The sequence below is a fragment of the Bubalus bubalis genome, chromosome 2 (genome assembly GCF_019923935.1).
Source record: "Bubalus bubalis isolate 160015118507 breed Murrah chromosome 2, NDDB_SH_1, whole genome shotgun sequence".
Lineage (NCBI taxonomy): Eukaryota > Metazoa > Chordata > Mammalia > Artiodactyla > Bovidae > Bubalus > Bubalus bubalis.
In genome coordinates this window covers 77,364,918-77,618,925 of record NC_059158.1, presented here as the reverse complement: position 1 = coordinate 77,618,925, position 254,008 = coordinate 77,364,918, and the positions used below count along the sequence as shown (strand labels likewise).

The following is a 254,008-nucleotide window of genomic DNA, read 5'->3' as shown; positions in this document are numbered from 1 at the left end:
TGTTTGGAGAAATGTCCAGATCTTCCACCCATTTTTTGAGTAGGTTGTTTTTGTTTTATAGTGAGATGCATTGAGCTGTTTGTATATTTTGGAAATTAATCTTTTATCCTTTTTTTATTTGCAAATATTTTCTCCCATTCTCAGGGTTGGCTTTTCATGTTGTTCATGGTATCTTGTGCTCTGCAAAAGCTTTTAAATTTAATAAGATCCCATTTGTTTATTTTTTATTTTCATTACTCTAGTTGGTGAGTGAAAAAAAAATTATTGCTGCAGTTTATGTCAAAGAATATTCTGCCTATGTTTTCCTCTAAGAGTTTTCCAGTGTCTGGTCTTACACTTAGATCTTTAATCCATTTTGAGTTTATTCTTGTGTATGATGTTAGGTTTTGTTCTAATTTCATTTTTTTACATGTAGCTGTCCAGTTTTCCTAGCTGCTGCTGCTGCTAAGTCGCTTCAATCATGTCTGACTCTGTGCAACCCAATAGATGGCAGCCCGCCAGGCTCCCCGATCCCTGGGATTCTCCAGGCAAGAACACTGGAGTGGGTTGCCATTTCCTTCTCCAATGCATGAAAGTGAAAAGCTCAGTCAGTCCAAGTTTTCCCAGCACCGCTTATTAAATAAACCATCGTTTCTCCATTGTATATTTTTGCCTTCTTTGTCAAAGATAAGGTGACTGTAGGCGTGTGGGTTTATCTCTGGGATTTATATTCTGTACCAATAATGTTTTTGTGCCAATACCATACTGTCTTGATCACTTTAGCTTTGTTGTATAGTTTGAAGCCAGAGAGCCTAATTCTTCCAGCTTCATCTTTCTTCCTCAAGGTTGCTTTTGCTATTCGGGGTTTTTGTGTTTCTATACACATTGTAAATAAATTTTGTTCTAATTTTGTGAAGACTGCATTGATAATTTGATAGGAATTACATTGAATATGTAGATTGCTTTAGATAGTATAGTCATTTTCCCAGTGTTGATTCTTTCAGTCTAAGAACATGATGTCTCTTCTGTTTGCATCATCATTGATTTCTTTCATCAGTGTTTTATAATTTTCTGAGTACAGGTCCTTTCCCTTCTTAGATGGGTTTATTCTTCAGTTATTTTATCATTTTTCTTTTTTGGCTATGGCATATGGGATTGTTTCGTTAATTTCTCTTTCTGATCTTTTATTTTTAGTGTATAGGAATGCAAGATATTTCTGTACATTAATTCTGTACCCTTCAACTTTACCAAATGCGTTGATTATCTCTGGTAGTTTTATGATGACATCTTTAAAATTTTCTATGTATAGTATCATGTCTTCTGCAAACAGTGACAGTTTCACTTCTCTATTTCCAATTTGGATTCCTTCTATTTCTTTTTCTTTGATTGCTATCACTAGGACTTCCAAGATGATGTTGAATAAAAGTGGCAAGATTGAACATTTGCCTTGTTCCTGATCCTAGACCCCACAGAGACTGAGCCAGACCTGCCTTTGAGTGTTAGCGTATCTCCTGTGGAGGTACAGGTCAGCAGTGGCCTGCCCCTGGGTCTCTGGGTGCAGCAGACCTGGGTGTGGCATAAGCCCTCTTGGAGGAGGTCACCATTAACCCCACCATAGAGCCACCAGAACTTACACAGGATTTGGGAAACAGACTCTTAGAGGGCACAAACAGAACCTTGTGCACACCAGGACCCAGGAGAAAGGAGCAGTGACACTACAAGAGCCTGACCCAGACTTGCCCATGAGTGTCCAGGAGTCTCCAGCGGGGGCATGGGTTGGCGGTGGCCTGCTGCAGGGTCTGGGGCACTGAGAGCAACAGTGCATGCATGGGACCTTTTGAAAGGAGGTCACCCTTGTCTTCATTACTTACACCATATTTTGGCCTCAGGTCAAACAACAGGAAGGGAGCACAGCCCCGCCCATCAACAGAAAATTGGATTAAAGATTTACTGAGCACAGCCCGCCCATCAGAACAAGACCCAGCTTCCCCCTCAGTCAGTCTCTCCCATCAGGAATCTTCCATAAACCTTTTATCCTTATCCATCAGAGGGCAGACAGAATGAAAACCACAGTCACAGAAAACTAATCAAACTGATCACATGGATCACAGCCTTGTCTAACTCAATGAAACTATGAGCCCTCCCATGTAGAGCCACCCAAGATGGATGGGTTATGGTGGAGAGTTCTGACAAAACGTGGCCCACTGGAGAAAGGAATGGCAAACCACTTCAGTATTCTTGCCTTGAGAGCCCCATGAACAGTATGAAAAGGCAAAAAGATAGGACACTAAAAGATGAACTCCCCAGGTTGGTAGGTGCGCAATATGCTGATATGTTCTCCAATATGGAGAACAGTGGAGAAATAACTCCAGAAATAATAGAGACAGAGCCAAAGCAAAAACAACACCCAGTTGTGGATGTGATGGGTGATGGAAGTAAAGTCCGATGCTGTAAAGAACAATATTGCATAGGAATGTTAGGTCCATGAATCAAGGTAAATTACAAGTGGTCAAACAGATGGCAAGGGTGAACATCGACATTTTAGGAATCATCGAATTAAAGTGGACTGGAATGGATGAATTTAACTCAGATGACCATTGTATCTACTACTGTGGGCAAGAATCCCTTAGAAGAAATGGAGTAACCCTCATAGTCAACAAGGGAGTCTGAAATGCAGTACTTGATTGCAATCTCAAAAATGACAGAATGATCTCTGTTTGTTTCCAAGGCAAACCATTCAGTATCACAGTAATCCAAGTCCGTGCCCCAACCAGTAATGCTGAAGAAGCTGAAGTTGAACGGTTCTATGAAGACTTACAAGAGCTTCTAGAGCTAACACCCAAAATAGATGTCCTTTTCATTATAGGGGACTGGAATGCAAAAGTAGGAAGTCAAGAGATACCTGGAGTAACAGGCAAGTTTGGCCTTGGAGTACAAAATGAAGCAGGGCAAAGGCTAACAGAGTTTTGCCAGGAGAACGCACTGGTCACAGCAAACACCCTCTTCCAACAACACAAGAAAAGACTCTACACATGGACATCACCAGATGGGTCAATACTGAAATCAGACTGATTGTATTCTTTGCAGCCAAAGATGGAGAAGCTCGATACAGTCAGCAAAAATAAGACTGGGAGCTGACTGTGGCTCAGATCATGAACTCCTTATTGCAAATTCAGACTTAAATTGAAGAAAGTAGGGGAAACCACTAGACCACGCAGGTATGACCTAAATCAAATCCCTTAGGATTGTACAGTGGAAGTGACAAATAGATTCAAGGGATTAGATCTGATAGAGTGCCTGAAGAACTATGGACGGAGGTTTGTGACATTGTACAGGAGGCAGTGATCAAGACCATCCCCAAGGAAAAGAAATGCAGAAAGGCAAAATGGTTGTCTGAGGAAGCCTTACAAATAGCTGAAAAAGAAGAGAAGCTAAAGGCAAAGGAGAAAAGGAAAGATATACCCATTTGAATGCTGTGTTCCAAAGAATAGCAAGGAGAGATTAAAAAGCCTTCCTCAGTGATCAGTGCAAAGAAATAGAGGAATACAATAGAATGGGAAAGACTAGAGATGTCTTCAAGAAAATTAGAGATACCAAGGGAACATTTCATGCAAAGATGGGCACAAAAAAGGACAGAAATGGTATGGACCTAACAGAAGCAGAAGCTATTAAGAAGAGGTGGTAAGAATACACAAGAAGAACTATACAAAAAAGATCTTCATGACCCAGACAACCACGATGGTGTGATCACTTACCTAGATTGAAAGGAGAAGGCGATGACAGAGGATGAGATAGTTGAATGTCATCACTGACTCGATGGACATGAGTTTAAGTAAGCTCCAGGAGTTGTGATGGACAGGGAAGCCTGGCGTGCTGCAGTCCATGAGGTCACAAAGAGTTGAACATGACTGAGCAACTGAACTGATCCTAGAAGAAATACTTTCACTTTTCATTTTTGAGTATGATATTATCTCTGGGTTTGTCATATGTGGCCTTTGTTATGTTTAGGAAGATTCTTTCTTTGCCCAGTTTCTGGAGCTTTTTTTTTTTTTTTTTTTTTCAGTCACCCAGTCGTGCCTGACTCTTTGTGACCCTATGGACTGCAGCACTCCAGGCCTCTCTGTCCCTTATCATCTCCCAGAGTTTGCCCAAGTTCATGTCCATTGCATAGATCATGCCATCCAGCCATCTCAACCTCTGATGCCCTCTTCTCCTCTGCCCTCAAACTTTCCCAGCATCAGGTACTTTTCCAATGAGTCACTGTTTGCATCAGGTGACCAAAATACTGGAACTTCAGCTTCAGCATCAGTCCTTCCAATGAGTATTCATGGTTGATTTCCTTTAACACTGACTGGTTTAATCTCCTTGCTGTCCTAGGGACTCTCAGGAGTCTTCTCCAGCGCCACAGTTCAAAGGCATCAAAACTGTGGTGCTCTGCTTTCTTTATGGTCCAGGTCTCACAACCACACATGGCCACTGGAAGGACCATAACCTTGACTCTGTGGACCTTTGTCGGCAGAGTGATGTCTCTCCATTTCAACACACACTCTAGGTTTGTCATAGCTTTCCTGCCAAGAAGCGATCATCTTCTGATTTCAAGGCTGCAGTCATCAACTTCAGTGATATTAGAGCCCATGAAGAGGAAATCTTTCACTGCTTCCACATTTTCCCCTTCTACTTGCCATGAAGTAATGGGACTGGATGCCATGATCCTTTTTTTTTTTTTTTTTTTTTTTTAATTTTTAGTTTTAAGCTGGCTTTTTCACTCTCCTTCTTCACCCTCATCAAGAGGTTCTTTAGTTCCTCTTCGCTTTCTGCCATTAGAGTGGTGTCATCCACATATCTAAGGTTGTTGATGTTTCTCCCTCCTGTTTTGATTCCAGCTTGTAACTCATCTAGCCCTGCATTTCTCATGATGTGCTTAGCATATTGGTTAAATAAACAGAGTGACAACAGACAGCCCTGTCGTTCTCCTTTCTCAATCCTGTACCAATGGAGTTGCTCCATGCAAGGTTCTAACTGTTGCTTCTTGACCTGAATACAGCTTTCTCAGGAGACAGGTAAGATTGTCTGGTATTCCCATCTCTTTTAAGAGCTTTCCACAGTTTGTTATGATCCATAAAGTCAAAGGCTTTAGTGTAGTTGATGAAACAGAAGTAGATGTTTTTCTGGATTTCCCATGCTTTCTCTATGATCCAGCGAATGCTGGCAATTTGATCTCTGGCTCCTCTTCCTTTTCTAAACCCAACTTGGATGTCTGGAAGTTCTTGGTTCGCATAATGCTGAAGCCTAGCATGCATGATTTTAAGCATGACCTGACTAGCATAGGAGATGCCTGCAATTGTCTGATGGTTTGAACATTCTTTAGTACTGTCCTCCTTGGGAATTGGGATAAGGATTGACCTTTTCCAGTCCTGTGGCTACTGCTGAGTCTTCCATATTTGCTGACATGTTGAAAGCAACACTCTGATAACATCATCTTCTAGGGTTTTGAATAGCTGTACTGGAATTCCATTGCATCCACCAGCTTTGTCCACAGCAGTGCTTCCTATGGCCCACTTCACATTCCAGAATGTCTGGCTGTGGGTGACTGACCACACCATCATACTTACCTGGTTAATTAAGATCTTTTTTGTACAGTTTTGTGTATTCTTTCCATCTCTTCTGAATCTCTTCTGCTTCCACTAGGTCTCTACCATACTTTCTGTCTTTTATTGTGCTCATCTTTGGGTGAAATGTTCCCTTGATATTTCCAGTTTTCCTGAAGAGATCTTTAGTCTTTCCCCTTCTGTTGTATTCCTCTATTTTATGCATTGTTCATTGAAGAAAGCCTTCCTGTCTCTCCTTGTTATTCTTTGGAACTCTGCATTTAGTTGAGTATGCCTTTCCCTTTCTCCCTTCCTTTTCGCTTCTCTTCTTTCTTCAGCTATTCGTAAAGCCTCCCCTCAGATAACCACTTTACCTTCTTGCTTTTCTTTTTCTTTGGGATGGTTTTGTTTGCTGCCTTCTGTACCATATTATGGACCTCTGTCCATAGTTCTTAAGGCACACTGTTTACTAGACCTAATCCCTTGAACCTATTCATCACCTTCACTGTATATTCATCCAGTTCAGTTGCTCAGTCGTGTCCAACTCTGTGACCCCATGGGCTGTAACCCGCCAGGCCTCCCTGTCCATCACCAACTCCTGGAGTTGAGTCAACTCATGTCCATTGAGTCAATGATGCCATCCAACCATCTCATCCTCTGTCATCCCCTTCTCCTGCCCTCAATCTTTCCCAGCGATCAGGGTCTTTTCAAATGAGTCAGCTCTTTGCGTCAGGTGGCCAAAGTACTGGAGTTTCAGCTTCAATGTCTGTCCTTCCAAAGAATATTCAGGAATGATTTCCTTTAGGATTGACTGGTTGGATCTTCTTGCAGTCCAAGGGACTCTCAAGAGTCTTCTCCAACACCACAATTCAAAAGCATCAATTCTTCGGTGCTCAGCTTTCTTTATAGTCCAACTCTCACATCCATACATGACTAATGGAAAAACCATAGCTTTGACTAGATGGACCTTTGTTGGCAAAGTAATGTCTCTGCTTTTTAATATGCTGTCTAGGTTGGTCATAGCTTTTCTTCCAAGGAGTAAGTGTCTTTTAATTTCATGGCTATTGTCATATCTGCAGTGATTTTGGAGCCCAAAAAAAATAAAATCTGTCACTATTTCCATTGTATCTCCATCTATTTGCCATGAGTGATAGGACTAGATGCCATGATCTTAGTTTTCTGAATGTTGAGTTTTAAGCCAACTTTTTCACTCTCCTCTTTTACTTTCCTCAAGAGGCTCTTTAGTTCTTCACTTTCTGCCATAAATGTAATGTCATCTGCATATCTGAGGTTATTGATATTTCTCCTGACAATCTTGATTCCAGCTTGTGCTTCATCCAGCCTGGCATTTCACATGATGTACTCTGCATATAAGGTAAATAAGCAGGGTGACAATATACAGCCTTGACGTACTCCTTTCCCAATTTGGAACCAGTCTGTTTTTCCATGTCCAGTTCTAACTGTTACTTCTTGACCTGCACACAGATTTCTCAGGAGGCAGGTAAGATGATCTGATATTCCCATCTCTTTAAGAATTTTCCAGTTTGTTGTGATTCACATAGTCAAAGGCTTTGGCATAGTCAATAAAGCAGAAGTAGATATTTTTCTGGAACTGTCTTGCTTTTTCTATGATCCAGTGGATATTGGCAATTTGATCTCTGGTTCCTCTGCCTTTTCTAAATCCAACTTGAACATCTGGAAGTTCACGGTTCACATACTGTTGAAGCCTGGCTGGGGGAATTTTATGTTAATTTGCTAGCATGTGAGATGAGTGCAATTGTGCAGTAGTTTGATCATTCCTTGGCATTGCCTTTCTTTGGGATTGGAATGCAAACTGGCCTTTTTCAGTCCTGTGGCCACTGCTGAGTTTTCCAAATTTGCTGGCATATTGAATGCAGCACTTAACAGCATCATCTTATAGGATTTGAAATAGCTCAACTGGAATTCCATCACCTCCACTAACTTTGTTCATAGTGATGCTTCCTAAGGCCCAGTTGATTTTGGATCCCAGGATGTCTGGTTCTCGGTGAGTGATCACACCTTTATGATTATCTGGGTTGTGAAGATCTTTTCTGTGTAGTTCTTCTGTATATTTTTGCCACCTCTTCTTAATCTCTTCTGCTTCTGTTACCATTTCTTTCCTTTTTTGGGTCCATCTTTGCATGAAATAGGGGATTTAAGTTCTACCTGGCTGGGTGAATGATTTTCCCTGTTTTCTTTAGTTTAAGCCTGAATTTTGCTATGAGAAGCTGATGATCTGAGCCACAGTCAGCTCCAGTCTTGTTTTTGCTCACTGTATACAGCTTCTTTAATTTGATTTCTGTATTGATCATTTGGGGATGTCCATGTGTGAAGTCATCTCTTGTGTTGTTGAAAAAGGGTGTTTGCTATGACCGGAGCATTCTCTTGGCAAAATTCAGTTAGCCTTTGCCTTGCTTCATTTTGTACTCCAAGGCCAAACCTGCCTGTTACTCCAGAAATCGCTTTACTTCCTACCTTTATATTCCAATCCCCAATGATGAATAGAACATAATTTTTTTTTTTTGGTGTGTGTTCTAGGAGGTCTTCTAGGTCTTCTGATCAATGTCAGCCTCTTCAGCATTGGTGGTAGGGGCATAGACCTGAATTACTGTGATGTTGAATGACTTGCATTGAGTCATTCTCAAACGAACTGAGATCATTCTGTCATTTTTGAGGTTTCACCCAAGTACTGCATTCCAGACTCTTTTGTTGATTATCAGGGCTACTCCATTTATTCTATGGGATTCTTTGCCCACAGTAGTAGATATAATGGTCATTTGAATTAATTTGCCCATTCCCATCCATTTAGTTCACGGATTCCTGAGATGTCGAAGTTTATTCTTACCATCTTCTGCTTGACCACATCTAATTTACCTTGATTCATGGACCTCACGTTCCAGGTTCCTGTGCAGTACTGTTCTTTGCAGCATTGGAAATCATGTTCATCACCAGACACATCTGCAACTGAGAGCTGTTTTCACTTTGGCCCAGCCACTTCATTCTTTCTGGGGCTATTAGTAGTTGCCCTCCACTCTTCCCGAGTGGAATACTGGATACCTTCTGACCTGGGGGACTCGTCTTTTGCTGTCACCTTTTTTGCCTTTTTATACAGCCCATGAGCTCCTCAGCAAGCATGCTGGGGTGGTTTGCCATTCCCTCCTCCAATGGACTGCGTTTTGTCAGGACTCTCCGGTGTGACCTGTCCATTCTGGGTGGCCTTGCATGGTGTGGCTTATAGCTTCACTGAGTTGTGCACATCACTTTGCCACGACAAGGCAGTAATCCATGAAGGGTTTTTTTTTTGTTGTTTTTTTTTTTTAATCATAAATGGGTGTTAAATCTTGCCTAAAGCTTTTTCTATATCTATTGAGATGATCATGTGGTTTTTATTCTTCAGTTGAATAATAAAACACATTTTTATTTTGTTTTTTTTTTTTTTTTTTTTTTTTGGCTGTGCAACCATACAACTTGCAGGATTTCAGTTCCCCAGCCAGGGACTGAATCCAGGCCATGGCAGTGAAAGCTCAGAATCCTGACCGCGACGACACCGGGGAACTCTCCTCTTGACTTTGTTCATGTGGTGTATCACACTGACTGATTTGCAGATACTGAAAAATCCTTGCATCTCTTACTAATAATGTTGTATGATCCTTTTAATGTACTGTGTATTCAGTTAGCTAGTGTTTTGTTGAGGATTTTGTGTCAGTGTTCATCAGTGACATTGGCCTGTAATTTTTTTGTGTGGTATCTTTGGTTTTTATGTCAGAGTGATGGTGGCCTCATAGAATGAGTTTGGGAGTGCTCCTTCTGAAATCTCTTGGAAGTTTCAGAAGGATAGGTGTTAACTCTTCATTAAATGTTTGACAGAATTCATGTGTGAAGCCATCTGATCCTGGATTTTTGTTTGTGAAAGTTTTTTTTTCTTCATTACTGCTGCTAAGTCGCTTCAGTCGTGTCCAACTCTGTGTGACCCCATAGACGGCAGCCCACCAGGCTCCCCCATCCCTGGGATTCTCCAGGCAAGAACACTGGAGTGGGTTGCCATTTCCTTCTCCAATGCATGAAAGTGAAAACATAAAGTGAAGTCACTCGGTCGTATCCGACTCCCAGCAACCCCATGGACTGCAGCCCACCAGGCTCCTCCATCCATGGGGTTTTCCAGGCAAGAGTACTGGAGTGGGGTGCAGTTTATTGATCAATGGTTTGACATAAAGTTATTTTATATCTTCAGAGTTTTGCCCAAATGGAGTCACAAGCATAACAAAGTTTTTCTCTTAAAGAAAGCATAGTGGGCAAGTTGGGAGGGACCAACCTAGCAGTAGTGGCATTTGAGAATAAGTTAACAAAAAAGTTTAGTATTACCATTTATTGATGACAAACACCAAGTTTTACTTACATTCCATGGGGAGAAAAAAATTCCCACAATGAATTTCCCACAATGAATCAAACTGGCAAGGCTACTGCGCTTACCATCTGGACCGTATCAGGACCTCGCCGCACACATTTCTGGGCACAGCAACACAACATCAAAAGCAACACGGCGCAGAGATAAACACAGGTCACTTTTTTAAGCCCTACGTAGAGATAATCCACAGTATAAAGCACTCAAGGAAAGTCAGTCTGCAGTTATACCTGTGCTACATGGAGACCGTATCCTGCAGTGTAGTGCGAGCTATGTCTAGAGTCATATGTATATACATACAATTTGTTTAACAATCTTTAAAGATCAAAGTTCATTTAATTCCTCTTGCATTAACAAAAATAAAAATGGAAAAGGAACCAAATGATCATTTTAAGTTTAAAATTCCAAAACTACCCAATTTGTAAAACTGTGAGAGACATCAAAGTTGGACTGTTTCAGCTAAACCAGAAGGCATGCAGTGCGCATCACTGAAGTGGTCCTGGGTTAGTCCAGGGAAATAAAAATGTGTAACCACATACACAGGGATATGATCTGTGCTAATTAGATTACTGATTAAGTCGGTCTCAGACAAATTTCTAAACTGTGCTGTGTAACTAGATACAATTGAGAAACTCAAATGAAAATTTATATAGTGCCATTTCAATCAAAAGAAAATAATGAAGCTAAGAATACAAATCTCTTTTGGAAGAGAGCAGCGGTGACTGTGAGTACCATGGGAGGTGTGCACCAGAGCACGCCAAGAAGGTCCTCCGGCCGAGGAGGAAGCATTTGATTTTCTCTGGTGCTTTCAGCTCTGGGGCCAGACTAAGGCCTTTCTCCAACCTGAGTTTCCAGGATTTGTCCTGAAGTGTTTGTGTGAGCCAGTTTGAGAAGGGGGCCTTCTTTCTGTTTCTTCTTTCACACAGCAAGGAAAAAAATAGTAAAAACACCCAAAACAAACAAACAAAAACCCCACCAAAACCAAGCACCGGGTGACCGGGGGCATGGACCTGCTGGTTTCCCAGTGGATCCAGGGGTGCTTGGCAAACCCACCTGGCCCCCAGCAGCTGCTGCAGCATGGACAGCAACCACAGCACGTATGAGCGGCTATGCCGACCCCTCAGGGTCCTGCCTTCTTCACCGCTACTTTCTCTAGTCCTTTGGAGGTATCAGAAATTCCAAATTTTCAAAGCAATTTCAGCATTTTCAGCATATATTTGGAGAGTTTTCAATGGTCCATGGCCAAATAAGGTTCAGCACCTCCCACACACAGACACTGGCCCATTTCCTGTTCTTGGCACCTCTGTATTTTGTTGGTCCACCTCCGACAGCAACTTTAAAATGTTCAGCGCAGCCATATCATGGCAGAACTCCACATTCTTTCCAATACCATGGCTGATCAGAGGTGGCTGAGAGGAACAATTGATAAGAGATACAAGTTCGTTCTTATTTGGGGGGAAGTCTTTATATTCGACCTGGAATCCCTGAGCCCTTGAAGGATAGTCCAGGTGCTCAGAGGGTATCATGAGAGGTACATGGCATACATAGCCTGAAGAGATGTTATTCTTTAAAATGGTCTCGGCTGTCAGCTAGGTGCTCCCATACAACAATTCACGGACTATCGTGAGAGCTACCATGGGCCTCGGCAGGACTCAGAGCTACCCTGGTGAAACCTTTGGTGTGATGTCCTTGACTGACTCCTACAGCCTGGGCAACCTGGAGCACCATGGGAAGAATTCCACAGGCAGCTGCTGATGACTGAGATAAGGCACCCTAAACTCCTCTTTATTGCTAGTCCCATTTTCATCCCCTGAGGCAGGTTCAAAAAAGGTCACAGTTCTTCCATCCCCTGGTTTCTTTGTTGGTGTCCTCCTCTAATTTGAGGGCTGGTTTGGTGGGCTGAGCCTGCGGGACTCTGAAACCTGGGATCTCCAGCATGTTCTTGTCTGCACTGCGTTTGGCCACCTTCCTATTGGTTCCTGATCCTTCTGTGGCGCGTTTTCCCACCTTCACCTGCATCTCAGACTCCCTGCAGCATGGGAGGCCTCCTCAACGAGGAGCAGGTACTCTGGCTCCTCCTCATTTTTTGCCTGCTGGGTCTGGGCCAGTCTGCTAATTGGATTCATCCCCTGGCCGTACTCTGGATGCTTTGTAGCCTGACTATGGGTTTTGTTTTCTTTATGATTCCGGGCTTCACTTGCTCAACTGTAGGCAGTGGCAGTCATTTCTTCAGCTCCTCAAGAACAGCTCTAGTAGTGTTTTTCTTTGAAATCCTCTTGCTTTTCCCTTCGCTTTCCCCCACCAACACCCCAACTGACACCCTGGTCACAGAGCTCCTCATGTGGGGTGGGCCACTCTCCCGGGCAACCTGCTCTAGAGGGAAAGATTGAAGATTCACAGGCAAGTTCTGTTTAAGTGCAATCTCAAACATTTATTTCAGGTTTATTGAGATTTTCTTCCTCTGCTTCTCTTCCATTCACCTCCAGCTTCTTGGGGTGTGGGGGTGGGGTTCATTTTGCAGGATCCTCAAAACTTTTGCAACAGTATCATGTTTTGTAGCCTGTCTCGTCTTTCCCATTAAATTGTTGTCCTCCCACAGAAGGTTCGATAAAGTCAAGATAGTACTGGAAATGGGTAAAAGTACCTGAGGGGATAAGCACTTCCTCTCATGTTGTAACTGTAGGTGGACTGCATCCAAGAGTAAGGGTTGACAGGCTTATCCACTGGCTTTCCCCCGAGTTTCATGCACAGTGCACTCAGCTCTACAGTAGGGGTTACGCTTTCTTACAGTGAACTGGACCTTGCTCACACTAAATCTTATACTCAGGCTGAATCTGGTTGAAACGGGCTAACTCATTCACAAGACACATTGGTGCTTTCTCTTTGGGGTGTGCCAGGTTAGAAGGAACTGTCTGTTGTCCCAAGCTTGTCCCCTGGCTGGTGGTCCCGGGTGTCAGAGTGATGGTGAGGGGAAAGAGGGAGAGGGAAGGGATGGTGGGTGGGAAGCAGAGTGTCCTCAGAGGAGACCGGCGCCACCAGGCCTGGGATCAGAGGAAGGTGCAGTCAAGCCAGACGTGGCCACTGCCAACACAACACTGAAGCTATGAAAGTCTTAAAATCAGTTTCAATTTCTGTATTTGGGATTGGTCTGTTCATATTTTCTATCTCTTCCTGGTTCAGTCTTAGAAGATCATATCGTTCTAAGAATTTGTCCGTTCCTTCTAGGTTGTCCATTTTATTGGCATATAGTTGCTTGTAGTCTCTTATGATCCTTTGTATTTCTGTGTGTCAGTTGTAACTTCCCCTTTTTCATTCCTAATACTACTGATTTGAGCCCTCTCCCTTTTTTTTTTCCCCCCCTTGAATCTGGCTAAAGGTTTATCAATTTTATCTTTTCTAGGAGCCTGCGTTTAGTTTCATTGACCCTTTCTATTGTTTTCTTCATCTCAGTTTGATTTATTTCTGCTCTGATCATCATGATGTCTTTCCTTCTACTGACTTCAGATTTTGTTTGTTGTTCTTTCTCTAGGTTGCTTTAGGTGTAAGGTTAGGTTGGTTGGTTGAGGTTTTTCTTGTTTCCTGAAGTGAGGCTGCGGGCAGCGGCCTGGCCGTGCTGCCTCCTCCAAGGCCACTCTGCCTCTCCCCTCCAGCCACCCCTTCCTCCTCTGTCCTGCCCTCCTCATTGCTTCAATCACCCATGGCCACTGGCTGGGAGATGAGCTCGGGGCAGCAGCCATTTCCTTCTAACATGGCACACCCCAAAGAGAAAGCCTCAATGTCTTGTGAATGAGTTATCCCATTTCAGCAGAATTCAACCTGAGCATGAGCTTATAGCAACAGAAGTTTATGGCAGTCTATAAACTTCCATCTTAGAACTGCTTTTGCTGTATCCCATAGATTTTAGATTGTGATATTTTCATTTGTCTCAAGGCATTTTTTAATTCCCTCTTTGATTTCTTCAGTGATCTATTGATTGTTCAATACCATATTGTTGGCCTTCACATGTTTTTCTTTCTTTTTTTTTTCTTTTACAGTTTTTTTTTTTTTTTTTTTCCCTTCCCTTGTAGTTGATGTCTAATGTCTTGGCATTGTGGTTGGAGAAGCTGGTTATTATGATGTCAGTTTCCTTAAATTTACCCAGGTTTACTTTGTGGCCCAGCCCTGGAGAATGTTCCATGTGCACTTGAGAAGAATGTCTATTCTGCCACTTTCAGACGGAATGTTTTGTAAATATCAATTAAGTACATGATGTTTTTTGTGTCATTTAAGTCCTGTATTTCCTTACTGGTTTTTTGTCTGGATGATCTGTCCATTGATGTTAGTGGGGTGGTATCAGTTCAGTTCAGTCACTCAGTCGTGTCCAACTCTTTGTGACCCCATGAATTGCAGCACGCCAGGCCTCCCTGTCCATCACCAATCAATAAACTGTGTAAAATTCTGAAAAAGAGGTGGGGTGGTATAGTCTGCCATTATTATTATGTTACTCTTGATTTCTCCTTCTATGGCTGTCAACATTTGCCTTATATATTGAAATGCTCCTATGTCGGGTGCAAATTCAATAACAATTGTTGTATCTTCTTAGATTGATCCCTTGATCATTATGTATTGTCCTTTATCTCTTTTAACAGTCTTATTTTAAACTCTATTTTGTCTGATATGAGTATTCCTACTCCAGCTTTTTTCCATCCCTTCACTTTCAGTCTATACGTGTCCCTAGATCTGAAGTGAGTCTCTTATACACAACATATATATGGGTCTTGTTTTTGTATCCATTCAGTCAGTCTGGGTCTTTTGGTTGGAACATTTAATCCATTTACATTTAAGGTAATTATCAACATGTATGTCCTTCAGTTCAATTTAGTTCAGTTCAGTCACTCAGTCATGTCGGACTCTTTGTGACCCCATGAATCGCAGCATGCCAGGCCTCCCTGCCCATCACCAACTCCCGGAGTTCACTCAAAGTCACGTCCATCGAGTCGGTGATGCCATCCAGCCATCTCATCCTCTGTCGTCCCCTTCTCCTCCTGCCCCCAATCCCTCTCAGCATCAGAGTCTTTTCCAATGAGTCAGCTCTTTGCATGAGGTGGCCAAAGTACTGGAGTTTCAGCTTTAGCATCATTCCTTCCAAAAAACACCCAGGGCTGATCTCCTTTAGAATGGACTGGTTGGATCTCCTTGCAGTCCAAGGGACTCGCAAGAGTCTTCTCCAACACTACAGTTCCAAAGCATCAATTCTTTGGCGCTCAGCTTTCTACACAGCCCAACTCTCACATCCATACATGACCACTGGAAAAACCATAGCCTTGACTAGACGGACCTTTGTTGGCAAAGTAATGTCTCTGCTTTTTAATATGCTATCTAGGTTGGTCATAATTTTTCTTCCAAGGAGTAAGCATCTTTTAATTTCATGGCTGCAGTCACCATCTGCAGTGATTTTGGAGCCCAGAAAAATAAAGTCTGACACTGTTTCCACTGTTTCCCCATCTATTTCCCATGAAGTGATGGGACCAGATGCCCTGATCTTCGTTTTCTGAATGTTGAGCTTTAACACAGCTTTGTCACTCTCCTCTTTCACTTTCATCAAGAGGTTTTTTAGTTCCTCTTCACTTTCTACCATAAGGGTGGTGCGTCCTTATTGTTTTCTTAATTGTTTGGATTTGTTTTTATAGATCTTTCCCCTTCACTTCCTCTTTTGTTTTCTTCTCTTGTGATATCATGACTATCTTTAGTGTTGTGTTTGGATTGCTTTTTCTTTTTTGTGTGTGTATCTATTACAGATTTTTGGTTTACATGACATTTTAATATAGCAGTCTATGTATATACAAGTTTGTTGTAAGTTGCTGGTCTCTTATTTCAAATGCATATGCAATATCCAGCATTTGTATTCTCCTCCCCTCACAGTTGCTGGTTTTGATATTGTATTTGTGTATGCGGATGATTTCTTAGCTTTACTGTATGTTTTATCTTTACTGGTGCACTTTCCCATTAGTAATTTTCTTTGTCTCTAGTTGTGTTCTTTTCCATCAGAGAAGTTCCTTTAGCATTTGTTGTAAAGCTGGTTTAGTAGTGCTAAATTCTCTTTAACTTTTACTTTTTTGTATAACTTTTCATCTCTATGCTGAATCTGAGTTGAAACCTTACTGGGTAGTGTATTCTTGGTTGGTTTCTTTCTTTCATCACTTTAAATATATTATGCCACTCTCTTCTGGCCTGCAGCATTTCTGCTGAAAAAATGAGCTGATAAAGTTACGGGAATTCCTTTGTGTGTTGTTTGTTTCTTTTCCTTTGTTGCCTTTAATATTTTATCTTTGTCTTTAATTTTTGTTAATTTGATTGTCTCAGTGTGTTCCTCCTTGGGCTTATCCTGCATGGGACTCTGCACTTCCTGGACTTGAGTGTCCCCTTTCTCATGTTAGGGATGTTTTAGGCTATTACCTCTTCAAATAATTTCTCAGGCCCTTTCTTTCTCTCTCCTCCTTCTGGGACCCCTATAATGTGAATGTCGGTACATTTAATGTTCCAGAGGTCTCTCAGGCTGTCCTCATTTCTTTTCATTCTTTTTTCTTTATTCTGTTCCCCAGCAGTGATTTCCATCAGTCTGTCTTTCAGCTCACTTATTCATTCATCTGTCTCAATTATTCTGCTATCAATTCATTCTAGTGTATTTTTCAGGTCAGTTATTGTACGGTTTAGCTCTGTTTGTTTTTTAAGGTTCTAGCTCTTCATTAAACATTTCTTGTATCCTCTCAGTCTGTGCCACCATTCTTTTTCCAAAATCTTAGATTACCTTTACTGTCATTACTCTGAATTCTTTTTCAGATAGATTGCCTGTCTCCACTTCATTTAGTTATTGTTCTGGGATTTTATCTTGTTCCTTCATCTGACACGTATTTCTCTGCTGTCTGATTTTGTCTAATTATCTGTATTTGTGGTCTTCATTCCTTAGGCTGCAGGATTGTAATTCTTCGGGTTCTGGTGTCACCTCCATAGTGTGTGAGATTGGTCTTGTGCAGACTTTCTGGTGGGAGAGACTGGTGCCTGCCCACTGGTGGGTGAAGCTGGATCTTAACCCTCTGGTAGGCAGGGCCATGTCAAAGGGTGTCTTTATAGGTAGTTTTTGGCTAAGGAAAACTTCAGGCTGTGAAGAGATACACCATGTCCAAGGTAAGAGAAACCAAAGTGAGACAATAAGTGTTGCAGGAGAGCATCAGAGGGCAGACACACTGAAAGCATAATCACAGAAAACTAGCCAATCTGATCACACGGACCACAGCCTTGTCTGACTCAATGAAACTAAGCCATGCTGTGTGGGGCCACCCAAGATAGATGGGTCATGGTGGAGAGGTCTGACAGAATGTGGTCCACTGGAGAAGAGAATGGCAAACCACTTCAGTATTCTTGCTTTGAGCACCCCATGAACAGTATGAAAAGGCAAAATGATAGGATACTGAAAGAGGAACTCCCCAGGTTGGTAGGTGCCCAATATGCTACACGAGATCAGTGGAGAAATAACTCCAGAAAGAATGAAGGGATGGAGCCAAAGCAAAAACAATACCCAGTTGTGGTAGTGACTGGTGATAGAAGCAAGGTCCAATGCTATAAAGAGCAATATTGCATAGGAACCTGGAATGTTAGCTCCATGAATCAAGGCAAATTGCAAGTGGTCAAACAGGAATTGGCAAGAATGAACATCAACATTCTAGGAATCAGCGAACTAAAATGGCCTGGAATGGGTGAATTTAACTCAGATGACCATTGTATCTACTACTGTGGGCAGGAATCCCTTAAAAGAAATGGAGTGGCCATCATGGTCAACAAAGGAGTCCAAAATGCAGTACTTGGATGCAATCTCAAAAACGACAGAATGATCTCTGTTCATTTCCAAGGCAAACCATTCAATATCATGGTGATCCAAGCCTATGCCCCAACCAGTAACGCTGAAGAAGCTGAAGTTGAACGGTTTATGAAGACCTACAAGACCTTTTATAACACCGAAAAAAGATATCCTTTTCATTATAGGGGGCTGGAATGCAAAAGTAGGAAGTCAAGAAACACCTGGAGTAACAGGCAAATTTGGCCTTGGAATATGGAATGAAGCAGGGCAAAGGCTAATAAGAGTTTTGCTAAGAGAACACACTGGTCACAGCAAACACCATCTTCCAACAACACAAGAGAAGACTCTACACATGGGCATCACCAGATGGTCAACACCGAAATCAGACTGATTATATTCTTTGCAGCCAAAGATGGAGAAGCTCTATACAGTCAGCAAAAAAAAGACCGGGAGCTGACTGTGGCTCAGATCATGAACTCCTTATTGCCAAATTCAGACTTAAATTGAAGAAAGTAGGGAAAACTACTAGACCATTCAGGTATGACCTAAATCAAATCCCTTATGATTATATAGTGGAAGTGAGAAATAGATTTAAGGGACTAAATCTGATAGACAGTGCCTGATGAACTACGGACGGAGGTTCATGACATTGTACAGGAGACAGGGATCAAGACCATCCCCATGGAAAAGAGTGCAAAAAAGCAAAATGGCTGTCTGAGGAGGCGTTACAATAGCTGTGAAAAGAATAGAAGTGAAAAGCAAAGGAGAAAAGGAAAGATATACCCATTTGAATGCTGAGTTCCAAAGAATAGCAAGGAGAGATAAGAAAGCCTTCCTCAGTGATCAGTGCAAATAGAGGAAAACAACAGAATGGGAAAGACTAGAGATCTTTTCAAGAAAGTTAAAGATACCAAGGAAACATTTCATGCAAAGATGGGCTCAATAAAGGACAGAAATGGTATGGACCTAACAGAAGCAGAAGAGATTAAGAAGAGGTGGCAAGAATACACAGAACTGTACAAAAAAGATCTTCATGACCCAGATAATCACGATGTTGTGATCACTCACCTAGAGCCAGACATCCTGGAATATGAAGTCAAGTGGGCCTTAGTAAGCATCACTACGAACAAAGCTAGTGGATGTAATGGAATTCCAGTTAAGGTATTTCAAATCCTGAAAGATGATGCTGTGAAAGTGCTGCACTCAATATGTCAGGAAATTTGGAAAACTCAGCAGTGGCCACAGGACTGGAAAAGGTTGGTTTTCATTTCAGTGCCAAAGAATGCTCAAACTACCACACAATTGCACTTGTCTCACACGCTAGTAAAGTAATGCTCAAAATTCTCCAAGCCAGGCTTCAGCAAATGTGAACCGTGAACTTCCAGATGTTCAAGCTGGTTTTAGAAAAGACAGAGGAACCAGAGATCAATTTGCCAACATCCGCTGGATCATAGAAAAAGCAAGACAGTTCCAGAAAAAACATCTATTTCTGCTTTATTGACTACGCCAAAGCCTGTGTGTGGATCACAATAAACTGGAAAATTCTGAAAGAGATGGGAATACCAGACCACCTGACCTGCCTCTTGAGAAACCTATATGCAGGTCAGGAAGCAACAGAACTGGACATGGAAAAACAGACTGGTTCCAAATAGGAAAAGGAGTACATCAAGGCTGTATATTGTCACCCTGCTTACTTAACTTATATGCAGCGTACATCATGAGAAACGCTGAGCTGGAAGAAGCACAAGCTGGAATCAAGATTGCTGGGAGAAATATCAATAACCTCAGATAAACAGATGACACCACCCTTATGGCAGAAAGTGAAGAGGAACTCAAAAGCCTCTTGATGAGAGTGAAAGAGGAGAGTGAAAAAGTTGGCTTAAAGCTCAACATTCAGAAAACTAAGATCATGGCACCCGGTCCCATCACTTCATGGGATATAGATGGGCAAACAGTGTAAACAGTGGCTGACTTTATTTTTCTGGGCTCCAAAATCACTGCAGATGGTGACTGCAGCCATGAAATTAAAAGACGCTTACTCTTTGGAAGGAAAGTTATGACCAACCTAGACAGCATATTAAAAAGCAGAGATATTACTTTGCCAACAAAGGTCTGTCTAGTCAAGGCTATGGTTTTTCCAGTGGTCATGTATGGATGTGAGAGTTGGACTGTGAAGAAAGCTGAGCACCAAAGAATTGATGCTTTTGAACTGTGGTGCTGGAGAAGACTCTTGCGAGTCCCTTGGACTGCAAGGAGATCCAACCAGTCCATCCTAAAGGAGACCAGTCCTGGGTATTCATTGGAAGGACTGATGCTGAGGCTGAAACTCCAGTACTTTGGCCACCTCATGAGAAGAGTTGACTCGTTGGAAAAGACTCTGATGCTGAGAGGGATTGGGGGCAGGAGGAGAAGGGGACGACAGAGGATGAGATGGCTGGATAGCATCACTGACTCGATGGACATGAGTTTGGGTGAACTCGGAGAGCTGGTGATGAAAAGGGAGGCCTGGTGTGCTGCGATTCATGGGGTCACAGAGTTGGACACTGAGGGACTGAACTGGACTGAACTTCAGGCAGCCTGTCTGCTGGTGGGTGGGGCTGTGTTCCTTTTCTGTTGGTTGTTTGGCCTGAGGTGTGTCCCAGCACTGGTGCCTGCAGGCTGTTGGGTGGGGCTAGGTCTTGGTTCAGAGAGAGCTTATGCCAATGGATATTCCAAGGCAACCACCAGTGTCTTTGCCTCCATGGTGATCCACAGCTAACCCTCACCTCCCAGAAGACCCTCCAAGACCCGTAGGTATGTCTGGCTCCATCTCCTATCAAATGACTACTTTGCCCTGAGACCTAGTGCACATGAAAATTTGTGTGCACCTCCAAGAGTGGAGTCTCTGTTGCCTGTAGTCTTGTGGAGCTCCTCTGGAGCTCCTTTGAAGGCCAGCTCAAGCCAACTGGCCTTCAAAGCCAAATGCTTTGGGGGCTTCTCCTCCTCCTGATGTTAGACCGCCAGGCTGGGGAGCCTGATACGGGAGTCAGAACTCTCATTCTTGTGGGAGATCCTCAGCAGTATAATTATTTTCCAGTTTGTGGGTTGCCCACCTGGCAGATACATTATTTGGTTATATCAGAACAGTGCCCTCCTACCATCTTGCTGTGGCTTCTTCTTTGTTTTGTGTTGTAGAATAACTTTTTTTTTTTTTTTTTTTGCAGATTCAAGTCTATTTTTGTTGATGATTGTTCAGCAGTTAGTTGATTCTGGTGTTTTGTAAAAGGAGGTGAGCTCAAATCCTTCTACTCCACCATTTTGTCTCCAGCTCCTGAATCACTGCACATTCTGGAAATCAACAATGCTAATCTCTTAAGCCCATCTAGAAGTACCTTCAATCATAATATTTTTATTCATTTGGTTAATACTGTGTATTATATTGCATGCAGATGATTTATTCCTTGCATTCCTGAAGTAAATCCCACTTAGTCAAGGTGTATGGTTATTTAATGAGTTGTTGAATTAGGTTGGCTAATATTTTGTTGAAGATTTTCATATTTTATGTACATTAGGGATGGTTGCTTGTAATTATTTCTTGTGTCATCATCTGGTTTTGTCACGGGGGTAAGGTTAGCCTTGTAAAATGAATTTGAAAATATTCTCTCCTGTTCTTTTTGAAAGTTTGAGAAAGATTGGTATCATTTAAATATTCAGTAGAATTCACCAGTGAAGTCATCTGTTCCCTTTCATTAGGTTTTTGATACTGATTCAGTCGTCTTACTAGTAATTGGTATGTTCAGATTTTCTATTCATTCGATTCAATCTTGGCCAGTTTTATGTTACTAGGAATTTATCCTTCTCTCTAGGTGGTCTAATTTTTTGGTGTATAATTGTTCATAGCAGTCCCTTATGATCCTTTGTGTTTCTGTGGCATCAGTTTTAACACCAGTTTTTCACTTCTGATTTAGGGTCCTCTTTTTTGTTGGTTAGTCTAGCTAAAAGTTTGTCAATTTTATTGTTTTAAAGAACCGGCTCTTAGTTTCATGTTTTCTTAAGTCTGTTTTATTTCTGATGATTTCATAATTTCCTGTCTTCTCCTAACTTTGTTTTGTTCTTTTTCTTGATGATGTAAAGTTGTGTTTGAAATTTTGAGGTCCTTGTGGTGTGAAGTTATGATTTGAAATTTTTCTTTATTGAGGTGTAGGCATTTATCACGAGCCCCTCTTAGAACAGCTTTTGATGCATCTCTTTAAGTTTTGCTGTGTTGCATTTTTGTTTTTATTTGCTCAAGATATTTTTAAAACTTACTTTGACTCATTTTTGTTTTTCAGTAGTATCTTATTTAATCTTCACATATTTGTGGATTTTTTTGGTTTTCTTCTTATAATTGATTTCTAGTTTAAAGCCATTGTGGTTGGAAAAGATACCTGTTACAATTTCAGTCTTATATTTATTAAGACTTGTTTTGTGACCTAATATGATCTGTCCTGGAGAATGCTGGATGTACAACTTGAGGAATGTGTATTTTGTTGCTTTTGGATGGGATGTCCTGTATACAGTTGATCCTTGAACAACATGGGTTTGACTTGTGTGGGGGCACTTATACGTAATTTTTTTTTTTTTCAATTATATCTGTAGAACATTGTGCGCAAGATGTACTGAAGTGGATAGCCTGTCTTTACATAGACATAAGGTGAGGGATATTTATTATGAAACCGTGTTAGTTTTCTCACTGCTTTATAACTTTGCATTCAAAGAATTATATTACTATACAGTCTACCTCTCTTGCAGAGTAGGAAATAGCAACCCACTCCAGTATTCTTGCCTAGAGACTCCCGTGGACAGAGGAGCCTGGTGGGAGTCGCACAGAGTTGGACAAAGCTGAAGTGCCTTAGCATGCATGCATGCACTGGAGAAGGAATTGCCAACCCAGTCCAGTCTTCTTGCTTGGAGAATCCCAGGGACAGAGGAGCCTGGTGGGCTGCCATCTGTGGGGTTGTACAGAGTTGGACACAACTGAAGCGACTTAGCAGCAGCAGTGGCTACCTCTCTTGTAATTGGAGAAACTGCATAACAGCCTATCATCATAGGCAAATTTTTTTAAAATGTGTAACACTGTTTCCAGTACTATGTTATGAATATGACTACTAGTTTGTGCCAAAAAATTTTCACAATGATTCATTCATAGTGTATAGGCTGGTTAAGTCTTTCTATGGATTACAGGAGACTACCAGAAAGCAATATTACTGCTTCATTACTGATACATGAATTATTATACCTGTAAATAAATGTTTTCTTCATTTTTGATGTCTACTGTTGATAATACATGTAATATCTACAGTGTTATACAAAAGACAATATTGATCTAGGTACTGACAGATGATTTGTCTTGTAAACTTGTGTTGACAAATACAGTAGTAAATGTATATATTTTCTCTTACTTTCTTAACATTTCTATAGCTTTATTTTAGGAATGCAGTATATAATTAACATACAAAATGTTTTGATCGATTGTTTATTATCAGCAAGGTTTTTTTTGTCAATACAAGGCTATTAGTAGTTTTGGAGGAGTCACAAGTTTTGGTGAATTTGACTGCATGGGGGAGATGCTGCCCTGGCCAGTGTTTTTCAGGTCTGTTAAGTTCATCTGGCCTAATGTGTTATTTAAGGCTGATGTTTTTCCTTATTTTCTGTCTAGATGATTTACCTATTCATGAAGGTGGATATTAAAATTCCCTACTGTTATTGTATTACTGTTTCTCACTTTAGGTCTGCTAATACTTGCGTTATATACTTAGGTGCTTCTATGTTGGGTATATAAATATTTACAAACATTGTATCTTATTGGGTTGATCCTTTTATTATTACATAGTAACAACCTTGTCTCTTACCACGGCCTTTGTCTTAAAACTCTATTTTGTCTGATACTACTCCAGCTTCTTTTTTGTTTCCACTTGCATGAGTATCTATTTTCAGCCCTTCACTTTGAGATGTGTGTCCTTACCTCTGAAGTCTCTTGTAGGCAGCATATATTTAGCCACTCTGCATCGTTTGATTGGTAAGCTTAGTCCATTTTCATTAAAAGTAATTGATAGGTATGTAATTATTGCTAATTTTTTTCTACTTGGTAGTTCTTCTCTTCGTGATTTTTATATAGTGGTATGCTTAGATTCCTTTATCTTTTGTATATCTACTGTAGATTTTTGCCATTAGGAATAAAGGTTTTTGTTTTTTTTTTTAACTAATAACTGCATATGAATATATTATGTATCTCTGGGAAAAGAAGCCCACAGGGATGAAATTCTAAAATATTCCTACTGAAGTTTAAATTGTCAAAAAGTAACAGTAAAAAAATTTTTTTACATCAGTCCAGCAACCACCAATGACTTTATTTAATATTCAGGGTGGCCTGAACAGAAACAGTCTTGAGATCCAAACAGCATTTCTAAAGTGAAGAAAACAAGAGTTCTGAGAACAAATCAATTAGGCCTCCAACCCACAATAGTCATGCACCTAGGATGTGCAAACTTCCAAAACAGCTGCATGTGTGAAATGAAGGGAATCGTTTATGGACCTATCTTGTCACTGCTGACAGGGCTCATACTAAGCAGTTATGCACAGATTTATGGGTTAAAATACAGAAGCAGCTCCATATTGATACATGGCTGCTGCTTACTGAACTCCTCACCCCAGGTGCTCTTCTCCCTTCCTCAGGGTGTCCTGCGGTTACTCTTGAGCCTCTCAGTTCCGCACTACAGCCAGCATTTGATCTGCTTGGTCAAAGCTCATGCCATGTTAGTTGGAGCAACTTCCTGCAAGGTGGTACACTTCGTATACACACTTCACAGATGTGGAAGGTAAGCCAAGAGAGGCTGTCAGTGACTCCTCTAAGAGCACTCAATTATTAAGGAACAAAGACAAATGCAAAGTCAGGTCAGGCTTCAAAACCCATGCTTTCCCTGCTTTTCACTCTTCTGAATACCTCCATAAAAGGAGGTTATGAATTTTGTTCTAAGCAGACCAAAGGTATAAAGAGATGAAATAGGATCAATATGAATGATACATATGAGCCATACTCATTCTTTAGATCAGGTAGTTTTAGAATCTTAAGTTTGTCATAGTTTTAGAATCTAAGTTGTCATATCCTAGAAATAATTATCTCTCATATAAAAAGTATTTAAACCAAATATACCATATATTAAGAACAGGACAGTGCTGGTCATGCACATCTACTCTTTAGGTATCTGGCTATGCGAACAGCCTAAGTTTTCAGATGAAAATGGATCACATAAAGAAAAATTTACATTACAAGCAGGCTTTTAAAAAAATCAAGTGTCACTTGAAGTCAGGATTACTCACTTGTGATCATGGCACTGGAGCAGCATTCATGGATAATTTCATTAGATTTGTAAGACTTTCTCAAGTTTTTTACTTAATAATCAGTTTTTCCAGATTTCTTCTGAGACCAGCTGGTACCACTGCAGGGAGAGGAAGGAGAATATACCTTCTACCTTCATGAAAGTCGGCTGAGAATGAGAAAGGTGAACTGATCTCTGTAAGTTAACCTGATCAGTTATTAATAAATTTAAAATGCAATGAAAAACAAGTGTGAGAATAGGAAAAGGCTTGTAACCCCACTCTCTGCCTTGCCTAGAATGAGTCTGGACAAAAAGCCCTCTCTCAAGTGATTCTCAGCCATCCCGGCACAGCTCAGACAGCAGTCCTGATCTAACAACTGAAGAATTCTTTATATTGCTCTTTCATGGTGACAGTTATATTTGTATCTGTTCATTTTTGTTATTTTGAACAATCATGATTTAACACACTAATGTGTCCTAATAAAGCAGCAAGATGTTAGCACAGTTAAGTACTTTGCTTTAGAACTCCAGGAGCTGTGCTTTAGTTCTGATGTCATTTACTAGTTAATGTGGTCTTACCAAGTCATTTCTTTTCTCCAAATGTTTCTCCTCTGTAAAACTGGTATAATAGTACCTATTCTACCTCAGATGACTTGTACTATCAAGGAAAACCCCCTGGGATATATGGTAGAATTTCCTCTGATGAAATAGCCTGAATGGTTAGAGTGTGATCCTTTTGGTAACTACAGTTGAGACACGTTACTTTTTGTTGCTACACTCCACCACCTTCCCTTTTCAGGTAGTCTAATTGCTTAAAACAAGTAAAAAAATACTACAGAACTTGTTTTTTAAGGGGGAAATAGTATTTCACAGGAAGCAAAGTGGACTACATATGTAGGATAAAAACAACAGAGTAACCTTTGAGTCTTAAAGGAGAATAATAGCTTTATACACATGGTATTACAATGAGCTGGGTGTGGTTCCAAGTGCTTTATGCGCATGAACTCATTTATTCCTTACAACCACTTTGTGTGGTAGGTACTGTTATCCCCATTTTCAGAGGATGAACTTGAAACACAGTGGCAGTAAATGGCAGTCAACATTTAAACCCAAAGAACCTGGTTCTAAACTGGGTTCTTAACCAGCATTCTTGCTATTGCCTTTTAAAAACTGTCATATGTATGTAGGTAATATACATTTCTAGTATGTTAAGTGAGTGAGAATTCCCAGGTGAAAATCCTGCATCTTGATCCTAATGAAAGATAACTCCTCTGAATTCTCCTCTGGCTCTATGCAGTTGTTTTGAAGTTAGTCTATACACATTTACTCAAATCTTTCCCATTCAAAAACCCAAGAATTCTCAACAAGAAGAATCTTCAAAAAAAGAAGAGGGAAATGAAAGCAGGGGAAGGTAAATGTAGATATGTATGTTATAATTTAAATCAACAGAAAGTTGTAGAAATTCTAAGACTTTTACAGAATTCCTGAAACCCAAGAACTAGAATTCTAATAATTTTAAAGCTAGCTGCTAAAGTAATTTTTAAATTAAGCCTTAAGAACATTAAAGTTTAGTATATTTGGGAGGAAAATGATCAGATAACATGTCAGAATTTAAAGTGGGATTATTTTAAGACGTGCCAGTGTGATGTTAAGGTGTGTGTGAGTCTGCCTTCTCCACACACAAACAGTAATGTGAATTAAACTCACAGTCCAGTAGGGCTGGACAGTCCGCACTACTGCTGCAGAACACGGCTGCTAGCATCTGGTGGTCATCCGCGTTGTTGTATTTAATCAGTAACAAGCGCAAAACACACAATATGCTCCTTCAATTTGTTTCACTGAAATTCTACCATTCTGGTTTCATGTAATGAGGTATTTGTAGAAGTATTTGTTCACATTTTATGTACCATTTAAATTGAAAATTATTTTTTTAGGACAAGGGGATGGCAGCCAGTAAATAAAAAACAGACTTAAAACTTCATTTTTGAAAAGCAACCAAGTATCTACCCAACTCCAGACTTAATAAATTAGTGTGGTTTCTACACTTATTTCCTCTCAGCATGCATGCACTAAAGCTAATTCATATCAGAGAAATATTTTAAATTATATGCAAAAACTATACATTTACCTTGCAGTGCTTCTTAAAGCGAGGAGACCTTGGCTACTGTCTAAGGGTAAAGGAAATGCTTTAATTTTGAGGATAGGATTTAGGAGACCAAAAAACAATTTAAGTCTCAAAAGCTAATTGGAGTAAAAGATTACCAGCGTGACTGAAATTAGTGATAAATAAAAGTGTCCCAGGTAAAGGTAACAGTTCTCACTTTGGCTCAGTTAGCTATCTTGTACTTGCTGGGGTAGGGGCATACTATCCCAAAGCTGTGTCATTTCTTTGGAAAAACTTTAAGAGGAATAGAGGGTCTCAAAGCTGGCTTACACTTACACACCTCGAATTCTAAACAGATGATTACCTAAGCCCAGGGAAGCAATTTTATTTTATGGCTTATTCTCCTCCTCTTCTGCATTCTGACAGTAGCAGTCACTTCCATTTATTTGAAAATAATATGATAAAGGCCAGTGATCTAAGTCTGTACCTCTTCTTCAATCTCATGTTAGACATACACATCCACTTACATACCTCACTAAAATTTTAAAACTGGGTATTTTAATTGGGGACTTTAAATAACAGTTACTATAATGAACATAGTATTTCAGGATTCAGAAGGATGAAAACTCAAACAACAAAACTGAAAATTTTGCAGACAGCACCTAAAGCACTCAATTAATGCTAACATTCCATTACTATGTCAGTATTTTTTAAAATAGGATTTCTATCTTGATCTACAGAGGAACAGGTACAGCCCTTAAGCCATTCCCAATAGGGCTAAGTGTTACTTACCTAGGATTAGCCTTGATAATGGTTATTAGGTATACTTTAACAGCTTGAAACCCCTTCATACTTATCTTGAAGTATACTTCAAGAATTTATTCAGCTGATTCTTAAGTAAAGGAGCCCAGTCAATGTCCTAAGTCTTGAAAGCTCCCTTCAAATGTAATTTCATAGTCTTTAAATTTTAACTGTCATTGTTTATTACTGTTTTGGCTACATTCTCTACAATTTCAGCAGCATCTTAAAGAGACAATGTGTCTATGTACAATGAAAGAACAAAATGGCTTGCAATATCAGAAATTAGAGCCACCATTTAACTGTACAATATTAAGGAGAATCTGTGTTAAACATAGCCTCCTTTTTCAGCAACATGGACAATTTACATGTAAGAATCAGCATTATGAATATGATGATGAAGAAATTTCTTAAAGGAGTGAAATACAGCATCCTGAAAAATAACGGTTTCTACCATACAAGGCAGTTAGAAAATGTTCACATTTTAACAAATCTGTACAAACCGCAAGAAATTTGTTTAAGGGACTGTCATCCCACCTTGCTGATTAGAACCTGCTAGAAATGTAGAATTACCATGATCAATTTATAAATCTACTACATATGTGCTCCCACAGCCCTAGAAATCAAGAAACTGATTTCAAGAACTCTTTATGTCCAACATGGATCATTTTTACATGCCTTGGTTGTTAACAAATGCCTGCTTTTAATAATCTTTCTATGATGTACAGTCAACTTGCACCTTTTAAGGAGGTCATTTGATTTTTTTTTTTTTTAAAAGCAAAGAAGCAACACCATTTAGCAGCAATTAAAGCGCCTTCAAGAAGACTTAAAAAAAATACAATATCCAATTAGAAAAGCCATATTTTTAAACATTTGTACAAGAATAAGCTGCTGAAACTTGCTAGTTGAAATATGACATCTGTACAACAATTTACAATAGAGCTAGAAGGGAATTTATCATTATCCTGCATAGAACTGGCCTGCATTTGGTTATATATTGTCACTTGTTTGAATGAACAAGGCCTGGTAACAAAATAAAAATACCTGTTAACAGTTCTAACATGTTGAGAACACTGGAGATACCATAATTTAGTGACTTCAATTGGTTCCAAAATAAGCAGCGCACTTTGTTAGAGGTCTAAAGTATCAAGGAACAGTTCTCCCTTTAACATAACCAGTGAAAAGAGCAGACATGTGATTTGGAGGTACAACCTGGTACAAGCCAGAATAGGCAAATGACGAAGTCTAACTTTGCCCAAAGATTCTCTCACATCCTGTTACTGTAAAACACAACGGCCACTGTCATTCCATTCTTACTTTGGTTGCAGCAGATAAACTGCTGAATGCTGAATAATGTATCCAGGCACTGTATAGTTCTTGTGTTAGAAATATGTCTCATTTTCCATGTGTTTTTAAATAATGAAAAACTACCCTTCGTATTAGAACTCTCGAGTAACAACCAAATGTACTGAAGTATTATAAACGTTATTTACAGTGTTCCCCTCCCAAAAAAAACCCACTTTTCTTCAACATGGTATTCCTGTTTCTGTGCAACAGGCAGTCACCCTTCACTGCTTAGGTTACAGTCAGAAGTGTACATTTATTCAGGGTCCATGATCCACTCTCATACAAATGACTCTATGAAGAACTTCAGTTCACAAACAGTTCTCAACCATATCCTGTGTAAAAAAAACAACAAAAACACTCAGAAGCTCTCAAACTCAAGTGTGCATCTGGAAGCAATTCAAAGACATCATGCCGATTTTGGAGGAAAGTCAGTAAGTAAGTATGCTCGAAGAAGGGGGTGTAGGGGATGCTGTCAGCCCAGCCATGTGTAAGTTGCCTGAAGAATTGGATCTTCTCATGTGTGGGAGAAGGTAGGGGTCATTTGCCAGTTGGTGCACATCAAACCTATCTTCTTTTCGGTATGCCAAACAGCGTCTTATAAAGGCCTTAAAAAAAAAAAAAAATTAAAATCTTTTCTAAGTATTAATAAACTGAATAGTACAGATGATGGACACATTTCAAAAAATAGATCTCATTTCACTAGGGAATCAGATTAAAAGAAACCAGCAATAAAATTATTGCAAATCCAACTCTCAATTCTCAGCCTCTAATAGTTCACAGTACTAAATATTATTGCTACCACTTATTGCTGGAAAGCTGTATTTCTTTTGTTTAAAACAATTTTTTATGGAGAGTAAAATAAACATAACATAAAAATGAGCATTTTTAACTCAAGTATACAACTCAGTGACATTAAGCACACTCACACTGCAGTACACTATCACCACCATCCATCTGCAGAACTTTTTCATCATCTAAAACTGAAATCTGTACCCATTAGGCAATATCTCCTATTCCTCCTTCCCCCAGCCCTTGGTAACCGGTATGTTCTTTTATGATTTAGCTGTTCTAAGCACCTTATGTGAGTGGAATCACACAACAGTCGTCCTTCTGTGTCTTTCACTTAGCGTGATGCTTGAGTCATCCATGTTGTAGCATGCATCGGAATTTCGTTCCTTTTTAAGGCTAATATTCCATTGCGTGTATATGCTACATTTTGTTTACCCATTTGTTGGTTGACTTTTGGATTGTTTCTTTTAATTATTGTGAATGTTGGTATACAATATCTGAGTCCTTGCTGCCGCTTTTTTTGGTCTACATCTTTAATATCATTTTATATATAAAAACCCTTGTCTACCATTAGTGACAGTTTTACTTCTTTCTTTCTGATTTATATGCCTCTTATTTCTTTTTCTTGCCTAACTGTTCTGGCTAGGACTTCTAGTACAGGCCTACCTTGTTCTATTCCACTTTGCAAATATTGTGTGTTTTGTTTTTTTCAAATTGAAGGTTTGTGGCAACCCTGTGTCAAACAAACCTATTGGCACCATTTTTCGAACAGCATGTGCTCGCTCTGTCACATTTGGTAATCCTAGCAGGTTTTGACTTTGCATCATGATTTATTTGTGGTGGTCATCAGTGACTTGTTACTTCTGTAATTGTTTGGGGGATGCCATGAACTGCGCCCATATAAGACCGCAAGTTTAATTGCTGAAATGACAATAAAGGATTTAGAATATTAAATAAACTTAGTTTCATAAGGCAGTGGCAGGGTTTGAGAGGACTGACTCAATTTTGAAATCATTTTACTCACAGTAGAACTTCTCTCAAAAGCACTGTACGCTACAGAAAACCTGTTCACGAAAGGAAGAGTCCCATCAACGTGAAGCTGCCTGAGCATCACCACCGGACCAGTCAGCAGCCATCAACAGCAAGGCAAGACCATCCACCAGCAAAAAGGCTGGCTGAAGGTTCAGATGATGTCTATTTAGCAGTTTTTAGCAGGCAAGCATTTTAAATTAAGGTATGTACATTATTTTTTTTAGGTATAATGCTACTGCACTAATTAACAGACAGCATTACCATGTAAACATAATTTTATGTGCACCAGAAAACCAAAAATTGTGTGTGACTTCCTTTATTGCAATATTCACCTTATTGCAGTGGTATAGAATCAGACCCACGCTATCTCTGGGGTATGCCTGTAAACTGTGTTGAATATGGAATACTGCATTGCTCCCTACAAAACTCCAGAGTCCTCTTTTTCTGAAATTTGTCTTCCGTAAAACAGTCATTCCACTTTCCTGTTAATTTAGTTTAGCCAAGAGAATGATGCCATTTTTTTGCTGTAATATTTTCTCCCTAATGGAGCATACAGCACAAAATGAATGTAGCTATATAACTGGCAAATGAATCAAGAAAAAGAACTCTATCAGAACCACCTAAGACTCTTCATGCCCACCTTCGGTCACGGGCACTGCCTCTGCCCCAGTCTACTGGAGTAATAAGCTATCTGACTTCTAAACACCATAGTTGAGTTTTGTGTCTTTTGAACTTTATGTAAATATAGTAATAGATTATGGTCTCTTTAGCCTGCCTTCTTAAAAGAAATCATGGACTATATTTGGGTCCTTAAAAACTATCACAACCAAAGCAGCTCTTCTCCAGAGCAAATCACCAGCCCCTATTGGACAGACTTGCCTGTGGCTGCAGTCCCTTTTGCTTTACTTATTAATGTTTACTTTGTTTTAACCACAACTTATGAAATAAAAAAATCACTTCACAAAATTTATTTACATAAATTTGGTACCTTTGCTTCACTGCTTACGACAGGTTTTACAGGGAATTGGACATCAGTGGCTTTTAATATCGTATTTTCTTGAAGAATGTCTTGCTGAGATTGATTGTGACCAAATGGCTTTAAAAGAAATGAATAAAATGTTGAGAAATTTATATCACAAAATATTTAAACAGATGTTATCACTGAATCCCTGCAGTACAAATGATTTGTGTTTTAAAAAATCTTATTCTTAGTTACTTCCAGGTTGGGATGTATTCTCATAGGCTATAATTGATATAGCAGGCCAAGAAAGACCATCTGATCAATCCTCCACATAGCCAAAACACTATAAATAAGCAATTAAGATGAAAACATTAAATATTTTATTCTGTTTAAAATGTTTAAGAACTACTTATTAGTAGAAGAAACTATAAGGTTACAGCTGGCACCTGCTAGCAGATATGGTTTTGAAAACAGCTAGCAGAGAAGGCGATGGCACCCCACTCCAGTACTCCTGCCTGGAAAATCCCATGGACGGAGGAGCCTGGTGGGCTGCAGTCCATGGGGTCGCTGAGGGTCAGACATGACTGAGCGACTTCACTTTCACGTTTCACTTTCATGCATTGGAGAAGGAAATGGCAGCCCACTCCAGGGTTCTTGCCTGGAGAATCCCAGGGATGGGGGAGCCCGGTGGGCTGCGGTCTGTGGGGTCGCACAGAGTCGGACACGACTGAAGCGACTTGGCAGCAGCAGCAGTGGTGTCCTTTAGTTTGATACAGTTCAAACTAGTTTGAAAAGTAGTGGAAACATCTGTGAAAAGTCCAGAGTAAAACACCTTGAGCATGACAAATTAAGTTAAATGAAACAGCTCTGGCTTTGGTCCTAACATGCAGTGAATTCCCAGACAAGTCCCTGGATCACTTTTCACACTGATGAAGGGATTGAATGGGATATGGATTAAATATCCATGGTAGTTTGTAGTTCTGACTTCAATATAAAAAGAAGTTTGAGAAACATTAGGACTAGGTTTGACAGAATTTCCCTGAGGAAGCACAGGCGAAACACGCTCAGGCCAATGTGTGTGTGTTTTGGGGGGTTGGGGGAGAATGGGGGTAGAGGATGTGAGAAAGTGAAGAAAATACTTTTGACTCCATTATTTCTAATGCTACAGAAACATTAGCAGTATTAAAAAGTTGTTGTGACATTAAAGTAATTCTGATCCATGAAAATTTTAGTAAGTGATGATATATTTAAGATCACCTAAAAAAATTAAAACGGGTAACTATGGTTCAGGCATCCAAAATGGAGCTGGGTAGCCATTATGGATGTGGTTTCAGACACATTCCTGCATCACAGAAAACTTGAACTTTCCAAACTGTATCAAACCAAAGGACACTACTAGTTGTTTTCCAAAAACCAATCAGCAAATGCTAGCTGCAACCTTGCAGTTTAGAAGTCACCCCCACTTTGCAACTATGTGAACAGCACCCTTACTTCTGGCCGGCTCCAATCCTAATTCTTAACAATTTATGTAACCTTGCAATTTTTTTGCCTATAAGCACCCCTCCCTCCTTTGTGTAGAGCTGCAACACAGTTCAAGTGCTTTCTTGGATTATTGCTTTCCAGGCTGTTCCTAACCCCAATGGTTATTTGGGGTTTGTTGTTGCTGTTGTTCCTGCCTCAACCAGGTCTCCATTCTTGACTAAACTGACTTCAAATTAATGAAACTTCAAGAAGAGAAAATTCAACTTCTCTCCATATGGCTGAATCTGCTATACTTTAACTTACCTTTCTACCATAAAGACACTGAAAGAAGATGACTCCAACTGACCACACATCAACCTTGTTGGAAATCTTTGGTGGTTCCTTTCCAACTACAAAACATTCGGGAGGTAAATACCTAGTTTGGGAGGGGGGGAGGGGGGGAGACAGAAAAAAGGAAAGGATAATAACAATTTATAACTTGTAAATGTAAAATCTTAGAACTTTCATTTTATCCATACATTGAATGATGTCCTAAACTTTTAAAGCATTTGTATCATCTGACTCTAGCACCAAAACAAATAACTTTGTGATAAAGTGTGTAAGATACAGTTAACCCTTTAACAACACAGGTTAGAACTGCATGGGTCCACTTGCATGAGGATTTTTTTTTTTAATAGTAAATACTACATACAGCACTACACAATCCCTGGTTGGGTGAATTTCGGGCCTTTGGAGGAACCATGTATATGAAGGGCAACTCTTTAAGCTACTCTCAGATTTTTGACTGTGTAGAGGGCTGCTGCCTCTCATCCCTGCATTGTTTAAGGGTCAATTATAAATGTGTATTATCTACAGAAATGACAAATTATTGTTAGAAACTACAGTGTTCTGAGTAAGTATCCACTAGGACGAAAAAACTCTTCCTATCCCCCTCTTCACCAATGTTCAAACTCTTCCTAAAACATACATCTGATCAGCCAGTTCTTTTGTTTAAAGAACCTCAACATCACTGGCTAGCAAGGTAAGACCTTGTATCTCTTGCTTGTAACAAACAACCTGTCTTAGTCTAGCAGCAACTTAAATTTCCAAAATCTCTTCCCCTGACCCCTGCAAACTGGCTGCTGCTAAGTCGCTTCAGTCGTGTCCGACTCTGTGCGACCCCATAGATGACAGCCCACCAGGCTCCGCCGTCCCTGGGATTCTCCAGGCAAGAACATTGGAGTGGGTTGCCATTTCCTTCTCCAATGCATGAAAGTGAAAGTGAAGTCACTCAGTCATGTATGACTCTTAGCGACCCCATGGACTGCAGCCTACCAGGCTCCTTTGTCCATGGGATTTTCCAGGCAAGTACTGGAGTGGGGTGCCATTGCTCAAACTGGCTAGGCAAAGCCAATTCATTTGGTCCCCACACTGTGCTTCCGAATATGCTTTTTAATGCTTTTATGAATACCTTTTATGCTTGCTTTTACCCCAGTTTGGGCTTCCCCAGGGGCTCAGAGGTTAAAGAATCCGCCTGCAATGCAGGAGATGGGGGGTTCAAACCCTGGATTGGGAAAATTCTCTGCAGAAGGGCATGGCAACCCACTCCAGTATTCTTGCCTGGAGAATCCCATGGACAAAGGAGCCTGGCAGGCTACAGTCTATAGGGTCACAAGGAGTTAGGACTGAAGCGACTTATCATACTCATTTGACATGGTAACCACCCTTTCTTCAAAATCTGCCTAACTATCACCAGCCTTCTCTGCTTCCCTCCAGGGACCTCCGTTACATTAATTCATTAATCTTTGTGCAGTTTTGAATGGCTGCAGCAACAGAAATATACGGAGCATTCAAAAATACTATCTTTTTAATTTATAAAGTCATAATTTTAGACAAAAGGTAAAAATAGATTGTAATATTTACTTTTATCTTTTAAATAAATTTAAACAGCTCCATCAGGATGCAAGCATCTCCCCCCATCTAAAATTTGGATAAACTACAAAGTCCTGAAAAGCAATAATACAGCTAAATAGGAATCTATGGTTTTTTTGTTTTATACTCACTACACTAATAATCACTTAAATTTCAGCAGAATGTTCACAGATGACCAATAGCTTGTATGTGATGTAATCCTTTCCTACTTTCCAAATCAAGTAAAAAGCCAAGTTTGTTCTATGAAAAGTATGTATTTTCTATAGGTTTATGTGTGTGTTTAACTGAAACAAGAATGCCTCTTGAATACTATGCTATACTGTCCCTCAAGGTAAAAGGGTGTAAGCAAGGAGAGAAAGAATAGGAATAGATACCAAAGCTTTTCAGGAAAAATGACCAGCAGGATTTAGTGAATGCTTGCATTTGAGATCTGAGAGGCAAGAAGAAATAAAACTCACTTTCTTCTAAGTGATACTGACAGGGGATGAAAGGCAATTTGTAAAGGCACTGTGACACGTATTTTAAAAGTTTGTATAGGACATTGTTTACCAAATACATATCTTAAAAAACTAATGATTAGAAACTAACCATTTTGGGAAACACTGTCTATGAGAAGTGTAATTCCAGGTTCCTAACATGGAAATGCCATGACTTTACTGCAGAGTACCCTAAACATAAGCGTCCCTGATGCCCATCTGCCAGGGAAATCCATTGCCTTGCCCTATACTAGGGAAACCAGAGTGAGAGGGAAACGGCATGTGGGAATCTCTGCAAAGGATTATCTATTACTTAGAACATGGTTTCAAGCTGTTTTCCACAGAATGTAGGGTTCTACCAAGCAACTAGGATTCTAAGATTTTGTGCTGAAAAAAGGAGTCTTGTTGCTAAAAGAAGAAAGACTCATGATTACTTACTGATTGAGGGTTCCGACCTTCAAGGATTTACCAGTTTGAATGATAATTTTCTTTAAGCATGTATTTTAAAAATCTATGACATACTGTATTATATTCCTAAAAAAATGCCACAGGCATAATTTTAAAGCTCTAAAATGGCTTTACATGAATATACATGGATATGACTAATCCCTATTCTGAAAAGTAAAAATGCATACAAACTTGTAGCATTTTCTATTGCCCAGGCTAACTATGTTCTAGAAACCCTAAAGCCACATGTATGTTTGTAATCACCGTCCTGCTCAGTGAGGCTGAGTACAGCTATCTCCCTTCCAATTAAGATTTCACTCCTTTTGCTAAATTCATTCATTCTGAAAACTAAATTTTTTTTGAAAATTCACAATGAAGTAATTTTTGTCAACACCTAGGTAACTGTGAAGGAATGCCATTCATTTAGACTCAAGTCCAAAAGATCAAGATTGTACCAAATTTCTCTTCTCATTCATGATCAACAAAACATCCATCTCAAACAAAAACTGTAACCACAAAACCTGTACAGAGAGGGCTTAATACTTACTGCTTTTAATAGCTAAGATGTTATCTTAAGTATTATTATTCATAGTAAAGTAATGCTCAAAATTCTCCAAGCCAGCAGGCTTCAGTAATATGTGAACCGTGAACTTCCAGATGTTCAAGCTGGTTTTAGAAAAGGCAGAGGAACCAGAGATCAAATTGCCAACATCCGCAGGATCATGGAAAAAGCAAGAGAGTTCCAGAAAAACATCTATTTCTGCTTTATCGACTATGCCAAAGCCTTTGACTGAGTGGATCATAATAAACTGTGGAAAATTCTGAAAGAGATGGGAATACCAGACCACCTGACCTGCCTCTTCAGAAACCTATATGCAGGTCAGGTAGCAAGAGTTAGAACTGGACATGGAACAACAGACTGGTTCCAAATAGGAAAAGGAGTACGTCAAGGCTGTATATTGTCACCCTGCTTATTTAACTTCTATGCAGAGTACATCATGAGAAACGCTGGGCTGGAGGAAGCACAAGCTAGAATCAAGATTGCTGGGAGAAATCTCAATAACCTCAGATATGCAGATGACACCACCCTTATGGCAGAAAGTGAAGAGGAACTAAAGAGCCTCTTGATGAAAGTGAAAGAAGAGAGTGAAAAAGTTGGCTTAAAGCTCAACATTCAGAAAACTAAGATCATGGCATCTGGTCCCATCACTTCATGGCAAATAGATGGGGAAACAGTGTCAGACTTTATTTTTTGGGCTCCAAAATCACTGCAGATGGTGACTGCAGCATGAAATTAAAAGACGCTTACTCCTTGGAAGGAAAGTTACGACCAATCTAGACAGCATGTTAGAAAGCAGAGGTGTTACTTTGCCAACAAAGGCCCATCTAGTCAAGGCAATGGTTTTTCCAGTGGTCATGTATGGATGTGAGAGTTGGACTATAAAGAAAGCTGAGCGCCGAAGAATTGATGCTTTTGAACTGTGGTGCTGGAGAAGACTCTCGCGAGTCCCTTGGACTGCAAGGAGATCCAACCAGTCCATCCTAAAGGAGATCAGTCCTGAGTGTTCATTGGAAGGACTGATGTTGAAGCTAAAACTCCAATATTTTGGCCACCTGATGGGAAGAGCTGACTCAATGGAAAAGACCCTGATGCTGGGAAAGATTGAGGGCAGGAGGAGAAGGGGACGACAGAGGATGAGATGGTTGGATGGCATCACCGACTCAATGGACATGAGTTTGAGTAAATTCCAGGAGTTGGTGATGGACAGGGAGGCTTGGCGTGCTGCAGTCCATGGGGTCACGAAGAGTCAGACACAACTAAGCAACTGAACTGATTCAAAATAAACATCACTCACTCTAACATTACAGAACAAGATTCACAAATTCTTCACATTAGGAATTTCTGGCTGGTAGTCAGTGATGCCAAATTTCTCTTCCTCCAGTTTCCTGATATTTACAGTTATGGCAGGATGAGAAAAGAGGGCTGATGCCAGTAGTCTCAACTCAGAGACTTCGTATCACCACCCTTATCACACCATAGTACTCTCAAAGGCACATGAAAATAAACTCTCTTTGAAAAGACTGGGCACTGACCTAGATAATTTTGGTGTTTTTAATAATATACTTACCAGTATGTGCCTGCCCCTTGGGATGTTAGATCCATCCCATCTACACCATAGCTGTCATCATCCATGATCTTGGACAGACCAAAATCCGTGATTTTTATTTCTCCACATGCTGTTCCATCTACCAGGAGGATGTTTCCTAAAACAAAGTTTATTTAATGATACAAAGATGAAAAACATTATGTTTACTATGAAAGCTGATTTGTGGGAAATAAATAATACATTTAGTATACCCATGTAAAAATTTTTATTAAAATACACATTTAAAATATAATTGAAAAATATAGCAATATTATTTTAAAAACACTTCAGATTCTATTAGTATGCCACTGTCTCTTAAAAACTAAATCACAAAGCCTATTTTCAGATAATTATATTCTTTAAAGCTTAAAAACTTAAGACAAATTTTATTAATTACCTGGCTTAAGATCATAATGTATAATAGGGGGTTTTATTTCATTGAGATATCTTAGTGCATTTACAATTTGCATTACAATAGACCTAGCTTCTTTCTCTGACATTAACTTATGTTGCTTCAGATAGAAATCCAAGTCATTGCCTTCACAGTATTCTAACACTGTACAAAACCTACAATGGAGAAAAGAAAAAAATCAGACACAAAATATTAGCCAATACTTCAGAGTCACAATGGACAAATGAGTATTTGTATCATCACTACAGAATAGGGGAAGCAAATGCCAACATGTCTTTTCTTAAAAACTAAGTCTGTTTACATTCACTTACGTATCTGTATCCAAGGAGAAATAGTCATAGAGTTTAACTATTCTGGGGTGATCCAGTTCTTTGTGTATTCTATACTCTCTGCAGGCATGTCTACGAGAAGGAGAGTGTATTAATTCTCCATGACCATTAAATGTATTTTCAAAATTGATAAAAATCAAAGAATTAATATTTACTTGTGGTAGTTTTCCTTCTTCTCATCCCTCCAGCTTTTATTAAGCTGGTGGATCTTCACAGCAGCATATCTTTGTTCATAAAGGTCAAAAGCCTAGGATTAAATGAACAGAGAAGACTTTGAACCAAAGACCAACTGAAGAGCTCACTTTTTTTGGGGGGTAATAATTTTGCAGTAATATGGAACTAGAATATACACTTTTATACTATAAAATATACTACTTTTGGTAGTCATCTCTGCTAAGATTATAGTTCAGTGGCACATTTATTATCAGAAACAAGATACAAATTTCATGATGTTAAATCAGAGTAAACCTTAATGTGAATTTTCATGTTCAAGTTTTATAAATGCCAATATACTGAATTAAGATAAAACAATAAAGGTTTAAAAAAAAAAAAAAAAAGAGTTTCTCCTCTATACCAGCAGCAGCAGTAAGCAGCCAGGAAAACAGGTGACTTTAATACTTTTTTGGTGGATTGGATCAAGTAAACTTTTTCCTCTATCTTTTCCTACAGACTCCATGTTTTTTCCCCACTTGTTTGAAAATTAGTTTATTAAAGTTCTAAACTTTTATTACAAAATTAAACATAACCATATATAATTATCATACCATATCAGCAATTATTCCTTAATCTCATCTCAAGATAGGTTTTTATACTGGTTTGTTCAAATTATCAGCCTATTTCTGAAGAAAGAATGATCAACATTTTTTAAGGCTTCAGGTGACTTTTTCTTTTTTTCTAAAAAACACTGCATATCATGAAAGAAATTTAATAGTTTAGGTTCTACTGTAACTTATATACAAAAAGTGCTCCTTTAAGAAAACACTTAAATAGCTTACATATTTATTAAGAAGAAGGTTCATAGCTTCCACTCCCTCTATCAATTTAACCTTAAAATAAGCAGGGGGGTAAAACTGCTTGTCACAAAATTATAAAAGCATGAGATCTGCAATCACAAAGGATGCAGTAATTAAGAATATTCACTTTGGAGTCAGATAAACTTATTATTAGATGTGTTACTTTGTGCTAACAAAGTCTCAAAGTTTGGATTGTTGAAGAGAATTAAATGGGGTGAAACATATAGTGTTTAGAATAATACATGATTCACAATAAATACCCAATAGACATTAGCTAAGTTTTAAACAACAGAAAAGAAAAAAAGTTCAGGTAGGAGAAAGCAAAAAGAACATAATAAGTTTATTAAAGAACTTATAAGCAATCACAGCAAGAAGAAAAAAAAAGTAAAAAATGAAATTCTAAAGTTATCATTAGTGTATACTGATTATAATGTAAGACACATCTTTCAAAGTATACCTTCCCATAAAGCTAAGATGGTAATCACTAAGCAACTGATTCAATATTTTCCACAAAGTCTATTTTTTCATTTACAATCTACTGCTTTGTTTCCCAAGGGACATGGCAAGAAAGAAAGGACTTTGACGGGGTCAGAGGGAGCTGTCACTGGTATTTAAATCAACAATAGGGATTTAAGACATTAGGGCCCCAACAATCTGCATTTTCTAATTTCTATGTAAGATTTTCTTCAAGAGAAAAGTCTCTTTTAGCCCCTATCTGTGAGACTAAAAACAGTGGAAATACTACTGGGCAGTGGCGGAAGACCGCCATGAAAGCTATTAGAAGCAACAGAGACTGGGCTACTTTCAGGATAAGCCAGTGCTAGCTATGGTGATTTGAGATCCACCATGAGCTATTATGATGTTCTTTTTTCTACCTTGTGGCCTGGGTAAGACTACTCAACACTTAAGTGCCCAGATAAACTACCATTCGAATCAAAGAAACAAGAACTGGAAGAGGGCTCACAAATCACTCTTGATGGGTGATACTAATGCTTATCCAAGTTAACAAAACAAAAACTAGTTCATGGTTGAACCAAGATCAGAAATTAGTTCTCTGAATCCAAATCCCATCATTTCTCCAGAGTCAGAACTAGATACAGGCTGTCTCTTGAACAGAGAGGATTTCTAATAACAATTTGATAAGCGTACATTTACTCAACACCAAAATTCTAAGCGTACATTTACTCAACACCAAAATTCTATGTGATTTACCTGATGGTTCATTTAATCATTACAATGATCCCATGATGTACATAACTGTTAAACAGTCCCAGATGAAGACAGGATGATAAAGCAATAAGCCGAAGTTTAGACAGTTGGTAAACAGCAATCAGAATTAGGATTCAAACTCAGCCTGTTTGGCTTCAGAACCCGAGGTCTTAATCACTGATTATACCAATACATAATGAAGCTCAAAGTGTTGCAAAGAGCTTATAAAAGGCAGATTAATAGGGAAGCCTTCAATAGGAACTCAAGTTTAAGGTGAGACTAGTACCTTCATTATGACTTCATCCTAACTAAGAGCACAAGCCACTGGGGCTTATAAGGCAGGGGAGTGAGATGATCAGACTGCATTTTCTAACAAGGCCATTCTAGCTGCAGCATACACACAAAGGGACTGGAGAAACTCAATGTCCAGGAAAAGGTGATTGGCTAGGAGATTAGAGCAGCAAAGCAAACAAGAGACAATGAGGCTTTGAGCTGAGAGAGAGAAGGGTCCTTGCTGGATTTAAGAGAGCTTAATGACACTAGTAATGACATACACCAGAGACTGGTTATGCTGGAGGAAGGGGGTTAGGGGAAAGATGTAGTGAAAAATGGCTTTCATTCTTCATTCACTGCAGGTTTTTCAGGGAAGGAACTGGGTAGATAAAAGGCAGTGCTGTGTATTAAAGTGGGGAGCGGTGTTTTTTTTTTTTTTTTTTAAGGGAGGGGAAGGGGTGGGAGGAGAGGAAGATAAGCTTCTATTTCACATGTGAGTTTGCAGTACTTAGGAAGCATCCACATGAGGTCATGTAAATCCGCAGGTATGGGGCTCAGAAAGAAGTGTGGCTAGATAGCTACATATATACATATGTATACATATGTATCTATATCTGAAACCAAATAGGTTACCACTCAGTGAGGAGGAGGGGGATATATTTGAAAAGGAGATTAAGAATGATAAAGAAATTTGGGAACACAGTATTTAAAGGTTGGTCAGAAAGACAATACAGAGCAAAAAAAAAAAGGTATAAAGTATTAAATGTGATGAATAAAAATTTCTGCATTCATATATATTTGAGAAACACTGGCCTTGAAATAGGTAGAAATTAGGGTAAATCCAGGACATATAAGGACTTGTAACACATGTTTAAGGGGGATATAACCTTGTCATATATGTACTATATTAAATGACTACCTGCCCATCTTGATTCTAATGGCTGTTATTATTTGTATCAGGTTGGTCAGTGGTAATCAGCTACCAAATATCAGAGGGTCTGCAAAGGCACAAGGATAGTTTATAGACTCTAGAGATAACATAAGCCATCACAGACTCTTTTTGCAATGAGAGGACATAATTTCCCAGTCAAAAAATCATAAAAACAATAAACATGTACTTCTTAACCACATAGTCCTATATCTTTGCTATATTAGTGTGAAGAACAGAAAAAAATATGTACATTACCTTATATACTTCACTAAAGCCACCTCTACCAAGCAGATGGAGCAATAAATATCTTTCATTTAACGTTGGGTGATCTTTGAACCTTAAGGGTGGGGAAAAAAACACTCATGCACATGAAAACACACACGAAAAGGTTCTGTCCACAGCACAGCTGTGCTCTTACCCTACTCCTGTCTCTCTTCCCTGCTATTTTGAATTCTATTCCATACTTCTTTCTCTACCTGCATGACTATCACCCATCTCAACGCTTTGGTGTTCACGAAGCCTAACATTCAGCTCTTAAGCTGAATATTCAAGTTCAATGACCAATTACAGCACTGTGATAAAGACCTACCAACTACTGTATTACTAAGAGCTTTATAAAATCCTGTATCTATTCATCAGGAAATACTTCCCTTATGAAAACATACTTTTATCTGGGAGTTTTAGTTAAGTTTTATAGTACTGACAGAGGATTAAAAATAATTATAAGCTGACTTTCATTCATGGTTAAATTTTATAGTCTTTGCCTTTTACAAATAAAATTTTAATTCCCAATCAAAAAAGTAATGCTTAAAAAAAAAAAAAACCCACCACAAATAAAATTATTTAAGGTTTATCACACCTGCTACACACTAAGCACTCACATGTATTATCTCATTTGGTTCTTAACTAACCCTCTGAAGTAGGCCCTGCCACTACCTCTCTTTTACAGATGAGGGCACTACTGCACAGAAAGGTTAAGTTACTGTCCAGGGTCAACAGCTAATACATGGCAGGGTTTCACAGAAAAACATGGTCCCAAAATGTACACTCTTGATTCTTATGGGGGGGGGGGGGGGTCAATGACAGTTTTATAGTCTCAGATACAAAATATACATGGTATTTTATTCAATGTCAACACAACTTTGACAATTTAAGCTTTTCTTGAGAATTAATAGAGATTTCTGTTTAGTTTTAAAGCAAAATGTAGGCAATTTCCTGGTGGTCCAGTGGCTAGGACTCAGTGTTTTCACTGCCGTGGCCCATGTTCAATCTCTAGTTGGGGAACTAGAATCCCACAAGCCATGTAGCCAAAAAAAAATAAAGAAAGGGATATATAACAATTCATTTAATTTTCATCAAGTGGATTAAGTTATACCCACAAACAAACTTGGGCATAATTTTCAGAACAGTCAACTATAAATTAGCTTTGACTTATCTGCTTTATTAGAATTTATCTGGTATAATTAAGTATATTCCATAACTATGTTATTTCATTTACCTTATATATTGGAATGATTATGTTCATAAACAGGCCTTCTTTTAAGCAAGATATTTCATGGCAGAAATAGGCCACTTCCAATTCTGACACTCATTTAGGTCATGAAGATTTAAATTATATAAATCTGAAAGTGTAAATAAGACATCCTTCCTGTCCTCTACACAGACTACATCCAATTAATGCCTTTCTTTATTTCTGTCTTCCTCATAAAGCTCCCACCTGTCCATAGGCATTTTCTCTTTGAATTCCTTTAGCGTTTAAATAAATTTGATAATTAGGGATTAAGGACAGAGACTATAATTTAAACTGCTCTTCTATTTCTTCTTTACACAATGCTGGATACATGGTTTAATGAAATCCCTTTAGCTGAAACGATTTCTTCTTCACTACTGTAACACTAACTTTGGTATTTAGTCAACAAATATTTATTCTGTGCCTACCATATGCCAGAAACAGGTTTAGGTTTGGGGGATAGAGCAAGAACAAAACTAAATCCCTGCTCTCATGTAGCTTACATTCCAGTGAAGGAAACAGATAAAAGAACTGGAAAAAAAAAAATGTAATTCCAAATACTGATAAATGCCAAGAATAAAAAGCAAGGTAAGGATACTGAGAGAGGTGATGGAGTAACGCCAGGACTGATATTTTAGACAGGGTGGCCTTTCTAGTGACCACCTGGAGTGAAATAAGTAAGCCACTCATATGTCTAGAGGAGAATATTTCAGGCAGAGAAAATGGAGAACAGAAGAGCCTTGAGATAGGAATGACATGTGATCGAGGGAGCCAGTGTATATACGACATATAAGTGAGAGGAAGATGAGAGAGGTGGGGTGGTGAGGTGCCTGAGACCAGATCATACAAGGCCTTCTGAGTCATGGGAAGGACTTTATTTCTATGATGAAGTCCCTCAACAAGGAAATACTGTGTTTATGATCTCCAAGGGGAGATAATCTTTTATCATGTAATACTGTAAAATACAAATAATGACTTACTGTGAATTATCTTCATTATTTATTCTTTTGAGCTCTCGAATATGAAGATTTCTGACTCTTTCCAAACGTTCAAGTTCTGCCTGGATTTCTGCCTCTTCCTGAAAATGAAGAGAGGGGACTATAACAAGCTCAATCTATTGGTGATATAAAAAAGATGTTTTTACTCATGCACCAATTTTTTTTTTAACAGTGATGGAAAGAATAGTGTATTATAAAGTACCACTGAGTTAAAAGATCGAAGTGCTCTTTTCAATGCCTGAAATATAAGAAAGAGATAAGGCAAAAGCCTATTTCAAGAAACCAACCTCCACATGAAAATCTCTGTACTACAAGAAATCTATTTTTATAATGTCTAAACTAAAAATGACTGCAAAGTAGTCCGAAACTGACTTATAACACAAAATGAGTTTCAGTTTTATTTCTGATACGTTCAAATTTTAATTTATGAGGGAATAATTTACTAATACAAAATAAATGAAGATATTTCACAATAGATAAAAGAGGAAGAAAGGTAAAACACAAAACTACTGATTATTCAGAGACCTTACAACATTTGGAATACAGAAACACACACGTACAATCAGACCAATCACTTTGGATAAATTCCACTACAATTTTAAAGAGACTCTTTAAAAAACAAACATTTTTAACATTAACATTAAACATTAAAGAGACTCTTAAAAAAACAAAAATTATGTGACTAGCTGTGATTTAGATCCTTAGTCATCAGAGCACACCTAGGCAAATCCTAAAGGAATTTACTTTAACATTCATTAATCTAAAAATTCTGATATTTTCATGTCTCAAAATATACAATTTTTAGAACATTTAAAAGACACCAAAACAAACAAAACCACCCATTACACACACACCTCTTTGTCAATATAAATACTATTAAAAGACAAGAACATAACCAAATTTCAGTAAAAAGTTCTAGAAATGCCGATTTTATAATATTTTTGAAAAACTATTAAGTAAACACAGACTGCCTTGGCCTAAATGTGTAACCATTATAAATCTATATACAACATGGAATAGGAATAATTTCTGAATATTATACTTAAATATTTCTGCTTTTCATTAGCACTGTTTCATGATGATTTATCTTCTAAAATTAAAAAAAGTCCTTTGTCTCAAAAAATCAACAATTCTGAAATTTACTCTGAAAGTATACTTCATTGTAAGGCAAGATAACAGAGGTATAAAGTCTATTACACCATTATCTAAGGCTTAAACTGAAAGGAATATTCTCAGTGTCATAAAGAAAAACAAATGTTCACAAATTAAAAAACTAAGTATGTTTATATTCTACTTGACCTTAAGATTACATTAATTATTTAAAAATGAAACACAACCCCTACTTGTTGCAGATATTTAATGTAAATTAGGCATTAGATAATGCATGCTGCTGCTGCTAAGTCGCTTCAGTCGTGTCCGACTCTGTGTGACCCCATAGACGGCAGTCCAACCAGGCTTCTCTGTCCCTCGGATGCTCCAGGCAATACTGGAGTGGGTTGCCATTTCCTTCTCCAATGCATGCATGCATGCTAAGTCGCTTCAGTTGTGTCCGACTCTGTGCAACCCTATGGACAGCAGCCCACTAGGCTCCTCTGTCCAAGGGATTCTCTAGGCAAGAATACTGGAGTGGGTTGCTATTTCCTTCTCCATAGATAATACATAGAAACCACTGAAGATGAACTTTTCTAAGATTTGGGGGAGAGTTCCCTAAAATACACTAAATTCTCTGAAATTTCCTCATTTAGTGTAGCTTCAGTCACAAATATTTCTAATTTTAATGAAAATAAGAAAAAAAGGTAAGATAATGTTCCAGGGGATTAAATAGTTTCATTATAAGGACAGGAAATAGATTCAAAAGCTTCGCAACAATAAAGTCAAACCATAGTTCAGTTGTCTCAATTCAGTTACATAAAGCAGAATAAGAAACTGGTTATATAGGTGTGTCCATAAATATGAAAAAATTCAAATTCAATTATATCACAGAACACAGAGAGAGGTAACTTTTTTCAGATTACTAACATTTGCTGCCTTAACATTTGCTGTTAATTTCTTACACGTGTATGAAGCTAATAAACACTTAGTAAACTGGTATAATTTTAAATAATCTGATAAAACGGTGAAATGCTTATTAGAATTGCCAGCAAAAATACTTGTTTCAACTTTTACTTGAAATTGTGGTATGGGGATACTTATTATTTGAAAAGTGAATTTATAGAAATTCTATTATAAATATATAATTTTGAGACAACTAGATTGTTCACACATAATTACATTTGTTTTATAATTTTTGGTAATCTTCAGATGTTTATACAATGGCAATAATCAATATTACGAAACAGTTACTAAAGAAAATAAAATACATGTATGTGCCAGTTAAGCAAGCTTTTATTCCTCTATAAAACATGCCAAGTATGGGCTTCCCTAGAGGCTTATATGGTAAAGACTCTGCCTGCAATGCAGGAGACCAGTCTGATCCTTGGATCAGGAAGATCCCCTGGAGAAAGGAATGGCTACCCACACCAGTGTTCTTGCCTGGAGAATCCCATGGACAGAGAAGGCTGGCGGGTTCCATGGGGTTACGGAGTCAGATAAGACTGAGCGACTAAACACACACACACACACACAGGCCCCATAAGATCTTGTAATACAAAAGGACAGGCAAGCTTCATTCAGTCTGAACTGTAAAATTTACAGGAAAAAACCCCCAAATGTCAGGAGGACTAGTTAAAACAAACAGCTGGATCCTAGCTGTTTAAGAGGAAAGGTCAAGGGAAGGAACTATAACTGATTATATGCAGATACACGTAAATCTTCCATAGTCATCAGTAAATATATTTACATATTCCATATTGTAATTCAGTATTTATTCCAGTATCTTGGATCTCAAAACAAAGTGACATATTTCTAGGGGAAAGATAATTCAGCAACTCTAAGTAACTTCTCTCAAATCCCACTGAGAAAAAGTATATATTCTATTATGGATTGAAGGCTTTGTGTTCCTCCCAAATTGTGTATGTCTAAGCCCTAACCCCCCAGTGTGATGGTATTTGGAGAAGGGGACTCTGTAAGTTAAGAGTTAGCTTAGGTAATGAGACTGGAGCCCTCTTGATGAAATCTAGTGGCTTTTTGAGTAGGAAGAAAGAGATCTCTCCTCCCAACCCCACTACTTCTTTGTGGCAGCACAGAGAAAAGTCACATGAGGATGTGAGAAGATGACCATCTACAAACTAGGAAGAAAGCTACAGAAACTAAACCCGAGGCTCCCCTGGTAAAGAATCTGACTGCCAATGCAGGAGACACAGGTTCGATCCCTGATCCAGGAAGATCGCACATGCGGCAGAGCAATTAACCCTATGCGCAGCAATTATTCAGCCTGTGTTCTAAAGCCCAGGAGCCGCAACTACTGGAAGCCTGCATGCCCTAGAGCCCACGAGCCACAACAAGAGAAGCCACCGCAAGGAGAAGCCCACAAAGCAACAAAGACCCAGCACAGCCAAAAATAAATGAATGATTAAAGAAAAAAAAGAAACTAAACCCCAAGGGACCTTGATCTTGGATTTCCAGCCTGTAGAACTACGAGAAATATGTTTCTGTTGTTTAAGCTGCCCAGTCTATGGTATTCTGTTACAACAGCCTGAGCCTGTTACTTATTCTCTCCTTATAGAAGGGAATTCCATTATGGAATGGAATCCTCAAACACATGGGAAAGGTAGGTCAAATTACTAAAATAAAAGAGAGGTAGTCCAGAATGGAGATCATGCTTAGTAAGAACACTAAAGTTCAATACTCTAGTCAGCCACTAGCTAAGCAATTTACAGCAGAAAAGGTCTAAGAAGAAACAGCATCTCTGGAAAAGAATTGGTCTCTGTAGGCAATTATGGTGTTGAAGGGACACGAATAAGAAAAGATCCTACTAGAGAGAGGGAGGTAGGTTTGGTAATCACATACAATAAAAGGACATCATTCTTTCCCGGTTTAGACAAAAAGATATGGCAATAAACCTTAACAGTACATACTACAGCTATTTTAACGGTATTTTAAAATTAGATCTAATATCTGAATTACTTGAATATATATTTTTAAAAACCCAGGTTAGACAAGTATACAATGATCTCAATATTGCCTCATTTAAGTAACCTGCAAAACATAGCACCTTCCAAAATTTTTAACTTTAAAAATTTATATGCAAAGTAAAACCAATTTGTCCCTCAATAGATATTTAGCATACAAATACTTTCTATTTGTACTCAGAGTCCGTTCAGGCAACTTAATATCCCCTTGGCTCAACATTCTAAGCTAAAAGTATGCTACAGCAATGTAGAATCTTTGTAAAATGCCAAGTTAAATAAAATGCAGGTTAAAACTGCTAGGCAGACCTGGGGTGTTTTTTGAGCATTTCTCTTAATGGCAGTTTTTAAAAGGGCAATTATTTTCTTTTAAAGTAGGGGTGTGTAGGCATTAAACTATAAAACTTACAAGTTATATAGTAATGCATTTTACATGTAAAGCTAATGCATTTCCTGTAAAAGTTGAACATACTATTGAATACTTTAAACTTCTTTAGCAAATCTTTAATATATTACATGTTAGCCCCACAAAAACCCCTCAATTTTGAAAAGCTGCCTTTCTATAAAGTCAAGATAAGACAGAATTTGAGAATCTGAGAATTTCTGATATACCATTCTCAGCTTGCCTATAATCCATGTAAGTTGGGAGAAGAAAAGAGTTTGTGTGGTATACTATGAAGACAGTGGAAACAGGGAAAGCTTATCACTTACAATAGTATATTTGGGAGCACCATAACAACATTAGTCCATTTGAGAAACTATTAATAGTTCAGAATGAGGTTTCAACATATTTAATACCAAATTAATTTTAGTAATGTAATAATACAATCAAGTTAGTATCTCCAAGTCCTCAAATAAGTTTTAATTTCATAAAATATTTATAATGTCATTCCGAAAGTCTATCACTAGGAAAGTGAAAGGTGAAATTAACAAAAGGCGCTATTAAAAGCTAACAGAAAGGGCAGTGCAGAAAAGAATTAAGAAAATTATTACCAATTTACTTCAAATTTATAATTTTTCTCTATTATTTTCTTTTATATATCCTAAATATGGATATAAGAGACACGAACCATTGGAAATATGAACCAATAAAAAAACTACATTGAACGTATAGAGATCAGTTTTGAAACTACTGCCCGTAATACTCTTTTTGCTCAAGTATGACCATACAGATCGAGGGAGTAGGGTAGGAAGAGGAAAAAGGACAAATACTGTGAAATTCCTGGTGGGGGACTCTTTCCTAACTATGTATATGATGTCTCCGTCAATCCTGAGTCGCTGAGCTGGATATTACCGAGGGGAACATACTGGGTCTCCCTCAAGTGTGTTTAACTGGCTTAGATAATTACTTTAGAACTTTAATGTTTTCCTCTCTCTATTTCATTTCCTTCTTTGGTGGGCTGGGGGTCATTCGCCTCTCTTCGATGAATACACACACACATCAAAACCCCTAAATGGGAATAAGTGTTAAAATGGACAATGGGATTGTCAGTTCCCCCATTCTATTTAAACAAACCAAACCCTATATTCTCAGCAGCTAATAAATATAACAGTTCAACTGACTGGCAAATTTTAAATATCCAGTACACTTCCTGAAAAAGAAATCACAGCTTCTGTATCAACGGGATGAAATTTCTTGATGTTGAAACTAGCTAAGGTGCTGACACCAAACCCTAGCACCTACAGGTACGATGCCTTACTACGTTTTCTTCCAGCTTTCTGCCTCCTTTTAACCTTTTTCAGGGTTCTGGTGGATTCCATATTTTTTAAAAGTATGGAAAGGTTTAACATTCTATACAATAATGAGAAGAGCCTAATCTTCTAGACTCTATGTATATGCATATAAACAGCATGGAGTTACAGTTTTTGGCCACTGGCCAAGCAACTGCCCTCTCTTTTTTGTGAAATTATGACCTCTAAACTGAATTTACAAACCTGAATAAACTCTGCCCAATTGTTAACATGACTTCTAAGATTCTTTCCAAAATTCAAAGAATGCCATTGCCTACACAACTGGATTAATATAAAAATCTACAAAAGTGAAATACATTTTATCACTAAATTTTCACTCTGGTAAGTGAACACCATCTAGTACCGGGTAAAGATGTATAATTACAGATGGGGTGAGCCAGAACTATGCTTGCAGGTTCACAAGGAGAGCAGGAAGCAGAGTACACACACCAGTAGCTTTCCTATCTACAGCTAGTGCCGTGCTCTCTCAGGCATCGCTTTCACAGAATAGCACTCATTTTTAAACAGAAGCAGAACTATGCACAAGATGTCAAGTTTAGAATTCCAATACTCTTGGCACTTTTCTTGCCCACACATACCAAGAAGTTGGGAACCTCGTATATTCTTTGTGGGCTTAATGGTGACTTTTTCTAGCATAACGAATGAATTTTCACTAGACGTCACTGAAAACTACTTCCTACACAAGTAGCGTCTTGTGTTATGTTCTAGAGAAATGTAACATACAATGTGGTTGGCTTTGAGAGAAAATTTTCTTGAATATAGAGGTGCACATGCAGTTTTAGAGATTAAGCCCTCTAGCATTAACTATTTTCACATTTTTATTCATACCTAAAGTGACAAGAGGTGTCACATACACAAACGTATTCTTTGTGGTCATACTAAGGATTTGATAAATCAGATGACAATGGTATTCTAGAAAGAAAGACCAAAGGAGATATCAAACTTCAAGAATATTTGGGGATTAATTCACCTAAAACCAATGCCCTGTATTCTCCACTGTTCAAAAGGCTTGCAGACAATCCATTGTCTTCCATTTCAACTAGTTGCATGGTCCACTGTGAAGGAGTGAGAAAAGAGCTGTGTGCTTGTTCTTGACCTGTAAAGATTTCATCATGGAAGATTAATACTGATGCTGCTGCTGCCTGTTACTGGTTGTTTCTCTTTGCAGGTGCCAATATCGGTCAGAGAACAGGATTTCAGTGGCAGAGTTGTTGCTATACTGTTATCTCTTCAGAACGGAGGCACAAGGAGAGATGAATGCCACATCGCAAGGAGCAAAGGAGAAAGAGAGAAAGAAATGGTGTCAGGTGGCATGTTGGATGCGATTTTTGTTTTAGTAGAGATTGAGATGACCGTAATTGTTTAGCTGATTCCTTCGGTCTGCAAAGATACACTTGTGTTGGTGCTGATGGTTCTTGACTAATCCTGTTTCAATTACAAGTTGGTTATGTTTTTCCTAAAAACTTCTGGTATTTAAATTCAGGGTTTATAACTCTCTCTCTCACACGCACACCCCAAAACACATACATTAAAGTCAATCCCTACTACACTATCTAATATTCCATACTGAGATGTCAAATCTTCTTTATGCATTCTCTCCAACTAATCAAATATTTAAAATCCAGAAGACAAAAATATTTGAAGACTAGAATAAACACCTCCACATGCTGTTCACATCACAAACTTGAGTCAAACAACAGTGGTATGATGTAGTTATTGGTCCTGGTAACTTTCAAAATTCTTACTTTCTCTTTATTTTGGGGTATTATGATTGGTAATTTATATTTTTAAAATAATATTATGACTAAAGAGACTCTATTACAAGAAAGATGGTTTATCAGGGATTTTTTTAAAAAGTTGTTTATGTTAGTTTAGTAATAATCCTTGAAAAGCACATCCACATAGCTTTCTTCAATTCTAGAATTAAGATTGGAGTTATACAAACAACCACCTAGTAGAACTCCTCAAATTACAAAGATAAACGACTTTCTCATAACTAGAATTTATCAAGACCGGTATCAAAACAGGATCAACTATAAAAGCTAACTGGCACACGGCTTATTAGTTTTTCTTAAAGCCAGAGATGCCACATGTGGCACAGGTACATTATCGGATTTAGTTGCTCTACCTTAAAGAAACAAAATATTAAACATAGGAAATTATTCTCATTACAACTATAAGCTTATAAGCGATAATCAAGGACGTTTATGCATAATGACTAGTAGCAAAAAGTTATTTTGTGTAAGTTTCAGGAGTAATTTGTATAATATACATATATTTGACTATATATTTCCTTTACGTTCTAGTAAATCTTTAGCTGTATAAAGGTAAAATTACACTAGAGAGTATTTACACATTTTACCTCCCAAAACATGCTTTTCCTCTTGACCTTTAAAGATAAATTTATAATGAAAAACAGTGAACCAATTAATAATAAAGAAATATTCTAGTTGATAGAATAGTCACTAACAGGCTACCCAAGGAAAGTAATATATGAGAGAAAGAGAGAAAGAAGTATGTGTGTGAAAAATTTAATTGCTCTACTTTATCTGCGATGAAAATAAACAGTCTATTTCTGGGGGGGGGGGGGGGGGGGGGAAAGCAAACATTCCTACTACTCTAAGAAAAATGCAAAGAAAGCTACAAGGGAATCAATTCTGAATACAGAAGGATCAACTTGCTATCCATCTACAACTAGAGAATTGTAGGAATAAAGTGTAAGGATACTTCCACTGAAGTAGCAGTGAGAAAAGGTTCAAGTCTTGGCTTTGCTAGTTACTAGCTATATTAATTTAGACAAAGCAAACAGAGAAGAGCTTGGCATTCAAATTTAACATTAATGTTCACTCTATAATGGTTAAAAATTCAAAGTGTATAAAATGTAATATTATGTAATTCTCCTGAAATGTGGAAATAAATCACTTAGTGAATGAGTGAGCAATAATTTCATAAACTGATAACTAAAACAATATTAAACAATTCTTAATATATTAAAAAAGATGATGCTGAACAATAATTTTCCTAATTTCAGAAGACAATAAGCCCTTAAGTAAGTTTACATTTACTATTTGGTGGTAACAGGAATGAAAATTTATTTTAGCCATGGACTTACTGCTGAACTCTCATTTGTTACTCTATCACACTAACAGATTCACTGGATTTGGATCATTATGTTTCTAGCCCTATAGAATATGAACTGAACTTTATGATTTACTCAGTGGTAAATACTTTTCCATATTTCGGTTTACCTATTCAATTATTATGATTAACTTTATAAAATACAATGTATATCATAAATTATCTCAAGAAAAAATTCTAGTCTTCTATGTCCAAATGGTATGGGCTTCAGCAATGATGGAAGTTTTTTCCTTTGGTGCCAACAAATTTAATAACTCCATCTAACTTCAAGAGTTTTTATTGAAGGGAGAGTGAAAGTCACCTTTGGTAATGCAGGAGGTATACTGGGCTCCACATCTAAACCCTAATCTGATGTAGGTCACATGATTAATTCCTGCACAGGTTACATGGACATCAAATATTCACAGATCAGATCCAGCCTATGGTAGAAACTATATAGTTACATGTCAGGGTATGGCTCATGTTGGCTTAAGATAGAGGTGATAAAGTGTCCAATCTACTTGTGTTTTATAAACCAGAACGACCTATTTTTAATGACCTACTTTCCAACTATGCTTTAGAATGCCAAATAACTTATTTTTAACACCTGTAACTGAATGCCTATTATTCTTAAACTGTACAACTCAAAAAAATAATACCCAGTGGAAATCAGACTACTACTATCTATTTGTCCTCTAAGGTGACACTACTTACTCAACTTTGTTCTCTGGATGTACTGCTAGCAACCTTCTTCATAAGGCATTCATTCTTCTCAACCAAAAAAGTCAGAAGTAAATGTGAGAATTCAAAACATGAGAGGATATTTCAGCATTAATTCATCAATTCTTCCAAAATATTCCATGATAGAGATCAAAGAAAAGTAATGTTGTAAATTGGTTAAGAAGAAGATAGTAAATTGGTTAAGAAGAAGATAAAGTTAGAAATCTAAAACTGCTCAGTAAATTTGATAAAAGCTGAAACAATAAAACAGGAAAAGGATTATGGATGGGACAGTTATTAGAATGAGTAAATGCAAAAATGGAGAAGTCAAACACTGGGAAAAAAGATAATATGGAAGTTCGAAGAGAAGGTGTACTAAACTACAAAAGCTTACAACTGTTTGTATAATATCTAGACATTTAAGTATATGTACCTTACTTTATAAAATAGAAATGTTTCAGAGAAATAAAATATTTTCAATGTACCAGGAAAGCTTTAAAATCAACCAACCACCCACCAATCAAAAAATAAAAACAAACCGCCCTCTGAATCCTTTTAAGTATTTTTGTGATACAAAAGCCGATTCCTAATTTAACTGCTTTATCATTTCAGATTTTATAACAGGTTTCCATAAGACATGTAAAACTCATCATTAGAAAGAGTAATCTGAAATTTACTATTATGTGTGAAAATTATAATCCTCCAGTTGACTATACACTTTAGCATCCCATTATCATGAAAGGCTGGTCAGAAAATAATTGATAAATCTTTCTTTATATGGAATATCAAACACAGGTCTCTATCACAATAGCTTAGGTGGGCAGACAAATACTTGTACTAATTCTGAACTTCAAAATCCCCACTTCCCTTCTATAGTCCCGTTACAACTCCATCAGTTACAAAACAGGTTGAAGTTGTCTACTTACATCAAAGGACAAGAGAAATATCAATAATTACAACAGCACAGAAAACAGAACAAAACAGATCAGAATAAATTCATTTTAGAATTTACTGTTCAAGTAGTTAGGCTGAAACTTTTCTGAGCAGGGGCACAGTAAAGAACACTAATACAAATTACACGTATATATATGTGTCTATATATACACACATATACACAAAAGTGAGGTGAAAGTCGCTCAGTTGTGTCTGACTCTTTGCGACCCATGGCTCCTCTGTCCATGGAATTCTACAGGCAAGAATACTGGAGTGGGTTGCCATTCCCTTCTCCAATATACAAATATGTATGTATATAAAATATAATTTTTTTCTGTTCCCTGTACCTAAATGGCAGGACTCTGAAGCATGTTGATAGCATTCCAAAAATAAGCACATCTATAATGAGATGGTGGCTGCTACAAGAATGGGTTTCTCTGACCTACCTCACCCTACCCCAGGGAGATGACTTGATAGACACTATCTTCAATTAGTTCACTAACTTAGTTTTAGCTATTACTCAGCCTATTTAAACAATGCAAGTAATGTGATAAGCAGACCAGACAATTTAAAAACTGGATCAAAGAAAAAGAATTTTATAGCTGTCAGTAGTTTCATTTTGAGGGGGAAAATCTATTATTTCTCTGAAATGGTTTGAATTAAAAATATGAACTAAAAAACAATGAACTGAATATAATTTCAGAGTTTACAAACAAGTACACAGTTTACATTATAAAACTTACTAACATACAACAATGTTTTTCTGAATTATATCACTTCATATTATTACCGATGATCAGGCTCTTCTAAATTTGCCAATGTATATATTTTAACTGAAACATTTAATCAGGTATTTGGTAACTTTAAAGTTAAGTCAAAAAAACCTGTTATTAATTTACAATTGTTTCAATTTGCTATGAAATGGACACAACAACATAGAATCTTACATTTTATCTTAAAAATAAAGCTTTTTTAAAAAAAAAAAACAGATAGTATTTAACAGTACTCTTAAAAACCTGGAGTTCTGTCCAGGATCGTTCCTCCACTACAGGGACATGGGTTTTTGTTTTTTAACTTTTTGACCACACGTCATGTGGGATCTTACTCCCCAGACCAGGGATTGAATCAGCATCCCCCTGCATTGAGAAGTCCCAGGGACACAGTATTATCAGCATCTGAAATGTTTGTAAATTACCACAAAGTAAAGGAATGTTATTTTAATATATTCAACATAAAAATGCAACTTTTATGCCCCTCTTTTATTTTTTGGTCTGAAGTTTTAAATTTGGGTCCTTTTTCTCTGTAAGTTTTGCCTTCTTTAATAAGAAACGGAAAACACAACTTTCCACAACCTCTGGTAAAATGAAATGGCCAGCATATGCTTCACGTACCTTTTTGAGATGTCCTAGTCTAAGTTTGAAAATTTCTTCCTGTTCATGATATTCTGCCAAAGTCAACCTGTCAAAATGAAATTGTAATTCTAGATATTAAGATAAATACTTATTATTTCTTATTAACAACCAGCAAAATAAAATTAATCAAATAAAAATACTAAAATGTTGACAAATTTCAGCCCCGAACACATAAGCCTAAAGTGCCTGAAGGTATTCTTCAGAGTATATCTAATACAGATGGAAAAACTGACTGACTTATAAATTCAACAACTATTTAATCAGTACCACAAATTTAGATCCTAAGGATGCAATGAAAAGGACAGTTTCTCAATATACTCTGGTTTGAACTTACACTTCATAGTGGGAGTATAGGGGGTAAGGAAGCAGAAGAGAAACAATTTAGTCCAGAAATGAAACAATCCCGAATAACAGTTAAGTGTTATAAAGAGAATCAGAAAGGCTGGTGTGATAATAACTGTCTGTACTACACTAATTTGCACCGAGTTTTAGGGAGATAGTCTTGATCTGAATGTCAAAAGGACAGCCACAAGAGGACCTAGGGGAGTATGTTCTAGATACAGGTTAAAGCAGGTACAAAGACACCAAGATGGAAATAGACTGATACTGAGAAGAGGGAAAAAAAACACAAGTATCAGAATATAGTCAAAGAGGCTGTCAGCAAAAGAGATAAAGCAGGGGCACAGCATCTAAAAGCAGGATGGATTTTAGACCAAGGAATGAATTTCATTTTACTTTAAGAGTACTGGGAAATCACTGCAAAGGTAATCGGTCCAATTTGGGCACTGGTTTAAGAAAGAAAGCAATGAAGACATTTTTCTCTTCTCTGCTTCCATGTGCTAGTGAATAAGTGAGACAGGGCTGCCAAAACCCACCAAATTATTAATAAATACAAACATACACACATGAGAGCACTTTATGGTTGTGGTATTATTAATTTCAAATATTCTTCTGTAAATTAGAAAAAAATCACTGCAGCTGACCCTTGAATAACAAGGGTTTGAACTGCACAGGTCCACACACATGAAGATTTTTAAAATAAACACATATTACAGTACACTACATAGTCTGGAGTTGGTTGACTCTGTGGAGGTGGAACTGCAGATACAGAGGCCAGCTGTGAAGTTATATGCAAATTTTCAACTGTAGGGAGGGTTAGAGCCCCAAACCCTCATGTTGTTTAGGGTTCAACTGCAGTTTAATGTATGTAGAACTTTAGTAGGATATGTACCTATTATAATATTTCATAAGAAAGCATGATTCTGTATCAATAAAGTGAAAGAGGAAAACACACACACACAGACACCCCCCACAACAAAACAACTTCCATTCATACCCATTACTGAAAGAACTGCTTTTATCTATCATATTTAGGCCCTTGTTTACTTATGTATTCTGGGTTTATTTGGTTAAGCTCCAAACCCCAAGGACAACTTATTTATGCTTGGTTTATATCCCTCAGCAACATTCAGTATAAATGCTATTTCCCTTAAGCTAGATGGTAATTAAAATATTAATATCATAGAAAGGGCATTCAAATGAAATAATCAAAAACCTCCAAGAAATTCAGTTAGTATTCCACTAGAAATATCTTAAGAGTAAAAAACAAACATTTAAAATTAACTCTCTCTACCCAGTCTTAGGTTAACATAACCACTGCATTTTATTATAACTGAATATAGCAATACAGTTCCAGCAGTTGCCTAACATAAATTTAGAGAACTGAACACTGCACTGTGAATGTGAAACATGCATGCAGATGCAATGAAACAAGAAGAGGGAAACGTGGTATTTTTTTTAAAAAGAGGTTTGGAAACTAAAACTGATAATATCTCAACTGGTTCAGTAAAATAAAGCCATAGGAATTTTGGCAAATAGTTTCTGGATATGCATATATGCCATCAATGGAAATTACCTGTATAACAATATAGTAATTTACTACTCTTAAAATAAGGTTTTAGGCCCACCAGTAGACCATAGGATGGGCTGAGAACTAATTTTTTTAAATATGTAAATATTTTGTTTGTTTCTGTACAGGAATAAAATAAGAGTTCTATACTTTGGTTTTTATTGAGTTAAAATACAGCTAAATTTAGTATTTATAAGGTAAAATTAGTATGGCTAAAATTTAGTTTCCTAAAATTTTTGACTGTCTTAAGTTGGCAGTAGTTTTCAATAGCTATTGTTCTTCTGAGTTAATAATAAATCAGTGTCAATTAGTTCCATGGTGTCTTAGTCTGTTGAATACTGCATGGTTAATAGTATACATTTTATAATGTAATACATATTGGCTATTAACTAGCATTCAGTTCCAGTTGTTAATATGTTTGTGCTGTGGCTCAAATATACATCATCTACATACCTTTAATAAAAGCAAATACACACAAATAGTCCCTTCCCTAAATTTACTTAGTATAATGATACCTCATTGATTTCAAAAGCTTTGACCCCAGAGCATTCTTTTATAGGTCTAATCCTAATATGAAACACATGCAATTCTCAGTTAAGATTAATGGTAACTTTCGGCAGCAACAGAACTTTGCTATTTCTTTACTGCATTTGATTACTACCACTATAAAGCTTCAAATAAACAGCAAAATATATACATACTAATTTCTCTCTGCTGGGTTTGAAGCATCAATAAGCAAATGTACAGATAGTACTAAATACTAGGCTACTGACTTTCTTGGACAGTGAAAGAAAGTCGCTCAGTCATGTCCAACTCTTTGCGGCCCCATGGACTGTAGCCTACCAGGCTCTTCCGTCCATGGGATTTTCCAGGCAAGAATACTGGAGTGGGTTGCCATTTCCTTTTCCAGGAGATCTTCCCAACCCAGGGATTGAACCTAGGTCTCCCGCATTATAGGCAGATGCTTTACCATCTGAGCCACCAGGAAGTTCTTGGACAGTAATTATTACCATTTTATGATCATGGTATCCAATTTCACATATACGTAACTTTGCAGTTCAAACAGCAGTTTAAGAATTCCTATTCCTGTCTCACAAAATAGAATGCAAACCACCAAACAGCAAAAGACATTTCTTACATTTCTTTGCACTTCCTTATCAGAAAGCACCTGACATATATTAACACTTTAGAAACTGAAAAGTGAAGTTGCTCAGTTGTGTCCGACTCTTTGCGACCCCATGGGCCATTTAGCACTTTAGATATCTGCTATTTATTTCCATTGAAAAATACTTATAGATAAAATTCAAATTTATTTAGATAAAATTAATTGGATCTTACTTAAAGAAATTGGATTTTATTTTATATATGGAAAGAGGTAAGCTAGGAAAATACTAATTTTGATGTTTTAATTGCCACATCAATTAATTTTATGATGTGCTTTTTAAGATGCTTAAAAAACATCCACCCTCTTAAGCAAGTCAATTGCTTAAATTACTTAGCAAATCTCTTGGTCACAGAGTGCAAAGTCCAATTTCTCCCTTTATGAATCATATCTCATATTATAGATTGAATATTAACTTTATTACACATTTATGTATATGTATTTAGGAGATGCTAAAAATCATAAAACTGTTCAGGAGGTTAACACAAAATTATTCAAAAAGCCAAGAAATTTAAAACTCAAACATAAAACTTAACCACTGATAACCTTTCACAGTGAGTATGAATGAATAAAGAAAGCTGAGGCTGAACAATTGATGCTTCTGAATTGTGGAGTTTGAGAAGATTCTTGAGAGTCCCTTGCACTGCAAGGAGATCCAACCAGTCCATCCTAAAGGAGATCAGCCCTGAGTGTTCACTGGAAGGACTGATGTTGAAGCTGAAACTCCAATACTTCAGCCACCTCATGCGAAGAGCTGACTCATTTGAAAAGATCCTGATGCTAGGAAGAAAGATTGAGGGTAGGAGGAGAAGGGGATAACAGAGATGAGATGGCTGGATGGCATCACCAACTCAATGGACATGAGTTTGGGTGAACTCCGGGAGTTGGTGATGGATAGGGAGGCCTGGCGTGCTGCGGTTCATGGGGTTGCAAAGAGTTGGACACGACTGAGTGACTAAATTGAACTGAATGAATGAATGAGAATTTTATTTTTAATTCAAAAATTGTTTTCCAAGAGTTTAATAGAAATGTAGGATATATGCAGAAAACAGAGAATACTCATTTCAAAGAAACTGATATCCAATTCTTTAAGGGTATTCTGTTTAAGCAGGAAACTAATCTGAAGTCTCAGAGTTAAGGAATACAAGATCTGGTAAACAGAATGTTAAAGGCACTTGAGAAAAAAAATATCAAGCTGGTTTTTGGGCACAATTTAGCAAACTTTTACAGAATATTGAACTAAGTCACACATTGAGGAGTAGACTTTTTTAAATGAGGGAGGAAGTAGATGAGACTACTCTGCCTTTGACGAGCCCTAAAAAGACACTAGAAATAGAAAAAAAAAATGTCCTTAACATGGTAAAGGGCATTTATTTAAAAAACCATAACTAACATCATACTCAATGGTGAAAGAGTAAAAACTTTCCCCTTAAGGCCAGGGACAATTTTCACCCCTGCTGTTCAATATTGTACTGGAAGTCCTCTCAGAGGACTTAAAGAAAAAAAATACACTGAAATTGGAAAGGAAGAAGTAAAACTATTTCTAGTCACAGATGACTTAACTCTACATGTAGAAAATCTCTAAAAATGAACAAGAGCTAAAAAGTTCAGCAAAGTTGCAGGGCATGAGATCAACACACAAAAATCAAATGTGTTTGTATACATCAGCAATGAACAATGTAAAAACAATACTAAGAATACAATTCAATTAATAATAGAACCGAAAACAATAATATACATAGGATCAAGTCACTCAGGAAGTGACCTGGATGCTAAAAACTACAAAATATAGCTGAAGAAATGAAAGCATACTAATTAAATGAAAGAACATCAGTGCTCATGTCCTTAAGATTAGCAGACTCACTATTGTTAGGAGGGTAATTCTTCCCCAAAGTGACCCACAGACCCAACATAATCCTGATCAAAATACTTCTCAACGATTTTGCTGAAACAGGAAAGCTGATTCTTTGGTAAAATGCAATGTGCAAGGGTCCTCAAACAAACAAAACAATATTGAAAAAGAAGGACTCATACTTGCTATTTAAAAAATTAATACAGTTATGGTTATCAAAAGAGTGTGGTACTGCCTTAAGGACAGACACCTACTGTACGATTCTCTGTAATGCACTCTCCAGAAGAGGCAAATACATGGAGAAAGGAGATTATTTGTTACCAGGAGGATGCAGGGAGGCAGGACTGGGGAGTGATTAATTAATGGGCATTAGGTGTTCTGGATGAATAAAATGTTCCAAAAATAAAGGGAGGTCTTGGTTGCACAACACTGCACAGCACTGTGAATGCACTGAGCGCCACAAATGGCTAACTGTATGTTATGCAAATTTAACCTAATTTTTTTTCTTTTTAAGTACCACTGGGAAAAAGAAATGGGGGAATATGGGAAGGATGAAACTAGTTTCCTCTGAAGAGCCCAGGATTCAATATACCAAAAAAAAAAAAAAAAAAGAGGACTAATGACTTATGCCAAGTGCTGGTATGATGTGTAGAATAACAGCCTCATAAAGATGTCTACATCCTAATTCCTGGAGATATGAGTATGCTAAGCTACACAGCAAAGGAGAATTAAAGTAGCAGTCGGAATTAAAGCTGTTAATTAGCTTACTTTAAAATAGGGATTTAGTCTGGATTACCCTTTGTGGACACAATGTAATCACAAGAAGCCTTAAAATGCGAGGAGATGGGCAAAGGTGTTGGAATCACAGTGACATGACACGACAAGGGCTTGACTTGCTACTGCTGGCTTGCAGCTGGAAGGGGATCATGAACCAAGGAATGTGGACAGGCTCCAGCAGCTGGAAAAAGCAAGGGCTGCTTTCCAGAGCCACCATGAGTAATGCACCCCTGACAATACCCTGCTTTTAGCCCAATGAGATCCATTTTGGATTTGTGATCTCCAAAAATATAAGATAATACATTTGTGTTGTTTTAACTCACTGAATTTGTGGCAATTTGTTACAGCAGCAGTATGAAATTACTATAGATCCTGGTACCTAGAAAGGGGATATTTCCATAACAAATACCTAAAAATATACAAGTGACTTTGGAAGTGGGCAGTGAGCTTGCAAGTGGGCAGTGAGCAAGAGGCTAGGAGAATTCAGAGGAGCATGATTTCAAAATAACCTTAGGCTGCCTTGAATAGACTATTAGCAGAAATATGAATATTAACAACTCTGCCAAGTGAGGATTCGAGGAACTCCACAAGGAACACAGTGTGGAAAACCTATTGCCTTAAGAGAACACCTAAATTGTCATGAATGGATCATCTGGTAGATAGGAGAGGTGCTACTGGTGAAAACTCAGAAGGAAATGAAAAATATGTTATAGAAAACTGGAGGAATCCTTGTTATAATGAAAGAAAGCTTAGCAAAACTGTATCCTGTAGTTATACAGAAAGCCAAGCATGTAAGAAATGAATTCTGCAGATTTCCAAACAGTGTTCAAAGTCTGGACTGGTTTCTTCTCACTGTTTACACTAAAATGTGAGGAAAGATAAATCAAAGGTAAGAAATAAGAAATGTTCAACCAAAAATTTAATAGGTTTAATCCAACCAAGATTTAATGGTTTAAGAAATTTTGATTTTATTCAGAGTGCAAAATACACCAAAATTGAGATTCATAGTCAAAGCTCCTCTTAAAACGGAGGGTGTAGTTGAACAACCTTTTGCTAATATTCCAGAGAAGCCAGAGTATTCCTCACATAAACAGTCTTTAAAAAGATGAAGTGTGTGACTCACAGATCCCTTCAGCCTTCTTAGCAGAAGTCAAAAATAGTGATAAAATTATCTAGGAAAAAAAAAAAAAAAACCTGGAGGAGCCCCTTGTCTAATGGAATGAATGCTTGAGTCACACATGAGAGACCCACAAGATTCTTGAGAACTTTATACCAACAAAAACACTGCCAGCTTGGATTTTAAGGGACAGAGACAGCACAAAGTGAAAGGCTGTCAAATAGTCAAAACTCGACAAACAAGAAACTGGTTGTAAAGCTACTCAGCAGCAAATACATGCTAACCTTCACGAAAAAGAAATCTTCATAAGAAACAGGACAGAAGCTTGAAAAGTCACAAGCTACAGAAAAATTATTACCAGATCTTGAAACCTGAGTTTGCCTGGATGGATTTTGAAACTGCCACGATCAGTGACACCATTAACCTTTTTCTGTTTGAAAGGAAATGTCTATAACTCTTATCCTATGGCTGTCCCCATCACTGTATTTTGGAAAGCGGTAGTAACTTGTCTCTTGATGTTCACAGGTTCATAGGTTAAGAGGAATTATTTTCAGGGCAAGATTATACAAAAGTCTCACTCATAATTTATTTAGGTAACAAAATTTAGAATCTCTAAGTTGATGAGATTTAGGTAAGGTTTTTTTAACATGGAGTTAAGGCTGTAATGAGGTTGACAAGACTTTCCAGATAGGATAAATGAATTTTGCATGTGGGAAAGAAGTGAATCGTAGGTCAGAGGGGAGGCTGTGTAGGTAGAATAATGACTTTCCAAAAATGCCACATTTTAATCCTCAGGACTTATGAATGTGCTTAACGGAAAGGATAAAATGGGATTAATACCACTAATTAGCTGACCTTAAAATACAATGATTATCTTGGATGATACAACTATGAGTACACAGTGTAAAGAAAAACAACTTTTATCGGAAGGAAACTGGGAAAAGGCACATAAGTGGTAATATGTGAACCCAGTTTGAAAGAAGCAACAGAAAGCAGCCAGGAGTAAGAAACAGGGCATACAAGGACATGGTGACCCATAAACACAGCACGTAGACATGCAAGCCAAAAGAAAACTGGATGTATACTGTAGATTAAGGAAATTATCTTTTATCGGTTTCTTGCTAAGAGTTTAAAGACAGATCAATGCTGAATTTTACATATTATTTTTTATTTTGGCATCTATTAAGATAACCATATAATCTTTCTCTTCATGTAAAAATTACATTGATTTTTCTTATATTAAACCAACCTATCATACCTAAAATAAATCCAAACTGGTCTTGATAAATTCTCATTTTTATGTATTATATGTGGGGTTGCTAATATTTTAATATTTTTGCATTTACTTTTATAAATGATATTATACTATCATTTCTCAATAGGGCTTCCCTGGCAGCTCAGTGATAACAGATCCGCCTGCCAAAGCAAGAGATGTGGGTTCGATTCCTGGGTCAGGAAGATACTCTGGAGAAGGAAATGGCAATCCACTCCAGTATTTTTGCCTGGGAAATCCCATGGACAGAGAAGCTTGGCAGGCTACAGTCCATGGGGTTGCAGAAGAGTTGGACACAACTTAGGCTTCAGCAATATGTGAACCGTGAACTTTGAGATGTTCAAGCTGGTTTTAGGAAAGGCAGAGGAACCAGACATCAAATTGCCAACATCTGCTGGATCATCGAAAAAGCAAGACGGTTCCAGAAAAACATCTATTTCTGCTTTATTGACTACGCCAAAGCCTTTGACTGTGTGGATCCCAATAAACTGTGGAAAATTCTGAAAGAGATGGGAATACAAGACCTGACTTGCCACTTGAGAAACCTATATGCAAGTCAGGAAGCAACAGTTAGAACTGGACATGGAACAACAGACTGGTTGCAAATAGGAAAAGGAGTACGTCAAGGCTGTATATTGTCACCCTGCTTATTTAATTTATATGCAGAGTACATCATGAGAAACGCTGGGCTGGAGGAAGCACATGCTGGAATCAAGATTGCTGGGAGAAATATGAATAACCTTAAGATACGCAGATGACACCACCCTTATGGCAGAAAGTGAAGAAGAATTAAAGAGCCTCTTGATGAAAGTCAAAGTGGAGAGTGAAAAAGTTGCCTTAAAGCTCAACATACAGAAAACGAAGATCATGGCATCTGGTCCCATCACTTCATGGGAAATAGATAGGGAAACAGTGGAAAACAGTGGCTGATTTTATTTTTTGGGGCTCCAAAATCACTGCAGATGGTGACTGCAGCCATGAAATTAAAAGACGCTTGCTCCTTGGAAGGAAAGTTATGACCAACCTAGATAGCATATTAAAAAGCATAGACATTACTTTGTCAACAAAGATCCATCTAGTCAAGGCTATGGTTTTTCCAGTAGTCATGTACGGATGTGAGAGTTGGACTATAAAGAAAGCTGAGGGCCAAAGAATTGATGCTTTTGAACTGTGGTTTTAGAGAAGACTCTTTGAGAGTCCCTTGAACTGCAAGGAGATCCAACCAGTCCATCCTAAAGGAGATCAGTCCTGGGTGTTCACTGGAAGGACTGATGCTAAAGCTGAAACTCCCAATACTTTGGCCAACTGATGCGAAGAGCTGACTCACTGGAAAAGACCATGATGCTGGGAAAGATTGAGGACAGGGGAAGAAGGGGGTGACAGAGGATGAGATGGTTGGATGGCATCACCAACTCAGTGGACATGGGTTTGAGTAGACTCTGGGAGTTGGTGATGGACAGGGAGGCCTGGCATGCTGCGATTCATGGGGTCGCAAAGAGTCGGACACTGATGAGCAACTGAACTGAACTGAACTAGCCACTAAACACCACCACGACAAATTAGGCTATAACTTTCCTTTCCAGTATGGTCTTTCTTGAATTTCAACACCACGACTGTGCTGGCCTAAAATTAAGTTGAAAGTATTTCTCCCTTAGCTGTTCTTCAAAAGGTTTTGAAAGACTGGCACGACTTCTTCCTTAAATGGCTAGTGGAACTGATAGATGAAATCATCTGTACCTGAGTTTTCTATGATCAAAGATTTTAATTATAGATTCAATTTTTTTAACAGTTACAGAACTATCTGATTTTGTTTGTTCTAGTGTCAATTTTGTTTACTTGTATTTTTCTAGAAATTTATCCATTTCACAAAAATTTTAAATTCAAGTCATTTATAATATTTTTTTCTTTAAGTATGTGTACATTCTATAATAACATTGTTTCTTTCATTCCTGATAATGATTCTTTTCTCTCTTTCTTGTTTTCAATTTTATTAGTCCTTCCTCACCCACATAAAACCCACAGACATCCCTTTTGGACTGGCTGATGCTCTGTATTTTATGATTATTTCCTGTATCACAATTTCTGCTCTTATTTTTATCTTCCTCCTTTTCTTGGTTAATTCTGCTCATCCTCTGATAAAAGTTTTACCTCAAAAATTTTTGCCAGGTAGCACTTTCACCATCATTCATCTAAAAATATCTTCTCATTTCCAATGAGACTTTTGCACTATCTTTGTTTCTGATTTCTAGTTTAATTCCACTGTGATGAGAGAACATATTTTATATGATTTCAGTCCATTAAGTTTCACCCATGAGTCCTACCTAACATTTAAAGGAAGAAACAATGTCAGTCTTACTTAAAACTCTTTCAATCCTTTGAACTTGGCTTAGATCTATTCTACGACTTGACATGGTCAATTTTTATAAAAGTCCATTTTTAAAAAGAACATATATTCTATAAATGTTAGGGGGTAACATGCTCATTAAGTCAAGCCTGTCAATCCCACTGAAATTTTCTATACTCATGCTGTGTTTCTATTTTATATTGTTTTATTTTTATCTATATGTTCTATTACTAAGAAATGTATGTGTTGAATTCTCCCATTATAATTTGTGTATATGTCCATACATCCTTAAAATACTGTCAATTTTTTATTTATCTTGAGGGCATGTTGTTATGCATACAAATTTAGAATTATTATACGTTTTGGTGATTTTAAACTTTTATAGTTATGAAATAATCACTATTTCTTATAATTTTTTGGTTTAAATTTTACTGTATCTGCTATAAATATGGTTTTCTTTCAATTGTCATCTGTCTAGAATGTTTTTTCCCTTAATTTTTACATTTAATATTTTTTTTCTTTTGGTGGCCCTTTTTATTTTTGGCTGTGCCTCATGGCCTGTCAGATCTTAGTTCCCTAATCACCTAACCAGGGATCAAACCTACATTCCCTGCAGTGGAAGCAGAGTCTAAACCACTGGAAGTCCCTGTTTGGCCACTTTTGAGAATTTTTTCTCTTTTCCTTGATTTTCTGAAATTTCATTATGATGTGTTTGAATACTTCTTTTTATTCATCCTACTTGGAATTCTCTGGCCTTCATGAATCTATAGACTGATCTTGCTCATTTATTTAAAATATTCTCAGTTACCTAATCTCCAAATATTGCTTCTGCTCCATTTAAGATCATTTTCTACAGTCATCTGACTCATCAATAGTAGTAATTTAAGTTAGAAGACAGTAAGATTCTATCTTCAAATAACCACCAACCTAAAAGCAGTAAAAATATTTCAAGAATGAAGGCAAAAGAGTTATTTTCAGACCAACCAAAACTGAGAGACATCACTACCAATAGACCCACACTAAAAGGAAATTACTAAAGGGTATTCTTAGGCAAAAAAATCTCAATGGAGGTAAAAATCAGAGATCCAGGATCAATGAAGAGCAACACAGTGATAGATACATAGGTAAAGTTTAGATGAACAGTGACTATACAAGACAGTGTCTTTAGGTAACATGTGTATGTGTGTGTGTACCTATGTATGTATATGAACACAATGTACTTCTAATAGAGAAAAAGAGTCAAATAAACAAAACTAAGTGGTCTAAGATAAGATAAAAGGAAAAAAGGAGAGATTAGGCAGGATAAACAGAAAGCATGAAGAAAGATGAGACTTAAGCCCTAATAAATAAGTAAATACATGAAATTAAAATGGATTAGATGTACCAATGCCAGGTTTTTCTCAGCAAGGATTTTAAAAAATTACTTATTTGTAAAAACCCACAGGATATATAACACCAAAAGTGAACCTCGATGCATGCTACACTCTGGGCTGTCACACAGGGTCACCAATGGTCACGGACGTGTACTGCGGTGCCGGACACTGGCAGTGGGAGAGACTGTGAGGACAGCAGGTATATGGGAACCCCCCCACACTCTTGGCTCAATACTGTGGTCAGCTAACTGCTCTAAAAATACATTTTATTACTTAAAAAGTCATTCAGTTTAATGACCAGAGATAAGTAATCCACAAAGTAATAATTTTATGCTACATAAAATATAATCTTCAGTTAAAACTTAAGCTTTAAATGAAAAAAGAGTGACCTCTAAAACTTCATTCATATGAAATACAAGGTAATATTATTGTTCACTTTGCAGTCATCCTTTGTAAAACAAAAAACATATAGATAAAATCAAAACAATTTAAAATATATTTAACATGAAGTCAAAATCCTTATTTCCGAGTATGACTGTTTAGGTGTTATCCATGGGTGACTCGAGCTGTGCAGACTAGCGCTGCCATCAGCAGGCTCACAGAGTCAGGCACAACTCGCGACTGAACTGACGCCAGCTATTTACTTTGAACAGTAAGTCTTTGTGACTAAAATGAGAAATTACTACCTAAAAACCTTGTTGACTGAACACAATACTGTAAAGCAATTATCCTTCAATTAAAAATAAATAAATAAATAAAAAAAACCCTGACTGAATCTTGCTGGTAGTTAAAAATTAGTTAAGAACCAGGAACCATGCAAGTACTATATAAGCTTCATCTCATTTCATCTTTTCAACATTATGACATAGGTACTTTCACAAGGAAGTGGAGGCTCTAAGACGTAAAAGTTTACCAAAAAATAAAAAATAAAACTGGAAAAGTCAAGGTTGGATTCCACATCTGACTAAAGAGCTTACAATCCTAAGCACTACGCAGCAGTAACCTTCTTTAATAGGACTTATTCTCTGGCTGCACTGGGGCTTTGTTGCTGTGCAGGCTTTCTCTAGCTGCAGTGAGCAGGGGTACTCTCTAGTTGTGGTGTGCAGGCTTCTCGTTGCGGTGGCTTCTCTGTTGCAGAGCACGGGCTCTAGAGTGCACAGGCTCAGGAGCTGTGACACACGGGCTCAGCTGCCCTGTGGCTAACTGCCCTGAGTCGAATCTTCCTCGACTAGAGGCTGAACATTGGCAGGCGGATTCTTAGCCACTGGACTACCAGGGAAGTCCTATTTTCTACTTTAATTTCTTGATAAAGAAATAATGAAAGATTCATGATCTCTATTCTAATTACTTTACTAGATGTTCTGCACAAACGGATATAAAAGAAGTTTTAGAAGACTACTGCAATGCATGGCTGATAAAATCAAATTAATATATATGAATCAGTGTTTCTGTCACATTTTTCCTTATTTAAATCTGTACTTACGTAAGGATGCAATACAACTGCTATGTTGTATTACTTCATCTGCTACTCTAAGAACACAGCAGTATAACTTCAGAGTTAGTTCTAAGTCAACATATGCAATTAACTGAATGGAAGTGAGATAATGTATGACTAATAAACTACTGTTAGAGCTAGAAGCCTCCTAGAAGACAAGTCAGAAGCAAAACACCTGTGGCAAACTAGAAAAATGGTCTTTTGAGAAGGAGAAAATGAAATTCAATCATATGCTTATGTACTATAATTTAGTATTTACTGACCATTTTCTATATGCCAGGCACTGTACTAGATACTGGGAGCATGGAGAGAAGATGGAGAGACAAGAGCTCCAATACTGACAGGTGCAGGTACAAAAGGTACCTAACTCGAGGGGAAATGGGGAAGAAACTAGGAAGAAAAAAGGTCAAAAAGGATTTACTACTGGAACTGACATACAAGGCAAGTCATAAAGGATAAATAGAAAATGGAACAGGTAAAGAAAGGCAAATAACAAGATATACAAATGTGCAGAAACAAGTAAAGCAGAGTCCATTTAAAGAACTGAAAGAATTTAATGCCTAAGGAAGACACTGGAGAAGGAGAGAAATCAGAAGGCCTATAAAGGGTCTTCATGAGAGTGAATTTTATCTTAAAGGCTAGTGAAGGAGATTAGACATGAAAAAGACATCAGGTGAAAGGTAAGAAACAGTAACTGATGTTAAAAAAGAGAGAGAGAAGCAGTCGTATAGTAAGATAGTGGTAGTGAAGATGGACAAGATACAAAAACGTTATGTAAATAGACACAGAGAACAAGGAAAAGGCAAACATCTAGGATGTTTCCAGTGTCATTAACTGAGTGGATGATGATGCTGTGACTGAATACAGAGGTATGAGTATCAGGTTATCACTGAATACCTCAAGTGATAACTGAGTCCTATCCTTCAAGGGTCAAGGAGAAGCTTTCAAGAGGAATCAATATTTACTATGGGATTTAAAAGATGAACAGAAATTATGACAATGGGCTGGAGTTTAAAAGTTGGTTGTGAATGGGAGGCACTGGTCAATGATAAAAGATGAGGCAAGAGAGGTCAGAAGCTGCCAGGTCAAAAGTACTTTCTGGACTATATTATCCAAGCAATGAAGAATTATGTTAGGTTTACAGGGAAGAAAAAGAAAGGACTGTATTTTTATTTTGGAAAAAAAAGGACTCTGACTATAAGATGACCTAGACCAAAGTTGAAAGATGTCAGAGTGGGTGAGGGTGGGAAGAAAGAACCCAAGTAAGAAATGGCAGTGGACACATTTGAGTGAAGACTAGATGTCTATGGGGTGGAATTAAGCTTACACACCATCTCCTGTATAATTGCTCACCTATCCATCCACTCTTTTAAAAGCAACAAATTTACCCATCTTTGAAAATGAAGTCATGTTATTTTTTTAAAATATCAATAGCCAAAGGATTTAACTGCAAGTCACAACAACCCCCTCCCCCTCCTTGCCCAAATCAGGAAGGACTTAAAAGATGGAAGCACATTTTGGACTTTAAAATATAAGATTATCACCACTTATTTATTAACTAAAAGATAATAAAAATGGATTAAGAAAAATAAATGGAATCCTGATTTAAAACCTGTAACAACCAAAATTCTGGTATGTGGAATTGAGAGGATGGTGGTACCATTTACTAACTAAGAAAACAGGAGGAGGCAAGGAGTGTGTGTATGTGTGTGCATAGAGACAAAAGAGAGAAAAAGAGAGGGGGGAAAAGGGGGTGGGGGAGGACTGAAATGGGAAAGATAATAATAAATACCATTTTTGTTTTGTGTGTTTAGTAAATACAGTTTTGAATAGGCTGCCATTAGAGGCACTTGTGAGGCATTTAAGTACCAGTATCAATTAAGCAAGGATATGACATTCAAGACTGAGATATAAACATTTGACACTCAAGAGAGAAAAGTGGGCTGGAGACAGAAGTTTGGGTGTCGGCAGCATAAACAGGGCAACTGAAACCCTAGGAGTAGCTAATACTCATGGAGAATACACAGAGCAAGTGGTAAGATGGCCTAGGACAGAGCCTTAAAAATCCTATGCTTTACAAATTGATAATGTAAATGATGTCCACAGAAGAGACTTAAAAGATGTAGCCAGATTAAGTTAAAATGAAAATCAGAAAAAAAAGTTATCAAAAACTATAGCAAGAAAGTGTCTTTTCAGAAAAAATAAGTAGTCAACAATATCCAATGTTGCCAAGTTAAAGACTCAAATGTCTGTGGCATTTAGCATCAAGGACATAATCTTTAAAAGAACAATTTCAGTCAAGAAAAGAGAGAATGGAAATTGAGGTAGCAGAGACTATAAGCAAAGGAAAGTCTTTCAGGAAACCTAGTTATAAAGATGACAATATGGAGACCAGAGAGATTTCTACTTGATAGAGAGTTTTTTGTTTTGTTTCCTAAAAGGAAGGAACCAGTGGACAGCAAAAGGGTGAAGATATACGATAAAGGAGGTATGAACAGAAGAGGTCCCTGATGTGGCAGGGGATGTGCTTCAAAGCACAGATGAAACAGTATCTTTCAACAAAGGAGAAGCCTATTAAAACATAAAGGAGAGGGTATGTGTATGTATTTTCCACTCACATAAATTTATATAAGGTCTTATAAAACAGAAAAACTATATAAATTAGGTTGCATCTATATACAGAAAGTATAACAATGGTGTTTTTTCCAGTGGTCATGTATGGATGTGAGAGTTGGACTATAAAGAAAGCTGAGTGCCAAAGAATTGATGCTTTTGAACTGTGGTGTTGGAGAAGATTCTTGAGAGTCCCATGGACTGCAAGGAGATCCAACCAGTCTATCCTAAAGGAGATCAGTTCTGGGTGTTCATTGAAAGGACTGATGTTGAAGCTGAAACTCCAATACTTTGGCCACCTGATGCGAAGAGCTGACTCATTGGAAAAGACCCTGATGCTGGGAAAGATTGAGGGCAGGAGGAGAAGGGGACGATAGAGGATGAGATGGTTGGATGGCATCACCAACTCGATGGACATGGGTTTGGGTTGACTCTGGGAGTTGGTGATGGACAGGGAGGCCTGGCGTGCTGCAGTTCATGGGGTCACAAGGCGTTGGACACGACTGAGTGACTGAACTGAATTGTTCTCTGTGAGACAGGATCATGGTCTTTACTGTTTTATTGTTTTTTTATATTTTTCAAATTTCCTATGATAAGCATATAATTATTTTTTAAATGTCTCCAACTTCTGAATTATAAAAAGTAGTTCACCATTAAAGCAGGAAACCTAGAAACCAAAGCAGAAAGGGGAAAAACAATACCTATAACCTCTGAATGTGCTGCTTTCATAGGTTGACAAAAATATGTCAGCTTACTTCAGCCAACAGTTTCTCAGAAAAAGGAACATTAAGAGGAATACTGAACTAGAATAATCAAAATTGACAAGTGACTCTACTTCATTCACAGACACAGAAGAAAAAGTGAACTCTAGCTTCCTCTTAGCTACCCAAGTCTCCATTTTAAAACAGGATTACTAAATCTCCACTTAGGTAGAATTCAGATTTGGAGGCTTATTATTCATTTAGAAGTAAATTTTTGCAATACTGTTTTCCTTCCTGGCCATGATGATTTTTACTATTTAATTATTAAATAACACCCACTACTAACATTCATGCTCACTGGCAACACTTTAAAAAAAAGAAATTAAAAATGCAAACTTACAGTTGTGGTAAATTTGGTCTAACGAAGGGATCATTTTCTGCTCCATTGACTGCTTTGTTTTTCCTTTGTTTTGATTCAGAATTGGTAGAGGGTGCCTGAGAATTATTAGCTGTGGGAGGTTTGCGTTTGGCTAGAAGTTTCCTTTGCCTTTCAATATCTTCCCTTTGCTGATTCACCCATTCTTGTTGCCTACATAAAAATAAATGTGCAAAAAAATTAACCTTCCTTTACTTTTCACATTTAAAACATGAAAATACATTAGTAAACATGAAAAATCACATAATATAAACATGTAACGTTATGGTCCCACTCTTGTTAACCAACACCTTCTCACTGTCCTTTTCTCATTGGAAACATATTTTTAAATGAGGTCTTCCCTAAACCCCCCTGGATGAGAAAGATGTGTTGCCACATATAACTTCACAGTACCTTGTAGCTCCCCATCTTCTCTTTTCTAACATATATATCTATGGACACTTGATCTCAATATGTGTGGTTAGACTAAATCACTCTATGAAAAGACAGACAATTATTTTATACCCTATTGTACCCTAAGTGCCCAGCATAGTGACTGGCACATGCTAGGCATTCAATAAATATTTCTTGAATAAAATAAATCAGCTATTGAAAAAAAGAAATAACAGAATTAAGGAGGTTTTATACATTCATCTCACCACTGTTTAAAGAAAAACTTATAAAAGACAAATGTGAATTTATTAATAAAGTGTTATTTTCTAAATGTATCTGTTAAATTTCAGGGAAGGCTAAGTGGTATACTGAAATGAAACAAAAACTGACCTTAGAAATTTAGGAAGAAAGAAGGAATTTTGACACTTTAAAGAGAGAAAACACCAAGAAAAATTTAGATGGCATTGAAAAATGGGCAACTAATTTAACTAAAAATATTACTGTTTCCAATTGAAGCTTTTAAAAACCATCCTCTCATACAACATCTTAAGCCTGTTCTAATATAATTATCTTCCCTTTTAGGTCACCTCACCACACTAGGAAAAAATTTTTAAAAAACTAAATGGTGATTGTGACAGGATGTGGAATTTTGTCTAATTCTTTTATTGCATCAATTGAAATGATTTTGTTTTCCTTCATTGTATTAGGTGACATATCACACTGATTTTTTCTGCTGACCCATTCTCAAACCAGGAATAAATCCCACTTTGTCACAGTGTATAATTCTTTTAATGTAAAAAAAAAACACCCCAAAAAACACATAACCTCCATGGTGATGGTAATCAGATTTAGAACAAGTCAAAAACTTCAATTCCTCACTCCTTCACCCCTATTCAGACCAGGACTAGAGAACTTCCACTCTACTGACAAAGATTTGTTTTACACGTTTCAGAGTCCCATGATCCCAGTAAGGCAGTGCAGAATAGGAAAGAAGGGAAGGAATGAAGGAGCACCCAAGTAAAAGAGCAAAATGTTGGGAAAAAGTCTCAAGAAGAGCAAGGTTAGAATGTGACTTTAATCCAGTTTTCTACTGGAAGTAGGAATAATTTCAGTTTATTTAAAAAATTAATTTTAAAGCTAGTTTAGGGTACAATCAAGATTAATAAAAATAAGCAGCAATAATCCTACTGAAATAATGAAAGAATTACTCTAATGGATATATACATACACACACACACATATATATAGTGACTTATTATTCAGTAATGACCATACAGTTCAGAGATTATTAATTTAATATTACTAATTTTTATTTCTCTTCTTATCCTCCAACTATTTTGGGTTATATCACAGCTTAAAAAATATACACTGATTAACAGTTTGATATTAAATATATATGTAACAACATACAGTAGGCCCTCAGTAAATGCTTATTAGTAAGAAAAAAATACAAGTAATTTCTTAAAACTGGGTTATTGCTTTATTATAAAAGGATATAGCTCAGAAACAGCTCCAGTACTCTTGCCAGAAAATTCCATGGACGGAGGAGCCTGGTAGGCTACAGTCCATGGGGTCGCTAGAGTTGGACACAACTGAGCGACTTCACTTTCACGCATTGGAGAGGGAAATGGCAACCCACTCCAGGATTCTTGCCTGGAGAGTTCCAGGGACGGAGGAGCCTGGTGGGCTGCCGTCCATGGGGTTGCACAGAGTCGGCCACGACTGAAGCGACTTAGCAGCAGCAGCAGCAGCCGCCAGATGGAAGAGCTGCACAGGGAGAGGTATGGGGGAAGAGACACGGAGCTTCCATACCCTCTCTGAGCCTGATAACCTTCCCAGATCTCCACACATTCACCAATCCATAAGCTCCAATTTTACTCTTTGACAGCTTAATGGAGAAATTTTAACAACTGGCAGCATTTGTATTTTAGCTTATATTTAACCTTATACTATGTAACCTTCTTTTATTCATTACCAGCACAACTGTAGATCTGGGTTTAGCAACTCAGAAAAACACTAAAAATTTTTAAGTTGTATCTCAACTCTCTTACTTTCTACTTCTACTGTTAATATTTTAGCTCAAGCCTAATCACCTTTCATTTGGCTGCTTCTCCATCTAAATTGTCAACAATTTATGTTCTTTTAAGTATCATTCCCACATTACTATCAGTTATCTTTCAAAAACTCAAATTTGACCCCACACACTATATAAAACTTTAACAGCTCCCTTTTATCAACAGAATTAAAATCCAAACTTCCTACCATCACAAAGACACTGTCCTTCAATACCTAACACCCAGAAACAGTTCTGTTGAACAGAAGCTGGGTAAATCAACGGAGATAGATACAAGACCATTCTATAGTTAAGTCCTAGGAACCAATGTTTGAAACAGCAATGTTTATGTGATACTATGTGAAATAAAGCTTTGCCTACATTCTCCATTTAACTGGACTGACTCTGGGAAAGCTGATTTAGATGCTGGCACTACTCTTGCTTTGCAGGTTTTTATGTTTTCCAGCAAAAAAAGAGGGGTAGGGGCAGCAATAGATCCTGGCTCCTTAACACAGAAATAGTCAATCTACCCTTTCCTACCACCAACTTGAGAAAATGGATTTCTCCATTTTAAAGTTTACCTCAGAAGTGCTAAAGTCACATGTTCAGTTCAACTGACTTTTGAGTTATTATGTCTGACCCTGTAGAGAAAACATGTCTGTCTTTCCCACAAGAATAATGAGCAGACAAATGCCAAAGGAAGGACTGAAGAATGGGAGAGGGGAGGGAAAAAAAACCCAAACAACTAAGCAGAAAACCCCCAAGATACATAGATACAAATCTTGCAATTAAAGTTAAAAGTTTTAACAATTTCCCTCTCAACTGACCTACAAAAGCTAGGTCAGTTTGTGTTTTGCAAAGTCATATTTAAAATAATACATCATACTATACAGATGAATACTAACTAATCAAGAAGCGTGCTAAAGCTAAAACTGTAATGCCTCTTTTATGTTCCTTTCAAATGTATTAAGTTCTATGATTTCAAAGAGTAGTGAGGAGTAGATATAGAACATAATTTCAAATCTATAATCTTTGAAAATAACAAACACCCAAAGGAATACTAAATCTTTCAAAATGTAAGAGTGACTAACTTTACAAGATTCTGAAATGCAAAACCATCTGTCCATTGTTCAGTAAATGAAGCACCATGTCTAACTGTTGTGAAATGCCCAAGGCGTAATCTGTCTTGCATGCTCTTCTCTCGGCTTGACAGTTTTTCTTGTGTACTCTGAAAAAAAAGGGGGGGGGAATCATCATTCAACTTTATTCATTTAAATTTTAAAAACATAGGACTAGTGAAAGGAGAGGGAAAATTTATTGAACTTTTGTTTTTTTGATGTGGACTTTTTTTAAGCCTTTACTGAATTTGTTACAAAACCGTTTCTGTTTTACCTTTTGGTTTTTTGACCACGAGGCATGTGGGGTATGTGAGGATCTTAGCTTCCCAACCAGGATCGAACCCACACTCTTGCACTGGAGGGAGAAGTCTCAATCACTGGACTGCCAGGGAACTCACCTTTTCAATAAGCAGTTTCTTGCTCATTGATATGCACTTATTTAATCGCTCTTTGTATTTTTCAAGTAGCTTTTGCTGCTCATCTATCTGCCGTCTGAGATCACAATTAGCCTACAATATAAGTAGATAATGAAAAAGGTCTAGAATTTGTGTATATGAGACATTTAAGAATATTTATACATTTTGAAAAATTTCATAAAGAGAAGGATTAATAAGATTAAGTATTTGAATGTGATACTAAAAAAAAAAATTTTTAAACACTTACTTACCATGAGAATAACAACACTGTTACATGCTGCTTAGTTGTATAGTGAAAAGTACATGGAATATGTATTCATACTCCAAAGGTTCAAATCTACACTCTAGGTTATATAATCTGGGCTAAGTTTAATAAATTATCTGAACCTTATTTCTAAAGTTGTCTTAAAGGTCTGCTCTATTATCTTATTTCTAAAACAGAGCAACATCATTCTATCTCATTTGAAATAACTGAAATACAAAGTGTCTAACACTTAGAAATGAATGTGAGTTCTCCATCTTTTGTAATAAAACATCTCCATTCAACACGTGGGTAACAGTGCAGATGCCTATCCAATAGCTAACTGTTCTCACCATCTTTCTCGGCCACATGAATACAAATTTTGTTAACTCTGTAGGCAGTCATATGCCCAGTCTCTCTTTGTAAGCTCAGAAGATGAGTCTGATTAGTCTAGTACAGTCACCAGCAAGTAACCTGGAGAGCTTGTTGGAACACAGATTATGGGAATCCATTCCCAGTTTCTGAATAAGTAGCTCTGGAGTAGAGTCTGAAACTTTATTTCTAATAAGTCTGCTAGTAAGGTTGATGCTTACTGGTCTGGGGATCATTCTTTGAAAACCGTAGGTCTATGCCAATCACAGTAGGAGCCAAAAGAGAGCAGTATAATAAATAAAAAATGCTGGGAGAAAAATACAGCTACCAATCTAAAAGTATGTATCTAACAAAAAGCTGTTTTCCAAGGAAAAGGGTAAAATAAAATAGTTTCAGAGGAACATATATGAAATTTAGCATCAGACCCTTATCATTATGTGCAAGTCGAACAGAAACCCAACAAATTGTGTATGTGTGAGTTGAAAATCTAACACTAGCTAGTGTATTTCCCATCTCCTTGCAGCTAATGATGGTCAGTGAAATGTAAGCAGAAGTTGTTCGATGGAATACTCAAGAACACTACGCAGAAAACTTATTTTTAATTTCCTTCCTCTTCTGCTTAAGAACACAGATACCGTAACTGTGACTCTGATAAATATTTTGTACCTTGATATAATCTTCAAGATGAAGGCCATGTACTAAGGGGAGGGAGCAGAAAAACTGAGGGAGACAAGATTCCATATGACACCTGGGCTACCTCCTTCTGTTCTCTTAAAAAATAATATTGTATTTCATTTAAAGTACTGTTGTTTATGGAAACCTGTCCAGATGCCTATGGCCTGCATAGCTCAGTCGTCTCTACTTGCTAGCAAAGCTCTGCCTGGCTGGAAATAAAGCAGGACCGATAAAATTGCATTTTCACAAAACTTACCATCTTCCATTCAAAGGCCTATGGCCTCTTAGGCTTTGTCCAGGGTGGCAACAGCCCAATTGCACACATGTAGACATTGCTGTCTAGATAGATGAACAGTCTCCAGGGCCTCCTCAGTCACATCTGGGATGAATGGTCAGTGTGGCACCAGGGGCCACAACTGCAGGGTCCTGCCTAGCCTCCATCACTAGCTTGGGGGTCAGGGAAACACTTGGTCCCTCGTCCCCTCAGAGGTAAGCAGTTTGCAGAGAAAAGAAAAACCTATCTCAGATATGTTAGTGAGAGGCACTGTGTTCTATGGGTTATCTCAGCACCATTTCCTTCTGGGCCTGCTATGGAAGGACCGGCCTCCACCCCCAACTGGATTTAGTGTGGGGCAAGTAACTCAGTGGGCAGGAAGACACTGTACCCTCAAGCTCTGACTTGGAACACACCCCGCCTTTCTGTTCTTCTCTCAAAAAGTAATCCTGTATATTATTTAAAGGACTGTTGTTTATGTCCTCTGTTACTAACAACCAAAGACAACAGCTAAATGATAAAAAGATGCTGTAGCACCAGTATAGGAATACATAAAGAGAACACGGTACTTATGAAATGAGATTATGAAAATGAGATTGTATGATGGAGCTGGCAGTAAAGAGCAGACTTAATTACATGGTCTAGATAACTGGTTCTCTATATAGAAAAGAAATTAAAATGAAACCTTATTTCACATCATACCCCAAAATGAATTCCAGTGAGATTTATAACTTGTATTGAAAAAGCAGACTATAAAATTTTTTTAAAGAAGATACAGATGAACATTTTTATGGTCTTAGGGACAAAAACAATGAATTATTTTGGTATACCTTTGATAATAATTTGGTACAAACTATAAATAAAGAGATCACTCAGTCATGTTCGCCTCTTTGCAACTCCGTAGACAGTAGCCTGTCAGGCTCCTCTGTCCATGGGATTCTCTAGGCAAGAATACTGGAGTGGACTGTCACGTCCTTCTCCAGAGAATCTTCCTGACCCAGGGATCAAACCCAGGTCTCCTGCACTGTGGGCAGATTCTTTACAATCTGAGACACCAGGGAAACCCATAAAAAAAAGACATGTAATCATATAAATTTTAAATGATCTAATCAAAAGATAGTGCAAAGAAATAAAACAGACAATTTACACACTGGGAGAAAAATCAATATATATGGTCAACAAAAAAACTGATACAATTTTTAAAAAGACAGCAACTCATTAAGAAAAATTAGCAAAAAAAAAAAAGATCATTTACTTCATAGAGATAGTTAATAAATATTTTACAAGATATTCAAAAAATAAAGTGAATGTATAATAACTAATACCTTGTTATATCCATTAAACTGAACCCCCAAATTAAATATGATTCTAATAAGCTTTGTCAAGGATAATGAGCAATAAGATTATTCTCTGCTTATAGTTAGTGGAATGTAAACTGATCCAACCACCTTGGGGAAAATTTGCTTTTATAGAGTAGAGTTTAAGCTATGTATGCCCTATACTCTAGCCATGTCTCTCTAAGCATATACCACAGAGAAATTCTCCATGTGTGCTGCAGAAGACATGTACAAGAGTGTGTCTTAGCAGAACTGTTCATACTAGCAAAAAGTAGAAATAAAATGTCCAGCAAGACCAGGAAAGATGAATTACAGTCTATTCATTTACGCCTTACTATACAGCAGTGAAATGGAAATGACATCCCACATATAATGTTCAGTGAAAACAAGCAGGGCATACAGTGTAATTTTGTAATTTAAAGTTCAAAATCAGTGAAATAATATGTTGTTACGAATGTATAAGATATATATAAGATAACTATAAGAAACACAAAGGCATAAGAAACAGATACAAAATTTACAACAGTGGTCAATGGTAAAGGGATGTAAGAGAGTGAATAGGATGGGAACGGGAGAGGCACACTAGATGTTTTAGAGGTATCGGTAATTATGGGATGATCACAGATGATGGTTTCACTGAGTTTCTATACCAACAGCTCTGTTAGCTAAATTATAATCATTTGGAGAAGGTTTTTATTTTTCCCCCTTAATTTATTTATTTGGTTGAGCTGGATCCTATGTGCAACATGTGCAATCTAGGTCCCTGATCAGGGATCAAACCTGGGCCCCCTTCATTGGGAGCATGGAGTCTTAGCCTCTGGACCATGTAGGAGCTTTTAAAACTACCAACGCCCAAGCCCTACGTCACACCAGTAGAATCAGAATTCCTCAGGGTAAAGTATAATCATTGTTACTTTTATAAAGTACCTCCCATATTTTCCATCCAGTGATTCAATGAGCAGCAAGGGGTGAGAACAACTACTTCATCTCTTACTAACATATAAGGCATGCTTTTTGATGTGTCTCTTTAAGAAGTTTCCATTAAAAGGTTTATAACAAAATCAAGTAACTTTAAAACCACCATGAAATGGATATCTGTCTTAGGATAGCTGATCAAGTAAAAATAAAATTTTATAAACTTCTATTTCTCCAACTGCTTTTCAGTTCAAATTTAAAGAGCTAATAAAAGCTTTTTCTTTAAATGGTTGATATTTTCAATTATGTCCTTAACACTAAAAGATTTAATTTCTCCCAATAACAGAAAATTTTTAAAATGTTAAGTATTTTCTTAACTGTTTTACTATTGCCAAATACTTGGCAATGACGACTTCTTACTTACCCTGAGCAAGTCATCTATACGACCTTCCTTCTTTTCCAGGTCCTGGTTTTTATTACTTTCTAATGCTGCTAATTTCAGCATTGTAAGATCAGTCTAAATAAAAGAAAGCTATTTTATTATTCCATTCTATATATCACTGCATGTAAACATAAAATTAGATTTAATTCTGATTCTAAAAATCATAGCATTGGAGTTTGTGTATGTAAAGGGTATCCCAAAAGGTCTTAGTGTAGTTTTAAGTTTTATTATCTCCAGAAATGTAAGTGCTACACAGACTTAAAAAAATTATTTTCAAAGGTTAATCATTTAAATTTTTAGAATATTGATATGTTTGTTCTTCATTAAAATTCAGTATAATCACTGTTATATGATATCAACTCTAGCTGATTTTTGAACAGGGCAAAAACATTCACAAGCTGTTCACTGACTCAAAGCAATGTACTTGTAAATCCTGGTCTAAAGATTATCCAAAGAAAGAAGTTTTGATGCATTCACAAGAGTCTGGCCATGACCTGACAGGAAGAGTGTAATGGCAATAAACTGCACAATTAAGGTGGCAAGCAAGAAGATCTACTTTTTCAATCCTTGGTTTCAGACACTCCTTCAAAAACTGTCACATGTATATAAAGTTAAAACGAAAACTCCAATACTCAAAATTCATAAAACTAATTGCAAAAGATGTCTGATTTTCAAATAATTTTCAATTGTGTGGCATATATGATACACAAAAATACAGACATGTAAAACAAACTGCTTTAATATCCACTTATAACAAATATAACACCTTCAAGAAGGTATCAATTATATGTACTTAGATGTTAAGTTAAAAAAGAATCAGTAAACAGAACTGACATGTTATGGCTGTTTTGGTTATTTAATTTGCTTAAAATATATATTTAACCAGTGTAACAAAGGACAGACTGACAATAAACTGCGTTTCAATTTCTCTCTCTACAAATTGTTTTTTTGTTGTTATTCAGTAATTAGCTTTCTTGATATTGAATTTTACTTTATGATTATGTTTAAAAGAGAAGATATCTTAATTGTGTGCACAAACTGGTCACTGGTTTTTTATCCCTAAGTCATACAAAGAAATCTCAATTACTATTTACCTGAGTAATTTTAAAGGATAACTGCTTTGGCTGTACAATAGGGTGGTCCCCAAAAGCTAACGCAGTAGGAGAAGGGCTATTCGGTCGAACCTTAACAAAATATTAAATTTTACATTAGCAAAAATACAATAGAAAGATTCTTCTTGATGTTTGCCAGAAAACAACAAAATTCTGTAAAGCAATTTTCCTTCAATTAAAAAATGAATAAATTTTTAAAAAAGAATTAAAAATAGATTTATGCTTAACAACAACTAAATATTTCTTACGTGTTTATTAGGATAATAACTCAAAACATAACTGAATTTTAAAAACTTTTTATCATTGTTAATTTAATAAGGATTCATTGAGTACCTCCCTCTTACAAAGCCCAGTAAAAGAGACAACCAGCCATTTGATAGATAGATAAAATAGACTGACAGGTATGAGCCTTGGTCTCAGAAACTCATCCAAAAACTGTCACATGTATAAACTTTATAATATATATATATATATATATGCCTTGCCCTCAAGGAGTTTACAGTCTGGTCCCATAAAAGAAAACTGAATGCTTTCTATCTGTTAAATATAACAATGCCAAATACATCATTTTAAAACAAAATTATCAAAAACAGCTTATGATGGTTCAAAAAGTAAAACTGAAAGACTTTAATATATCAGTAGAATTCTTTTAGCACTAGGGACAACAATGCATGCCCATGTTGTTGCTGTTATGTTACTTGCTCAGTTGTGTCTGACTCTGCATGACCCCATGGACTCTAGCTTGCCAGGTTCCTCTGTCCATGGAATTCTCCAGGCAAGAATATTGGAGAGGGTAGCCATTCCTTCTCCAGGGGATCTTCCCAACCCAGGGGTCAAAACCAGTCTCCTGCACTGTGGTGGATTTTTTGCCATCTGAGTCATCAGGGACGCCCTAATGCATGCCCATGTGTAGTATAAAATGAATTTACTGATAAGTTGCACAGTTTAACTAGTCACTAGTTTTAAAATACATTCGCTGAAAACAGTCGATCACATCATGTACCAATGCTATCACTACAATTCCAAGCTATTTTTGAGTTTTACACTTTACTTGGTATGTGGCAATAGGATGTCCTCCAAGGTACAAAATGAGTAAGACATTAAAAAGTATGTATCTACAGAAAGGACTAGAAAGCAACACTGGAAGTTACAACAGTGTAACTGAATAAATGACATACTCTAATTTTTAAAAATTCTTAATTCATCTTTAAATTACTGAAAGCCAACACTGCTATTATGGTTATACAATGAATTTTCACATAATGAAAGTTAAAAAACAGTAAATAAAATCCAATATGTAGAGCAATGCATAACTGGATCTTAAAAATGTTAGAAACTAAAAAGTTTTAAGTGAATTTTTAGATCCAAGATCCTTTTCTTACCCCAAACTACATTATCCAAGGCTGACAGCTGCCTACTCTTTTCTCAAGGATTCCCAGAAAGGAATTATGCTACCATTTTAGTGGTTAAGAAATTTAACTGATAAGATCCCTGACCAATGATAGAACTCTGGCCCCGGCAGTAAAAAGTGCTGAGACCCATCCACTGGACTGCCAAGGAATTCCCAGTCCTATCATTCTTTTATAGAAACATTACTTCTTGGAACTAATTAACTCAGAAAATCTTTAAGAATCTCACTTTCAGAAATAAAGTTCTAACAGCATCAAATCACTGAAAAGAATTCAACTCACCTCAATAGAATGAAAGACTTTTTAAAAAAGGTAAATGCTAATATATATATATATATTTGATCCCTGAGTTGGGAAGATCCCCTGGAGGAGGCCATAGCAACCCACTCCAGTACTGTTGCCTGGAGAACCCCACGGACAGAGGAGCCTGGCCAGCTACAATCCATGGGGTCGCAAAGAGTCAGACATGACTGAGTGACTAAGCACATATATATAAAAGGCCTCAATAAAGACAAATTGTAAAAATTATTCATTCAGTACATATAACCTCTGAGACATAAAAACACATGGAAAAACTTACAGATGAAGAAGGAGTGGAATGTGAATGTGAATTCTGAGGCGAACGGATTGCAGGAGGTATGCCTCTTACTGGACTTGAGCCATTTCCACCTTGGTACTGAGGGTAAAAGGAAACACCACTATATATATATATATACACACACATATAAAACCAAAGTTTAGAAAGATGTTTTAGACATGGCATTATGAATTAATTTAAACATATCTTATTATTTTTTGGCAGACTCAAAGACAAATTTCCTCAAAGCAAAGAACATGTCTTATTTTTCCTTCAAATTTTAACAGTTCCCTTATGCTTGTGAAGCCAGCAGGAGCTCTAATCCCAAGAAACTTTAATCTCTTTACAAGTAGATGTGTAGATGTTAATCAACTATCTTAAGACAGAACTGTCATTCCCAAGATCTGTTAAGTATCCAAATGTTCACAGCACTATAAAAGAACTACTGGACCAAGTCCCTTCTTAACAGCACAAAGTCTAATACAAATTGATTCTTTCTTACATGCATTATAGTGAATGACTTAATCACGTATGAAGAGAAGCCATCTAATCTGTTCCATAGCTTTCTCGAGCCTCATGTTTCTGAACCAAGAATGGAAGGCAAAAATAATTTGCTGCTAATGGCTTCATCTCTGGGTATTAGGTATGAACAGCAGAAAAGGAGACTTCCTAGTGTGTTCATTAAACAACTTCCTACAACTAAAGAACTTATTCTAAATTTTTAATCTATAGTGCCTAGCATAATGCTCAGCACATAGTATGCATTCAAGACACTTGAGATGTGTTTATTTGAACAGACCCTACCTTTGGCAAAGATTTTTAATGACATTAACACTAAGGGACTGACAGCAACTAAAGAGCTTTAGGTGTATTTTATAGTCTGCAACTGTTTTAACTTAGATTCTGTAAACTCAAAAAAGAAAAACAATGGAGGATATATACATATATATATATGTGTGTGTGTACATATATATATATATATATGTATATATGAGTGAAAGAGAGTGACTGTGTTAGTCACTCAGTCATATTCAACTCAGTGCAACCCCATGGAGAAGAGCCCACCAAGCTCTTCCCTCCATGAGATTCTCCACGCAAGAATACTGGAGTGGGTTGCTATGTCCTTCTGCAAGGGATCTTCTCAACCCAGCATTTATATATATACATATAAAAAATACAGCTCTTCTCCCAACCAGCAAATTCTGCTCTCTCTCAAGTAAATATAAATATTTTTCAACTGACTAATTATTTTACTAATCACATTAATATTTTATAATTAATCACATTAATATCATAATATAATGGTAGATAAAAGTGTTTCTGTGTACAGGCAAAGAAACATTCCAGATAGGGTAAAAATTTTAATTTACCACTGTTTATTATTTTCAGGGACTCTTTAGATTCACATCTCTATCATTATTTAATCTCCATCCACAGGCCTCAGCTGTTGCTTTGGTATAATAAAATCTTGACTGACAGTACAAAGAATTCTAGAGGCTCTTCCATTTAAAATTTGCCTTTAGGTAGGATACTTTATGCGGCTTCCCAGGTGGCTCAGTGGTAAAGAGTACACCCGCCAGTGCAGGAGACTCAAGTTTAATCCCTGGGTCAGGAAGATCCCCTGGAGAAGGAGATGGCACCCCAATCCAGTATTCTTGCCTGGGAAATCCCATGGACAGAGGGCCTTGGCGAGCTACAGTCTACAGGGTCACAAAAGAGTCAGACACAGCTGCATGACCAAGCAACAAGGCTACTTTAACATCTCTGGTTCTCAGGTTCTTCACCTAAAACAGGAATACTAATACCTGCTTTGACCATCTCCTGACCTATTACAAGAAAATATGGGAGAAAGTCCTTTGAAAATTATGATGTGCCGTACCAAAGTAAAAGTAAACTTTCATGTTCCTAGAAAGACAGGACATCACATAGTACCTAAGTTCTGCTTTAATCAAGTAGATCAACAAAAGCAGACTTGGTGGTTCAAACAGCCTATGGCAGAATTATATTAAGAACTGAAGATATTCCTCAATGAACTTACTTCAAAATAGTCGCTAATTTTGTGGCCACGTCCCCCAATACTTTTTCCTAAAATATAAAAGTAAAAAATTTTACAGATTTAAAGTCAGTCGTGACTATCTATCACATATTATATGAGAAAGAGAATGTGCCAAACTTAATTCCCCTAATACACACAAAAATAATGTTAAGAATATGATATTCTAGTTGGGTGGTGATGGGCATTTAAATACTAAGATTCCTCAGAGGGTCAGATGCCAACTTCACAATTCCAAAAATCAAATGATATTCCAATAGATACATGTCAATTTAAAAAGTCTCAACTATGGGAAAATCAGAAAAATAAATCATATTAAAAGACTGCCTGCTTTTAAAACAACATTATTCATATTGCTTCATGGTTACTAACTTCAGAAAAGTATATCAATGAAAAATATATCAATTAAAAAAGACAAGTGGCAGCTGTATAACTGACAAACCAATTATATCTATAAATAATAAAAAAGCTCGGTCAACACAAACCATAACAAACTGACAATAACATGCTTTAATATGAACACTATTTTGTAAAATATCTAATTTTCTAAAAGGTATTTTCAAATTAATAGGATTTTTTTCAAAAATAAACTAGATTTTAAATATTGTGCTTACATGGCCACTTTGATAAAGTGGTCAAAATTATCTTTAATTAAAAGTTTTGCTCCAAAATGGACTTTAAAAAAAACAAAAAGCAAATAAAATGAAATTTTTCATCGATTTTATAAATACTAAACTGAGAAGCTGCTAAGAAATACAGCATTTTGGATGGGAGTTACCCATCCTTCATTAGAATTACACTGAATACATCATTTCTTCAAGTTACAAAAGAAAAACTAATGATAGCATGGAGTCAAAAGCATTGGATAATATAAACATTTATCAATTCAATACTGACACATCATCCATTCACTTATTTTATTCAACAAACATTTCTTGAGTGGTTACTATTTGCCAGGCATTGCCGAGATGAACAAACAATACATTTAAAGGTCCAACAACCTCAGATTCCTTCTGGAACAAGGTAGGGGGCATTAAAAAAAACAAACTAAGAAGTAATACAACCTAGAAATTTTCAATAGTTTTGTACAGGTTTATTCAGAGGTCAGGGAGGACTGTAAGGTTTTATATACCAAAGGAATTTTCCTTCTGCCTATAACAACTTTCTTCCAGATTCTGAAGTGGTGCCATCTTTTAATGAAGACAGAGACATTTTTTGGTTGCCTACCAGAAACTATTTCCCCAGTTCTTTTTCCCTGATTGAATCCAAATTTTATTCTGTTAACGTTCCCTCCCCTGCATAGACCATTTAATTTCAGTTCAGTTCCGTTGCTCAGTCGTATCCACTCTTTGCGACCCTATGGACTGCAGCACACCAGGCTTCCCTGTCCATCACCAACTCCCTCAGCTTGCTCAAATTCATGTCCATTGAGTCGGTGATGCCATCCAACCACCTCATCCTGTCGTCCCCTTCTCCTCCTGCTTTCAATCTTTCCCGGCATCAGGGTCTTTTCTAATGAGTCAGTTCTTCACATCAGGTGGCCTAAGTATTGGAGTTTCAGCTTCAGCATCAAGCCTTCCAATGAATATTCAGGAATGACTTCCTTTACGATGGACTGGTTGAATCTCTTTACTGTCCAAGGGACTCTCAAGAGTCTTCTCCAATACCACAGTTCAAGAGCGTCAAGTCTTTGGCACTCAGCTTTCTTTATGGTCCAACTCTCACATCCATAGCTTTGACAAGATGGACCTTAGTCTGTAAAGTATTGCCTCTGCTTTTTAATATGCTGTCTAGGTTGGTCATAGCTTTTCTTCCAAGGCTGTTTCCTATTTGGCCTCCATTCCTAGTTCCCTATCTCTCCTCCTCCTTCTAATCAGAAATTCAATTTTTCTCAGGTATCACGCTTTCTGCACAAGACCTATATTTCTAAGGGGAATGTTACCACATTTTCAATTTCAGAGACGGGCCTGATTTTAAGGGCAATACCTCTCATGGACATAGTTGGTTTTAGAATGGACACAGAACCAAATTCTGACCAAGAAGATGACAGGAGAGGTTTGCTATGAACTTAAATAAGCCTACGTCAAAGAGAGGTTAAAAAAAAGAAAAGCACATAGAAAACCAGCCTCTCTCTAAAGCAAGTACAAGTGTGGAGCATGAAACGAGGAGATACAATTTAAAATGGCCACAGTCCTAAAATCATAAAAGGAAAAAAGCAGACAATTCCATAGATGGCAGATCACAGAGAAAATGATGTGGCTTCCTAAAGACATAGGTTGGCTCAACCAACCCAGAAGTCCCACACTATATTGGGACCTGCTTTTAAGTGAGCTTTAAAATTTAATGTTAAAACTATCATAACTAATATAACTAAGTAAATCCAAGTTCACTAAGCACAGATGAGGAAACTACACCAAGATCAAAAAGGATCTCAGGCCAGGCTGAAATACAAAATAGCACAAACTTAGAGAAAGGCGCTAGAGTGACTCAACTTCCCCTTTCCACAAAGACAGCTGCTGCAAATATATTTCTTGACCCCAGTGCCACATGTAAATACTTACTTACTACTTACTTACTTACTACTTACTAAGCCATGGGTTCATAGCTCTAGACTTTGTAGCTAAAAATGGCTCCAAAACACATAATATATGCATAAAATCATCATTACATATGATTCAAGAGTCCAATTTATTGTATTTAATCTTGAAAAACCAAATTAAATGATAATACTATCTTATCCATTATAAGAAGTTTTGTAGTCTAATGAAAGTAATTTCCTTACTAGTTTATAATATAAAATGTAGAAGAAAAGATGAAGAAAGGATATGGAAAGAAAGCAAAAAAGGATGAAGAAAAGGTATGGAAAGAAAAAGATGATGTTTTAATGAAGCTCCTCAATCATTTTTATATAATCTTTTTTTCAACAAAAAGGATGAGTAAATTTAGGTATTTGTTTCAAAGCAAGATATAAAATTCTTATCCAAAAACAAGAAGTCATTTCAACACCATATTTCATATAAAGAGAGAACAGAGAAAGGTGATAAAGGTAATGCATATCAGGTTTGGACATGACACTTTCTAATTCTCAAAAAAATAAAGGAAATGTTAAAAAGAGTAACCATAAGCAAACTACCTGTGGTACAAAAAGATTCCAACTTCATAATATTTTTTACACAAAGTATATGTAAGCTACTATTAATGCAGATATTACACAGTATCTATATAAATCACAAGAACAGAAAACTTTAAAACAAATTATTAATTGATTAAAAACCAGAATAATTAATTGCAAATACCTCTTTGGGTATGAAGGAGGATTTTGCTTCACTTACCCTGACTACTTTCATTCTGGTTTTCTGCTTTTCTTTTTCTTCCTCTGGATGATTCTGATTGTTTCTTCTCTGGTGTCTACGGAAAGCAAGTTAACAGAGTTTTATAGTTTCAACAAACAAAATTTTATAATCACTATAAATGTCATTTTTATTTTCTAATTAAGAATTTTGCTAAATAGCATTCATGCAATGTGAATGTCTAATTACTTACATACAATTCCTTTAAAAGATAAACTTCCATAGCTATTGTATAAATTTTTAAAATTCGAAATGTAGAAGGCCTTGCACATATTACTTGAAATTTATAGAATGTGATTTGAGGTGGATGAGAAATCTGAGAGTAATCAGCCTTAAAAGATGCCCTTCAAATTCTTAAAAAACCTCCACACAGTAACAACAAATCACCATTTGTTTTTCCCATTAGTTTTCTACTATTAACATATATTCTATAAAAGTATATATATATATATATATATATATAACATATATTCTATAAACTTGGGCAAGAAAAAAAGAGCAGAACATAAATCCTAACATATATAATTCCTACATGCTTGAAATCACCTAAATGCTTGAAAATTATCCAACAACAGCAAATTCATAGATTATACCCTAAATCAGGCGTCTGCAAACTAACAGTCAGCTGGCCAAATCTGGCTAGCCACCTGTTTTTCTCAAGGCCCATAATCTAATTCTTACATTTTTTAATGACTGAAAAATATAAAAACAAAACAAGACTATTTTATCATATGAAAATTGTAAGAAATTCAAATTTCAGTGTTCATAAATTTGGTTTTTTTGGAACACAGTCACACTTTTTCATTTATGTACTGTCTATAATTCCCTTCACACCGCAACAGCAGAGTAGAGTAGTAGTTCTGTCAGAAACTGTATGGCACATTAAGCCTAAAATATCTGGACTTTTAAAAAAAAGGTTTGCAGAGCTCTGTACTACTCGATGGCTTGTTCTTAAATTACAGGTTTGTTCTTTTAACTGATAGGAAGTACTTTCATCAGGCTAAAACAACAATTTTTGTGGAGTCTGACAGAATGTTGTGTTTAGTGAAAAATTAAAACCAAATGTGCACAAGGCAATGGCACAGGGCCCTCAAATTCTAGAAGCCTGGCAAATATATCTGATGCCAGAACACAGACTATCTGAATGAATGAAACATCAGGCAACTTAAAATAGTTCTCTAAAGGCAATGGAGTCCTCCAACAAGGAAGGGACTTAACCCACATTTCGATGTCTCTTGTGGGTAGTTCTGTGATTAAATAGTATGAATGACAAAATACAATGACAGATAATACCTTGAGGTATAATACCTTGAGGTTTATATAGGTGCTCAATATCAACCTAACTCATATTGAACCTCTTTGGTTCCTCAAGGTATTATTATCTGGGGAATTTTAAGTTCTCTCACTGCCATTTTGCCAACAACATAACAAATTTAGAGAGGTTTAAGTGAATGCTACTGATCTCTGAATTCTTTAAAAACAGAAGTTACATCTTCTCCCCACCACCTCCTCCCACCTTTATGCCTAGCATAGTTATTTAATATTATCTTATAAATATATGAATATGAAATAACTTGCTCAAGGTAACCAGGATTCAAATCAGATTCAATTCTGTGTATTTCCAAGCCCTAAATATGCTTTTCCCCTCCTTCTATGTGTCATGATTATGTGTCCTACATCAAGAAGTAACTGAATGAATCAACTATACAAAAATACTTCAAAATTGTCATTAAGTTCATAAATAAAATTTATTATGTCCAATAAACTGCCCATATGTTTTCACATCATAAATTAAGAGATTAAAGAGAGCCACTCTAACTAACAATCTACTCAGGAGACAGACTGACATACGCGCAATTTAGGATAAACAGTTTATTACTTGACTTAAATGATAACTAATCTTCTATTTCTGTTGGAATAAAAATATCATCAGAAAAATTCTAAGTTAACAGTTTCATAAGGAATCCTATAGTGGATTTTAAAACAAAGGAGGCATCCCAAATAATAATTTATTCATATCCTTCCCAATTTAATCTACATAAAAATATAAGGCCAAGGAAATATGGTTTTTCAGAACAGTTTCTGAAAATGCTTCTAAGAACCATTAAAATGCTAGCATTCACTGGCTAACTCCAAGTGGGGATGGAATGGAAAGATACGGTATAGGTAGGTATTCTCAAACTTATTTGGGATAACATTCATTAAATACTTTACTGGATATACACTTCAAGACATTTAAGTCTTTTTTTCCTTTTTTTAAAAGATATATAGGGTAACTGAGTAAAATCTTTCTCTCCAATGCAAAATTTCCCTGAATTAAAATTTTTTCTGGAATAGGGAAGTGGGACAGTTTTGGGAGAAATGTCATTCTGTTTATCAGAATAAACAAACCCTCAAATGCATAATGATTACAGTAAAGAAAAAAAGGCAACAGGCTTCCCTCCTTTAAACCAGAGAAGAATTTGAGGAAGGAGAATGAAGGGAAAAAAGGATGACAGGACTAAAATTAATTTTAAGACTGTAATCTAAGACTAATGTGGGTAAGCAGCTGGAAATAGCTAGTAACTGAAAAGCAGAGCAAAGCAAAAGATGAGAAAGGGAAACCTAGATGTACCTAAATTTGCTTGTAAAGTAAACACAGGCATTATAAACATACCATTTTGCCTTCCCATGAACCCACATCCTAGTATGTAGGATATACCTACATCCTAGTGGGTATATACCTAGTATATACCCACATCCACTACCTAGTGCTGACCTCTGACTTCATTCTCACCTCTGTCAGCCCAATAGACCATAATTTTCTCAGAAGAAAAGTACCATGGATCTCTGGAAACACACAGACTAAGAATCTAACTCTGGGTCTACTATTTACCATAATTTTCAGCATGTTCCTTAACCAAGACTCAATTTTCTCATCAATTTTAAATGTGATAACAGGGGCATAAAAGGACTGTGGGGACTAAATGAGAAACATACCAGAAACATAACTAAAATAACATCTAGAACAGTGTATAGTCTGTATCAGTAAGCTATGCTTATCTGAATGGCTATCCTATTACTCCAAATATCTGCGCACTTGTATGTTTCAAGACTTCAGTCAAGTGTCATTCATTAAATGATTAGCAGCTTTTGACCTAATAGTTTACAAATTACTTGTAGGGTTTGCAAAATAAACGTTTCTTCTTTAAGGTCCCCAGTCAACTCTGATATCAACTATAGGCCAATTTAGGCCTTCAGTCTAGGACCTAAAGATTACATCACTAACTCTAAGACAAATATACTTTAAACAGTTTTCTGGTTTTGAATTTAAATAATCTGAGCAACACCTATATTAAACAAAACAGAAACTCTCAATGAAGCCTAATGTTGCCAATTCTCCTAGGTCATTCTTTGTGTATGGACTTATTTTGAAATTTCGAACCTTGAGGATTTAGGATAGGCAGAAACTCAGCAAGTATTTAACCTCTAAAATGGCTAATCACTGAAAAAAAGTTCAGAATACTATCAGCGACTTTCACATTGTACTCCAGGAACACCTCAGGGGAAAGGAGGTTGTGTCTCCGAAGTTACTGAAGGAAAGGAAGGAGCAGGTGGCTGAGCTGAGGCTCCAGCCACCAGTGAGTGCGTGTGTGCTCAGTCACTTCAGTCTTGTCCAACTCTTTGCGATCCCATGGACTATAGCCAACCAGTCTCCTCTGTCCATGGGATTTTCCAGGAAAGAATACTGGAGTGGGTTGCCATTCCCGTCTCCAGTGTCTAGCCACTAGACACATCCTATCCCATACCGTATCCCTTGGAACACAGCGTATATCTTAAGATCAATACTGTACACCAGATTTACTTCAAAGAAAGAGATCAATGACTTCAAACATGTTTAAAAACCCCTGATCCTGACCAAACATCAGTTTCCTAGAAAATCTAAGGGACATCAATCAGGTCACCACTGTTAATTTTGTAAGGTATAAAACTTGTATACATTGAGCATTTTATACAGAACACTTTCAAACTTGTTACTGCTCTAACACTGTCATTCTTTCCTCTATTTTTTTCTCAGTTACTGCGCTACAATTGAGCACAACGGGAAGGATCATTATGGAAGGCAAAATAGTATGACTTGGCTTTAAAGTAAAGATGGAAAGACTACAGTAATTATAAAAAGTCAAAGAATTCCGGCATTCAGTGGAACAGTGGTTAGGAGAATATGATGAAAGGAGAAATTGGTATTCTTCAAATCCATTTAGTTTTAAAAGTTCTAGTTTGTAATCATACCAAAACCTGAATGATTACTCTGGCATTTAAATGTTCCAAGATATTAGGGTGAGTTTATACAGCATTTTCTAGAGTTAGAAGTAAATTAAAAAAAAAAAAAGATAAATCTAAAGGACTCAAGGGGCAATAGTGATATATCTAATGTTCTATTTCATCTGAAATTTAAGTCAGTGATTATTAAACAAGGCTTTTATATCTAATCATGTGGCCTCTCGATTTATCTTAAAAATAAATCTGCCTTTCATCAATGCAAATAAGACCAAATATAAGAAAATAAGAACCTTAATGCTATCACAGAGTGAGGGAGGGAAAGCAACATGGATTGTTGAAAATTGATCACCACCTCTACAAGCCTCCAACTAGAGTGAAAGTCACTCAGTCGTGTCCAACTCTTTGCGACCCCATGGACTATACAGTCCACGGAATTCTCCAGGCCAGAGTACTAGAGTGGGTAGCCTTTCCCTGCTCCAGGGGATCTTCCCAACCCAGGGATCGAACCCAGGTCTCCCCGGGTAGAGAGGTATTTTAAAATTACTGGAATAAATGCATGACAGAAAATTTTAACAGTTTGTGGAAACATATTATAATATCAGTAAAAGAGGAGTGGATATTAAAATTTATTCTTCACCTCTACCTTAGGTAGAGATCATAGCTCCAACTGAATGGAACAAAAACAAAAGTCAGACAGCATCACATATAATAAAATTATTGAGTTAACAGACACAAATATTTTTAATTTCTTTCCGTTAAATGAGAAAATAAGGTAGAAAGAAAAGTTGCTCTAATATTAAGTAATATCTGTATAATAAAATATTCAACCCTCAAACTTGTCAGAATGGCTTTTTTCTGACTGATTCACTTACTAAAGACTGATTTAAAAAATACAACTCATTAGCTACTTCAATGATTCATATAGTTACTGAGGTACCAAATTCAAGGTCATTATACTTTTGACAAATGGCACTTAAACCTTTTGCCCACAGCTGGTAATAACAATGCTTCATTCACATTTCTAGGCAAAATCTTTCAAATTAGTTTTGAGACAGAAGAAATCTTTGATATTTTATAGCACATACCAAAACAGCACTGAACTAAAAGGGACATCTAGAGCCTTATAACAATAATCAATGTAAAACAGATGTTCCAGTCAAGAATATCAAATGTACAAGAAACTATTTCTTCCAACCTTTGCTGTAAAGATTAGGTTAGAATAATGCCCTATATGAAAAATGAAATTCTGTAGTGAGAACTTCCTTGCAGCTTTGTATCTGATTTACATTTAGATAAAATCTATCACAAAACATGTATACCCTAATTCCAGGATGATTTTGAGTTAGCATGACCTGAAAAATTCTCAGTCTTTCTCTGCCCAAGAGTCAAACTTTAATATTAACAATTATCTATAAATCTTTGCTTGAATCTCTGACACCCAAAAGATCTATGTTATACTGCAGAATTCAATATAAAAAATATGAAAAGTTTATATATGCAACATTTTGGGATCTTATCACCAAATAAAAGCTGTTCACCAAATAAAAGCTGTTTCCTTGCTGTTCAAAGGAAATCCAATCAACATATCAGCAATTTTGAGTGTAGCCTATTCTGCTGTATTGCCTTTATTATTTAATAATATGTAATGTCAAAGATGGTAGACAGCCAAAAAGAAATTAGGCAACCCCCAACTAAAATGTATGCTGCCTTAAGTTAACTTAAAGTGCACCAGCTCACAACATTTTTAAAAGCCTGAAGGATTTTGACTCCCTCCACAAATATACAGCATCCATAACCACTTCAATACCTAAAAATATATAATATTTAATCTCATTTTCAATTTTTAAAAGCTACTTTATACCTACCATCCTCACAGCTGTATTAGGTTGGTACAAAAGTAATTGTGGTTTCAGACCATGAAATTTAAATCACTGTAACTAGGCTCAAACATGTCTTTATTAATCAAAATAGGAACCATTACAGTCAACACATTTTTGCCAAAGAGAAGTTTATTTCTACAGTGTAAAATTCAGGCCTCAGGATTCGACGAATTTTTGGAAACCATTCTCTGTGTCCTATAGAGGTGTTTGAAGAAGTGGTAGTCAGTTGGCGAGAGGTCAGGTGAGCACGGCAGATGAGGCAAAACTTCATAGACTAATTCGTTCAACTTTTGAAACGCTGGTTGTACATCATGTGGCCGGGCGTTGTCATGGAGAAGAACTGGGCCCTTTCTGTTGACCTATGCTGGCAGCAGGTGTGTTCAGTTTTTGGTGCATCTCATCGATTTGCCGAGCATACTTCTCAGATGTAATGGTTTTGCCAGAATTCAGAAAACTCTAGATCACCAAAATTCAGCAGCAGATCACCAGTGACCATGACCTTTTTTGGGTTGCAAGTTTGGCTTTTGGAAGTGCTTTGCAGCTTCTTCTTGATTCAACCACTGAGCTGGTCACCGCTGATTGTCATATAAAATCTACTTTTTGTCGCACATCACAATCCAATTGAGAAATGGTTCACTGTTGCTGCACAAAATGAGAAGACCACACTTCGAAATGATTTTTTTTTTTTGATTTGCAGTCAGCTCATGAGGCACCCCACCTATCACGTGTTTTCACCTTTCCAATTTGCTTCAAATGCTGAATGGTCAACATTGAGTTCTTCAGCAAAACTTTCTGTAGTTTTAAGAGGATCAGCTTTGACGATCCTCTCAATTGGTCCTTGTCACCTTCCAATGGCAGACCACTGTGCTCCTCTATCTTCAAGGCTCTCATCTCTGTGGCAAAACTTCTTGAAGCACCACTGCATTGTATGTTCGTTATTAGTTCCTGGGTCAAATGTGTTGATGTTGTGAGTCATTTTTGCTGCTTTATGACCCATTTTGAACTCAAACGAAAGAAATTTGCTTTTTGACTAACATCATTTCCATAGTCTAAAATATAAACAGCAAGTAGTAAGTCATTGGCAAAAAAACAAAGCAAGAAATGTGCATTAAAATGATGTATAACATAACCACATTTATTAAAGAATGCATTCCAATATCAAAAGGCAAAGACCAACAATGCAAACTGCAATTACTTTTGCACCAACCTAATACTTCTTACAAGGCTGTATATTGTCACCCTGCTTATTTAACTTATATGCAGAGTACATCATGAGAAACACTGGACTGGAAGAAACACAAGCTGGAATCAAGATTGCCGGGAGCAATATCAATAACCTCAGACATGCAGATGACACCACCCTTTTGGCAGAAAGTGAAGAGGAACTCAAAAGCCTCTTGATGAAAGTGAAAGCAGAGAGTGAAAAAGTTGGCTTAAAGCTTAACATTCAGAAAACGAAGATCATGGCATCTAGTCCCATCACTTCATGGGAAACAGATGGGGAAACAGTGTCAGACTTTATTTTTGGGGGCTCCAAAATCACTGCAGATGGTGACTACAGCCATGAAATTAAAAGATGCTTACTCCTTGGAAGGAAAGTTATGACCAACCTAGATAGCATATTCAAAAACAGAGACATTACTTTGCCAACAAAGGTTTGTCTAGTCAAGGCTATGGTTTTTCCTGTGGTCATGTACGGATGTGAGAGTTGGACTGTGAAGAAGGCTGAGCACCAAAGAATAGATGCTTTTGAACTGTGGTGTTGGAGAAGACTCTTGAGAGTCCCTTGGACTGCAAGGAGATCAGCCCTGGGTGTTCTTTGGAAGGAATGATGCTAAAGCTGAAACTCCAGTACTTTGGCCACCTCATTTGAAGAGCTGACTCATTGGAAAAGACTTTGATGCTGGGAGGGATTAGGGGCAGGAGGAGAAGGGGATGACAGAGGATGAGATGGCTTGATGGCATCACTGACTCGATGGACATGAGTCTGGGTAAGCTCCGGGAGTTGGTGATGGACAGGGAGGCCTGGCGTGCTGCAATTCATGGGGTCGCAAAGAGTCGGACAAGACTGAGCGACTAAACTGAACTGAACTGAATACTTCTTACGCTCCTATTACCTGGACCTATTCTAATTTATATTCACATTTGCTTAAAAGGAACATATTACATCTTTGATACTGATAAAGTACAGTTTTGTTTGCCATTTTCTTATCATTCATATGGCATAACTATTTCTTGGCATTTTCTCTTTTGGCTTTCCATTTGACTTAAGGCTTTATTTACTAAATACTATAAACCATAAAATTAGAATCAAGTTGGACCTTCTCCTCTGTTCATATGATCTGAAAAGTAGTTTTAAAATCATACAATCTGGATACAACAGCCACAAGGAGCAAATACTATGGGGGGAAAAGCAAATTTTCAAGATACTGTAGTCTGAGAATGTTGACATTTTGAGAATGCCTGTTACAAATACTATTATTATAATACAAAATACTATTATAAATACTAAATTCAGAAAGTTAACTACCTGACTTTTTTAAAGTGGTATTTCATTGTTATTATTTTCTGTCTAGCAGTACTACTGCACTATAACCAGAAAAAAAAAAAATTCTTTTTAGTCTATTTTTTAAAAGAAATTGTTTTATAATTTATCTATCAGCACCAATTCTCAATGTTGACTATATTTCATAATCACAAAGCTGTTATTTAAAGCTCATGCTGGCGTCCCCATCCCAAATTTAAACATCTATTAAAGGATATCAAAGAAATCTGTACGTTTTTAAAAGCTCCAAAAGTGATGCTAATACATCATCAGGATTAGCAATAGTCAATCTAATATATAGCAATACAGCATGTATTTCCTGCACATTCCACTTTAGAGAATCTCTAAAATTAGTTGTTATTCTTTATATACTCTTCCATTAAAAATTACAGACCAAAATTGTGACATACAGCAGAAACTTCATTAGGATATGAGAAGTCCAAGGGGTTATTATGGTTACTCAGTTATTTTAGAAAATGAGAATTATTCTTAAAGAAAATTAGTAAAATACTATGTTCTCCTGACATAAAAACACATCCAATACTTTAAAAACTGTACTATAGTACAAGCATAGCTCATTTTATTGAGCTCTGCTTTACTGCACACTTTGCAGATGTCATATTTTTTACAAATTGAAGGTTTCTGGCAATCTTGATCTAGCAACTCTTTTGATCCCATTTTCCCAACAGCATTTGCTTACTTTCTCTCTCTGGATCACATTTTAGTAATTCTTACAATATTTAAAACTTCTTCATTATTATATTTGTTATGGTGATCTGTGATCCATGATCTTTGATGTTACTACTGTAATTGTGTTGGGGTGGCACAAACTGTAACCATATGACAGTGATCTTAATTGATAAAATGTTGTGTGTCTTCTGATTGCTCCACTGACCAGCCATTCTCTCCCTCTCCTTGCACTTCTCTATTCTCTGCTACTGCTGCTAAGTCACTTCAGTCGTGTCCGACTCTGTGCGACCCCACAGACGGCAGCCCACCAGGCTCCCCTGTCCCTGGGATTCTCCAGGCAAGAACACTGGAGTGGGTTGCCATTTCCCTCTCCAATGCATGAAAGTGAAAAGTGAACGTGAAGTCGCTCAGTCATGTCCGACTCTTAGCGATCCCAAGGACTGCAGCCTACCAGGCTCCTCCGTCCATGGGATTTTCCAGGCAAGAGTACTGGAGTGGGTTGCCATTGCCTTCTCTATTCTCTAAGACACCACAATACTGAGATTAGGCCAACTAGTAACCCTACAATGGCCTCTGAGAGTCCAAATGAAAGGAAGAGTTCTACATCTCTGACTTTCACCAAAAGCTAGAAAGGATACAGCCTAGTGAGGAAGGTATGCTGAAATCTGAGAGACAAGCTGAAAGCTAGGCCTCCTGAGCCAGTTAGTCAGGTTGTAAATGCAAAGAAAAAGTTCTTGAAGGAAATTAAAAGTACTACTACAGTAAACACACAAACTGTAAGAAAGCAAAACACCCTTACTGGGGATATGGAGAACATTTGAGTGGTCTGGACAGAAGATAAAACCAATCACAACATCCCCTTAAGCCAAAGACTAATCCAGAGCAACTCTATGAAGGCTGAGAGAGGTGAGGAAGAGTAGAAGTGTGAAGAGGTAGAGGTTGGTCCATGAGGTTTATGGAAAAAAGCTGTTTCCTTAACAATGAAAGTACAAGGTGAAACAGCAAGTACTGATATAGAGGCTGCAATGAGTTATCCAACAGACCAGCTGAGATAATTACTGAAAGTGGCAACAGTAAACAACAGGTTAATGTAAACAAATCAATCTTCTATTGGAAGAAGATGCCACCTAGGACTTTCATAGCTCGAGAGAAGTCAGTGCCTGGGTTCAAAGCTTCAAAAGACAGGCTGACTCACTTGTTAGGGGCTTTTACAATTGGTGACTTGAAGTTACAACCAATGCTCATTTACCATTCCGAAAATCCTAGGACCCTTAAGAATTATTACTAAATCTACTCTGCCTGTATTCTGTCTGAATATTCATTGGAAGGATGATGTTGAAGCTAAAGCTCCAATTCTTTGGCCACCTGATGTGAAAAATCAACTCAGTGGAAAAGATCCTGATGCTGGAAAAAACTGAGGGCAGCAGAAGAGGGTGACAGAGGATTAGATGGTTGGATGGTATCACCAACTCAATGGACATGAGTTTGAGCAAACCTGTGAAGGACAGGGAAGCCTGGCGTGCTTCAATCCATGGGGTTGCAGAGTCGGCTATGACTTGTCGACTGAACAACTAATACTACGACTCTGCCTGTGCTCTATAAACGGACAACAAAACCTGGATGATCACACATCTGTTTACAACATGGTTTACTAAATATTTTAAGCCCCCTGTTGAGTCCCAGTGCTCAGAAACAAAGAGATTCCTTTCAAAATATTACTGCTCACTGACAATGCACCTGATCATCCAAGAGCTCTGATGGAGATGTTCAAGATTAATGTTGTTTTCATTCTTGCCAACAAAACATCCATTCTACAGCCCACAGGTCAAGGAGTAATTTCAACTTACAAGTTTTATTATCTAAGAAATACATTTTGTAAAGCTATAAGCCACCTGTGGCCTTCCCAGATGGCACCAGTGATAACCTGCCTGCCAATGCAGGAGACAAAAAAGATGTGGGTTCAATCCGTGGGTTGTGAAGATCCCCTGGAAAAGGAAATGGCATTCCACTCCAGTATTCCTGCCTGGAAAATTCCATGGGCAGAGGAGCCTGGCGGGCTACAGCCCATGGAGTTACAAAGAGTCAGACACAACTGAGCGCCTGAGCACATAAAATATAGCTGCCATAAAATTCCTTCGATGTAATTCCTTTGATAGATCTAGGCAAAGTAAACTGAAAACTTTCTGGAAAGGATTCACTATTCTAGAGCTATTAAGAACATCTGGGATTCATGGGAAAAGGTTAAAATATTAACAGGAATGTGGAAGAGACAGATTTCAACCCTCATGGATGACTTTGAGGGGCTTAAAGCTTCAGTGGAGGAAGTAACCACAGATGTGATGGACAGCAAGATAACTAAAAGTAGAAATGGAGCCTAAAGATGTGACTGAATTGCTGCAATCTCATGATAAAATTTCATGCTCCGTGGTAAAGAATCCACCTGCCAATGCAAGAGATGCACATGTGGGTTTGCTCCCTGAGTTGGGAAGATCTCCTTGAGTAGGAAATGGCAACCCGCTCCAGTATTCTTGCCTGGAAAATCCCATGGACAAAGGAGTCTGCTAGGTTACAGTTCATGGAGTTCTAAAGAGTTGGACAGAACTGAGTAGCATTACTACTACAGAGAAATCAATGGCAAAAGGAAGAGTCAATTAATGTGCAAACATCATTGTTTTAGAAATGGCCAGAGCCTCTCTAACTTCCAGCAACAATCACCCTGACTGATTAGTCAGCACTCATCAGTATTGAAGCAAGACACTCCACCAGCAAAAAGATTACGACTTGATGAAGGCTTAAAAGATGGTGAGCATTTCTTAAAGTGGTATTTAAAAATTAAAGCATGTACACTGCTTTTTCAGATAAAATGCTACTGCACACTTAACAGATTATGGTATAAATATAACTTTTATACACACTGTGAAACCAAAAAATTCATGTGACTCGCTTTATTTTGGTATTTGCTTTATTGTGGTGCTATGCAACTAAACCGGCAGTATCTTTGAGGTATGCCTGTATAAGATACTAAAACCAAATTTCTCAGTATTGTCAACTTGTGCTGAATGTACTTAAGTGTGAAAACATATTTGTCAGAAAAAAAACATTTGTGAAGTTCTGTCAGTCCAGGCATATCCTGGATTGGCAAATTTGATGAATATGCTAAATCATCTTAAAACTAAATATTTCCAAAAAAGAATACCACTCTTTTTCAAAAGACTAACTAGGGTCATTAACTTATAAGTAATATACCACTTTAGTTATACAGAGAGAGCACAGAACAATAGTTGAAAGCTTCACTTTCAAATAAGACACTGGAGAATTTTAACTATTAACTTACTATATGTAGCAAATTAACCTCTCTGAGCTTCTGTTTTCACAGAAGAGACGTGAAACTTAAACAGAAATGTCATCTAGCTCCACATGTAACATGCTAAGACTTTATTTTCCCTCCTTCATTAATGGGGTGGTTCCCAACCAGAGGACATTTGCCTCTACCCCAAAGGATACATGGCAATATCCAGAGACATTTTCAGTTGCCACAACTCGGGGTGGGGGCCAGGGGATGGGCTACAGATATCTAATGTATCATGTAGAGATGCTGCTAAGTATCCTATGTTACACATGACAACTCTCTCCCCACCCCAAGAATTATCTGGCCCCCAAAGTCAATAATGTTTAGAAACCTTGGTTTGATGAACACATTAGAATTATATGTTGACACAAAAACTGCTTGTGTATTATGTGACAACTAAAGGCTGTTATCAAATTTATTTATTCAACAAATATTTACTATGCCTCTATGATGCTTAAGTGCTATACCAGAGTCCACTTTAAAGTATGTCTTCATTGTTAAAGTGACCTGGAATTTTTCTCTTCAAATATTGCTTTATCAGCTTAGAATTTTCTTGCTCTAAAAATCACCCACCCCCACTAAAAATGTACTTTTTTAAAAAGGGAAACACTAAAAAAAGGGGGTGGGGGGACATTTAACAGCTGTTTGTTTTCTAAATAAACCGCTAACTGCTAAGTCACTTCAGTCGTGTCCAACTCTGTGCGACCCCATAGACGGCAGTCCACCAGGCTCCCCCGTCCCTGGTATTCTCCAGGCAAGAACACTGGAGTGGGTTGCCATTTCCTTCTCCAATGCGTGAAAGTGAAAAGTGAAAGTGAAGTCGCTCAGTTGTGTCCTACTCTCAGTGACTCCATGGACTGCAGCCTACCAGGCTCCTCTGTCCATGGGATTTTCCAGGCAAGAGTACTGGAGTGGGGTGCCATTGCCTTCTCCAACTAAATAACTGGCCTACAGAATCAAGATTTATTGATTTATAAGAAATCAAAAATAATCTAGACAGAGTATATCAGAGTTTCTAAGAAGGGAGCCTAAGTGTGTTTATTTTGGAAAGGTGATTCTGACACACACAGTCCTCCACCTTTATGGAAACAGGAACACAGAGCCAGTCAGTACTGGGCCAACATTTGACTTCCAGTGTTTTTCCTTCCAAGACACTAAGGACATATAGTCAACCAGGACAGACCACATCCTTTGCTGTGAACTCTGTCATATAACATATTTTAGCACTGGATACTCCATAAGTCTAACTGAATATACTTCCTGTAAGAACATGTCCTTTAGGGACTTCCACCACCCTTCAATGGAGTGGTGTGGGTTCAATCCATGGTGAGGGAACTAACTCCCACATGCCATGGGATAAGGTCAAAGAAGAAAAAACCATGTTCTTTAATGTTTAGTGGTAGACTATTTGAATACAATTTTTTCTTTTTAAATAAAAGGAAATTCCAAGTAATTCCAAGTATTTCACAGAAACTATAATTTCTAAGTTTGACTATTAGTCTTAATAGAGAGAGAAAAAAACACATTTATTCCCCTACTGAGAAAATGTCTTTATTGGTGATACAAAATCCTACTAATCTCACCAAGTACTATAGTAAGAAGTTTGTGAGAAAATACTGCCAGTGGAAGATAAGTAAAGAAGACAGAGGAACTAAATCAAACAGAACACCACAAAGGTCATTAATCGGGCTAAAACATTTCAGAAAATAATGCAGGTTACAGGACACAAAGAATATTTCTTAAAGTTGATGAGGACAGTAAAACTAGATATCTAACAATCTTTAGAAACAGAGTAGGTTTAAACAGAATAAAGTAAAAAACAAAGTAATTCATTTAGGGAGAAACAGGTATAAAAATCTAACTTTCACTGACATTTAACTATACACCACTAAATTAATTTTTCAAGTTTTCTTTCTTACTGGGTTCTCAAACTAGGACATTAAAGAAAAGGTCTGTCTAGGTTATAACGTGTGTGTGTGTGTGTGTGTGTGTGGAGAGAGAGAAGTAAAACTTAAATGAATTTTAAAGAAAAGGTCTGTCCAGGTTATAATGTGTGTGTGTGTATGTAGGTATGTATGTATATAGGAAGAGAGAGAAGTAAAACTTACATGAATTTTAAAAATCAATCTAAAACCTGAAATTCAAGGCCAGTATTACCTCTGCTGCCAAGTCGCTTCAGTCATGTCCGACTCTGTGCGACCCCATGGACTGCAGCCTACCAGGCTTCTCCGTCCATGGGATTCTCCAGGCAAGAACACTGGAGTGGGTTGCCATTTCCTTCTCCAAGTATTACCTCTACTTTCAAATAAAATCATAACTTCCAATCAATCTAAGGTCACTAAGTGTTCATAGAGGAAACATTTCAGCTAAAGAATATGTAGAGGACAAAAGGCAATATAAAAACGTAGAGATGGGGATGTACATTAAAACAAAGGTAAAAACAGAAAATGCTCTCCTAATCCAGGCAATTCACGAATACCAGGGAATCAATCATACCATTTAATCAATTCATATATGTCTATGCATAATTTAATGCGAAAAAGGAGATTTTTAAATTAAAAAACTATTAAAGAACTATATAAATAATATGACTTGTTCTAAACATGAAAATAATGCATCCCTAAAGCCAAGTGGCACCCCACTCCAGTACTCTTGCCTGGAAAATCCCATGGGCGGAGGAGCCTGGGAGGCTGCAGTCCACGGGGACGCTAAGAGTCGGACACGACTGAGCGACTTCACTTTCACTTTTCACTTTCATGCATTGGAGAAGGAAATGGCAACCTACTCCAGTGTTCTTGCCTGGAGAATCCCAGCGACGGGGGAGCCTGGTGGGCTGCTGTCTATGAGGTCGCACAGAGTCGGACACGACTGAAGCAACTTAGCAGCAGCAGCAGCAGCAGCAAAGCCAAGTAAGGTTGTTTTAGTTCTGATTCCCTAGTGTTCTTGATTTCTACTTCCTCCAAAATATGAAAGTAAGAACACACACAACGTGGCCCTTTAAAAATTATTTTTAGAAAAGAATAAAACTAAGCATTAATGCTTCAAAGTGTCTTCAACACCGTAAAACTTCAATTCAAATAAGGAGGGGGAAAATTTGGATTTAAATACCAAGACTATTTCTAGAAATTAAATTCAAATGAGAAAGTTAATTAGATCTTTCATAAAATGGCTTTCGTTAATCAACATTAGTTCCTCTTCGCTTTCTGTCACTAGAGTGGTATCATCTACATATCTGAGGTTGTTGACACTTCTCTGAAGAAAATCAAGGCAATGAATCTATATCATATTCCTCTTTCATTACAATCATTACAATTCTGAAAGTGCACCAAAGTTTAAATGTTTAGATGCAACAACTGTTCCAGCTTCTGTGTATCTGTAACTTAAAAATCCTTAACCCTAAATAAATCAAATATCCCCCCAAATGCACCTGGATCAAAAAATAAACAATAATTCAATGCCAGTGGATACATGGTAAAAGAACTGATAATTACCCAGAAGGAAGGGGAGAAAAAAGTTTAGTTCTAGAAAAGGATAGTATGTATTTTAAACTGTTCAACTATGATTCAGGTTATACAGAAGTTGTATAAAAGGAGACAAAAGGATCCTGCAAGGAGAATGGCAAATGGGTGGAAAACACTGATAAAAGGAAACATGGGCTCCTTATCTAATCCTCATAAAATAATCTGTACTTACTGCCAGAAATAATAATAATCTGCCAGGAGGTAAGGCACACAGACCATGTCTCTAATTCCTTCAGGTATCCGAAGACATTTAAATAAGGTGAGTGACTCCTCTCCCCTGTAAGCTCCTTCCTTGTCTCTCCCATAAATTTTTTTTATTATTCTCCTCACACCCACAATCCACTCAAGATTTTCTCCTTTAGTTGATACTCTCTATTTTCATTCTGAAGAAAGAGAAAGGTTATCAGGTATGGAAGTTCACTGATCAGAGGAAAGATTGTTCCTAGTCAGTCCTGTCCACAACTAACCCTGTCCACCGAGTCTGGAACTTCATACCACCTCTGGGCAAAGTTTACTTTAGTTCCTCCTCTCTCTTCAGCACTTTGCTTGTCCCTGTCCCATCAAAGGTCTGCTATGATCCTCTCCCTAGCACATAATAAGTCAAGTCTGTTAAGACTCTGGATACCACCTCCCTTTCTTTACAGTCAAGGTTCTTCCAAGAGCAGTCAATATTTGCTCACTGTCCAATTGTTCCTTAATCAACTACTATCTGGCATCTTGCTCTCATTAGGCTACTAACACTAAGCCTAAGTGACAAATTCTTAGTCACTTTTTAGTTGTTATCTTAGTTGACTTTCATGACATTTAATCCTCCTCATTATTCTCCTTCTCCGCTGGCTCCTCTTGTATCCACCCCTTTACCTCCTCCTCTTTCTCCAGCACACCCATCTTGCCTGCTCACATTTCCTAGCATTACATACACTATGAGTTCATCTTTAAAAGCGGTTTTTAAACTTCTGGGTCTCCAAACCTGTCTACAAACTTTTAAAAATTGTTGAGGACCCCAAAGAGTCTTTGTTTATGTGGGATGTAACTATCGTTTTAACATTTTAGTAGATAAAACTAAAAACACCAGAACACACAAGTACACAATCAATAAATCATCAGTAATGATGTCATCACAAATCTTACAGCCTTTGGCAATTTTCACTGTAAACTCATGATGAAATGAACATTTACAAGCCAAATATGTTTTAGCGATACTATAAAAAAGGCAAATAATGTCTTTGCACTCTTGTGTGCCAAAACCCACTAAGTCTTCATCTTCAATCTAACCTCCTTCTGGAGCTCCAGATAGCTTCCTCTGCTTTGGCCATTTCACAGGTATTCAAACTCAAAACTGTCCAGAATCTAATGTGTTACCTTCTATGCTAACCCATTCATCTTCCTTCTGTGTTGTCTATCTCACTCAAAGACATAATCATTCATCTGAGGCTGCTGCTGCTGCTAAATCACTTCAGTCGTGTCCGACTCTGTGCAACCCCAGAGATGGCAGCCCACCAAGCTCCCCCGTCCCTGGGATTCTCCAGGCAAGAACACTGGAGTGGGTTGCCATTTCCTTTTCCAATGCATGAAAGTGAAAAGTGAAAGTGAAGTCGCTCAGTCGTGTCCAACCCTCAGCAACCCCATGGACTGCAGCCCACCAGGCTCCTCCATCCATGGGATTTTCCAGGCTAACTACCTATAAATAATCTGAGGTTCCTCCCTCTCCTTCTCTACCCTCATTCAGTCATCAAAACCTACTTTTAAAATCTAGTGGAATCTGAGAGCTTGTTAGAAATGCAAACACCCACTCCAGATCTGTAAGAACCCTTGGTAATTCACTTGCACATTAAAGTCTGAGCAGCATGGGCCTGGGTGGTTATAGTATCAATAGTTGAGAGAATCCAAAGAAGGCAAAGTCCAAAACACAAACTTGAGAGCACTGTAATTAGAACTCCCACTTGAAGTTTTCTCTCTGGTTAACCCTGGAGTTTTGTAAAGGCAACAGCATTCCTTAACTAAATGATCTTCCCAACTTGGGTTTCATCGTCCTCTCATTTCATCCTATTCACTGCCCCCTTAAGGAGCCTTCTTCATCTCTACTTGTCTTGTTTCCCTTCTTGTCATCTTCTAGAAAGAAGTCCAAATTCCTTACTATGAAATACAAGGGCACTTAAACTCTGACTTTGCCTATCTTTCAGCATCTTTGCATTATCTTCTCTATATAAGAAGTCGGAAAACCAGGTCAATCACCCAAGCAGCTTGTTTTTGTTTTTTCCCCCAAGCTCCTCAGATGAGCTAAAGGACAGTTAGGATTGACAATCACGGCCCTACATCTTGAACAAAACCATGCTGTCGTTGTTCAGTCGCCCAGTCGTGTCTGACTCTGCGAGCCCATGGACTGCAGCCTGCCACATGCCATACTTCCACGCAAAAGCACACCCTAGTACCGCTGCCTGCTTTCTTCTCATTCTTTGTCCTTGTCCTCTGAGATGAGCCCACAGGCTTTCCTCAGGACTCAACTATCATCTCTTCTTTGAGGGAAGACCTCTCTTTCCTCTTTCCCTACCTCTCCCCTGCAGGCAGATGGAATTAGAGGTTTCTTGCTCTTTCCTCCCATAGTACCTCGTGCTTGCATCTGTTGTAGCACAGCCCACACTGGTTATGGAACTGTTTGTCCTACTAGACACTGATCTCATGTGAAAGCAAGAACTGTGTCCTACTCATTTTTATATTCTCTGTGCTTAGACATACAGATTAGAAGATAACAGATATGTAATAAATGCTTCCTGAAACTACATTTTTAGAGACTGCTGAACAGCCCTAGAGTGATGTAAAATAAAGCAAAACAAGACTGATGCAATTTCTTTCATCCAAGACTGGACAATTTCATCAAAAGACAACCCTTTTTGTTTTACAATTTTACATTTAGAAATAAAAGGCAAGCTCATGTATGAAGTGATTCACATATAAACTACAATGAAAATTTCAGCTGAAGTAATCAACCTAACATTGAATATCAGATGTTTTTCACTTTTAATAGTAAAAGGATAGATGAAAACAAGAGGTTCTTAGTGTCTGAAAAACAGTACTGGGAAGAGGTTAGAAACCAGGGGGATATTATTAGTAGGCTAAAATCTTCATAAATACTAAAAGGAAGTAAAATGCCCAATTAATGAACCAAAAATGCAAGATATGCATAATATTTATATTATAATGTGGAAATAAATAGCAGGAAGAAAAGCTAAGAGAATGGAGATCAGGGTGAGGTAGGGGTGGGTGGTAGAGAATGCTATTAAAAAAAATTAATAAACCTTCTGCTGTCTATAAAAACAAAAACTATTATCTTAAAAAATAAAAAATGTTATGGTTCAGGGGATGGATTACCAAAAGAATAAAATGACATCAGCAGACAATGGAATACTACATAAACCTTACTATTACGTGTACTGGGGAAAAAAGAAGTACTTCTATCCTGTAGCTCTTTGCTCTCAACAACTTTACTTCATGACCCATGAGAATCTGTACTGTGATGTACATGAAGTATCACCCTAAGGGAAATCATTAATTGAGCCATCTCGTAGTGAAACAAAGTCTTCCAGACAAATCACTTCTTAAAAGAGAAACCCCTGCCCCCAAATTTCCTTCTTCAAATTTTAAGGAAAACATATAATCTGTAGTCATTTCCAAAATATTATGCCACTTAACCATTATTTTGTAAAAATTCCAGATGCTGAACACAAAACAGCAAGAGCCAAAAGATTTTGAAAATTTTCTACTGTGACCCCAAATGTCAAAAGAAAGCCAAGTACATCCAACGGTTAACCAAATTGTATTTCAGTGCAAATACCATTAAGGTCTTAAAAAAACTTTTTTTAACATAAAATACAGCCAAAAGTGAGCCTTAGAATTCTTTGGTTATTTTCTTTCAAACTGATTCTTTTGGAAGAATTCAAATATTGCATCTACAACTTACTTGGGAATATGGGTACCTAAAAGGAAGACATAAATATATAACCATTACAGGTGATCTAACTTTTCCTGTTTTTCTATTAAAAAAAAGAAAGAAAGAAAGAAAAATCTATCAAAAACACCAGGTTTAGTGAACATAAAAGAGAAATATCTAAAATTATTTTATTACCCTTCATAACATAAAACCCTATGAAAGAGGAGGCATGTGAAATTACTACATAGACCCAAACCTGTGGAAATATCAAGAAATGTTCCAAAATCCAAGAAACATTCTTGATATGGTTTTTGAAAAAATGTATTTTGACAAGATCTAAACCTACAATTCTTCAGGACTCAGTGTGTATTAATTTGGAAAAAAAAAAAAAAAAAGCTGAACTGTGATAATCTGGTGCTACAGGGGCTACTAACGCTTACCTCAAGGGAACCTACTGCAGATAAAGTCCCGTCACTTGCACAGTCCTTTCAGCTGCCTGCCAGTTGTCTCTGTGGAAGGGAAAGCCTGATGAGTGAGAGCCCTATGCCACACTCCTTTGGAGTGTCAGGGTGCCTGCACAGAACTCCACAAAACTGTCTACCTAGAGATTCCTAGATGCTTTCAATACAACAGGGCTTAAAAAGATGCCGCTGCTAATATTCTCCTTCCACTGAACACCAAACTAAATGGCTAAGAGTGTGCTAATGACCTATTGGTATTATTATCATGTGATAAATCTACACTAAACCAAGCAGAAAAAAGACTAAAATGGATCAAACAGAAATAAGTTAACACTGATGGGAAATATACATACACACACACACAAATGTTGAAAAGTAAGTGACAGAACTCTGTAATCTGAGAAGAAGTATTACAGACTTTTATTTGCAAAAAGTGAAGTTGTAGCATCAACAAATGAATGCTAATACCCAAAGAACCTCCTGTCTAAATATTTTTTAAAATGCCATCAAGAACATCATGCTCAACGTGAACTATACCATGGATCCAAATACCTACTTATAAAATTCCATGTATTTTCTTAGTGGGAAGAGTAAGTGGGTGGGAAAGGAAGGAATTTTTCAGATATTTTTAACCATGTAAAGTGAAAACCAATAGCATGAAATCCCACAAGAAATTTCAAAAAGAAAACAAAAAACGTGTATCTGTATCTCAAAAAGTAAACAAACCTTTGCTCAGGACCAAACTAAGAGGGAAGTATAACAAGAAATAGTAGAAAACGGTGAAAAACAACGTATTACAAAAATCACGTTCATCTCTTAGAATCATGAATGGCTAGCAACTGAAGAACATCTATACCATTAATATAAAAGTTCATCTACATAACCAAAGAAATTATATTTTCTTTCTAATGTCAAATAGTGTTCAGTCTAATGCTATGCTTCTAAAACAGAATAAAATGCTCCTATAAAAAACAAAGATTAACATTTAGCACAAGTATTAAAGGAAGAAAAAAATTAATTTTAAAAAAGGTGATTCCAACTTTTCCTTCAATAGCAACATATTTAAAATGAAGTTACTCACCTCTGATTCTTTGTCACTCAAAGATCCCAAGCTTCCAAAACTGTGATTAGAGCTTTCATTATTTGTTGAGGCCTGTGAAAGATTTTTTTAAAGGTAAAAATTAGGAGTAATTTTAAATGGAACATATTACAAAGTAAATAATCTATCTTTAGAATTAAAAACCTAATTCCTTTAAATAAGGAAGACAAATGAAGTAAAAATAAGAAACATTAAAAAAAATAAACACCAACGTCATAACAATATAGCTTAGAATGTTTTATTAAATCAATAAAGTTCTGTCGTGTTTCAGGAACTGACTTCTTAGCTGATTTTTTAGATTATTAGATTCAGGAGCAAAAGAAGTGAGATGTTATTAGGATAAAAAGAGCCTTAAAATTACTTCCCAATAAAAACTAATCTAATGCTTCCTTTAACTCAAACTATTATTTGTGTTCCTTAATTCCCACCACAATCTTATCAAATTCTATTGTATCTCATCCTCACCCCTTTGCCTCTTCATATAAACAAATTGGTCAATCTTCAGTTCCTCTTTGTTTGGGATTAGTCTTTCAAAAGAATCTTATATTAATTTGACCATGTTAACTGCTTCACTGAAGAGTTTCTAAATTTCTTTTACAATATTTTGGACTGTGACAGTAATGAGCTATCTCTGTCAAATAACATTTTCTATGTTACTATATGTTTCTATGATGCTTATTATTTTGTGGACTTTTTGGAAATATTAGTACATTAGATTGATGTCTTGCAGGACTGTTTAGACCAGACTACAGCATATATGCCAAAGAGGACATATGAATGAACTTCATGGACAGGTCGGCCAGCTGATAGCTCTATGTTTCCCTTCAATCTGTAAGAGTAACTATTAATCCTCCCATTACGAGGTTGCAAACTAGCCTATAATTACGCTAGACTGACAAATTTCCAATTGATGACTGATAGGACATATTGCATATATGTCCAGGGCTATGCTGTAAAAGCTATTTTTAACACAAAACAGTATTTGAACTAAGATTCAAGCACTATTTAGAGGAATTTATAATCTAATTAAGACAAGATTATCAAATTAGAAATAGGCAACACCATAAACAGAAATTAAAGAGTGATAAATTAGAAAGATTCAGGGCAATGGAACCAGTGGCAATGTTTCTGAGCATCCCTAAACCCCCAAACCTATGTTTACAACAAAACCAGGTGACAAGGAATCTCCATAAATCTCCCTAAAATAGTACATGGGAAAAAATCACCAACAGAACCTGCACTGTATGAGAAGAAGCAGAAGGAAACAGAGTGTCTGACACATCTGAGAAGAGAGACCCCCCCCCCCCCCCCAAATAGCTATAACTAGAAGGATTTCTGCATCTCCTTGAAGTCTAAAGCTGGAGCAGTTAGCCTCTATGGTCAACTGCTCTCTCACTAACAGCGTCCCAATGAGCATAAACTACTGAGCATGCAATCGGAAATGAGCACATTAAGTATAATGAATATAAAGAAATAAGAACAGTGGGGAAGAGAGCAAAGCCTCAGAAATCTTAGAAAGCAAATGCCAAACTTCTGAAGAGTTCCCAAAAACAACAGCAGAGGGAGCTCTGTAAGAAATGCCACCCTCTAAACCAAAGCAAGAAAATGATGTAGATCAATCACATGAAATTGTAAGGGGGAAAAAAGCAAAAGACACAGAATTACATCCTGATAATAAAAGCATACCAGGAAAATTCACCCACTAAATAGATGAATTTATAACCAACCATTTCAAAATGAGCTAGAAAAATGACTCAAGACATGAAAGAATAACACAAATCAGATGTCAAAAAACTAAGAAGGTAACGGAATTCAGGAAAGTATCAGAAATTGAAAAAAAAAAAAAAAATTTTTCCCCCCCAAAAATAAAGATTAAACCTGAATGAACCCAATAGAAAATACATACAACAGATAATACAACAGAGAACAAGAAGGTAAAAAGGAGGAACAGTTTTGGAATCAAATGAACTGAAGAAATTAAAAGAGTGAGAGAAAGCAATCACTTAATAAAGTAATAAGGATCCAACATTCCAGTAACAGAAGTCTTTAAAAAACACCACTACAAGAGAACAAATTAGTAACAACTATAATTTGAAAAAACTTTTTTGAAAACAAAAACCAAAATCTGAAACTACTGACTGAAGGAGCACCACGTACACTTAAGAATTCAGCCAGAAGGCCAACATCTGATTTTCCAAAGGCAACACTTTACTTTTGTCCGAAGAAAACCAAGCAACATATTTCAGCTATTCAAGGAAAAAACTATGAATAAAATATCTTATGTTTGGTAAAATTGATTTCTCATCACATGGAAGACACAGATAAACTTATCAAAATGCCAAAAATTGGGAAACTCTGCTCCCATGATGGCAAGCAGTAACATTCTTGCTGACACAGGTTAGATAAGAAGTACATGGAATACAGTATAAAATTTAATGGCTAAATGTATACAAAATGTTTTCAAAACTATGGAATGGAAATTCATGGAAAGCACAAGCAAATTTTTACCCTATTTTCAATAATCTCTGTGGTCATTGTGATAGTACACACATTGTTGAGATGCTGTGTGTGAGATACAGAAAGGAGGAAATAAATACATAAATTAATTAAATTATTTTAAAAACATGAGATTTTTACCTTTCAAAAAAAATACACACCCCACATGCCCTGCCATGAGTAATAATAACCCAATATCTCTTATCAGAACAACATTCACACAGATAACAATAAATTCCAGGAAAAAAGTATATAAAACAACTACCTAAAGGCACCTGAGAAATCAAAAACAGGCAGAATCTGGTTAGAAGACTATATTTGGAAGGAAAAAACAGAATTGGATGGGTTTCCTATTTCTACAGCTTTTGCCTGAGAGAAGGCCCCTAGATTGAGCTGCAAAGAGCAGCTGAAATTTGAATCAAAAGATACAATCTTACTGCCTTGAAAATTGAGAGTTTGAAGCTGCCACAGTAGCTGCAAAGTGAGAAGATACACAGTGGAAAATAAAGAACCACAAAGAGAGAGAACCACAAAGAACTGTACCCATGTCTCTGGCTGGTCACTGACCTATGCAAGAGTGGAACAGATTCTAAGCATCCAGTAAGATCTGCCATCCTTCCTCTTCAGGGAGACACAGTTTAGATTTCAGTTCAGCCAAATTAACTGCTTGCAAATACAAATAATAACCAAAATACTAACACTCTCCATAAAAACACACTAAATCCCAGAGTTACTACAATGTATCATTACAGCATGCAGGATATAATACAAAATTTCTTAGCATATGAAGAAACAAGAAAATGAGACCCATACTCAAGAGAAAAGACAATCAATAGAGAACAACCACAAGGTAACCCAGATATTAAAATTAGCAGACAAAGATCTTAAAGCAGCCACCTGTAAATATGCTCAAGACAAGAAGGGAAAATAAACTTGTAACTAAATGAACAAGTTGGAAATTTCAGCAGAGAAATAAAAATGTCAAAAAGAGCCAAATGGAAATACCAAACTGAAAAATTCACTTTCTAAAATAAAAATTCACAGTATGGGTTTAACAGAGAATGGATAAAGTATTGAAGACAGATCAAAAATTAGTCCAACTAAGAAACAGAGAAAAATACTGAAAAGCAGTTATCTGCTAGACACTATTAAGTAGTCTAACACATGAATTTGGAGTCACAGAAGGAGAGAAAAAGACAAAAAAAATTTTTTTTAAGAAAAAGGCAGAAAATTCTAAACATTGGTGAAAGACATAAATTTATACACTGATGATCCCAAGCAAGATAAGTACAAAGAAAATCATATCTAGCTACATCACAGTCAAACTGCTGAAAACCAAAGTAAAAAAATCTTACCACAATGAGGTATCACCTCATACCTATTAGGGTGGCCATCATCAAAAAGACAAGAAATAACAAGTGCTGGTAAGGATGTGGAGACAAGAACTCTCCTACACTGCTGGCTGGAATGTAAACTGGTGTAGCCACTAGGGAAAACACTGTGGGGTATCCTCAGAAAAGCTCAGAACTACCACGCGCATGTGTGCACACCCAGTCATGTCCGACTCTGTGTGACCCCAAAGTAGCCTACCAGGCTTCTCTGTCCATGAGATTCTCCAGGGAGAAATATTCAAGTGGGTTGCCATTTCCTCCTCTAGGGGATCTTCCTGACCCAGAGATAGAACCCACATCTCCTGTATTAGCATGCAGATTTTTTTCTACCACTGATCCACCTGGAAAGCCTCCATATCCTTGCCAAGAACTACCATATGTTTCAGGAATTCCATTTCTGCATGTTTATCTGAAGAAAATTAAAATAGTAACTCAAAATTGTATCTGCACCTCAATGTTCACTGTAGCATTATTTACAATAGACAAGACATGGAAGCAACCTAAGTGTCTATCAACTGATGAATGGGTAAGGAAAATGTGCTGTGTGCATGTATATATATGTATATAAGAACACTAATCAGCCATTAAGAAAAAGGGAAATCTTTCCATTTGTGGCAACATAGAACCTGAAGACACTATGCTAAGGGAAATATGTCAGAGAAAGACAAATACCTTCTGATCTCACTTACGTGTGGAATCTTAAAAAAACAATAAAAATTTAAAAGCCCAAACTCAAAGATATAGAGAAGAGATTGGTGGTTTCCAGAGACAAGTGGGGGATGGGGGAGAAATGGATAAATGGGGTCAAAAAGTACAAACTTCCAGTTATAAAATAAATAAGTCTTGGGGATATAATGTACAGCATGGCAACAATAGTTAATAATATTATATTTGCATATTTGAAAGTTGCTGAGAAAGTAAATCTTAAAAATCCTCATCACAAGGAAAACAATTGTAACCATGTATGGTGATGTTAACTAGACTGTGGTGATCACTTTGCAACATACACAAATATGGAATTATTATATTGTATACATGTGATCTAATCTAAATGTAATCTTAAACATCACTTATACCTCAAAATAAAAAAAAAAACTTACAAAAAAAAAAATCTTAAAGCAGCCAGGGAAAAAAAACACATTACATTCATGAGAACAAAAAAGGATACGACTGACAGCTAGCTTGTCACAATTGGTACTGGAAGTCAGACTTCACCTCTGGAAATGGAAGCCAGGGGAACTCTGGACTGAGACACGTAAGGCGCAGATGAGGAAAGAGAGGCCTTGGGTGCACAGCTACACACTACATGAAGACACTTGGCACCTTTCTGTGCTAAACTAGAAAGGCGGCAGCCAAACTTAAACTCTTCAGGCTGAAGATTACAGAATTTCTCTCTAGGAAAACAAACCATCGTTTAAGAGACAAGACTTACAGACACCAAGAATCAAAAATCTCTCAGAAGAAGGACCCAGTCAACTTATCCTACTGAAGTAAATCCTGCCTACTCAAACAACACTTTCAGTAAGTGTTCCAGTGCCTAACGTATAGATATGAAGAAGGCCCCATATCACCAGATATCGGAAAAATATAAACAAAAAAAATTTTTTTAAGCCCACAGGCAAAAGACAACCCAGGAAGCAGGAAAAAAAACTTCATACAAAAATAAAACTATCACTCATCTCACCCACTAGTAAAGTAATGCTCAAAATTCTCCAAGCCAGGCTTCAGCAATACGTGAACCATAAACTTCCGGATGTTCAAGCTGGTTTTAGGAAAGGCAGAGGAACCAGAGATCAAATTGCCAACATCTGCTGGATCATCGAAAAAGCAAGAGGGTTCCAGAAAAACATCTATTTCTGCTTTATTAACTATGCCAAAGCCTTTGACTGTATGGATCCCAATAAACTGTGGAAAATTCTGAAAGAGATGGGAATACCAGACCACCTGACCTGCCTCTTGAGAAACCTATATGCAGGTCAGGAAGCAACAGTTAGAACTGGACATGGAACAACAGACTGGTTCCAAATAGGAAAAGGAGTACATCAAGGCTGTATATTGTCACCCTGCTTATTTAACTTATACGCAGAGTACATCATGAGAAACGCTGGGCTGGAAGAAGCACAAGCTGGAATCAAGATTGCCAGGAGAAATATCAATAAACTCAGATACGCAGATGACACCACCCTTATAGCAGAAAGTGAAGAAGAATTAAAGAGCCTCTTGATGAAAGTGAAAGAGGAGAGTGAAAAAGCTGGCTTAAAGCTCAACATTCAGAAAACTAAGATCATGGCATCTGGTCCCATCAGTTCATGGGAAATAGATTGGGAAATAGTGGAAACAGTGGCTTACTTTATTTTTTGGGACTCCAAAATCACTGCAAATGGTGACTGCAGCCATGAAATTAAAAGACGCTTACTCCTTGGAAGGAATGTTATAACCAACCTAGATAGCATATTCAAAAGCAGAGACATTACTTTGCCAACAAAGGTCCGTCTAGTCAAGGCTATGGTTTTTCCAGTGGTCATGTATGGATGTGTGAGTTGGACTGTGAAGAAAGCTGAGCACCAAAGAACTGATGCTTTTGAACTGTGGTGCTGGAGAAGACTCTTGAGAGTCCCTTGGACTGCAAGGAGATCCAACCAGTCCATCCTAAAGGAGATCAGTCCTGGGTGTTCATTGGAAGGACTGATACTGAGGCTGAAACTCCAATACTTTGGCCACCTCATGCAAAGAGTGACTCATTGGAAAAGACTCTGATGCTGGGAGGGATTAGGGGCAGGAGAAGGGGACGACAGAGGATGAGATGGCTGGATGGCATCACCGACTCGATGGACATGAGCTTGGGTGAACTCCGGGAGTTGGTGATGGACAGGGAGGCCTGGCGTGCTGCAATTTATGGGGTCAAAGAGTCGGACACGACTGAGCGACTGAACTGAACTGAATACCCTAGTAACAGCAAACTACGAAAATGAAACATTTTAAGAACAATCCTAAAGGACTTTCCCTGGCTGTCCAGCAGTTAATATGCCACACTTCCACTGCATGGGAAGCCAGTTTCATCCCTGGTTGGAGTCTAAGATCCTGCATGCCGCACAGTGTGGTCAAAATCAAATAAATAAATAAATAACTTTTAAGCTAAAAAAAGGAGAGAGTGAACACCCACCCACCCCCACTCCTCCCTTCCCCCCCAAAAAACCCAAAACACCACTCCTGGAAATTAAAAATATGATAGCAGAAACACACAGAAAATAAACTGGATGAATTCAAAGATAAAGCTGAAGAAACCTTCCCAGGAAGAGAAAAAAATAAAAGAAAAAAAGAAAACTAGAGAATCTGTCCAAGAGGTACTGTTCCAAATAAGAGTTCCAGAAAAAAGAAAGATAACTAATGAGGTAAAATTATCAAAGAAATAATTGAAGAAACTTTTAAAGAACTAGTAAACATTAGTTTCTGGATTGGAAGGACACACTTCTGAATCACACTGGTTCAAGGAAAATCTATACCAACACACATTATAATAAATTTAAATACCAAGGATGTGAAGCTTCTAGAGAAGAATTAACAGGAAAATCTACACTGATCAGGAGGAAGAGCAGCACTGGAGTGCTCAGGAGTAACACTAGAAGCTAGAAGGCAATGGAACAATGCCTTCAAAATTCTGTTAAAATGATTTCCAACCTAGAATCCTACACCCAAACTAACAGCTAAGTGGGAAGAGGACAATACCCAAGGTCTCACATATCTGACTACTCATTTACCTTTTCTTAGGAAATGACTAGAAAATCTGCACCAACAAACAAAAGAATAAACCAAGAATGATGAAAATAGGGCATTTAAGAAACGAGCTCAAACATGGGACAGACACAGAATGAATCCCCATGATGAAAAATAAGAGTGATTCCAGGATGACAGGCACCCAGAAGACACAGAGAGTAACTAGCCTAGATTTCAGAGGCTGTAAGTAAGTAAGTAACTAGTTGCTCAGTCGTGCCCAACTCTTTGCGACCCCACGGACTGCAGCCCACCAGGTTCCTGTGTCCATGAGATTTTCCAGGCAAGGATACTGGAGTGGGTTGCCATTTCCTTCTCCAGGGGATGTTCCTGACCCAATGATCGAACCTGGGTCTCCTGCATCATGGGCAGATTCTTTACCTACTGAGCTATGGGTCAAAGGCTATGCCAGCAGAAAAATAAGATGAAAATAGGTAAATAAACATATTTGAAAAAAGACTGATAATAAGTGCTAGAGATTATATGGATGCTTACATGAATACTAATAAACTAGAGAAATAAGTCAACTCTAGGAAAAACAAAAAGTTGTACAAAAGTATTAATAGAAACATAATCATGGAATCTCAAAGCTGTAAATAAAATTTAGTCATAATATAAACAATGAAATAATGATCTAACCAAAAACTAAAATATATCTAAATTAGGATAGGGTTGTAGAAGCTTGAGGGTTGGATAATGTTAAGTGTTACACTGCATCTTTTATAAAAGGAAGTCAATAAATACCAAAAGAAACTAAAAAAACCCACGAAGAGCTGTAATAATCTTATTTAGAAATATAAACATAAAAAGGTAAAACATACGTGGTATAATAAAAAGCTACAGGTGAGAAGTACCACCTCTATGAAGAATGAATGTAGGGTTAGAAGAATGGGGCATGCTTCATCTAATTTTCCTTACAGGCTTTTAAAGCTCTGACCCTTGTGTGTCTTTTTCCTTCTTGAGCTGTAGGAATTCTTTACATATTCTGGGTATGAATCCTCTATGATTTTCCCTTCCACTCATATATTGGTATCATTTGAACATAGCTGCATTTATCAAATGATTTCCTTTATGACTACAGCCTTTTGTGACCCATTTATGAATCTGTCATTATTCTTATTAAAGCTTTACTGTTTTTATTTTTCATCTTCAGATCTACAAATCACTTGGAAATGATTTTTCTGTGATGGCAAGCAGTGATGATCTGAGTCATTTTTTTCGCATGTGGAGATTCAGTTGATCCAGCATTACCTGTTACAAAAGGCCCCACTGTCCCCACTGCACTGCAGTGTCACCTCTGTCATGCATTAAGTTAGTGTATATGAATGGCTCTGCTACTGGACCCTATTCTCTTCCACTCGTCTATTTTCTTTCCTGTGTCACTATCACAATGCTGTAATTACATTCCTTGGTATATACCTAAGAGAACTGAAAACATGCGTCTACACGAAAACTTGTATCAGAATATTCACAGCAGCATTATTCCTGTAAAAAAAATAAAAACAACCTAAATGTCCACCAACTGCGAATGAATATACAAAATGTGAAACACATCAATATAATGAAACATCCAGTAATAAAAAGAAATGAGTAATAACACATACTATAATATTCATGAACCTTGAAAATATTCAACCAGGTGAAAAAACCTGCCACAGACATTAAACGCAATGTTCTGTATGATTGATTCCATTTACATGAAACATTCAGAAGGGGCAAATCCATAGAGACAGAAAGTAGACTAGTGGTTTCCAGGGGACAAAGAGCAGGGGAAGAAAGCAGAAAAATGAGGAATTGCTGTAAATGTTTATAGGGTTTCCTTTGAGGGTGATAAAAATATTCTGGAATTAGACAGTGGTGATGGCTGAACAACCTTGTGATATACTAGATACCACTGAAAAATACACTTTCACAGAGTCAATTTTACAGTCTATGAATTATATTGCAATACAAAAAGTTTCAAGTTGTTAAGGAAAAGAGTGTGGGGGTGAGAGCTTAACAGAATCTATAAATGATTATGTAATCATTTATACATTCAGATATACAGTAAGCACACATGTAAGCACAAACTCACAGACTTTTGACGTCTTCAAAGCAGAAAAAAATTTTTGCAAATATTCACAAGATGGTTTTTAAAACATACAAGTAACACAAGCACATAGAAAAAATTTCATTATAGAAATGTAAATTTTTCCCTCCCTGATCAGTCCTACTATACTGACAGGAAAAATATACTCATTTGAATACAGAGTTCCAAAGAACAGCAAGGAAAGATTAGAAAGCTTTCCTAAGTGATCACTGCAAAGAAATAGAAGTAAACAATAAAATGGGAAAGACTAGAGATCTCTTCAGGAAAATTAGAGATACCAAGGGAAATTTTCATGCAAAGATGGGCTCAATAAAGGACAGAAACAGTATAGACCTAATGGAAACAAAAGATATTAAGAAAAGGTGGAAAGAATACACAGAACTATACAAAAAAGATCTTTATGACCCAGAAAATCACAATGGTGTGATTACTCACCTAGTGTCAAGACATCCTGGAATGCGAAGTTAAATGGGCCTTAGGAAGCATCACTACGAATAAAGCTAGTGGAGGTGATGGAATTCCAGTTGAGCTATTTCAAATCCTATAAGATGATGCTGTTAAGTGCTGCACTCAATATGCCAGAAAATTTGAAAAACTCAGCAGTGGTCACAGGACTGGAAAAGGTCAGTTTTCATTCCAATCCCAAAGAAATGCAATGCCAAAGAATGTTCAGACTACCACACAATTGCACTCATCTCACATGCTAGTAAAGTAATGTTCAAAATTCTCCAAGCCAGGCTTCAACAGTACATAAACCATGAACTTCCAGATGCTCAAGCTGGATTTAGAAAAGGCAGAGGAACCAGAGATCAAATTGCCAATATCCACTGGATCATCAAAAAAGCAAGCGAGTTCCAGAAAAACATCTATTTCTGCTTTATTAACTATGCCAAAGCCTTTGACTGCATGGATCACAATAAACTGTGGAAAATTCTGAAAGATATGAAAATACCAGACCATCTGACCTGCCTCCTGAGAAATCTGTATGCAGGTCAAGAAACAACAGTTAGAACTGGACATGGAACAATGGACTGGTTTCAAATGGGGAAAGGAGTACATCAATGCTGTATATTGTCACCCTGCTTATTTACCTTATATGCAGAGTACATCATGAGAAACGCTGGGCTGGAAGAAGCACAAGCCAGTATCAAGATTCCCAGGAGAAATATCAATAACCTCAGATATGCAGATGACACCACCCTTACGGTAGAAAGCGAAGAAGAACTGAAGAGCCTCTCAATGAAAACTGAAGAGGAGAGTAAAAAAGTTGGCTTAAAACTCAACATTCAGAAAACTAAGATCATGGCAGCCGGTCCCATCACTTCATGGCAAATAGATGGGGAAACAATGGAAACAGCAACAGACTTTATTTTGGGGGGCTCCAAAATGACTGCAGATGGTGACTGCAGCCATGAAATTTAAAGATGCTTACTCCTTGGAAGAAAAGCTATGACCAACCTAGATAGCATATTAAAAAGCAGAGATATTACTTTGCCAACAAAGGTCCATATAGTCAAGGCTATGGTTTTTCCAGTAGTCAGGTATGGATGTGAGAGTTGGACCATAAAGAAAGCTGAGCACTGAAGAACTGATGCTTCTGAACTGTGGTACTGAAGACCCTTAAGAGTCCCTTGGACTGCAAGGAGATCCAACCAGTCCATTCTAAAGGAAATCAGTCCTGAATATTCATTGGAAGGACTGATGCTGAAGCTGAAACTCCAGTACTTTGGCCACCTGATGTGAAGAGCTGACCCATTTGAAGAGACCCTGATGCTGGGAAAGATTGAGAGCAGGAGGAGAAGGGGATGACAGAGGATGAGATGGTTGGATGGCATCACCGACTTGATGGACATGAGTTTGAGTAAACTCTGGGAGTTGGTGATGGACAGGAAGGCCTGGCGTGCTGCAGTCCACGGGATAGCAAAGAGTCAGACACGACTGAGCGACTAAAGTGAACTGAACTGACACTGAGGTAACCACTTTTTAAAAAAAATGTTTCAATTCAAATTTTCAACAGGCAATGCAAGCTACTTCAGTTCATTTTTTATCATCTAAGACTTTATGTCTCCACTAACAAATTAAATATACGTTCATTGATTTCTCCCTTCTTATTCAAAAGGTAATTGTCCTTCATTGCTTTCTTTTCTGTTAATACACATTGGAAAAACTTCAAATCAACATGTAGATAGCTTCATTTCCCATTTTTCTTTGCTACTTCCTTTCTTTCAAACAGGTGCGGAGTTTCCACTATACAGTATACTACTACATTTCAATAATTCTTTATGGACCTTGCAATGAAAGAAGAAGAATTTAGCTCACTGGCATCACAGCTTCTCCTGCTTCCTGATATATTTTTATTTTCAAAGTATCTTCAAAGATACTTTAAATAATAAACTTTCTTATTCTTTAAATTGTGTGTAACTCCTTACTATGTAATATAAGAAAATAAATCTTTACATTGGCTCTTTATCCCACAATGGTAGATACACTATACATTAGTATAGTTTATAGCATGTACATTTACTTTCTACCTATAATTCTGCAACAGAGCCACAAACTCATGCCACAAGGATGTGGGGCAAGTAAAAGAAACAGGTGAAGCAATCTTGGGATTAAGAGAAAAGAAGTAGCATATGATAGAACTTAAGTTCTCTCTCTTCTAGTGTTTGTTATCAGCTATGAACACTGAATTAACAAATGATAAATTCTTGATGCTACAAGAACTACAGGATTAGGTTCCTGCAAGGTTCTCATCACAATTTCACCAACCGATCAATACATAACCTTGTTTCATATACAAGTGTGCTTCTGGTTAAAGACACTTTATTTAATATATACTGTCACACTGACCACATGGCAAACAACAGTATAATTCATGCCTGAATGAAGCTAATCTAACAAGCATATTTTCTTCCTAAGGCACATCACAGTCTTCTTGTGCTTAGAACATTACACAACACTTTACTACAACCCTGAGGGGCTATTTTAAACAGGAAAACTACCAATAAAAAGCACAAAAATGTGGAGAAATATGGCATCAAGTAAACTGAGAAAATAACAACTTGTTTATAGTATAAGAGCTTAAAATATAGGCAGAGTGTCACTTTGTTTAGCCTCAGGTGACTCAAATTTTTCACCACTCTACATATGTGCCGGCCCTTGAATGACCAGCAAAAGCAATGGAAGTTTTGGTTTTGAAGTTACAAATAAATTTTAGCAAATATGTGAATTTGTAATAATAGAATCTTTGAATGAAGAGTACTGATTGTTGTGTGTATGATCATATTGTACAAATTCTATGGCCTTGCTCTTTTATATATTTTTGAACAAAATCCAAAAGAACTATATTAAAACCCCTCAATATAGCTCTACTTTAATAAATTCAACATATACTTTTGGAACTGTTTGATATATAAAAGTTCTTCACTGTCATATCTTTCTTCCTGGTGGCTCAGACAGTAAAGAATTCACCTGCAATGGGAAATCGGAGACCTGGGTTTAATCCCTGGGTTAGCAAGATAACCTGGAGGAGGGCATAGCAACCCACTCCAATATTCTTGCCTGGAGAATCCACATGGACAGAGGAGCCTGGCGGGCTACAGTCCATGGGGTCGCAAAGAGTTGGACACAACTAAACAACTAAGCACAGCACAGCACAATCCTTAAATAGTATCTACCTCTGTTCCATTCAGGCTTTTCGAGACTGTTTCATCTGATACTCATTCATACATTCAAAGGGATTCCCTGTTGGTTCAGATAGTAAAGAATCTGCCTGAAATGCAGGTGACCTGGGTCAGGAAGATCCCCTGAAGAAGGGAATGGCTACCCACTCCACTATTCTTGCCTGGAGAATCCCATGGACAGAGGAGCCTGATAGGCTACAGCCCATGGAATCACAAAGAATTGGACACAACTAAGCAACTAACACTTTCACACATTCAGAAATAACTATTGAGGGCCTTACAATTGTCGTAGATGCTAGGGATATAATAGGAAAAGACTTAGATTCAAGTGCTCATGAAGTTCACACTATAAGAAGCGAAACAGACAATAAACAAACATTAAGAAACCAGTAACTAGTTGAGAAGAACTAAAGAACCTTATGATGAAAGTGAAAGTGGAGAGTGAAAAAGTTGGCTTAAAGCTCAACATTCAGAAAACGAAGATCATGGCATCCAGTCCCATCACTTTATGGGAAATAGATGGGGAAACAGTGGAAACAGTGTCAGACTTTATTTTGGGGGGCTCCAAAATCACTGCAGATGGTGACTGCAGCCATGAAATTAAAAGACGCTTGCTCCTTGGAAGGCAAGTTATGACCAACCTAGATAGCATATTCAAAAGCAGAGACATTACTTTGCCAACAAAGGTCCGTCTAGTCAAGGCTATGGTTTTTCCAGTGGTCATATACGGATGTGAGAGTTGGACTGTGAAGAAAGCTGAGCGTCAAAGAATTGATGCTTTTGAACTGTGGTGTTGGAGAAGACCCTTGAGAGTCCCTTGGACTGCAAAGGAGATCCAACCAGTCCATTCTAAAGGAGATCAGTCCTGGGATTTCTTTGGAAGGAATGATGCTAAAGTGGAAACTGCAGTACTTTGGCCACCTCATGCGAAGAGTTGACTCATTGGAAAAGACTCTGATGCTGGGAGGGACTGCGGGCAGGAGAAGGGGATGACAGAGGATGAGATGGCTGGATGGCATCACCGACTCGATGGACATGAGTTTGGGTGAACTCCGGGAGTCGGTGATGGACAGGGAGGCCTGGTGTGCTGCAAATCATGGGGTCGCCAAGAGTCAGACACGACTGAGCGACTGAACTGAAGAAACCAGTAAGTACTTCTTAAAAACTAAGTGGAGGAAGGAAGAGTGGTATAGGAATATCATACACAGAGCATCATAGAATGCCTATGTAAAGAGGTGACATTTGAGCAGAAACCTGAAGTTAGGTAAGTGTATTTGAGCCAACTGGCAAATAAACCAGTTTGAGTGCAGTATTGGGACAGTTAGTCAAATAGGGTAGTCTAGAGCTAGATCAGAAGATCTACTATGACCATTTCATTTTAACTGTGATGGTAAGTCTTCGGAAGGGTCTGAAGTTGAGGAGATACTAATCTCAAATTTGTATTTGATTCTACTGTCTTTTACTTTATGATTATCTGAAATATTTTCTTTCGGGTCAACTCCAGTCTTTGTCATTTTGGGGGTATGTTTCTTGTCAACTGCCTAAAGATAGATTCTCATTTTTTTTTATCATAATATACACTTGGCTTTACTTCTACTATATTGTATAAAAGCAGGTAAAAATGTTTCCTCTTTCTTCCTCATATTTATTAGACTAAGTTTTTTTTTGTTCTTCCTCCTATACCCCATCATAGTAAAAGTTCTATGTATAGTATCTCTGCTCTTCTGCTTACTACTTTCTTACTTTCAGGAAACATATAACCCTAAAAATCAAATCTTAATGAACTATTCTATATTCCTAGATGATTTTCTTATCTTTCTCCCTCATTCCTCTTCTCTCAGAGCATGATCATTATCAGAAATTTGATTCTTCAAATAGGTTTATTTCCACATTACAAACTCCTGGTGTTGCTATTATTAAAATCTGACTCGTATTAACAATGCATTTCACAGGCACGTTATCACTATCAATTCAAATAAAAAACACTGTAAGAGTCATTGCTCACCACTATCTGACATCCTGTAAGGTTCTGTTGTTTGTTATTGTCTATTTGCTAAGCCGTGTCTGACTCTTTTGATACCCCATGGACTGTAGCCTGCCAGGCTCCTCTGTCCATGCGAAATCCCAGGTAAGAATACTGGAGTGGGTTGCCATTTTCTCCTCCAGGGGATCTTCCTAACCCAGGCATCGAATCCACATCTCCTGCAGTGGCAGGCGGGTTCTTCACCACTGAGCCACCAGGGAAGCCCTCTCTAATCTTTACCTGTACTATTAAATTTAAGTAAGTATTTTTAAAATACAAGCTTATCCCCCAAAGAACAACAAAACCAACATTAGTCCAGTATCATCATCCAACATACACTCCACACTCAAATTTTCCGTTGTCTCAAAAATGTCCTTTAAAATTGTTTTTCTTCCAATCCAAGAAGAAATCAGGATCTAGAGTCACACACTGCATTTGGCTAATAAGTCTCTTTTGTGTCATCCGACTTAGAATGGTCCCTCTACTTCTGTTTGCTCTTCATGGCACTGGCCACCAGGATGCCCCAGGGGTATTTCCTCATGATTAAATTCAAATCAAACTTTTCTGCAATGAAAACTAGAAGTGATCAGTGTTATTCCTATTACATCACCCTCAAGATGCACATGTCAAGCTCTCTGTGACATGACTAGTGCAAAGCTTAACCTTATTTACTATGGTGGTAATCAACACATCTTTCTACTTTAAAGGCACATTTGCTCTTTTATAATTAATAACTAATCTATAGGGTGGAGAAGGGAATGAAAAACCACTTCAGTATTCTTGCACTGAGAACCCCATGAACAGTATAAAAAGGCAGAAAGATATTACACAGAAAGATGAGCCCCCCAGGATGGTAGGTGTCCAATATGCTACTGGGAAAGACTAGAGAAATAGTTCCAAAGAATGAAGAGGCTGGGCCAAAGCAGAAAGGACGTGCAAAGTCACATCCAGCTGTGGATGTGACTGGGGATAAAAGTAAAGTCTGATGCTATAAAGAACAATATTGCATAGGTACCTGGAATGTTAGGTCCATGAATCAAGGTAAACTGGAAGTGGTCAAACAGGAGATGGCAAGAGTGAGCATCAACAAATAGGAATCAGTGAACTAAAAAGGATGGAAACGGGTAAATTTTATTTAGATGACCATTATATCTACAACTGTGGGCAAGATCACTTGGAAGGAATGGAGTAGGCTCATAGCCAACAGGAGTCCAAAATGCAGTACTTAGTGCAATCTCAAAAATGACAGAATGATCTCGGTTCGTTTCAAAGGCAAACCATTCAGCATCACAGTAATCCAAGCCTATGCCCCAAAAACTAATGCCAAAGAAGCTGAAGTTAAACGATTCTATAAAGACCTATGAGACCTTCTAGAACCAATGCCCAAAATGTTCTTTTCATGATAGGGACTGGAATGCAAAACTAGGAAGTCAAGAGATACCTGGAGTACCAGGCAAGTTTGGCCTTGGAGTACAAAATGAAGCAGGGCAAAGGCTAATAGAGTTTTGCCAAGAAAACACACTGGTCATAGCAAACACCTTCTTCCAACAACACAAGAGATGACTCTACACATCGACATCACCAGATGGTCAATACTGAAACCAGATTGATTATATTCTTTGCAGCCAAAGGTGGAGAAGCTCTATACAGTCAGCAAAGACAAGACCTGGAGCAGACTGTGGCTCAGATCATCAGCTCCTTATTACAAAATTCAGGCTCACACTGAAGAAAGTAGGAAAAACCACTAGGCTACTCAGGTATGATCTAAATCAAATCCTGTATGATTACAGTGGAGATGAAGAATAGATTCAAGGGATTAGATCTGGTAGACAGAATCCCTGAAGAACTATGGACAGGTTTGTAACACTGCACAGGAGGCAGTGATCAAAACCATCCCCAAGAAAAAGAAATGCAAGAAGACGAAGTGGTTGCCTGAGGAGGCCTTACAAATAGCTGAGAAAAGAAGAAAAAAAAATAGGCAAAGGAGAAAGAGAAAGATAAACCCAACTGAATGCTGAGTTCCAAAGAATAGCAAGGAGAGATGAGAAAGCAGCCTTAAGTAAACAATTCAAAGAAAGAGAGAAAAACAGCAGAATGGGAAAGACTAGAGATTTCTTCAAGAAAGAGAGATACCAAAGGAACATTTCATGCAAAGATGGGCACAATAAAAGACAGAAACAGCAAGGACCTAGCAGAAGCAGAAGAGATTAAGAAGAGTTGGCAAGAATACACAGAAGAACTATACAAAAAAGGTCTTAATGACCCAGATAACCACAATGGGGTGGTCACTCACCTACAGCCAGACATCCTACAGTGTAAAGTCAAGTGGGCCTTAGGAAGCATTATTACAAACAAAGCTAGTGGAGGTGATGGAATGCCAGTTGAGCTACTTCAAATCCTAAAAGACGATTCTATGAAAGTGCTGTACTCAATACGCTAGCAAATTTGGAAAACTCAGCAGTGACCACAGGATTGGAAAAGGTCAGGTTTCATTCCAGTCCCAAAGAAAGATAACACCAAAGAATGTTCAAATTACCATACAATTGCATTCATTTAACATGCTAGCAAGATTATGCTCAAAATCCTTCAAGCTAGGCTTCAGCAGTACGTCAATCAAGAACTTTCAGATGTACAAGCTGGGTTTAGAAAAGGCAGAGGAACCAGAGATCAAACTGCCAACATCTGAAGGATTGCAGAAAAAACAAGGGAGTTTCAGAAAAACATCTACTTCTGCTTCACTGACTATACTAAAGCATTTGACTGTGTGGATCACAACAAACTGGAAAATTCTTAAAGAGTTGGCAACAGCTGACCATCTTACTTGCCTCCTGAGAAACCTGTGTGCTGGACAAGAACCAACAGTTAGTACTGGACATGGAACAAAGGGCTGGTTCAAAATTGGGGAAAGGAGCATGTCAAGGCTGTATATTGTTATCCAGCTTATTTCACTTCTATGCAGAGTATGTCATGTAAAATGCCGGGCTGGATGAATCAAGCTGGAATCAAGATTGCCAAAAGAAATAACAACGATCTCAGATATGCAGATGATACCACTCTAATGGCAGAAAGTGAAGAGGAACAGAAGAGCCCCTTGATGAAGGCGAAACAGGAGAGTGAAAAAGCTGGCTTAAAATTCAACATTCAAAAAACGAAGATAATGGCATCAGGTCCCATCACTTCATGGCAAACAGATGGGGGAAAATGGAAACAGTGACAGATTTTATTCTCTTGAGCTCTAAAATCACTGCACATGGTGACTGTGATCATGAAATTAAAAGACGCCTGTTCCTGGGAAGAGAAGCAATGACAAACCTAGACAGCATATTAAAAGGCAGAGGCAAAGGTCCGTATAGTCAAAGCTATGGTTCCTCCAACAGTCATATAACAATGTGAGAGTTGGACCATAAAGAAGGCTGAGCGCTGAAGAACTGATGTTTTTGAACTGGTGTTAGAGAAGATACGAGAGTCCTTTGGACTGCAAGATCAAACCAGTCAATCGAAAAGGAAATCAGTCCTGCACATTCACTGGAAGGACTGATGCTGAAGCTCCAATACTTTGACCACCTGATGCGAACAGATGATTCACTGGCAAAGTCCCTGTCTGTGAAAGACTGAGGGCAAGAGAAAGCGGCGACAGACAGTAGGATGGTTGGACTGGATGGCATAAGTAATTCAATGAACGTGAGTTTGAGCAAACCCTGGGAAATAGTGAAGGACAGGGAAGCCAGGTTGCTACAGTTCATGAGATCACAGAGAGTTCTGACAGGACTTGGCAACTGAACAATAGGGTGAAACTTTGAAACCCTGTAAAACGCTGTTCTCCAAAACGTTTTACTAAATGGTTTTAGCATCCATTGATGATCCTTAACTTAATCAGTACTGGGAAACACTGTGTTGATTTTCTGAGTCTATATTCTTCCTACATTAGCTGACACTCTTCTAAGAGATTGCCACATAACATTAAGCATACCTAGCTTGGTTCCTCGGAGTAGGCAATGGCACCCCACTCCAGTACTCTTGACTGGCAAATCCCATGGACGGAGGAGCCTGGTGGGCTGCAGTCCATGGGGTCGCTAGGAGTCGGACACGACTGAGCAACTTCACTTTCACTTTTCACTTTCATGAAATGGAGAAGGAAATAGCAACCCACTCCAGTGTTCTCGCATGGAGAATCCCAGGGATGGGGGAGCCTGGTGGGCTGCCGTCTCTGGGGTCGCACCGAGTCGGACACGACTGAAGTGACTTAGCAGCACCAGCAGCAGCTTGGTTCCTAAGTACCAGTCCCCACTAAAATGAAGTAAGGTTCCTTGAAAAGGTCTGTTTACAGTTTGGGGTTTTTTTTTTAATCGAAGAAAAACTGCTTTACAGTGTTAAGTTTCTACTAAACAGCAACATAAATCAGCCATAGGTCTGTTCACATTTATCACAGAGACCACAGTGATACTTGAAAGAGATGATAGAGATGTGTATATACGCATGAGCACAAAATTGACAAAAATGCTTATATTTCTTAAATCTAGATAGAGAGTATATAAGTATTCTTGTAAAATTTTTCCAATTTTTCTATAAGTATAGTATTACTTTTCAAAGTAAAAAGTTGTTTCAAAAAGGTGGGGGAGGGGGGTGGGCAGAGGCGACCATGCAGGAATGCATAAATACCAGTTAGAGAGAGAACAGAAATAAATGATTAAAGAGTTTCATCATAAAACTAAAAACAGAACATGTAACTTTTTTTTTTAACATATAACCTTTAAAACATCAGGAAAAACTGCACCTGTCCAATGGAAAGCAAGGAGTGGAAGGGAATGAAAGTCAAGAAGATATCAATTAGAAGGTATCAACCAATAGATGGCAGAACCAAGTCAGAAAATAAAAATAATTATAATAGGTGTAACAGACTGAATCCACCATTTGAGAAAAATGCTCATTTTCCATCCAAAAGAGGAGACATACTGTCTGTAAGAAACACAATTAAAAATAATAAAAAAAAACATACCTAAGACAAATATGAACCAAAACAAAGCCGAGGACAGTACTTAAGATCTAAAAAAACAAGTATTTTCTAAAAAATAATTATGTAGCCATGAAAAGAACCAAAAAAGATATATGCATGTAAAAAGGTAGCATCAAAATACATCAAGCCAAAACTGATAAACAACAAGCTGAAATGCATACCTCAATAATCACAATTAAAGATTTAAAAATACGACAACACAAGGAGATCTCCAAGATCTGAACTAATACAATTAGAAGCTATTAGATATGAAATGTTTATAAAACAGAGCACATTTCAGCACTGATGTCACACAAACTGTATTTTCAAAAAACAATGCAAAAATTTAATTCTGTAACAAAAGAAGAGCTCAAAATAACTAAACTTAAGAGGAGTGAATATACAAATGTTTATAGCAAGTGTATTTGTAATCCTTAAAATACTTAAAATAACCTAGATGCTCTTTATCTAGTAGAAATGGATTTTAAAAAAAATTGTGGTTTATTTTTACACACTACAGTATAAAAAACAGATAACCAACAAGGACCTACTCCATAGCAGAGGGAACTATACTCAGTATCTTGTAATAATCTATAATGGAAATGAATCTAAAGAAAATATACATATATGTGTGCATGTATAACTGAATTCACTTTGCTGTACACCTGACACACAACACTGTAAATCAACTATATTTTAATAAAAATTTAAAAAACAAATGTATCAATATATCAATATTTTATACAATAGAACACTATTTAACAATAAAAATTAACTATTGATAATATTACAACAATGGATGAATCTCAAAGGAATGCATTTTTCTAAGATAAAAGAAGTCGGAATCTAAGGTTACATATTTATAATACTGACTCCATTTGTATGACAGGCTTGCAAAGGCAAAACTATAAAAACAGTAAATAAATCAGTGGTTACCAGAGGCAACCTAAAGGACAGAGTACAAAAGGGCACGGGGGAATATTCTGAAAACTATATTACATCCTAATTGTGGTGGAGGTTACACAATTTTATGCATTCACAAAACTTACAGCACAAGTTACTTAAAATCCACACATTTTATTGTATATTAATTATGTTGCCATATGAATAATCTAACTCATTCAACTCAACAGCTGGAAGAAGAGCCACAGAGCAAATCCAACAAGTAAATTATGATGACAGAAATCAATGGGGAAAATAAACTGAAACAGATTAAAACCAAATTCTTTGAAACAGTTACTTAATTAGAGCTCTGGCAGGAATGAACAGAAAAGCAGAATCTGAAAGAATAAACAGAAATGAATAAGAATTGAGATTTTTTTAAAGTGTTATAACTATCCACTAATAAGTCTGAAAAGCTTAACTGAAATAGATTAATTAAACTAACTAATATTAATGAAATTTAAATGATAATGAAAGACCTTTCTTCACAACAAACCCCAGGACAAGACAGTTTTACAGGTAAACGTCTACTCATCTTCCCATGAACATTTTCTACCATATATACGATGTTGAAAAAATTAAAAACAGCAAGAAAATAGTTCACTTTATGGGGCTAGTGTGATACTGTTTTATAAAACAGACAAGGTGGTGTGATGAAAATGTTCTATATCTTAAAAGGATGTGGATTACTACAAGTGTATACATTTGTCAAAACTCACTAAAATATTACTCTTCAGGTCAGTGCATCTACTTCTCTTACAACCATAAATGTACAAATCCTAACTAAAATATCTAGTCATGTATTAAATCTAATAAATTTTTAAAATAGTATATCATAACCAAGTTGGGATCATAACCAAGTTGGGTTTATCCCAAAATGCAAAGTTCAATGTTTTTTAAAATTTGTTACACTTACTATTTTTAAAACAAATGAACAAAAAAATTCTTAACTAACCAGGAATGGAAAAGCTCTTCTGCTATGTGGTCATGGTTATATACACATAACCTACAGCAAACATTATACTTAATGGACAAACTTTAGATGATTCCTCTTGAACAGGACAAGACATAGTACTGAAGCTCATGACCAACACACACACACACACACACATGAAGTATAAGAAATAAAACTGTAATTTGGGGAAAATAACTATTTCTCTTGGACAAATCTAAATAATCAACAAAGTAGTACAACCAATGAAAGAGACCAAAGTAAGACTACTAAATACAACACCAGTCTATAAAAATAAAAAACCTCGTAGGTCACCAAGAGCTAACTAGAAAATATAAAAAATACTTCAGCCACGAAACTTTCAAGTATCCAGAAATAAGCCCAAAAAATTCATAAAAATAGCCAAAAATTCTGTATAACTCTACAGAGAGAACTGAACAAATGGAGAGACATTTCAGGTACTTAGATGGGACAACCTAATCTTACAAACATTTCAATACTCCAAAAATCAATCTGCATTTAAGACAAAAATTCCATTTGATCTTTAAAGGAAAAAGATACAAATGAGTTATTAAAGAAGAATAATCCCCAAGTGCTAACAACTAAAGACATGCTCAAATTTTACATGAGGGAATAAAGATCCATAAATAATTGAGTCAATCTTACAAAAGAAGATTAAAGGAGAGACTTGCTTTACCACAGAAACAAGACATACCAAAACACAACCATATTCTTTACGTGATACTGACAGAAGAACACAGAAAGACCACCAGAACGTAAGGTAAATTTCAGACAGCTCAGAATATACACGTGGCAAATCAACACATAATACAGGTGCATGACACATCAGTGGGAAAATATGGATGCTTTAAGAAGTGGAGAAAACTGGTTTACTATGTGGAGAAAAATAAAACCTGAACTTTATCAATATTATATAAAAGATGAGGCCTCAATGGGCTAAAGAATAAATGTAAAAGTAAAACTATAAAACAGAAGCAATTGTATTTGTGCCTCATGGGTGGGAAGGAAGAATTTCACTTTTAGAATACCATCAGAGTCCACTGGACCCAACTTTAGCTTTCTGGCTTCTTTTTCAAGTCAGTTTATAATAATTAATATTTCAGGACTTTTATTGAGACCATCCACAGAATAAAAATAGGAATTTATTTTTAATAGAATATAACACATTCTACCTTGCAATTAATTACCAGATGTCCACCGGCTTTCATAAATCCAAAATACATTATGGGATCTTACTGATCTTATCTTTCCTATATTTTGTTATTATATCATAAAAGGAAGTCATTACTTATCATTGTTCATCAATTATTCAAGTATGCTGAAACAAAGAGAAGCCTCTAAAATAAAACAGAAGAATGATTATATGATAGGCAGAATATTGGCTCCCCATTGATGTCCATGCCCTAAACACCAGAATGTTATTGTATACGGCAAAAGGGACTCTGCAGATGTGATTAAGGATGAGAATTTTAAGATGGGGAAATTATACCAGATTATCCAGACTGAGGTGGGCCCAATCTAATCATATTAGCAATTATAAGTGAAGAGCCCTTTAGGCTATGGTCCATTACATGTGATTGTCAAAGAAGAGTAAGAGAGAGGCAACACCGCTGGCTCTGAGCATGCAGGAAGGACGCCACCAGCCAAGGAATGCAGGCAGCCTCCCACAGCTGCAGAAGGCATGGCAAACCGGTTCTCCCTCAAGACCCCAGAGAGACACGCAGCAGCGCAGACAGCTTGATTTTAGCCCAGTGAGACTTGGGTCAGACTTCAGATGCTATAGAATTATAAGATAATAAATGCGTACTGTCTTGAGCAACTTCGTGATAATTTATAGTAGAAATAGAAAAACAGTACAGATTTAATGACTAAAAGGATGATGTAATAGTGAATAAATTATAAAATAAATTTATAAATAAATTATAAAGTTATTTTCTTTACCTCAAAGTACTGCATCATCTTTCAAAAACATATAAATGACTAAGAAACTATCTTTGGAGTCTGATTTTAGCTTTTATCAACTCCAGCTAATAAAAAATTTTCATTTTCTACTTAAGACGATCAAGAGAAGGTGATAATTTACATTTATTAAACAAATCAGAAAATAAATATGAAGAGATAACAGTACCTAAAACTGATGATGGTGACAATAAACATATAAATAAAATCTGAGTCTTCAAATGTCAGTATCTTAGATGAATTTTCTCAAATTCAAGAATCAATGAACTGGACAATACATTTCTAAGAGGAGGAAAAAGGGAAACATGGTATTCTCATCCACTAATTCATTCAACTGAAGGACTTGATCATACAATGTTCTGCAACAAGAACCTGGGCCATTTTTAAGCTCCAAGGATGCACAACAATATCCTTCATCTTTTATGATGCTTGTGCACCAAGATTTACTTGATACAAAGAGATTTTTAAGTATGTTTAAATTCATATTAAAATTTCTAATAAAGTTGCTATTATATTTTTTATTGCTGAAAATTAGTAAAATAACAAAATATAAACATAGCAAAAAAGATCTAGATCTAGATCTAGATCATTTGACCTAGATGGCTTCTGGTGACAACTGTTTTTCTTAGTAAAACCAAAAGTTGGTATACTAAGGTATAGACCATAAAGCAAAAAAAATTATTGAGTTTTAATATAACAACATTAAAGAGTTCTGTACCGTATTTATGGTGGATATGATGGATACCATAAAAAAAGCTAACAGACATGACAAAATGAAAGAAGTTATCTGCACTGTATGTAATCAACATGGAATATATAGAATATACAAGGGACATATGAAAAACAGTGGCTCTGATGGTAAACAATACAGGAGACAAAAGAGACATGGGCTCAATCCCTGGGTGGAGAAAATCCCCTGGCAACCTACTCAAGTATCCTTGCCCAGAAAACTCCACGGACAGAGAAGTCTTGTGGGTTACATGGGGTAGGAAAGAGTCGGACATGATAAAGCGACTTAGCGCAGCACAGCAGCCCAGCAAGACACATAGCACAGCAAAATATACCTTCTGGGCTATCAAACATGAGGAATCTGGATGATGCCAAGGGTTTCTTAGATACAGAGATACAGAAATACTCATGCACTCTGCTGAATGCAAATTAGTTTTATACAACCATTATAAATAGCACACACTATTTATTCAATTTAAATCTATACATGTCCTGTGCTCTATCAATTCTGCTGTTAGGAATATATTTTAAAAAAATGTTTACTAAGTCACAAAAGAGAACAGTTACAAGAAATTCACCACAATGTGAGGTAGCAGGGAGTTGGAGACAACCTGATATCTACCACTGGAAGCCATAACAGATATACTACTCATTTTATGCAGGAGGTAGCAGCAGTGGATTACTGTACAGATAGGAACATATATAACAGGAACATGAGTTACAGGGGCAAAGAAGAAACAAAAAGGATAAGGAAAGGTGAAAATTATGTAACAGGAGAAAGACAGTGCATCTACCAAATTCATTTTTACTCTTGAAACCTATTATGCTATATTACAACATAAATACTCATAATATAGTATCAGTTCAGTCACTCAGTCGTATCTGACTCTTTGCAACCCCACGGACAGCAGCACGCCAGGCTCCCCTGTCCATCACCAACTCCCTCAGCTTGCTCAAACTCATATCCATCCAATCAGTGATGGCACCCAAACATCTTATCCTCTGTCATCCTCTTCTCCTCCTGTCTTCAATCTTTCCCAGCATCAGGGTCTTTTCCAATGAGTCACTTCTTTGCATCAGCTGGCCAAAGTATTGGAGTTTCAATTTCAGCATCAGTCCTTCCAATGAACACCCAGAACTGATTTCCTTCAGGATTGACTGGTTTGATCTCCTTTCAGTCCAAAGGACTCTCAAGAGTCTTTTCGAACACATTTCAAAAGCATAAATTCTTCAGCGTTCAGCTTTCTTTATGGTCCAACTCTCACATCCATACCTGACTACTGGAAAAACCATAGCTTTGACTAGATGGACCTTTGTTGGCAAAGTAATGTCTCTGCTTTTCAATATGCTGTCTAGGTTGGTCATAGCTTTTCTTCCAAGGAGTAAGTGTCTTTTAATTTCATGGCTACTGTCACCATCTGCAGTGATTTTGGAGCCCAAAAAAATAAAGTCTGTCACTGTTTCCATTGTTTCCCTAAGTATTTGTGATGAAGTGATGGGACCAGATGCCATGATCTTAGTTTTCTGAATGTTGAGTTTTAAGCCAACTTTTTCACTCTCCTCTTTCATCAAGAGGCTCTTTGGTTCTTTGCTTTCTGCCATACATGTAATGTCATTTGTATATCTGAGGTTATTGATATTTTTCCCAACAATCTTGACTCCAGCTTGGGCTTCATCCAGCCTGGCATTTCTCATGATGTACTCTGCATATAAGGTAAATAAGCAGGGTGACAATATACAGCATTGATGTACTCCTTTCCCCATTTGGAACCAGTCCATTGTTCCATGTCCAGTTCTAACTGTTGCTTCTTGACCTGCATACAGATTTCACAGAAGGCAGGTAAGGTGGTCTGATATTCCCATCTCTTTAAGAATTTTACACAGTTTGTTGTGATCCACACAGTCAAAGGCTTTGACATAGTCAATAAAACAGAAGTAGGTATTTTTCTGGAACTCTCTTGCTTTTTCTATGATCCAACTGATGTTGGCAATTTGATCTCTGATTCCTCTGCCTTTTCTAAAACCAGCTTGAACATCAGGAAGTTCACGGTTCACATACTGTCGAAGCCTGGCTTGCAGAATTTTGAATACTTCTTTGCTAGCGTGTGAAATGAGTGCAACTGTGCGGTAGTTTGAGCATTCTTTGGCATTGCCTTTCTTTGGGATTGGAATGAAAGCTGACCTTTTCCAGCCCTGTGGCCACTGCTGAGTTTTCCAAATTTGCTGGCATATCGAGTGCAACACTTTCACAGCATCATCTTTTAGGATCTGAAATAGCTCAACTGGAATTCTATCAGCTCCGCTAGCTTTGTTTGTAGTGATGCTTCCTAAGGCCCACTTGACTTCGCATTCCATGACTTCTGGCTCTAGGTGAGTGGTCGCACCATTGTGGTTATCTGGGGTCATGAAGATCTCTTTTGTATAGTCCTGTGTATTCTTGCCACCTCTTCTTAATATCTTCTGCTTCTGTTAGGTCCACACCATTTCTGTCCTTTATTGAGCCCATCTTTGCATGCAATGTTTCCTTGGTGTCTCTAACTTTCTTGAAGAGATCTCTAGTCTTCCCCATTCTATCGTTTTCCTCTATTTCTTTGCATTGATCATTGAGGAAGGCTTTCTTATCTCTCCTTGCTATTCTTTGGAACTCTGCATTCAGATGGGTATATCTTTGCTTTTCACTTTCACTTTCTTTTCTTTTTTTCATCTATTTGTAAGGCCTCCTCAGAGAACCATTTTGCCTTTTTGTAAAATGATATGCAAAACATATATGCTATACTAGAAATCAGGTATACAAACACTGGACTTTTTCCTATACATTATAAAAATAATAGTAAGTACTAACTTGTTAAATATAAATCCTTTACAAAATATGCATACTTTAATACAAAGAAAAAATGTCAAATATAGATTACAATTTTACTCACTTTAGCTCCAACACTGCAACTGCCCGTGCTCCCCGTGCTCCCACTTGCAACTCCTGTAAATCTAGCTTCCAATAATTCTTGCCTTCTTGGATCCAGACTATGAAGCTCATCCATTGCACCTATTAAGACCAAAAAAAAAAAAAAAAAAGCACACTTACGTATGTATTTATATACTTACATCTAAAATATATTTATATAATTAGCTATGACAAACCTAAACAGTGTATTAAAAAGCAGAGACATCACTTTTCTGACAAAGATCCATATAGTCAAAGCTATAGTTTTTCCAGTAGTCATGTATGGATGTGAGATTTGGATCATAAAGAAGGCTGAGTGCTGAAGAATTGAAGCTTTTGAGAAGATTCTTGAGAGTCCCTTGGACTGCAAGGAGATGAAATCAGAAATCATCCCTGTATATTCACTGGAAGGACTGATACTGGGCGGAAGCCCCAATACTTTGGCCACCTGATGTGAAGAGCCGACTCCTGGAAAAGACCCTGATGCTGGGCAGGAAGAGAAGTGGCAACAGAGGATGAGATGGTTGGATGGCATCATGAACTCAATGGACATGAATTTGAGAAAACTCCGAGGGATAGTGAAGGATAGGGAAGCCTGTTGTGCTGCAGCCCATCTGGTCGCAAAGAGTCAGACACGACTGAACAACAACAATTAGTTGAAATGTAAATATAAACTTAACGAATCTAAAAGCAGATGAATGTAAGGACTTGAAAGGTTTTTATAATGTCCACAATTATTTATCAAAATAACCTACGATGGACTTCCAACACTTTTTGACTGCAATCCACAGTAACAAATATATTTTCACCCAAATCAACACATACATACATTTTATATTAAAAGTTCCACAACTGTTTATTACTATATGCTGCAAGCTCCAGTATTTTCTAGTCCATTCTAATCCATTAAAAAGGAAAAAATGCTGTTTGTGAGCTATTAAACTAATTTGATGAGCCATTAGTGGATCCAAGTCCACTTCTCATAATGTAATCACCCTACTCTGAGCTTTACAGAATTTTGCACTAAGTGGTATTACTACTTAAATATTTTGCATATATATAATTCATGACTTGGTTGTTTTGTTGTTATTTAGTTGCTAGGTCATGGTTCGACTCTTTTGCAACCCCAACTCTTTTGCAGCCCACCAGGCTCTCTGTCCATGGTATTTCCCAAGCAAGAATATTGAAGTAGGTTGCCATTTCCTTCTCCAGGAGATCTTTCCAATCCAGGGATCAAATCCATGTCTCCTGCTTGGCAGGCGGATTCTTTATCATTAAGCCACCTGGGAAGCACTCAATTTATGACTAAGTGTATTTTAAACTGGGAAGACTCTTATTACTGTCATGTCCAAAGATTTTTTTGTACAGTGTTTTCAGTTTCTAGCAGGCAGACACAAAACACACACAAATATCAAGCAGATCACTGAGGTATCATCTATTATTAAACAACAACCCTAAGAATTAAAGAGGGGAAAATGAACTCCCTCATGTAATTTCAACTAAGCAGACTAAAGCACCACAAATTCTAGTTAAAGTTCAATTAAACTCTTAAAAATCCTCTCCTCCATGTCTGCTAATTCTCTACTGATAAAACTTTAGGAGTGACCTAAGTGAGTCAAAGGGGGCTGGAGGATATTATCAGAATCCAGAACCACATGTGAAACATATTCAAACTACACTAGACCCCTTTCACACACCCTGATGTTTTTCTTCTAAAAGTTAAGAGCTATTCCTATAGTCCTTAACCCTTTAAAGTTCCCTCATTACCTTCCACCTTCATCTGGATGGAGGGCTAGAGGCATAACGGCCACCCTTCCATGTTTATTAGCGTTTCTGTGCCTGTATGTATCTTCCCTGTCCATTCTTCATTCTTCCATCTTAGACAAAAAGGTAGCAAAGTCCAAAAACCTAAAGCCTTCATTTCTTGTTTTTGATCCTATTCCTTCTTAATATTCAAGAAATCTTGCATCTGCATGTGTCCCTGCTCTCTTGTGCATCTCTCCCCTCCCTCCCTCCTTCTGTCTCACATATGCCTTAAAAACAAACAAAACAAAACAAAAAAAAACTGAAGCTTGAATTTTGTGCAATTAATATCAGAAAATTTAATTATTTCCTTACACTAGTGATTTATAATCCCAACTAGTTTTAGGTCCCTAGAATCTGGTTTCTATCGTAAGTATACTCCTGACAACGTACTTTCAAGTATTACTGCTGCTAAGTCACTTCAGTCGTGTCCAACTCTGTGTGACCCCATAGACGGCAGCCCACCAGGCTCCCCCGTACCTGGGATTCTCCAGGCAAGAACACTGGAGTGGGCTGCCATTTCCTTCTCCAATGCATGCAAGTGAAAAGTCAAAGTGAAGTCACCCAGTCGTGTCCGACTCTTAATGACCTCATGGACTGCAGTCTACTAGGCTCCTCTGTCCATGGGATTTTCCAGGCAAGAGTACTGGAGTGGGGTGCCATTGCCTTCTCCGTCAAGTATCACTAGTACTTCCTATTTCCATGGTCATCCAGTGGTTAAGAATCCACCTTGCATTGTGATACACCAGTTCAATCCCTGGTCCAGGAAGATCCCACATGCCACGGAGCAACTAAGCCCGTGTGCCACAACCAGCCAGTCAGCGTTCTACAGCCTACGAGCTGCAACTACTGGGCCAACACGCGGCTACTCTGGAAGTCCGCGTGCCTAGAGCCTGAGCTCCACAACAGCGGCAAGCACTGCAACAGAAGCCCGCCCCCTGAACCAAGAGCAGCCCCTACCGCCCCAACTAGAGGAGGCCTGTGTGCAGCAATGAGGACACGCCGCAACCAAAACGTAAAATAAATCTTAAAAAAATAAAACTGTCAGTTGGTTGATAGGAAAAACATTTTCTGTAAGTCTTTGATTTTTATCCATTTTCTTCATAATGATTTGAGAAGCAAAAATGTTTAATTTTGAAGTGAAAATATCTAATTTTTCTATTTATGGTTATTATCTTTCTATTACCAAGAAAACTTTGCATGTCCCAAAGTGAAAAAACAATCTTTTTAAGTTTTATGTTTTTCCACTTAGGTCTATGATTTATCCTAAATTAATATTTGTGTATGGTAGGGGGTCAGAATTTTTTCCCATATGCTTTTCCTGTTTTATTAATCACCATTTATCAAAAAACAGAAGCAGCAAAATTCTGCATTCACCAATAGTTTTGGTGGGTTTCTCAGGAGCAAAAATATATATATATATATGTATTATATATAGTACTAATATAAAGACAAACATGTAAACCAATGGAATAAAACAGAGAGCCCAGAAATAAGAATGCTGAGACCATTCCATGGGGGGAAAAACAGTCTTTTCAACAAACAGCATTGGAAAGACTGGATATCCACACGCAAAAATGTTAAGTTGAACACTTCCCTAACATCAAATACAAAAATTAACTCAAAATGGATCAAATGCTTAAAGACCTGAAACTGTAAAACTCATAGAAGAAAACAAGGGAAAATCTTCAGACACTGGATCTGGCAATGATTTCTTGGATATAAAAACAAAAGCTCAGCAACAAAAGAAAATATATGTAACTGGACTTTATCAAAATTAACTTCCCTGGTGGTCCAGTGGCTAATGTTCAAAGCTCCCAATGCAGGAGACCAGGGTTTAATCCTTGGTCAGGGAACAAGATCCCACATCTCAACTAAGAGCCGGCGCAGCCAGATAAATAAGTAAAAATAAATATTAAAAGCATTTTTAAAAAAACTAAAACACTTCTGTACGTCAAAGTGAAACGTTGCGGATGCAAGCCGTGTGCTACAAAGGCTTCAAGACCTTTGGAGGAGAGGATTTTGATCCGGGGCCAGAGACGAGGCTTGACACTCAGAGCTTTTTGTGTAACAATTTTATTAAAGGTAAAATAGATAGAGAAAGCTTCTGACAGACATCGGAAGGGTGAAGAATGCCTCACTGTAGTTTTTAGCAAGGCATATGTCTGTTAGCAAGCTGCTAATCAGATAAGAGAGAAACCTCAAGGTTGAGGGAATTTCACCAGGCCCCTGTCCCACAATATGCATTTTTAAGATAGAATACCAAAGGTGTGTCATTCTCCACCCCTCCCCCCCAAAAAATGACCTGAATACTGGCTTGTTTAGCCATTATAAGCCCAGGTTTGAGCAAAGGAAAAAAAAAAAAAGGTTAGTCTTAGGCTGAACCAATTTGAAGAAAGGCAGATTGCAAAGCAAATACATAGTTTCAGTAACACAGCTTAAGGAAAACATTTACATAAGAAAAACCCATTGGTTAGCTCAAGGTTTGAGAAAAGTTAAGTTAAGGCAGAACCAGGTATCCTCAACAGAGAAGGGAAAAAGCCTGCCACTTGTAGTGTATTTCCTCCTGCCACTTGGGAACTTCTGGTCTTCCTACCTGTTAACTCTCTTAAAAGTGAAAGTGAAGTCGCTCAGTTGTGTCCGACTCTTTGTGACCCCATGGACGGTAGCCTACCAGGCTCCACGATCTATGGGATTTTCCAGACAAGAATACTGGAGTGGGCTGTAAATGGGAGAAAACATCTGCAAGTCCTACGTCTCATAACGGATTGCTATCTAGAGATTGCAAGGCGAGAGACCTGGGTTCAATCCCTAGGTTGGGAAGATCCACTGGAGAAGGGAAAGGTTACCCACTCCAGTATTCTCGCCTGGAGAATCCGTGGATCGTGAAGATCTTTTTTGTACAGTTCTTCTGTGTATTCCTTCCACCTCTTCTTAACATCTTCTGCTTCCGTTAGGTCCCTACCATTTCTGTCCTTTATTGAGCCCATCTGTGCATGAAATGTTCCCTTGGTATCTCTAATTTTCTTGAAGAGATCTCTAGTCTTTCCCATTCTATTGTTTTCCTCTATTTCTTTGCATTGATCGCTGAGGAAGGCTTTCTATCTCTCCTTGCTATTCTTTGGAACTCTGCATTCAGATGGGTATATCTTTCCTTTTCTCCTTTGTTTTTCAGAGCTATTTGTAAGGCCTCCTCAGACAGCCATTTTGCTTTTTTGCAAAATGCTCTTTTGCAAAATCCTTTTTCTTGGGGATGGTCTTGATTCCTGTCTCCTGTACAATGTCACAAACCTCTGTCCATAGTTCATCAGGCACTCTATCTATCAGATCTAGTCCCTTAAATCTATTTCTCACTTCCACTGTATAGTCATAAGGGATTTGATTCAGGTCACACCTGAATGATCTAGTGGTTTTCTCCACTTTCTTCAATTTCAGTCTGAATTTGGCAATAAGGAGCTCATAATCTGAGTCACAGTCAGCTCCTGGTCTTGTTTTTGCTGACTGTATAGAGCTTCTCCATCTTTGGCTGCAAAGAATATAATCTGATTTTGGTGCTGAACATCTGGTGATGTCCATCTGTAGAGTTTTCCCTTGTGTTGTTGGAAGAGGGTGTTTGCTATGACCAGTGCGTTCTCTTGGCAAAACCCTATTAAACTTTGCCCTGCTTCATTCCGTATTCCAAGGCCAAATTTGCCTGTTACTCCAGGTGTTTCTTGACTTCCTACTTTTGCATTCCAGTCCTCTATAATGAAAAGGACATCTTTTTTTTGGTGTTAGTTCTAGAAGTTCTTGTATGTCTTCATAGAACTGTTCAACTTCAGCTTCTTCAGCATTACTCGTTGGGGCAGAGACTTGGATTACTGTGATATTGAATGGTTTGCCTTGGAAATGAACAGAGATCATTTTGTCGTTTTGGAGATTGCATCCAAGTACTGCATTTCGGACTCTTTTGTTGACTATGATGGCTACTCCATAATAATCACAATGGTGTGATCACTCACCTAGAGCCAGACATCCTGGAATGTGAAGTCAAGTGGGCCTTAGGAAGCATCACTATGAACAAAGTTAGTGGAAGTGATGGAATTCCAGTTGAGCTATTTCAAATCCTAAAAGATGATGCTGTGATGATGCTGCACTCAATATGCCAGCAAATTTGGAATACTCAGCAGTGGCCACAGGACTGGAAAAGGTCAGTTTTCATTCCAATCCCAAAGAAAGGCAATGCCAGAGAATGCACAAACTACCGCACACTTGCACTCATCTCACACACTAGTGAAATAATGTTTAAAACTCTCCAAGCCAGGCTTCAGCAATACGTGAGCTGTGAAATTCCAGACATTCAAGCTGGTTTTAGAAAAGGCAGAGGAACCAGAGATCAAATTGCCAACATCCGCTGGATCATCGAAAAAGCAAGAGAGTTCCAGAAAAACATCTATTTCTGCTTTATTGACCATGCCAAAGCCTTTGACTGTGTGGAACACAATAAACTGTGGAAAATTCTGAAAGAGATGGGAATACCAGACCACCTGACCTGCCTCTTGAGAAATCTGTATGCAGGTCAGGAAGCAACAGTTAGAACTGGACATGGAACAACAGACTGGTTCCAAATAGGAAAAGGAGTACGTCAAGGCTGCATATGGTCACCCTGCTTATTTAACTTATATGCAGAGTACATCATGAGAAACGCTGGGCTGGAAGAAGCACAAGCTGGAATCAAGATTGCCAGAAGAAATATCGATAACCTCAGATACGCAGATGACATCACCCTTATGGCAGAAAGTGAAGAAGTACTAAAGAGCTTCCTGATGAAAGTGAAAGAGGAGAGTGAAAAAGTTGGCTTAAAGCTCAACATTCAAAAAACTAAGATCACGGCATCCGGTCGCATCACTTCATGGCAAATAGATGGGGTAACAGTGACTGACTTTATTTTTGGGGGCTCCAAAATCACTGCAGATGGTGACTGCAGCCATGATATTAAAAGACGCTTACTCCTTGGAAGGACAGTTATGACCAACCTAGACAGCATATTAAAAAGCAGAGACATTACTTTTTCAACAAAGGTCCACCTAGTCAAGGCTATGTTTTTCCCAGTGGTCATGTATGGATGTGAGAGTTGGACTGTGAAGAAAGCTGAGCGCAGAAGAATTGATGCTTTTGAACTGTGGTGCTAGAGAAGACTCTTCAGAGTCCCTTGGACTGCAAGGAGATCCAACCAGTCCGTCCTAAAGGAGATCAGTCCTGGGTGCTCACTGGAAGGACTGATGTTGAAGCTACAACTCCAATACGTAGGCTACCTGATACGAAGAGCTGACTCATTGAATAGACCCTGATGCTGGGAAAGATTGAAGGCAGGAGGAGAAGGGGACGACAGAGGATGAAATGGATGGCATCAATGACTCAACGGACATGAGTTTCAGTGATCTCCGGAAGTTGGTGTTGGACGGGGAGGCCTGGCGTGCTGCAGTTCATGGGGTTGCAAAGAGTCGGACATGACTGAAAAACTTTCTGTTTCACTTTTCATCCAGAATATATAAAGACATCCTACAATTCAACAACAAAAACAATCCAATTAAAAAAATGGACAAAGAACTTGAACAGACACTTCTCCAAAGAAGACATACAGCTGTCCAACAGGTTAAAGAAATGGACATCAAAATCACAATGAGATACAATTTCATACGCATTAGGATGGCTATAGTCAAAAAAAAAAAAAAAAAAAAAAAAAAAACAGAAAATAACAACTGTCAGCAAGGATGTGGATAAGTTTGAACTCTTGCGTGTTGCTGGTGGGAATGTAAACTGGGGCAGTCACTATGGAAAATGGTATAGCAGTTCCTCAGAAAATTAAAAACATAATTATTACATGATCCAGAAAGTTTCACCTCTAAGTGTGTGGTGGTAGGTGTGAGTGAGCTTCACTCCCAAAGGAAGTAAAAGCAAAGACTCAAAAAGATATTTGTATATCCATCCATATTGATAGAATTATTATTAACAGCCAAAAGGTAAGAGCACTCCTAGTGTCCATCAAAGAATGAATGAATGTATTAATAAAACATGGTATATACATAAAGTGAAATTAAATATTATTTGGTGTGAAAAATGAAGGAAATTTACTTTCTATATTTGAAGGAAATTTAGGCTAGAACATAAATAAGCTCCGAAGACATTATGCTAAGTGAAATATGTGAGACATAAAAAGACAAATACTGTATGATTTTGTTTACACAAGATTCCTAGAGTAGTCAAATTCATAGAGACAGAAAGTAGAATGGTGGATGCCAAGGGATGAGGGGCATGGGGGAATATGGAAGTAATGTTTAATGGGTACAAAGGCTTGCTTGGGGAAGACAAAGAAAGCTCTGGAGATGGTAGTCACTGAACTATATATCTTAAAATGGTTAAAACGGTCAATCTTATTTATGTGTATTTTACAACTCTTAAAAATAATTTTAAAACAGAAAAAATAAATTGGACTTGTCAAAAATTTGAATTGGCTAGCTTAAAAAAATTATTAAAAAGGCAAGCAAGAGATTGAGGGAAAATGTTTACAAAGTATGTATGTGCTATACATACTATGGGGTTCCCTGTGGCTCAAATGGTAAAGAATCTCCCTGCAATACAGGAGACCTGGGTTCGATCCCTGGGTTGGGAAGATCCCCTGCAGAAGAGAATGGCTACCCACTCCAGTAGTCTTGCCTGGAGAATCCCATGGACAGAGGAGCCTGGCGGACCACAGTCCATAGACTGGCAGAGTTGGACATGACTGAGCAACTAACATTTTCACTTTACTCATACTATGTCCACTCTTTGGCTTGGAAACTGGTTGCTGGCCCTGTGGAATTTAGCAGGGAAGAGGACATCAGTCCCTACTATCGTACCAGCCACCAATGCAGTATTTGCTTCCGACTGTTTCTGTTTCTTAAGATGTATAGCTTCCTCTCCCCTTCATGAGTTGCTGCTGCTGCTGTTGCTAAATCGCGTCAGACTCTGTGCGACCCCATGGACGGCAGTCCACTAGGCTCCCCCGTCCCTGGGATTCTCCAGGCAAGAACACTGGAGTGGGTTGCCATTTCCTTCTCCAATGCATCAAAGTGAAAAGTGAAAGTGAAGTCGCTCCTTTGTGTCCGACTCTTAGCGACCTCATGGACTACAGCCTACCATTCTCTTCCATCCATGGGATTTTCCAAGCAAGAGTACTGGAGTGGGGTGCCATCACCTTCTCCATCATGAGGTGCTAGAGGAAGCTATACAATCAAGGGAAAACAAAACAATTAGTTTCTAATTGAAAACCCTTACTGGGCTTCCCTGATTAAAAAATCCGCCTGCCATGTGGGAGACCTGGGCTCGATCCCTGGGTTGGGAAAATCCCCTTAAGGAGGGCATGACAACCCACTCCAGTGTTCCTGCCTGGAGAATCCCCATGGACAAAGGAGCCTGGCGGGCTACAGTCCATGGGGTTGCAAAGAGTTGGACACAACTGAGTGAATAAACACACAGAAAACCCTTACTAGAGTTCCCAACCTCACTGCAGTCCTTAATACCTTCTAACAAGTTTCTGTGACATTTTAAAGAGTCAGTATGTACAAAAGCCCCTGGTATAACTCCTGGCACATAACATATGCTTAACAAATATTAGAATACCTGTATAAAAATCTAACAAACTTGACTACTAGAGCTTTCCTTCTCAAAATGCAGTCCATTGATACCAACACCTGTTATCACCTCAGATGCATAAGAAAGGCAAACCTTGGGTTCCACCCCAGACCTACCAAATCAGAATCCATATTTTAACAAGATCCTCAAAAAATTATGTACATCCAAGTTTGAGAAGCACTGCTATAGAACAGGGGATACCACAACTGTTATAAAGAGCTTGATCACAAGGTATTTTGGTCCTTGCAGGCCACTGGGCAAAATTATGAAGAAACTTATGTAACAAGAGAGAAAAGCCTCCTACATATTTTCTAATGATAAAATGTAAGGTGTAATGATATCTGAATATAGTATTTTATAACAGATCAGTCTGTTAATGGAATGGACTTGGTAGGAGGGGAGGGGGGCGGCGAAGGAACATTCCGCCTAATTCAAGTTTCCTATCATCAAAATTTAAGTACTCCTCTGATAATGATGATCAGATTTTAAGGATTTATGTTTGAAAAAAAAATCTTTTCTGAAAAATAAGTACTGCCATATGCTGATATTAACCCGGAAGCACATGATTTTAATTGAGCATATTCATTATTTCAAAGGCAGTTAGAGAAGTCTATTAGATTATTCTTGTGATAGTTGCCTTTCGCTCTGTCATTACAGTGCAGATTAATCACTTCCAATTGAAGGTTAGATAGAAGTTCCTCAAGTGCACAATTAAATTGATTCTGAATTATGGAAACATTCTTTGCACTTGCATCAGTGTCTGAAAAAATGCTGCTGGAACTGTAGTTTGGGGTTGGAAAATATATTCAAGCAAATTCATGTGGGAATGAAGATCTCATTTTGACAGGATGAGAAGTGTATAAAGCAGCTTGATGTTACTTGTAATTCAAACATCAGTTACCACTCAAAGACTTTACTGCAGCTAAATTTCATAAATGAATGCTCTTATGCCTTTTAATTTTACATTAAATTCATTTAAAAATATTTTCAACTCCATATAAAAAGTTAGTTTCCAAAACCAATCAGTATTTGATAACAGTGATTGAGGGCTGCCTCTCTGTTCAGAAAAATCTCAAACTCAGTCCTAAAGTCAAAAAACTGCAATAAAATGTTACCACTGCTAAGCCAGTCAGGATATTCAGCTTCTAACAAAAATGTGCACAGCTGGTGCTAGTTAAGTCCATGAGAACAAATCGAGTTCACTGTTGATGATATTGATTCTGTAACACGTAATAAATTCACATATTTTCAGCAAAGTACCTGCTGATGAATTGTACAACGTATAACAGTAGGCTGTGAACACCTCACATTTTTACAAGCTTTGTAAATGTGTCTAAGCCTCTTTCTCTTTCACATGTATTTTTACCATTATCAGTTGTAGCACATCTTTATCAGATTCCACTTCAGATTGTACTTAAGTGTTTTCTCAACTTGGAAAATATTTTTACCTGAAGTTGTTTTACACAGATTATTCACAGAAGCTAATTTTTCTGCCACTTCAAACTTGGTATTGATGCCTCAAATCAACAACTGAGTAACATCAATAAAATCTGTGGATTCATCAAAAGACAAGGAAAACCATTCTAAATCTTTCACCTTGTTTTTAAACTGACTATTGATATTGCTTCAAATGTCCTCAACTCTTAAATCAACTGTTCTTGCCAAAAAGTTAATAGTCTACAACAGATTTATTTTCTCTGGACACATTTCTTTGACTGCTGCAATCAAACACAATTTAATTAACTCACCATCAGTAAATAGCTTTCTTTGCTTGGCTAACGAATGAGTTGCTCAGAAACTTATTTTGGTGGCAGCCTCATTTTCAACTTTTTATGAAGTTACACTGTAATGAAATGTTCCATTTTAAATGGACTGTTAAACTTTAAAAATTTGAGAGTTAAGAATACTGTGATGTATGCTTAGTCTAGTAATGTCAATATGTACTTTATTCTTCTACCACAGCTACAGTGTCACTGCAAAAGATAAGAACAATTTTTTGCTATCTAACTCAATAATAAAATAATACATGCTCCAACTGTGCCTTAAAAAGCACACCACTCAGAGTTCATTGTTCTCTATTTTTCTTGTTCTGACATGATGTATATGCATATATAAATATTGAAAATTTTATTTAAAAAAACTAAATATTACAGACTGGAAATACACATGGCACTCAAAATACTGTCAAGGTGTAACTGCAGCACTGAAATTCGTAGTGAACCAAAGTAGTAGGAAGTGAAGAGAATGCCATACAGGAGCTCTGTCACAACTACTCAGCTTTGCCATTATAAAGCAAAAACAGCTCTTGTTCCAATAAAACTTTATTCATAGGTACTAAAATTTGAATTTCACATGTCACAAAATGTTAAGTCTTTTGATTATTTTTTTAATCAGGAGTCAGGTCATTTGCTGACTCCTGTTATAGCTAAAACATTTCAAAAGTTTTAATCTTTTATGACATCAAACTGTCATTTCTGATACATCCAAAATTTGGATCCTTAATTATAAGAAGTGAGATTTTTCTTAAGAATAGGTAATTTTACCATGATCCATTAAATTCTTCAATATTCAATAAATGTTTATATTTTTGAAAAAGAAAAAATTACAGAAGACACTATAAAGACAATACCAGCCTTAAAAGAAAACCCCATCCCAAAATACAACCACCTATCTCCTAGCTATGCTACTATTCTTACTAAACTGCTCCCCACAATCTACCATAAACCCAAAACTTCACATAAAACATAAAACAAGAGATGTCACTACTCAAATTAGAGCTCAATCACATCCTATTTTATGAAGAACAACTTTAAGAAAACAACATAAATAAAACCACAATCTGACCCACTAAAGTCTGTCATGGTCCCTTCTAGTACATTTTCTCTCTCTCTCCCTCTCTTACATACATACATTCCCAAACTCACTCAATAAATGCTAACTATAAAAATATGGTCTCCCAAGGTGGTCATTCTGAAACAAGATACCATTATTTGGACATACTAGCAGCTCTGGTTGGTCAACATTACTTTATTTAGCACCTATTTTTAGACAGTGAATCAATTTTTCATTATGCCATTTTTAAATTACCTGAACTCTTCATCTTCCTTAGCAGATGGTCAAAAAAAAAAAAAAAAAATCTAGAAAGCATGTTTTCAAAAGGTTAAAACCAGAACACCAGTTAACAAAAAGTAATGAGTTTGTTCAATAAGACACTTTTAATATCAGAGTCAACTGCTACTCAGCTATTACTTCACATTTTTTTTAATTCAAAACTTCCTTTACTCTAAAAATATTTTAATTCATTCTAGATTTTGTTACTTTTCACATTACATATGATAAACTGATTTATACAGAACAGTAAAGTCTTTCTTCAATTAATACTTTTCACATTATGCCTGACAAGGCAGAGAACTGTAGATTAAAAATAGAAATGTAATAAAGTTAGAAAATTTTTCAACAAGATAAAATATTCCAATTAAATAATTCCTTTTCATTAGTTTTTAAAATGCATTTGAAAGTACAGGAAACAAAAAGAATTCAACAAGTTTACACTGTTGAACACTCTAGAATTACTTTTGACTCATCTTTAAACATCCACTCTAGCATGGCTAATAAACAGAACATACCTATTTTCATATACAGTATTTTGTATCATGTATTTAATGGATATTATTTTTGTTGAATATACTGCATTCTATCATTTATTCCACTGTCTGACCCTCTATTTAAAATCAAATATTCTAATTTTTTGGCAGTTAAATAAATATGTTAAATGAGCTATCACAAGAGTAGCCCAATTTATTTCCTAATAAACTTTCTCTCCCAGGAATCCAATGAAAATATCACCTACATTTTTATAATGATTTAAAATATTAACATTTGGACATTTAATCCATTTAAAATTTAACTGTATATATCTAGAATTTTTTTCAACAGTTAATAATTTCTCACAAATTCAACATTTCCTCACTGATTTGAAATACCTCTTTAGTCAAGTATCACATTCCAATATAAACATGGATGTGTTTCTGTACTTAATTCAATTGTTTCACTGAACTATTTCTGAACCATATATATCTCCATCCTCTCTCTCCACACAAATATTTGTGTATTGTATATATACACATAAATATTTCACCTACAATGACTGAAAAAAGTAAGCATACAAAGCCAGATTCCTGAATATATTCTATTGATATACATTCAGTAACATAAGCCTGTGATAAAAAGAAAACAGATCTGATCTAGAATCACTTCAAATCAGATTAAAATGCTTAAAGACAAGGGGTGAGATAGTGAACACTTTAATTTATAACCCTTCCAGCAAAGGATTCACACAACCCGAGACCAAATTTTAATATTATGTACTGTGCATCAGAAGTAAGGCACAGAGTTTTTGTTTAATCTTCTATATGGTCATGACCTTGGAGCATGAGAATAATTTAATTTCAATTTTATTCTTATAAAAAAAAAAGTCTGAGCTAATTTTTCTTTCATCAAAAATAAAAACACACACATAGACAGACAAGTTGTACACACACACAGAAGGCCAAGTTCCTTTCCCTCTCCATGTTTCAGCTTCTTTACGTATAAAATGGTGATAATATAAGTATATACCTTATAGTTGCTAAAGTAAAACAAGTTAATATGAAGAGTTTTGAACTATACCTGACACTAAGTAGTCAATAATGTAAACATCTATGTATGGTAAAATACAAGTGCTCAGTAAACACTGCCATGTATAATGTATATAAGCTCTCTTCTAGCTTTCCCCCTTAAGTCAGAAGTTCCTGGTAGGTAGAATGGCATACACCTCAATGCCTAATTTCTTTCATGTATTAATAACATAACTAACTCCTTTCCCTCTAGCTTAAAATAATTTACTTTAAAAATCAATCTCTGAATAGCATTGAAACATGTATATTATCATATGTTAAACAGATCGCCAGTCCAGGTTCGATGCATGAGACAGGGTGCTCAGGGCTGGTGCACTGGGATGACCCTGAGGGATGGGATGGGGAGGGAGGTGGGAGGGAGGGTCAGGATGGGGAACACATGTACACCCATGGCTGATTCATGTGAATGTATGGTAAAAACCACCACTATATTTATTGTAAAGTAATTGGCCTCCAATTAAAATAAATTTTAAAAAATACATGCGAAAAAAAAATAAAAATCAATCTCTGCTTCCATTTATACACACACACATATATATAATCTTAATACTAGTCTATTTTTCTATTTTACCATATACTATGAGCTTCCCTGGTGGCTCAGAGGTTAAAGTGTCTGCCTGCAATGCAAGAGACCTGGGTTCGATCCCTGGTTCGGGAAGATGCCCTGGTGAAGGAAATGGCAACCCACTCCAGTATTCTTGCCAGGAGAATCCCATGGACGGAGGAGCCTGGTGGGCTACAGTCCAGAGGGTTGCAAAGAGTCGGACATGACTAAGCAACTTCACTTTCACTTTCTTTAAAAAAAATAAGGAGATTGAGACAATAAGAGGTTAATGCCTTTTGTTAGAACTTACATCCACTCAACTAAGCATCCGTGTTCCAAAAAGAACAATCCAAAAGGAGGGGGTAAGGGTATGAGTGAGAAAGAGTGCATGCAGAGACAGCACGTGATTGCACATGTAAGAAGGAATACTCTCTAAACTTACATCAATCTACCATAATAATATATACATGTACGTATTTTAATAAAATTTAAATTTCTTTACAAACTTAACTTCAACTTTTATGCTAAAGTTGATGAGTACTGAAGCTGCCTAACGGGCACATTAAGGCTCACTGCAATATTCACTCTACTTCAATAAATTACATTTTTCTCATAATAAAAAGGTAACTTTTATATTTTTCCACAGGTTTGTGAAGAAATTTGTGTTTTAAGGGCGTTTGCAAATTTAAGAATCAGAAAGTTATCTGGGGCTTCCCTGGGGGTACAGTGGTTAGGAATCCACCTGCCAATGGAAGGGATGCAGGTTCGAATCCCGGTCTGGGAAGATCCCACATGCCCCCAGGACAACTAAGCCTGTGTGCCACAACTACTGAAGCCCTTGAGCCCGAGAGCCTGTACTCCATGGGAGAAGCCACTGCAACAAGAGGCCCAAGCACCAAAACTAAGGAGTATCCCCTGCTCTCCGCAACGAGGGAAAGCCTACAAACAGCAACAAAGACCAAGCACAGCCAAAAATAAATAAATAGTTAAAACAAAAAAGAAAGAAAGTTACATGGCACCCATTACTACTGTCAAGACCCTACACTACTTCCTGTTTTTTTGTATTTTCTTGTTCTTTCTTACTCTCTCTCCCTTCTTCCCTTTTTTCTTTGTTTCCTTCTTAAATAGATGATGCTCTAAGTTCAAGCAAAACCTGGGGGTCTAGGACATTACACATCAGGGAGCACGGCGCTTACCTTCTTCCTAAACCGCAGCATTCTGTGCAAGGAGTTCAGCTCACTCGTTCAGTCGCATTCGGTTCTTTGTGACCCCCATGGACTGCAGCCTGCCAGGCTCCTGTGCCCATGGTATTCTCCAGGCATGAGGACTGGAGTAGGTTGCCATGTCCTACTCCAGGGGATCTTCCTGACCCAGGGATCAAACCCATGTCTCTTGTGCCTCCTGCACCTCAGGCAGATTCTTTCACCACTGTACCACCTGGGAAGCCCAAGACACTACACTGCTTACTGCTTTCTACCCTATGTTCTTCAAATCATACAAAAACAATCTGCCATGTTATTATGTTTTCATGAACATAATTTTCATGGCTACCTAACATTCCATTAAAAGGATGTACATTAATGTTTAATTATGCTATTATTGATTACTCAAAAGGTTTCTAATATTTTGTTATTAAAAATAGTGCTACAACAAACACCATCCTACCTAAAATGTTTGTCTGAACATAGCATTATTTCCTTAAAACAATGACTCTTAAAGCATGATAGGAAAGATAATTGTAAATATTTATTCTCTCTCTCCAGACTCACCCCAGCTATTTCCATCCACACTCAGTAAGTAACTATGCAGAAAAAGGTTACCACAGTGGACCTGAGGATGCTATCCCAGCAAAGAAATTCTCACCTTTCTTTAACTAATAAGGTGGCTCAAAGTGCTGAAATTATACAATGTACCATAGCTAGGAAGAAGATGCTCCAGTAAAAACTTTCGAGTGCAGGGTAGTCTCCAGCGGACTTCCCTCAACAGACACATTGCACACAGGTTGCTCAAACTTCACTGCTGGGGGAAGTGTGTTCAATCCCCGCACCCTCTCTTGTTGGGGAGAGAACACAAGGAAGCCTAAATATGGATCCCAACAGGCTCTACCTACTCTTTTTCCCCTTATGATCCAACTGTTCATCTTTACTATGTCACCATAATATATCTCAACTATGAATACAACTATAGTGTAAGCCCACTAGTCTTTCTATCAAAACTGACACAGTATCTGAAGCCCAAAGACAACTCCAAGACAGGCTGAAAGAGCACCTGGTCACTAGTGAGGCCCCAGGTTCATAGCTCTAGGCAAGAACTGACAATTATCCTACTTTTTGAGGTTATGGAGAACCCTGGAAGTAAGGTAACCTTACGGATCTCCTCCCATGCCAAGACACATTCAATGCTTCTTAGTTCTGAAACTCCTTGGCAGACAAGTCATTCTGAGTCTGCAGCTGCATCAAAGAGCAGGTTATCCTCCTCTCACAAGAATACAGCTCCAGAGGAAGAGCAGTGGGAAGGGGGCAGCTGAACAGATCTGTTCTCTGAAATATACAGCTCTATTAAAGAATGACCAACATGTAGAAGACTCTCATTAAGTATTTGTTGAATAAATAAATGAATATTCTCAGTTATGCTATTACAAAATCCTCAAATTCAAGAAACCAGTCAACAAAACATAACTAAATTCATATCTCAGTTCCACCACCAACTAATTCTCAACTTGTTCCCTTATTCATAAAATGAAATAGCCATCTAACTTGCACTTTGAAGATGAATGCAATACTATGTACGGATAAGCTCCCTATAGCATAGAACAGACAAATGACGTGACAGATTGTATTTAGAAATGCAAGGAACTATAATTTCCTAGAGATAAGTGGCTTGTTACTATTGTTCAGCAGTGTCTACTCTTTGTAACCCCATGGACTGCAGCACGCCAGGCTTTCTGTCCTTCAACAATTCCCAGATTGCTCAAACTCATGTCCATTGAGTCAGCGACGCCACCAACCATCTCATCCTCTGTCCTCCCCTCCTGCCTTCAATCTTTCCCAGCTTCAGGGTTGTTTCTAATGAGTCGGCTCTTTGCATCATGGAGCCAAAATATTGAGCTTCAGCTTCAGCATCATTCCTTCAAATGAATATTCAGGACTGATTTCCTTTAGGATTGACTGGTTTGATTTCTGTTCTGTCCAAGGGACTTTTAAGAGTCTTCTCCAACACAACAGTTCAAAAGCATCAATTCTTAGACGCTCAGCCTTCTTTAAGATCCAATTCCTATATCAACGGAGATAGGTTTGACCAGATAGACCTTTGTCTATAAAGTAATGTCTCTGCTTTTTAGTATGCTGTCTAGGTTGGTCATAACTTCTCTTCCAGGAGCAAGCGTCTTTTAATTTCATGGCTGCAGTCATCAAATGCAGTGATTTTTGGACCATAACAAAATAGTCTATCACTGTTTCCATTGTTTCACATCTGTCTGCCATAAAGTGATGAGAGTGGATACTATGGTCTTCATTTTTTGAATTTTGAGTTTTAAGCCAGCTTTCCCACTCTCCTCTTTCATCTTCATCACAAAGCTCTTTAGTTTCTCTTCAATTTCTGCCATGAGGGTGGTGTCATCTGCCTATTTGAGGTTATTGATATTTCTCCCAGAAATCTTGATTCCAGCTTGTGTTTCATCCAGCCCAGCATTTTACATGATGTACTCTGCATGTAAGTTAAGCAAACACAGTGATAATATACAGCCTTGACGTACTCCTTTTCCTATTTGGAACCAATCTGTTGTCCCATGTCCAGTTCTAACTGTTGCTTCTTGACCTGCATACAGATTTCTTAAGAGTAAGGTCAGGTGGTCTGGTATTCCCATCTCTTGAAGGATTTTGCACAGTTTATTGTGACCGACACAGTCAAAGGCTTTGGCATAGTCAAAAAAGCAGAAATAGATGTTTTTCTGGAACCCTCTTGCATTTTTGATGATCCAACAGATGTTGGCAATTTGATCTCTGGTTCCTCTGCCTTTTCTAAATCCAGCTTGAACATCTGGAAGTTCATGGTTCATGTATTGTTGAAGCCTGGCTTGGAGAATTTTGAGCATTACTATACTAGTGTGTGAGATGAGTGCAAGTGTGCAGTAGTTGGATCATTCTTTGGCGTAGCCTTTCTTTGGGATTGGAATGAAAACTGACCTTTTCCAGTCCTGTGGCCACTGCTGAGTTTTCCAAATGTGCTGGCATATTGAGTGCAGCATCATCACAGCATCATCTTTCAGAATTTGAAATAGCTCAACTAGAATTCCATCACCTCCACTAGCTTTGTTTGTAGTGATGCTTCCTAAGGCCCATTTAACTTCGCATTCCAGGATGTCTGGCTCTAGGTGAGTGATCACACCATTGTGATTATCTGGGTCATGAAGATCTTTTTTGTACAGTTCTTCTGTGTATTCTTGCCACCACTTCTTAATATCTTCTGCTTCTGTTAGGTCCATACCATTTCTGTCCTTTACTGAGCCCATCTTTGCATGAAAGGGACTTAGCAGAAGCAGTAGCGGTTGCATGAAATGTTCCCTTGGTGTCTCTAACTTTCTTGAAGAGATCTCGAGTCTTTCCCATTCTTTTGTTTTCCTCTTATTTCTTTGCACTGATCACTGAGGAAGGCTTTCTAATCTCTCCTTGCTATCCTTTGGAACTTGGCATTCAAATGGGTATATCTTTCCTCTTCTCCTTTGCTTTTTGCTTCTCTTCTTTTCACAACTATTTGTAAGGCCTCCTCAGAGAGCCATTTTGCTTTTTTCCATTTCTTTTTCTTGGGAATGGTCTCGCTCCCTGTCTCCTGTACAATGTTATGAACCTCTGTCCATAGTTCATCAGGCACTCTATCAGATCTAGTCCCTTAAATCTATTTCTCACTTCCACTGTATAATCGTTAGGGATTTGATTTAGGTCATACCTGAATGGTCTAGTCGTTTTCCCTGCTTTCTTCAATTTAGGTCTGAATCTGGCAATAAGGAGTTCATGATCTGAGCCACAGTCAGCTCCCGGTCTTGTTTTTGCTGACTGTATAGAGGTTCTCCATCTTTGGCTGCAAAGAATATATAATCAGTCTGATTTCAGTGTTGATCATCTGGTGATGTCCACGTGTAGAGTCTTCTCCTGTGTTGTTGATGAGGATGTTTGCTATGACCAGTGTGTTCTCTTGGCACAACTCTGTTAGCCTTTGCCCTGCTTCATTCTGTACTCCAAGGCCAAATTTGCCTGTTACTCCAGGTGTTTCTTGACTTCCTACTTTTGCATTCCAGTCCCCTATAATGAAAAGGACATCTTTTTTCAGTGTTAGTTCCAGAAGGTTTTGTAGGTTTTCAGAGAACTGTTCAACTTCAGCTTCTCCAGCATTTTTGGTCAGGGCACAGATTGGATTACTATGATACTGAATGGTTTGCCTTGGTAACAAATAAAGATCATTCTGTCATTTATGAGATGGCATCCAAGTACTGCATTTCAGACTCTCTTGTTAACTATGATGGCTACGCCATTTCTTCTAAAGGATTCTTGCCCACAGTAGGAGATATAATGGTCATCTGAGTTAAATTCACCCCATTCCAGGCCATTTTAGTTCGATGATTCCTAAAATGTCGATGTTCACTCTTGCCATCTCCTGTTTGACCACTTCCAATATGCCTTGATTCATGGACCTAACATTCCACGTGCCTATGCAATATTGCTCTTTACAGGATAGGACCTTGCTTCTATCACCAGTCACATCCACAGCTGGGTACTGTTTCTTGCCTTGGCTCCATCCCTTCCTTCTTTCTGGAGTTATTTCTCCACTGATCTCCAGTAGCATACTGGGCACCTGCCAACCTGCAGAATTCATCTTTCAGTATCCTATCTTTTTGTCTTTTCATACTGTTCATGGGGTTCTCAAGGCAAGAATACTGAAGTCGTTTGCCATTCCCTTCTCCAGTGGACCACATTTGGTCAGAACTCTCCACCATGACCCATCAGTCTTCGTGGCCCTACATGGCATGGCTCATAGTTTCACTGAGTTAGACAAGGCTGTGGTCCATGTGATCAGATTGGCTAGTTGTCTGTGATTGGGTTTTTCATTCTGTCTGCCCTATGATGGAGAAGGATAAGAGGCTTATGGAAGCTTCCTGATGGGAGAGACTGACTGGGGTGAAACTGGGTCTTCTTCTGATGGGAGGGGCCATGCTGTATAAATCTTTAATCCACTTTTCTGTTGATGGTCAGGGCTGTGTTCCCTCCCCTGTTGTTTGACTTAAGCCCAAACTATGGTGCTGGTAATGAAGATAATGGTGACCTCCTTCAAAAGGTCCCATGACAGGCACTGCTGCACTCAGTGCCCCCCAAACCTGCACCAGGCCACCGCCAACTCACGCCTCCACCAGAGACTCCTGGACACTCATGGGCAAGTCTGGGTCAATCTCTTGTGGGGTCACTGCTCCTTTCTCCTGGATCCTGGTGCACACAAGGTTTTGTTTGTGCTCTCCAAGAGTCTGTTTCCCCAGTCATGTAAGTTCTGGTAGCTCTACAGGGGGGTTAATGGCACACCTCCTCCAAGAGGGCTTATGCCATACCCAGGTGTACTGAACCCAGAGCCCCTGCCCCTGCAGCAGTCCACTGCTGACCTGTACCTCTGCAGGAGACACTCAAACACGGTTCTGGCTCAGTCTCTATGGGATCTCTGGGTCCTGGTGTACATAAGGCTTGTTTGAGCCCCCTGAGTGTTGAGTGTTTCAGGCCAGTATGGTGTTTGAGTCTAAATGCAATTTCACCCTTGCTATGGTCTTGCTGGGGCTTCTTCTTTGTCCTTGGATGTGGGGTATCTTTTTTTGGTGGATCCAACATTCTCCTGTTGATGGTTTTTCAGCAGCAAGTTGTAATTTTGGAGTTTTTGCAGAAGATGAGCGCACATCCTTCTACTCTGCCATCTTGGAGTCAAAGTTATTTATATCTTGTACAAATTTAGAAAGGTATCCTTAAATAATAGTTAAAATATGTAATAAAACTGCTCAGAACTTAATAAATGAAAAGTTTGCATCAACTTTATCACTTTCTTGCTATAAACAAGTTCAATGGGGTATGGGTGGAGGTTGTCATTAATCATGTTAACTATAATGATAACTAAAATGCTTCAAACATCAAATTTTTGACAGTATTCTATACATTCAAGTATCTATGTTTTAGTTGATAACTCATTTATAGAAAATTTAAAACAACAACATCTGGGAATTCCCTGGTGGTGTGGTGGTGAGGACTGAATGCCCAAGTTCAATCCCTAGTCAAGGAACTAAGATATCACAAGCCACAGGACATAGTCAGAAACTCAGATGGTAAAGAATCTGCCTACAATACAGGAGACCTGGGTTCAATTCCTGTGTTGGGAAGATCCTCTCAAGAAAGGAATAACTACCCTTTCTAGTATTCTTGCCTGGAGAATTCCATGGACAGAAGACGCTGGTGGGCTACACCCCACAGGGCTGCAAAGAGTGGGACATGACCGAATGGACTTAAAACAACATACTTAACATATTTATTTTGGATTCAAAAAGTAAAGAGTAGGTAACTACTAAAAATTGATTCCAGCAAGGAGACCATCATACTATGGCATATTGATCTAAAAAAAATCTCTATTTCAAATCTTCAAATTTCAGACGTCAGTGTTTTGGGAACAAATTGAAATATTTTACACCCACTTAAAACTCCTGATCATTTTTTCCCTCTGCTGTTGCCTAACGTAAAAAACTAAATGAGACAATGCACATAAATGCAAGTAATTTTTACTTACGAACTACACAATCCTTGTAGTCAATAAATACCATCAGATCAGTCGCTCAGTCATGTCCGACTCTTGGCGACCCCATGAATTGCAGCACGCGAGGCCTCCCTGTCCATCACCAACTCCTGGAGTTCACCCAGACTCTCGTCCATCGAGTCAGTGATGCCATCCAGCCATCTCATCCTCTGTCGTCCCCTTCTCCTCCTGCCCCCAATCCCTCCCAGCATCAGAGTCTTTTCCAATGAGTCAACTCTTCGCATGAGGTGGCCAAAGTACTGCAGTTTCAGCTTTAGCATCATTCCTTCCAAAGAAATCCCAGGGCTGATCTCCTTCAGAAAACTTTTGCAGTAATAAGCTAAAATAAAGGGTCTATAATATCAAAGATATGACCTCAGCTAATTAACTTTGCTCTCTCCTAAAAAGACACACTGATCTAAATTTTATGACCAAACAATTCGAAATGTCATTCTTTGCAGTAAATTTTAAGAAACTTGAACAATCCTTAAAATATATTACAAAGGGAAAATGTGATAAAAACATTGACAAACTGCTTATATTCTTGGTAATTAAACATATACAAGTAAAACAACCTGGAGTTCCACTTAAAAAATCTAATACTTGTAAAATATAATAAAACTAGAGCAGTGATGGTCCAGTAAACTGGTTCATATGTGTTGCTGATGATACTGTAAACAGGTACAACTCTTATAATACAGTAACATCCATAAAGAAATTCATATATATTTTTTTTTTACAAAATAGCTTGAACTGAAATAAGTACAATGTATCAGGCCTGAAAAGCGTCTTAAGTATTGTATTTAACAACTCTAGAAGTCTATTTCTGAGGCCATAACAGTTCTTTACAATAAGCTAGCTGTTGCTTATAGCTTATAATATGATAATCTAAAGGTAAAGTAAAAAAACAAAGGCATGTGTCACATTTTTTACCTATAGTGGAAAGAACTAAAAACAGAGAATTGAGAAAACAGCCAACCTTAAAGGAACAGCAAGTACATCCATCAACAAAATGAGCCAAGACTTGTTTGAGATGGCAGAGTAGTAAAAAGATATGCACATATCTTCCGCTGCCAGAGCACCAAAATCGCAAATGGCTGGTGAACCACCATCAACATGAAGACACTGAAACCCACCAAAAGAAGATACCCCACATCCAAGGAAAATGAAGAAGCCACAATGGAACAGTAGGAGGGGCATAATTATGATAAAAACCAAATCCTATACCCACTGGGTGTGCAACTCACAAAGTGGAGAACAATACCAAAGAAGTTCTCAACACTGTTGTGAAGCTTGTAGGCTCCACATCAGGCTCGCCAGCCTGGAGATCTGGTGAAGGGACTGAGAAGCCCCAAGGATTCTGACTTTGAAGGCCAACAGATTTGACTACACAGCTTCCATTGGACTGGAGGAAACAGAGACTCTCAGAGGGCACAAATAAAATCTTGTGTGCACCAGGACCCAGGGAAAAGGAACAGTGACCCCTACAGAGACTGTGCCTGACCTACCTGTAAATGTGTGAGGGTCTCCTGCAGAGACAAGGGTCAGCACTGGCCTACCAAGAGGACAGGGGTACAGGCAGCAACAGTCCTGGGAGATGTGTCTTGGCATAAGTCCTTTTGGAGATCACTTTAGCAGCCTATAAACTCCAGGACTGGGTCTCAAGGCAAACTAACAGGGAGGGAGCACAGCCCCACCCATCAGCAGAAAACTGGATTAAAGTTTTAGAGAGCTCTACTCTGTGGGACTTCCCTGGTGGCTCAGATGGTAAAGCCTCTGCCTACCACGAAGGAGACCTGGGTTCGATTCCTGGGTCAGGAAGATCTCCTGGAGAAGTAAATGGCAACCTACTCCAGTACTCTTGCCTGGAAAATCCCACGGACAGAGGAGCCTGGTAGGCTACAGTCCATGGGGTCGCAAAGAGTCAAACACGACTGAGCCACTTCACTTCACTTCACCCTGTGCACCAGAACAAGACACAATTTTCCCCACAGCTAATCCCTCTCATTAGAAGCTTGCACTAGCCTCTTATCCTCATCTACCAGAGGGCAGACAGAAGAAATAAGAACTACAATCCCATCAGCCTCCAGAACTAATACCACAATCACAGAGGGCTACTCAAAATGAAAAGAAGGATTATGTCCCAAATGAAGGGACAAGATAAATTTCCAGAAAAACAACTAAATCAAGTGCAGATAGGCAACCTCCCCCAAAAAGAATTCAGAACAATGACAGTGAACATGAGTCAGGATCTTGGAAAAAGAATGGAGAAAAAGATTTAGAAGATGCAAGAAATGTTTTTCTATTTTATTGACTATTCCAAAGACTTATTATTAGACTGTGTGGATCACAACAAACTGTGGAAAATTCTGAAAGAGATGGGAATACCAGACCACCTGACCTGCCTCTTAAGAAATCTGTACGCAGATCAGGAAGCAACAGTTAGAACTGGACATGGAACAACAGACTGGTTCCAAATAGGGAAAGGAGTACGTCAAGGCTGTATATTGTCACTCTGCTTATTTAACTTATATGCAGAGTACATCATGAGAAACGCTGGGCTGGAAGAAACAAAAGCGGGAATCAAGATTGCCAGGAGAAATATCAATAATCTCAGATATGCAGATGACACCACCCTTATGGCAGAAAGTAAAGAGGAACTAAAAAGCCTCTTGATGAAAGTGAAAGAGGAGAGTGAAAAAGTTGGCTTAAAACTCAACATTCAGAAAACTAAGATCATAGCATCTGGTCCCATCACTTCATGGGAAATAGATGGGGAAAAAATGGAAACAGTGACAGACTTTATTTTGGGGGGCTCCAAAAGCACTGCAGATGGTGACTGCAGCCATAAAATTAAAAGATGCTTGCTCCTTGGAAGAAAAGTTATGACCAACCTAGACAGAATATTAAAAAGCAGAGACATTACTTTGCCAACAAAGGTCCATCTAGTCAAAGCTATGGTTTTTCCAGTAGTCATGTATGGATGTGAGAGTTGGACTGTAAAGAAAGCTAAGAGCCGAAGAATTGACGCTTTTGAACCATGGTGTTGGAGAACACTCTTGAGAGTCCCCTGGACTGCAAGAAGATCCAACCAGTCAATCCTAAAGAAAATCAGTCCTGGGTGTTCATTGGAAGGACTGATGCTGAAGCTGAAATTCCAATACTTTGGCCACCTGATGCAAAGAACGGACTCATTGGAAAAGACCCTGATGCTGGGAAAGATTGAAGGCAGGAGAAGGGGACAATAGAGGATGAGATGGCTGGATGGCATCACCAACTCAATGCACATGAGTTTGAGTAAACTCCGGGAGTTGGTAATGGACAGGGAGGCCTGGCATGCTGCAGTCCATGGGGTCGCAGAGTCGGACACGACTGAGCGATTGAACTGACCTGAACTGAAAAGAACTAAACAAACAAACAGAGATGAACAATACACTAGAATCAACAGCACAATAACTGAGGAAGAAGAGCTGATACGTGACTTGGAAGACAGAATGCAAGAAATCAATGCTGCAAAACAGAACAGAGATAAAAACAATGAGAAGAAATTAAGACAGCCTAACAGACCTCTGGGACAACATTAAATGCACCAATATTCACATTATAGAGGTATCCAAAGGAGGAGGGAGAAAGGATCTCAGAAAATATTTGAAGAGAAAATAGCTGAAAACTTCCCCAACATTGGAAAGGAAATAGTCAACCAAGTCCCAGAAGCACAGAGCATCCCCAGCAGGATAAATCCAAAGAGGAACACGCTGAGACACTTGGTAATCAAACTGACAAAAATTAAAATCGAAGATAAATTATTAAAAGCAACCAGGAAAAGAAAGACAAATAACATACAAGGAAAAAACCCATAAGATTATTGGCAGATTTCTGAACAGAAACTGCCAGAAAGGAATGGCATGATATATTCCAAGTGATTAAAGGGAAGAACCTACAACCAAGAATACTCTACCCAGCAAGACTCCCATCCAGATTTGATGCAGCTATCAAAACCTTTGAGACAAGCAAAAGTTAAGAGAATTCAGCACCACTAAACCAGTTATACAACAAATGCTAAAGGAACTTCTCTAGGCAGGAAACACAAAAGAACAATAAGATCTATAAAAAAAAAAACCCAAAGCAATTCACTGCGGAGGGTGACTGGAGCCATGAAATTAAAAGACGCTTGCTCCTTGGAAGAAAAGCTATCACCAACCTAGACAGCATGTTAAAAAGCAGAGACATTAATTTACCAACAAAGGTCTGTCTAGTCAAAGCTATGGTTTTTCCAGTAGTCATTTATGGATGTGAGAATTGAACCACAAAGAAAGCTGAGCACCAAAGAGTTGATGCTTTTCAGCTGTGGTGCTGGAAAAGACTCGTGAGCCCCTTGGCCGGCAAGGAGATCCAACCAGTCAATCCTAAAGAAAATCAGTCCTGATTATTCATTGGAAGGACTGATGCTGAAGGTGAAACACAAATACTCTGGCCACCTGATGTGAAGAACCGACTCACTGGAAAAGATCCTGATGCTGGGAAAGATTGAGGGCAGGAGGAAAAGCGGATGACATAGGATGAGATGGTTGGATGGCATCACTGACGCGATGGACCTGAGTTTGAGTAGGCTCCAGGAGCTGTTGATGGACAGGGAAGCCCGGTGTGCTGCATTCCATGGGGTCACAAAGAGTTGGACACAACTGAGCGACTAAACTGACTGAAAACAATTAACAAAATGGTAATAGGATCACACATATTAGTAATTACCTTAAAAGTAAGTGGATTAAATACACCAACAAAAAGACAGACTGGGTGGGTAGATAACAAGAACAAGATCATATATATGCTGTCTTGGGCTTTTGCCTCAACACAGGAGATCTGGGTTCAATCCATGGGTTGGGAAGATCCCCTGAAGTAAGAAATGGCAACCGACTCCAGTATTCTGCCTGGAGAATCCCATGGACAGAGGAGCCTGGCAGGCTACAGTCCATGGGGTCACAAAGAGTCAGATATGACTGAGCGATGTAGCACAGCACACAGGTACATGTTGTCTACAGGATACGCACTTCATACCTATGGAGACTTACAGACTCAAAGTAAGGGGATGGGAGCAAGTATTTCTCACAAATGGAAATCATAAGAAAACTGGAGTAGCAATACTCATATCAGAAAAAAATAGACTTTAAAACAAAGACTGTTATTAAGATTCAAAGTACACTACATAATGATCAACGGTTCAATCCAAGAAGATATAACAATTATAAATATATATGCACCCAACACAGGAGCACCTCAATACGTAAGCAAATACTAACATAAAGGGAGAAGTTGACAGTCACACAATAATAGACAGTCACACAATAATTAAAACACTGTAATACCCACTGTCATCAATGGACATATCATCCAGACAGAAAACCAATAAGGAAATGTAGGCCTTAAACAACATTTTAGACATAATTAATACTTATAGAGCATTCCACCCAAAAGCAGTTGACTACACATTTTCCTCAAGCGCACATGGAACATTCTCCAGGACTCACCACAAGCTGGGCGACAAAAGCAAGCCTGGTAAACTTAAGAGCACAGATATCATATCAAGCATTTTTTTCTGATTACAAGGGTATGGGTTTAGAGTTAAACTAGAATAAAAAAAACTCTAAAACACAAACATGTGGCGGCTAAACAACATGTTACTAATCACTGGATCACTGAAGAAAAAAAACACCTAGAGACAAATGGAAGCACAACAGTCCAAAACTTAAGGGATGTAGCAAAGGCACTTCTCAGATGGAAGTGTATATCAATACAATCTTAACTCAAGATATAACAAAAATCTCAAATAAACAACCTAACCTTACACCTAAAGCAACTAGAGAAAGAAGAACAAACAAAACCTGAAGTTAATACAAAAAAGGAAATCATAAAGATCAGAGCAGACATAAATGAAACAAAGACAAAGAAAATAATCACCAAGATCCATGAAACTAAAAACTTCTTTGCAAAGATAAACAAGATGGATAAACCTGTAGCCAGACTTATCAAGAAAAAAAGAGAACTAAAATCAGTAAAATTAGAAATGAAAAAGGAGAAGTTACAACCGACTCCACAGAAATACCAAGAACCATACGAGACCACTATGAACAACTGTATGCCAATAAAATGGACAACCTGGAAGAAACAGACAATTTCTTAGAAAGATACAGTCTCACTAGACTGAACCAGGAAGAAACAGAAAATGTGAACAGACCAATCACAAGCATGAAATTGAAACCATGATTAAAAACCTCCCAACAAATACAAGTCCAGGACCTGATGGCTTCACAGGCGAATTTTATTAAACATTTAGAAAAGAGTTAACTCTTATCCTTCTGAAACTGTTCCAAAAAGTCACAGAGGAAGGAAAACTTCCCAACTTATTTTATGAGGCCACCTTTATGCTGATACCAAAATCAGACAAAGATACCACAAAAAAATTACAGCCCGTATCACTGATCAACATAGATGCAAAAATCCTCAACAAAAGACTAGCAATCCATATCCAACAATATGTTAAAAAGATCATACACTGTGATTAAGTGGGATTCATCCCAGGGAAGCAAGGATTTTTCAGCATCCACAAATTATAATGTGATACATCATATCAACAAAGTGAAGAATGAAAACGATATGATCATCTCAATAGATGCAGAAAAGACTTTTGACAAAATTCAGCACCCATTTATGATAAAAAAACTCTCCAGAAAGTGGGCAAAGAGGGTACATACCTCAACATAAGAAAGGTCATATATGACAAACCTACAGCTAGCATCATACTCAATGGAGAAAAGCTGAAAGCAAATCCTCTAAGATCAGCAACAAGACAAGGGTATCTACTCTCGCCACTTTTATTCAACATAGTTTTGGAAGTCCTAGTTACAGCAAGCAGACATGAAAAAGAAGTAAATGGAATCCAAATTGGAAAGAAGTTGTTAAACTGTCATTGTTTGCAGATGACACAATACTATACATGGAAAAGCCTCAAAACGCTATCAGGAAACTGCTAGAATTCATCAATGAATTTGGTAAAGTTGCAAGTTACAAGGTTAATACACATTAGTCTGTTGCATTCCTATACACTAACAACTAAAGATCAGAAAGAGAAATTCAAGAAGCAATTCCATTTACCACTGCATCAAACAAAATAAAATACCTAGGAATAAACCTAAGGAGATAAAAGACCTATACTCCAAAAACTGTAATATGCTGATGAAAGTAATCAAAGACGACATAAACAGATAGAAAGATATACCATATTCATGGTGTCAAAATGACTATACTACCCAAGGAAATCTACAGAGTCTATGCTGCTGCTGCTGCTGCTGCTGCTGCTAAGTTGCTTCAGTCGTGTCCAACCCTGCGCGACCCCACAGACAGCAGCCCACCAGGCTCCCCCGTCCCTGGGATTCTCCAGGCAAGAACACTGGAGTGGGTTGCCATTTCCTTCTCCAATGCATGAAAGTGAAAAAATAAAGTGAAATCGCTCAGTCGTGTCCGACTCCTAGCGACCCCATGAACTGCAGCCCACCAGGCCCCTCCATCCATGGGATTTTCCAGGCAAGAGTACTGGAGTGGGGTGCCAATGCCTTCTCCAACAGATTCTATGCAGTCCCTATCAAATTGCCAATGGCGTTTTTCACAGAATTAGGACCAAAAAACCTCAAAATGTGCACGGGGACACAAAGACCCTAAATAGCCAAAGCAGTCATGAGAAAGAAAAACGGAGTTGGAGGAATCAGGCTCCCCGACCTCAGACTATACTACAATGCTACAGCCATCAAAACAGTATGGTACTGGCACAAAAAGAAAAAATATAGATCAACAAAACAAGACAGAAAACTCAGAAATAAGCCCATGTACCAACAGTCAATTAATCTATGACAAAGGAGGCAAGACTACATAATGACTGAAAGACAGTCTCTTCAACAAATGGTGCTGGGAACACTGGACAGCCACATGTAAAAAAAAAGAAGTTAGATCATTCCTTAACTCCGTACACAAAAATAAGCTGAAAGTGGATTAAAGACCTAAATGTTACACCAGACACTGTAAAACTCTTAGAAGAAAACATAGGCAAAACACTCTCTGACATATTTCACAGCAACATCTTTTTTAATCAATTTCCCAGAATAATGGAAATAAAAGCAAAAACAAACAAACGGGACCTACTTGACCTCAAACAATAAGCAAAAGGAAAAAAACCCACAGATTTGGAGAAAATATTTGAAATGATGTGACTGATAAGGGATTAGTCTCCAAAATTTACAAACAGCTTATGACACTTAACAGCATCAAAACAAATAACTCACTCAAAAAATGGCCAGAAGACCTGAATAAATAAATAAATAAATAAAATAAAATAAATAAAAAAATAACAGATGGCCAATAAGCACAAGGTGTTCAACATCACTAGTTATTAGAGAAATGCAAATCAAAACTACAATTAGATATCATCTCATTCTGGTCAGAATGGCTACCATCAAAAAAATCAACAAATGATGGAGAGGTGTGGAGACAAGGAAACACTGCTGCACTGTCGGTGGGAATGAAACTGGTACAGCCACTATGGAGAACAGTACGGAGGCTCCTTAAAAAACTAAAAGCAGAGCTACCATTAGTCCCACTCTTGGGCATATATATCCAGAGAAAAACATGGCCTGAAAAGAAACATACACCTCAATGTTCACTGCAACACTGTTTATAATAGCCAAAATATGGAAACAAACTAAATGTCCATCAACAGAAGAGTGGAAAAGGAAGATGTAGCATGTGTGTGTTATGTATGTGTATACATATATATATGATATATAATGGAATATTACTCAGCCATTAAAAAGAATGAAATAAGGCTATCTGCAGCAACATAGATGGACCTAGGCAGTGTCATACCGAGTGAAAATAAACCAGACAGAGATGGAGAAATATCATATGACATCCCCTATATGTGGAATCTAAAAAAGAAATGATACTAATGAATGAACTTACAAAACAGAGACTCACAGGCTTAGAAAATGAACTCATTATTGCCAGGGGGAAGGGATAGTTAAGGACTTTGGAAGGTCATATACACACTGCTATATATAAAATGGATAACCAACAAAAACCTACTGTATAGCACAGAGAACTCTACTCAATATTATGTGCCAGCCTGGATGGGAGGGTGTTTGGGGGAGAATGGATACACATGTATGTCTGAGTCCCTTCACTGTTCACCTGAAACCAGCACAGCATTGTTAGTCAGCTATACACCAATACAAAATGTCTTGGGTGCTAAAAATAAACAAATGAAGATTAAAGAAAACAAAAATGACCCTAGTTACTGAATTATGAAAGGTACAATCATTAACTATGGCTTCTTAAAACCAGATTCCTAAACCAGACACGACTCTATTTCATCAAACATAATTCATTAGAAAACAGTCTTTTCCAGGATCAAAAAGCTGTATTTGAGTAATAGGATTATATACCACATGTTACTTTTGAATTTTATCAACATATTGTTCCTTGCTAATAATAGGAAAATAGTAGTACCAGACATCATTTACTCAACTGTACATTCATTATCACTCTTTGATGATTAACAAATTAAGTCAGTAACTATAATGTCTGAAAAATTTCCAAAGGCCAAGAAGGTGAGAGAGTTAATTCTTAGGTAGGTTGATAAGGAGTCCGGGGCCCTCAAGGAGGAGAAAGGGCCTGGGACTCTCAAGGAGGAGAAAGGGACAAATATTTTTCTCTACACCGCTTTGTGTTAGTTAAAAAAAAAAGTATTTTCTACTGAGTTGTTATGACAACAATCTTTAGGACTAACTTTCTTTAAGCCCAGAGCTAATAATTACACAACAAAACAACTCATCTTTTCGCAAGGGTATATTTTACTGTAAGCTCTGTACTAATGATTATATAACAACAATGTATCTTGCATTGCAGAAGGACATGTCTCTCCGTCTCAACAAGAACCTTCTGACTTATCTTGTTATCTTAAGATATATGTTGTGGGAGTGGGTCTGGTAAAAGTAAGGCCTTGATAAGATAGCAAGCGGGGCACTCTCCACCCTTCTGATGTCTATGTCAGAAGCTTTCTCTGTCCCTTCTTCACTTTAATAAAACTCTGACACACAAAGCTCTGAGTGATCAAGCCTGGTTGCAAAACTAAATCTTCTTTCTTGGAGATCATGAATAAGACATCGTTCACCATAAGCTATCAAAGGCTCAGGCTGTTTCTGGGATTAAACACCATTGGGCATTAAATTACCCGCAGTTCAGTTCAGTTCAGTCACTCAGTCGTGTCTCTTTGCAACCCCATGAATCGCAGCACACCAGCCTCCCTGTCTATCACCAACTCCCAGAGTTCACTCAGACTCACGTCCATGGAGTCAGTGATGCCATTCAGCCATCTCATCCTCTGTCATCCCCTTCTCCTCCTGCCCCCAATCCCTCCCAGCATCAGAGTCTTTTCCAATGAGTCAACTCTTGGCTTGAGGTGGCCAAAGTACTGCAGTTTCAGCTTTAGCATCATTCCTTCCAAAGAAATCCCAGGGCTGATCTTCAGAATGGACTGGCTGGATCTCCTTGCAGTCCAAGGGACTCTCAAGAGTCTTCTCCAACACCACAGTTCAAAAGCATCAATTCTTCGGCACTCAGCCTTCTTCACAGTCCAACTCTCACATCCATACATGACCACAGGAAAAACCATAGCCTTGACTAGACGGACCTTTGTTGGCAAAGTAATGTCTCTGCTTTTCAATATGCTATCTAGGTTGGTCATAACTTTCCTTCCAAGGAGTAAGCGTCTTTTAATTTCATGGCTGCAGTCACCATCTGCAGTGATTTTGGAGCCCAGAAAAATAAAGTCTGACACTGTTTCCACTGTCTCCCCATCTATTTCCCATGAAGGGATGGGACCAGATGCCATGATCTTCGTTTTCTGAATGTTGAGCTTTAAGCCAACTTTTTCACTCTCCACTTTCACTTTCATCAAGAGGCTTTTTAGTTCTTCTTCACTTTCTGCCATAAGGGTGGTGTCATCTGCATATCTGAGGTTATTGCTATTGCTCCTGGCAATCCTGATTCCAGCTTGTGTTTCTTCCAGTCCAGCGTTTCTCATGATGTACTCTGCATATAAGTTAAATAAGCAGAGTAACAATATACAGCCTTGACGTACTCCTTTCCCTATTTGGAACCAGTCTGTTGTTCCATGTCCAGTTCTAACAGTTGCTTCCTGATCTGCATACACATTTCTGAAGAGGCAGGTCAGGTAGTCTGGTATTCCCATCTCTTTCAGAATTTTCCACAGTTTATTGTGATCCACACAGTCAAAGGCTTTGGCATAGTCAATAAAGCAGAAATAGATGTTTTTCTGGAACTCTCTTGCTTTTTCCATGATCCAGCGGATGTTGGCAATTTGATCTCTGGTTCCTCTGCCTTTTCTAAAATCAGCTTGAACATCAGGAAGTTCCCAGTTCACGTATTGTTGAAGCCTGGCTTGGAGAATTTTGTGTATGACTTTCCTAGCATGTGAGATGAGTGCAATTGTACGGTAGTTTGAGCATTCTTTGGCATTGCCTTTCTTTGGGATTGGAATGAAAACTGACCTTTTCCAGTCCTGTGGCCACTGCTGAGTTTTCCAAATTTGCTGGCATATTGAGTGCAGCATCATCACAGCATCATCTTTCAGGATTTGAAAGAGCTCTACTGGAATTCCATCACCTCCATTAGCTTTGTTCGTAGTGATGCTTTCTAAGGCCCACTTGGCTTCACATTCCAGGATGTCTGGCTCTAGGTCAGTGATCACACACACCATCATGATTATCTGGGTTGTGAAGATCTTTTTTGTACAGTTCTTCTGTGTATTCTTGCCATCTCTTCTTAATCTCTTCTGCTGCTGTTAGGGCCATACCATTTCTGTCCTTTATCGAGCCCATCTCTGCATGAAATGTTCCCTTGGTATCTCTAATTTTCTTGAAGAGATCTCTAGTCTTTCCTATTCTGTTGTTTTCCTCTATTTCCTTGCATTGATCGCTGAGGAAAGCTTTCTTATCTCTTCTTGCTATTCTTTGGAACTCTGCATTCAGATGCTTATATCTTTCCTTTTCTCCTTTGCTTTTCGCTTCTCTTCTTTTCACAGCTATTTGTAAGGCCTCCTTAGACAGCCATTTTGCTTTTTTGCATTTCTCTTCCATGGGGATGGTCTTGATCCATGTCTCCTGTACAATGTCACGAACCTCAGTCCATAGTTCATCAGGCACTCTGTCTATCAGATCTAGGCCCTTAAATCTATTTCTCACTTCCACTGTATAATCATAAGGGATTTGATTTAGGTCATACCTGAATGGTCTAGTCGTTTTCCCTACTTTCTTCAGTTTAAGTCTGAATTTGGCAATAAGGAGTTCATGGTCTGAGCCACAGTCAGCTCCTGGTCTTGTTTTTGCTGACTGTATAGAGCTTCTCCATCTTTGGCTGCAAAGAATATAATCAATCTGATTTCGGTGTTGACCATCTGGTAATGTCCATGTATAGAGTCTTCTCTTGTGTTGTTGGAAGAGGGTGTTTGTTATGACCAGTGCATTTTCTTGGCAAAACTCTATTAGTCTTTGCCCTGCTTCATTCTGTATTCCAAGGCCAAATTTGCCTGTTACTCCCAAGTGTTTCTTGACTTCCTACTTTTGCATTCCAGTCCCCTATAATGAAAAGGACATCTTTTTTGGGTGTTAGTTCTAAAAGGTCTTGTAGGTCTTCATAGAACCGTTCAAGGGTGAAAAGAGCGGTAAGAAGGATACACTGGGAGATTGGACTGACATATACACACCACTATACATAAAAAAAGAAAAGTGAAAGTGAAGTCACTCAGTCACCTCTGACTCTTTGCAACCCCATGGACTATAGCCTGCTAGGCTCCTTCGTCCATGGGATTCTCCAGGCAAGAATACTGGAGTGGGCTCCATTTCCTTCTCCAGGGGATCTTCCCAACACAGGGATCAAAGCTGGGTACCCACACTGCAGGTAAACTCTTTACCTTCTAAACCAGCATAAAACAGATAACTAATAAGAACCTACTCTACAGCACAGGAAGCTCTACTCAAAACTCTGTAATGACCAACACAGGACTAAAATCTAGAAGAGTGGATATAAGTAATTCACTTCATTTTACAGCAGAAACTAACACAACACTGCAAATCAAGTACACTGTAATAAACATTAAACTTAAAAAAGTATAGAAAAAGAGAACTTTCTATTTCTAGTAATGATGATTAGGTACATCACACCAATCTTCTGACTGAAGAAACCTGAAAAACTGGACTAAATTTTAAAAAGAAAAGTCTGCTTATAGACATAAGGCAGTAAAGAACATCAGTCCAAAATTCAGGAAACGCCATTCCAGAGAGGTGTGGTATATAGGCTTTCCTGCCTCTGGAGGCATCTGTTGATTCCAAAATTAGTGACTTAGACGCTGAAAATCTAAACAAACCTTTGCCAGCATCACTGAGCTTGTTGTTGTTTAGTCGCTAAGTCGTGTCCAACTCTTTGTGACTCCATGGACTGCAGCCTTGCCAGGGTCGTCTGTCCATGGGATTTCCCAGGCAAGAACAGTGGAGTGGGTTGCTGTTTCTTCTCCAGGGGATTTTTCTGACCCCAGCATCAAACTCACATCTTCTGCACAGTCAGGCAGATTCTTTACTACTAAGCCATCAGGAAAGTCCTATCACTGAGCTAGCCAGAGAAAAAATGAAATGCAGAGCCACCTCCAAACTTTGAACTGGTATCCCAATCTTGGAGCAAGAATGACTGGGATTAAATGAAGTTCAGCTTCTAATCTTAATCCTTAAAAGTAGATTAAGAAACCTGAGATTTATAATGCCCCTATATTTTTGCCAAAATTAAATGACTTATAAATCCTCTGTCACAGAAGATTGCTATCATTCTATTAAAAGGCCCCAAAATATTTCTATAGTTCCCAATTAAAAAAAAAAGAGAGAAACCCAAAAAAATAACACATAACTGAAAAGCAAATGAAGCATGACCCAAAGGGATCTAGATAATTAAGTTATCAGACACAGAGTTTTAAATAACTGTGCTGAAGAGTAAGACTGAGAACTCTGACAGAGAGCCTGAAACTAGAAAGAAAACCAAACTGACTTCTAGAACTAACAAGCAAAAGAACCTAAACCAACTCAGTTGACAAGCTTGATGCACATTAGATATAGCTTTAGAGAGAATTAATGAATTAGGAAATAGCTCAGAAACACAATTTTTAAAACACACACAGGAATATGATGACAAAAATACAGGAAAGGGCATAAGAAACAGAGGATGCAAGATAAGAAGGTCTAATACATGTAAACTGGAGTACCAAAAGAAGAGAAGACAACAGAACACTATGTGAAGTGATATGGGATGAGAATTTTACAAAACTTTATGAAAGCCCCTCAACAGTGCTGTTCAAGAAAAATTTCAGCAATGATGGATATGCCATCCACCTGCCAATAAGGCAGCCAATAACCACATGTGGCTACTGAGAACCTAAAATGTGAATAAATGGATTTTTAACTAATAGTTAATGTTTAACTACTGGTAATCAGTTCAACTAATGATAATTAAATAAACAGCCACACATGGCTAGTGGCACTGGATAGTGCAGTCCCAAGTCACAGATCTAAGGAGTCATACAAACACCAAAGAGAACAAGAGAGAGTGTACCTGGATATATCCCAGTAAAACTGCTTGAAAACCAAAAATCAGATCAGATCAGATTAGTCACTCAGTCGTGTCTGACTCTTTGTAACCCCATGAATCGCAGCACACCAGGCCTCCCTGTCTATCACCAACTCCCAGAGTTCACTCAGACTCACGTCCATTGAGTCAGTGATGCCATCCAGCCATCTCATCCTCTGTCGTCCCCTTCTCCTCCTGCCCCCAATCCCTCCCAGCATCAGAGTCTTTTCCAATGAGTCAACTCTTCGCATGAGGTGGCCAAAGTACTGCAGTTTCAGCTTTAGCATCAGTCCTTCCAAAGAAATCCCATGGCTGATCTCCTTCAGAATGGACTGGCTGGATCTCCCTACAGTCCAAGGGACTCTCAAGAGTCTTCTCCAACACCACAGTTCAAAAGCATCAATTCTTCGGCACTCAGCCTTCTTCACAGTCCAACTCTCACATCCATACATGACCACAGGAAAAACCATAGCCTTGACTAGACGGACCTTTGTTGGCAAAGTAATGTCTCTGCTTTTCAATATGCTATCTAGGTTGGTCATAACTTTCCTTCCAAGGAGTAAGCATCTTTTAATTTCATGGCTGCAGTCACCATCTGCAGTGATAAACCCCCCAAAACCTGAGGGGCAAAGAGACTACAAGCAGGATTCCATCAAAGCAGCAACAACAGGACTGACAGTTGATCTCTGAACACAACAATGGAAACCAGGTCTCAATGGTGTAACACTCAACAAGCTAAATGAAAATACTGGGGTAGCCAAAAAGCTCCTTTAGGTTTTTAAGTAAAAATAAAAGACATATTTTTCACTTTCACCAAGAACTTTATTGAACAACATATTTAACAACATTCACTGTTTTGTTCTGCTACCTTCTGCCATTTTTGAGGCAACTTAATAATTCATCTTTCCAAAACGTTTTATCTTTTGAGCAAAGAACTGTTTCATGTGCCTTTTACAATCTTGCATTAAGAAAATTCTGTAAAGACCAAAATAAATGAACATCCAAAGGTGCAATATCTGCTAAATATGGTAGATGAATCAGAACTTCTCAGTCAGCCTGTAACAGATTTTGTCTGCTCCTCATCTTGTGTTACTCTGATAGAAGATTATGCATTTTCTGTTGACTAATTCCAGACACTTTTTGTTGAGTGCTGCTTTCAGTTTGCCTAATTGGGAGCAGTACTTGTTGGAATTAAACATTTGGTTTTCTTGAAGGAGCTCATAACAGAGTCCTCCCTTCTAATCCTACCATATACACACCACCACCTTCAAGACCAGTCTTCACTGTGGTTGGTGGAGATTCATTTTGCTTGCCCCACGACCTCTTCCATTCCACATTTTTGTACAGCTTCCACTTTCAGCATCTGTCACAATTTGTTTTAAAACCAGAACATTTTCGTTATGTTTAAGTTGAGAATCACAAGCACAAATATGGTCAAGGAGGTTCCCGTTCCTCCACCCCCTTAACTTATGTGGAACCCAAACATCAAAGGGATTAACATAACCAAGCTGGTGCAAATGATTTTCAATGGTTGGTTGATTTGAATGTTTTGAGTCTGTTGGCTATTCCAGCATGGTATAACGTTGACTGTTCTCAATTAATGTCCCAATTTGATCACTATCAACTTCAACTGGTCTACTCAATGGAGGAGCATCATCAAGCAAGAAATCTAGCACAAAAGTTTGCACACCACTTTTGATGTGCTCCATCAGTCACAGCACCTTCTCCACACACTACACAAATCTTTTTTTCAGTGTTGCATTTTCACCTTTCTTTAAATATAAAGTACAACATGCCAAAAATGTTGTCTTTCTTCCATCTTCAATACTAAAAAGGCTATGCAAAAATTCACCAATTCTGCTAAGGCTTTTTAAAAAAATGAGCGCTGATAGGACAGCTGTTACAACACAATCTAACAAAATTGCTACTAGAACCATCATACAGCAAACACCAAACAAACTTTTTGGCCAAACCAACTAACTCCCTACCTAGATTCCCCATGTCCAGCCAAAAAAACAACAAACAAAAACACTTTCAAGAATAAACATGGAAAAAAGACATTATCAGACAAGCAATCCCAAACAATTCCTCACCAGACAGACTCCAAAATTATAAAAGAGTATTCTTTAGGAAAACAGAAAATCAACTCAGCTAAAAAAAAAAGTAAACACAAAGAAAATAAAAACTCAACGTAACTATATAAAACACTAATACCTTTTGGGTGCTCAAAAGCGTACATGGAACTAAACTACAGAGTGGTAAACAGCATATAATCCACGAGAGGGAAGGGCACAGTTAGTATCTTCTGAAGTCGCTATGCTGATGAAGAAGAAAACGTACTGAGACATATTATACTTTAACAAATCAAGAAAGCATTTTCAATTTCTAGGACAACCACTTAAATACATAAAACCACCAAGAATCAGCCAACCAATAAACAAACAAAGAAAAACAGATTAGGATATTATTAAGCCAATTGTGGAAGATAACTTTGCCCTCCCAATGCATGGAGCATGACTTGATCCTTGGTCAAGGAAGTAATATCTCACAGTGACATGGCCAAAATATTCATCATCATCATCATCATCATCCAAAGGCAGAAAAGGAGAATGAAAGAAAGTTCAAAGAAACAATATAACTAGAAATCACTTATTAGAAATATCTATTTAAACTCAAATATATCAGTAAGTATAATGAATGTAAACTTACTAAATGTTCCAATTAAAACATAAACATGGTCAAACCCATTTTTTAAAAAGAACTTATGCTACTTACAAGAGACTTACAATGTCTATAACCAAAAGTTGCAAATAATAGAATAGAAAAAGGTATACCATGCAAACATTTAAGACCTGAAGCTAACATTATCTGTCATAACACTAGACTGTTGTTTAGTCGCTAAGTCATATATGACTTTTTTGTGACCCCATGGACTGTAGCACAGCAAGTTCCTCTAGCCATAGGACTTCCTAGACAAGAATACTGGACTGGGTTCCCATTTCCTTCTCCAGTGGATCTTACCAACCCAGGATTGAACCCATGTCTCCTGCATTGGCAGGCGGATTTGTTACCACCAACCCACCAGGGAAACCCCTTAATAAAGTACTCTATTAGGAAATATGCAACATTATTGTTATCAGACATTTCGTGTTAATAAAAGGTTTTAGCAGGTAGAAACAAAAATGCTTAATTTCTAAGCACCTATATAACATATTTGAAATATATAAAGCAAAAATGACAGAAACTATACAGAGAAACAGACAAAGCTACAATTGTTTTCTGGACCTTTTAACAAACTTTTCTCTGAATAAGAGCAAATTCAAGAAGTAATGATAACCGTTTTAAAAAGAAACAAACTGGATATAACTGATACACATATTACATGACATCTAGTAACCACAGCCAAAAAAAAAAAAATCTTAGCCCTATATAAGGAATATTTACCAAGACAGACTATATGTCTGCCATAAAGTAAGTCTCAAATTTAAAAAAATTGAAATCTTATAGATTTACTTCTTACTATGGTGGAGTTAAGATAGAAATTAGTAAGAAAAAAACATTTAGAAATACCTCATGTTTAAAAATTAAACAAGATACTTCTGAATAAACCATAGCCCAGTGAACAAAACTAAAAGACGGTTCCATGTAAAGGCATAAACTGGTAAGATGGGTCAAGAAGAGAGACAAGACACAGACAGTGACCACCTGGAATGAAAAAGAGGACATCACAATAGACTCTAGACAAAGAAAGATCACGAGAATATTATTTACAATTTTATGCAGACATATTTGTAATTTTACATAAAATGAAAGGATTCCTAGAAGACACAATTTACCAAAACTGATGTGAAAATTAAAATTCTAAAGGGCATTATGACATTATAGAAACTGAAGCCATTTACTTAAAATTTCACAGAGAAAATTGTGATTTTCTAGGATGTGATAGTCTAGGATGCTTCAGTGAATTCTACCAAGTATTTTAATGATGCTCTAACACCCTTCTTACATAAATTACTTGAGAAAATGGTAAAAGAAAAGGTACTTCCCAACTCATTTTTATGAAGTCAATGTTACCTTGACATAAAACCTAACATTTTCAGAAATGAAGATTAAACCTGAATGAATCCAAGAAAAAAGATAATGCTTTAAGGAAATAAGAAAAAGGAGCAACAGTTCTGAAATCAAAAGAAATGAAGAGATTAAAAGGATAAGACAAAGCAACTACTTAATGAGGTAACAGGGATCCAACATTTAGAAAACAAAAGTCTTTAAAGAGCACTACCATACAAGAATAAATAGTAAAAACCACAACTCAAGAAAGCTTTCTTAAAAATTAAAAAAAATAAAATAAAACTGCTTACTGAAAGAGCACCATGTACACTTAAGAATTCAGCCCAGCAGGCCAACATCTAATTTTCAAAGGCAATAGTTTATGCCACAAGAAAACAGAGTAACATATTCCAGATAATCAAGGTAGGAAAATATAAGGTGTCTTATAGTCAGTAAAATTTATTTTTAGCACATGAAAGACACAAACTGTTATCAAAATGCCCCAAATTGGAAAATACAGCTCCCATGAGCTGTTCCAAAATCTAGAGAACAAATTTGTAAGAAGTAATAGACCTATCGCATTCATGAACATAGGTGAAAAATGCTAAACAAAGATCAGTAAATTAATTTGTAGAAAAATAAAAGCTCAAAATTACATTGGGTTTAGTCCAGGAAGACAAGGTTGGTTTAACACTTCAAGAGCAATAAAATAATATTCATTACATTAAAAAAAAAAAAAACTGGAAAAAAATTAAGATTGTCCAAAAAGATGCAGAAAAAGCATCTGATAAAATTTAATATCCATTTGTGATTTAAACAAACAACAACAACAACAAAAACTAGTAACTAGTAATAGGAATTTCCTTGATCTGAAAAAGGGCAGATCCAAAATACCCATATAATAAATTGTGAAATACTGAAAAACTCTCCCCCCTACTTCCAAAATTAGTAACAATACAAGTATTCCCATGATAACCAATCTACTCAACACCTTACTAGAAGTCATAGTCACCACAAGGCTGTAAAAAATAAATACATATAAGGATTGGAAAAGATGAAATGAAATTATCATTCATAGGCCATATGTTTATAGAAAACAAATCTAGCTAAATTATCAGAATTATAATCAAAGTTGGTGGTTATCAAGTCAAATGCAAAAATTAACTGAATTTCCACATATCATCAATAAACAAAAAATAATAAAACTAAAATAGGTATCTTATTTACAATAACATCAAAAAGTAAAAATACCTAGAAATGCAACAGTAATTATGCAAGTTTATTACAGAGAAAACTATAAAACATTATTAAAATGATGGCAGGAATACACTATAGGCATAAATTATTTTGTTCAGTCACTAACCTGTGTCCCACTGTTTGAAACCCCATGGACTGCAGCACACTAGGCTTCCCTGTCCTTCACTATCTCCTGGAGTTTGCTCAAATTCATGTCCATTGAATCAGCGATGCTTATCTAACCATCTCAACCTCTGCCACCCACTTCTCTTGCCTGCACTTTTTCCAGCATCAAAGTGGAATGAGTCAGCTTTTCACACGAGGTGGCCAAAGTACAGGAGCTTTAGCATCAGTCCTTCCAATCAATACTCAGGACTGATTTCCTTTAGGATTGACTGGTTTGACCTCCATGCTGTCCAAGTGACTCTCAAGAGTCTTCTCCAGCACAATTCTAAAGCATCGATTCTTTAGTGTTCAGTCTTCTTTATGGTCCAATGCTTATATCTGTACATGACTACTAGAAAAACCCTAGCTTTGACTATACGAACTTTGGCTGCCAAATTGAGGTCTCTGCTTTTTAATACACTATCTAGGTTTGTCATAGCTTTTCACCAAGGAGCAAGTGTTGTTTTAATTTCATGGCTGCAGTCACATCTGCAGTGATTTTGGCACCCAAGAAAATAAAACTTGACACTTTCCACATTTTCCCCCATCTATTTGCCATGAATGATGCGACTGGATGCCATGATCTTAGTTTTTTGAATAGAGTTTTAAACTAGCTTTTTCACTCTCCTCTTTCGCCTTCAATCAAGAGGCTCTTTAATTCCTCTTCACTTTCTGCCATTAGAGTGGTATCATCTGCATATCTGAGATTGCTGATATTTCTCACAACAATCTTGATTCCAGCTTGTGATTCATCCAGCCTGGCATTTCGCATGATGTACCTGACATACAAGTTATGCATACATAACTTCTGAACATTCTCTGAACATTCTCTGGCATTGCCTTTTGTAACACTCATTATTGTAAAGATATAATCAATATATTCAGTGTTATCTCAATGAAAGTCCCAACAGATGGGTGTTTGATTTTTTAACTTAGCCAAAAACAGCCAAAGCAATTTTGAAGAAAATCTAAAATAAAGTGTCCACTGCTGTCCTAACAAGTTAACTATACACTTATCAGCTTAAAGCACCCATTTACTATCTCCAAGTTCTATGGGTCAGATATCTTGGCACATCACAGTTCAGCTGGTTCTCTCCTTCGAGTTTCACAAGAATGAATCAAGGTATCAGCCAAGCTGTGTCCCTGTCCAGACACTCTAGGAGAGAATATATTTCCAGGTTTGTTTAGGATGGTCCAGGATGACAACAATCAGTGCCAAGCAGCTACAGGACAGAGGCCCCATTCCCCTGCTGGCCCTCAAGTGGGGTCTGGCCTCAGTTTCTAGAGACTGCCTACACTCCCTGACCCACTGTCACCCCCTTTCAAAGGCAGTAACAGCAGGTTAAGTGTTATTCAATGCTTCTGAGTAAATCCCTCTGATATCTCCTTCTGCCCCTTCTCTTTTGCTTCCCTCTTCTGCCTTTTTTGCTTCTGACTCTTCTATTTTTAAGGGCTTGTCTGATTATACAGGACCCAAGCAAATAATCCAAAATAATCTATTTTAAGGTCTGTTGATTAGTAACTTTAATTACACCTGCAAAATCCTTCACATCACTTCCTGAATAATTGAGATGGAAATGTTGGGAAAATATCTTTAAAATTCCCCCTATCAAAAAGCAGGAAAAGTATTTTATTGAATATCAACCTAATTATAAAACTATAGTAATAAGAAAACATGATACCAGCACACACACAAAAAAGACAAACATAATATAGAATATAAAGCCTAGACACAGACCTGTTGCTGGGCATAGACACTTGACTTACAAAAAAAGGAAAACAGTGTGAAAAGAACAATTCTTTTCAGTAAATTGTGCTCGGATATCAGGACAGTCATAGGGAAATGAAAACTATTCCAATCCAACACCACACAGAAAAAAAATCAACTTCCAAATGATTACAGACCTAAATATGAAAAGCATAACAAAAAAGCTTCTGAAAGATAACACAGGAGAGTGAGACTTCCAGAATAGTGGCATAATGAGCTAGGTGGACCATTTCTCTAGTAAAACATTACTTAGGCAACAAAAGTCCATCTAGTCAAAGCTATGGTTTTTCCAGTAGTCATGTATAAGATGTGAGAGTTGGACCATAAAGAAAACTGAGGGCCAAAGAATTGATGCTTTTGAACTGTGGTGCTGGAGAAGACTCTTGAGAGGCCCTTGGACTGCAAGGAAATCCAACCAGTCCATCCTAAAGGAAATCAGTCCCGAATATTCATTGGAAGGACTGATGCTGAAGCTGAAACTCCAATACTTTGGCCACCTGACGTGAAGAACTGACTCACTGGAAAAGACCCTGATGCTGGGAAAGATTGAAGGCGGGAGAAGGAAACAACAGAGGATAAGATGGTTGGAAGGCATCACCAACTAGATGGACATGAGTTTGAACAAGTTCTGGGAGTTGTTGACGGACAGGCAAGCCTGGTGTGCTGCAGTCCATGGGGTCGCAAAGAGTTGGACATGACTGAGTGACTGAATTGACTGAACTGAACTGGTAGAAAGAAAAATTTTAAAGTCAACCATTTAATGTCTCTGAAAATTGTCTCAAGGGCGCATAGCAAATAAAAAAAAGAACATTTATTCAAGAAAACATTAAATAGAAGTGAGAACAGCAAGTATCCATGACATATGAGCCATAAACCACTTCCAATTACACCCCACAACTCAGGATAACTCCGATGTTCTACACCAAACAGGTGCTGCAGGAGCTCCCACATTTCAGCCTAGGAATGAATTTCACCCTTGGAGGGGAACGCTGCTGGCATCTCCCATCTGCCCCACTCCCCCACCTCCATGCTGCAGAAACTCTATGCCAGGCAGGCCCACATGAGAAGAGTAAAAGAGTCCCTTCACCCAACCAGCGCCCACATATAAGGAAGAAAAGCTCTTTTTCCGGTGTAGTAAGCCAAAAGTATTAAGTCTCAATTGCACTACTAAAACAGAGGTTCTTTACCAGAAGGGGCAAGTTAAAAGTACATGCTCTACTCTGAGAGCAGCGTCCCTTCAAAGTGAAGTGATCTCTTTGCCTCTGACCCTAATTTCACTAAGGCAAGGTAGAGGGTCCTCCCAGAGGAAAAGGTAGACAGTTAAGAACAGAAAGCTGTCCTCCACCTAATGGAATTCTCTACTTGGAATAGACTGTGGGAAAATTCATTTTAAAGGGCAACGTCCAAAACTACAGAGATCTTACGAGTGAATAACTAAAAGAAAGCTGGTAGTTCCATGACAGTAGTAACATGCAAAACTGCAAACCAGCTAAAAGTTTAACAGAGGGAACTAGACAAAGAAAAAGACAGGAAGATTCCTCACGGTAATAAGCACAAGTCTCAAAGGCTGGCAACTTAGCAAACTTGTTAGCTTCTACAGAGATCTGACTTACCGCGATCAGACTATGAAGCAATTTATGCCCTGGGATATTGGTGAAAACAATAGAGCAATCAGTTAGCAGTTAGTGGAGGCTGACAGCTAGGTGTGACAGCTATAGAGGGAGACCAGCCAAAAGCTTATGTGGAGATCAGGGAAAGAGGCAAAGAGAACAAGGTGAAAACCAGTCATCGCTGGTAGACTGCACATGACTTTGAGAGGGTCCAGATGTTGGATTCATCAGACAAAGAGTTCAAAGCAGCTATTATAAATATATTCAAAGAACTAAAGAAAATCATGTTTAAATAATTCACTTCAGTTCAGTTGCTCAGTCGTGTCTGACTCTATGCGACTCCATGAATTGCAGCACGCCAGGCCTCCCTGTCCATCACCAGCTCCCGGAGTTCACTAAAACTCATGTCCATTGAGTCAGTGATGCCATCCAGCCATCGCATCCTCTGTCATCCCCTTCTCCTCCTGCCCCCAATCCCTCCAAGCATCAGTCTTTTCCAATGAGTCAACTCTTCGCATGAGGTGACCAAAGTATTGGAGTTTCAGCTTCAGCATCAGTCCTTCCAATGAACACCCAGGACTGATCTCCTTTAGGATGGACTGGTTGGATCTCCTTGCAGTCCAAGGGACTCTCAAGAGTCTTCGCCAACACCACAGTTCAAAAGCATCAATTCTTCGGTGCTCAGCTTTCTTCACAGTCCAACTCTCACATCCATACATGACCACTGGAAAAACCATAGCCTTGACTAGACGTGGTCCACTGGAGAAGGGAATGGCAAACCACTTCAGTATTCTTGCCTTGAGAACCCCATGAACAGTATGAAAAGGCAAAATGATATGATACTAAAAGAGGAACTCCCCAGGTCGGTAGATGCCCAATATGCTACTGGAGATCAGTGGAGAAATAACTCCAGAAAGAATGAAGGGATGGAGCCAAAGCAAAAACAATACCCAGTTGTGGATGTGACTGGTGATAGAAGCAAGGTCTAATGCTGTAAAGACCAATATTGCATAGGAAGCTGGAATGTTAGATCCATGAATCAAGGCAAATTGGAAGTAGACAAACAGGAAATGGCAAGATTGAACATCGACATTCTAGGAATCAGCAAACTAAAATGGACTGGAATGGGTGAATTTAACTCAGATGACCATTATATCTACTACTGTGGGCAGGAATCCCTTAGAAGAAATGGAGTGGCCATCATGGTCAACAAGAGAATCCAAAATGCAGTACTTGCATGCAATCTCAAAAACGACAGAATGATCTCTGTTCGCTTCCAAGGCAAACCATTCAATATCATGGTAATCCAAGCCTTTGCCCCAACCAGTAACGCTGAAGAAGCTGAAGTTTAAATAATTAAAGGAAGGTATTACTATAAGGACTCGTCAAATACAGAATATCAATGAAAAATAAGGAATTATAAAAAATAATCAAATAAGAAAACATGTATGCTAATAAAGAGAACATACCTGCATATTTCTTCTCACCCAATTTTAAAAGCAACTACACAAAAAATAAATAAATAAATAAAATAAAAGCAACTACACATACAACATATATGCAAATGCATAGTGAGATATATCATACAGAATATGCAATATATCTGACAATAACAGCACAAAGGACAGTTGGAAAAAAATTACTGAAGTAAGGAAATAACATCATATGTTATAAATCAAATCTACATGAGAAAATAGAGAACCAGAAATAATAAGGTTAGTACAAAAACTATAAATATGTTTTCTTATCTCAGTTTCTTTAAAAAAGACTTTAAATTACATAAAGTAATTGTAACAATTTATTCTGGAGTTTATATCTACTACTGTGGGCAAGAATCCCTTAGAATGGAGTAGCCATCATAGTTAATAAAATTGAGTCCAAAATGCAGTATCTGGATGCAATCTCAAAAATGATAGAATGATCTCTGTTCATTTCCAAGGCAAACCATTCAATATCATAGTAATCAAAGTCTATGCCCCAACCAGTAATGCTGAAGAAGCTGAAGTTGAACAGTTCTATGAAGACCTACAAGACCTTCAAGAACTAACACTCAAAAAGGATGTCCTTTTAAATATAGGGGACTGGAATGCAAAAGTAGGAAGTCAAGAAACACCTGGAGTAACAGGCAAATTTGGCCTTGGAGTACAGAATGAAGCAGGGCAAAGGCTAATAGAGTATTGCCAAGAGAGCACACTGGTCATAGCAAACACCCTCTTCCAACAACACAAGAGAAGACTCTACACGTGGACATCACCAGATAGTCAACACTGAAATCAGACTGATTATATATTCTTTGCAGCCAAAGATGGAGAAGCTCTATACAGTCAGCAAAAACAAGACTGGAGCTGACTGTGGCTCAGATCATGAACTCCTTATTGCCAGATTCAGACCTAAATTGAAGAAAATGGGGAAAACGACTAGACCATTCAGGTATGACCTAAATCAAATCCCTAACAATTATACAGTGGAAGTGACAAATAGATTTAAGGGACTAGATCTGATAGAGTGCTTGATGAACAATGGACGGAGGTTCGTGACATTGTACAGGAGACAGGCAGCAAGACCATCCCCAAGAAAAAGAAATGCAAAAAAGCGAAATGGCTCTCTGAGGAGGCCTTACAAATAGCTGTGAAAAGAAAGAGATGCAAAAAACAAAGGAGAAAAGGAAAGATATACCCATTTGAATGCCAAGTTCCAAAGGATAGCAGGAAGAGATTAGAAAGCCTTCCTCAGTGATCAGTGCAAAGAAATAGAGGAAAACAATACAATGAGAAGACTAGAGATGTCTTCAAGAAAGTTCCCTTGGAACATTTCATGCAAAGATGGGCTCAATAAAGGACAGAAATGGTATGGACCTAACAGAAGCAGAAGAGATTAAGAAGAAGTGGAAAGAATACACAGAAGAACTGTACAAAAAAGATGTTCACCACCTAGATAATCATGATGGTGTGAACACTCACCTAGAGCCAGACATCCTGGAATGCGAAGTCAAATGGGCCTTAGGAAGCATCACTACAAACAAAGCTAGTGGAGGTGATGGAATTCCAGTTGAGCTATTTCAAATCCTGAAAGATGATGCTGTTAAGTGCTGCACTCAATATTCCAGCAAATTTGAAAAACTCAGCAGTGGCCACAGGACTGGAAAAGGTCAGTTTTCATTCCAATCCCAAAGAAAGGCAATGCCAAAGAATGCTCAAACTACAACACACTTGCACTCATCTCACACACTAGCAAAGTAATGCTCAAAATTCTCCAAGCCAGGCTTCAGCAATATGTGAACCGTGAACTTCCAGATGTTTAAGCTGGCTTTAGAAAAGGCAGAGGAACCAGAGATCAAATTGCCAACATCCGCTGGATCATGGAAAAAGCAACAGAGTTCCAGAAAAACATCTATTTCTGCTTTATTGACTATGCCAAAACCTTTGACTATGTGGATCACAATAAACTGTGGAATATTCTGAAAGAGATGGGAATACCAGACCACCTGACCTGCCTCTTGAGAAATCTGTATGCAGGTTAAGAAGCAACAGTTAGAACTGGACATGGAACAACAGACTGGTTCCAAATAGGAAAAGGAGTACGTCAAGGTTGTATATTGTCACTCTGCTTATTTAACTTATATGCAGAGTACATCATGAGAAACGCGGGGCTGGAAGAAGCACAAGCTGAAATCAAAGATTGCCGGGAGAAATATCAATAACCTCAGATATGCAGATGACACCACCCTTACGGCAGAAAGTGAAGAAGAAATAAAGCACCTCTTGATGAAAGTGAAAGAGGAGAGTGAAAAAGCTGGGTTAAAACTCAACATTCAGAAAACAAAGATCATGGCATCTGGTCCCATCACTTCATCGCAGATAGATGGGGAAACAGTGGCAGACTTTATTTTGGGGGGCTCCAAAATCACTGCAGATGGCGACTGCAGCCATGAAATTAAAAGACACTTGATTCTTGGAAGAGAAGTTCAGACCAACCTAGACAGCATATTAAAAATCAGAGAGGTACCATTTCATGCCAGTCAGAATGGCTGCGATCCAAAAGTCGACAAGCAATAAATGCTGGAGAGGGTGTGGAGAAAAGGGAATCCTCTTACACTGTTGGTGGGAATGCAAACTAGTACAGCCACTATGGAGAAGTGTGGAGACTCCTTAAAAAACTGGAAATAGAACTGCCTTATGACCCAGCAATCCCACTGCTGGGCATACACACCAATGAAACCAGAACTGAAAGAGACACATGTACCCCAATGTTCATTGCAGCACTGTTTATAACAGTCAGGACATGGAAGCAACCTAGATGTCCATGAGCAGATGAATGGGTAAGAAACCTGTGGTACATATACACAATGGAGTGTTACTCAGCCGTTAAAAAGAATGCATTTGAATCAGTTCTAATGAGGTGGATGAAACTGGAGCCTATTATACAGAGTGAAGTAAGCCAGAAAGAAAAACACCAATACAGTATACTAACACATATATATGGAATTTATAAAGATGGTAACAATAACCCTGTGAGACAGCAAAAGAGATGCAGATGTATAGAACAGTCTTTTGGACTCTGTGGGAGAGGGAGAGGGTGGGATGATTTGGGAGAATGGCATTGAAATATGTATAATATCATATATGAAATGAATCGCCAGTCCAGGTTCAATGCATGATACAGGATGCTCGGAGCTGGTGCACTGGGACGACCAAGAGGGATGGTACAGGGAGGGGGGAGAGAGGGGGGTTCGGGATGGGGAACACGTGTACACCCGGGGAGGATTCATGTTGATGTATGGCAAAACCAATACAATATTGTAAAGTAATTAACCTCCAATTAAAATAAATAAATTTATTTTAAAATAAATAAAAATAAAATAAAAACCAGAGACATTACTTTGCCAACAAAGGTAGGTCTGTCTAGTCAAGGCTACGGTTTTTCAAGTAGTTATGTATGACTGTGAGAGTTGGACTGTAAAGAAAGCTGAGAGCTAAAGAATTAATGCTTTTGAACTGTGGTGTTGGAGATGACTCTTGAGAGTCCCTTGGACTGCAAGGAGATCCAACCAGTCCATCCTAAAGGAAATCAGTCCTGAATATTCATTGGAAGGACTGATGCTGAAGCTGAAACTCCAATACTTTGGTCGCCTGATGCAAAGAGCTGATTCATTGGAAAAGACCCTGATGCTGGGAATGATTGAAGGCAGCAGGAGAAGGGGACAACAGAGGATGAGATGGTTGATGGCATCACCAACTCAATGGGCATGAGTTTGAGTAAACTCCCGGAGTTGGTGCTGGACAGGGAGGCCTGACATGGTACAGTTCATGGGGTTACAAAGATTCAGACACAACTAAGCAACCCAACTGAACTGCACACAGCAACATGTATAACCAAAACAGAGAAGAATGGAGTAGAGCTACATAGAAGCGAAGTTTCTATATAATGTTGGAATTAAGTTAATGTAAATCTGAAGTGAATTCTGGTAAGACTATCATGTAAACCTTAAGAGAATAACAAAAGACAATAAAAATCATGAAAGGAATTAAAATATTACCCTAGGAAATACTCAATGGAAAGAAAATAGTAATGCAGGTACAGAAGGACAGAGACATGAGACAGAGAGAAAACAAAATGCAAAATGGCAGACATAAATCCAACCATACCCAAAAAACATTTACTGTGAATGCATTAAGCAATATAATCAAGAGGCAGGGACTGTAGGAGTCAATCAAAAAAGAACAAGATCAAATTAAATGCCATCCATAGAAGACACACTTGAGATCCAAAAACACAAATAGGATAAAAATAAGTGGATAGAAAAAGACACTGTGCAAAGAACTACCACAGAAAAACTGAAGCAGATACACCAATATCAGACAACTTCTAAAATGGTTTTAGAAATGAAGAGGGACGTCTTATAACAATAAAAGGGTCAGTTCATCAGTAAGATAAAAAAATTATAGACACAGAGGTTTCCCTGGTGGTTCAGTGGTTAAGAATCCACCTTGCAATGCAGGGGACACGGGTTGGACCTCTGGTCCAGGACGATTCCACATGCTACAGGGCAGCTAAGCCAGACCATGCACCAGTCGCTGAGCCTGTGCTCAGGAACCCAAGAACCACAACTACTGAGGCTGATATGCCACGACTAATGAGGGGCACACACCCCGAGCCTGTGCTCTGCAACACAGGAGGCCACTGCAGAAGCAGCTCGCACACTGCTACTGCAGAGTGGGCCCAGTCTCTGCAGCTGGAGAGCCCATGCACAGCAACGAAGACCCAGTGCAACCAAAACAAATAAACAGACTTTTGTAAAAATCAATCAATCAATAAATAAATGGCATGTCCACAGACATTTTAAAAGAATTGTAAACATACATATGTACCTTATAACAGGGCTTCAAAATACATGAAACAAAACTGACAGAAACAAAGGGAGAAAAACACTATTCAACACTAGTTGGAATATTTCAACGCTCCACCTTTAATAACAAACAGAACTAAGCAGAAGCATAACAAAGAAACATAAACACAATATACCAACTATACCTAACAGACATCTAGAGAATATTCCATTCAACAGTAGAATACACATTCTTCTAAAGTTCACATGAAACACTCTCTAAGACAGACCATATGCTAGGCCACAAAACAAGCATCAGCAAATTTAAAAGGACTGAAAGCACACACGTATGTCCTCTAACCAAAATGAAACGAAATTAGAAACCAGTTACAGAAGGAAATTTAGGAAATTCACAAATATAGGAAATTAACATACTCCTAAATCAATAATAGACCAAAAGAACAAATCAAAAGGAAAATCAGAAAACACTTGGTATGAGTAAAATCAAAAACAACATATCAAAACTTAACGTGATCAATCAACTGCGTGCTTGCAGGGAAATTTATATTTGTAAATGTCCATATTAAGATAAGAAAGGGAAACATTTTGTATGAATTTGAGACACTTCTTAAATACAATAAAGGGGGGCAGGAGGCCAAAGAAACCTCTGGGGGAGGTAATAAAAAAAAGAGTAGTTATCCAAAATACAGAAAGAATTCCTTCAATTAATTTTAGTTTTTGTGAAGAGAACACAAAGGAAAACTGATCAAAAGATGTGAATAAGCACTTCACAAGAGATATCCAAAAGTCAATAAACTTATGAAAAAATGGTAAACCTTTTAACTCACCAGGAAAATGAAAATCAAAAATACCACCTCACATCAGAACACCAAAAATAAATAACAATCCAATTGTCAGTGAGGATACAGAGCAATGGGAACTCTCATACACTGTTCATGGGAATGTGAATTGTTACAACCACTTTGGGAAACTGGCAGTATCTATTAATACTATATTAGGCATATAATCCAGCAAATTTGCTATTAGGTCTAAACTCAATAGAAATTAATACTATATGAACACACAGGTACAAATATGTTCACACAGCATTATTAGTAATAATCAAGAAGTAGAAATGATCCACATCTATCAACAGATTGTATAAACAAAACATGGTAAATGAATACAAGTAATATTACAGAGCAATGAAAGTGAACTACGGTTAAGGAATTAACATGGATAAAACTCAAAAACATGTGAAGCAAAAGCAGCTACAAACAAAATACATATTGCATGAGTCCATTTACATTAAGTTCAAAAACAAGCATATTAAGTCAGAATAGTGCTTGGTGGGCTACAGCCCATGGGGTTGCAAAGAGTCAGACACGACTAAATGACTAAGCACAGCACGGCGCAGCAACAGCTCTGGAGGGAGGGAGAAGGTAGTAAAGGACTGATGAGAGCACAAGAGAGCTCTCAAATGCTGCTAGTGTTCTTCTTCTTGACTGAGTGAGTGGTAGTTACACACACCATGGTTTACAGTAGCTCGCTGAGCATCAATTTGTCTGTGTGTTTTCTGTATTAATATTATTCTTCAATAATGAAAACTAAAGCACCACATAACATTAAAAAATAAAATCAATTGAATCATAGTAAAATTAGAGTGCTGGTAATAATTTTTTGAAGACTGAGCTTTTGATATAAATATTAAGTTCAATCTCACAAGCAATCAAGACTTATCAACTGAAACAAGATGATACCATTTGAAAATAGTTAAAGTGGAGGAAACCTAGCTAATTCCCTTCTCTAGAGAATACTCTGTTCACACCTACTGATAGAAATACAATTACCTTCCTTCTCACTTTTCCTTTTTAAAAAACCTTCCTTTACAGTCCTAGAAAGGGTTGCTCTACGATCCACAGGAGAACAGTGCGACCATGGTTCCTGAATTTCCAGTTCAGTCCCCTGAAGTCTAACTAGGTTCTAAGAGATACTCAGCCCTATATCCTTCTAATAATAAATCTGTATTGCTAAAGTTTGTTCCTAGAAACCAAATGACCAATGGATATAACACCGTGATATAGGATATGTTCCAACCATGTTATATAATAGTTCTATTTACATCAGAAGTTGAAAATTGGCAACTTACAGACTGTTTTATCTGATCCACATTTTTTTTTAAGTATAAATTATATGTTATGAATTACAGTCTTCCTCACTAGACTTTGGCCAAACTTCTAGGAGGCAAGTACTGGGTTGCCATTCCCTTCTCCAGAAGATCTTCCCGACCCAGGGATCGAACCTGGGTCTCCCACATTGCAGGCAGATTCTTAACCATCTGAGCTACCAGGGAAGCCCCATCATACAAGAGTTCTGCTTATATCAGAAGTTAAAAATTGGCAACTCATGAACTGTTTCATCTGACCCACAAAGTGGTTTTTGTTTTAAGTATAAATTACATGTTATGAATTATAGTCTTCCTCACTAGACTTTGGCCACGCTCCTAGGAGGCAAGGACTATTATCTCACATATCTTTGTTTTTCCCAGTGCTAGGCTCTAGGTCCAAAAATACATGCAGAATGATTAAACAAACTATGCCAATAGGTTTCTATAAAATTCTAGAACTCTGACAACTGATTAATTTCTGAGGAACTAAATAACAAACTTTAAAATCCTAGTTATTCAATAGGGAAAACAATAATGACAATACACATTAAATGATATTTTAAAAAATCATGTGCTTTTGTCCAGTAAAACAAATCTTTAAAATGTAAAATAAAGAAATCAAAGGAAGAAAAATTTTATGTAAAATAAATGCCATAATATTATATAGTGAAAAGAAATGAGATTAACAATTATAATTATCACTTAAAATCTGCCTCTGTCATACACAACCCTGCTAAAATTCTTCAACAAGCCATGGAGACAATCTATGTCAAGTGTGCTCTGGCCAAAAGATCTCAAAGCAGACAGCTCCTGTTCCCTATTCTTGACATTTTAAAACGGAGAAAAATTTTTAATTCTAAAGTATCCTTGTATCTAAATATAATAGTAATAGTTAACATATTGGAGAAGGCAATGGCACCCCACTCCAGTACTCTTGCCTGGAAAATCCCAAGGACGGAGGAGCCTGGTGGGCTACAGTCCATGGGGTCACGAAGAGTCAGACACAACTGAGCGACTTCACTTTCACTTTTCACTTTCATGCATTGGAGAAGGAAATGGCAACCCACTCCAATGTTCTTGCCTGGAGAGTCCCAGGGATGGAGGAGCCTGGTGGGCTGCCATCTATGGGATCGCACAGAGTCGGACACGACTGAAGCAACTTAGCAGCAGCAGCAGTTAACATATACTGACTTGTTCAGTTCAGTTCAGTCGCTCAGTCATGTCCGACTCTTTGCGACCCCATGAATCACAGCACACCAGGCCTCCCTGTCTATCACCAACTCCTGGAGTTCACTCAGACTCACGTCCATCAAGTTGGTGATGCCATCCAGCCATCTCATCCTCTGTTGTCCCCTTCTCCTCCTCCCCCCAATCCCTCCCAGCATCAGAGTCTTTTCCAATGAGTCAACTCTTCACATGAGGTGGCCAAAGTATTGGAGTTTCAGCTTTAGCATCAGTCCTTCCAAAGAACACCCAGGACTGATCTCCCTTAGAATGGACTGGTTGGATCTCCTTGCAGTCCAAGGGACTCTCAAGTCTTCTCCAACACCACAGTTCAAAAGCATCAATTCTTTGGCGCTCAGCTTTCTTCACAGTCCAACTTTCACATCCATACATGACCACAGGAAAAACCATAGCCTTGACTAGACGGACCTTTGTTGGCAAAGTAACGTCTCTGCTTTTGAATATGCTATCTAGGTTGGTCATAACTTTCCTTCCATGCCACAAATTTCACATTTAATTCTCACAACCTTATGAAACAGTTACTATTTCTTATTCCATCCTACAATCAAGAAAATCTAGGAATTCCCTGGCAGTCCAGTGTTTAGGACTCACTTCCATGCACGGGGCATGGCGTGGATCCTGGCTGAAGGAACCAGGATCCTGAAAGCCTCAGCAACCTCATGAACTGCAGCATGCCAGGCTCCCCTGTCCTTCACTATCTCCTGGACCTTGTTCAAATTCATGTCCATTGAGTCAGTGATGCTATTTTACCATCTCATCCTCTACCATCTCCTTCTCCTTCTGCCTTCAATCTTTCCCAGCATCAGGGTCTTTTCCAATGAATCAGCTCTTCATATCAGGTGGCCAAAGTATTGGAGATTCACCATCAGTCCTTCCAATGAATATTCAGGGTTGATTTCCTTTAGGATTGACTGGTTTGATCTCCTTGCAGTCCAAGGGACTCTCGCGAGTTTTCTCCAACACCACAATTCTAAAGCATCAGTTCTTCAGCGCTCAGCCTTCTTTATGGTCCAATTCTCACATCTGGACATGACTACTGGAAAAACCATAGCCTTGACTATATGGACCTTTACTGGCAAAGTGATGTCTCTGCTCTTTAATATGCTGTCTAGGTTGGTCATAGCTTTCCTTTCAAGGAGCAACCATCTTTCAATTTTAAAGATTTTTAAATAGTGAGAATGAAAAATAATAAAGCATTTGATAAATTGGATTAGACATACGTTCAGTGTGAGGATCTCAATCCTTTTGTTAACTAAAAAGTGTGCGTTAGTCAGTCACTCAGTCGTGTCTGACTCTTTGTGACCCTATGGACTGTGGCTCACCAGGCTCCTCTGTCCATGGGATTCTCCAGGCAAGAATACTGGAGTGGGTTGCCATTTCCTTCTCCAGGGGATCTTCCTGACCCAGCGATCAAACCTGGGTCTCCTGTATTGGAGGCAGACTCTTTACTCTCTGAGCCATCAGGGCAACTTTTGTTAACTGAAAGGCATTGTGTTAACAATATTTAAGCCTAGCAATCCCCAGGATGAGCTGAACCTTCCCTGGTTCAAAAAGACATGCCTAACTCATACGTCACTATTATACGAGCTGAATACAATTCTTTAAATAATAATTTGGTAATAGTTATCAAAAGCCCTTAACTGTTTTACACTTTTTGCCCTGATATTCCATGACTGAGAATCATGTTAGGGGTTGGGGGAAACTTTTACTCAGAGATATTCACTATATTAATATCTATTATAGCCAAAAGGGAGAAGGCAATGGCACCCCACTCCAGTACTCTTGCCTGGAAAATCCTATGGATGGAGAAGCCTGGTGGGCTGCAGTCCATGGGGTCGCTAAGAGTCGGACATGACTGAGCGACTTCACTTTCACTTTTCACTTTCATGCATTGGAGGAAGAAATGGCAACCCACTCCAGTGTTCTTGCCTGGAGAATCCCAGGGACGGCGGGGCCTGGTGGGCTGCCGTCTATGGGGTCGCACAGAGTCAGACACGACTGAAGAGACTTAGCAGTAGCAGCATAGCCAAAAAGAAAAGTTAAAGAAAAAGAAAAGAAATAACCTAAACAACTAAATACAGTAGTTAAGATGTTTTTGTTCACCATGATCCACTATTCAGGAAAACTATCACTCAACCTAATCTGTGATCTTCAGGGATCTGTTAATCATGGCTTTCTGTGGATTCCCCAACTCATCCTATCTACAGCCGTGGTGGCCACTTTGCTGTACTTCATCTCCCAGCTACCAATGACTGGTTAAGGAATTGACGATCACAATACATCGGCATCAACCCAGATGGCATGTGGACATCAGGAAAAAGTTAGTCTTTCAAGTGTAGTTGCTAAGCCAAAAAGTATGTGACTGAGGCTCCAGAAGCAAGAGGCTAGAAAAACCCAGATATGGAGTCAAAAAGGCTCAGTGACATCATTTGAGACTTTGGATCTAAGCTGCTTCCAAAGCTATTCCATCCTTCTCCATATTTACTATTCTCAATTATGTGAACCAGTAAATTATTTACCTTACCAAAGCTTGTGATAAGTTTTTATCACAGTAAGCAAAAGAATCATGATTAACACACTACCAAAAGAAGAATGGTTAAATAAAATACACTGAGTACACCTATTCTGTATCTTTGTGGATAAAATTCAATGGAATAATGCTGACAGAATAGCATAAACTGTTAAAGAGATGCACTCAGGAGCCTAGTCTGAATCTTGACTCTACTACAGATTCTCATGTGTCCCTGGTTAAACTAGTTAACCTCTGTGCTTCCATTTCCTCATCTGTAAAACAGGGACTCAATAATACCTACTGCATGATCATTAGAAGTAAATGAGTTACAATTTACAAAGTTCCTAAAACAAGTCCTACCATTAAGTATATATATCTTTTAAATAAATGAGTTTATATACATACATACATATACATGGGCTTCCCTGGTGGCTCAGATGGTAAAGAATCTGTATGCAATGCAGGAGACCTGGGTTTGGTCCCTAGATCGGGAAGATACCCCGGAGAAGGGAATGGCTACACAGTTCAGTATTCTTGCCTGGAGAATTCCACAGACAAGAGGAGCCATGTGATCATAAAGAGACACAACTGAGTAACACTTTCACTTTCATATATATATATATGATATAAAATAATATATATACAAAGTAATTTCACTGATTTTTTTTAAAATTTGTGCACAGAAATAGGAAAAACTGTTTTTTTAAAAAAAAGCAAAAATACCCTATTTGTCAAAAAAGAAGAAAAAAAAACAAGGAACATGCCTCAGGTCTTATGAAAGACAGGATGACTCTGATTGGCTTCATACAAATCCCCTGACATTCTCCAGAGGCACCATAGCTGTATTTACCATCAGACAGGAAGCACATACACAGTGGCAAGGGCCGAGTTAACACAATGTATGCCATTTAAAAATAACAGCAAGTACCAGGTTAAAGCTTAATTTAAACCTAGAAGAATGTCATTTCACCAACTAAACTAGTTTCCCAGGAAAGATACAAACTTACGAGCACAACGAACACTTAACGCGTGTGTGTGCACCCGTGCTCAGCTGTGTCCAATCCTTTGGGACCCAATGGACTGTAGCCCACTGGGCTCCTCTGTCCATGGGATTCTCCAGGCAAGAATACTGAGATGAGTTGCTGTGCCCTCCTCGAGGGGATCTTCCTAACCTAGGGATCGAACCCAAGTCTCCTACACTGCAGGCAGACTCTTTACTGTCTGAGCCATCTGGGAAGCCCCATGTCATCCCCTAAAACTGCTCATATTTGAGTTTATACTGCATCTTGTAGAATACAAGCCTTTTAACTTAAATAGAGGTATATAACCTGTCATCTTGAAATTCACAAATTTCAAATCTAATAATGAAGCCACATTGAGAAGATTTGTTTCACAACACACACTTGTTTCAGCTCTGCATCTTTCTACATTATGCTTTAAATTCCTATCAAACCATTCAAATTCTGTCGCTCGTTAGATACACTAAGTAATACATGTTATCAAGAGATCTGTTTTGTATGAAATAAAGTAATTAAAGCTTTAAGTGTTTTAAAAAAAACACTTCTTGTAAGATGAACCAGGTTGAGAGTCAAGCCTCCTTTCCCTTCCATAATGAACACTAAATCATCTGCCACTAAAGCATCTCAATTTTGTTGAGCACCTCATGCACCAGGTTAAAATCCTTCACAATAAGTGGACTTCGAAAATTCTCGTTTCAAATTCTAATGTTTATTTGTTACAACTGTAGTGAGCTTATGAGGCCAAAATATTAAGATAAATAGCATTCTAATTAATTATTAAACATGAAAATAAGATTTTTCATTAGTATACTTCTAACATTTTTCATAAAATTTAAGATTTGCACAAACTGATTTTGAATTTTTCGTTTTTTTAATCCTATCTCCATACACATACAAAATTCATGCCCAAGAAAAAAAAGTTTATCAGTAAACTGAATGAGCCAAAATGACTGATTATTAAATTAAATTTTGTTTAGGAAAAACTAAGAAATTACTCAAAATGAAATTTCTTTATCTTGGGCAATATATCCGAGTGGTTAAAATGCAGATGATTAAAATCTCAGCTCTAACATTTACTACTGTGTGTCATACTGGGCAAGTTTCTTTACTTCTCTGGGCTTTGGCTCCTCATAGGCAAAATGAGAATAACTGTATATACCTCAAAGAGTTAATAAGAATTAAATGAATTAACATGTACAAACACTAAACTTCAGCTATTACTGTTACCATTATGACTCTCTAAAATATAACTTTGGCCACCTCATGCAAAGAGTTGACTCACTGGAAAAGACTCTGATGCTGGGAGGGATTGGGGGCAAGAGGAGAAGGGGACGACAGAGGATGAGATGGCTGGATGGCATCACTGACTAGATGGACGTTGAGTCTGAGTGAACTCCGGGAGTTGGTGATGGACAGGGAGGCCTGGTGTGCTGCAATTCATGGGGTCGCAAAGAGTCGGACACGACTGAGTGACTGAACTGAACTGAAAATATAACTTGCCTATAAAATACTAAAATGAGTGTCTTCCTGGGTCTGAAATATGTATATATTAAGTATAAAATCATTCAGTTTAAAAAAAAAAAAAAACTTTAACAGTCCTTTGACAAAACTTTCTGTTAGGTGCCAACTCTATAGAGGACATCCTACTATGCAATGAGAATATGGAAATGAACAAAAGAAAGTCTCTGAATTCAAGACCTTTCTGTAGAGTAGGGGTAAAAAAAAAGTCTATAAAAAAAGGTATGATGACACAGGTGCTATGAAACAGACAAGAATTGTCTGCAGGACACTACAGAACACTATGGCTTCCCAGGTGGCGCTAGTGGTAAAGAACCCTCATGCCAACACAGGAGACATGAGAGACGCAGGTTCGATCCCTAGGTGGGCAAGATCCCTTGGCGGGAACAGTAACCCACTCCAATATTCTTGCCTGGAGAATCCCATGGACAGAGAAGTCTTGTCGGCTAGGGTCCACAGGCTTGCAAAGAGTCATACAAGACTGAAGCGACTTAGCACACATGCACAAATAGAACACTAAGGAACAGAGGCATCTAACCAGGGGGAGCAGGGGAGACACCCTAGAAAGAATTTCTGAGAAACAATCACCTAGTTTCCTCCACTTCAGGACACCACATTGCTATTTACATAATTTACACAGCTTTTAACATATTCGTAATAGCGTTTTAGAATGCAGATCAATAAAAAGACAAGATCACCTAGTACACTACTACTTAACTATGCTCACAAACAAACTTAAAAATCTTTTGGTAATAATGAAGATGACTATCTTAACATAACCTTGACTGCTTCCTCAAAAAAACATTTATTTTACAAATAAATAAAAGCTACAAACTTTCCTCCAGTAAATTATAATGAAACTGATGTCAAAGAATATTTTTCAGCTGTTAAAGACCTCTGAAGGATTTGAATTCAACCCCCCCCCCCCCATTTTACAGATTTAGAGGAGCCACAAAGTATAATGGGAAAGCAGTAAGTTGAAAATCAGAAAACCGCATCTTGGTCCCAACTCTCCTAGAGTGAAAGTCTGGGCAAAGTTTCCTCATCGGTAAAATAAAAAGTTTGAATTCAATTGCTTCCAGGGTCCTTTTCAGCTCTGTAATTCTCATGTTATGAAACTGAAGCAGATAAGCAACTTGCCCAAACATCACCCATCTAGTTAAGGGCAAAGTAGGGACACTTGTTTTCCAATTATCAATGCACTTTCTCTTTTGCAGCATACTGCTTCTCCCACTTCATAACACCGTTCCTCTAAATTATTCTAAGATATGTGGAAATTATTAAAGAAAACGAAGGAGTTTACAAAACTAAATGACTTATTCCTATAGTTCTTCTATAGAAAATGAGCTTTAAATCTAAATGAAACAAATACATGAACTCTCAAGCTCTGTGTCACTTACTTCACTAAAACTGACCTCAGGAAAGTTAAAGGAGTTTATCCTTAAACTTCCAAGTACCTAAAATCTAACCTTTCAATACATTTCACAGAAGAGACTATGTTCCATACTAAATTAAAATATGAATTGTTATGGATAATCATAACTATTACATGCATACTTCTCTGAATAAGATGAGAATTAAAATTCTTTTTATGTTCTGGTCATAATATGCACTTTTTTATTCAAGACAGATCAATTTAAACACTTACTTTTCCTTTAGCTATCCTTTTTTCAGACTCTCTAGCTTTTAAACCATTAGATTAAGCACATACCTCTGAAATCACATAAACAATTAAAAATAAAAGACTATACAGAATGCTGATAGTTTCTCTTTTAAAACTGAAAATCAGCCCCCAGAAGTGCAACTCTACTAAACTATATCATAAGCAGCATCTGATTCCCTAAAATGTCTTCAAAGCTTATTATATTTTGCAGGGAATTTATCAAGATTTCAGGAAGACTGACAGTGTTGATTCCAGAAAATACAGGAATATCTGCAGAAGAAAAGCACAATAAAAATGCTAAACAGCAATAAAGTCAACAGTAGTTTCATACTACTGAAATTTGAGGATTTTCAAAAACATTCATGGATATATAAGTAGTTTAACTACATTTACAAATTTTCAAAGAATCACAGAATGTTTGCATTTTTTAATTGGATGGGACCTTAAGTCACTTAATCCAATACCACACAAAATAAGAATTTATTGAATTTATCTCCACCCCACCCCAAAAGTCCATGTACATGCACATGTTCAGTCATGCCCGGCTCTTTGTAACCCTATACACTGTATGTAGCCCGCCAGGCTCCTCCGTCCATGGGATTCTCCAGGCAAGAATACTGGAGTAGGTTGCCATTTCCTTCTCCAGGGGATCGTCAGGGATCGAACCCATGTCTCTTATGTCTTCTGCACCAGCAGTGTAGTTTACTTTAAATTCTCATAGTTAAATATTTCAAGAGACAGGTCTTTCCATTGCTGGTCAAGTCTAGTTGTTACACGGTTCTTACATTCTTGTCAAAAAAAAAAAAATACAGAATTCATTCTATGCCTTCGCAACTTTCATCTGTTAGTTTATCTTCTGTAACAGCATAATAAATACATTCTCTTCTATTTGTTTTTGAAATATCTGAAAACAGCTATACTCTTCCCCACCCTTCAAGACTAGTCTCTCGCTCAATCTAAATGTATGGTCCACAGATTTCTTGTGTGTCCTGAAGACACTTCTGGGATAAAATGTACTTCCACATTGCAAGTAACCTTTAAAAACAACAGCCAACTGTTGAATTTTGGTGTAATATCAAAGAATAACTTCCCAAAAGGCTAGTAAAATAGTTCTAAGTACCTATCTATGTGAAATTGGGTTCTCAACACATGCCTCAAAATATATCTCAACAGACGGAAAGAAGAAAATCCAGCTACCTTCTAGTATGCCAGAAATTAAAGTGGTTTGTAAAAATATAAAACAATTCCACTAGTCTCACTGAAGTTTTTGTTTTAGAATATTTATTCATCATTTTAAAATTCGTTAACATGTAATCAAATTGTTGTTTTTAGATAAATAAATGTTTCTGAAGTTATTTCATTACAAATATAGTAAATACCAAGACATAACCCACATAAACAAAATCTCTTTAGAGACCTGAATAATTAAGGAGTAAAGGGGGTCCTGAGACCAAAAAGGCTAAAACATAACCTATTTCTCAGGGGCCGATTCCCGGGCTTCTATCTTGAATTTCCCTTTCTCCTCTAATACATAAAAATGCCTCTGTAAGGGAGGCGCCTACCACATATCTATGCATTCACGAGCTAGAATCCTTAAACATACAACTCGGTCTTGCTGCAGCAGGTGACTTTAAAAAATTAAAGTGCCATCTGACACATAACTTTTAACATCTTCCTACAGGTATTATGCAATCATCTGGAATCAAATACTTTTAACTCTTCCGTCTAAAGATGCAGTCTGTAAATACAGAAAGAGAGAGCAAGTTTATGACTATGATATTATCTTTTTGGCCAAACTATTTTTGCTATTTATATAAAAGTAAAAAGCAAATTATTTATATCTGGAAAAATGGAATAAAAAAGACAAGTCTTTTGTATAACCATTTATTTGACTCACAGCAGTAACCCATTCAAAAGTACTTATGTACTGATATGAAAAAAAAAAAAAAAAAAAATCTATTCATCTAGCCAACACATTCCTAGGCCTCAGCAAACAAAACTGACCTTATCTGAAAATTTCTTAACTTCTCACATCCTTATTCACAGAATTATTAGAAGATAAACTGGGATAGAGAATTTAGCCACAGGTTTAAAAGATCTACTGTGAAACCTAGAGCTACACTGCTGAGCACCTCTCAGAGAATTTTAAGACTGATAAAGGAAAAGCTTTGGAACTCCAAGGAAAGAAATTATTAATAGTCTGTGTGTGTTAGTCACTCAGTCATGTCCGACTCTTCACGACCCCATGGACTGTGGCCCACCAGGCTCTTTGGTCCATAGAATTCTCCAGGCAAGAATACTGGAGTGGCTTGCCATTTCCTTCTCCAATTAATAGTCTACACTCTACCATACAAATTCCTGAATTCCAATAAATTCCTAAATCTTATGATTTAGGCTTATGGATAAGATACTTATGGTTTATCTTTAAAAATAGCCCATTTTCAAAGTTAAGTTTGCTTAAAAGGAGTTCATCACATATATAACTTTATATATGTACATATACATGTGTATCTCTTTTAAGTTTAAAATTTTATATTCTCTATTACATTAAGTTGGCTCAATTTTTCAAGAAACAAAGTTTGTTCTCTCCTTGATACATAGACTCAAGTTCCATTAATAGTAATGCTTTTCACTAGCTATCAGTCACCAGCAATTAAAGCTATCAAATTTGGATTTCCCTGGTGGCTCAGTATCCTCCTGCCAATGCAGGGGACATGGTTCAATCCCTGGTCCAGGAAGATCCCACATCCTGCAAAGCAGCTAAACCCAAGCACTGACCCCATGCTCTGTAACAAGAGAAGCCACAGCAATGAGAAGCCTGTGTACCCCAACCAAGAGTAGCACCAGCTCATGGAAACCAGAAAAAAGCCTGCACAGCAACAAAGACCCCACATAGCCAAAAATAATTTTTTTTAAAAAAGCTCTTAATTTACATCAATTTATACAACAGACTAATATGTTACCTGGAAAAGATGCCAAGCACTTGTTAAAATAAAAACTGGGATCCCACTCAATAGACAATGGTAACACCTCGATTCCTAGGGTTTCATATATGCAATTAGTGTTCACATTAGTGAAATCTGAAACAATAGCTTCAAGATGAATACATAACCCTACAGAGCATTAAAAGTTTTAACTTATTTCCTGGTTGGTCAAAAAAAAGCAATATACCACTGTCACCATACAGGTATTTGGGTGTGAAGTATAACTTACACAACAGCATGTCTTGTTATTTCATAAATTGAGACTATTTAGGTTACATAAAAATCCAAACTGCTGGAAAAAATTCACCTTATTTGGAAGTTCAAGCTAAATTATTCCAATCTTTCAAAATTTTAAAACATCAGGAAAAGTGCAGAATAGTACACAAGTTTTTTAATGAGTTGAAGTAACCTCTGAAGTTGACAAAATCTAGATTCTACAGACCCAAAATTACTAACATTGATTACAGATGTTAACAGATGAACAATTCAACACTACGTCCTCATTAACAAGTACAGTGCTTGGCTCACACAAAATGTCTGAATAAATACTTAAGAAATGAATAATTTAAAAAAAGGTATAGCCTTAAAAAGTCTTTCCCAAGACATCACTGAATATCACTCATTATACTATCACTCATTATACTATCATTCCTAACACTGCAATTTAGCATCTTAATGAAAGTATAGACAAAAGTAAAAGCATGCGAAAAGCACCAACTGCCGTTCACAAAATAGATTTTAAGACATTCATTTACACATTTTCAAGTGAAGAAAGAAAAATCACCAGGTGTACTAAATTCGAGTTAGTCAATAAATGAACTTTTATCTTCTAATAATCAGAACTCAGGGTTGGGGGTGAGATGGAAAGAGGAAAATGTCTGTCAAAGTATTCAGAACGCTTAATGGATGCCATAAATCAAATCTTCCCATGAATTTTCCAGAGCAAATTCATGCCAATCTTTGAGCCTATTGTCACTTTCACACATGCTCACAGGAACAAAATGACAAAGAACGCTATGCCTGAACCACTGGATTCAGGGCACAAACCACTTGACTAACAAATGTCAAGACTCTGAGTCATAAATACTGATAGATATTTTCAAAATAAATTAATCCCACCGACTCCTACATAAATCAAAGCTCTTTGTATCTTTAAAGGATTCACTAGACTACTGGACTTCCCGACGTTTTTTCGAAAATGTGACTACAATCTTCCTGTGTGACACAACTGGCCGTGAACAACCCATTTACCAATTGCTCATGAATACCGCTGAACGTTTTCCAGACAAAAGGACGCTAAACGCGATTCTACACACATTTATTCTTCCCTCATAAATATGTGTTCTCCTAAATTTAATTTTACGTCGTATACTTAAAGTTAAATACAACAAGTTAAAATTTTAGTCAAAAGCACTCCGGTGTCTTACTAGCTGTGTAACTGCTACATCTGGTGGCAGCACACTTGCATGCAGGAAGCCAGAAAACTTAGAAAACAATTGTAACCGATCTGGTGAATGTTTGCAGTAACCTTTACGCAGCGATTTCCCACAAAACCCACGACCCTGTCGGAGAAGAACAGTAGCCTACTTGCAACAGAGAGGTAACACACAAATATGCAGGAGGTGATGGCGAAGCAAAGTTGCAACCATCTGGGTGGTTTTAAAAGCCTGCCCACGAATCGGTCTCTAGTTTAAACTGCTCGGGGTGGGGGTGGCGGGGCAGGCCAGGGATCAAAGTCGGCTTTGATAATTTCAGCGGCTCTCCCCAAAAGGCAGAGATCTTGCCAGTGAGGGGCATCCTCCAGGTCCCGGGCAGCAAAGCTCGCAGAGCGGGGACCGCCTCTAGGGGAGGAGTGCGCGAGGGAAGGGGAGGGGGCTCGAGGATGAATGCTTCACCGAGAGGGAAAACCCACCAGAGACCGGAGGCCGGGAGGTTAAGAGTACTGAGAGTACTAGCAAATGGAGCAGAAAGGGGGCTCGCGTCCGGGGTCAGGCTTCCCACCCTAGCAGGACTGCCTCTTAGGAACCCCAAGCGAGTCTGTGCGCCGCGCCTCGCCCCGTCCCCTCCAGCGCGCACCCCTTCGTCCGTCTTCGCCACCCGCGAACCACCACCCACAACCGGAGCACTACCTCCCCCGGGCCGGGCGGCCTCGCGTCCACCTCGTCCCCCTCCCCCACCCCGGGGTCGCGGGAAGGAGACCCGGGGGCGCGCGGGCCGCGGCGCGGGGAAGGGAGGCCCGCGAGCGGGCGCGGGCGCGACGGCACTTACCTTCCCTGGGCCTCCCGGATGGCGGCGTGTGATTCAGCAGGGACCTGGCCGCCGCCGCCGAGCCCGGGGTTGGAGACGTGGAGAGCTGGGACCAAGATGGCGGCCCCTCCAAACTTCCACTGCTACTTTGGACACTCATCAAGCTACTTTCTGGGAACCCGACTCCCCCCCTGCGACGGCAGCGGCGGCAACAGCACCGGCACCCGCCTCCGTCATGGCGGGGGCCGCGCTGAGGGCGAGCAGGAGAGCGAGGGCAGGGAGGGGAGAGTCAAGGGGATGGGGGAGGAAACCAAGAAGGGGGGAGGTGGGGAGGGTAGAGGTGAGGGGAGGAGAGGGGACGGGGAGGAGGAAAAGCGGGAGAAGTAAGGGAGCCGGCGGGCGCGCCGGGGAAGAGGCGGAGGGAAGGAGCGCCGCGGCGGAGGCGTCGAGGGGGCGCCCGCTGGGGCCGGGGTCGGAGCGCGGGCGGAGCGCGGGCTGCGCCAGCCGAAAAGACTTCCGCGGGCGGAACCTGCCGGCACCTCTGCAGTGCGTCGGCCCCCGGCGTCGCCCGAGTGGCGGTGGCGGCGGCGGCGGGCGGTGGGTGGCGGCTGAGGCGGCGGGGTAACCTCTGCATCAGTTACGGGCGGCGGCGGCGTCACGCGCCGCCTGTGCAAACACTATCGCGAGGCTCCTGCGCCTCCGGTAGCGGCGGCGGCGGCGGCGGCGGCCGCGGGACCAGGCTTGGGGGAGGGACCTGCCAGGGATTGGGGGCGGGGGGGACTGGGGAGGGAACGAGCGCGCGAGGGAGGAGACGCGGGCGCTGGGCGCTCCGGGCGCACCCGCGGATCGCTGCTCGGCGCGGGAGCCCGGGGCCGGCGGACTGGCGTGCGCCGGGGGCGGCCTCCCGGAGCCGGCCGGAGGGAGGCGCGCCCCGCACGCGCCCCCGCTGCGCTGCACCGGCTCCCGCGCCCGCTCCGCTGCCACCTGACTCCCCCTTTCTCCCGCGGAAGCGCGCCTGCCTCCCGACCCACACCCAGCCTGGGGAGAAATGCTTCTGCTCTCTCTGGGCTGTCGTTTCTCAGGAGTTCGATGTGATCATTTCTCAAAATGGAACTGCAAAGTTGAGAGTTGCTTTTTTTTTCCTCTCTGTACTGTGTAAAAAAACAAAACAAAACAAAACAAAAACGGTGTGCGCCTCCCCGTCTACAGAACGGGAGTGGTTATCGAATAAAAGAGCTAACAAAATAAGTTGGGTGGAAATAAAATTTTACAAATGTTTTCCAACAAGAAAGACAATCTTTACTGGTGTATGCACTGTATGTGTGGTCTGGCAGTTCTTTGTTTTAAAACAGTAGGTGGAAAGTCTGAATAGAAAAATTTGATCACCGAGTACATTTTTAGGGTATGAAGAGGGTATAGTTTCTAGAAAGTTCCAGTGACTGCCACTGCTGAGTCGTGACTACAAAATATTGAAGCGAACTACAGCATCTGTTAAAATTTATAGTTACAATGTAACTTTCTACACACCCACACAGGGACAGACACATCAGGGATTGGGCATCTTGTACATAAAAGAGCCTTCTAATAGTTCAGGAAAAATACAACGAAGTTATTGCTCTCTTTAAAAAACCAAATTGAATAGAACACTAAAAAGATTATGATATAGAGTAACTGTACAGGCATGAGGAAATGGCATTACCAGGGGAACAAAAATGTCACTTCTATTTTTTATTTTTATGACTGTGCTTCTCATAGTAATGTTTTGTTCAGATAAACTATCATATTAAAATAGAACCTTGGTTGTCAGTTATCTCCAGAAGTAATTTTAGTTTTCTTGTGCTTCAGATTCTTCAGTGAGTTTTTAGTTATGTTCTGCTTTTCATACTTGGGGTAATCTCAAATTAAACAACTTCAGTGAGGTATAATTAACATGCAATAAACTGCACATATTTAAAGTGTGCAATTTGATGTTTTCATGTGTATACAACCCTGAAACCATTTCTACAATCAAGATAGTGAATATATCCATCTGCCTCCAAAATTTCCTCTACCCCTTTCCGGTTCCTCTTTCCCTACACCCCCATCCCCAAGTAACCACAGAACTGCTTTCTGTCACTTAGTTTACATTTCCCAGAACTTTAGATAAAAGGAATTGTACAATTTGAACTCTTTTGTCTGACTTCTTTTACTCACTGTAATTATTTTGAGATTGATCTACATTGTTGGATTTATCAATAGTTCATTTCTTTTTCTTTCTGAGTATGCCATTGTGTGAATATACCACACTTTATTCATTCACCTGTTGATGAAATTTGGATTGTTTCCACTGTTTTACTAATATGAATAATGCTAGTATGAACATTTGTGTACAAGTCTTTGTGTGGACATATGCTTTCCTTTCTCTTGGATACATATCTAGAACCTTACATTAGATTTTTCTACTAAAGTGCATACACCCTAAGGCAAAACAAGAATTCCTGTAAGATAGGTAGTAGGTAGCTGTATGTTCTCAGTATTTTAAAAGAGAAAGCTTAGTCAGCTGATTGTGGTGAAAAGGACAGAAAAGAAGTCAAGAGACCTGGATACTAGTCTCAGCAGGTAGCAATCCTTCTTGATTTAATTTCCTCATCCGTGAAAAAGAGGTTAGAGTCACTCGGTGATTTCTAAAGCTCCCACCAGTTTCAAGATTTTACCCAGAGCTCAGCTCCTCTGGAGAGTAGTAAACAAAACTCAACCAAAGAAATTTGATAGGAGGTTATCTGCCTCCCAATCCTCCCAAGAGCCTCAGGATACCTGTACACCAACACCAGTTACATTTTATGCAGACTGACTCCTTGTATTTTAAATGGTAACTAGAGGATCACAACAAATCCAAATACATAATACAATTACTTTCGATTTGTTTTTGTTATGAGTGCTGCCTTGGAAAGACAATTAAATGACTGATTCCTACTTTCTTGCAGCTTATGATAAAGATAGTCAACATGACTGACTTGCAGAGAGGCTACTGCCAGCAACAAGGAACTACTTAAATAAACCGTGACTTAGCCTGAAAATAGAATGTTATGCTATCACTTAAAATCATGTCTTTGAAAAATACTTAAAAAGATGATAAAAAATTCCCTTGTATATTGTAAGTGAAAGCACGGGTATGATCCCAATTCGTTTGTAAGTATGCAAAGCAAAGGACTGCAAGGATGCACCCCCAAAAGTGTAGCTAGCCTTGGGTTGTAAGATTGCATAATTATTCCTTTCTGCTCTTCCAAATGTTATACAATGAATCTCATATTAAGTAATTTAAGCATAAAAAGGATATGGACACAAGTTGTGCAAAAACATAATTTTATTGAATTATTGTAAAAACTTTTAAATAGTGAGTAGAGGCTCCCGCATACCTTGTACACCGGCAAGGACACAGGCATTTGAATAATGTTTGACAGAGATAGATGGAATGGTTAGAGTGATAGCTTGCCCAATAGAACAAGATATAGGAAAGTCAGGAGAGTCTAGGTTCAGCCACTCTGGGAGAGGAGAAATATCAAGAAAAGCAAGGAAAGATCATTGGAAGGGGGTTACAGCAAGATGGAAGCACAGGAATGAACTAAGCAAGTAAAAGGAGAATGCAGTAAGACTGCCTACAAAGAATCAGGCAGAGTGTTCTTTCTGTGAATTGAGAGCGCCATGAAGACGGAGACTAAAGCCCATTATACAATGCCTGACACAGAACCAAGGGCTCTGTCAATGTTTGCGGAATGGATGATGAGGAATGGAGCAGTTCAGAAGTCTTCAAGGGTCTTCTGATATAAGATCATATACAAAAAGGGAGATCTTAGCCCTGATCTATAGCCTAGTCATAATTTACAACTACGTTTATGAGACTCTTCTATTTATATAACAGTAAAAAAAAATTTTGCGAAGCATCAATATTATATATATATATAATAAATGCTAATACCTCTTAGCATTTGATTCCTTCTAAATTTGAGGAAATAATTAATCTCTAAATCCCGTTCCCCCAAACCAATCAGAAAAGAGCCCAGAAATTGGATGAAAAGTCCTTTCTAAGTATTGTCCCAGACAGTGGGCTGCTGGAGCCAGTTCATACAGCCCAGAGAGCAGATTGTACAAGTCTCTCCCTCAACTCAGAGTTCAATGCCCCAACACTGGTAGCTTGAAACTGGCCATGGTAAGAGTATTTACAACTCCAAAGTCAGCAAAATCTGCATATCAAGGCTTCTTTGCCAACACACCACTGCTCCCACAGTACATAGATCATTGCCTTATTATCTTCCATTTCCCCACCCTGGCTAAAATCCTAGTGAGGGCAAGGACCTTGTCTGTCATGTTTACAGTTATACTCCCAACATCTAGCACCTGCTTGGCATACAGCTCGTGCTGATACGTATTTGTTGAGCTGATCAATTACCCACATAGCTGATTAGCAAGCACCTGAGCCCCCTGGGCTAATCGGCTGGTAAACAACTGTGTTGGCCACGCTAGGTGAGGAAGAAAAGGCCAAATATTCCCCCACCCCCTCACACTTACACTTCATTGGCCAATGACTGTGATTTGGTAAAGTTCACTGACCTTGTTAGGGTTGCCAGATGAAATATAAATTTTGCATGGGCCATACTTACACTAAAAAGGGTTTTGTTGTCTGTATAAAATTCAAATGTAACTGAGAATCCCGTATTTTCATTTGCTACAGCTGGCAACCCTAGCCCTTTTTAACTAAGCCAAAAAAAGTTGATGAAGTATTACCTAGTAAAATTGAAGATGCTATGACCCAGCAATTGCATTCCAAAATCTGTATCTTGAAGTAGTTCTTGTTTATGTGCACCAGGAGAAAGAACAAGCATGTCCATAACACTACTGTTAACAGCAGCCAAACACTGGAAACCACCAAATGTTTGCTAACAAGAAAATAGATTAATAGAGTTGTGTATATTCACACAATAGGATACTATACAACAATTAAAATTCTCACAGGCATGATGCTGATTTACATGACCAAATTAAAGAAAGATGAAGTCAGTTTGATTCATTTGTAAAACATTCAAACCTAAATAACATAGTGTTCAGGAATATATAAGTATGTGTGGCAAAACTAGAAAGAAAAAAGAAAAAGGAATGAGAAGCCAAAATCAGAGTCGCTAGTTCCATCCAGGAAAAGGCAGGATGTGACCGTGGAGGACTCACAGGGACTTCAAAAGCATCAGTAAACGCACTGCTGTTAAGTTGGGTGGGAGTGTAGATGCATGATTTTCTTACTCTTTTTCTTTAAGCTATTTATATATATCAGGATCTGCTCTCATATGTATGAAATATTCCATTACAAATGTTTAGGAAATGGAGCGTGCTGGGCCTTTTCATTAGAATGAACTGAAACACCCAGCCTGTCTCCTCTTGCCTGGACTCACCGCCAGATTTGATTTCCTTCTTTGTCTGAACATATGCACACAGACGAGAGTTCTCAAGATACCTGCCCTACCTTCGTGACTTGCCACCTTAGTAGTATCCTTTCTGGTAGAGGCTTAGACAAATGACTCCATTGCATTGGATTATGAGGAATTCTATTTTCACTGAGTTTGTTCTACCTGTCCTGCACAATTCACAGAGCGGCTGCTTGAAGATGATGATTTCCAAATCCCTGTAGTGATAGCTTCAGGGTTTTGTGGGTAATAGGCTAGGTTACTCTTCCTCTGATCTCTTTAGCTGTGAAAGTGGTTTCCTTCAGGTTTGTCAACTCATTGGGGGAGGCTCGTCTTGATCCGTACATCACTGAAACTGGAATTACTAGATTCTCAAAACTGATTCATTTAGCCTGAGGTTAAAAAATTACAATCAGCTTCAAACAATATTACCTCCCCCAAAGTGCACTAGAGGCAATCTTCCAAGGGCATGAGTATTATGAAATGTTTACGAAAACAAAGTACAACAAGCAAACAGTGCTCATAGCAGATTTTAAATCAACAGCGTACCTCTTAATAAAGCAGTCTACTGAGAAATGATTAAGAAAACATGTCAAACCAATTGTAATCTAGTGTTCCACTTCACTCAGATCCTAAGTCTTACTAATTGAACTGAAATATAAATCATAGCTATAGAGGGAAGAACAAAGACTTCCAAAACCTTATTTACCCTGGAATTGGTTTCTGCAGTAGGAATTTGTTTTTTGGTTGCACCACATGGCATATGGATCCTAGCTCCCCCACCAGGGATCGAACTTGCATCCCCTGCATTGGAAGCAGGGAATCTAAATCACTGGACCACCAGAGAAGTCCTGCAAATTATTTTGTAGGCAAAGAAATTGATGTTCCTTTTCATAAACATTAATATCAAATATCCTTGATTTTTGACAATATCTTTCCAACTGTATGGTTTCAAGACTTTCAAAATCACTTAATCCAAGCAAAAATCACTTAATGCTTTCCTAACAAATAAAAAAATACAAATCTTCCTTAGATACATGACAAAAATAATGTGAGATGTATATAATCTCATACATATTTAGAAACTTTGGAACTATAAAAACATCAATTATTGATGAAAATTTCTCCCCTTTCCCTCCCAAAGTCAAAAAGTCACCATGAAAAAAAGTCATCATGAAGCAAGAAGAGGGGTTTCTAAGATGAAAGTAATATTCTGTTCCTTAATCCAGGCACTGGTTAGAAGCAAGTGTCTCGTTTGTGAAAATTACACTGCACACTTATGATAAAAAATTAGAAAAAAATTTTAGCAAAAATAACCTAGCATTTGTGATTCTAAGTATTTACACACACACACACGAACACATTCTAATGGGATTTGTTGTTTAATGAGAAAATAAAAGGGAGTATTTTTTTTTAATGTAACATTGCTAATGTGAGGGGAAATGAAGAGAACAGTATCTTAAAATCAATAAATACACAATGAAATTTCCAAAACTGCCACTGTGAAAAAGTCCTCAGGTAAATATTTATCTACTTAACTATTGCTCACTTTGAGCACTTAATAAAGTTATTTGGGAATGGTTTATAATCTGTATATCCATTGGTTCTGAAAACAGTTACCAACTGATAAGCATTGGTTTCAGGAATTATTTGTTGAACACCTATCTAGGATACAGCAATTTGCCAGGTGCTGTGAAAGCACAGAGGTGAGTCACACATGTAACGTGGAGGTAATGATCAAAGAGTAGTCTGGCAAATTACTATCCAAAGTAGAAAATGATGCATTTTCTAAAAAAATGGGAGAATTTGGAGGCAGGAGAGATCACATTTGAGGTATCTAAATGAGGAGCAATTTTAGCTGGGCCTTGTAGTGCATCAAAGTGATCTAAATTATTTCCTTTTCAAGATTCAAAACTTATCCATCAGAGTCTGGATCTATTCCATATACCAACTTAAGACTCTATTCTATTTTTTATTGTATCTTCAATTTAGGATAGTCTTGAGCACCTAGTTAAATCTTTGCTTATTTGCCCCTTTTTCCCTGTTTAGAGGCCTCGACACATTTTTCCAACCCCTTCTAGAATTGCATCTTTCAACTTACCATAGGCTTGAGCTTCTCTGGTGGCTCAGATGGTAAAGAATCCGCCTGCAGTGCAGGAGACCTGGGTTTGATCCCTGTGTTGGGATGAACCCCTGGAGAAGGGAACACCCACCCTCTCCAGTATTCTGGCCTGGAGAATTCCATGGACTGTATAGTTCATGGGGTCACCAAGAGTCAGATACGACTGAGCGACTTTCACTTTCACTTCCTTCATTTTCCCCTTGCTCTATGGATTGGGATGGGTTGGAAAGGACACAGCTAGTGTCATAAAGTAATTTTGGGAATTTCCTGGTGTGCCAGGGGTTGGGAATCGGCCTGCCAATACAGAGGACACGGATCAGTCCCTGGTCTGGGAAGATCCCACCTGCTGTGGGGCAACTTGGCTTGTGTGCCACAACCAGTGAGCTCAAGCGCTTAGAGCCCATGCTCCAAAACAAGAAAAGCCACTGCAATGAGAAACCATACACCACAGCTAGAGAGTAGCCCCTGCTGACTGCAGCTAGAGAAAGCCCTTGTGCAGCAATGAAGACCCAGAAGAGCCAAAAATACATAATTTTTTTTAAACTTAAAAAAAAAAATAATTTTCCTCAGTGGAAATAAGTCACCTGCTATGTAATATGCAGAAACGAAACCAAATTAAGTTACATAAAGCATTGACTTAATTGGTAATCAACCAAAAAAAAACACATTCTTCCATGTATTTGATGCAATTTGATGAATCATAAAATGAGTCACTGAATCATAAAAAGAACTCATGATTTGGAAGATAGGGGTTGGAAAGAATTGGTGGAGATGCCTAAAACAGACTATAGTATAAGTTAATATAAACACCAATAATGAGAAATGAATTGATGTTAAGTCTGAAATGCTAAAAGAACTATAGCAACAATATAGCTATATTGATATTTCATTTATAATGATGTGATTTCTTTGTGGAAGCAATTTAGCAATATGAACCAAAAATCCTTAAAAAAAATATTCACTTTGGGACTTCCCTGATGGTCCAATGGTTAAGACTCCCTGCTCCTAAGACCCAGGACATGGGTTCAACCCCTGGTAGGGGAGCTAAGATTCTGCATGCTGTACAGCATGATCAAAAAAAAAAAAAAGGTAGTCCTTTGACCTACTAATTTTATTCTGGAAATCTGTCCTAATGAAATAATCCTAAATTAGACAAAAAGTGTGCTTTTTCCCCTTTTGCACAAAGATAATTCTATTCAACATTATTTATGGTAATTAGAAGTTGAAAATAATCTAAATGTACAGTAATGATATGGTAATAACTTATGGCTCATCTAATATGATAAGGTCTTCAAAATGATTGTGAAGTCTTTATATAACCAAAAACAACTAGTTGCTAATAAGAACATTTCAGTGAATAAAGCAGCATATAAAATCATATATACAATATAATCTCAATCATATAAAATGTATATAGTAAAATGTTTGAAGGGAAATATACTAAAATATTAACAGCGGTTGTCTTTGTGTGGTAAAATGATGGCAGATTTTGTTGCTGCCCTTTGTACTTTAGGGTATTGTCTTAATGTTTTATAGGAAGAGCAATTAGTTTATGAGGGAAAAAAACTATTTTTTCAAATGACTTAGTTTACTACCCCAGATTAGATAGTTAACACAAACAAAAGATAAGATTAACAGGGGATAGGGAAATAAAAAATGTTTGATGCCTCCTTTTCCATAGTTCCTAAAGGTTATTATTTGACTTATTACTTTTACAATTAAACAAACACAGATTTTTTTTAAAGTATTTGTGGAAAGCTCTCAGGAACCCACTAGCAAAATCAGAGGAATGTCTACTTTCAAAAAATCACAGTAAAGAATAAGAGCAAACAACACCAAATCTTCAGTGCAAATGACAAAACTGAAAAGAAACAGCACACACATATGATGAAAACAAAGGCACAAAAACATGGCAGTCCTGAGACTAAGCGTGATCAGTTCACTTATTAAATTTAGATCCCCTATTAATAGAAAAAGCCTCGCACATTGTGTTGAAAATCAGAATCTTTGCTGCTTATAAAAAGTACATCTAAATAAAATACCATAAAAAGTCTAGAGAAAAGGTTGAGTGAAATGTGGTAAGCAAGCTTGTAATAAATTAGAGAAGCATTAAAGCAAGAAATCTTAAAAGTTATTTCAATTTAATATACACGTTAGATACCCCAAATAAATAGTGTTGCTGCTGCTAAGTCACTTAAGTCGTGTCCGACTCTGTGCGACCCCATAGACGGCAGACCACCAGGATCCCCTGTCCCTGGTATTCTCCAGGCTAGAACACCGGAGTGGGTTGCCATTTCCTTCTCCAATGCATGAAAATGAAAAGTCAAAGTGAAGTTGCTCAGTCGTGTCCGACCCTCAGCGACCCCATGGACTGCAGCCTACCAGGCTCCTCCATCCATAGGATTTTCCAGGCAAGAGTACTGGAGTGGGGTGCCATTGCCTTCTCTGATAAATAGTGTTAATAGACACAAAAGTGTTAATAGACACAATCATTTGCACAGTGGAAAATATGACTAGTTAGTCAAGGGAATGTGGTGGGATCACCATCTCTCTGGTATCTGTCTTTCCTCTCCACCCTGGGCACACGGGAAAACTATACTTCCCAGGCTCCCTTCAGGGAGGTGAGGCCACGTTAACAGATGGAGACAACAGAACGTAAGCTGAAATTGGGTGTCTCCCAACCAGGCCAAGAATTCAAGAGTCAAAGTGCCACCATCACGCTCTCTTCTCTTCTAACAGATTGTAGAGACCACCTACTACTGTGAAGTCCCAAGATGGAAGTGACCTGGATCTCTCAGTCATTGCAGGGAGACCGGCTGCCTTATAAACTGGCCCACTGGCAACTGGACTTTGGAAAACTAAAGCCATGTTATTTTAAGCCTCTAAAATTTGGTGCTTCATTTGCTACTGCAGCAGAATCTGTCCTGTCTTAATTAATACAATAGAGAAATGGAAAATTGCCCAAATAATCAATAAATGAGTTAAACAATGAGGCCTCACTCTCCATGTGTTAAACTGAAGAGAAAAAAAAAAAAAAACATTAAACATCTATTTCTGCTTTATTGACTATGCCAAAGCCTTTGACTGTGTGGATCACAATAAACTGTGGAAAATTCTGAAAGAGATGGGAATACCAGACCACCTGATCTGCCTCTTGAGAAATTTGTATGCAGGTCAGGAAGCAACAGTTAGAACTGGACATGGAACAACAGACTGGTTCCAAATAGGAAAAGGAGTACATCAAGGCTGTGTATTGTCACCCTGCTTATTTAACTTATATGCAGAGTACATCATGAGAAACGCTGGACTGGAAGAAACACAAGCTGGAATGAAGATTGCCGGGAGAAATATCAATAACCTCAGATATGCAGATGACACCACCCTTATGGCAGAAAGTGAAGAGGAACTAAAAAGCCTCTTGATGAAAGTGAAAGTGGACAGTGAAAAAGTTGGCTTAAAGCTCAACATTCAGAAAACGAAGATCATGGCATCCGGTCCCACCACTTCATGGGAAATAAATGGGGAAACAGTGGAAACAGTGTCAGACTTTATTTTTGGGGGCTCCAAAATCACTGCAGATGGTGACTGCACCCTGAAATTAAAAGACGCTTACTCCTTGGAAGGAAAGTTATGACCAAACTAGATAGCATATTGAAAAGCAGAGACATTACTTTGCCAACGAAGGTTCGTCTAGTCAAGGCTATGGTTTTTCCTGTGGTCGTGGATGGATGTGAGATTTGGACTGTGAAGAAGGCTGAGCGCCGGAGAATTGATGCTTTTGAACTGTGGTGTTGGAGAAGACTCTTGAGAGTCCCTTGGACTGCAAGGAGATCCAACCAGTCCATTCTGAAGGAGATCAGCCCTGGGATTTCTTTGGAAGGAAAGATGCTAAAGCTGAAACTCCAGTACTTTGGCCACCTCATGCGAAGAGTTGACTCATTGGAAAAGACTCTGATGCTGGGAGGGATTGGGGGCAGGAGGAGAAGGGGACGACAGAGGATGAGATGGCTGGATGGCGTCACTGACTCGATGGACGTGAGTCTCAGTGAACTCCGGGAGTTAGTGACGGACAGGGAGGCCTGGCGTGCTGCAATTCATGGGGTGGCAAAGAGTCGGACACGACTAAGCGACTGATCTGATCTGATCTGATCTGATTAATATTCAGTGCAGTGGGGGAAAGGGTAATCTTTGCAATAAATTAGACTGTGTCAAATAGATATCCATATAGAAAAATATGCATTTTGACCCCTACCTTACACAAAATACAAAAATACATTTCAAATGGGTTGCAGATCTAAATATGAAAATAAAAGATAAAGCATTTAAAAGAAAACATAGAGAAATATCTTCATGACTTACAGGTGGGCAAAGATTTCTTAAACAGAACATAAAATGTGCTAACCATATGGAAGAATAGACAGGTTGAACTATATTAAGATTAAAAACTTCTAATCATCTGAAGACGTTCTTTAGTGAAAGCAATCATGGAGTGGGAAAACACTTGCAAGGCATATACCTGATAAAGGACTCATAGTCAGAACATGTAAAATAGCAACATAACAACAATAATAACCTCTTACAAATCAATAAGGAAAAGAGAATACAGCAGAAAAGTAGACAGCTTGAACAGCGGCTTCAGAAAACAGCATATCCAAATGGCTAAAAAATTTATGAAAAGATGGTTAACACTTTTGGTTAACAAGGATATCCAAATTGAAGCCAAATAAGACACCATTTATGAGAAGACTAAAATGAAAAAGACAAAATGTTAGATGGCATGTAGAGCACCAGGAACTCTCATATACTGGAGGAAGTGCAAAGTGGTACCCTGGGAAAACAGGGCAGTAACTACCAAAGCTGAAAACAAACACGTTATGATCCATCATTTCATTCCTAAGTCATTCCCCATAGAAATGCATACATATATTCATCAAGGGATATAACAAAAATGTTCATAAACCAGTGCTGTTTATAATAGCCCCAAACCAGAAACTACCTTATTGCTTACCAGAACAAGTACATTGTAGAACATTCACACGGTAGAATATCATACAGAAATGAGAACGAACCACAGATAACCCAGTGACATGATGAACTGTACAAACACAATGCTGAACAAAAGAAGATAGACACAAAAGATTACACACTATGTGAGTCTATTTATCAAAAGTTCAAAAACAGCTCAAACTATCCTATAATGTCAAAAATCAAGACAATGGTTGTACCTTTGAGGGATAGATATATGAGAGAGAATTCTGAGATGCTGATAATGCTCTGTTTCTTAATTTAGGTTCAGATTATATAGTATGTTCACTCCGAAAATTCATCAGGCTATACAATTAGATATGTATACTTTGCTGTATGTTTATCTTACTGCAATAAGATGTTTAATGTATATAATAAAAATATCAGTTCAGTTCAGATGCTCAGTCATGTCCAGTTCTTTGCGACCCCATGGACTGCAGCAAGCCAGGCTTCCCTGTCCATCACCAACTCTTGGAGCTTGCTCAAACTCATGTCCATAAAGTCAGTGACACCATCCAACCATCTCATCCTCTGTTGTCCCTTCTCCTCCTGCTTCAATCTTTCCCAGCTTCAGGGTCTTTTCCAATGAGTCAACTCTTCACATGAGGTGGCCAAAGTATTGGAGTTTCAGCTTTGGCATCAGTCCTTCCAATGAACACCCAGGACTGATCTCCTTTAGGATGGACTGGTTGTATCTCCTGGCAGTTCAAGGGACTCTCAAGAGTCTTCTCCAACACCACAGTTCAGAAGCATCAATTCTTCGGCGCTCAGCTTTCTTTATAGTCCAACTCACACATCTATACATGACTACTAGAAAAACCATAGCTTTGAAGATACGGACCTTTGTTGGCAAAGTAATGTCTCTGCTTTTTAATATGCTGCCTAGGTTGGTCATAGCTTTTCTTCAAAGGAGGAAGCGTCTTTTAATTTCATGGCTACTGTCACCATCTTCAGTGATTTTGGAGCCCAAGAAAGTAAAGTCTGAACTTTACTTCTATTGTTTCCCCATCTATTTGCCATGAAGTGATGGGACCGGATTTCATGATCTTAGTTTTTTGAATGTTGAGTTTTAAGCCAGCTTTTAAACTCTCCTCTTTCACTTTCATCAAGAGGCTTTTTAGTTCCTCTTCACTTTCTGCCATAAGGGTGGTGTCATCTGCATATTGATATTTCTCCCAGCAATCTTGATTCTAGCTTGTGTTTCATCCAGCCCAGCGTTTCTCATGATGTACTCTGCATAGAAGTTAAATAAGCAGGGTGACAATATACAGCCTTGACGTACTCCTTTCCCAATTTGGAGCCAGTCTATTGTTCTATGTCCTGTTCTAACGGTTGCTTCTTGACCTGCATACAGATTTCTCAGGAGGCAGGTAAGATGGTCTGGTATTCCCATCTCTTTCAGAATTTTCCACAGTTTATTGTGATCCACACAGTCAAAGGCTTTGGCGTAGTCAATAAAGCAGAAGTAGATGTTTTTCTGGAACTCTCTTGCTTTTTCGATGATTCAGTGGATGTTGGCAATTTGATCTTTGGTTCCTTGCCTTTTCTAAATCCAGCTTGAACATCTGGAAGTTCATGGTTCACGTACTGTTGAAGCCTGTCTTGAAGAATTTTGAGCACTACTTTGCTAGCGTGTGAGATGACCACTGATGAGTTTTCCAAATTTGCTGGCATATTGAGTGCAGCACTTTCACAGCATCATCTTTTAGGATTTTAAATAGCTCAACTGGAATGCCATTGCCTCCACTAGCTTTGTCATAGTGTGCTTCCTAAGGCCCACTTGACTTCAGAATCCAGGACGTCTATACACATTCCACAAATCCTATATCCTGCGCGTGTGCTCAGTTGTGTCCTACCCTGCAGCCCATGGACTGTAACCTGCCAGGCTCCGTTTTCCATGGAGTTTTCCAGGCAAGAACACTGGAGTCGGTTGCCATTTCCCACAGACTGAACCCAAGTCTCCTGTGTCTCTTGCACTGATGAGTGAGTCTTTACCACTGTGCCACCTGGGAAGCCCCAATTGATAGATACATAATACCAAATTATAGCAAGTACCTAATTAAATTTGTATCTTCATACATTGTTGGTATTGAGGAGAAACTGTACAACCATTTCAAAACATAATTTGGATGTATATGTGCAACAAACATTAAATATAGAACAACATACATATATTCTCATTTCTGAGAATCTTGCCTAAGGAAAAAATCCAAAACATGGGAGAAAAACTATGAACAGAAATTTTTATCACAGAGATAAGCTCAACTATAACTATAGCATATCCTCTTGGTATATTTTTATTCAGCCACAGTTTTGACTGTTTTGAAAACTCGAGTGCGACATAAGAAAAACTTTTGTTATAATGTGAGGTGAAAAAGGAAATTGCATAATCTAATTACATTCACTGGATCATCGAAAAAGCAAGAGAGTTCCAGATAAACATCTATTTCTGCTTTATTGACTATGCCAAAGCCTTTGACTGTGTGGATCACAATAAACTGTGGAAAATTCTGAAAGAGATGGGAATACCAGACCACCTGACCTGCCTCTTGAGAAACCTATATGCAGGTCAGGAAGCGACAGTTAGAACTGGACATGGAACAACAGACTGGTTCCAAATAGGAAAAGGAGTACGTCAAGGCTGTGTATTGTCACCCTGCTTATTTACCTTATATGCAGAGTACATCATGAGAAACACTGGGCTGGAAGAAGCACAAGCTGGAATCAAGACTGCCAGGAGAAATATCAATAACCTCAGATATGCAGATGACACCACCCTTATGGCAGAAAGTGAAGAAGAACTAAAGAGCCTCTTGATGAAAGTGAAAGTGGAGAGTGAAAAAGTTGGCTTAAAGCTCAACATTCAGAAAACTAAGATCATGGCATCTGGTCCCATCACTTCATGGGAAATAGATGGGGAAACAGTGGAAACAGTGTCAGACTTTGTTTTTTTGGACTCCAAAATCACTGCAGATGGTGACTGCAGCCATGAAATTAAAAGATGCTTACTCCTTGGAAGAAAAGTTATGACCGACCTAGATAGCATATTGAAAAGCAGAGACATTACTTTTCCAACAAAGGTCCGTCTAGTCAAGGCTATGGTTTTTCCAGTGGTCATGTATGGATGTGAGAGTTGGACTGTGAAGAAAGCTGAGCACTGAAGAACTGATGCTTTTCAACTGTGGTGCTGGAGAAGACTCTTGAGAGTCCCTTGGACTGCAAGGAGATCCAACCAGTCCATTCTGAAGGAGATCAGCCCTGGGATTTCTTTGGAGGGAATGATGCTAAAGCTGAAACTCCAGTACTTTGGCCACCTGATGCAAAGAGTTGACTCATTGGAAAAGACTCTGATGCTGGGAGGGATTGGGGGCAGGAGGAGAAGGGGACGACAGAGGATAAGATGGCTGGATGACATCACTGACTCGATGGACGAGAGCCTGGGTGAACTCCAGGAGTTGGTGATGGACAGGGAGGCCTGGCATGCTGCAATTCATGGGGTCACCAAGAGTCGGACACGACTGAGCGACTGAACTGAACTGAACTGACTGAATTATTAAAATTAAATGAGGATATAATTTAGAATAAAATGACTAGAAAGGAAAACACACAAACGGCACGTATACAACATCCTTGCTCAGTCTCAATCACTCCACAAATCACATAGGTAATGATGTCTCTTAAATCAGTATCTCTAGCCCACGTATCTCTTTTGAGCTCCAGGATATTCAAACTCATCAGTCTTCCCTTGGATGTTCCACAGGTCCCTCAATTTTACTCCTATATTTTTTTGTCTTGGTTGAAACTCAGCTGAGAATAAGAACAGGGATAATTATCTAAATCAGAGATCTGAGAGTCTTTCTCCTTTTCCTTCACTCCACATTCCTGATGCTCCCATCCCTTACCGTTCCCTAAGTCTACTCAATCTCCTAAAGAGTCCTTTCCATTCATTCCTATCTGTCCATCCATCCTTCTGCTCTTGTCTTTATTAATTAATATTTCCCACCTAGATTACTGAAAGACCTCTCTAACTAGTCTTCCTGCTTTCAGCCTCTTTCAGTTGAGCTGCTGTGGTCACAGTTGTAATATCAAATCTGAGTGTGTTTTCTACTTTAAAATTCTTCCGTGGCTACTCATAAGTGACTGAATAAAGTTCAAACTCTCTACATAGCCTGTGTGATTCTTTTTCATCTTGTTATCACCTGCCTGTCTTTCCAGTTTTAAGTCTGGTTACTCCCTCACTGGCAACCCACACTCCTAAAACACCAAAGTTATTACAGTGGCCAAACAGGTTGTACACTCTGTCTCACTTGCTTTCTTCCAGCTCAGAATTCTCTTCTTTCTTCCACCTTCTCCTGACCTTATTTACCTGGCCCACCATTCAAGTCTCAGTTCAAGATTTTTCTTGACTGGGAAAATTTCAGAGATCATATTTTTATATGATTGTAATCACGGGGTACACTCAATTTTCCATCTTGTTTCTATCACTAACATTAAAGCATGAGCAATTTTCTAGTTTGTCAAGGTGCTGTTCATAATCATCATTCAACATGCAATAAGTTCTCTGTCTTCTTTGCTCCCACCATCTGCTCTATATAACTTTTATTACATCACTTATCACTTTGTTTTGTAGCCATTTTTCATGTGTTCACCTCCCCAACGAGGCCCTGAATTACTTAAGGGCAGAGATTTTTGTGGTGCTGATTCTACATCCCCAGCATAGAGTCTGCTGCAGAGTAGGAATTCACTAAATAAAACTGAATGCATGCTAAATAATGTTTAGGACAAGAGAATGTGCGACTGAGCGACTAACACACACACACACACACACACACACACACACAATGAAGAAAGACTGGAGGAGCAGTTGTTATCGCTTGCTTTATTTGTAACACACTTCTTTGTACCTAATTAATAGTTAATACTCAGTCCTTACCTTATTAATCCTTCTAGTAGTATTTGACTCATCTGATTACTCCATCCTCCTTGAACCCCTGTATTTCTTTGACCTCTGGGACATTCTCCTGGTTTCCCTTCTAACTTAATACCTTCTTTTGATCAGTCCTATTGCTGGACCCTCTGCTTTCTCTTCTGATCCACTAAATGCTGGAGCCCACCAAGGCTTCAATCTATGAGTCCCCTCTTTTCTCTCTTATAACCAGCTACCTGAGTCCCTTTGCCCCTGGTTCTCAAGCTTGGCTACACATTAGAATCATCGGAGACGCTTCTAAAAAGAAACACCAAATCCCTTTTCTACCATAACTTCTGGGGGCAGAGCTATGATTTTATAGGTTTTAAAGCACCCCAAGTGATTCTAATGTGGGACCAGTGTTGAGGATCACATTGAATGGATTTAAATAATATGTACATAGATTAGTTCAAAATATGTGTCTCCAGCTCTGACCTCTCTTTGAGACTCGACCTCAAATATCCAGTTAGTCCTCAGCAGCTTCTCTTGTGCTGTCTAATAACTACTGTGTCCAAAACTAAATGTTTGATTTTTGCCCCCAAACCTGCTCTTTTCCTAGTCTTCCCATCTCTGCAAATGGTCCCATCATTTAGTAGTTGCTGCCACCAAAATCCTGGGAATCACCTTTTAATCCACATCCCTCTCACTTCTCACTTTCACATAATTCAGTCCTGATCTACTGTGCACTAAATATATTTTCCAAATTTTACCATTTCCCCTCTCCTCCAAGGCTACTGCCCTAACCTAGGCCAGCATCATCTCTCATAGAGCTAAAGCAATACCTATAATTAGGTAGGCTTCCTGCTTCCACTCCTGCATTCCTATCCTCCATTTTTTTTTCCCCTTGTGATGGGAACTTTAAGAATCTACTATTAGTAACTTTTATATATATCCATGGCACGTGTTAGTCACTCAGTCATGTCTGACTCTATGTGACTCCATGGACTGTAACCTGCAGGCTCCTCTGTCCATGGAATTCTCCGGGCAAGAATACTGGAGTGGGTTTCCATTCTCTTTTCCAGGTATATATATGCCAGACAGCAGTGTTAACTAAAGTCATCATGTTGTAAATTATATCATCAATACTTATTTATCTTAGAATTTGAAGTTTGTACCTTTTGACCCCCTTATTCCAATTCCTCCACCCCCCACCAATAGTCAATGTATTTCAGACTGAATGAAATATGGTAGTAAGTAGTCAGTAAATAGAGCTTCCCATGGGGCACTAGTGGTAAAGAACTTGCCTATCAGTGCAGGAGACGGAGTAGGTCAGGAAGATCTGCTGGAGGAGAGCATGGCAACCCACTCCAGTATTCTTGCCTGGAGAATCCCATGGACAGAGGAGCCTGCTGGCTACAGTCCATAGGATCACAAAGAGTCAGACATGACTGAAAGGACTTAGCATGCATGCACTCTATAAATAAAAATAATGAGTTGGGGGAACTGAATAAACATATAAGTAATTAGAATAAATGTTATAGATCTGGGTCAAAAGAATTATATCCTGGTTAACATATATCATCATGGAAGGTGACTGCAGCCATGAAATTAAAAGACACTTGCTCCATGGAAGGAAAGCTATGACAAACATAGACAACAACAGACTGAAAAACCAGAGACACCAGTTTGCCAACAAAGGTCCATAAAGTCAAAGCTATGGTTTTTCCAGGAGTCAGGTATGAATGTGAGAGTTGGACCATAAAAAAGGCTGAGTGCCAAAGAGTTGATGCTTTTGAACTGTGGTGTTGGAAAAGACTCTTGAGAGTCCCTTGGACTGCAAGGAAATCAAACCAGTCAATCCTAAAGGTAATCAATCCTGAATAGCCATTGGAAGGACTTATGCTGAAGCCAAAGCTCCAATACTTTGGCCACCTGAGGCGAAGAGCTGACTCACTGGAAGACTCTGATGCTGGGAAAGATTGAAGGCAAAAGGAGAAGGGGGTGGCAGAGAATGAGATGGTTAGATAGCATCACCAACACAATGAACATGAATCTGACTCCAGGAGATACTGAAGGACAGGGGAGCCTGGCATGCTGCAGTCCATGCAGTTGCAAAGTTTTGGACACAACTTAGCAACTGAACAATGAAAACAATAATGTATATAGAGAGGAAATGAACCAAAGAAATAGGAAATTTTCATCATTGTCAGAGGGACAGAAAACCCTGGGTTGCACCTCAAACACTGCTGTAGGAGTCCTTGGCATGCAGAATTGTCAGTGTCTCGAGGGCAGAGGGAGAGTCACTGGAAAGAGAAATCAAACTTGAAACAGAACAGCTCAAAGAAAAAGAAGCATCAGAGATATTGGACAGGAGTTTGTTCAGAAACTGTCTCTTCTCAACTACCAAAGTGATGCAAGTATAAATTTTTTTTGGTTCAAAGTCATTGCTGAATAAGGCCCCCAAAGGATATGGAAGCATCCTCAAGCAAGGGTTTAGTGAATTTTTTTAAACAAATATGTTTTTATATTAATAGCATCAATGTTTTATTAGCTAGCATTTTTAAATGCTTATCATATGCCAAATACCACTTGGAGTATTTATATGCATTATCTAATTTGATTCTAACAATAAATGCTATGAGACAGGTATTACTGTTATCCTTATTTTGCAAATGAGAAAGCTGAGGCTTAGAGAGATTAGGGAGCTTGTCCAAAGTAATGCAGGTATTAAGGGAAGAAACCAGACTTGAAACCCAGGGCGGCTTGAGGCCAAAGTCTATGCTCTAGACTGCTCTGGATAGTGCCTTTTATATATTTCCATCCCCAAAGACTATACTTTTAAATTTCTGAATGTCATGGAGCCTTTCAATTACAGACTGGAGCTGAAAGGAAGTGTACTTTTTATTTTTTACTCTTTGCTTCTTCCTGACCTTCTTGCTTGAAGAAGAAATATAAGATAAACAGGCTTGAATGTAGGCATACTTTTTGACAATAGGGGTAACAAAATCTATAGAATAGTTAAAACCACAGTAGAAAGAAAACTCCAAGCTTGAGGATCAAAGCAACCAGATATAGTTAAGCCAAGTGTTAGCTGAAATCGATCGAAAATCAATCAGCTAATAAGGAAAACTACAGAGAAGCCTAAGATCTTACTTCCTAAATAGATTCAAATAAAGCTGCTATAATATATATCACTTTTATTCTCTTTGTTAAACATTTATATGCTTATTATACTGAAGAAATATAAGTGTGAGTTAGGCTTTGTACCCCTTTTCTAGTTTGGGGTATCAATTTAACATTATCAAAATAGTCTTAATTTTCAAGTATTATAGCTTTTTACATTGACGACTATTAAATTTTATATATACTTTTATTGCATTGGACAGTTCAGAGTATTTTCAGTGCTATAATTTTGAATGACTCTTTCCATGGTTCTGAGGTAGCTTGCACCTGCTCTAGCTACAGCTTTTTATAGCCTCAACTAATGATGGATTTGAAGACTATTCTAATATTTATTGTTACACCAGAATAGGTCTTATATTCCATATAAGAACGTATAGAATAGCAATTACCGACTGTAAAGGGAAATCGGCAATGTTACTGTGTGAAGCACAGCTGTAGTGGCATGACCGATTTATTCATTTCCGTAATAACCTTCATAGTTGTAATGAGTCATCCCTGTCTCTTCTAAATTATAGGGCACCCGTTTATTCCCAAATCAAATGAATATACATGATGACATTTTTTTCTTTCTTGTTCTCATTTGAAAGACCTAATTTTTCATAATCTGCCGTTAAGAGCATCAGACAGATGTGACTTGGAATCCTGGCTAGGAGGAATAAAAGGTTAGAGAAGGCAAGGGTTTCTCTGCTGCCCCCAACTTGTCCTCTAGACGTCTTTCAGACGCTTTGAAATGTGGTCAGGCTCTTTGTTGCTGTGAGACTGACATTTAAGTAGGTAGTCCATTCCATTCCTTTTATGAAAAAGGAAGAAGGAAGAAAGATGAGAGAAGGAAATCATTTTTGGTTTGACAATCAAGCAGACAGTATTTGCTCTATATATCAATTTCATTATTTACTAATAAGGAATTTTTAAAGGAGCCATTAAAGGAAAGTCATCTGAGGGCATACAGAAAATGGAATCCTCCTACACTGTTGGTGAGAATGTAAATTGGTACAGCCACTATGGAGAACAGTATAGAAGTTCCTTAAGAAACTAAAAATAGAACTAATATGTGATCCAGCAATCCCACTCCTGGGCACATATCCAAAGAATAACATGGCTTGAAAGATATATGCTCCGCAATGTTCATTTCAGCACTGTTTACGATACCTAGGACACGGAAACAACCTAACTGTCTATCGATGACAGATGAATGGATAAAGATGTGGTGTGTACGTGCGTTCTCAGTCATATCTGACTCTTTGCGACCCCATGGACTGTAGCCCACCAGGCTCCTCTGTCCATGGAATTTTCCAGGCAAGAATACTGGAGTGGGTCGCCATGCCCTCCTCCAGAGGATGTTCCCGACCCAGGGATCGAACCCACATCACCTGCGTCTCCTGCATTGCAGGAAGGTTCTTTATCCACTGAGCCACTGGGGAAACCACAAAGACGTGGTACATATATACAATAGAATATTACTCAGCCATTAAGAAAAATTAAAAAATGCCATTTGCAGCAACATGGATGGACCTAGAGATTATCATACTAAGTGAAGTCAGACCAAGACAAATATCATATGATATCTCTTATATGTAGAAAGTTAAAGGAATGATACAAATAAACTTATTTACAAAACAGAAACAGGCTCACAGACAGAGAAAGATCTTATGGGTGTGGGGAGGGAGGTAGGTGAGGGAGGGATAGATTGAGGGTTTGGGACTGACACATACACGCTACTATATTTAAAACAGATAACCAATAAGGACCTACTATATAGCACAGGTAGCTCTGCTTAACACTCTGTAATAACCTAAATGGAAAGATAATTTGAAAAAGGAACAGATAGACGTATAACTGAATCACTTGTTGTACACCTGAAACTAACACATTGTTAATTAACCAATATAAAATAAAAATTGGAAGAAAGGAAGAAAAAGAAAGTCATCTGAGAAGGCAGAGGAACACATCTGCCCTCCAGATCCTAGCGTGTTAGTAGGTGGTGTTTGTCATATGAACCCTAGCTGAGCTGATGAGAAAGCAAGCCTTAGCATACTTCTAGTTGTTTTATCCATATTGTATTCTTTCTCCTGGAGTGCGGATAATTGAAATCACAGGTTAGCAACATAGCAGTGCTGCAAACTAAGAAGACCAATTGTTTTCGCCTACCATTCCTGGAAACAGAAGAGGAACTGTCTGAGCAGAGAAGACTGCAACATGTTTTAACTTGTTGCTTCAGCAGTACACAAGGCTTTTCCTCACTGGCTTAAAAATGAATGATTATTATTGAGACAAAGATTAGAAACCAAATTTTCAGACACGTAAATTCTGCAAATGAGTCACTCTACACGTTAGAAGGAGTACGAGGCATGAAAACAACAAGAGGAAGTATTTTTTACTATAACATAAAGTTCAAAGTGAGAGAAGATGCCACTCATAAGATATGAAACTAGGCCTAATTAAAATGTTTTAAAGTTCAGAGATAACTCTGGTATTAATGATTGAGGAGTTGTATTTAGATGAAGGAACATATTAATTCTGTAAGAAACCTTGAACACAAGAAAGTTTCTCTTTGGATTACGAACAAGAACAATTAAGATCTGCCATTTGTTCTCATCTTTCAACAGAATCTGGAAGAATTAATGTCTCATTAAGGCAAATAGTAGCTGAAACAAAATATGGTGTTTCTTTTAAGAAATGGAAAGAAAATATCAAAGTGTAAAACTCTAACATCACCAAGACCTCCAAACTGTCATACTCACAAGTGAAGGCAATGTTGATTATTTTTTTTTTACTCCCATAAGTATGGATCATTCCCTGTGCTTGAGCAGTGAAATGGAAGGACTCTAAAGCATTACTGAACATCTGAGAAATCCAAAATAAAAAGCCATGCCAACACTTAAACCCAAGTGCTCGAATGTTTTATCTTGTCTCCAGAGCTGCCCTTCAACATGTTAACATCACCAAGGTTCTGTGCCCTATCTCTCCCTAATCTGACAGTTTCCTCTGGCTTCACTTTCTGCCTTATCCAGTCAGACCCCACAGTCCTCTTCAACCCCATTCTTGCCAAGACCATTAATTTCCTTACTCTTTTAAACTTCATTCATTGAACTCACTCTGCATCAATCCAACCTCTGGCTTCTCCCTCTTATACCTGAATGTCTAGAAAAATAAGAATCATCGAACTATCAAAAATTAAGACTGGAGATCATTTTGTAATATATTCTATATAATATCAAATTGCTATGTTGTATACCTGGAAGTTGGAGAAGGCAATGGCACCCCACTCCAGGACTCTTGCCTGGAAAATCCCATGGACGGAGGAGCCTGGTAGGCTGCAGAACATGGGGTCGTGAAGAGTCGGACACGACTGAGCGACTTCACTTTCACTTTTCCCTTTCATGCATTGGAGAAGGAAATGGCAACCCACTCCAGTGTTCTTGCCTGGAGACTCCCAGGGACGGGGGAGCCTGGTGGGCCGCCATCTATGGGGTCGCACAGAGTCGGACACGACTGAAGCGACTTAGCAGTAGCTGCAGCAGCATACCTGGAAGTAACCTGGTGTTGTAGGTTATTTATACTTCAATTACTACAAAAAAAGATGTTAGTAATGGCTATCTCTGAGAATATAGGGATATAGAGAAATTTCACTGTCTGTGCTAATACATGTAGAAGGAATGATGGAATTAGAAAATCACTTCTTGGCAATCCACATAGTAACAATTCAGGTAAAGGGGACACCAATGGATGCTAATGCTAAAGTGTGAAAGAGGAATAAGAAACAGAGTTTTATACAGTCGCAAAGTATTTCATTCAAATACCTGTTAATAACAAAAAGGTAAAGGAGTAATTTTTCAGTTGAGAAACCTGTCAGAAACCATCTTAAGCAACTGATCAAACTAATGCCACCAGAAATGGGACAGACTGACATCATAGGCTACACACTGGGATTCAATTAGAAGAATCCAGTTCAGTTCTATGGTGTTCCTGGATGATCTTGGTCTAATCATAAGGAAACTTCAAGTAAACAGAAACTGAGAGGTATGCTACAAAATTACTGGCCTATAGTCTTCAAAAATGTCAAGGTCATGAAAGTCAAGGAAAGACTGAAGAACTGTTTCAGGGTGAAAGAGACTAGAGAAATATGACAACGGCCTACAGTACATAAAAAATATGTGCTTTTGCAGCATCACCAAGCAGTTAATCCTGACATCATCTACCTGGAGACAGCATCAGATCCCTCAGGTTAAGGGCTCAGTCCAACAAGACTGCCTCCCCTACTTCAGTTACCAATCACAAATCCAGGTTGTTATTTGTACTGCTGACCAACTGGCTATCAATCAGAAGTTTTCACAACCTTCTCCTCGGGTTCAACTAATTTGCTAGACTAGTTCGCAGAACTCAGAGAAACATTTGCTTATGGACACCAGTTTATTATAAAAGGATATAATGCAGTAGCAGCCAGGTGGAGAAGATGTCTAGGATAAGGGACATGGTAAGGAGTGAAGAGTTCTTCATGCTCTCTAGGTATGCCATTCTTCCCACATCTCCATGTGTACACCAGCTGAACTCTGTCCTTTGGAGTTTTCTAGCAGTGGAAATGATTAATTAAATCATTGGTAATTGATTCAATCTCCAGTCTCTCTCCCTCATGGAAGTCAGGGGGTAGGTCTGAAATTTCCAACCTTCTTTCGCATGGTTCATTCCCCTACAACCATCCCCCTTCCTTCTAGGCTTTCCAACTCACTTCATTAACATAATCTTGAATACAATCGAAAGGTGATTCTTATAAATATCAAGATACCTTTATGGCTTAGAGAATTCCAAGGGTTTTAGGACCTTTGTGCCAAACAATGGGATGAAGATCAAATATATCTTTCTTATTATAAATTACAATATCACAAACACAGGAAACTAAACCCTTTTGCTATAAAAAATATTATTGGGACAATTGCCAAACTTATATGGGGCTTCTGGACAAAGGATATATGGCAGTTCTTTGCACATTCTTGCAATTAACTGTAAGTCTGAAATTATTTCAAATAAGTTGTTTCAAAATAAAAAGTAAAAAACAAATCTGCTTTTCCATTTTTTAAATCATGAATCATTGGATGTGTATTGCGTGCTCAGTCTCTCAGTCGTATCTGACCCCATGATACATACACACAGAAAATAAGTATAATTTACAAGTAAGTTATGACATTTAAAAATAAAAATGAACGCCTATGAATTTAACACTCAATTTGAGAAATTAGATATTAATCAATAATGTTACAGTTTCCAGTGTGCTCCCCTCCACCTTAACCGCACCCCCCACCCCAAAAATATTATCCTGAATATATTTTATCATTCCCTTGCTTTTCTTTGAGGATTTACCAGATATATAGAAATTCCTAAATAATATTTTCTAATAACTAAAGACATTTAGCTTCCCACCTCCTTTGTTTATTGGTTACTTTGATTTCTTCTTTAAATCATCTTTTTTATCCTTTGCCCATTTTTCTATCTGATTGAGTTTCTTCCTTATTGGTTTGTAAATACTCTTCACATACTATGGATATTTTCTTTGTCTGTTATACACCTGGCCAAATTTTTTCCTAATTTGATGCTTTTCTTTTAACTGTCATTTTTTTGTGTGTTGCTTTTCATTTTATAGCCTTTTTGAGTATTTATTGTGCCAAGTATGTTGATAGCTTTATTTACAACAACCTCTAGATTTCTTATCCTGTCCAGGAAAGTCTTCCTTATTTAAAGATATCCTCCTGTGGTTTCTCCTATTACTTTGGTAGTTTTGTTTATTTTTGTGTTCAGATCTTTATTCCATAAGTAATTTATTTTTTGTTTATGGTGTGAAGTAGAGATCTCAATTGACATTTTTCACCTGTGATAGGCAGAATAATGGCCCATAAGATGTCTATACCCTAAACTCTAGAACCTGTAAATGTCACCTGACATAGCAAAAGAGATTTTGCAGATGTGATTAAGGTTATGGATTGAAATGAGGAGATTATCCTGGATTCATTGTATGAGTCCTTAAAATTGGAAAATCTTTCCTGGCTGTGGTCAGAGAGAAATTTGACTATATAGAGAGGAATGGTTAGAGAAATGCATTGTTGCTGGCTTTGGAGATGGAAGGGAGGCCCAGAACCCAGGAATGAGGGTGGTTTCTAGAAATGGAAAAGGCAAGGAAATAAATTCTCACCTACAGTCTCCAGGAAGGAATACAGTCTTGCCAACACCTTGATTTTAGCCTAGTGAGCCCCACGTCAGACTTCTGAGCTACAGAACTGTAAGATAATGAGTTTGTAGTGTTTAAGCCACCAGGTTTTTGGTAATTTGTTAATTGTAAAACCAATACATGCCTCTAACCAACACTTTTTAAAATATTTCATCCTGTTCCTACTAATGCTGGTTTCTGAACTCTATTGTGATCTGTTGACAATGGATCTCTTTTCCTGATCTATAACCTTATTGTTTAATTTCTGTTACTTTATAATTTTTTTAAAAATCTGAAATCCTTCCTCTCCTTTAAATCCCCACTCCTACCTCTCTATTTAGGATCTCTTCATTTCTCTCCTCTTTCCTGGCATCTTAACCACTCTCTATCTTGGATTTCTATTTCCTCCAGTTCATTTTCCAATCTATTGCTAGAATGATTTGAAATGCAAATATCATCAGACTTTTTTCCTTTAAGTCCTTCATGGCCATCATTCTTCCTTAATTCAAAGTCAAAGTTCCTAAGCATGGCACATAAAAGCGTTAGGACAAATGACGTTGCCTGTCTCACCAGTGTCATCTCCTGCTCCTTCCTAACAAGACGCCAGAGAACTGGAGGCTTGTAGACTACAAACTTTCAATCCTTCATAGCTTGTCTGTGTTACTGCTTCTGCCTACATACAGTACCTTTCATTCCTCCTCCAAGCCATGAACACTGTACATTCAAAACTTAGATAAAACATCAGCTTCCCTCAGCTAACTTTTCACATTCCTCAGCATGAGACTGAGCTAGTGCCCTTCCTTTGCATTCCTATAGCTGCATAATTATATCCTTTCTAGCATGCACTTCTATGTTCGTATTGCAATCACTGCTTCACTTGCCTCCCTCCCTCACTAGATAGTGAATTCCTTAAAAGCAAGAATTGCTTTTCACTTCTGTATCCACAGTGCTTAAAATAGATTGCTAACAACCTTGTAATAATAATAAGAACATGAAAAACAATGAAATAAGTGGTACCTGCTATTATAACTTGGACTAAGTTATTTTCCTAATTCAATAACTATGAAGTGTCAGCTCATAATTTTGTGTTTTGTGAAACTGCTTTTAACTAAAAATAATATTGTCCAGTTTGTTCACTCATCTTATTCACATGGCTTGGTTACAAGTGACTTTGGGATGTTTCCAAAGAAAGAAAGTTTCCTACTTTGAACAAATTCAAAAGAACGTGACTCAGGCTCTAAAAGTAATTCAGAAGAGAATTTCTAAAATATTTTGAGTAAGAATGGCATTATTGGATTGTTTTGATACGAATAACCCTTAGATGCATTTAGGTGCCCCTCCTCTGTGCTCCCATAGATATGAACACAAACAGTGATCCTAGCACATAGCATATGGAAGTGATGTGCCATCTCCTTTGGTATCCCTTGGTATTGGTTGCAAGAGACCTGTGGTTACCAAAATCTGCAGGTGCTCAAGTCCCATATAAAATCGTGTAGCACAGTTGGCCCTTGGTGTCCCCGGTTCCACATCTGGGGATTTCACCCTGAATCTTTTCCCCAACTGCCAGTGTTTTTCAATCAGGAAAATAATACAGCTCCCCTTCCTTGTAGGCGTGTTTGGGGAAATTTTTGATTATCCTAGTGATCCAGGTAGGTGGGGTTGTGGCGGTGCCCCTGTCATTTCATGGCCAGGAACCAGAGATGCTAAACATCCTACACTGTGCAGGACAGTCCTGCACAGCAAAGAATTATCCTGCCCGTGTTCACTAAACTTACTGTAAAATCCTTTCATGGTGTATGTAAGTCAAATCATAATGCTCTACACCTAAAACTTCAGTTCAGTCGCTCAGTCGTGTCCGACTCTTTGCAAGCCCATGAATCGCAGCACGCCAGGCCTCCCTATCCATCACCAACTCCCGGAGTTCACTCAGACTCACGTCCATCGAGTCAGTGATGCCATCCAGCCATCTCATCCTCCGTCGTCCCCTTCTCCTCCTGCCCGCAATCCCTCCCAGCATCAGAGTCTTTTCCAATGAGTCAACTCTTCGCAAGAGGTGGCCAAAGTACTGGAGTTTCAGCTTGAGCATCTTTCCTTCCAAAGAAATCCCAGGGCTGATCTCCTTCAGAATGGACTTGTGGGATATCCCTGCAGTCCAAGGGACTCTCAAGAGCCTTCTCCAACACCACAGTTCAAAAGCATCAGTTCTTCGGTGCTCAGCTTTCTTCACAGTCCAACTCTCACATCCATACATGACCACAGGAAAAACCATAGCCTTGACTATACGAACCTTTGTTGGCAAAGTAATGTCTCTGCTTTTCAATATGCTATCTAGGTTGGTCATAACTTTTCTTCCAAAGAGTAAGCATCTTTTAATTTCATGGCTGCAGTCACCATCTGCAGTGATTTTGGAGCCAACGTCTGACACTGTTTCCACTGTTTCCCCATCTATTTCCCATGAAGTGGTGGGACCAGATGTCATGATCTTCGTTTTCTGAATGTTGAGCTTTAAGCCAACTTTTTCACTCTCCACTTTCACTTTCATCAAGAGGCTTTTTAGTTCCTCTTCACTTTCTGCCATAAGGGTGGTGTCATCTGCATATCTGAAGTTATTGATATTTCTCCCGGCAATCTTGATTCCAGCTTGTGTTTCTTCCAGTCCAGCATTTCTCATGATGTACTCTGCATATAAGTTAAATAAGCAGGGTGACAATACACAGCCTTGACGTACTCCTTTTCCTATTTGGAACCAGTCTGTTGTTCCATGTCCAGTTCTAACAGTTGCTTCCTGATCTGCATACAGATTTCTCAAGAGGCAGGTCAGGTGGTCTGGTATTCCCATCTCTTTCAGAATTTTCCACAGTTTATTGTGATCCACACAGTCAAAGGCTTTGGCATAGTCAATAAAGCAGAAATAGATGTTTTTCTGGAACTCTCTTGCTTTTTCCATGATCCAGCGGACGTTGGCAATTTGATCTCTGGTTCCTCTGCCTTTTCTAAAACCAGCTTGAACATCAGGAAGTTCACGGTTCACATATTGCTGAAGCCTGGCTTGGAGAATTTTGATCATGACTTTCCTAGCATGTGAGATGAGTGCAATTGTGTGGTAGTTTGAGCATTTTTTGGCATTGCCTTTCTTTGGGATCAGAATGAAAACTGACTTTTTCCAGTCCTGTGGCCACTGCTGAGTTTTCCAAATTTGCTGGCATACTGAGTGCAGCATTTTCACAGCTCCATCTTTCAGGATTTGAAATAGCTCAACTGGAATTCCATCACCTCCACTAGCTCTGTTTATAGTGATGCTTTCTAAGGCTCACTTGACTTCACATTCCAGGATGTCTGGCTCTAGGTCAGTGATCACACCATCGTGATTATCTGGGTCATGAAGATCTTTTTTGTACAGTTCTTCTGTGTATTCTTGCCACCTCTTCTTGATAACTTCTGCTTCTGTTAGGTCCATACCATTCTGTCCTTTGTTGTGCCCATCTTTGCATGAAATGTTCCCTTGGTATCTCTAATTTTCTTGAAGAGATCTCTAGTCTTTCCCATTCTGTTGTTTTCCTCTATTTCTTTGCATTGATCACTGAGGAAGGCTTTCTTATCTCTTCTTGCTATTCTTTGGAACTCTGCATTCAGATGCTTATATCTTTCCTTTTCTCCTTTGCTTTTCGCTTCTCTTCTTTTCACAGCTATTTGTAAGGCCTCCCCAGACAGCCATTTTGCTTGTTTGCATTTCTTTTCCATGGGGATGGTCTTGATCCCTGTCTCCTGTACAATGTCACGAACCTCAGTCCATAGTTCATCAGGCACTCTGTCAGATCTAGGCCCTTAAATCTATTTCTCACTTCCACTGTATAATCATAAGGGATTTGATTTAGGTCATACCTGAATGGTCTAGTCGTTTTCCCTACTTTCTTCAATTTAAGTCTGAATTTGGCAATAAGGAGTTCATGATCTGAGCCACAGTCAGCTCCTGGTCTTGTTTTTGCTAACTGTATAGAGCTTCTCCATCTTTGGCTGCAAAGAGTATAATCAATCTGATTTCGGTGTTGACCATCTGGTGATGTCCATGTGTAGAGTCTTCTCTTGTGTTGTTGGAAGAGGGTGTTTGCTATGACCAGTGCATTTTCTTGGCAAAACTCTATTAGTCTTTGCCCTGCTTCATTCCGTATTCCAAGGCCAAATTTGCCTGTTACTCCAGGTGTTTCTTGACTTCCTACTTTTGCATTCCAGTCCCCTATAATGAAAAGGACATATTTTTGGGGTGTTAGTTCCAAAAAGTCTTGTAGGTCGTCATAGAACCGTTCAACTTCAGCTTCTTCAGCATTACTGGTTGGGGCATAGACTTGGATTACTGTGATATTGAATGGTTTGCCTTGGAAACGAACAGAGATCATTCTGTCGTTTTTGAGATTGCATCCAAGTACTGGATTTAGGACTCTTTTGTTGACCATGATGGCTACTCCATTTCTTCTGAGGGATTCCTGCCCGCAGTAGTAGATATAATGGTCATCTGAGTTAAATTCACCCATTCCAGTCCATTTTAGTTTGCTGATTCCTAGAGTGTCGACATTCACTCTTGCCATCTCTTATTTGACCACTTCCAATTTGCCTTGATTCATGGACCTGACATTCCAGGTTCCTATGCAATATTGCTCTTTACAGCATCAGACCTTGCTTCTATCACCAGTCACATCCACAGCTGGGTATTGTTTTGACAGAATGTGGTCCACTGGAGAAGGGAATGGCAAACCACTTCAGTATTCTTGCCTTGAGAACCCCATGAACAGTATGAAAAGGCAAAATGATAGGATACTGAAAGAGGAACTCCCCAGGTCAGTAGGTGCCCAATATACTACTGGAGATCAGTGGAGAAATAACTCCAGAAAGAATGAAGGGATGGAGCCAAAGCAAAAACACCTAAAACTTATACGGTGCTATATGTCAATTAAATCTCAATAACACTGGAAGAAAAAAATATCCTACCAAAACTGCCCACAGAGACTCCATTAAGAAGCTGACTTTTCTTTTTTTTACTTTTTGACTTCCCATTGACTTGGAAAGCCTAGCAATAAACGTCACTCTGAACTGAAACCGGGAAGAGATAGGGGCAGGAATACTTAGTTATAGTTTGTAGGTTATGTGGCCTTAAATAATCAGTCCATTACTCTGTAATCACCTTTCATAGTTACTTCTATATTTCTCTCATATAACTGATGAAAAGTAAATGATTAAAGAATAAAGTCCTTAAATTCAATTATTTCTTTTTCTGTTTTTGGTTGGTTCAGTTAAGGTTAATTCTAATCAAAACAGCAGAAAAAAAATTAAAGTTCATCTTCAATACTTTCTTCCAACAATCTGCTCATCTCTTGGAGTCTCCGTCATATTTTGGCATCCACCTCAAAGAACCTCCCCAATTTGGCACCATTCTAGGAAATAGATATCTTGGCCTGGATAATGTATTTCTGATCGTGTATTCCTGATAATGCCATTCCTTCAGAGTTCAAGGTCCTCTATTGTTTGAGCTGATAATTCAGATAGCAGATAATAGAGCTTCTACATTATATGTAAACTCCATTTCAATTTTAACATTCTGTGATTCAGTACAATTGAGAGTGTACCATATTTTCACAAGTCCTTTTCAAAGTTACTCATGACAAGAGTTACCAGCATTAACAGTTTTTATAAGAACTGTGCCAGTGCCATGAGTTGAAGTGTAAGGAGAAGGGGGCACAAGGCCGTTTCAGCCAAATGGGACATATTTGTTGAACTGCCAGATTTGGGGTTCCTCTAATTATGATTTTTAGGTAACCAGCTCACCACCATTCCCTAGGTTCATTCCTAGTTTAAAAACAACATTGTTTATTGCTTGCTTCTGCTAAAATGTCAACTTCATGGCAGCAAGAACCTTGTCAGCTTTATCTATACTGCATCCCCAGCACCTAAAACCATATCTACTCTATAGAGATACTCATTAAATACTTGTTGAATGAAAAAGTAATTTACTATAAGTAGAGATTTAATAATTTACCAGTATTCTACAATGGATATTCTACAACAAAAGGAAACTTCCACTAAGAGGAGATCATATAACATATTGTGAACTCTGTACTGAATTGCAAAGTCACGGGGCGAGAAGCAGGAACCATCCATATGCATAACACGAAATATAAAAATGGATATCACTGAATTATAAGGAGCACTTAAGCATGGTGCAAAGGTCAAGTGAAACTCATTTATCCCTGTGTCTGATTTAGGTGAAGAATATCTGGTAGGCTTGCAGCAAAACTACAATTAATTTTAATGTATTATTCTGACAAGTCTTAAGTCTGTTAACTTAAGCAATAATTCTAGACATACTTAAAATATTATTTTTCAAGATCCTAATATGCACATGAAAGCCAAAGCAAAATACCTCATAGAAGTAATGTTTAATACTTTACTGAGAATATACAAAGAAATTACAACAAACGCATTTACCTCACTTATGTTTAGTGGGAACCAGCAATTATTTCCATTTTACAGAAAGACAAAATAAAGGTAAATGAAATACAAGTCAATCATGAAAATCATCTTAAATCAATACCACATACTAAGTGAAATTTCCATGTAACCAGATAACAGTGAGGGAATTTCAATAAAGTTGAAAAATCAACTCAAACATTGATAGTATAATTTTAAAACTTCAAATGTTTCCTGACTTTAAATGTCAATGAAAAAATAAATAAATGAAATGTCAATAAGAAGCACGAAAAAGACTTGTGAAAACATGCATTTTTTCATTGCATAGGCAACCAACTTTTAAAATGTTCAAAGTCCCACAGAGATTTGCAAAAGAAATTCTGTCTCCTGGATCCTTAATTCAAATCAACATAAAGGGAACCATTTTAATTCAAGATTGCACTCTACAGCAAATAACAGAAAACATGATCAATTTTTTTTTTTATGTACCAGTGAGTTTGAAGGTAGAGAGTGACTTGAAGCTCGGCACCTTCTATCTTTCTGGACCTCCATCTTAGCATATAGTTTTTGCCCTCATGTCTTTATTTTGTGGTCACAAGAAGGCTGCTAGACATCCAGCATTGCACCTGAGTTCCAAGCAGGAAGAAATGACAGGGCAAAAGGCATATGCCAGCAAAAACTTGGAAAGAGATTTATCAGAAGCCTCAATTCAGTGACTTTTCACTAAGTTCTCATTAACTAGAACTTGTCTCAGATTGCCACCCCAAGCTGCAAGGAAAGCTGTGAGATGTACTGTTTAGCTAGCATATTGCCACACTCTTCATTTCTATAGGATTTAGATTTATGCATAGTAAACTGTTCCAAGTTAAAGTATTGACTATCTAACTGGGTAAGAAAGGGTGTGAAACTCAGAGGCAAATTTACCCTGATGCTAATGGAGCTTCAACTTCAGCTTCCTGCACTTATATGGACCCTGCTAAGACCCTGGAAGAACTTTTGGAAATAATGTTCATGAGGTCATACATTTTTGTAGAATTGCACAATGAAGTTTGCAATTAATTAATACTACTGTTCTTTCCTGCTCTGACTTTCCCACTCTTAGGACACAAGGTGAGCTTTGTTGGAGTGGCCATGGATATTTGGAGGATCAAGCTAAGAGGAGGCTAAATTGAGGATACAATCAGTTTGGATTTAGTGAGCTATTTTAAGGGGGTTTGCAGGTGATTCTGTGTTTAGTGGAGTTACCACCAGCCATCCAAATGTAAGAATCATTTTCAGGAATATGCCTACTGCCCACTGTGTTAACTCATCTGGCTCAACATAAAGGTCATTATTAGTTTACTGCAATAGGATGCTGGTGCCAAACTGTTCAACGAGCGTCTTCAACTGAAAGATTACTTAGATTACTCACTAACAGAAAACCTGAAATGCTCTAAAGTCCAAACTTTGCAAATAATTCCTAAAATGCTACACGCTATTTCCAATAAGTTATAATGCTGAAAGAAACTTTTCTAACTGACCAGTAATGAAAAAAATTTCAAACTTGCTAGAGGAAAGCTTGGATTAGCTTTTTGTTTTTATTAAGGTTCAGTGAGGCAAGGACTGTTATTTATTTCTTTGGCTGCCTGCAGCGTGCGGGATCTTAGTTCCCTGACCAGGGATCAGACTCATGCCCCCTGCATAGAAAGCACAGAATCTTAACCACTGGACAACCAGGGAATTCCTCTGGATTAGCTTTTTATTCTACACAAAACGTTATTTCAGAATCTGAAATCTTCATATGAAGAGGCAAACAACAAGAATACAGCAAAAAATATTTTTTAAAAAGAGACGTGTGTCAGGCAGTTAATAAAATTTGTGTTGTTTTTCTGGGTCTTGTAACATTCACAGTACTTGACAGTTTTAAAATTTTAATTTGTTATAATTCTTTTCCTCATTTTAAATAGTCGCTTTTGCTTCTAATTTTGTATTCTTTCTCTTATCAAGTTCCCCAATCTCCAAACTGGGTAATTTTCAAGCTCCATCAAACCTAGTTCTGCCCTTGGGACCCTCATGAATCCTCTAACAAGAAGCACTCCCTAAGGCCTTCCAAATTTACCTCCATGTCCATTGCAGGAAGATATTGTAAGGACAGTGCCGTTCTCCTGAGTCAGAACTGAAGCTGGCCAGAGATGCCTACTTGAAGTGTCCTTTATCCTGAGCTACATCCTAAGTTCACTTGGCCTGCTTAGATGAAGGTCATCGTCAGCCATCTCACAGCAGCCAAGAGAGGGTCACAAGAAGAAGCTAAAGGGAAGTAAGTCTTAAATTCTCTTACTCCTTTCACTGAAAACTAAACCCCAGAAATAGACTCAGGTACATAGAAAACAAACATGGTAACCAAAGGGGGAAGGCAATAGGAAGGATAAATTAGGAGCTTGGGATTAACATATACACACTACTATGTATAAAATAATCAACAAGAATCTACTGTATAGCGCAAGGAGCTCTGTTTACTAGTTTGTAGTAACCTACAAGGGAAAAGAACCTGAAAAGGAAAATATATATAACTGAGGGGCTTCCTGGGTGGCATAGCGGTAAAGAATCCACCTATCGATGAAGGAGACGCGAGAGATGAGGGTTCGATCCCTGGGTCAGGATCTCCTGGAGTAGGAAATGGCAACCCACTCCAGTATTCTTGCCTGGAAAATTCCATGGACAGAGGCGCCTGGCTGGCTACAGTCCATGGGGTCACAGAGAGTAAGACATGACTGAGCACGCACGCAATGGTGCAATTATATAATTGAATCATTTTGCTGTTCACCTGAAACTAACACAACACTGAAAATCAGCTATACTTCAATTTAAAAAAAAAAAAAGAAAAATAAACTGGGGGAATTCTGCATGCTAGAATCTTCCCCAAACATTCCCAATGCACACTGGCATCTTCAAAATTTCAGAATGGAAGTCAGTTGACTTCAGTTCCACATTTTTCTAATCTCATTTGTCCATAGAATCCTTTACAATCCAGAATACATCTTCAGAATTTTTGCTCTAAATACACATACAAACAGTATTACTATTATTATTGTTAATTAGCTTCATAACACAAGTGGCAAGCCTCCAAAAAGACATTTGGATTTTGAACAGCTTTTGGTAACAAAAGAAACCAATCTGTAACATTGAACTTTAAGGGGTTATGGCCACAATGCTAGAGAAGTTTAAGACAATATTAGGAAACATATTTTAAATTCTGACATCTTTATGGCTGTTGTCCTAGCCATTCATAAGTCTGGTTTTGAACCTGTTCACAAAACAAAGAATTTATGATGCAGGATGTTATTTGTTTCTTGATTATGTTTCCATGCTATTATACTCAGATTTGAAATTAGTTGCCTAATGGATCAATAAGACTTTAACACATGAACTTATTAGTTTTTAGTTACAAAATCTATAGGATGATTAAGATGTAAAGCCTGCTAATTTTCCTTGCTTAATAATAAAGCCAATTTAAATCGTTATGAGAAATTTTGTTTAAAGTTGCTCTTTAACACATTCTGCTCAGGTATAAACTTGTACAGTATTGGTAACCACACATTTGGCAAAAGAAGGAAATCTGTGAGCTCAACCATATGCTAAGATAAATCGAGTACATGGAGCTGGTAACCATGCTTAGAAATTAATACAGGCAGTAACAAAAGGCCTAATTTAGGTGGAATGGACTCACTACCACTAGGACTTCATAATCCTAACCAAAACCCTTATGTCTTCAATAACATAAAATACATCTCCATGGTGACTTTAAAATTTTTGTTTGACTTTATTATTTATTTCTTGTTTTAATAATGCAGTTTCCCTGGTTGTGGCATGTCTGGATCTTTTTTCCCTCTTGTGCTAAAGGCAAATGGTTTACATGCCAGTTTGTGGTGGACATAGTTGGGGATCTCCACTGATGAAACGTATTGCTTTAGTTTCTGTTCATTCTAATAATCTGCAAATACAATGCTCAGGAAATGTAGGAAAATGAGCCTCTTCTATTAGGGCTGCCATATATGATTGCGCAAGTTGTGGACTGTACAACTTACACAACTATACACAGCAACTCTGTGCTGCAATCATCAATAGGGCCCTGTGCTCCAGTCTTTCATACTTGCAAAAATAAGCTGACTGAAAGAGTGGGATGTAAAGGAATCTTATGAAATCCTGTGCTTTTTTCCCCCCGCACATGAGGCAAAGTTTATCATTCATTATGTAATTTTAGGTTCCAGCCTTTATTATGGAATAAACAACATTTAGGGGGTTGAGAAAAAAAAGTACAGTGGAATAAAATTTTGAAGTGAAAGTCAATGTATTCATTTTCTATTAAGAGGAAAAAATCAGGGAGGATTGAAGTACAGGCTCTTGGCAACCACTATCTGAATCATCATTCTACTCATCCTTGCTCCTTTTCTAACACACCCTTTTCCTCAATCAGTTCAAAATGCAGAACGTCTGTGGCTGGCAAGTGGAGTCAGCAGCAAAATTTCTGAGATGCATTTTTATATATTTGCTGTCAGTAGACATGGAACTAGTGAAATCCTTCCAGCCATTACAGACATGAAATACCCTTCACAACCCCCAAAACCCTTTTCCCAGCAAGATAATCTCAGACATTAAGAAGAGAACAGTATCTGAGCTAGCTCTATAGTTAAATATATATCGTTTTCCAGAGGACAGTAATTAAATATGTCTTCATGTTTTGCTCCCAAAATTACATGTATAGTCCCTGAATAATACACTTTTCTTTGTGATCTATCTTCTTAGATCTCTTTTTGGTTGAGCATATAAACAACAAACAGTGATTGATCTTATAAGATTCTCTGTTGAGAACTAAATTGGCTCAAAGGCATTGTAGCTGCTCTAAGTGAGATGTGGTGGGACTGTTCTGCTTTGTTTAAATGTAATGTGGACAGCTGTATCCTCCTTACTGGAAAACATCAAATCCAGGAAGATTTTTTTGATGGTCTCAAAAATTGACATGTATATGCCAGTCTTATACATATAACCATATATATAATATATGACAGCTAAGTAACTGTCAATTTATATATATGTATATATGTACAGAGGACTTCCATGTATATGTACATGTATATGAATATGTATATATTATCTCCTCAGATGCATGGACAGAGTTTGTAGAGAAGTAAGGTGGGGGGAATGGATTTCTTCTCTGTATAGGGAGCTAGGGCAGCGCTTTAATCAGTTTTAAAAGACTAAGCAGATAGCAACTGAAATACAGAAAAGATGTGCAAGGATGGAAGTCATTATCAGATTGGTTTTTAAGAAAGATTTCACAAAGAGTTGGAAAAAAAGTTTAAGACTGGAATTACGGTACAGGGGTGGGGAGCGGGGGGTGGACTCTGCCTGATCGAACTTAAGCATTAGTGAAAAATCCCCAAATTATGTGTATGTGAATATGGATCTAAAATTTCACTTGGTGAGACTATTTAATATTTTGCTTTGTTAAGATGTAGTTTCATAGTCTCTTTCAAAGCAGTGGGCATATGGCTAGAATCTGCATCTCAAGTAAATCCTAATTTGGGTCTTTAGTTGGACTAGAAAAAACTAACTGTTCCTTTCTTCCTGGAAGCAGGAGATCCTACTTGCAGGAAAAGTATCTGTAGAAAAAGAACTGACTCAGAGTAGCAAACCTGAAATCTGAACTTTTACAAAGTGATACCATAATAGTGTTATAAAGTTTTTAATTTTATGGTTTAATGGGAGGAAGGAAAAGAGAAGATGTATGTATTTAAAGCAAAGTACTCATATTTTAAATCTTCTCATACTTGACTGGTAATCTCGGAATATGAGAAGATTTCTTAGTTAAAAGTGACAGAGAAAAAGCATTAATGGAAGGGAAACTGGTTAAACATTTTCCCTTAAATAGCATCTTTAAAAAAACAAAAAACTTTGTGATAACAATCCAGAACTACAGGCACAAATATTCAACATTCAATAGGGTTTAATGTGGTATTTAAAAGTTTTATCAATGTACCTGCATCAGAATCACTGGGAGGATTTACTAAAATGCAAATTCCTGGGGCGAACCCAAACTTAAAACCTGGGGAGGTGAGAACTCCAGAATCCACACTTCAACTAATACTCTCAGACAGGTCTTCTAAGAACACTAAGCTATGAGAGTCGCAGCACCAAAGTATCTTCTGAGTAGAATAGATACGATATATCCATTTTTTGTGTCCTCAGTACCTAGCATTCTGTCTGGCCTAGGGCAGAGGCTCAATAAATGTTTACTTAAGCAACTTGTAAAGAGGAGATGGTCTTTTCTTCTTAATCATAGCTTACATGCCTGCATGCTATGTTGTGTTGTGTCTCAACACAGTTGTGTCTGACTCTTTTGACGCTATGGACTATAGCCCACCAGGCTCCTCTGTCCATTGGATTCTCCAGGCAAGAATACTGGAGTAGGTTGCCATCGCCTCCTCCAGGGCAATCTTCCTGATCCAGGGACTGAACCTGCAGCTCTTATGTCTCTTGCATTGGCAGGTGGGTTCTTTACCACAAGCACCACTTATGAAGCCCTAATTGTAGCTCAAATCCAGGCATTTACCCAACAAAAGTATTCATCTATGTCCTACAATTACAAGTAGAGAAGAAAAGAGTGAAATGCAAAGGACATGGGCTGGCCAACTGGAAGATTATAAATGTATTTGATGTGCATGTTTAATGTGTGATATAAATGTATAAGCTCAATTAATGTGCTATAAAGGTGTCAGCTCAATTAATTAAAGCATGAAACTTTTCTGCTCAGAGGCACCATTTAAGAAATAGCAATGGATCAACATAGTCCCAGCATTTCAATTGCAAAAAAAATACATAAAATATTTGCATCTTTTGATGAGTAGGATAATGTTCAATATAAAAATCAGCACATTTAAGACAGCAATGGGAAGATCCTAAAATGAATGTGCCAAAGTAGAGGATTGGAGTGGGTTTGGATAGGATATATCAAAGGGCCATTAAAACTATTCAATTCCAGGTTGTGAGACAGCTGGGCTGGATAGAGTTGGTGGTTGGGTTGGCGGTGATGAGAATGGAAAGTTAGACCAGTATCCGAAGATGTACCAGAAGTAGGTCTGATTGACTGAAGGATGGAAATGAGAAATGATTGCACATGGTCCCTAAAATCCTGCATGATCAGAAAAATCTGACCCTAGTAAATTTATCTTCCAATCTCCAAAAGAAAATGTTTGTCTATTTTAGTTCTTTTCTGATAACAACTCAGTCTTTACTATTCATTTACCTATCAATCAATTTTAAAGTAAATTTACAGTATATTTCTTAGGTTAAGGAATTGAAGTGACAGATTAAAATGTACAAAGCGTGCACTGATAGTGCCAGCATCTACCTTTTTTTGTAATTATATATTACAAATTATTTAAAAATAAGAATCAAGTCCTGCCCATTCAATAAGCTTCTAATGAAAGGGTCATATACCGAAATTAATTTTTAAAACAATATAAATTTTCTTTCTTTTTTTTAAGGGTGTCTATAACTAAGATGTTTGCCACGTGGAACTATTTCTCTTAAAAGTAGTGTTATGTTAGCCATGTGCATCTGTACCTTTTAGATTAGTTTTCTAGGCTAGCCCACAAAATCATGCCAGGGTCACTCGGAACTCAAAAGTCCCCAGGGGTAGGGGGTCTTTCTGAGCCTTGAGATGTAAAACCCAAAGTCACTCTGAAGCTGGAAGGATCCCTCGGACAGTGGGTCTTCCTGTAGATATGTGTTGGGGGTGGTGCACCCAATCTACCAGAGCAGTAGATCCAGAGGTACTCTTTGTTGTGGGAAAAGTTTTTGATCTGGGGAAAAGTTATCTTGCAAATTCAGAATCAGGAAGTTTCAGAGCCTAATCTCTTGAAAAGGTTCTACAGGGTAGAAATCATGGAATATGCTGCTGCTGCTGCTGCCAAGTTGCTTCAGTCGTGTCTGACTCTATGCGACCCCATAGACAGCAGACCACCAGGCACCTCCATCCATGGGATTCTCCAGGCAAGAGTACTGGAGTGGGGTGCCATTGCCTTCTCCGCATGGAATATGAGTGTTGGTGTTTTCATGTCTTCATCATACAGAATATCTGTGAACAAAAAACCTGAGGTTTTGTTGATATTTCAAACAAAGCAAGTCTAAGATGGAGGGTGGGGTTGGGGGGAAGCTGTCACACAATGGTTTGTGTAAAATTTACTAAAAGAGCTATTTGATATATTGTTAATATTGTTAACCTTTCAATTAACTCCACTAAAACTCAGAGAAATAAAGCTAGTGCTTTTTCCATTATAAAAATAATTTTAGGAGACATGGTTACTCTCGTATGCTACTGTTGAAAATGTAAATTTTAAAAACATCTTAACTGTGGTAAGATATACTTAACATAAAATATACTATCTTAACTATTTTTAAGTGTAAGTTTTAATAATGTTAAGTACATTTACACTGTTGTGTAACCAACCTCAAGAACACTTTATCTTGCAAAAATAAAATTCTATACCCATCAAGGGGCTTTCTGGGTAGCTCAAATGGTAAAGAATCTGCCTGCAATGCAGGAGACCTGGGTTCAATCCCTGGGTTAGGAAGATCCCCTGGAGAAGGGCATGGTAACCCACTCCAGTATTCTTGCCTGGAGAATCCCATGGACAGAGGAGCCTGGTGGGCTACAGTTCATGGGGTCACAAAGAGTTGGACACGGCTGAGCAACTAAAACACACACTCATACCCACCAAACAACAACTCTTCATTCCCCCCAGCCCCAGCCCCTGGCATCCACCATTCTACTGTCTGGCTCTATGGATTTGATTAATTTAGGTAACTCACATAGGACTTCCCAGGTGGCAACAGTTGTAAAGAATCTGCCTGCCAACGCAGGAGAAACAAGACACACAGGGTCAATCCCTGGATTGGGAAGATCCTCTGGAGTAGGAAATGGCAAGCTGTTCCAGTATTCTTGCATGGAAAACTCTGTGGACAGAGGAGACTGGCCATGGAGTCTCAGAGAGTTTATTCTACTGTCTAGCTCTATGAATTTGACTAATTTAAGTAACTCATATAAGTGTATTCATACGGTACTTATCCTTTTGAGACTAGCTTATTTCACTTAGCATCATGTCCTTAAGATTCACTGTTGTGACGTATCAATATTTTCTTATTTTAGAGGCTGAATAATATACCATTTTATGTATATACCGCATTTTGTTTATCCATTCATCTGTCAATGGATACTGGGGTTGCTTCCTCCTTTTGCCTATTGTGAATGATGCTGCTATGAGCATGAGTGTGGAGAGTGAAAGTTCATACAAAATTTCTTAGAGGAAATTTAGTCATTCAATAGAATTTACTACAAACTCGTGACTGATGAGCTAAATAAGGATAATAAAAGAGAGGATGATAAAATTATGGTGAAGTGAGGGGTTAAACTTTTAAGTTTGTTGTATTGAAAACAAATTAAAAATTTGTATATTAGGGCCGAATTTTGAAGAGTTTAGAGTTAGATTGAAATAATACTGTTAAGGTGGATAAATCCATATAAACTCAAGATTTTCTAGAGAAATATCTTTTCCAGCTCTGCACTAAGGTGGCCTGGCAGTGTTATCATCTTGGCTACACCAGGACATGAAATGATGCAATTTGTAACTTGAGCATGTGCCCAGATTTTAGTGTTTAATTCTAGCACCCATTCAGTTCAGTTCAGTTCAGTTGCTCAGTCGTGTCCGACTCTTTGCAACCCCATGAACCGCAGCATGCCAGGCCTCCCTGTCCATCACCTGCTCCTGGAGTTTACCTAAACCCATGTCCATTGAGTTGGTGATGCCATCCACCCATCTTATCCTCTGTCATCCCCTCTCCTCCTGCCCTCAATCTTTCCCAGCATCAGGGTCTTTTCCAATGAGTCAGCTCATAGCATCAGGTGGCCAAAGTATTGGAGTTTTAGCTTCAACATCAGTCCTTCCAATGAACACCCAGGACTGATCTCCTTTAGGATGGACTGGTTGGATCTCCTTGCAGTCCAAGGGACTCTCAAGAGTCATCTCCAACACCACAGTTCAAAAGCATCAATTCTTTGGCACTCAGCTTTCTTTATAGTCTAACTAGCACCCATTACAAGTAGCTAATTCTATGTCCTACAACAGGGAGGAAAACTAACATAGGCTTAATATATCTTAATGTTTTCAGAAAGGAAGGATGTTTTTTAATCATCACTGCAATGTTGGAGGTACAATGGAGCCAACTTAAAGTTAGTCTTGGTTAACTTATTTCAATTTGAACTTTAAAAATGAAAAAAAGATAATTATGGCTAACTGAAAAGAGTTGCATCTATGAAAATCCATGAGTCTGTAATGGTACTCAAAAAAGAAAAATCTATGTATATTGTATAAAAGGAAACTGTGACCTAAACATTGCAAATTAAATGGAATATGCTTAATTTTAAAAACATATTTAAATATATTTAGTTGAATGTATATAAACATATCTAAATATAGTTTAATAAGTAGGAAAATGTTGACATCTGTGGATGTCCTTTTTTTATATTAAACATCACAGTTAATAAATTATATATACATATTTGTGATTCTAAGATACCTTGTTTCTTTTTGGATTTTAATGTGTCTGAAATTGTGCTTCTACAGTGGATGGCCTTTTCAGTTGCTGTTGGTGAAGAGCTGTATGTTCGTTCATACTTGGTCAGAGCTGTTTATAACATTTCACTTCAGTTGAGTAATGTGCATTGCTGTTATTTTACAGGTTGAATTTAACCACCATTTGAAATGCCTTTTAAAAAGTTTCTACTGTAATTTTGGCACTGAAATGAGGTATTGTGCACACAGAGAGACAGTGAAACAGAGCAGTGGAATGTGCCTTTGACATTAGTGAAGGCTTCATATTTGGAGGAATGTCAACATATTTTTCATATTTTCTTTCAATGCAACAACCAAATACTTTATGGAAACTGAGAAAGAGAGATACCCACAAGCAGATGAAGTTATATTATAGTGACTGAGGGATCAAACCTGTATGTCTCCTGCATTGGCAGATGGGTTCTTTATCACTAGCGCCACCTGGGAAGCCCAAGATACATAAAAAAAGATTCTTAGATTCTTATTACTCAACAAGAAATACAACCGAGGGCAGGAAAACTCGCCAAATCACTTGTAATAGTTTTGGAGCAATAAGAGGATAGTTGAACTGATTCCTAAGTCATGCAAGGATTTAGGATTTTTTAAGGCATGTGTCATAGCTTAATTAGTTTTTTCCTTCTTATATAAAGGAAAGTATACAAAGGTGTATAAAATAATGGAGCAGCTGACTGTAGCATCTTATGCTTAATAAAGCATAGTATGCATTTTTTCTGTATTTGATTAAGAAGGGAAAGAAAATGTCATAGAACTATGAGATAGCCACATAGTAATGGGGAAAAAGGAGTAACTCTACAAGGATAGGAAGAATGAGAAAAGACAGTCCAAGAGAGGGTTGAAAGATGGTGGATTAGCCACATATTCCAAAGAGGCAAGGGGCAGTACAATCTCCATTTCTGTCTCCATAGAAATGAACCTTTAAAGGACTTATTACTTCAAAGACCTAGTAAGGCTTATCTAGTTCCCCAACAGTGCTAAAGACCAGGACTTTTAATAGAGGACACGATACTTGTTTATATGATGCTGATCAAGCTAACCAAAAAACATAGTCGACACTTGAATGACATGAGTTTGACCTCATGGGTCCCCTTATACACAGATGTTTTTTAAATAATAAATACTACAGGACCACACCATCCACAATTAATTGAATCTAAGGATGTGGAATCAAAGATATAAAGAAACCTCGGATACCGAGGGCCATCTGTAAGTTACACACAGATTTTCAAACACACATAGGGTCAGCACCCCTAATCCCACATTATTCAAGGGTCAGTTGTACACCATTTCAGGAAAAGAGATCATCTTGCAGGAAGCTAAAATCCATGTGAAAGTGTAGACATGAAAATTCCCCTTGATATGAGTAAAACCTAACTACACAAAGGTACTTACCTTGCCCAAGAAGACATACAGATGATAAGTAATCATATGAAAAGATGCTCAAGATCCATGTCATTAGGGAAATG

At 38.0% G+C, this 254,008-nt stretch overlaps 1 protein-coding gene and 1 pseudogene across 4 annotated transcripts; both read right to left on the bottom strand.

Moving 5' to 3' along the window:
* Positions 1–11,215: 11,215 nt before the first annotated feature.
* LOC102403195 lies at positions 11,216–13,220 on the bottom strand (annotated as a pseudogene).
* Positions 13,221–27,801: 14,581 nt separating this feature from the next.
* On the bottom strand, positions 27,802–209,136 carry TLK1 (tousled like kinase 1). 4 transcript variants are annotated; one of them, XM_025275065.2, is made up of 21 exons: positions 208,574–209,136; positions 140,809–140,927; positions 112,818–112,889; positions 91,082–91,157; positions 87,735–87,781; positions 85,700–85,795; positions 83,693–83,782; positions 82,581–82,673; positions 78,325–78,435; positions 77,900–78,036; positions 74,348–74,536; positions 57,311–57,377; positions 45,313–45,410; positions 43,078–43,159; positions 39,552–39,643; positions 39,379–39,468; positions 39,053–39,222; positions 38,638–38,773; positions 33,978–34,089; positions 32,220–32,327; positions 27,802–30,015 (listed from the first exon to the last, which is right to left on the bottom strand). In XM_025275065.2, exons 1-21 carry the CDS (start codon positions 208,710–208,712, stop codon positions 29,839–29,841), a joined length of 2,301 nt encoding a protein of 766 aa, XP_025130850.1. In that variant the 5' UTR covers positions 208,713–209,136; the 3' UTR covers positions 27,802–29,838. The 4 variants fall into 4 exon arrangements, with proteins under 4 accessions (XP_025130850.1, XP_025130858.1, XP_025130853.1 ...); XM_025275073.2 differs by lacking the exons at positions 87,735–87,781; positions 208,574–209,136 and adding an exon at positions 111,716–111,784 and having other exon boundaries at positions 140,809–140,879; XM_025275068.2 differs by lacking the exons at positions 82,581–82,673; positions 83,693–83,782.
* Positions 209,137–254,008: the final 44,872 nt, after the last annotated feature.

What these genes read in the sequence shown, in the direction of transcription:
- TLK1 (XM_025275065.2), bottom strand. Translation starts at nt 208,712, where the DNA reads ATGAGTGTCCAAAGTAGCAGTGGAAGTTTGGAGGGGCCGCCATCTTGG. An exon ending in TATCCTTTAAAATTACTCAG is followed by an intron (nt 82,674 to 83,692) that starts GTAAATAGTAAT and finishes TCTTTTATTTAG; the next exon opens with ACTGATCTTACAATGCTGAA. An exon ending in AGTGTCTTTATGGTAGAAAG is followed by an intron (nt 32,328 to 33,977) that starts GTAAGTTAAAGT and finishes TTTCTTTTAAAG; the next exon opens with CCATTTGGTCACAATCAATC.